This window comes from Eptesicus fuscus, chromosome 5 (assembly GCF_027574615.1).
Source record: "Eptesicus fuscus isolate TK198812 chromosome 5, DD_ASM_mEF_20220401, whole genome shotgun sequence".
Taxonomy (NCBI): Eukaryota; Metazoa; Chordata; class Mammalia; order Chiroptera; family Vespertilionidae; genus Eptesicus; species Eptesicus fuscus.
In genome coordinates, this window is record NC_072477.1 from 58280003 (window position 1) to 58568360 (window position 288358).

Consider the following 288358-nt stretch of genomic DNA (forward strand, 5'->3'; position numbering starts at 1 on the left):
TCTCATAGGGGGTTCCTCGGGGAAGTGATAATTCAGGGAAGAGCTGAAAGATGTCTTAGTCTGTCCAGGCTGCTATTACAAACTTCCATAGATTGAATGGCTTATAAACAACAGAAATTATTTTTCATGTTGCTAGAGGCTGGAAGTTTGAGTGACAGCATGGTTGAATTCTGGTGAGGGTCCTTTTCCAGGTTGCACACTGTCTCATTGTGTCATCTCGTTTTGTCCTCACAGGGTGGAAGCACAGAGGGGGAAAAAAAGCTCTCTTTTGAGGACACCAATCCCATTCATGAGGAGGGCCCTATCCCAATGATCTCACCTAATCCTTGTTACCCCCCAAAGCCCCACTCCTAATACCATCAAAAGCAGGGGTTTCAACATATGAATTTTAGAGGGACACAAACATTTAGTGCATAACAGATGTGGAAGACTGAGCCAGATAAAGGAGGCAGGGGAAGGGCATTCAGGCAGTGTGTGCAAAGGCCCCAACATGCATCTAATGTATATAGAAAAGCAAAGAAGTTCAGTGTGGCCAAAGCGTGGAGACCTCTAGCTTTCTTTGCAGCAAATGAAAATCTTCTTAGACTCTACCCTATAATTTCAGTACTGGCCGACTATTAACATTTTTGCATTTTACTGAGTTCAATAATGTGCCCTAAAATTCATGTCTACTCAGAACCTCAGAATGTGGGCTGATACGTAGAATAATTAATTAAGTTAAAGTGCGATTCTACTAAATCAGGGTGGGCACCAAATTCAATGTCTTTATATGAAAGCCATGTGAAGACACGAAGACACAGAGGAGACGCACAGGGAGAATACCATGTGACACGGAGGCAGAGAGTGGAGGGATGCATCTACAAGCCAAGCAATATCAAGGGTTGCCAGCAACTACCAAGAGCTAGAAGAGAGGCATGAATAGATTCTCCCTCAGTACTTCCAGAAGGAACCAACCTTTGCCAACACCTCGACTTTAGACTTCCAGCTTCCAGAACTGTGAGGGGATAACTTTCTGTTGTTTTAAGCCACCCAGTTTGTAGTAATTTCTTATTGCAGCCCTAGGACACTAATACAGCATTCTTGGTATGAGTAATTCTTCCAGGTAACAAGAAAAAGATACACACGGTCTGCCTTCAGTGATGGAAATGAGTGTGGTGGGTCACACGTTACTCACTCTACTATTTACAAGCCTTAACCAATGTGGCTGCTTAAATCTTTTATTTATTTATTTATTTATTTATTTACCAAATATCTATTTTTTTCCTCACTAAACTACGATGGATAAGTACTGAAAAAGAGTCCCCAACAAGCCTTTAAATAGCCAACTTAACATAGTATTTTCCAGCTCAAATAAGCTCCTTTTGATTATTTAGTCTTTTTAGGGGCTTTGGATGTCCTTCTCACCTGCTCCTCTCTAAGAGGGCATCTGGGTAAACGGAGAATTCATTTGACTTTGTGACAATGAGGGAGGTGGGAGCCTTGGATCCATGCTGGGTCCTCTGAATTCTTTTTGCTCAAGTAGGTAGATATCTTTAATCTGCCCTGGGCTTTGCCCTTCATCAGCCACAAGGAGGCAGGAACACAGCCTCAAGGGTCTGGAGCCATCTTCCTTTTCCAGTGCTCTCTTCCTGCTCCCAGCTTTACTGGATTTGATGTCATGCTGGACAAGGGCACCCCTTAGAGCTGGAGGAAACAGACCACTAACCCAGATTTCCTAGGTGCCTTTACATCTTTCTGGATGCTTCTGTAGTCAACTTTTTCTTGAAGCTTAGGCCCCAAGGTAGGAAAAACCAGGAGTCTGCTGTCTGTCTCCATTGTTCCCCTTCTTTCTCTGGTCTCTGGCATGTCTTAACTCCAAGTCTCCTCCTCCTTCTCCTCTGGGAAGATACTATGTTCCCTTGTCCTGATAGACAACTTACACTACAGCACAGCCCAGCACCTTATGCAGAGAAGAATGCATTCAGGTTGCTTTCCTCAGAGGTGGGATACCCAAGGCAGTGCTTGAAGCCTTCAGGACTCAATGCCTGCCTAGCCTGGTCTGTGAGTCACTAGGACCTAGTTATTACTGTCACTGAGATACTACAGCGATGATGACCTCACTTCTGCTCTCCACATTCACGAATGCTGTAGGATGTGTGTTTGTGACTCACTCCAGCCATTTGGAATGGAAATGCAGGTGACAGAGAAGGCTGCAGTTCTCTGAGGTTGGGGGGAGTAATAACCGAGAAGAGGGGATAAAAACTATCAGTGACATTTTTTTTTTCTCTTGGACTATTAGCTTATGGAACTAACAAGATCGATCCTCTCTACTTGTCTCCTACTCATCTTTTAGATTCAGCTTCATGTTATCATGAGGTTTACCTTGACAGCTTCACAGTCACATAGAAATAAGTGCTTCTTCTCCTGTAGTTCCAGAGTGTATCTGGACAGAAGGTACTTCTATTAGAGTTCCTACCATATTGCATCACAGTGACTTATTGACAATTCATTTCCCTTCCCACTGGAACGAAAGGTTCTCACTAGGGCAGGGACCAAGTCTTGGTTATTTTGGGATCCCCAATATCTTATAAAGGGGTTGGTACTGAACTGGGACTTGGGAAATAGTGATGAATGTATGAAATGTCCTAGAGATAGTCCTGATTAGGAGCCTGAATTCATTTGACCTTAGAGCCTGCACTTTCCAGATGACATGTAAGAGGTAGGGGTTTTTCATCTATTGATGTGCAGGGCAGGCTAAAAGGGTAAAGAGATAAAGGGAAAAATTTCTTTTTTTTTTTTAAATTTCTTTATTGATTAAGGTTTCACATATTTGTCCTCATCCCCCCATTCCCATCCCACCCCTCTCCCCACGCATGCCCCAATCCCCTATTGAACTTAACCGTTGGATAGGCTTATATGCATGCATACAGGTCCTTTGGTTGAACTCTTCCCCTCCCCCCACCCTCCCCCTACCCTCCCCTATCCTCCCTCTGAGGCCCGATAGTCCGATCGATGCCTCCTTGCTTCTGGTTCTGTTCTTGTTCCTCAGTCTATGTTGTTCATCATTTCCCCTAGATGAGCGAGATCATATGTCACTAGATATATACTAATAAGAACTGAATGTGAGACGAGCAATAATAGTTATGCTGACAGGCAAATGAATCAATCTGTAGCGAGCTTCCCCTTGGACCAACAGTTCTTTTGAGACCCAATTTCAATGTCCAGTAGTTCCTTATGTGTACATGTCAGCACTGACCCCTCAGCTCTGGATGGTGGACAAATGGTGGTAATGGAGGTCCGACTCCCTCTGGTTTGGTCTCGGCCGAACCCAGACCCAGGATCTGGCTTCACCCGTACCCAGGGACGCTTGGCCTCTCCCAGACCCAGGGGCACGTGGCCTCACCCGGGCCTAGGTGCACGAGGCCTCATCCGGATCCAGGGACACATGGTCGCACCCGGACCCAGGGACGCTTGGCCTCTCCCAGACCCAGGGCCACTTGGGCTCACCCGGGCCTAGGTGTACGAGGCCTCACCCGGATCCAGGGACAAATGGTCTCACCCGGACCCAGGGACGCTTGGCCTCTCCCAGACCCAGGGCCACTTGGGCTCACCCGGGCCTAGGTGCACGAGGCCTCACCCGGATCCAGGGACAAATGGTCACACCCGGACCCAGGGACGCTTGGCCTCTCCCAGACCCAGGGCCCCTTGGGCTCACCCGGGCCTAGGTGCACGCGGCCTCACCCGGATCCAGGGACACATGGTCTCACCCGGACCCAGGCATGCTTGGCCTCTCCCAGACCCAGGGCCACTTGGGCTCACCCGGGCCTATGTGCACGAGGCCTCACCCGGATCCAGGGACACATGGTCTCACCCGGACCCAGGGACGCTTGGCCTCTCCCAGACCCAGGGCCACTTGGGCTCACCCGGGCTAGGTGCACGAGGCCTCATCCGGATCCAGGGACACATGGTCGCACCCGGACCCAGGGACGCTTGGCCTCTCCCAGACCCAGGGCCACTTGGGCTCACCCGGGCCTAGGTGCACGCGGCCTCACCCGGATCCAGGGACACATGGTCTCACCCGGACCCAGGGATGCTTGGCCTCTCCCAGACCCAGGGCCACTTGGGCTCACCCGGGCCTAGGTGCACGAGGCCTCACCCGGATCCAGGGACACATGGTCACACCCGGACCCAGGGACGCTTGGCCTCTCCCAGACCCAGGGCCACTTGGGCTCACCCGGGCCTAGGTGCACGAGGCCTCACCCGGATCCAGGGACACATGGTCGCACCCGGACCCAGGGACGCTTGGCCTCTCCCAGACCCAGGGCCACTTGGGCTCACCCGGGCCTAGGTGCACGAGGCCTCACCCGGATCCAGGGACACATGGTCGCACCCGGACCCAGGGACGCTTGGCCTCTCCCAGACCCAGGGCCACTTGGGCTCACCCGGGCCTAGGTGCACGAGGCCTCACCCGGATCCAGGGACACATGGTCTCACCCGGACCGAGGGACGCTTGGCCTCTCCCAGACCCAGGGCCACTTGGGCTCACCCGGGCTAGGTGCACGAGGCCTCATCCGGATCCAGGGACACATGGTCGCACCCGGACCCAGGGACGCTTGGCCTCTCCCAGACCCAGGGCCACTTGGGCTCACCCGGGCCTAGGTGCACGCGGCCTCACCCGGATCCAGGGACACATGGTCTCACCCGGACCCAGGGATGCTTGGCCTCTCCCAGACCCAGGGCCACTTGGGCTCACCCGGGCCTAGGTGCACGAGGCCTCACCCGGATCCAGGGACACATGGTCTCACCCGGACCCAGGGACGCTTGGCCTCTCCCAGACCCAGGGCCACTTGGGCTCACCCGGGCCTAGGTGCACGAGGCCTCACCCGGATCCAGGGACACATGGTCTCACCCGGACCCAGGGACACTTGGCCTCTCCCAGACCCAGGGGCACGTGGCCTCACCCGGGCCTAGGTGCACGAGGCCTCACCCGGCTCCAGGGACACATGGTCGCACCCGGACCCAGGGACGCTTGGCCTCTCCCAGACCCAGGGCCACTTGGGCTCACCCGGGTCTAGGTGCACGAGGTCTCACCCGGATCCAGGGACACACGGTCTCACCCGGACCCAGGGACGCCTGGCCTCCCCCAGACCCAGGGGCACGTGGCCTCACCCGGACCTAGGCGCACGAGGCCTCACCCGGATCCAGGGACACACGGTCTCACCCGGACCCAGGGACGCCTGGCCTCCCACAGACCCAGGGGCACGTGGCCTCACCCGGGCCTAGGCGCACGAGGCCTCACCCGGATCCAGGGACACACGGTCTCACCCGGACCCAGGGACGCCTGGCCTCCCCCAGACCCAGGGGCACGCGGCCCCACCCGGACCTAGGTGCACGAGGCCCCACCCGGATCCAGGGACACATGGTCTCGCCCGGACCTAGGGGTGCGTGGCCTCTCTCAGACCCAGGGGCACGTGGCCTCACCTGGACCTAGGTGCACGAAGCCACCCGGACCCAGGGGCGCGTTACCTCTCTCAGACCCCTGGTCGCGTGGTCTCACCCGGATCCAGGGGCTCACGGCCTCACCCGTACTCGGGACCCAGCCTTACCCGGATCCAGGGGCCCACGGCCTCACCCGGACCCAGGGTTCAGATTCGCCCGGACCCAGGGGCACATGGCCTCACCCGAACCCGGAATCCAGCTTCACCTGGACCCAGGGGCGCGTGGCCTCACCCAAACCTAGGGGCGTGAGGCCTCACCTAGACCCAGAGGCGTGTGACCACATCTGAGCCCAGAGGCTCGCAGGCTCGCCTGGACTCGGGTCTCAGCGGGGTTTCGTCTTCTTGAACCCAATTCCTGTTGGTCAATTCCCTCTCATCAATTCCTTCGGTCATTTTCTCAGAGCTCCAGGGCGGCTGCCGCAGAACTCGTTGGGCGGCGGGCTCGGCAAGGCTCCGGTGTGCCCGGTGCCCGGCGGTGGGCTGGTCCGGTGTCGCTGCGTCGGCCCTTGGGTCTGCAACGGTGGCCAGTCGCTGAGCGTGCGCACCTGGCCACTTCGGGGCATTGAGATTCTTAAAGGACTCGGAGGTCAGCAATCATGGAGTCTCCCACCCCATGTCTCCCAGGGGCTCGTCTGTCCGTGCTCGGCAGCGAGTGGAGCCGTCCCCTCAGCCGGAGACCGCCGGGGGAACTGCGCCGAGCACGTTCCTGGCCACCATTGTGTCGCCTGAGCCATAGTTCTTAAAGTGTGGACTTTGGGTCACCGGCATCAGCATCATCCTGCGTACCCCTCTCTTTTATTCTAGTTGTAGAGCATCTGCTCAGCCAGCCCCCCGGTCTTTCTGGCTGGTGTCTGCTCTGCTCTCCCGTCGTAGTCTCAAAATTGTTGTGGTAGGCAACGATCAGGCTGCCGCCCTATGTCTCCATCTTGGTCCTCCTTTGTACAGTTAAGTCTTGATTGTTGTTGGTGTCACTGGGAGGAATTGTCCTCCAGGCCAATTGGCCGTGAGGACCCTCTTTGTCCATATAGGAAGAGTTGCTGTGCAGGAGACATGTTTGTGGGCCGGGTCTTGATGCAGCAATGCCTTGGCGCTCACTGAGTCTGCCTCTAGAATGCCTCCCTTATGCAAGTGATTGAAATCTGGTGTCATCTCCCACCAACCACTAGATGCCCTCGTTTCTGGGTCTCCAATGCAGTGTGGGTCAGCCACTACCTGAGGCACTCAGCAGGAAAAAGCTTCTGCTCAGCTTGGCTGGGGCGGAGCTACAGGGTGGAGCCTACAACCTTGGCTTCCTGTCAGCCCCGCCCTATGAGGCTCCTGTGTCTGTGTCCCTCTGTATTCCTTGCAAACACCTCTGAGAGAAACGCGCCCTGGAGTTTCGCCCACTGCCAAACAGTCCAGTCCCTCCCCTAATGAATCTGGACTCCCAGATTCTCGCCTGGAACTGGGCTTCAGTGCAGTTGGAACTGGGTCTCAGCGCAGTCTGGCGTCCCTGTCTCCTTCCCAGCAGGGCCACCCAGTGGCGCAGGCAAAAGTTCGTCCTCTGCGCACCTTCCAGTGCGCGCGTCTGGAGCCGCCGCTTCTCTGTGCCTCCACCACCACAGCCCAAATTCATTCCCCCAGCGTGCGCCTGGCTTCCCAGGGTTTCGCCCGGAACTGGGGTTCAGTGCAGTCGGAACTGGGGTTCAGCACGGTCCTGAGCTTATGTCTCCTTCCCGCTAGGGCAGTTCAGTGGCTCAGGCAACAGTCCGTCCTTTGCGCCCCTTCCCGTGCGCGCCTCTGGAGCTCTGCCTTCCCCCGCTCCTCTGTGCCTGCGCCCCACAGCCCAGATTCATTCCCCCAGCCTGCGCCTGGCTTCCCAGGGTTTCGCCCGGAACTGGCGCTCAGTGCAGTCGGAGCCGGCGCTTAGCGCACTCCGGAGCCTTTATCTCCTTCCTGCCAGTGAACGCCGGCCAGGCCGTCAGCCGCCCCTTCCTCTCCGGCTCCATCCTCCCCGCAGGCGCGCGTGCTCGTGTCTCCGCCAGTTTCTTCATACCTCAGGCTTTTACGGCTCCCCCGATTGTCCCCGTGGCCTTCTCCTTCCCCCCAGCTGTGGGCATTTCAGTCCGCCAGCTCTCCTGTGGTTCTGGACGATGTCCGTTCTGACCTCTAGTTGTGCCTTTGAAATTGTTGTGCCCGGCTGCAGGTTAGGTGTTTCACCTATGCCGCCATCTTGGTTTTTCGGAAAAGTTTCTTTAGAGCCATGTGGCCCTGGCCCTTCCTTCTTGCTTGGATGACAGACTGCTAAGGAGAAAGTGGGGCTGGGGTAAATGTTAACAGATCCTGAGTCTCTGGCTGGTCCTGTGTCCTGAAGGTTCGAAGATGGCAAGAACCATCAGTGTCCTGACTCTGATCCAGTTGCAGTTCCTTCCCGATGGACTCCTCCAGTCTGGCAAATGCCACCTACTGTTGTAAGGACTTCTTGTGATGTTAATCTATTAAAAAAGTAGAGCCCCAAAGTATTTCTTGGGTACTTATTATGTGCAAAGAAGACACTGTGCTGTCCTGATAGTAAGAGATACATCATTTTGAGGAGTGTTCCTCTCACTGTTGCCAACAGTCTATCCCAGGATTCAGTTTTGGTTGTGGAACACTTGCCATTTGGAAACTAACTGTTAGAATGACTTTTACAACTAGGTATGTCAATTGTCTGGCTTGGGGTTAGGCTGTCTGGTTTAGAGCTAGGTCATCTGGTTTTGGAACACATGTTTCAGCCTTCATTTGAAAGGGCAATTTAAATGCAAGTCACCTGGTTTGGGTGAGTTGGATTGGAGAACAAGCTTCCTGGGTCCTATTCTTCTCCCTTTTGTCTGAGTGTCTGCACTGAAAGGGATATTCAGGAGAGCCAGTGAGGGAAACTCTGAATTGCTTGTGAGGAGCTGGTCCCCAGAAGTGACTTAAAAAAATATTTTATTGATTTTTTACAGAGAGGAAGGGAGAGGGATAGTTAGAAACATCGATGAGAGAGAAACATTGATCAGCTGCCTCCTCCACACTCCCCACTGGGGATGTGTCCGCAACCAAGCTACATGCCCTTGACTGGAATCGAACCTGGGACCCTTCAGTCCGCAGGCCAACGCTCTATCCACTGAGCCAAACCGGTTAGGGCCAGAAGTGACTTTTAATACCCAGAAAAAAAAATTTAAACCATATCAGTTTAATTTTAATGTAGTGGTGGATTTATATTATATTCTAGTTTACTTTTGATTCCTGAAATTTTAACAGTAGAGGAAGAAACTCCTCTATTCCTAAATCTGCATCCCTATCCAGAGCTTAAATGTCTAAAACAATGTCTTCCTTCTTGCATTCTCTGATTTTCTTTTTGTTCTTTTTGCGAGTTGAGTAATAACTAAAACTCAACTGTGAGTCTTCTTATGAAGATGGAAAGTTTCACATAGGAAATGGCACCACCAGAAATGGGACAGTCGTTCATGTTGGCCAACGTAAGGAAACCTACTTTCTGACACAAAAGGTTAACTAACCAGCAGGAAGTAATTGATGAAGAGATTGTGGGAGGAGGAGTTGACTTGCTTTCTCTTGAACTCCAGCCCACCACACCATGGGAAGTGCCAGATAATAAATGAAACTACAAGAGGTTAGAAAACTCTACTTCTTTTTTAGATACTAAAGACCACGAGGGTATGTGATATTTGAAAGGTTTGGTGAACCTGTTCCTGAATGGGAAGTGAGTAGGTTTTAGTCACTGAAAGGAAGAGGGCAGGGTGGGGCAGCAATATTTTTAGTATACTTCTGTTAGCAGCACCGTGGGCTCTTGGTTCTTTAGTTTGGCAAAAAAAAAAAAAAAAAAAAAAAAAAAAAATAATTTAGAACCAAGAACTCTAGCACAAGAGGACGTTTATTTAGAAAGCAAAGGGAAAGTACACTAGAAAGGAACAATCGAGCGGGCTGCTCAGAGATCTGCCTTGGCCTTTTAGAAAGTCTCAGAGGCAGAAGAAAGTGAGCCAGCTGGGCTGCGTGAACTCAGGAAGCAAGTTACAGAGGCACATGAAAGGCCATTGGATAAAGAGAGCAAAGATGGACACCTTAGGGTCCTTAATCTTAAGGTTTTTTTTTTTTTTTTTAAATCTGTTTTCTAAAGGCAAAAATTTTAGGAGATCTCAGGGGAGGATCTCAATAGAATATTCATCAGTTTTCCAGTTGTGTCCTTTCAGGGTCTTGGTCTCTACTTATTGGTTGGAGCTAGGGTAGAGAGTCATTAATCACAGCTTGTCCTAATGTCAGCCATGGCATTGTTTCATCTGATTTTGCTGCTTTTCTGAACCTGGAGCTGAAACACAACCGAGGCCTAGATGTTATCTCTAGTTTGACCCAAACTCTGTGGTTAACAGACCAGAGGCTTTGTTCCTAAGATTATTTGATGCTGATCAGAACCTCATTGTCCTGAGGGCTGAATGCTTAAGGGAGTGGTGGTGCAAGGGAGAAGGAGGCAGGTGAGTGAGGGCGCTGGATCTGTCTCAGTTTCCCCATTCCACTTGCCAAGGAATTTTCTGGGCTTCTTACTATCCTGCCTTACTTCTGTCACCTGCTGAAACTTTTTGTACTGGTTTTCAAACAATCCCATGGGATTCAGGAAGAATATACTAAAACTTCTATTTATTCTGATTGATCTCATTCTTTAAAACTGTCTATTTCTTGTGTTGTCTTATAGAAAGGATATACTTGGGTACTACTGTCCAAGAGAGAAGAGGAGAAAGCAAGTGGTTGAATCAGAATGGAAGGAACAGAAGATATAGAGTAGCTCAGACTCAGAGGTCTTCCTTCTTTTATAATGAAGGGAATGCGGTAGCCATTGGGGAGATTCTGTAGAGAGAGCAGGGAGGACATTGACAATGGTTAGGCAATATGACAGATGTTGGGTTATGTGTTATTTGTTCTCGTTCTATCACTGCACACACAATTTACTCATGCATTCATTCCTTTATTCATTTAGTGAATATCTCATTCAATTGTCACAAATAGCAAAAGGAGGTTTTACTTTTTCAAATTTTACACCCAGGAAGCTAAAATTTAAGGCATTAAGTGATTTGTACAGTATTTTATCATTTATACTGCAGCAGTTCTGAAGCTTTAGTGCGTAGGTGGGTTTACAACATAGACTCCAGGGCTCCTCTCAAAGGGATGCTGCTTCAGGAGGTTCAAGCTAGCTTCTCATCTGCTCACAGCAGGTGGATTGTTCAAGAATGTGTTTATAAAATTGGGAGATACTTTGTTCTGTCCCCCCTTTTATTGTATATGTTTAAATCATAATTTTAGGCCACAGGTACTTCTCTGTCATCCAGGTTGACACCAAGGCTTGGTTTGACATATCAGTGAGCTCAATCTTTCTTTCTTGGCATTAAAGCAAGCAAGCAAACAAACAAATTAAAAACACACACCCATCAACCCTTGTAATGGCTACATTCCAGGGAATTGATGAAATCTTAATTAGGTTAATTTCATTGTGATTAAATTGAATTGACACAAAGTGATGATTCTACTGCTTGGCAGTCCCACAATCAACAGCAGAGCCGCTTTCTCCTTTTATTATATAATCCCCTCATCTGCAAGTCTGACTCCTCCCAGCACTTGACAAGTGTCTCATGAGCAGGAATCACATTTTGTTCATCTTTCTATATCTCACAAAGTGCCTAGCAGAGTATCTGCATTTGTTGAATAAAAATATGTTTGAATCCATTTCTTCCAACTGACAGGAAGAGTGGCAACTACTGTAATGTTATGTTCTTGAGATTGATGAAGACCTTTGGGACTTTAAATAATGGGACAAATAAATCTGATGCTCTGTGATTTTAAGTATATAATTCTATGACACTGTAAAATTATTTTTTATTTAAATACCCAAAGATCCATCTGCAAAAGACACTTGCATTTTTAAATGAATGAATATTTCAAAATGATATATTTTGAAACCAGTGCTTGGAACCTCTCTCTCTCTCTTCTCACACACACACACACACACACACACACACACACACACACACACACACATTATGAAAGCTTCGTTCATGAGATAAGAATGAGTATCATTGTGTGATGGGCCCTTCTCTATCCTTTCTATTTGCTTCTCCTATTAAGATTCCTTGCTCTGCCAGTGTCCTTAGTTATGAAAATAGTTTGAATTTATCAATTGACTAATCCTACCTAATAAAATAGTAATATGCAAATTGACTGCACCTTCGCTACGCCCAAGCCAAGCCCACCAGCCAAAGCCACACCCACCAGCCAATCAGGGCGAGTATGCAAATTACCCAACAAAGATGGCAGTTAATTTGCATATGCTGAGGGAGGGAGGAGTGAAGACTGAAGACAACTTAGAAGGAAGAGGGAGGAAAAGCAGAAAGCAAGGTGGCTGCCAGAGGGAAAGCCCGGGTGGGGCAGGGCGGGGCGGAGGGGGGCGGAGCAGGACGGGCGGCAGCAGCGCGTGGGTGCAGGCGCGGTGGCTGCAACGGTGGTGGTGGCGGCTGTGCATGCGGCCGCCACAACCGCTTGCAGGATTCTTCCTGCAAATGGGCTACTAGTCCTATATAATAAAAGCCCAGTGACCAAAACAGTGGAACAACCAGAACGATCAGAGACCAGAATGACCACAGCCCCTCAGCCCGGCCAGCCGCCCCCCAGCGAGCCGTTAGGAGTGATCAGGCAGGCAGAGTACTTAGGGGCAATCAGGCAGGCAGAGGTGGTTAGGGCAATCAGGCAGGCAGAGTACTTAGGGGCAATCAGGCAGGCAGAGGTGGTTAGGGCAATCAGGCAGGCAGAGTACTTAGGGGCAATCAGGCAGGCAGAGGTGGTTAGGGCAATCAGGCAGGCAGGCAGGTGAGTGGTTAGGGGCGATCAGGCAGGCAGGCAGAGGTGGTTAGGGGTGATCAGGCAGGCAGGCAGGTGAGTGGTTAGGTGCAATCAGGCAGGCAGGCATTGGTGGTTAGGGGTGATCAGGCAGGAAGGCAGAGTGGTTAGGGGTGATCAGGCAGGCAGGCAGAGTGGTTAGGGGTGTTCAGGCAGGCAGGCAAGCAGATAGGGGCCAGCGGTCCTGGATTGCAAGAGGGATATTTGACTGCCGGTTTAGGCCTGATCCAGAGATCAGGCCTAAACTGGCAGTCAGGCATCCCCCAAGGGGTTCCAGATTTCAAGAGGGTGCAGGCCAGGCTGAGGGACCCCCCTGCTCCCGTGCATGAATTTTGTGCACTGGGCCTCTAGTTAGTACATAAAACTAGAGCATTTTAAAGCAATTTAGAGCTTTTTAAAGAAGCATTTGGCAAGAATATTTTTAGTAAGTCAAGGAAAGGCATCTCTAGCCTTGAAATTTCAGGGAAAGTGACAAGGCATATGTACTTTTTCTGGCATCAGAAACTTTTGAACAAATGTAATAAAAACACAACATGTATGTAGCTCCTTAATGTGCACTCACACCTTTACAGTGAATGTCTGTGTGTGTGTGTGTGTGTGTGTGTGTGTGTGTGTGTGTGTGTGAGAGAGAGAGAGAGAGAGAGAGAGAGAGAGAGAGATATGCAAAACTAAAGACACAGTCCTTGTAGTCCTCACCTCAAGCAAAACATTCTATGAGCAGGGAGGGGAGATAGCAGACAGTTTAGGATAAGTGCAGGTGGATAGTACCAAACCCAGTCTCTAGTAGTGCCCACGAGGGAGGGACCAGAGATGTTGGGAAGATCAGAAAAGGCTTGGGTGGGCACATAGAGGCTTGGGAACTTGCTTAGAATCACCTGATCTGTCACTGGTGGATTCAGATCTGAGCCCAGATATCTGATTCTCCACTCCAGTTCTCATCCCTCTTGATGGCTGCATAGCACTCCTCTATACAGATGCACCTTAACTTACTTAGCTAGTCCCCTATCTTTTTTTTTAAATTTAATAAATCTTTATTGTTTAGATTACAATTGTTTCTCCTTTTTCTCCTCATAGCTCCCCTCCAACCGGTTCCCACCCCACCCTCTGCCCTTACCTCCCCCCCCACTGTCCTCATCCATAGGTGTACGATTTTTGTCCAGTCTCTTTCCACACCCCTCACACCCCTTTTCCCCTGAGAATTTTCAGTCCACTCACTTTCTATGCCCCTGATTCTATTATATTTACCAGTTTATTCTGTTCCTCAGATTTTTAATTCACTTGATTTTTAGATTCACTTGTTGATAGATATGTATTTGTTGTTCATAATTTTTATCTTTACCTTTTTTCTTCTTCTTCCTCTTCTTAAAGAATACCTTTCAGCATTTCATATAAGACTGGTTTGGTGTTGATGAACTCCTTTAGCTTTTTCTTATCTGTGAAGTTCTTTATCTGCCCTTCAATTCTGAATGATAACTTTGCTGGGTAGAGTAATCTTGATTGTAGGTTCTTGCCATTCATCACTTTGAGTATTTCTTGCCACTCCCATCTGGCCTGCATAGTTTCTGTTGAGAAATCAGCTGACAATCGTATGGGTGCTCTCTTGTAAGTAATTAACTGTTTTTCTCTTGCTGCTTTTAATATTTTCTCTTTGTCTTTTGCTCTTGGCATTTTAATTATGATGTGTCTTGGTGTGGTCCTCTTTGGATTCCTTTTGTTTGGGGTTCTGTGTGCTTCCTGGACTTCTAAATCCATTTCTTTCACCAGGTGGGGGAAGTTTTCAGTCATTATTTCTTCAAATAGGTTTTCAGTATCTTGCTCTCTCTCTTCTTCTGGCACCCCCATAATTCTGATGTTGGTACGCTTGAAGTTGTCCCAGAGGCTTCTTACACTATCTTCAACTTTTTGGATTCTTTTTTCTTTTTGCTTTTCCGGTTGAGTGTTTTTTGCTTCTTTGTATTTCAACTCTTTGACTTGATTCTTGCGTTCCTCTATTCTGCTGTTGGGTCTCTGTATAATATTTTTTATTTCAGTCAGTGTATGTTTAATTTCTAGTTGGTCCTTTTTCATATGCTCGAGGGTCTTGCTAAATTTATCGGACTTTTCTAGGAAATTCTTGAAAAACCTTATAACCATGGTTTTGAACTCTATATCCAGTCGTTTGTTTTCCTCCATTTCTTTCATTTGTGATCTGTTTCTTTGTATCCACATTTTCACTGCTTCCCTGAGTTGGTAGGGTAGCTTTGTGTGCTAGGTGTCCTATATGGCCCAGTGGGTCGGCCTCCCCAGTTACCTGAGGTGGACACTCTTGGTGCACCCCTTTGTGGACTGTGTGTACAGCCTTGTTGTAGTTAAGTCTTGATTGTTGTTGGTATCTCTGGGAAGAATTGACCTCCAGGCCAGTTGGCTGTAAGGATCAGCTGTGTCTACGCCGGGAGAACTTCTGTGCTGGTGACAGCCTTATGAGACAAGACTTGAAAAATTGCAAAAGCTGCTGTGCTCAGCTTGGATGGGGCGAAGTCTCAGGGCTGAGCAGACAGTCTTGGCTTCCCGTCAGCCCTGGGTCTGAGGCCCCTGGGTCTCAGTGTCCCTCGGTAATTGCTGCAAGCACCTCTGAGAGAAAGCCGCCCTCGAGTTTCGCCCACTGCCAGACAGTCCAGTTTCTCCCCTAATGAATCTGGATTCCCAGATTCTTGCCCGGAACTGGGCTTCAGCACAGTCGGGAGCTTCTGGTTCCCTCCAGCTAGAGAAAGCCAGCGTCACACTCAGCAGTCAGTCCTCTGCACGCACTTGCGCACGCACCTCCAGACCTCTGCCTTTCGCGGCTCCCCTGAGTTTCCTCCTGACAGTCCAGATTCCCCTTGTAAGAGCCAGAGTCCCCAGGGGCTCATTGGAATTGGGGTTCAGTGCAGTCGGAACTGGGGTTCAGTGCAGTCAGGAGCTTCCGACTCCCTCCCGCTAGGGAAAACCAGCGGCAACCTCAGCAGTCAGTCCTCTCTGCTGCACTCGCGCGTGCACCTCCAGACCCCTGTCCTCAGCGGCTCCCCCGAGTCTCCGTGTGCCTTTCTCTCTACCTGACAGTCCAGACTCCCCCCTTATGAGCCTGGGTCCACAGGGTTTCGCCCGTAACTGGGGTTCAGTGCCGTCAGAACTGAGGTTCAGTGCAGTCAGGAGCTTCCTTCTCCCTCCCGCCAGGGAAAGCCAGCCAGGCACTCAGATGTCCTTCCTCTCTGCACGTGTGTCTCCGTACCTCAGCCCTTTGCAGCTCCTCTGATTCTCCGTGAGCTTTCCTCTTTCCTTCTAGTTGTAGAATTTCCACTCAGCCAGCTTTCCTGTGGTTCTGGATGATGTCCGTTCTGTCTTTTAGTTGTAGTTTTGAAATTGTTGTGCGAGGCAGCAGTTTAGGTGCTTACCTATGCTGCCATCTTGGTTTCTCCCAGTCCCCTATCTTTAAGACATTTTTAGTTGTTTGCTTTTATAGACACGGCTATAACTAAGATATTTACAGATATGTTTGCTTGTTTGTGATCATTTGTAAAGTAAATTTCTAAGAGATGGAAACATACACATTTCTATGTTTAAAGGCATTACTTAGTTTCCCTCTAAAAATATTTTACAAATTTCTATTCCCACTAATGGTGTAGGAGAAGATACTGATTTCCTTATACCAAATAGTTGCCAATATGATAAATTAAAAAATGGCTATAGAGGCTATACCTAATTTTTTTAAAATTTAAAAGTTTTTCATTTTAAATATTTTAAAAAAACAATTGCTTCATTGCATAGGCTGTTTGTTCTTGGTCCTTTTTTAAAAATTTGATTTTTAGATAGAGAGGAGGGGAGAGGAAGAGAGAAATAGAAACATTGATGAGAGAGACACACTGATCAGTTGCCTTCTTCTGCATGCCTCATACTGGGGACCAAGCCTTCAACCAGGGCTTGTGCTCTGACTGGGAATTGAACCCAGGACCTCTTAGTCCATGGGATGATGCTCAGTCCATTTAGCCACACCAGCCAGGCTCTTGGTCCTTTTTATCATCCCCAAAAGAAAGCGATCATTCTTGTTTCAAGAATCTGCCGTTCCTTGTTACTGTAGAGCCTTGGGAGGGAGAGGCCCTCCTTTCCCTCTGCTCTGGCTCTGTGGAAAACTGGGGGCTCAGGACCAGATGTCCTTGAAGAATGGAGTTGATAATGCACAGGGGATCAGCTTGCGCTGGTGATAGAGACATGATGAAAACATACTTGGTTTCAGTACTTAACTGCAAATCTGATGCAACTTCTGGAAAATCCATAAATGGATTTAGACATATTTAAAAGGGACTATAATCCTTTCATTTTAAAAATAGTCACAAACCAAAATATTTTGTGTTCACCTAATCCCACCTTAAAAGCCAGAACTCTCTCAAAGGGATTTTGAACTACAAAGTCAAGTCCATTTCCTCCATGCATTTGTTCTTTGGCATCCTCAGGGTTAACTGTTTGCTTCTTCTGAGCTGAAATTCAGGCTGTTGGGAAACAGGAAGTGTCATTGCCCTGCCTAGTAAATGTTGCATGAGTGTGCTTAGCTTTCACCCATAACAGAGTTGAATTCCCCCTTGTAATGACTAGAAAAACACACAAACCGACCCTTGCTAATGCCTTCATGTCTGGGAAAAACAGGTGAGAACTCCAAAGATGTTTGCTTATCTCTCTCCCTCAACCAAGGGCTGATAAAAGTTTGGTAAGCAGAAGTGGTAGCTGGTCACCCCTTCCGTTGTCCGCCTCCATCCTTCTGAACTCTTGGTTCCCACCGAGGAAGTCAACCTCCCGAAGCCAGCCTCCAGGGAGCTTCCTTTTGTTTCTCCAGGATTAACCAGTTCTGCCCTGGCAGCAGCAGGCGGCAGCGATCGAAGGAGAGACTCTTCTGGGCTTTTGGTGTTTTTCCAAGGAGCGTTTTCTCCCCCAATTCCTCACTGGTAGTGAAACTGCTCTCCCACACCATCTTCCTCTTTTTCCGATGAGGTGCTGATTCTGATCTGCCACTTAGCTGCTTCCGGCGGTGGTAAGTGGTCAAGAGTGTTTTTCCCGGAGTTGGTCTCAGGTTTTCACGAATGTCCCCTGGAGACCCAGCTTGTTTTCTCTGTAATTACTAGAGCTTTCAGAATAGCCTTGCGTTTCTCACTGAGACGGCCATGGAATGGGTACCTGTGTGATCTTCCTGCACAGCTGGGAAATCTCCCCTGTGGGGGAGAGGGTTAGGTCCAGGCTGAGGTGAGTTGGAGGGGAGCTTTCAGGAATTGGTGACTTGGGGAGACTAAAGGAGTGTTAGCTCTGTGCTGTTTGGGGCTTTCCTTTTCTCTTTTCCATGTGGTTGAGGCTTAGCAAACTGTCTTTTTTTATTCTCCTCTTACTAAAAAGTAAATTTGGCAAAAGTTAGTTTGGTATGGGAAATAGGACACTTTCTTTGATGTTGATTTTTTTAAATCCTGTAATCAACACCTATTAAACAGCAATGGGAGCAGCATCACGTCCCGTTTTTTTTTTTCGTGTGTGTGTGTGTGTGTGTGTGTGTGTGTGTGTGTGTTTTAATTGGTGGGTATTTATCACTTCCTTTCATAGGAGTTAGTTTTAGTTTTTATTTTTTTTCAGGGGGTTTGTAGGTAGTGCACCTGTTCAAGGTGTTGTTTTTTCTGTGGTCAATTCATGCTTTGGACACGAACAGTTTGCCACTAAGCTCTTCCTCTGAGGCTTGAGGGATATGCTTTCAGTTCTGAGATGTGTCTGAAAAAAATTCATTCTTCTAGTCGTTTCGTTGATAGACATGAGGGACTCTCAGGTCCCTTGTTAACAAATGAGCTGTTTTGAAGAAAAAAATACTGGTAAGAAACATTAATTGGGGGCTGAAGGTTTATTAGAAAGAAGATGAGGAAATACCGTATCGCATATGTGATTCCAACATCCGTGCCCACGATCTGTCACCTTTGCTCAGGTGTTGTTCCGTGCTAGTAGCCTTGGAGCAAAATGTAAATTCAGAGTAGAATTTAATTTATATTTATTTTTTGTGCTTTTATATTGTTTCACCATGCGTGCATCATTAAAAAGGAGGGGCCAAGTGATTTTTATACCCCTGGCAGATATATTGTTTTTCCACAGGAGGATTTTATTTTGTGTTTACATGGTTAACTAGAAATTTTCATTTAGCAGGGAAACACTTAACCTATCATATCAAAGTAAACTGGAAATTGTAGCTCTCCTTGAAACAAACTTCTATATACTTGCAAGGCATGGACAAGAATTAGATGCTAGTATTTGTTTTCAGGATTTCTCATGAAAAGTAACAGAAAATGGTAACCTCCAAATGTTACACATTTGTAGCACATGTCTAAAGTCTAACTTAACTTCTTAGCAATATTAAATATTTTTCAAGTATTAACAAAGAAATTTCTGAGTGCAAACGTTAAATATTATTGAACATCGTGTTTGCGGAAACACTCTCCTCCCGTAATTTGAGGCCACCTTTATTTCCTCTCTCCTTTTCTTTACTCGACTCTGGTTTGCTGAGCACCTACCCTTTGCCAGGCTCTGGGCTAGGTGCTGAGAGGATGAGAGCTCAGTTAGGCAAGCATGGCATTTCATTTCAATGCACCCCTCAATGACCCTTCTTTTGAGGTTGAGTGTCCCCTAGGGACTCTGTCCTTGTCCTTTTATTGACTCATCCTCACCCTCTGTCCTCTCCTCACTTCTCTTTATTCTTGTTCTTCCTGAGTGAGATCATTCATTTCCCATGACTTCAACATTTCCTTATATGTCGATTCCAAGTCTGCAAGTCTGTCTTTTCTCTTTAGTGCTGACGATATTTTCAGTGACCCAGAGGCCGTTTAAGCCTAATGGGTTCAAACTGAACTTATTCTCCCACCCCAGGTCCTGCTCCTGCTCCTACACCTTCTCCTCCTCTCTCTTCACTGCTGTATTTGACATTTTAGACAACGGCACCTCTATCCGCTCATTGTCCCAAGGGAAAAACCTGAAAGTCACCCCAGATTTCTCCTTGTTCTGCACCATAACATATGAGCCTTTTATAAACTCTGTCAGTTCAACTGCAGAAACATCTCTAGGATCCAGCTCTACTTGCCTGCTGTCACTACTCCCCCTTCTCTCTCCACGCCAGTCCATGCTGAGAGAGTAACCATCCTAAAAACTCTGACAGCAGGCACTGGCATGGAGAGAACAAGGGAGCAAAGACAATGGACAAGGGGGGCTGGATTCTAATCATATAGTCTATGAAGAGATCTCTTCTGCCTTCCTATTACCTGCAGGGTCAACCACAGGCTCTTGACCATGGTGATGCTCTCTGTCATCTCATCTATCAAATGGAGATAGTCTCTGACCATAGAGTTTTGGTGAGGATTAAATGAGATGATATATGTCAAGTGCTTAGCCTGAGGTCAAGTACCCAGTGAATGATAGTCATGATGATAACAATGATGAGATTTTGCCTTCTTTCAGAATCTATCTCTTATCTATTTTGCCAGCCCCAGACCACCCCACATTCCTCCATGCTCCCTGCAGTCTGGTTGCTATGACTGCCACTGCTCCTCCTCAAACCTTCTCTTTCATGCTTGATCTTTCCACATGTTTCTCCGTTTACCCGTCCTTACCTCATTTTATTAAGCAAAATCTATTTCTTTCGCAAGGATTCTACTTGGAATCACCATCTGTGAGGTCTTAGCTGACTCTGCAAAGCAAGCTTGGTGACTCCCTCCCCTCTGACTCCATGGATCTCGGTCCCTTCTTCTATCATAGCCCTGCACATGCCATGCTAATGATTCTTCCATGTATCTGTCTGTCTTGTCTTTCTCAGACTGTGGGCTTTTGAAGGACAGATGGGGCCTAATGATCTTTGCCTCCCTCTACCCAGCCCAGGCTTGACATAGAATAAGCACCTGATAACTGATGATTGAACATCAGTAGGGATGGCTCTTGGATTTGATAGGAATTTTCCTACTTGTGGAGAGTTAAAAATACACTTAATAATAAGAACTTCCTTTTTTGAGTCTTAACTTGGTAACCGGAGGCACTGTGCTCATTCCTTTACAGTCATGACCTTATTTAGATTGCCTAGTGATCCTAGAGTTACCCTGATGGCCGCTTTGACAGATAAAAAAAACCAGGGCTTAGAAGGGAGGGGAACTTGGGGAGGTTACAGGGCTAGCAGGACCAAACCCAGTGCTCTACTCTAGTACTGGCGCATGAATAGGGGAGTGAGAAGGGGAGGGAAGAGGACCAAGTCAGGGGAGGCATTTTTGGGAAAGAAAGGCAGGATGAGGAGGGTGAAAATACACAAGGGAGGCAGAGAGAGCAGGCTAGGGAAGGAAGGAAAAGGGAAGAAGAGGGAACTAGGAGACCAAGTTGGAAAATGAGCAGGGGATAAACAGGACGAGGAAGGGGAGCAGGGTTCCCAGTGCTTTAGAATTCTGTGGCTGGGTAACAGCTGCATGCTGAACAGAATATAAACAGACTTCAGTGTTGACATGACAACTCACAACAAAATCAATCTGATATATATTATATGGGAAATAAAATAATTTATTGTGGAGGCATGGAAGTTAAATATAATTGCTAAGCAATTTATAAATTTGGCTGTACTAACCACCACTTTTATAAACATACATATAAATACGCAGACTGGCTTAAATTTTTTTTTTTTACTTCTATTTTTGCCCAATATCTACAATCTGTAAGCACTATGGTTCTTGGCAGCTGTCACTGACACCAAATATGATTAAAACATTATCTACACCTTCCACCCTAAAACTACACTCCAGTTGCACACAGAGGCCTGGGCTGATTCCTCATCCCTCATTGCTCTCACCTCCCAAGGCTGAGATTTCCCTGCCCTCTTACCCCCAAGATTTCCCTTCCCTGGGTTCTTAGAGCTGTGCTCTGGGGCCTGACCGGGGGTTATCTCGGGAATATTCTTGGGCTGGCAGGGATGGTTGCCAGCAGATATGACTGCAAGGTTGCTGTGTCCAGGGGTGGGAGGACTCAGTAAAGCATTGCTTTTCAGCCTCTGGGAACCTAGAGCCGTGGGAGGAAAGCCGAGGGGTAGGACCAGAGAAGATGGAGGGCATCATGAGGAGAGAAGGGGCTGGTTCCCTAAATCTGCCATCACAACTTCCCATCCTTAGACCCCACTATTGTTCACGTTAAAGTTGTGGGGAGTTAAAAATACACTTAATAATAAGAGCTTTTCTTTTTTTTTTTTTGAGGATTAACTTTGTAGCAGGAGGCACTGTGCTCATTCCTTTAACAGTCGTGGCCTGATTTAGATTGCCGAATGATCCTGCGAGTTACCCTGTTCAAGCAGGTGGCTTTTCAAGGTTTACTTAAGTTCACCCTGATGCTGGCCTCCCAGGGAGGCCCCCCCCCCCACAACCTTTTCCCACTCTTGGTTGGGTCAGTCCTCAGAGAGGTGTGTTGGGTTGGAAAGCAAGTGCTGTAGTGAGAAATATGAAGGAAATTCAGGGAAACGGAAAGGAAACTGGAAGATTGAAAGAGGAGAGAAGGTAGGGAGTAGGAAAGACAGACTGGGGAGGAGGTCAGGTGGGGAGGGAATACTTTTATGGAGTGAACTGTATATGCATGTTTATTTAACCTCACATCACCTCTGGGACGAAGGCAATATTATCTCTATTTTACAGATTCAGAGATTGAGTCTTAGGAAGGCAAAGTGGCTTGGCCAAAGTACCACTGGAGAGAAAGTACCTGAGCTGGGATTGGAACCTGTTGTCCTAAAAGTCTCTCCTGTATGGTACAGTCTCCAGAGGGAAGAGGAAGCAGAGTTGGGGAAAGAGGAAGACAAGCAGAACAGAGCAGAGACTGGAGAATAGAAGGAGAGGAGGGCAGGAGGTCCTCACAGGGGTGAGGACTGGGGTTGGGCTCGTGGAAGATGGATGGGTCCTTTCCCCATTGGCCCATCTTGTCCCCGAGTCCTGAGAACTGAAGAGAACCCACTGCTAAAAGGACATAGAGGATTTCTCCCAGTGGGGGCACCCCAGTTCTTCCCTGGACCCTGAGATGAAGCCAGGCAGGAAGTGGCTCACCTGGGCTTACTTGCCCTGAGAGAGCTGCCAAGAATGTGCCCCATGCTACTCTCCTGTCCCGGCTTCGAGTGCCCCTGTCTCTTCCCCAACCGCCCTGGCTTCTTTCTTTTCCAATCTCCTCCAATTCCTTTGCCTCTTTGTCACTTTACCCTATAGTTTCAGTCTTTCTCCACTGGCTCTGCTCCCTCAGTTTATACCCATGGCTCTGTCTTCCTATGCAAACACATCTCTGTAAAGTCTCATTACCCATTTACATGCATCTCCTTTATTTTACTGCAGAATGTCTTAAAGGAGTTAAATTCACTGTCCTCATTTCACCCTAACACTTATGTAGATACTTTGACAAAGAAAGCCTTAAACATAACTAATACAGTATACCCACTTTCATTGTGTGCCCCGTCCCCAAAGCCTCCTCCCCCACCCCCACCCTGTGGGTTCTGAAGCTTGCAGAGCTTATTTGCCCAGATTCTGTGATGATTTAGTGCTAAAAGCAGGACTCCCAGATCAGGCTGCTTGACTCCAAAGGACAAGCTTCCAGCCACCACATCCTGTTGCCCTTGAGAGGTCAGTAGGCTGTCCCCTTGGAGGCCTCTTGGCGAGTTTGCTATGGCCAGAGTGGGTTGTTGGTCCTGTAGACGTAGGACCATATTTCAATAGCATTCCAAAACCAGATCCGTCTTTCTGGGGCAGACTAATATTAGCTCAAGAGACGGATGATATCAAATAAAAATGACAACATATTAACTCAACATGTGTAATAGGCCCCGGCCAGGTAGCTCAGTTGGTTAGAGCATCGTCCCGATATGCCCAGGTTGTGGGTTTGATCCCTGGTCAGGTCACATACAAGAATTAACCAATGAATGCATAAATAAGTAGAACAACACATCTCTCTCTCTCTCTCTCTCTCTCTCTCTCTCTCTCTCTCTCTCTCTCTCTCTCTCCCTCTCTCCTCAATCAATTAAAAAAAGTGCAATGAAACTGTCAGGAGCACCAGCCGCTCACTTCGGCATGCATGACTAGTGCATTTTTCCCCCTGCAGGCAGACTTCCGTGGAAAAGCAAGTTATTATCAGCAGGTTGCCTAGTAATCCTGGCATTGGAGTAGGAGAATTAAATATAATAACTTGATTGTTGAATGGTCTCAGATTATTAAAGGGCATTTCAATTTAATCCTTTGCTTAAGGCATTGAGTTACCTGGGTGTCCCCATTTTAACTATAAGTAGGGACCTCCTTGAGGAATCATAATATGGACAGGATGCCCTCTTCTCTTCTGCTGCTTCAGCTTAAATGTCATGTTATCACCCTCAATCTCAAGGTGTTTGAAACCAAATTCTTATTTTCCCTGAACAAACTGGAGCCATTTTTTTTTTTCATTAGGAGAATTATTTTCTGGGCCAAGAGTCAAAACCTGAACTTGAAATATAAAAAAATAAAATTTTCATGCCAGCATAACTTTCAATCTTTTTTTAAAAAAGAAGTTGTTGCACTTTTAAATGAATTAAAGGACATAAAATAGTTATTATTTCTTAGCTACTTTTTTCTCTTCTTACTTTTCCCACTCCTTTATTTCTTATAAAACACCCCCAGGGCTTTCACACAAGGAAACCACCATTTTAATCCCTTGGGTAAGATGAAGTCAAGGTTAGGATAAGACCTGCAGGCAGCTCTCCTTTTTTCATTTCCTCTGCTTTGAGGTGATGTCAAAAAAAGAAAGAAAGAACGTATTCATGTAAATATTGTTTGCTTCAACACTTGTAAATGGTTGGATTTCAAAATCCAAAATTCCTATTTCTAGAGCTAGCTTTCACTTTAGCAAGCCTTTTTTTCTCACCTAATTTTGTTTACTCTGATTTCCTTAGACCTTCACTGATCCAAAGGTTCAAGAAAAGATGACTTTGTGTTTACTCCAGCATCCTTCAGAGGTGAAGCAAGTGTCAGCTGGAGTATTTTGGTGAGTTGATGAATATGCAGGAATGAAAGAACTAAATTTTACTTTCTCTAAGTGAAACTAGAATCTGTTACCTTAGACTCCTCCTTGAATATGCCTGGATTCCACTGTTACAAGGAAAAGATTGGACTGAAGGAAGCATAGACCTGAAGGTCAATTATTAATTTTTGTTGTAACTTTATATCTTAGAGCAGTGGTTCTCAACTTTTCTAATGCCGTGACCCTTTAATACAGTTCCTCATGTTGTGGTGACCCCCAATCATAAAATTATTTTTGTTGCTACTTCATAACTGTAATTTTGCTACTGTTATGAATTGTAATGTAAATATCTGTGTTTTCTGATGGTCTTAGGCAACCCTGCTAGCGGTTCTCAACCTGTGGGTCACGACCCACAGGTTGGGAACCACTGCTGCAGAGCCTAAGACGATCGGAAAACAGGGTTGCCTGAGACCACCGGAAAACACAGATATTTACATTACGATTCATAACAGTAGCAAAATTACAGTTATGAAGTAGCAACGAAAATAATTTTATGGTTGGGGGTCACCACAACATGAGGAACTGTATTAAAGGGTTGCGGCATTAGGAAGGTTGAGAACCACTGTCTTAGAGAATAAAAACAGTTGACTAAGATCATTAATAAGAGATAACTTTCACAAATCTTATAGAAATATTGTTTAATTCATACAACAGTGATTATAGTATCACTCTAGATTAATTACGAAGTAGAGAATATTTTGTATAAAAACAAAAATGGATTTAAAATAAAAGGTTTTAAAGATACTTTAAAAATGGTATTAGATCTCTCTCTTTCCCAATTTTTTTTTTTTTTTTGGAAGCAAGAAAAATTTTTGGTGGCCTTAAAGAAAGAAAAAAAAAAAAGAAAGAAAATGGTATTAGAGAAAGTAAAAGCAATGAAATAGCTGTATGACTTAAAGGTAATTTTAGAAAAAATATGATATGGCTTTATGTTTTATTATCTAGGGGCTTTTATAATTAGATGTTCTTATAGGAGGATCTTAAATAAGAGAGACAAAGGGTTACATGGATAGTTTCTCTTTAGTTACCTTTATGTTGCACAAATGTACTTAGGCTCATCTTTTGTACTGGTTATCTGTTAGTACTAATCCCTCAAGGCAATCTAGCAAACCAATAAGGAGAAAAAAAGAATAAGTTGGCCAGCGGCCAGTGCTCTTATTAACTTCCCGAGAGATTGAATTTGTGCCTGCATTTTCATTGCCACCTGTCAGGGTAGAGTCCCTCTTGACACCTTGCCTAAAGAATCACTCTTCCTTCCACCTGCTCCAGGGACTCTGGGCCATAAAAACAGAGCATGTTCTCTTAGTCCCCAGAGAGAGTTTTCAAGCCCTAACAAGTTGGATTAGAACTTGCTGATGAGCTGTAACCTTCTGGCCAGATGGGGCCACCCGATCCAGATGTCATTGTTTCAGAATCTATCCACCCCTCTCCCTGTTGCCATTTTTATCTGTTGTGGCCATTTTTTGGGAACAAAAGAGCCGTTCATGGACAAAAACCCACTTCTGTCCATGTTATTTCTCATAGGAAGTCTTCACCTAAAAAAAAAAAAAATCATTTTTGTGAATCTTATTTTTAAATCCTCACTTAAGGATATTGTTTTCATTGCTTTTTTAGAGGGAGAGAGAGAAAGAAACATCAGTGTGGGAGAGACACATTGACTGTTTGCCTCCCACACCTGCCACGACTAGGGCCAGGGATCAAACCTGCAACCCAGGTATGTGCCCTTGATTGGGAATAGAACCCATGACACTTAGGTCCAAGGACCAATGCTGCAACCACTGAACAACACCAGCTAGGCTTGTAAATCTTTTTTTATAGCCAGAGTGCCTCCTCTTGTCTTCCTCCCCCAAGATTTGCTTATTTCCTCCTTCTTTCTTGTGCTCTTCAATTTACCTGCAACACTCCTCCTACTGCTAAACAAATATTGCTTGTCCTTTGAGATTCTTTCTAGGCTGGGTATGGGGTGCACAGGAGGATGGGGACCAGTCAGAGGGAGGGAGCAGCCAAGAAAGCCACTATGAACTCTAGTTTGGGAAGATTTAAGGCACTTGGGTCTGGGGTATGGGAAGGGATAGTTGCTAAAAGGGAAGTGCATTTTAGCATCGGGAAGCCCTTGTTCCATTCTTTTTAGAAACTGAGGATATCCATATTTTATTCATTCAGCAAATGTTTATTGAGCACTATATGCCAGATACTGGAGATACAACTATGGACCAGACAGATGAGGTCTCTGACCTACTGGAGTCTTGGACTATTGGGGAAACAGCCAACATAACAGGCAACTATGTTTTGGAGTGATAGGGGCTCTGAAATGGGAGGTTCTGGATTCTTTGGGAGCACATTGGGAGGTGCTCCTATCTCTGATTTGGGGGACTAGGAAGGTTTTTTTAGAGGAAGTGATGCATGTGTTGATATTGAAAAGTAAGCGTTAGTCAGGTGAAAACATTAGAGATGGGGTTAGATGGTAGCAGGCAGAGGGAAGAGCATGTGTGAAGGCCCTTGAACACAGTATAGATGTGAAAGGGTGCACGGAGGAATGAGGGCAGTGAGGAGAGTGTTCAGAAATCGGGCTAGAAAGATGAGCAGGGACCAGGTTGCAGAGGGTCTAAAAAATCATTTTAGAATTTGACCCTTTTCCCCCCTAAGACCAATGGGAGGTGATTGGAGGGTTTTAGCAGGGAGGTGGGGGGTGACATGATGCCATTTACCTTTTATAAGGATGACGTTGGCTTCAACGTGGACCCTGGTCTGTAGGCACGCAAGGCAGGAGCACGGAAACCTGTTTGGAGGAATGTAAGGGAAAAACAATCACTGGTCAGCAGGCACGTCCTAGAGGCTGGGGTGGGGGGAGCAGGTAGGAGGGGAAGGGGGGATTGTCTTGGGCAGCCTCAGTGGCAGTGGTAGAAGATGTGGGAGAAGAAACAAAAGAGTTATATATTTGAGGACCTGTCCCTATTTGAAGCAGCACCTGGCAGCAGGATCCCCATCTTCTTGCTCAGATTGGTTTTAGTCACTGGTCCCTAGAAAAGCAGTGGATTCCACAAAGTGCCTTTGGCCCTATCTGTCAGGCATGCCCCCGGGACAGGAGAGGAGGAGCTGAGCCCTCAGCAGGCTGTTGCTTTTCTTGGAGGTGTTGGATGGGAACTCATGGATCTGGGAGCACGATACGGGGAAATATCGATGGTTTCAGGCTTTTTAGCCTCTGGAAGATTAACAGTGCATAAACTTTAGTGTTGATAAACTTTCTGCGTCCTCTTTTCTTGTGACTACTGAGCCATAAGTCTTGGTCTTTCTCTCTTTTGGTCTCCATATGACTGACTAACTTCTTTGTGTACTAGTATGTTTCCTGCATTCTGCCACTCCACTGCGTTGAGCAGGCAGCAAACAGGCCATTTCCCTTTCTAATGGAGAGAGCTTGTACTCAGTACCTCTGTCTACCTGGCCGTGTGTTTGCTAAGGTGCCTGAGCTCATTTCCATGGTCTACTCGCAGGCGTCCTCAAACTACGGCCCGCGGGCCACATGTGGGTGTTTTTGCTGTTTTGTTTTTTTACTTCAAAATAAGATATGTGCAGTGTGCATAGGAATTTGTTCATAGTTTTTTTTAAAACTATAGTCCGGCCCTCCAACGGTCTGAGGGACAGTGAACTGGCCCCCTGTTTAAAAAGTTTGAGGACCCCTGGTGGGTTCCCAAAGTTTGAAATCATTTGTTTTCCCCTTTATTTATTCTAAATCTTTAATAGAGTTTACTATATGAAAGACATTGGAACAGATGTAGGGAAAACAATGAAAGATAATAATGACAATATTCTGGTGGTGTTTTTCTTTTTTTTTTTTTGTAATTACCTGGAGAAGACTATTCACATGAGAATAAATTGAGGAAACATTTTGGTTGTATTTTGTTCTCTAGAACCTGGCTGATAATTACCTCTCACGTGTAACTCCCATGGTTTAGCAGTGGTTCGCAGCTCCGGCTGTGGGAAGGAATCACCATAGCACTTGAATAAAAGGCAGATGCCTATGCAAATGTCTAACCACTATGCTGCACACCTGAAACTAATGTGATGTTGTATGTCAGCTGTGATTGGAAAATAAAAAGGCAGAGGCTGGAGCTTCACCCCTGAGATACTCTGATTCATAGGGTTTGGATTATATTAGAAAATTTGGCTCAATTTGAATGCCAAATTGAATAGCACACTTGTGCTTACCTTAAGTTTGTTTATGTAGCCTTTATAGTATAAATAGTTTTATATACAATTATTTTTGCATAGAATTATTCTTATCTAGTTAGATTTGAGCCTGAGACATGGGATCTGTTATTCCTTACTATGCCAATGGCTTCCAACTCACCTAGATCTGACTAGGAAAAAAGTGAATGGATAGAAATGTATGGTTAATGAGCACTTTTCAAATAGTAATGCTGTGCACTTTTCTTTTGTAGGCCAACTGTTGAGACCCGGTGAAAAATAATCGGTGCAATAATGTTCTGCAGTAAAAAGAAACCACTTGGTAAGTACTGAGCTCTTCAAACGATACAAAGCGAATATGATTTTTAAATTAAACTAAAGTTTATTTTGTGGAAGAGTAATTTATATACAAAAACCCCACAGATCTTAAGTGTTCAATTTGATGAGTTTTGACAGTTGTGTACATCTGCGTAACTACCACCTGAAAACAAGATACAGAACATTCCAATCACCACAGAACGTTTCCTTACGCCCCCTTTCATTCATTCTCCCTGCACTCCACACAACTGTGTCTGATTTCCATCAGTTAGTTTTGCCTGTTTTTGAAATTAACATAAATGAAATAATAAAGCACATATTCCTGTGTCTTGCTTCTTTTACTCAGCATAAGGCTTTTTGACACACATCCTTATAGTTGACACACATCAATAGTTTGTTCTTCATTTTTTCTTTCAAAGCAGTATTACATGGTATCAATGTACCAATATTTAAAACTAAGATCACACAGTAATAATTTTGGTTCATGATGGCAGGAAACACATGTTGTTTTCTTGGTTGGGTAATTGGTTTAGCTGAACAGCATGAACAATATTTCAGTTTCTTTAATATAGCATCCTGGCCAGAGAGCACTGATGTTCTCTTTTGCCTCTAGTTAGTGACAGACATTTATGTAATTTTTTTTTCAATGAATGTGTATTTAATTAATTACCGCTATTTTCTCTATATTTGACCATAGACTTTTTAGAGACAAAAGGCAGGATTAGAATTGATCTAATGCACTGTTCCTCCATGTAATAACATTTCTTGACAGGTGATTAACCTACTTAGAGAGGCAATTGTTTCATGGTGAAGTCTATTCCCTTTTGGGGCACTTATTTATTGCAACATTCAGCCTCATAATGAGCTGAAATCTGTCTCAATGTAGTTTCTACCCAGAGGTCCTTAGTTATACCCTCTGGAACAAGACTTTCATTATTCCCAATGCCAACCTAAGAGTTTAGAGCTATATTGTCATAATTTTTTTCAAATGAAATGATTTATTTATATCAAATCACTGGTATAGTCTTGACAGTGTAAACATTAGATTGACCAGCTTTAACAGGGACACGTTTCCAGCAGCTACTGCTATAGGGTGTGCTGTGTTTTGGCGACACAGCTGGGGCTGTGCCTGCTCTGGCGCTGATTTGCAGAGAAAGCTGAGGCCAGCCCCTTCCTCTTGTTCTTGTTACAATGGCCACACGATTTGAGGGACTGTCATTTGTGTCACTCTCATTTGCATCATTATGACTGTGCATGATGCAAATCTTTAGGCCATAGCAGTTCCTGTAGACCTGGTATAGTTTTATGACCTAAAATAGCCACTCACTTACACACACTCAGTCAACAAATGGTTTTGAGCTTCTATGGTAGGTGAGGTAGTATCAACCTTTCTTGATTTCAAGTAGTTTTTTATGATTCAGTATAATACATGTATCCTCACACAGTTATCAAGTTTACAGTAGCAATAAATGCTGGGGTTCTTTCCCTGCATCTAGAAGGGTTCAGGAATCTGGAGAAGGGCTGCGAGTAAATTAATAAAGAGACTAGACATGAAATATGAAATTGGAAGGCATTTTGGGGAGCCAGAGGAGACCTAGCTTCAGTCCAGAGGAGACCTAGCTTCAGTTACCAAGTACTCTGATTGTCTGGACCCCTAGACTTTTTACTAACACAAATTGCCCTAAAGCAAAGCAGATATACATATCAAAAGGTAAGGTTTGGTAGGCATTATCAGGTTGGGGGAACGGCCCTCGGCTGTTCAGCTGTTTGGCCAGTAGCAGGTAATATCATGTAGATTTTCAGGTTTGGGTAAATGCTTTCAGATATTCCAGCAGGCAATAACATTATTCAGCCCTTCTGAATATATAGTAGAAGCCCATCAACCTTTTGATGAACTTTTTGCATTTTATTATGCCACGCTGGAATTAGCTTCCAGCAAATAATAGCTTGAAAACAGTTTACTAAACATTCCTTGAAGTGGTATATTTACCAGAGGAGCACAGACTTCTAATCAGCCTGGGGTTGTCAGGAGAAAAATCATGCAGAAGTGGTATTTTACCTCAGTGAGATATATAATATCTGTAGCATTAATTATGGCATACTCACATTTATACCAAGTTTTATAGAATCATCAGGAAGCTTGGATCAGTGATGCTGTACTAGTATATGACAATATACCAAATACTAGAGGCCTGATGCATTAAAATTCATGCAAGAGTAGGCCTTCCTTCCCCTGGTTGCCAGCACCAGCTTCCCTCTGGCACTTAGGACCTGGGCTTTGCTCTGGCCCCAGCTTCATCCAGAAGGATGTATGGAATGACATCTGGAAGGATGTCCAGTCTAATTAGCATATTACCCTTTTATTATCTATACTAATAATAGAGGAATATGCAAATTGTCCTGGACACTGTCACAGTAACAGTATCGACCAGCAGGCTGCCTGGGATGACAAGGCCGGCAGGGGGATTAGTGAGGGATGACCAAACGACTGAACAGCAGGCTGTGTGGGGTGACCAGGCCGGCGGGGGGGGGGGGGGGTACTTGGGGGTGACCAGGCTTGCACGGGGGGCAGTTAGGGGTGATCAGGTCAGCAGGCAGAGGTGGTTAGGGGTGATCAGGCTGGCAGGGGGGGAAGTTAGGGGCGATTGGGCAGGCAGGCAGGTGAGCAGTTAGGAGCCAGTGGTCCCAGATTGTGAGAGGGATGTCTGACTGCTGGTTTAGGCCCAATCCCGGGGGCCTAAACTGGCAGTCAGACATCCCCCAAGGAGTCCCGGATTGGAGAGGGTGCAGGCTGGGATGAAGGGAATCCCCCACCCCTGTGCACAAATTTTGTGCACTGGGCCTCTAGTTATAGATAACAGGTCAGCCACAGTGTTGTGGGAACACAATTATTTTCTCCCAGATATGCTTTATTGTTTATTAATTCCACATTTCTAGAAATCTCACATTCTTCAAGCTGTAAAAGTGTCAGCTAATTGACTCAAATATTTAAAACATTAAGATTATAGTCTATTTTCTGTTTGTTCTTTGTAATTCACCCTTTCTGTATAGCTTGATGGGAGGCCTGAAGACAAATCATTTTAAGACATATATGTGCTTTTCTACAGAGCAATCAAGAAGAGCATTGCTCTTATGTAAAATACCTAATTCAGATTTCATGTAGTTTGGTAATATGGAAAGCAAAAGGAGTAGATAATTAGAGGCTTTCTTTTAACTTGCTAAAGTTGCTCTTAACTCCACAATGTGGGGGTGTGGAGCCAGCATGCTCCACAGTGGAGCCCTTAGTATGTTTATAAGGTGCGGGGTGCAAAAAATCAGACCAGGGTCACATATGTCTTTTGTGGGCCCTTCCTCCAAAAATATTTAAAAATTATATCTTACAATTATAGATATAAAGACAAATATAATCCAGATAAAAATCTTTACTGTGTATCCAGTATTACGTTTATTTTTCCTTCTCATCTTAAAATATATGAAAATTTAAACATTTTTGTGTGCCCCTCAGAGTACTGTGGATGCTAGGCACTGTGTCTACTGTGCCTACAAATAAAGCAGTTCTTTGGTGGAAGTTTATATACCTGCTTCTCAGGCACTTTTGAGCATATACGCTAGCAAGTACTGCATTGGTTCTGCAATAAAGGGTTGGTGATAAAAAAGACGAATAAGACATGGAACCAACCTTTAGAGGTACTATGTCAATGCCCATAAAGGTACACATATGTGTATTAATATATGTGTTTTTTTCTGCTTGGATTTACCCCTTATGGAACAACAACAAATCCAAAAGCTGTTTCTTGAAGAGTTATGCAATCATGCTTGTGAAGGAATTAGTTTTTGTTGAACTTGCTTTTTGTCTACTATAGTAATTTGTCTGTAAAATCGGATCGAGTTTTTTTCAAAATCATCTATTTTCTTTGTTTAGCTAAGAACAAGGCCAGTGCAATGGAATGCCAATCATTACTGACACAGCTATGACACTTAAGGCAGTGCTGGCTTCACAAAATCTTTCTTGTAACCTGGGGGTTGGTACTGGCTCAAGAGCTCTCTTCTACTTTTTAATAACTGTTGGTGTCCAGAGAGGAAAGGGCATGGGAAAACTTTTTTGTGCTGGAGGGGAGGCCCCTTATCTGGATCCCAGCACCGTCTGACATGAGGCAAAGGGTGGTAGGGGTGAGGGAGGGGAATCAGAGTGGCAAAGATCTTAGCCCCTGTGGCTAAAATATTTACTTTTGCAAATAAAAAAACTAAAACAAACAAACAATGCAAACTCATTTCTGGTGCTGCTCTCAGGGCCTTGGGATGGAAAGTGCAATGAGCTGAAGCTTAAGTTTCTGTGGCTTCATGGTATGCCTGCTTCTGGTGGAGTCTTGAGGGCAGAGAGGTAAAGGGGTGGGTGCATGAAGATCAATCAGGACCCTGACGCCTTTGCAAAAACTCATTTCTCTCTTGAGATGAAGGGACATTGGACATTTTGAGCAGGGGAAAGAGATGATTCTTGTGGTAGACAGGGTAATGCCATTTCCCCCCACAATGTCTATATCCTAATGCTTGGAACCTATGAATATGTTACCTTACCTGGGAAAAGGGACTTTGCAGATGTGATAAACTTAAGAATCTGGAGATGGGGAGCTATACCTGGATTATCCAGGTGAGCCCACTGTAATCACAAGGGTCCTTATAAGAGGAAGACTGGAGAGTCAGAGACGGCATTGTGACAATGGAAGCAGAGGTCAGAGTGATGTGGCCATGAGCCAAGGAATGCGGGCAGCCTCTAGATGCTGGCAAAGGAAAGGAACAGAGTCTTCCCTAGACTTTCAGAAGGAACCAGTCCTGCGGCAACACCTGTAAGATCCATTTTCAGACTTCTGACTTCCGGAACAATAAGTTAATACATTTCTGTTGTTTGAAGCCATTAAGTCTATGGTGATTTGCTAGAGCAGAAATAGGAAATGAATATATTTTTAAAAGGATCACTTTGTTGCTCTATTGAAAGTAGATCATAGGGATGGGGCAGAAGCAGGGAGCCCTGAGGGGAGGCTATGGCAGCAGCTGTGGGGAGAGGTGAGGTGACTTGGACTAGAGTGAGGGAACACGAGGGGGCGAAAAGATGGCAGATTTCCTTTCTTCCCAAAGTTCTGCCTCTTTTATCTCTTTTAAAAAATATGTATTGTTTGAATGCTTCACGAATAGATAAAGCGAGGCTCCCATTTTTTCTTTTGGTCTTTTCACGCCTGGTCATGCAAGGAGGAGCAGCCGAGGAGGAGCTGATGTCCTCTTGCGAAGTGCATGCTTCACCCCATCTCAGGTGGCAGGCCCCCTCTACCAAACTCCCTTCAGTGAGTGACTGCAGCTCCGCGTGGATAAGGTGCTTGCAGAACCCCCTAGCATTACCCAGAGTTTGCATTCAGCACAAGTTCTCTTCAGAGCTGCCTGGGGCAAGTGAGGATGCCTTTTAACCACCCGTTTGGCCTTGGCTTTCCTTTCCTCTGGGTTCGCGGCCTCCCTGCTGTGCTGGTGTTCCTGGGCAGGCCTGCCCTTCCCAGCAGATCCCTGTCTTATTGGTTTCTCCTTCCCTGCTTAGAACAGACCCTTGCTCAAAGGAGCTCAGAAAATAATTCTGGAGTAAATAAATCACTTTCTCTTTGCTCCAGCAGATTTTATTTGAAACATGGATTCAGGGGTTTGAGACACAGAAACCGATATGTACTAAAGAAATGCAATTTATAGCCCCACACATTTCAAAATGACAGCCACAAGCTTTGAAAACCACAGTTTCCTGTGCAACCCCTGAGGTATCAGGCAGATGAGAGACCTCCTCACATTTCTTTCTCACGTGTCTCTCTTTTCCACCTGGGTTTTTTCCCTCTCACTTTGTGACAGGTGGCTTGCTTTCCTTTGGATGGCTGAAATGTGTCTCACCATGGAAAATTACATGTCCTCTAGCTTCTTTTAGTCTCGTGCTCCTTGGGGTAGATCCTTTTTTTTTCTTTTTGAATGGGGTACTATAAAAAGATGAAGCTATTTTCCATCTTTACTGAAAGCATTCTGATCCTGGCCCAGTCAATAAAAATGCAATTTTCCCTATAGATAATTAAATAGTAAAAGAATGTAAGTTTTGCCCTGGCTGGTGTTGCTCAATGGATAGAGCATTGGCCCATGCACAAAGGGTCGTGGGCTCCATTTCCCATTAAGGCAGTCGTTCTCAACCTTTCTAATGCCGCGACCCTTTAATACAGTTCCTCAGGGGTGGTGACCCCCAACCATAAAATTATCTTCGTTGCTACTTCATAACTGTAATTTTGCTACTGTTAATGAATCATAATGTAAATATCTGTGTTTTCTGATGGTCTTAGGCTCTACAGCAGCGGTTCTCAACCTGTGGGTCGGGACCCACAGGTTGAGAACCGCTAGCAGGGTCACCTAAGACCATCGGAAAACACAGCTATTTACATTACGATTCATAAGAGTAGCAAAATTACAGTTATGAAGTAGCAAAGAAAATAATTTTATGGTTGGGGGTCACCACAACATGAGGGACTGTATTAAAGGGTCGTGGCATTAGAAAGGTTGAGAACCACTGCGTTAAGGGTACATACCTGGGTTGTAGGTTTGATCCCTGGCTACAGTCGGGGCTCTTGCAGGAGGCAACCAATCAATATCTCCCTCTTTCTTTTTTCCTCTTTCTTTCCCCCTCCTTTCCACTCTCTCTAAAAATCAATGGAAAAAATATTCTCAGGAGGTTAACAAACAAAAAAGAATAAATTTAAAGAATATAACTTTTGAAGCGGGGTTTAGGAGAGTATTCTCAGCAAGGACTGCCCAAAGGCTCCAAGGCGAGGGCAGACGGGTTTTCTAGGAAGGCCTCCAAGGTGAAATAGAGAAGCTTAGAAGCGATAGAATGTAAGAGGTCACAGGGTCACAAGGTGAACTGGGAGGGGGCATGTGATTTGAAGGACATTCTGGATTATTGCATTCTATGAGAAAGGCTTCTTTTCTCTCTCCTTGATCTCTGGACACAGGCCCTCACTAATTTGCATTTTCCAGTAATCCCTGCACAGTACCACCAGCCATCTCTTTATATACAGAATTTATTTTAAGCTTCCTTTACAAGGGAGGCAGTTTGGCGTTTGAATTCTGATCCTACTGCATAATCTTCCTAGGTATTTTTTTTCATCTGTAAATTGAGGATCATAATAGTATGTACATAATAGGTCTGCTTTGAAGATTGATGAAATAATGCACATGAAATAATTCATATAGTATCTAGCTTTTAACAAATGCTCAATAAAAGTTAGCTCTTATTATTATTATCATCCTCCTACTCCTCCTCCTCCTCATCATCATCATCATGTTGCAGTAAGTCTTAAGTCTCCAGTTGTGAATCTATGCTTAGAAAGCCACATGCCACAGCTTACTGTATGAACATTTTACTGATTTTACTTGTAACTGGTATAATACAATTTATGTATACTGGAAGGAGAATGAATCCATAAAAAATTTTACATTTCTTTGAGAAGATATAGTAACCTTGGGAGGCATAAAGCTCCCAATAAATCAAAATTTCCAACTATCTGGACCTGATGAGCAAACTGGCTCAGTCTAGAGGAAAACAAACCCAAGGCCCTTTATTATTTATTTGAATCCTCTAACTTTGTTTCCAAGCATTTTTTTCCTGAGGACAAGAATAAAAAAAATTGTGGCAAGATTTTCTTTTTTGCCTTGATTCTCCTTAGTTTGCTGCTTAAATGTCAGTAAGTCCCACCAGCTGCAGGTCACCACTGCATTTCAATAGGAAACCCCGATTTGGGACACATCTTTTTCATTTGTATTAGAGTGTGCGCTTGGAGTCGAACCAGGAAATCTTGGAGACTGAATTATTTTCTTCAAAGCTCTCCCTACTCATTGTTCTTTCCTCATGTCTTTAATGAATTGGTTTGGCTCCCAAGCACACAGGCCAGATTGTGAAGAATGAAAGAAAATTAAGAAAGGAAAAAGCTTAAGTTATTGATTTGGCTCAAGGGAATTTTTCTGAGATCTGACCCAACCCAAAAAGCCACCACCACCAACAAAACCCAAATGATACCCCATGTGTGGACATAGGGACATTCTTCGGCTTTTGGATGGGGACCCACCTTACTGAGCAAGTGTCAGTCCATGCCATCAGGGTTTTATACAGGGACCCCAATTTATCCATGGTGTTTCATCATTTCATGATTTTGGGGATCTAAAGCCAATTGCCTGAAGGCTGTCTCCTAAGCCACATTTGGTAAAGGACAAAATCCTCCGGTGTTGATTGAACAAAGAGTCATGTTTGCTAACTACAGACTCATAGTTGCTGCAATTACTCACAGGTCCAATGGAAGCCTCCTAAATCTTCCTCTTATTTTTGATCTTGTTAACAGAGCTGCTGCATTCACTAACTAGTCTTAGATACTGAGGTGTTATGAATTGTTCACAGACAAACTAATAAAAAAGATGTAAATGACTAGTCTTCTCTTGCCCACTGGAGGTGGAAGCTGGGTAATATTTAATTTATTATGTTATGTGGGAGAAGAGCCCAGATTAAGAGTTGGGTGTTGTCTTAAAGGACCTGGAATAGAATCAATAGGGATTTGCCAGTTTCCACTAAAAATATTCAGAAAATTACTTCAGACCCTTTTGGGAAATAATAATATAACCAACTCTAAGACGGACTATCCATTTTTCAGCTATTTGCTATTAAATAAAGTTTTCTGATATTTTTCTGTTTACAAAATACATTTTCTCACTTAATAATGGCAGCACAAAGTGGCATTATTTTACGGAGGCACCATTGGTAAGGAGAGGTCATGAGTTTACATATGCTTACATGGATGATTTGGTGGAAGGAGATCTTGGGCCTCTTGCTTCAAGATCCAGGCCTCCATTGCATTTACACCAATTGGAATCAAACCCTCTTAAAATGGCAGATGATTTGGATTTTGACTCAGGAGATGCAGGGGCTCAGCTACCTTCCCAAAGCAGTGCTCAGTATTAGGAAAGAATGGCTTTATGGTGCTCAAAGGCCAGCCATGTGAGATTGTGGAGGTGTCCACTTCCAAGACTGGCAAGCACGGCCATGCCAAGGTTCACCTGGTTGATACTGACATCTTTACTGAGAAGAAATATGAAGATATATGCCCGTCAACTCATAATATGGATGTTCCCAACATAAAAAGGAATGATTTCCAGCTGATTGGCATCCAGGATGGGTATCTATCATGGCTCCAACACAGTGGGGAGGTGCCAGAGAACCTTATACCTTGGCAAGGAGACTAAGCAGAAGCATGGGGAGGAGATTCCCATTACAGTGCTGTCTACCATGACAGAGGAGGCAGCTGTTGCAATCAAGGCCCTGGCAAAATATCTGGCTCCCAGGCTGGTGGTGGGGCAGTAGTGATCCTCCAGCCTGCAGAGGCCCCCTCCGCTAGCTTGGCCCAGCTCTGGCCTGGCCTTTAGCTGGACTCTTACACAACTTATTTGATGTTTTATCTTGGTCTTCCTTACCCCCGCCAAATCTGCTGGGGAGCCCCTGTTCTTCACCCTGCTCCCTTGGCCAGGAGTGAGTGAGCCATTGTCTTGGTGAAGCTACCCTCTTCTTCTCCCCTAGAAATACAACCCTGAAAGGGGAAAGGAGGCAGGTGCTGCTTGTGGTTTAGGCTTCCCTCACCCCACCCCAATTCATTCTGGAATCAGAAAACTGTGGATTCTGGCAAATGGTCCTTGTACTCTCCCACACCATCCCTGGTCTTGTCCTTTGCTCCCCCGTAGCCCTTTACCCCAAGCACCACCCCTACAGACTGGGAGCCAGCCTCCTTCCCATGCCTATGTCTCTCCACAAATCTCGTTAACAAGAGAGGGAAGAGCTGGAGAGGGAAGGGGCATCTGGGAGGACCCTGCCCCATGGGCTTCACACTTTGTTAAAATCAAACCTATATTTGCTTCCACTCCACTTTACTTTTATAATTTAAAATAAATGTTTTTCCTGTTGCATTTTCTTGAATAGTTATTTTTGAGGTGGTCTTGTATATAAATACTCTTACATGACTAAACATTTTTTTTTATTGCTCCTTCACACTTGCTTATTTGTCTGGGTATAGAATTCTAAGTTCAAAAAGATTTTTCCTTAAAACTGGAAGGCATCAGTCCAATGTCTTCTGTCATCCTTGTTGCAGAAGAGAAATTTCATGGTCTGATTCTTATGTCTCTGGGACTAATCAATTTGTTTTTCTTCTGGAAGTTTTTAATGTTTTGCCTTTGTTTTTGGAACTCAAAATTTTACGCAGAACTGTGGGCCCACTTTCTTTCATCTTGATTGGCACTTGCTGACCCTTTCACTTTGAAGAGTTATGTCTGACTCTGGTGCAGGGAAATTTTCTTCTATTTATTTGAATATTTCCTCCCAGTCATTGTTTATGTTCCCTTCTCCTAAGTTTTCTTCTCACATTTTCCTCCTCTTTGTCACTTTGGAATGTATTTTAGGAGATTTCTTCAATATTATTTTACAGTTTGCCTATTAAACATTTTAACTTCCAAGAACTCTTTCTTGTTCTCTGTTTTCTTTGTTCCTATCAGCTTATTCTTGTTTCATGGGTGCCATGTCTTCTTGAATATCCTTCAAGGTACTAATGAGAATAAACAAACAAACAAACAAACAACCCTCTTCCCCCACTTGTTTTTGTTATTATCTCTTCCACTTGGGTTCTTCCTTTTCCTTTGTGCTATAGGTTTGTCTCAGATTTCTGGTGACTTATGGTTGCTGGCTTGTATTTACAAATGGAAGACTGGATGGATTAGTGTAGTTGCAAAGGTCCTTATCCTTACCAGGCCCCTCCTTTTAAATAGGAAAGCCAGTGATGTAGCCAGTTCACAGAGAGGTGCTTCTTAGTCCATTCTGGCTGCTATAACAGAATACCATAGACTTACTGGCTTACAAACAACATGCATTTATTTCTCACAGTTTGGAGTCTGGCGAGTTCAAGCTTAAGGCATCAGCAGATTCAGTGGCTGGTGAGGGTCTGCTTCTTGGTTCGTAGACAGTTACCTTCTTGCTGTGTTCTCACACGATGAAAGGAGCAAGGGAGCCTCTTACAAAAAAGCTCTGACACCATTCATGAGGGCTTCACTCTCATGACCTAAATACCTTCCAAAGTCCCTCCAATACATTGGGGATTAAGTTTCAAATTTGGGGGAGATATAAACCTTCAGTCTGTAGCACTGTGTGTTGTTAGTCCAGCAATGTGGCAAACCCACAGCTGCGGCAGTGAGGCAGGCTTTCCAAGGCCTGAGTCTGCTGTAGCTGACGTGGAGGTTCAGAACTGCTTCTCTCTTAGACCTGGCACCCAATCCTGGTTTCTTCTCCAGGCATGTTGCCTACTCCTTTAGTGGGCAGGGAAGCAGGTATGTGGCCCAACTGGCTTAATTATTATTTAATTATTCTGGTGATGCTCCAAAACTAAGGTGATCAGATAATTTATTTTCCAAACTAGGACACTTCTGAGATTAAAAGGGAACCCTATTATTTCATCAAGACAATAGGCATAAACTGGACTGTCACCCTAGCCCAGTGGTCAGCAAACTCATTAGTCAACAGAGCCAAATATCAACAGTACAACGATTGAAATTTCTTTTGAGAGCCAAATTTTTTAAACTTAAACTTCTTCTAACGCCACTTCTTCAAAATAGACTCGCCCAGGCCGTGGTATTTTGTGGAAGAGCCACACTTAAGGGGCCAAAGAGCCGCATGTGGCTCACGAGCCGCAGTTTGCTGACCACGGCCCTAGCCATAGCACACTCTCAATCTTTGTATTTATTGACTAAATTTGGAATTTTTCTGGGCTTCATTGGAAAGACCCACTCTTCTAATTTTTTTGGTTAGAACTGCTCCTATCTTTTTTCCCCCCAACTTGATCCTTATTTCTATACTATTTTCTAGACTTTCTTTAAAATTTATGAAGCTCTACTAAACCCCACTCTTATTTTCCAGCACTGTTTTGTTTCTATTCTTTTTTTTTTTTAAAAAAACCATGTTTTCTGTCATGTTAGTGGGACCTGAAAGGAAAGGGAGGTAGAAAGATATACTCAGTTTGCTATCTTGAACGGGAAGCTCTTTTACACCACTTTAAATATGTGCTGCATCGCTTTATTGTATATCTGTGTGGTGTATCACTTTGCTCCTTTTGGGAACCAAATGCAGTGATAACAGTTGTTCAGCAGTGAGCTTACACTAGTGAATCATAAATCCCTTGGTGAATTCTTAGCTTTTATTACTCTCACTTCTGGAAGGAAATCACGATGCCTATGAAAGATCAGGCATTAAGTCATTGAACCTCTGAGCAATTCTCAATGGGAGTTGTTTATGGGGGATTTCTTTTGAGCTTCCTCTTCTTGCAGGATATGAATTATTGCCAAGAAGCACCCACTGTCAGCACATGAAAGAATGTCAACTCCTGCAAAGACAATTCAGGCCTATCTTAGTCAGGTTAAAGGCTGGAAACTGTAGGGATTTAGAACCAAAGCCTTTACTTTGCAGAGCTCAGTGAAGGGTTGGAAAATCTTCTGCCAGGTTTAGGCATGAAAACTCAGTTCAGAAAGACAATACTTACTGGAAGTACAGAAGCAAAGATGAAGACTTAATAATAAGAATTTAGAAGCAAAAGGAAGACTTCCTGGCTCTAACAAGGTCTCATGGGACAAGAGCAATGAGGATACTCAGAAGAGGATCCACACTTCCCTAACATAGAAATTACTTCTTTGGCTACTTTGGGAAAGGGCTAATCTCAGCCCTTGGGGAGGGTGGTTACATGGAGACACTGGACAGGAGTCAAGATTCTGGTGTTTGGAGTGAGTAAAATTAGACGCAGAACTATAAAATGTTATACTTGGATATGCTTCATATAAATATGAAATAAAAATGATCATCATCTAAATATATATGATCTGAACTAAAGCCAATTAATATGCAAATTAGCATATCCAATTTTTGATTTGCAGCTAAAGTTAATTTGTAAATTACTTAGAGGATGCCAGTAGACCAGGGTAACCTTTGCCATACAGAAGAGGCACCCCACCCCCACCTTCCTAATATTAATACCCATTGTTTTCCTGTCAGCAGTTTTACTATATCTGAGTTAAGGTAGGGGTATATAAACAGGGGTATATTATAGCTTTTAAAGCTTTTAAGTCCCCTCACTCTCCAAAATACTATTTTGAGCTTTGATAATTTTGCCCTTTGTTGGGGAATCAGCAAGAAAGAGGGGATGATGCTTTTATAGCCAAAGTTCTTAACCTTCCAGGATATGGTCGGTTAAGAGGTTGCTTCCTGACGGGTTCTGGATTTCAGAGTTGTACACATAGGGGAAAGGCCCTCAGGTGTCATCAGCTGTGGACATCAATCCAATGTTGTTCTTATCAGCAGTTAGGTAAGCTAGACTGAAAAACATGAACAATCATAGGGAACTGACTTCCTTAGTTGGGTAAGAAGGAAGCCATGTAAGTGGATGTCAAACAGACAAATACTCTTCAAATGGTAGAAACTCAACTGTAACCAAAGACAGAGTGTCATTTGTCAGGAGCATTCCTCAGAGGTGAACTTCATACTTGGAATTTGAGCCACAGGGGCTATAGAGACATTTAGATTCTCCTTGGACTTTTGGGAAAATGTAGTCAGTTCTTATAATTTATGGTACCTGGCATATAGGGGATGGGTGCGAAGATAAGTTCCTTTCTTCCTTCCCTCCCTCTTCATCTCCTCATCTTTCTCATTTCCCTTCTATTTTCAGCTCTGCTTATATTTTCTTTTCTCTTGGTCTTCCTTTTCCCACCCCTAATATGTGCTTCTAAGTTACTTTCCACCTCCAGTCTTCTTTATCTCTTGTTGTACCTACTCTAAATTCAGACTCTTATCCCTATCCCATACTTTCTATCACCTGTCACTTATCCAAGCAGAGAGCTGCAAGATTCAGGTATTCACATGTGAGATGGTCAGGTCATTAAACCATGAGAATCTAACATTGACATCTGGTGATTAGTTGGCCGACCTTCTTCCCATAGCTTTCATTATTCCCTCATTACCCTTTGTCAACGCTGGACCTGGCAAATATGGAGCAAGAACTTGCTACCCGCACTACAAAAATATGCTCAGCTGTTGTTTCTGGGGCACTATCTTTTCCTGCCCTTTACAAATTTTAATTTCTGCACTATCATAATCTTTGGGGTTGTTTTCCTTTTATTTTGTTATTTGTACCTGTGTTTGCCTTTGCTTTTAGGGGATGTAGAGGTGTTCCGTGATAGTAGCCACAAAAATCAAGGCACCAGAGAATATAGAAGGACTTTTCTGGAAGATACAGGTGATCTGGAATGAGGCAGAAGAGGAGTGCTAAGATTGCGTTCATGAGCCTTCGTTCATGAACCCCTCCATGGGCCCCTATGAGTGAGCCAAACCAGGGGCCTGCCCCTCAGGCCAAAGCTATGGAAAGCAAATAGGTCTCTTTCTCAGAAAGACTGGAGGTTTGTTTCAGTTTGCCATCTGTTCAGTGCCCTGAGGGTGGTAGTCTGCTAGGAACGGAATTTCTGACAGCCCCAGAGGACCCAGGAACGAAAGCTCCCCTGGCCTCCAGAGCCAGGTGATCAAGGGGCATCCCCTGGGTGGCAGCTGCAGAAACCAAGTCACAAGACATAAAAACCAGGGCACCAGACATGTGTAGAAGCTCCCCTCCAGGAGATACTGGTGTTCTGGTGAGTGGCAGAGGTTAGTGCGTGAAGATAGTGCCCACTGGTTGGAGTAAGGCAGAGGAAGATTGAAAAAAAAGAGGAAAGAAAAGGAAAAGAGAAAAAAGGAGAAAAGAACACAGAAAAAAGGAGGAAAAGAAAAAGAAAAAAGGGAGAAAACAAAGATGGCACCTGCTGGCTTTTGTAAGGCAGAGGTGGAACAGGAAGATGGGCCCGCCAGCATCCCTCCTGGGGAATATCCCAGCAGACACCTCTCCTCAGGCCAGTGCTTTAAACCAGCAAGTGAGTCTTTTCACATCACCTGGGCACTTTCAAAGGGCTGTTTCTATGCTGGGCGCTGGGGTGGGTGAGTCTATGTGAGCCCTTTAAGAGCCAGCCCTCAATTCACTGCAATACCCTTCTCTCATGGGTGTGAGCCCCGCTGGTCTTCAAAGCCAGATGTTTTGGGAGCTTGTCTCCCAGCTGCCAGTTTTAAAAGTTGAGGGGCTCTGGTGTGGAGTTCGAACCCTTTGCTCCTCAAGAAGCTCCAGTTTTGAGTTTCCTTCTGATTGTGGGTTGGTGTGGGGTGTATGGTAAGATTGTGTCTCAGCCTCTCCTACCAGCTTTGATGTGGTTTACCTGATGTAAAGGGGTTGCTCTTGCAGTTTTTAGTTTTTTTTTTTCCCTGAGAGGAAATGTTTTCATATATAGCTGTAGATTCCGTGTGTCCATGGGAGAAGGTGAGTACACGATCTTCCTATGTCACCATCTTGAGCCAGAACTCTGCATTTGCTTTCAGAAGAGGTTTTATTTTTGGCTACATCCAGCTGAGGGCAGGTCTCAGTCTTCAGATGATGTGGAGTTCCCCTCAATAGCCTGGGTGGTTTACAAATATCACTTTTGACTCCATGACCATAAGGTCAGCAACTTCACTGGCTGTTTCAGGATTGTTTTGTTTGGCTATGTTATACTTTATGACTTTGTAGCAAAAAAAAAAAATAAAAATAAAATAAAAATAAAAAAAATCCTTCCCAGAGTGGCATTTGATTTCAGCAGCTCCTTCTCCTTTAGGAACTACTTGAAGTTAAGAGAAAGAGTCTTTGTGTAGCTGAAGTGTGTAGAAATTGGAGACACGTAATGTTTTGCTTTATGGCTGGCATCAGAAAGACAATGAGAAACATTTTAACTTTCCATTTTTGGACTTTCCAATACATGTTCCAACATTTAGGCTGGAAAAAAAATCAATGCCCTTCAAATTTCAAAGGAAATAATTATTGTAACCTTGATGAAATTCAAAGTAACCTAAGAGATGTTAGTTTAATGAGTTATATGTTTCTTTGGGTTGAAAATTTAATTTCATACCTGATTTCTCTTTCTCTTTAGAAGTGGAGCGGATAGTAAAAGCTAATGACCGTGAATACAATGAAAAGTTCCAGTACGCAGTGAGTAAAATACTCATAGTATACTCATGCTGGGAAGGCCTTACCTTAAGGGCAGTAGGATTGATGCCTTCTAGAACTTTAAGACTTCACTAGAAACTTTCTTTGTTAGCCCATTTTAATAGCAAGGTGTCATATCTATCTACATATATAAAAACCTAATATGCAAAGTGTCCCCTTGGGAGTTCCACTGACTGGGAGTTCAATCACTCGCTATGACGTGCACTGACCACCAGGGGGCAGCACGGACTGAAGGAAGGCCCTGGCTGGCAGCCGGCAGCTGCTAGGGACCCTACCCGTGCATGAATTTCATACACTGGGCCTCTAGTGTTTCCATAAACACAGAACTTAGTAATATTTATACACTTATTTCTATTTTGCACTGAGTGTTTTTTTTTTTTATGATTATGCGAAGAAGATGAAATATCTTTCCCAAGAATTCATGCTTAGTCCACTTTGGTGCCCATTTGGGCAACTAGAATACACAGGAATAATATGAAATGGGTCTCTATGGTAGTACTTAATGATTGAAGTGGTGGTAATGGCTGATGGATGATGAATGGCATTTGGAGGATTTTCTCTAAGCAACTCAGGCTGTATGTAGGAGAAAGTTTCCAGATCCTGAATGATTATATTTACTGAGTGGTGAGAAAATGAAGAAGTAATATTCCTACCTAATGATTGAGAAGGAAATGGGAATAAACTGAGACTTATTATGAAAAAGGTGAAAGGAGAAATGATAAAGGCCCCTCAAGGATAGTGGAAAGAGTGTTTTGGGATAAGATAGACCATAGTTTGAATCCTTTCTCTCTTTCTTATTTCCTAACTTGTGATCTTGATTTGTCTATTTCTCTGAGCATCAGAGTTATTTCTTGAAATGTGGAATTTTCCTCATAAGATTATTTACTGAAGGATCAAGTGAGATAATTTATATAAAATATTTGATAATAGTAAGACTAGCTAATATATTAATACTTACTATGTACCTGTTAAAAATTTTATATGAATTTTTCTCTTAATCCTAACATGGCTATGGGCAAATACTCATAATAAATCTTAGATTTTCTGTAAAGCACTGGCTAAAGTAAGTTATCAGTGATAAAAATGTTAGGAAGATACTGAGAAATTGGCTAAAATTGTATACTTTTTGCAGCAGGTAACATGCCCCAAATTAGCAAATCTGTGATATTAAAGATATGAAAGTTGCTGATAAATTATGCAGATGATGCAAGAATAGAGAAACAAATGTACCTAAAACAAGAAGATTACTGGTGATTGTGGTAGTAGCTATTTCACCTCCTTGCCCCACTTAATAAGCTATATGGAAGTGATAATAATTCAATGAGATACTTATTGATTATTTACTCAATAAAGCATTTGATGAGAAGATTTTCCTGATGTTCTTAGTACATGTTAACAGTGATAATAATAAAATAAAGTTAGCGATGATGATGATAAGAATAGCTTACACATATATAGTGATTACCATACAAAAGGCATGGTTGTAAGCACTCTACTATGTTAAGCTTATTTAATCTCACAACTCTATGAAGTATTTCACTTTTATGTATGAAATAAGTGTCTCACTTTTATGTACGAAAACATTGAGGCACAGAGATCTCCGTTAAGTGGCTTGCTCAAAGTCACACAGCCAAATAATGATTCCCATTCTCACAGCTGTGTACCAGGTGTTTTGCACATATTGCTAATCTTCCACCAAACAGATAGATGAAATGGGGCTTCATTTAGTAACTGAGGTCACATAGCTAAGAGGTGGCAAAGCTGGAATGCTAATTCATAGTGACCAGAATCCAAAGGTTTTTTTCCCCATGATACCAGGCTGTTCTTTTGACCAATCCTGAAAAACAATGAACAACAACAAAAATAAACAAACCAAAAGTCTCCCAAATCTCTGCTCCTTCCCTCACATACCTACTGGCAAAGTTTTTAAACTCTGGAGGCAAAGGCCGATAAAAGTGATATAAAATGTTACAAATGTGAGGCTAAGAATGACCTTAAATCTTATCCTTAGCATTTGTAGATGAGAACTTGGGTGAAAAATTTACACAAAGCTCAGATGAATGGTGTGATTTCCACAAACACTAAGCCTGGCCAAGAAAACTTTTCTCTTTGAAGGCCGAAGTAAGATATTTCAGTACCTAGAGAACCTTAATTTAACAACAAAGCCTAAAGTTTCAAAGTATATTATAGGACATAGCACAGGCTTAAAAACTATTAAAAGTGCTTTCAAAAGGTAAAGCGTTTAGAACATAAACAAAAGAAAAGGTTAATGATTCTAAGTGAAATTAATTGGTGAGTTAGACATGATATTGTGAAAACTAGAAGGTAGAAAACATAAAATTACAAGAGGAATTTCAGACTGCCAAGACGTGTAAAACAAAGTAGGATTGGAGAGTGGAGGGAGAGCAAGCCAAGTGCTAAAATTATTATTCTCATTATAAAGGAGTTCAAAGGTTTCTTGGTTAATAATAGGAATGAATAATGGAAGTAATGAAAACAGTATTGTATTAAAATATGTTAATATTAAAAATGTTAGAGTGGGCCAAGCAGCCAGACTCATTATCCCTATTAAAAGGAGTTCAAAGTGAATGGTAGTAGTGAAAATAGTTGTAGCTGTATTAAAATGTATTGATGTAAAAGAAAATAGTCTGAAAATGTATTAGATTAATTAGAGCTGTTTTCTGGCTTCATTCAAAAAGAAAGAAATGGTGTTAGAAATCATTGGTTTCCACTAGTTCTTGTTCTCTCCTCACATAGGCAAAGGCACACTCTACTCTCATTCAAATTCTTAATAGAACTTGAGAAGGGAGATGAACTCATTTGAGTGATAAAAAAGTTATCCAGCCTCAAACTCAGAAACTTCAGTAAAGCTGAACACTTAATAACTTTTATCTGAGTGTATTTCATGCACAAAGGTAGATGTGAAGTTTCTAAAGATTTTCTTTTTCTTTTTTCCCTTGAGCTTAATTATTGATCCTATCCAGGAAGTGTACAGGTTTATGTGAGTTGGTGAAAATTTTTTAAAAAAAATATTTTATTGATTTTTTTACAGAGAGGAAGGGAGAGGGATAGAGAGTTAGAAATATCAGTGAGAGAGAAACATCTATCAGCTGTCTCCTGCACGCCCCCTACTGGGGATGTACCTGCAACCAAGGTACATGCCCTTGACAGGAATCGAACCTGGGACCCTTCAGTCTGCAGGCCGACACTCTATCCACTGAGCCAAACCAGTTAGGGTGAGTTGGTGAAAATTTAACCAAATAGTTTTCCATCCAAAAATTGAGATTCCAACACTTTAATTTATTCCTATTATCTTAGAATGTCTTATTGATATTGTGATTATTGGATGGAACCTGTAGCTGCGCTGTGATCGATAGAACAATGACTATTGAGTTTTTCAAAGAGTGTTCACCCAGTGAGACAACATAGCTGACTCAGCAGATAGTGTGACAATGACATCACCAAGACTCTCTTCTACATTTCCCTCCTATTTAGTTAAATGGGACTTTGTATGTTTCAACAATCACCTTTATTTTCTCTTGACTCAGAATAAGTGGTTAAGAGTGGAGTAGAGAAATGTGATCCACCATCATTGCGGGTCTGTGAGCTTGGATTGGACCTCTTTAGGCTCACGTTATGATAACGTGTTTCTCTAGGACCAGAGTGGCATAACAGTAAAACTGTATGTTCCTGTGTGTGTGTGCGTGAATTAATGATTGGTTGTCTTTTTTTTTTATAGAACTAAAAATGATTAAAAAATGATATATTCACAATGTGCCTACTGTATGCCTAGCAATGTGTGTGTTTGTTGACTTACTTTCCAAAGTGGTTTTTGAGGCAATGTACAAAAAGAAGATAAAGCTCAAGGGAATAAAAATACACGAGGAAACGAGGTGGGCCCTAAAGTACATGTGTGGGGGCTAAAAATACATGGATACTTTTCCTCCTACCTCGTAACTTCTTCTGGCTGGGCCCATAACCAAATTAAGAGAGACAGGTTAACAGGAGAACAAGTTTAATACATGCGTATGGGGAATTCACATAGACCGTGATCATTCCATGAAGATTCCGAAGATAGTGAGGAAACAACATTGGGTATCTAAGACATTTTGGACAAAGGGGAAGAAGGGGGTATTAGATTTCAGAAGTGAGAACGGGCTATTTGAACACACATGGCAGGAAAATCCTTGCGAGGCAACTCAGAAACAGTGGGACACAGGGAGTATCTAGCTAACAGACACCCACCTGCCTGAATCCCTCTTGTTTACCATACTTAATTCAGGTTAAGCTAAGGCAGCATCCTAACATCTCCTTCCTAAAGCAGATTTCTCTGTCTGAATCTTAGGCAAGAAAGGAGGAAAGGTCCAACGTTCTTTTGTGAGTCCTTTGTTTCTTAACAAACACTTAAAATCAATATCCCCCAAAGCATATTCAGGGTGGCAGAATATTGGTCCCTTCACACGTTAGCAGGCCCTATTAGCAGGCCCCGTTAGCAGCTTAGACTGGCAATGCGTTGAGCTACTGGGGCTATTAAGAGAAGGGATATACATTGTGCTCTCCATTTTCAAGGAGCAACCAGCAAACAAGAAAGAACTTGACCATAGGTAATCATCCAAAGGCAATGCTAAATTCTAATTGTGTTAGGGAAATGAAGGCTCCAGGTGAGTGGAAGTGTTTGAGGAAGTGTTGTCAGAGGAAATGGGAAATGATTCCAGCCTTGTTTTTCTATTTACCACTAAAGTTAGGAAGGAGCGACAGCAAAGTCCTGGAGTCTAATTGGTGGTGAGGTGTGTGTCGTAGGAAATTGTGGCTCAGATTATAGTATGTTAAAAAAAGAGCTTAAATACGAGGTAATAAGTTTTCAGGAGCTGAGGAGTCACAAAGTGAAAAGGGATTTTATTGCCCTCCAAATGAAATAGACAGATATTCAGATGGAAATGCCCAGGTAAATATGGAATGTAACTTGGGTGAAGTTAGAGCTGCAGACTAGAGATATCTGGAAGGAAGTTCTTAAAGGTGGGAGAAAAGTAGAATTTGTTAAGCAGTGATGACTGAATTGTGGGGTGTTGGGGTGGAAGCTCTCAGTTGAAGACTGGGAGGGAAGGAGCCCAAGAAATGAGCAGAGAGCAGCAAGGATTGAGAACAAAGAGAAGCCAGTGGGATGAGCGCCTAGGGCAGTGGTCAGCAAACTTATTAGTCAACAGAGCCAAATATCAACAGTACAATGATTGAAATTTCTTTTGAGAGCCAAATTTTTTAAACTTAAACTTCTTCTAACGCCACTTCTCCAAAATAGACTCGCCCAGCCCTAACTGGTTTGGCTCAGTGGCTAGAGCATCGGCCTGCGGACTCAAGGGTCCCAGGTTCGATTCCGGTCAAGGGCATGTACCTTGGTTGCAGGCACATCCCCAGAGAGGGTGTGTAGGAGGCAGCTGATCGATGTTTCTCTCTCATCGATGTTTCAAACTCTCTATCCCTCTTCCTTCCTCTCTGTAAGAAAATCAATTAAAAAAAAAAAGACTCGCCCAGGCCATGGTATTTTGTGGAAGAGCCACACTCAAGGGGCCAAAGAGCTGCATGTGGCTCGCGAGCCGCAGTTTGCCGACCGCGGGCCTAGGGGAAGGAGCCTCTCAAGAAACAGGGCTGGGTAGCCCTGTATCTGACGCCTGGTGCCCATGAGATTAAGAACTAAGGAAAAACACCTTTAAGTCAGCAGGAAGCAACCAAAGAACCTCTAAAGAAAACAGTTTTAATTTTTCTTTAAAAAGTTGGGATTTGGAAGTCAGAGGGCAGGAAGAAATGCAAGGAAGAAGAGAGTAGGGTAGAGTCCACTCAATTAAGAATTTGTAATAAAAAGGAGAGAAATACTATAGAAGCTTTCCGGCCCAGGGAAATGAACCATTTTTGAATCACTCGTCTCGCATATTTTGCCTATCCAAGTAGGCAAACGTCCAGGGAAAGGTAAAAGTAAGTATTTTCTTTGGGAGACTTTTGGGATACCCACATGCAGGGACACGCCCCAGTCCTGCTTTAATCCCCAGCCTGATGGGAACTCTGGGTTTCTCTTTCTTTTCTTCACGAGCTGCATGTGTAGTTGCACTGCCAGCATGCGGCAGATCCTCACCAAAAGGCCTGATAACGCAACAACTGAATAGCTCAGATGACAAGCAGCGTGACAAGTTGGAATTAAGTTGTGGAAAGTGCCAGTAACTTGCATTAGTTGTGGGTTTCTGGTTGTTGGTTGTTGCTTTGTGTGTGCGTGTGTGTGTTGGGGCATTACCATAGTAACGGTGGCTTTTTAGCAAACATTGAAAATGCCTTCTGTTTTGCGTGCTGTTATGTGAAAATTATTCTACGTTCTATATGACAGTTTTTATTTATCTTTTTGTAAATAATTTAGCTGTAGGAGAAAAGATAATTTTTGGACATCTCTCCAATTCACTCTGGATTCAAGAGTTTAAAAGTATAAACATTTTATCTTTTTGACATCTGATTTATTTAAAGAGTGTTATTCTTTAGCTAAGCGGTTGCCTGATTCCTTGTTTTCTTAATTTGTTTGATCTGTTTTAATCTTTTGTTTTAGTTTCTGAATTCCTATTCCTAAACGTTCTAAAATGGCGCATTCAGATAGTTAAAAAATCTTGTGTTTTACCCCCTCTAAATTGTTATCTCATTCACAGCTTTATCATATTCAACAAATTCTTCTGTTGTGGGAATTTACAAACATAATCCTTGGTATTAAAGAAATCCAGCCGTCTGAAAACTAGTTTCATAGGATCACAATTTTAATTCATAAATTCCATATTTGGACTATTTCTGTATGGTCCAATAACTATTTTGACAAAGGATTTAATTTGCTATTTTCAGGAATTTGTCAACTTATTTGTCTCTATTTTCACAGCTGGTATGATGTCACTAGCATAATCCCCCTATTCCTCAATAGCCCTTTCATACAAAATTTTAGCTTTATAGAGTTGGCAATGTTTAGGGAGGTATTGTAAGCACAAAACGTGTAGCAAATCCCTCACCTTATGAAATCTGGATTCATGGAATTAGAGTTAGCACGGCCAGTTGCCAGTTCCCTTTATCCGTAACCTCTTTTTATACAGAATACCTGAGGACCAAATTTCACTCAAAGTAAATAGCTTTTTAAAATATATTTTCAGTTTTTGAATTTGGTGACACCTCTTCAGTTAAACTTCCTGGTTACCGATAACCACACCGAGGTTTGGAGTCTAACCTCAAATGCCCGTCAGTGGTGGCTGCTTCTCAGTTAAAGAGGCCTTCTTGCTGAGCAGCTGTTACCTAGGTTATTAGGGCATCTTTAGAACTTCTCATCGTTTAGAGGCTGTCAGTAGGTACTGTTTATCATATAACTAACTGTTGGGGCACTGGAACACACCAGAACTGAGAATTATTTTGTCTTACACTGTCTTTATACGTATTAAAATCAAGAATCCTCTCTAGAATACATAGGCATCTTGTCTGAAATGCCCGTACTTCACCCAAACAGGCTGGAAATGAGGTGGGAGTGAAAACCTTCGAATAAGATGTGTGTGTGTGTGTGGGGGGGTGAGGGCAAGGTTAGTCTGCATGTAAACATTAGCTTTTTATAAATATTGTAACTGATGAGTATAAAGTAGAAAATATAGTTATACATTTGTTCTCTAAATTGTTAAACTTTAAAAATATAATTGGCTGCTAAAAATAGAGTGCTGTTACATGTGAGGAAAATTGGTGCCACTTTAAAAAATGAGATCTTGGGCCATAAATGCAGCTGAACTAGATATAAACATTAGTTCACAAATTAATGCTGTCAAAGGAATGAGTAATTGAACCAATGACACTTCATTCTAAATTATGTGGTGTGATCAAACACAATCACCCGGAATTTTTATATTTTTCTTTATACAGAGGTTATGTATTCTGTGTTTTTTTTTTTTAAGAGAACATTTGAAATCCCACAGATTGACACTTTCTATCAATCCTCACTGTCCTCAGTAATCTTGGAAGTTTCTTTAAATTACATACCACAGCAGAGAAACTGGATTGTTTTTGTATATAGCACTGTATCCACCTGAAATGCAATCACAGTGTGTGTGTGTGTGTGTGTGTGTGTGTGTGTGTGTGTGTGTATCTTGTACATGACATTCTGAGAGTTAACAATGCATGAACTTATTTTATAAACTCTTAGACTATGTATTTGACTGATAAAATATGATGTCAGCCATATCTTAAAAGTGAGCCAATAAATATTGTATAATTTTCTTGGGTCAGAAACATTTGGATGAAGTAATGCCACTCGACTCAGGTTTTCTTCAGTGCCATTTAGCAAACAACTGTCTTTAGTCTATGCAATTAGCAGAAATTTGTATAATGCAATGGAATATTTATTGTTGTCACACTTTAAATCTCAAACGAGGGGTTCTTCACTATTCTTCTAGAACTCCATCTAGCAAAATTAGAGGAAGGGCCCTAAGGATTTATTTTTGTTTAGAGAAAAAGCCTACATTTTCAGGCAAAACAGATGGGCCTACTACAAATAATAAAACCTGTCTACTATCTCAACCCTCCAGAGAGGTTTGGGAATGTCATTTGTGCTTTCTGGGGGTTAGTTGGATAAAATTGGACAGCTACAATTTTCAGTCCCATGTGCCTCCTCAATAAAATTACGAGTTTGCAAATTGACTTGCAGACACAAAGCAGCAACTATCCTGAATGTTGTTGGGCTTTCCCCCCCCCCTTTTTTTTTTGGTAAGCGGGAACATTTTCCAACCAGACTCATGCCATTTAGTTTTCCAGTGTTGATCACACAGTTGTATAAAGCATCAAACCTGAAGGGGGCTGATTGTTATATATACTTGCATTTCTTTGCATGGTCTCACTTGAGATAATTGGTGTAAGAATCTTGACTGTTTTAATATTCAGAAACATCAAATAAAATGGAAATAAATTAAAAAGAAAGATAGTTAAAAAATCTCGCTAAACTAAACCTCTCAAGTGTTTCTTATTTACCTGTTCCAGGCTTGTGATATTTCAGTACACCTATAACTGGTTTCATTTCATCTGCTTTGTGAAGTAAATTTCAAGTAAATCCACACAGATGGGGCTTATTTATTTATTTTACTTATACTTTCTTCATTGCAATGATATGAAGATTAAAGTTTATAAGCAATATATAATTGGAATTAGAAGAGTTAATAAGCTAACTTTGATGTTAGAATTTTGGTGCTGTGTTATAGCCTAGCTATAGTGAAATAGGTTTATACTAAGTCTGAGAATGAAAAGATAGAGCAGGAAGAAAAGCAACTTCCTGTGTGAAGGGAGACTGACAAATGAAAATTTCTTGGTTGGCAAGTGGATTGTGAGAGTCATCCATAAATCAACCATGTGGATAAAGTTGGGCAAGCTCAGTAACAACTGAGAGTTAACAGAAAAACCACCAACCCCAACGGTCTCAAAGTGGTTTTTAATCTTGTTTTGTAATTTTCTTTACTGGACCAAATAGTTAGGTTCTGTGAATCATATTATTAAAAGATGGTAACTATCATATTTGACATTTTGTAGTTGAAAGATTAATCAGATCATTCTTGTTAAAAAATGTAGCCTCAACATGTGCACCATTACAAAACCAGTACTCAGATTACTGTTGTATTTTATATCTGCCTTTCCATGCAGTTCCTTACAAAAGCGAGCTATTTAAGCATTAAATTTAAATTTGAAAACACTTTATGAATGATTCTAGGAGTTGACTAGGGGCCACATCTATAAATGTATTAGTATATACAGTATGTGTGCAAGTAGGTAAGGTTGTCATTGTAAGAATGTGTGAACATCTTTGTAAGAATGTTCTGGCTTGAACAGGGAAGAACTAGTCTGAAAAATTAAGCAAAGGACAATAATCAGATTCTTACATCCAGATCAGTGACCTATACCTACAGCTGCTGATCCCCTTGTCTTGCCTTCTCTAGCAGCCTTCATTGTCCTGTGTTTCATGCCTGCTCCTTGCTTGCAAGCTTTTAGAGCTGTGGCTGTCCAGGTGCAAAGTAGACTGTGTTGCGGCTAGTGACACCATTCTGCACCAATATTCCAAAAGTGCTGGGAAGAAGAGTTGTGTTGTAGAGAACTTGACTGCCTTCTCTGGTACTGTTAAGTTAGCCTCAGTTCATGATGGACTCTCAGTGCGAATTATCCAAGCAAGCATGTCAAACTCAAAGGCTAACATGGGCCAAATAAACAAGGTTTGTGGGCTGCAAAAAACAAAAGCTTCAATTTTCATAGAAATGTAGGTTTATTTCGATAGGGACATGCTGAATACAAAGGGCTGAAATAAATGAGTAATCAGTAACATAAAATAACAGAACATTTTAATAAAAATGAATATTTTTTCTTGAACATTAACTTACCAGACACTGAATAACTGCACAAATTAATAAGCATAATGCAAATAAACCTATTTTTCTTGTTCTCTGAAAGCAAAATATTTCCTGTTACGCACACCAAACAAGTCAGTCCAAGACTAATGACGTGGCTAGGCCGCAAAAATATTCGTTGTGGGCCGAGAGTTTGACATGCGTGCTCTAGAACTTTCCCATCCACTTCTCTCTATAGAATTCTCACCAACTACCTATCTAGTCTGTGTATATTCCACTAGAGGAGGGGAGACCACTGCCTCCCCAAGCGACCTTTTCCGTTTTTGGATAGTTTTGATTTTAAACAGTTTTTCTATCAATTGAGCCACATTAATCTTCTCTTGCTTTATTATCCGTTATTGTAGAATTTCTTCTGAGGCCAAAGCAGAGCCAACATGTCTCCTGTTTTACGTGACTTTTTGTTGTTGTTGTTGATAATTTGTATTTAAAATATCAAACTTGGGTTCACTGAGTAGACTAACTCCAGGACAATCACCTGCAATTCTCTTTCTTTTCAAAGAGCTTCAGCTTTTCTAGAACCTCTTAACATGGGTTGCTCCAAAGTCAAACAATATTTTGGAAGTCATGTGACCAGCTTGAAGTAGAATTATTAATACAGCCTAAAATGGCACTAGCATTTTGTTGATTTTTTGACTCCTATTAATCTCACATTAAATCTCATTTTCATCTGTATCTTACTTATCATAGAACTTGGCACACAACAGGCACTTATTCTGTCATTAAATCTTCTTTTTATTAACGTGTCACATGTGGACTTAATGAGCATGTCGTCTACATCTTTATTGATATCTGATCCAATGGGTCAATAGAAAGGGAAGCTCTGAGGGTGGAGTTCAGGCATTTTTAAGCTCCCCAGGTGATTCTAGTGAGCAATCAGGATTAAGAATCACTGATGTAAGTTATTAATGAAAATATTGTGTACAACATAGTCAAAGACAGAGCCATGTGCCTCATCACTAGATACTTCCCTACATGTTGCCACTGGGCCATTAATCATTACATCCTATTGATTTAACTACTATACTTCACGATTCTATAATTAACTTCTTGCTGCCAACCCATTTTTTTGTTTAAATATGTTATATTATATCTCTCTATCCTAAAAAGCAGAAGCCTTTAAAAAAATTAATGTGTTACAGAACTGGTTTAGACAACTTCTATATTGAAGCAGAATGAATAATTGAAATTTGAAGATTCCTTTCCAAGTCATGTTTCTATGATTTTTGCAAACCACTTAGTCCCATGTTGCGATATTTTAAACACTCTTGGAGACCAAATGCCACAAAAATGCCATTGTTCTAAGCAAGACATTTTTGAGGTTAGAAGCACAAATGGACTGAACTTCTTCATGATGTTGTGCAGAGGAAACGTTGTTCAGACTTTTCTAGGTGAGAAAATAAGCTAAAGGAGTGTTTGATTTTTTTCTTCTCCTTTACTCTCTGATAAAGTAATAAACTGCATGTAGATATGGTGCTATAAAATGTGAAAGATTTGTATTTATTCTAGTGCCTATATTTCTTTGGCAAAAGTACTTCTCTAGGTATGTACTAGAAATTACTGGTTTGTGTTGTGAATTACTAACAATTTATCAGCTCATATTCTGTTCTGATAAGTAGAATTGCTTTTCCACTATGTATTATTTTGTATTTTTTTCCAAATGGGTTTCTCTCTCTTGTATTGAATAATTAGTAAGTGTTCATCATTTTGCTAAATGCCTTTAGAGACTTAAAAAAGCATAGAGATAGGTCTTCACCTCCTCAGAAACTTGCTATCCCCTTGGGATTTTGATATTATTTTATATGCATAAATGAAATGACAGTATAAGAATTTGTAATATTATGTATGAAAATGAGTGATGTTAAACTAGTAATTAACATTTTTACTATATTTGAATTTAAAGGACAATTTTCTAAGAAGAGATGAATTCTTTTCTTTAATTTGTTCAATTGGATATATATATATATATATATATATATATATATATATATATATATATATATATATATATATATATATATATATATATATATATATATACCATAGTATATATTTTGTTGTTGTTGTTGTTTAAAGTATTACATACTAGTATGTTTCCTTTTTTCCCCCATCAACCCCTACCCGGCTACTCCCACCCCCAATAAATATATATTTTTAATGGCGATAAATATCTTTGAAAAATATGAGTGGTAAACTACCATGTGCATATATATAGTATAAAAATGATCTAACTGGAGTTGGAAACTCCACTCCATTTTTTTTCCCACTGCACTTGAATCCCTGTCTGGATTTGGGGAACCATTTGGCTACTCAAAAAGCCAAGTGCCAGTCACCTTAAGCCCATATGAACCTAAACTGACTGAATGAAATTATGAATTCACTCAAAAGTACTTCTGGGATATACTGAAATGGAATGTTTTGAGTATAAAAGGCAGTTGAATTTTATATAAATCAAATATAAATTTATATATGTAACTATTAAAAATCAATACTTAAAATATTTTGATACTAGGGGATAGTTCTGAATTTATGTTTTATGAACAAATAATTATAAATAAAATGCTGAAACCATATAGGTCTTATATGCATTGCCTGTGAAAATATTCAGTATTTTTCATTTTATCATTTAAAAGAAAGGATTTTCCCCCTCTTCCCCCCATTTCTTTTCTTCACTGTGTCATGCTCCCCCTTGCCTCCACATACCTGTTGAATTTCCTCCATGGTTCTTTGTTTTCCAATTTAATGCTTGATCCGGTCTTTTTATTAGGCAGAGCTTAAACTGAAAATGCATGATATTTCTTTTCATCCAATGTACTTTTCTAAGGATTGAAGGAGAAGAAATCTAGAAAAATATGTTCAGCTGAGTCCAGGACACTTTGTTTTTGTTGTCTAAGTCTAAGTGTCAGGCATTTCAGTATTTCACCTGTGACACTGATGCAGGTCCATGGTCTAGTGGTGAAATCAAGTATCTCCAAAGACTCATAATCTATAGGAGACAAATGGGACTTTTTTGGATTTGTACTAATTTAATTGAATTGAATTATTTACATAGCCTTTTAAAATATATGCGAAACCTCTCTTTTAAGCGTATCTAAACTCTTAGAGGCCATTTGCTCCTTGAAGTTGGTCCACAGGACTTAGACCAGCATCTTTGCCCTCCCTGGGAGTTTGTTAGAGATGCAGAATCTCAGGACCCACCACAAAACTACTAAGTCATAATCTGCATTTGAACAACCTCCCCAAATGATTCATATACAAATGTTTGTAAATGAAACATTTGAATTTCATAAACACTGGATCCTTCCACTATTCTTACTTTAGTTAGGAGTGCCCTAAAGATTTTGGCAAAAGCAAACAGGTGAGGAGGAAAAAGGTATTTAATGATCAAGTACAATGTTAATGCTTTTTATGCATTTATCTCACCTGATCTTCACAAATCTGCTTGGTAGATAATATCAGTTACATTTTTCGGATGGGGACTAAGAGATTTTCCCCCTCAAAGTCACTTAGCTAATAAAATGTGGTGTCCCCTTTCAGATTCAGGACTCCAAGCCCTCACTTTTTCCTAATACTCAATGATCTCCTGGGACAATTGGCATTTACCCAAGTATTTATTAACTGGGTTTGTTGTTTAATGGTGAATATGACTTAGATATATTTTTTTTGGAAAATGACCTCAAGAAGTTCTCGAATCTTTCCTGAAATAAGATTTGCAGGGAGGGTCTTTCTTCTTAATCTATGCATCTCAAATTTGAGGATTGATTTGTCATTTTCCATATGTAACTGCTTTCTTCCCTCCCTCCCTTCCTTCCTTCTTTTTTTTCTCCCTTCCTCTTTCCCTTTCTCCCCTTCTTTTCTTTCCTCCTCTTGTTCTCTGCCTCTTCTTCTTCTTCTTTATAATAGTTTTTGTCTAATTAGGATATATTGAAAGTATTTTAGGTTACCATTTTGCAACAGAAACTTGGCATATTTCAATGGCATTTTCAGGGAAACTGTGGGGCTTTCATAAATGAAAAATCCAGTCTGAATTCAAGGTGTAAAATGCTATGAGTTCTATAGGCTGTGATAAGCTCCTTCCTCAATTCCATGCCAATGGTAAGTGAAGTGCTTTCAACTAAAGCTATTTATGAATGGACTATGCCATACCATATCTTACTTCCCATGTCTACCCAGTTGCCTGATGCTTTCCTGTTTCCAAGATCTTTCCTATCAGCAAGGAAATCCTCCTCACATTGAACCGTTAGAAATTAAGTATTACCCTCCTTTGGGTATTTGAATGATCATGGAGATCAGAGGCCAGAAACAGTGTTTGACTCAAAGAGTTGGCCTGAAAGTGATGCATCTGCATCCCCCTCCACTCCTATTCCAGGGGTAGCACATTGCCAGGTGTATAATAGGTGTGTACATTTTTGGTAGAGGGCTTCTCTGAGTCATTGCTATAGTCTACTTCTTATTTGTTCATTTATTCATGCATTTATTTAACAACCACAATTATTATTAAAAATTAAGAAGTGTTATTACAAATTAAATTATTAAGAATGACAATTATTCAAGAATTGCCATGCACCTGGCACAGGGGTGAGGTACCTAGATGTGGACAAGACTCATTGGTATTTGCCTTCAAGGAGCTCACAGTCCAGTGGGGCCACTTCTTCAGGTTTAGAATCAGAAAATTTCCTAGAAGCCCAAGGGCATGCTGGGGGCCAAGCCTCTGGTGTGGTATACGCAAGTGCTTTCAAACTTTCTGGATGTCACTTTTTCTACTAAGGCTATAGGCAAGTCATTTCACTGGAAAGGACTGTTGTGGGAGAATATCTAAAATGGGGTTGATATAAACAATAACTATTGTGTGAACATCAGTTTCTCAAAAAGGCCCCTAGGTTTCATCTTCTCTACGCCCTTCAACCCCAGTCCTATTTGTAGTGCCACTGGTGATTCTCAGTGGGAAGCACAGAGCATAGTCTTCTGTTTTCATGAAATGCCTCGTGATTCTGTTCTTCCAAACCCACCAACCTCTCTGGCTTCTTCCTCCCTGAAACCAACACACTTGCATAGGGGTCTGGGTAAACTTCATTTTTGAAACTTGCTTTTGATGATGGGAATGAGGAGGAAGAATGTGGTCGAGGAATGCACTGAGGAGGAGGAATATGAAGGAAGTGGGATGAGATGGTGGACAAGGTATGGGTGCTGCAGCCAGAAGTCCCTCACTCATTCATGTGTTCATTTATTCATTTAGGAAAAAGGGGGAAGAATCTGGTCTGCTTTGTTCCAGAGCAGCTTTGTACACTCACTGTTACTCACAACTGGCTGCCCCAGGGGTGCTTGGGTGGATCATGAACTATTAAATAAATGAGTGCCCACTGCAACTTGCCCTGGAGCCTGGTACTTACAATTGCTCCTGTGAGAAGCAGCTCGGTTACAAATCTGCTCAGCAACTTAGAGCATCTGTTCTAGTGAATTTTGTGACTCACATTTGAAATCACTGTGCATTTTCTGTGTTCACATCATGGCAGCCTTGCTCTGATCAGCACTCATATGAGCTTCTTGAATCTCTGTATCAGCTCTTAAAAAAGACAACTGCGTACTTCTGTGTATGTCATTAGGGAGCCCCACTGCCACTTCCCCAAAGCAAATTTAGGGTAGTCTTTGTTTTAACTTAAGATTTATCCTAAGCAAAATCTCCAAATTTGGTGAAAATTCATTAAACCCTTTGTGTCTGATGTGATCACAAAAAATAAAAGAATGACACTTCAATTTATTTGTAAATTATTATTACACTTATTGTGTTTTAATGATAGAAGATGCGTTGAAGCCTCTCTCCCCGCTAACTCCATGTAGAGAATTTTCCTTCTGTGTCTCCCCATCCAGTCCTAGATTCTTCCCTCTCAACACCTTGACTCCCAAACAAAAACCACCCAATAAACAAAAAAACACAAAGCCAGGTGGCGGGGGTTTGTCTAAATTGAGATTTATTACTCAACCCAGGATAGGAAGAGGCTGGAGACCATGAAAAGCTAGGAATGTTTTAGGGCGACATCTTTATGAGTTGGCCAGGGGTCCCAGTTGCCCCAGCACTCTGCAGAGGGTGGGGGCTCAGAGCTGCACTTCCCATCTGATCCCCAGGGGGTCAGGAGAAAACTTCACGTTACCCCAGAGCTGGTGTTATTTGTGTAGAACCTTAGTGTCAGATTAGACTATTTGTAGTGTGTTATTATAACCCCTCAGCCCTTTGGGAAATTCTTTATGGGTGTCTTTCCTCGTTAACTGGACTTTTCCATTGTGCGTTTGTTATTGTCATAAACACTGAGGTCCTGCCTGAAATTTGGCTTAGTTCCCAGACTGCACAGCAACACGAACATGGTCTAATTTTTAGTCCTAATAAACAAAGCAGGTCGTATGCACTAAGTTGTCCAAAGACGCAGCTGTAGTTTGGGAAACTGGCCTGAGCAAGGTAGCCTCACATTAACGTATAGAAATGCCCACCCTGGACATTCAAGGTCTCTAGAGCCCTAGAATGAGATGGGCCAATGGACCAGAGCTCAGGGCCTGCTACCAATCAGATGGCTGAGCTACAAGAAGGAGGCACAGAGGAGCTTTGACAAAGCAGTAATAAGAGGCAAACAAATCATTAGGGATGCTCTATAAAGGTCCCACTGAAATACAACCTTTTCTTTTTTTTTTTCTTTTTTGCATGCCTTCATTTTGTTTTACCTCTTATCTGAAGGCATATTCTAGTTCTCTCTCTGTATAATTTAAGAGTATTCCCAATCCTTTTTCAGATGTCACAAAATAAAAGTTAACATTTTATCTAGAACTATTTAAAAGTCTTTATATATTGCATGAATCTAAACACCCAGGAGGAAAAAAAACTGTGATTAAATTAACCTCAGAGGGAAATGTAATTTGTTCCCCTAGTAATTGCCCCAAATTAGTACTTCGTGGATAAATTACTATTTATAGGCTATTTACTAGCTCTAGAACAGTCTTTCAGATGCTGGAAACTATACCCCGGCCTGAGGGTAGAAAAAAGAACAAGGTTTATGATTTGCTTTTCGGGGAGACTGAGGCTGGGAAGCACGCCTAGTCACAGTCTGAGTTTCTGAGGTCTACAGCGGAAATGAAGCGCCCCAGACAAGTCCTGTGAAGCTCTCCCTAGATTGAGAGGATTGAAAATGACTGCTTTAGCTGATTGAGTTAATGTGCACAGGGAAGACCCTTGTGCTTTAGTTTAAGACAGTGGTCGGTAAACTCATTAGTCAACAGAGCCAAATATCAACAGTACAACGATTGAAATTTCTTTTGAGAGTCAAATTTTTTAAACTTAAACTTCTTCTAATGCCACTTCTTCAAAATAGACTTGCCCAGGCCATGGTATTTTGTGGAAGAGCCACACTCAAGGGGTCAAAGAGCCGCATGTGACTCGCGAGCCACAGGTTGCCGACCACGGGTTTAAGAGGTTCTCTTCTTCACCAGGTCAAGAATGTTTTACAAGGGTCAGTGAATTCAATGGTCATGAGGGAGTGTAGAAACTCTTTGTTTTTGACTCATTTCCAAGAAACACCATTAGGGAGAACACAGGAGTCTACAAAACATAGCTTTTATGGGCAACCCTTGTCCTGCTCTAAGCCTCAGTTTCCTTACCTGTAAAATGGCACTGAAATAGCAATAGCTCACTGGTTTTTTTTGAAGATTATCTGAGATGATGTATGAATAGTGCTCAGCACAGTGCTTGGCTAACCAACGTGTTAGTTGGTGTCATTGTATTACAGAACCATACATTCTGCATTTTGTGTCCAAGTCTTGGTGACATGTAGGTCACCTCATTTCCTTTGACCATAACAGTGTTTAATATGGTGGTCTTCAAACTTTTGATCATGTTCTCTACTTGTAAAAAGAAAACCTTTCCTATATATACATTTATTTATATACTGGTGCCCTGGTGCACGGATTCATGCACATTGAAAGGAAATTAATTAGAAGGTGGCCAGCGGGCAGAACTGGGTGAGACAGGCCGGATAAGCCCTGGAGCCAGACTCCCGCGGACCCTCCCTGGTTGGCCGAACCTGGGGTGGTGCTGTGGCTCAAAGGGCATCTGTGGAGTAAGTGGTGTCCCTCGGCCTGGCCTGCAGGGATTGGGCCAAAACCAGCTCTCCGACATCTCCCGAGGGGTCCCGGAGTGGGAGAGGGCACTCTGCAAAGTAGCTGTTGTACAGGGTGTGGAATGCAAATGCAAGTGTGCAGCAAACCAGATTCGGGGCCGATAGTGCCCCAGCAACAACATAACCCATGGTCAAAGGTAGAATTGCGCGGCCCTGTGAGGAATCAGACTCCCTCCTCTCTGGTTTTGGGGTGCATCACCCGAGAACTGCTGCTGCCAAGTCACTGCAGCTTGGCAGCTCCTGTGTTGAGCGTCTGCCCCCTGGTGGTCAGTGCGCATCATAGCGATCGGTCAGAGAGTCGGACACTTATCATATTAGCCTTTTATATATAGAGATATTTATTTATATAACTATATGTATATACATAAGTATATGTATGTGTATATCTATATGGTAAATATAATCTGTGCATTAAACATTAGTGACTTTAACTTAAAATTCTTTTGTTAATATATGCAGAAAAGTTATTTTTTTCTGACAGCCTGAAGAATTATTTTGGGCATCCCTTGGGGGGGGGACTGGTGCCCCAGCGGTCTCATCAGATAGGGTAATCTTGAGCTAGCATTAACCTGCAAAGTCAAACAGCAGGCTTCCTAAGGGAGTCTTGGCAGCCAGGTGCTCCTGTTGTGTTGCTATTTTCTTCATAGCACTGATCACTCTGTTAAATTGTGTCCTCAGTTTACAAGTTGATGGTCTGCTCATTCCTGCCTTGTTCCCCACAAATATAACTTGTGCCAGGGAGACTTTATTTATTCATACCTGCAGTCCTGGCTCAAGGACATAGTGCCTGATGCATAGCAGACCCTCAGTTGAATGAGTAGGTGAATGCAGGGGGAAACATACCCTCTGCTTTTCCTTCCCACAAATGTTTTTGTTGATGGTGGAGAGCCCAGGCTCAGGAGAATGCTACCATGATCATGGTTGTAGCCAATGTTGACTGGCAACTGTCTGTAAAACCTCTCCTGTGGCTTGCCCCTCTCTCTTTTTTTTAATAAATATATTTTATTGATTTTTTACAGAGAGGAAGAGAGAGGGATAGAGAGTTAGAAATATTGATGAGAGAGAAACATCGACCAGCTGCCTCCTGCACACCCCCTACTGGGGATGTGCCCGCAACCAAGGTACGTGCCCTTGACCGGAATCAAACCTGGGACCCTTGAGTCCGCAGGCCGACGCTCTATCCACTGAGCCAAACCGGTTTTGGCTTGCCCCTCTCTCAACAGTGCTCATAGTGGAGCACCATCCTCTCTTCTTGGCTCCCAAAGCTGAATGCAATGGACTCCGGACTGGGCACCATTTAACAAAGCTGAGAAGCTGTGGTTCTGCCTGGTATCAGTGAGGTGCCAGACACCGAATCTCCAGGCCCATTTGCCCCAGACATCATTCTTTCGGAATCTTTACATAAACATGGGTGTTTCACATATTTCCCGAGTGGTGCAAATGCCTTTAGGCCACTTCCTTTTTTATGCAAGTTGTCTGTGGACACAGTTTCTTTTTGGTTTTTGTTTTATGGTTTAGCGATAATCTCTCCTTAAGAGTCATGACTGTTTTTCTCTCTGGAATTCAGATTGTACCATAACAGTATTATATCTGCCTGCTCTTATGGCAAGAAAACTAGGCTCCCTCTACCCCACCACCCAAACTCCTGACAGTTACTTTTTATAGTTGTTATGACATAAACATGTTTCATCAAATGTGGAAAGATCTTTTGATAGTGCTCAGACCACGGTACTCATTGCGAAAGCTCCTGGGGTTTGGCCTGTGGGATTCGCAGACGCAGGCAGTGTCCCCAGGCAACCACTGAACGCACGCATTTACGCTTAGCCTTCGGTGACTCATTTTTTAAGGCAAATAACAGATAAAAATAAACTGTTATACAAAAACGTAAGCTGATCTTATATATATTTTTAGTGTCCTTACCTGGTGTTTGGTTGGTTGGGAGTGAAAGAAAAATAAATTCAAATGGACTTAGACTATAAAAGAAATGACAATATAACTAAAAGTGCAGGGATAGGGCTATCTTCAGGAGAGGCTTGGCCTACTTTCTCTCTCTGCATTTCTCAGCCCTGCATCTGCAGTGTAGAGTTTATTCTTGGCAGCATCCCCTCTCAGGATCCCAAGATGTTATCAGTGACCCCTAGTGCTACTTCAGGTTGGAATCCAGTAGGAAAGAGAAAGCCTTATATCTCCAACAAATCCCCAGAACTGACATGGGTCATGTGCTAATCCCTGAATTTTAAAATTGTAATTAGGAGGATAGGCCATGTGGTTGGTTTAAACTAACCCGGGCCTGACCTTGGAGTTATGGACGTGAGTTGAATCCATCCAGACCACAGGACTAAGCAAGTTGGAGCCCTGTTAGCTGAGGTGAAGGGCAGGTAGTCAAATAGCGGTTATACCTGACATTCAAACAGGACTGGATGTGCAGCACTGACGTAGGTTTCTGACGTTTATTGTTTGGAGCTGGTGTGTCTTGTGTCTCCAAAGATTAGGGCTAGTTTCCATATCTGGTTGTGGTGGCCGTTAGTCATGTCCATCGGTGTTTCTGTCTTTCTGCCATTTGGGTACACGGTGATTCTTTCTGGTCAGTGAGTTGTAAGCATTCGGATTAAAGCGTTAAGTTGTGGGTGTGAGGCCCTCCAGAGCGCTCTCTTTCCCTCCGGTACCGCAACTTGAAGCGTGTGAAATGGTGTCTGGTCCATTGAGAGTAACTGTGATGAGCAGCGTCTCCCTGCTGGCTCATGTTGGATGTAGTAGCATGAGCAAGAAGCAAACGCTTACTCTGTTAAGCTATCAGGATTCTGGAGTTGTTTGTTACTGTGGCATACCCAGTTTATCCTGCCTCGTACATTGGATTGCCTAAATTCATTTGTATTATTTAGGGGTTGCTCACAACCCCCTTATATTTGTATAATTCTTTCAACTTAGCAAAAACGCTTTCACATCTATGATCTCCTCTCTACAATAGTCCTATATATAGACAAAAAATATTAGCTTCATTTTGCCAGTAGAAGAATTGAGGCAAACTCCTCAAATGTTCTATTTACAGTGTTTATTATTTTATATTTGTTTTGTTTTCTTAAGCAATACAATTACACAATCAAACTGTACTGTAAAGAATCATGTTGCTCATTTTATTAATATTTTATTTGATGGCCCACCTCTGAAAAATTTTGCTGTATATTTTCCCCACACCAAGCAGTCAGTGTTGAAAATGTAAAGGACTTTGGTCACTGCCGCTTCTCTTGGAAAGCTTAGCTAAGGAAGTGGCTAGCTATACAGTTTGCCTGCATTGAGCTGTGTCAGGAGCAAAGAGAAACACTCTTGAGGGGGGTTGAGAGGGAATACAAGGAAGCACATCGGGCAATAGAGAACCGGGACTCTTACTGAACAGGATGACTCTTACTGAGAGGAAAAGGTAGATATACAGGGTTTCCCTTGGCCAGAAAGTGGCAGAAGACTAGCAATACAGAGTGGAGGAGAGAGCAGGGGCTGATTGCTCTGAATGCAGAGGAGACATCTGCTGTGCACTGAATTGGGGGAGCATTAGGGTGAAGAGTGCTTGGATTCAAATCCAGGTTCCCCCACTTATCAGCTGTGTAACCTTGCACAAATTACTTGATCTCTCTGACCTTGGATTCCCCTTATATGTAATTGGAATATTAGCACCTATTTCATAAGGATATTGTGAGGATAAAATGAGTTGAGAAATGTAAAGATCTTAGAACAGTACACAGTACACATAGTAAAAGCTTGGTAAATATCATCATCTTATATAATAAAAGGGTAATATGCAAATAGACCGAACAGCAGAATGAACACATGTAGCCCCTTGTCCCGCCGGGCCCCACCCTCCAATGGGCCCCCCACCCCAATCGGGGTTGGGGCTGGGAGGCAAACCACCTGCAGCAGTCCCTCACCTTGGCTTGCCCCGACTCCGATGGCCCCCATTGGGGTGGGCCAGCTGGACCCCACCAGTGCACAAATTCGTGCACCAGGCCTCTAGTCAATAACAACAACAACAATAATAATAGTCCTAGCTGGTTTGGCTTAGTGGATAGACTGTTGGCCTTCGGACTGAAGGGTCCTGGGTTCAATTACAGTCAAGGGCACATGCCTGGGTTGCAGGCTTGATCCCCAGTAGGGGGTGTGCAGGAGGCAGCTGATCAATGATTTTCATCGTTGATGTTTCTCTCTCCCTCTCCCTCTCCCTCCCTCTCTGAAATCAATAAAATATATTTAATAATAATAATAAATAATAAATTTGTTGCCACCCTTTCTGCCACCATGTTGGTCCAAGCCACACATTATCTTTCACTTCGACTAATTCAAAGACTTCTTCATTGGTCTTCACATCTATTCTTGTGTCATTTCCAGTTTGTTCTCCACCTGGTAGCTAGGTTAATGTTTTAAAATTAGAATTCATGAAGTTACTTCTTTGCTTAAAACCTTTCAGTAATTCCTTTTTTACTTATACTTTTAGTCTTTATCATAAAATATAGCTTCCAAGGAACTTGTTTCTCTGCCTCAGTTTGTGCTGACATCCATAGTAGATCCCCAAGTGTGCCATCTTCTGCTAACCTCAGGGCCTTTAGACTAATATACTTTAGAGGAGCAATGCCATTTCCTTATCTTGATGTTGCTTTTCAGCTGGAGGGGTCTATACTGGGGTGGTACTTCTCTTTCCACCTCTTTCCACCTCTACTCACTCTGCCCCATGGGAGGTGGAGTCATATGTCAATCTCAGAGGAATACCTGGGCCTCCTGAATTTAGCTCTGCCCTCTTCCTCTCAGAGGTGAGCTTCCTACAGGGAGCAGGCCGTCTCTGATGTTCCTCTAGCAGTGGGCTCTTTCCCACTACCTAGGAGGTCTGCCCTGTTCTGCAATTGCCTCTGACTGTGTGATTAAGCCTACCTCACTAAAGGGTCAGTTAACTGGCTCACCTGCCTAACAAACTAAAGCCATGACTTCCAGCCTGGCTTCTATCAGCACTAAAGATGCTATATGGGTTCTTCAGACGTGTTTCTTTCTACTTTATCTTTTCCTTCCCCTCTTCATGGTTGTCCTCCTCTGAATTGGGGTGTTTCTAGTAGTCTGTGGTAGAAAAGCTAAGAGGGTCATGGACATCTTCCGTGCCGTATTACGGAATGAACTATGCTAAAATTTGACTGTAGGCTGGCTCAATGAAATGGCTGAATATCAATGTGGCTGATTTAAGGTCTTAACAATGTTCATATTCTTGGACAGGGCAGTGGAAATGAAAACATTTCCCCCCACTTTCTATTGGAAAACAAAGGTAAATGGGTCCAGAGAGTCTCCAGGAGGGGGAGCCCTGGTTCCTTGTTCTCAGTCATAGCTGTGAGAATTTGCATCATCTGTGACTAAGTCACAACAGAGCCAGTAAACAAACACAATCATTGCTGGAGTTTAAGCAAATAGGAGAAAATTGTCAGTTGGCATCATCCCTTTATACCATGCAATTAGCTGTTCACCTATGTGGAATTCAGTTTTGCAGGAGAATTTGTTCTATAATTCTTGCCATGGTTTTGAATGTCACAGCCAATGTTCAGTCTGTTCTTTTAGTAAGATACAGGCTCACACTTAAACTAAATTTTTAGTTTACACTTAAACTAAAACAAACATATAAAACAAAAATAAGAATATGTGATTCTTTTAGTTAACTGCTTTTTCTCCTTAGTTTTTCGCTTCCTTATAATGTTTTCCAAGTCTCTCCTTTAGAAAAATGTGTTGTTACAGTTCAGTCTTCCCTCCCAGCCCAGCTCTTGAGTAGATAACTCATTGTAAAATAGCCATCATTTACTTAGAGAACAGCTTTTAGCACATTACTATGCATTAGACCAACTAAGCTGGATATTATTCTCTTGACACCTCTCTTACTGTCCCGCACTTATTGCCAGAGGTGGACACATTGATTCATGGTAAATGTTAAAAATGGCCATTTAACAGATGATTATTTTCTTTAAAGAGTATCAGTGATTACTAGGAATCAGTGTAGGTTCACTTAAAACAAGGTACACTGACTAATCTCAGTTTTAAAATATTAGTGGATGGAAACACCCTGGGCATGCTGATTCTGAATTTCAGCACTACTCCCAATTTCATGTTTTCTTTGTAGATAAGATAGATTGAAGCATCATGGGAGTATAGTTAGGTGGATTTATAAATGGTTAAATAAAACATACTTAGTATCTTTATATGTAAAAGGCTAATATGCAAAGTGTCCCCTCGGGAGTTTGACCGGGAGTTCAATCGCTTGCTATGATGTGTGCTGACCACCAGGGGGTGGCACAAAGTGAAGGAAGGCTCCGGCTGGCAGCCTGAAGACCCCAATTGGCCCTGATCACTAGCCAGGCCTAGGGACCCTACCAGTGCACAAATTTTGTGCACTGGGCCTCTAGTGTTTTATATAAACACTTGAGAAAGATGTTAACAATAATCTGTGTAGAGGTCTCCAGTAGTTGGCCAAAGTTTTATTTTTAATTTTTTTTTATTGATTTCAGAGAGGAAGGGAGAGGGAGAGAGAGATAGAAACATCAATGATGAAAGAATCACTGATTGGCTCCCTCCTGCATGCCCCACAATAGGGGATTGAGCCCTCAACCCGGGCATGTGCCCTTGACCAGAATCGAACCTGGGACCCTTCAGTTCGCAGGCTGATGCTCTATCCACTGAGCCAAACCAGCCAGGGCAAGTTTTATTTCTTTAATTAAAAATTTGGGGTTATATTTAGTCCTGTTCATTTTTAAAAATTCAATTTATTGGTGTGAGATTGGTTAATAACATTATGTAAGTTTCAAGTATACAATTCTATAATACATCATTTGCATATTTTATTGTGTGTTCAACATTCAAAGTCTAGTCTCCCTCTATCACCATATATTTGATCCCTTTACCCCTTTATCTACCACCACCCCTGCAACCGTCTTCTCTAGTAACTAACCTTCTGTTGTCTGTGTCTATGGATTTGTTTGTTTGTTGCTTTCTGTCTTATATCCCACATATGAGTGAAATCATATAGTTCTTGTCCTTTCTGACTGACTTATTTCACTTAGCATGCTACTCTCAAGATCCATCCATGTTGTTGCAAATAGCAGTATTTCATCTTTTCTTATGGCTGAGAAGTATTCCATAGTATATACTGTATGTACCACATTATCCAATCATTCATTGAAAGATACTTATAGCTCTGTCCTTTTTAATGTATAGTCTATAGCTTTGGAAGAATAATAAAAGGCTTGTGTTTGAAATTTTCTGATGACACAAAGCTGGGAGGAATATTTAATAGTTTGGGATAGTTCAGTTAAGAGTAAATATTTCTTTATTAGGCTGTTATACAAAATATCTTGTACATTGATATTTTAAAAAATCAACTGTATATGCTTAATGGGAGACCTGATTTAATTGTAATTTATGAAGAAGTAATCTAGAGATTTTAGTTCATCAAAACTCAATATGAATAAACAGTGAGATACAATTGCTGAAATGACATTTAAGAACATCTGTCTCTGTTCTAAAGGGATTAGTTGAACTAAATTTTTAATATGTGTTTGGTTCTGGACACAATGTTTTAAGAAAGATGCAGAAAAATTGGGAAAATTCCAGAAGAAGCTGATCAGGAAGAGATGTCTATAAAATAGGTCATGGAGAATGGCTGAGGGGTTCGAGAATGTCTGGACCAGAGTGCAGGTTTATGGGAGGACCTAGGAGTGACTCTTGAAAATTTGAAGGTTGTCAACATACAAAGGGCTTAGATTTGGGTTAGGTTACCCCAGAGATGGAATTTGTCACATGTCAAGAAGTTATAGGGAGGCAGATTTGGGTTTCTCATTATAAAAACCTTTCTAGCAATCTTCACTCTACAATGGAGACAGGCTGCCTTGCAAGGTGGTTAGTTTCCCACCACCGAAGACTTTCAATGACAGGTGTAGGGGCCCTTTGTCAGAGTTATCAAAAGGGCCATGCTTTAGGAAGGTGTATCAATGATCCTTGAAGTTCCTTCCAATCTTATGGGCCCCAGCATGAGCTCAGTGTTTGCACATAGTAGGTGTTCAAGCAATATATGTGGAATCAATAAATGCATAAAAGTAAAAAAACCTCAGGGGCAGACCTTTGCACTTGATATATATATGGTTATATATATATGGTTATATATATGGTTATGCATATATATATATATATATATATATATATATATACACACACACACATATATATAGTTATAAATGATTTTATGGCATTGAACAGTAATTTCACGTAGTTTCAGGAGCATATCATCTTAGAAAAAATGAAGGCCTTGGGCCACACAGAGTTTAAAATTTCCTAGATAACTGGCTTATATTTCTTGCTGTGGTATAACCCATTCTCAGCCTTGTAAGTTTTAGAGCTATTTCTGATAATGAACAGGCTTTGCCCCGAACTAACATGATGCTATTTCTTTTCCAGGATAATCGTATCCACACATCCAAGTACAACATTCTCACCTTTTTGCCAATTAATTTATTTGAACAGTTCCAAAGAGTGGCAAATGCCTATTTCCTTTTTCTTCTGATTTTACAGGTAATGTTTATGCTGTATTTCTTCATGATCTCTTTGTTAAAAGTATTCATATAATTTGAAAAAGTAAGTTAATGCACTTAGTTAAATGTTCATGATTAGGTAAAACCATCCTTATGAGATTTTTAATGTTATTGTTGTTTTTCTTCACAAATGTGGGAGGGTTAGGAATGGGTAAAAACCAGCACATTCATCATTTTAAACACTGAGGTAATTTTAAAATGCAGTCTTGCACTTTACTTGAACCAAACCAGAGCCTAATGATTACTGTTCACGGCCTCTCCCCTTTCTTTATCTCCCTCTCATGTCAACAGTTTGGGTATTGCCAGAGTGAAAACCATGAGTCTAGCAGAGTGGTAGTTTGTGGAACTTAATATGGCAAATTCATTTGCATCTAAGAACATTGACATATTTTGCATATATATTAAAATAAATGATGTATGATATATGTTATTTCACTCTACAATGATTTTTAAAAATAGTTTGAGTGGTTAATTGGTAGTTATAAACATTGCTTTTTCCTCCTATTTGACTAAAATTTTTCCTCCCATTTGAAAGAAAAAAGCATAGCTCACATTAGCCAGTTATTTACTTAGTATTTATTTCAGAGTAATTTAATCACACTAAACTAGTAGATTCAGAATGTGTTGGAATCTGTGTTAATTATAGGAGGTAAGAAGATAGATTAGATGTGTGCAGTCTAGATGAATAGTTTGAGGACTATTTTTTCTTTAGTTGAATAATTAATTGTATTAAGAATCTTTTGATTATAAGTGGCAAAAACTTAAATTCTTTTAAGCAAAAAGGGAATATATTTAAGAATATATGTCATTTCATGTATTACTGGATTTACGGGCAAACTATTTCAACAGATTGTGATGTTTCTTTTCTCTGTTTTCCTTCATGTATGCCTATTCTCTCACAGGCTTTCTGTACCTGGTAGATGCTAAAAGCTTTAAACTTTTATTTTCCCAGCTTCAACTCCAATATGTATGTATGTGTGTGTGTGTGTGTGTGTGTGTGTGTGTGTGTGTGTGTGTGTGAGAGAGAGAGAGAGAGACAGAGAGAGAGAGAGAGAGAGAGAGAGAGAGAGAGAGAGAGAGAGATTGGCCCATGTTGAGTTACACCTCTATCCCTAAACCAATCACTGTGGCTTAAGAATTTTTCTAATATGTTTGTTAAAATTTTATCTTTATTATTGAAAGTATTACAGATGCCCCCTTCGTTTTTCTTCCCATTGACCCCCATCCACCTGCCTTTTAAAAATTGATTTCAGAGAGAGGAAAGGAGAGGCATCAGTGATGAGAGAATCATCGATCAGTTGCCTCCTGCATACCTCACCCTCCCCACCCCCCACTGGAGATTGAGCCGCAACCTGGACATGTGCCTTGACCGGGAATCAAACTGTGAGCTCCCGGTTCATGGGTTGACATTCAATCACTGAGCCACACTGGCTGGGTGTGGCTCAAGAATTTGATACAATGATTGTCTTGACCTTGATCACATGCCAAAAACTAGAATCAGGATGGAATCAGGGCAGCAAAATTACATGAACTGAAAGTAGAAGGGGGTGGGTAGGTCCCTAAGAAAATAAGGGTTAGTTGAAAGAACTGGATGTTAAACAGAAAAAAACAACCCACAAACGATGAATGTGCATCTTACAATTTATTGAAGAGACTTTAGAATCCTAGATTTCTTTCTTTCTTTTCCCCCCTGTGAATTTGCTTTTGGTTTCTTCATATAATCCTTTGTACCATTCCAGAATTTTGAGCTCATTTCTCCAATGGATTTCTTATTTATGGTCAAAGACTTTTGTTCACAAAATTTTATATCCAGAAGGGGTCTTTGAGAAAGTTTAGTTCAACTTCTTCCTTTTATTGATGAAGAAATTAGACCTAGAAACATTAGATGATATATAATGCTTTTTACAAGTTAACGATAGAACTAGTTCTAGAATCCAGCTTTTCTGCCAACAGCCCAGGGTTTTTCTTGGTACCTCAAAGTCTTTTGAGGTTTGTTTGTTTTTAAATTTTATGTGGAAGCTATTATATAAAATTGATTAAGTTTAGAGTTGTTTAATGAGGCCTGATCTCCATACACTGACCATCTCCACCCAACCCTTCCCTGCCTGAGAGCCCTGAACCACCTCCACATGGAACCCCACTTGAAAACCACCTAAGAGAACATGCCGGTTGTCATGGTGCCTCTCGCAGGTGGAGGTATAGGCACAAGGCTTTGGAGTCAAATAGACTAAGGTTCAAATTTTAACAGTTCTTGGCCCAATTGCTTGACCTCTTGGATAGTTATTTATACAGTGGAAAAATGATATCCAAGGCTGCAGTTTTCTTGACTCTGGGACACCATTCATAGTGCATTCTGTATTTTACACAGGTGCTATTTACATGGAATACAATCCCTAAGGGTTTGTATAAAACAGCTTGATACAGAGTCTAACTCAATGGACTCAAGATTAAATGACATGATATATGGAAAGTACTTGGTACAGTGTCTGGTTCAAGGTAGATGCTCAAAGAATCTCTTTTTTGGGAATTTGTGAGGAATTGGCAAAATTGTTAAAAATTGAGATGAGTAATTGAGAAAAGACAGGTGATGTTTATTTTTTTAAAAAAATATTTATTATTATTATTATTTAATCCTCACCCGAGGATATTTTTCCATTGATTTTTAGAGAGTGGAAGAGAGAGGGAAAGACAGAGAGAATTATCGATGTGAGAGAAACACATTGATTGATTGCCTCCCATATGAGCCCTGACCAGGGCCTGGGCCAGGGAGGAGCCTGCAACCAAAGTACACACCCCTGACTGGAATCGAACCTGGAACCTTTTGGTCTGCAGGCCAATGCTCTATCCACTGAGCCAAACTGGCTAGGGCTTATCTGGGGGAAGATCATCATCTATGAAAGATTTCATGAAGCTTACTTCTTAACTTGTTATAAAAATTATATATTTTATCAGGAAGTCTGAAAAGTGGTTCAATGATATGTTTATTCTATGTACCTTATAACCGAATGCAAACAGAAAATCATTCTATATGTATATAAATAACTGGAATATAATCCCATTAATCTTTGGCAAGTCTTAGACAATTAAGTGACAACATTTGGAAGATACACTTACCAAATTTAAAAGCCCTAAACTGTTTAAAATGTTTATTTCAGCTGATCCCAGAAATTTCCTCCTTGACCTGGTTTACCACCATTGTGCCTTTGGTCCTGGTGATAACTATGACAGCTGTCAAAGATGCTACAGATGATTATGTGAGTATTTGCTTTTGAGCATTCCTGAGGTCTCAATTTCAATTGTGACCTCTGAGAAGTAGAAAAAAGAGACTCATTTGGAATTTTTAAATTAAGCTCTTTTGGTCAATATGATACAAAAACTCTCTTGCTAGTTGATGATTAATACAAGTCATAGAATTAGCAATGATTTGAATAATGACATCTTTGTAATAAATGCCTGATTTCACCACATTATATGACCTATCAGGAATAGTACTCATTTAGGTACATGAGTTCCCACAACTTGGCTTTAAAGGCCTTATTCATATAGACGTACTTCATAGGAGAGTACAATGGAAGAGCAGAAAGAAAGACGTTTTGGAGAAAGACATCTTACCATACTATGTTCTAGCAATGTAACATGATGCAAACCACTTCTTTCCTTGCCTGAATAATGTGACCAATGACATCAGCACTGTAAGAAAGACAAAACAAGATGCTGTGATATTGATGTAATATTTTGAGTATTTTTAAAAGGCAAAAGCACTAATTTTGATGATTATGATCTATGAAATCAGTTTCATGATATTCCCCCTTGTTCATCTGTGCATTTAGGCTAATTGGTTTGAAACAACACCTTATATTGTAGCTTATAACTATCTAATCTTGGCAGTTCACGTTGAAAGTCTTATCTGAATGGCTGCTAACTTATGAGTTTAGTAGAGGACTCATAATATATGGATTCTTCTAAGCAACATAAGATATTTACATTACTGGAATACACAATAAGAAATAGGATCACTTGGGCATAAAAACACAAATCCACATCAAATGTGGTTCAGTATTATATTTTGATTTTAAAAGAGTACTCAGTATTTAATAAAAGTTCAGTGTTAACAATTATAATTTCTAGAGAATAAAAGTACATGTTGTTACAAGTAATTCCTTGGCTTCAAAGAAATCCATAAAACAGAATAAATGATGTCCCAGTAAAGTATTGAGCACATATGTAAGAGAAATGGAAGTCCTCATTCCCTGTTGAAGACATTAAAATTAATGTATGGTTTTCTCTGGAACTATGTGGCATATTGTCTTCTTAGAAACAACTAAAAATGTGTGGAAATTGGAAGAGCATGTGGTTAGACTTGTTCCGCTGGTGACACCCAGAATAAGGTTTAGTGAGAGGGGCCTTGATTCAGATTTAGAACACGTAGAGATGGGTCCATGGTAACCATAAGCTGTGCTCATTTTGGGCAGATGGTGATAGTGTTCAAATGAACTGAGAGTACTTTCAGTGTCCTTATTTGTGCTGACAAAGTATAATTTAATGTGTCTTTTCACAAATACTTTGATTTTTAGTTTCGCTACAAGAGTGATAATCAAGTGAATAATCGGCAATCTGAAGTGCTCATCGACAGCAAGTAAGAAATACATTCTTTGCTTTATCTTTAAGATTTCTAGGACCACAAGATGGGGTCTTGACAATGGGTAGCTTTCTCTTTTAATTAAATATATATGTCTTTCCCCCTTTATTGAAAATTGCAATGTAAGTCCATTTTGTGTTCATGGTTCTTTTTCATGCTGATCAAATGCTTGTGCTGAACACTCAGCTTCTATTTCAAATCCCTTTGGAGTTTCTTTTGTGGAACACAAACATATCATTGTCACTTTCCATTTCTAGGTCCAACACTGCTTAGAACTGGCACACATGTGATGTCTTGTATGTAGAAGATGTCTCATAGGTACTTGCATATTTAATTTGGTAATTTCTGAGGAGTATTTCTAGAGAGACTTTGACACATTACTGTATCAAATGACAGTGATAAGAATTTTATTCACTCATTAACTGATTTTAGAATGAATTATTCACCATAACAGATTTTTCATTGCTTTTAAATTCTTCTGTCAATAAAGAAATCTTTATGGGAATGGTTCTTGAATCTGAAATGCTTTAAAACATGTATTTACAAACAACAGAAAAAACTACTCCAGAAAACTTAGCAAAAAGTAAATCTTCATTCCACTGTTTCTTACTCTTTATCTCTTTGTCCTGTTTTGGTTAATAATAACAGATGGAAAAGTAAATTTGTGGCAAGTACTTCAACATTATCAACAACATCTTCCCATGATTTTTTTTAAAAAAATATTTTTAAATTGATTTCAGAGAGGAAGGGAGAGGGAGAGAAAGATAGAAACATTAATGATGAGAGAGAATTATTGATTGGCTGCCTCCTGCATGCCACACGGGGGATCGAGCCAGCAACCCGGGCATGTGCCCTGACCGGGAATCGAACCATGACCTTCTCTGGTCATAGATCGACGCTCAACCACTGGGCAACACTGGCTGGGCATCTTCCCATGATTTTGAATCATTTGGATGCTCTGAAGAATATAATTTTTAAAGGAAATATTGTAAACAAATTAATCATATGAAACGAAAAATTTCAAGAAATTAAAGCTATTGAGAGGGGCTAGGTAGCCTAGACAATAACTAATAGAATTGAACTAATTAATCTCTTTTCATTACTAAATTTTGACCAATAACTAATTATGTAATGAATACATATAGTTTTTCTGTGTTGGATTATTTTAGAAAATGATGTTAAATACATGGTAAAGAAATATGATCTTAATCTAAACCCCTCGTTATAGAGATAGAGACTCTCAAAGTGTGACATGGATAAGCCATAAAGATGCCTGGAACCTTGTGGTTCAATTCCAAGTTAGCAGGTTCTGAATTGTTGCCACTGTAGTATGGTGTTTAAAAGCATGGGTTTTATACTCAGATTTTAGGTATGAGTTTAGTCCTGATCCTGAATAATTCTGTGGTCTTAAGCAAGTTCTGAAGAGATAGTGACTTTTGTAAGCTAATGTGGTGTGTGGCTTTGAGCTGTACTCTTGCATACCTTGATTTTCTCAAGTCCTACAGTTCTGACTTGCTATTACATTGCTATTACACTGACATTAATATGATTTGGCTAATTTCCTAGGAACATCTGATGATCAGTCTTATTATCTTGACATATCATCTCTTATAAAATGTGTTAAAATATGTACAGTTGCATAATGAATTTGAACTAATGGACTGAGTATATCTTTTAATGTCTCTCAAATTACCAGTTAAAATTTGTGTCATTATACGGACAGTGGTAGATATTGAAAACCCTACCTAGAGGCCATAGGTTAATCCAGTAACTTAGATATTCAGGAACTTGATGACCAAATGTCTCCCACACACACTAGCTAACATTGTCATTACTATTGGAAGTAGCATTAGTGTCACTTTCTTGTGGTTTCATTTAGCTTTTTGTTGAGTCCTTATGAGGTAGCATCTCTTTGTAATTCAATATGGTGTGACATTTTAAAAAAGTACTGTTGCTGATGTTGTAAAGTTGAAGGGAGAAGCACATATCATTGAGAATGGAGTATTCTTTAGAATTCAGTTAAAATCAGGCACGATTTTCTGTGTGTAAGATTACCTACTACTGTGAGTTCCTTGAGGGCATCTTTCTTGATCAGGTCTGTGTCCCTTGAGCCTAACACAGTGTCTGTTAAATTTTCTGAAACTACGTGTAATATTAGCATATTACACTTTAATTGGTTGAACGGCTGACCGGACACTTAGCATATTAGGCTTTTATTATATAGGATGAGGTACCACTGGAACTAGGGGACAGCTATTTAGGGTCTATATGAAGAGACTGCCTATTTGAAAGGAATATTGAGGCAAAAAACTTGATTCTTCTTCTTTCAAACAATGTTAATAAAACATAGTATTATGGGCTTAAATGACAATGAGTTCAAAAGCAAGCTAATGGGAGTACTCTCAATGCTTTTTTCCCAGAGGAAGTTATTTAAAAATTAATTTAATTTTTAGCTCATGCTGCTTACTCACGGAAAACATGTTTCAAAAATAGTTTCACCCTCAATAAATTAATTTCAGTTTCTTCAGTCTTGGATTGATCATTTTTTGCGCAGTTTTTGCGTGTCAGTTTTGCAGATGGAACTGTCCATTTGCCAATGTGCTGGTTTTTGTATGTGAGCCATGACACTGTTAATGTTCTTATAAATGATTTTCTATTGTAATCAATTATTATAGTGCATAAATACAATATTTTTGTGTTAAATTTGTAAATGGTGACTATTTCCCCAAATGAAGTACATCTTGAAATAACAGGAAACTATAACACTTTCAAAACTCTGTACATGGGCTTTTCAGAGGCATCTCCTGATTTCTTTTTAAAATTTATATAATCCAGATGTTAGCTGTTCCCTTTTTCTCCTCTTAAAGCTCCCTCAGGTATCCTTCCTCCCCCCCCCCCCAAAAAAAGCATTAGAGAGCAAGGTAAAGTTGAATGAAGATTTTGTGGGGGTCATAAATGAGGGGTTTTATATCATATACTTCATAGCAAACAATGTGAAATCCCATTTTAACATTTTTCTTCCTCAAAGTTCTCTTTCTGCTGCTGGCCTTGTGTAATCTCTTCCCCATTCAGTGCTCAGTGTAGTTGGCTGCAATCTCATTCTTTCAGTATTTGGGGCCCCTCATATTTATCTCCCTTTTATTACTCAAAGTACTTTGGTTCATCCTTGGCTCTGAACTCAAACCCATCTCAGCTGCTCACTAAAATAGCAGATTCTTCTGTAATGAGGACCCACTTATTTTGCATGACAATGAAAGCTTAAAATACACCATGTTCTAGGTAATATTTAAAACTTGATTCTCTCTACTTAAAAAAAAAAGATTTATGTATCTCTTCTCTGTTGTCATAGGGAGGAGATCTAGAATTTCTTTTGAAAAAATAAACCCAAACCTAAATCACAAAGGCCTTAGGGAGTTAATAATGTAAAGCCCTCTTAAGATCTTAAAATCTGAAAGCTAAAGGAGATTATTACAGTGAGTAAATTTGGTTTTAATCAGAGCCCACGTGTTGTCAATACCAAACCAAACAAATGTTTTAACAGCATTTGTTGATTAACTACTTACTGTCAATTAACTACTTACACATTTCTCCTACAGGGACATTTTGTTTTAAGTATCCTGAGATAGTATCAATGAGTTAATTCCTTCCATGCATTTAGATCTGTTTGCTGTAATAGGAAATTAAGAAAACTTAAAAGATATAAAGAAAATATATAAGTTACTGTTGGTTCCAGTACCCAGCTTAGAGTATAAACTACAATGAACTTGGGAAGGCATTTTATTGATTTTGTTTCTCCCCAATCTTTACTTTCTCCTTTTTTTTTATCCTTTCAACTCTTCCACACAATATTCATTTAAAAATTAATTATTTTACTATACATTATTGTCATGGTTTGAATGATGGTCCCCCAAAAGATATGTCTACTGGGGCCTTGAATGTAATCTTCTTCAAAAAAAGGGTCTTGGCATATATAATTAAGTTAAGGATCTTGAGATGAGGTCATCCTAGTAATCTATCACAAGTGTCATTACAAGAGAAAAGAAGGAAAGAAGACACACAGCAAAGCAGATAATGTGAAGATGGAGGCAGAGATTGGAGTAAAATAGTCCAAGTCATGGAATGCCTGAGGCTACCAGAGCTGGGGAGTGAGGCATGGATCAGATCTTCCCCTGGAGCCTCCCAAGTGAGTGCCACCCTGATGATGCCTGGATTTTGGACTTCAAGCCTCTAGAACTGAGAGAGAATAAGCTTTTGCTGTTTTAAACTATCTAGTTTGTAGTAATCTGTTATAGCAGACCTTGGAAATGAACACTCTCTTGTTTTTAGCTTTTAGTTGAGAGGTTCTGTTTGTTCATTTGTTCATTTTTTTTTTTTTTACTCAATAGACATTTATGAAATGCCTACTGTGTGTCAGGCAGGATGCTATCTGCTAAGGATGCAAAATTAAATTAGACACAATTTCTGCCTCGAATATAATGCAATCATACATATATGGTATTCAATAAGCTTATCTGTAGAATTGTCACAATACTCTCAGCATTTTATTGTTTTTACTAACAAGTAAGGCGAGTGAGCAAAATGACTAATCTCATTAGGAATGTAAAGCTTTTGAAAATTCTTATCAATATACAGGCTCTGTAGACAAACCAATGCCAGGTGGCAGAAAAAACTTCAGTAGGATTTGGGAACCTGGTTGGAAATGGTGCCTTGAAGCTGTAACTCAGGCAAACACTAAACCACCTTTCAACTTGAGTAGTATTCTCAAAAACTAAGATCTATTTCCTTATTTCATGCCAAGAATTAAAAAAAAATTTCTTTCTGTTTGTTGACTTTTGGCAAGAATTAGATGTGCAGAAAAAAGAAGAAAAACAAAGAGGGGCAGAGAGCATAGAAAGTAAGAGTAATTATCTCTAAATTATATCCAAAGACTCAAAGTACCTGGGAAATCTGGGGGCTATAAGAGTGATATTGTCAGTAACACCTGGAAAGAGAACTTTGCCAGTGGCATTGTGGACCAGTTACCAGAGATAAGGAAGGAAGGGAACGTGTAACTTGGATTGTGATGCTAAACATTGCAGAAGGAAGCAAATGAACCCTAATGATGGAGAAAGAATAGATTTTGAAGATGGTGGGGTGCGTGGGTGGGAAGAGATCAACCAAAGAACTTGTATGCATATATGCATAACCCATGGACACAGACAATAGGATGGTGAAGGCCTGGGTTGGAGAGTGGGGGTGAGCTAGGGGAATAAAGGGAACATATGTGATACTTTCAACAATAAAGATTAAAAAAATAAAAGTTGATAGCATTTTTAAAAGGAGAACATAGGTGCAATAAAGTTTGCTTTCTGTAAGTTTTAGAAAAGAAGTGAGCATTCATTCAAAGTAAGTACTTACTGGATTTTAAATTTGACTAATGTCCTATGTTAAGGCCAGTATGAGAGAATTTGAAGGGGAAAGAAGAAAAGCAAAGTATTGAGAAATGGAATTAAGATTAGAGAGGGCTTCATGGAGGAGAACACAGGAACATTAGTAAGATAGATGGGGCTATGTTGGCAACAAGGGTGAATTTTATTCGGATCATTTAATTTGCTCTGTGTGTCAGCCACACCTGTTAAGATTTCATCAGGGACATGAAGTAGAATTCTACAGGGGCATTCAGAGTAGTGGCAGGAATTTATGTTAACCACTCATCCACCTATCATTCAAGCCACACTGATGTGACACTCCCATATACCAGCCACTATGCTAGATACTGGGGATATGGGGATTACTAAGACCTACGTTCCTTCCCTCAAGGAGCCTGGAGTTTAGGGGCAGAGATGGACAAATAAACAGACTATTTTACAGGAATAAGTGCCATGATAAAAGGAAACCTGAGATGCTGTGGGAGCACACACACACATGTGGGAGGACCTAACACAAGTTGGAAGGCCAGTAGCAGGTATGTTATTGTCTCAGAATAACTCATGGAAGAATTGGCCCCCAGCAAAGATCAGCCACTGAAGAGCTAATTGAATAATGGGGTGAGAGAGAGGGGAGATCAGAGGAGGATTAGGGAAGGATCCAGGTTATAAAGGATGGCTAGCTCTTCATATTATAAGTAGAAGGAAGCTAAGAACATGCTAGATAAAAAATACAGAGAGATGATCTGGCATACATTCATTCTCTCCCTGTCTCTTTCCCATCTCCCCAGCTATGTGCTCTGGTAAAGTGTGGTCCATGACTGCCATCCTCATATATAGACTGGTCATATAAGGACTGCTGGAACCTGCATTGTCTTTTCCACCCCATGAGGCAGGAGGGTGTTGGGAAAAGCCCACCGGCCTGGTGTCAGGAGGCTGAGGTCTGGTCCCGGCTCTCTCACTAATTGACTGTGTGACTAAGAACCATGGACTTCAGTTTTCTCAGCTTAAAACAAGAGGTTTGGATACCGGTCATTTTCAAACTCTTTCCAATCAGCAGAGCCCTTTCAAATGAAATCTTATGTGGAAGCTCAACATACAGAGCAGATATAAGTGTTGCTGCCCAGGATGAAACTTGGTGGAGGTCCAGATGTGTTCTTGGCTGCTCTCTCATCCTCTGTGGTGGTCCTGGAGGGGCCTCTATGGACATCACTGGGCTGTATGGTGCTTGTCCAAATGAGGTCTGAGAACTGCCTGGGTCCAGATCAACAGGGCACAAATTCTTGAGCCTTTTCCCAGACTTCTAGAATCAAAACCTCTAGGTTTGAGACCTATGACTCTATTTTAATCAGCCCTTAATGGAATTTTTATGCACATTGAAATTTGAGTACCATTGGGCTGGATACTTCAAGGTTCCCCTCACTCTATTTACTGAGACTCTGTGACCCTCTTTAGCTTTGTTGTGATGGTGAAGAACCTAAGAAGGGAAGTCAAAGACTCTACAGGATAAAAAGACTTAACTGAAAACGGGGAGTGAGAAGTGTAAGGGTGGATTTTATGGTAATAACAATAATAGTAATAATAGATGCAGTAATAGTAATAACAATAATAGATGGCAGTGGAAGAGGAGAATTGGATATAAGCGAACAGGTTACAGAATGGATTAGGGAAAGTAGAGAGCAGCTTTAACCACAGGATCTTCTAAAACTGAAGATAGTGTATTCCAGATGGATGAAATTGTCGCAAAAAGTGTCAAAGGAGACAATTCAGAGCATGAGGCTGCCAGGGGTAACACCCTGATGAGATTTTTTCCACAAATCCTGTGCTCACCTCTGTCATAGCACATAGCATCTTCACGGTCTCCCTACCATTCATGTATTTGTCTATATATACTGAGGCTGTTAGGTGATGGGAATACAGTGAACCCAAACAGATAAATAGTCATGCTGAGTGGCATTTAATTAAAAACTGAGGCAAGAGTGCTGCTAAGGAAATGATTATAGCTCTAAAGAAAGAGGTGTGTGTGTGTGTGTGTGTGTGTGTGTGTGTGTGTGTGAGAGAGAGAGAGAGAGAGAGAGAGAGAGAGAGAGAGAGAGCGCGAGAGAGAATTAGGCAAGGGGGTGTGTGTGATGGGACGAAAAGGAGAATTGCAGATAGAGGTAATGGCATGTGCAAAGGCTCTGTGGACAGAGGTAGGGTGGGGATTATGAGGGACTGAGTGCCAGAAGCACTGAGAGAAGAGTGGTGTGAGATGAGGCCGGACACTGCAGGGCCTTGAAGACCATGTTAAGAGTTTGGAGGGTGGGTGGGTGGGAAGAGATCAACCAAAGAACTTGCATGCATATATACATAACCCATGGACACAGACAGTAGGGTGTGAAGGCCTGGGGAGGGTGGCGGGAGTGGGCTAGAAGAGGTCAATGGGGGAAAAAGGAACATATGTAATACTTTCAACAATAAAGATTAAAAAAAAAGAGTTTGGGTCTTTTTCTTAAGAACAGAGAAAATACATGGAAAGGATTTACCTTTTGAAAAGCTCATGCCTGCTGCATGGGGGAGAAAATCAATGGAGGGGGCCAGGGTAGATGTAGGGAGGGGGTGGCTTTCTATTGCTGTACTTGTCTGTTCTTATACTACTGTCAGTTACTGGAGGTTGAAACAATCTCTATATTCCCATCACATCCCTGAACAGTGTCCTGTATCCAGATGATGCTCAATAATTATATGATGGATGAGCTGCGTGCATTTGAATGAATTAAATGAATTATTTGGAGTCAAGGTCAGAATACCTTTTACGTACTTTACTTTCCCCCTTTTTCTTTCCTCCAGCTAATATGGGGCAAGGGGAGGTGTTCACATATTGCAGGTTCTTTGACCATCATTTTCTGCTGTCATTGCCACTTGAGACTGGTATTTGCTGTGGGGTATTTGGATAACAGCCCCATCTTTAATCCAAGCACTCAGTGTTACTGGGGGTCTCCCAGACATTGCTACACCTTAATGTGCCTGGGGCCATGCCTGACATTTAAAGAAAGGGACAGGATTAAGTCCATCTGGGCTTCACTTGAATGAGCAGAACTCAAGGTAGTGTTTGAAACAATGCTTACTATTTCTTTTGTAGCTACTCCCTCCCCCGGCCCCCCGTCACAGCATGTTGGAAAACAAGCACGTAGGAACCTGGGACAGAGGTGCAGAGATAGGCTTCCTCATGTCCACCTCAGATGTTGGCCTCCAATCGGACTTTCTGAACTGCCTGGCTAACAAATCCTGTTAACCCAGATTGCCTCATCTGGTTACCTTGCCCCTCACCAGGCATTTCTGTTTAGACATGTTTTCCCCCTTCACACAGCTAAATTTAAGGCTAAATTTTCAAATCAAATGCTCATGTGGCTGGTTGCCTGAGAAATCACATGTGGGAGCTGAGAGACCCACACAGGGAACTTGCCCTCGCTTCTGGAGAGCGGGTCTGGAAGCCATATGAATTGTAAATAGTTTTAAAATGTAAAAAAGTAAAGCGTTCTGCCAAAAGGCGAGAGCGGAGTCCCCCCCCACCCCCCTTTCTAGACTCAGTTATTAGGTATCTGTTGAAAATTACTGACCTCTATCATACAATCTGTTTACTGTCTCCATCAGCTGCGGCCGGACCAGCCAGATTTACCCCCCGCCCCTGAGGACTCAGCTCTGCCAACACTTGCTTTATTAGAAATAGGGTTGGGGGTTACAGCTATGAACCACGAGTATAGTTGTTAGATACATGATTTTCATGGAAATTTGCCTTTGTTCATGGAATACTTCCTTCTGAAACTTGGGTGATAGAAATAGGTTAATATTTTTTAAAACAACAGAGCCTAGTCCAGCTGGTGTGTCTCAGTGGTTGAGTGTTGACCTATGAACCAGGAGGTCAAGGTTCAGTTTCTCATCAGGGCACATGCCCGGGTTGCAGCTCCATCCCCAGTGTGGGGCATGCAGGGATCAATGATTTTCCCTCATCATTGATATTTCTATCTCTCTCTCTATCTCCCTTCCTCTCTGAAATCAATAAGAATATATTTAAAAATATAAAATAACAGGGACTAATTTTCCAATAAGAGCAAGAAAGAAAATGAATAGGAAAAGGGACATGGCTTCCTTTATTGCTCTCCACCAAGTACCTAACATATGACGACATCACTGCCCATGTTGAGAAACATTGCTCAGCATACGTCCCGTGTCTTTGTGCTTCCTTCTCTTACCTGATCTTTCGTTATAGAAAGTAGTTCCATAGACTTTTGTTGTTGTTGTTGCTTCTGGCCTTCATTCTTGTGGGCGCCAAGGCACAGAGACAGTCACTATTTCTTACATATAGACTACCAAAGACACCCTTCCATTCTGTATTGGCAAGTATCTTCAGCTTCCTCTCATTTTCCTCTTGTGTTCCAAATTTTGTCCTTTTTTTCTGTATTGTATTTCTCACTCCTCTTCTAGGGTAAAGAAAAAGAAAACTAGAGTTGAAATACAAAGAATGATAGGAAAACAATATTCAATATAGACCCTTTTTGTCAAATATTTTAATTGATTTGTAGGGAGAAAGGGAGGGGGAGAAAGAGATAGAAACATCAATGTGAGGGCAGGCAGAACATCGATTGGCTACCTTCTGCATACCCTGCCACTGGAGATTGAGCCTGATACCCGGTTTTATTTGTAATCTGCAAAAATATATGTGCCCTGATCGGGAATCAAAACAACAACCTTTTGGTGTGTGAGATGATGCCCAACCAGCTGAGCCACACTGGCCAACACAATATAGGCCCTTTTAATTAGGGAACATCTTAGGATATTAGATGTCTAAAAAGGTAGAGATTATAGCAGAGTTTATGCAAATAAATATGCAAAGGATCGCAGCATAAATGCTTACAATTGGCGTGCAGATTTGTTCATGTTCAGTTTCAAATCTGGTACTGATAATGTCGAACTGCTCAAATGGTACCTAATTGTTGGCCACCATCTCTGGCATGAAATCTCCCAATTAACCAAGTCAAAAATACAATTCCCAGCAGTGGGTCTTGTGATTAGGAAAGAAATTCAAAAGAGAGCAGATTGCTTATACACATATTTAGATATATTTTTGAAGATTACAAATAAAACCATCAGGCCTGAAACCCTCTGATAGCCAGATAACAAAGGGCTTAGGGGAGTGTGAGGCCAGCCTGTCATTGCTCTGAAGCAAAAAAACTTCATCCTGGAGCTGGGTGGAGCACACATATAGAGTGTTTCCCAGAAAGCAATTGAAAGGGCAAGATTTTGGCAGAAAGGTTTCATTTTCCTAACAGAGAAAACCAGAGTCTATTCCAGACAAAAGGCTTCCTCTAGATATGTCCAGGGAGCTGAAAATTCTAGAGTCTTTGGGATTTGAGTAATGCCAGAGAGCAATAAAGGGCTTGCATTAGAAGGCCTTTATTACCCCTCTGGCCTCCAAAACATAAGAAATGGAACCACCATTTGACATATCAGTCCTCAACCCAAAGCTTTCAGCTGTTCCGAGGACTTACAGAGCGGAGGTCTATGAGGCATGGGCCAGCAGGTGTGTAAGGACCTCACAAGAAGCCAAGTTTACCTAGGCCTGCAGGGCCCAGGCAGAGTGGGTTAGTTTGGGAGCTCTAGTTCATGCCCTACATTGGGGCAGGGGAGTGTGTTAGCTCCTGCTTACATCCCAATCCTACTGGCTTAGATGGGAAAAAGCTGAGAGGGCTCAACAATACAGCAGGTCTCATTGGGGACAGCACAATTAAAACCAGATATATGGCTTCTCTGAATAAAAGAGAAATGTTTAGGCCCTAGTTCTCCAAATATTAAGTATTTTCAATGTACTAAAGCTGATTAACATGCCATTGCTAGTTTCATGGATTCAAGCTTTGTGGGGAGAGAGAAAAACCAGTGGATAGTTTCAGTATAGCGTGTATGATGATGGAAATATGAACGGACTGCCATGGGAGTACTCAAGAGGGGATACCTAGCCCAGTTTAGGGGTCAGAGGAAGTTTCCTGAAAGAGGTGTGTCTTCAACTAAAATTAATTTTAAATAGTCAGAAACCCAGAAAAGTAAAAATTTATACTTTTTGAAAAGAAAAGTATTAACCCTTGTATTTATTTGTTTATATTTTATAAATATGCATAATTGCAAAGAAGCCCATAAAATATATACAATTTTGTATTTCAGTTTTTTTCTTTTGATACAATAACTCATATATCGACATTAAAAATTCCTTGAAAACATTTTTAATTGCTGAATAATAGATATGTTATAATCAGTTATTTCTCTATTGTTGGAAAATTGTTTCTATTTTTTTGTATTTAATGAATGACTCTCAGAGGAACATCTTTGTATATAAATTTCATATGATTCTTTAATTATTTCTTTAGGCTAAATTTCTAGGGGATTGAGACTTTGCCCTTTTAAAAAGATTCTTTTTATTTTTAAAAGATTCTTAATACATGTTATTATATTCTAGGAAGTTTGTGCCCATTTATCTTCCCATTTGAACAAATGAGTGGTTTTACCACTCGATCACAACTTTGAATATTATCTAGGCCACTGGATAAGTATAAACAGGTGTCTTGTTATTTTAAAAATGCATTCATTTCTAGTGAAGATGATTATTTTTTTCAAGTATTTATTAACTGTATTATTTCTCTTTTTAGTGATTTGTCTACTTATATTCATTGCCCATTGTTGGTCTGTAGTATATTTTGTGTCCTGTTTGAGAATTTATTTAAAATTTTGTCTTCTAATAAATTCCTCCAATGGGAAACACCCCTGATTGTACACAGAGATATTGCTTCAGGGTTTTTGCTAGTGTAGTGTGCATACTGAGCATAGTTTTCTAAGCAGGACCGGATTGTGCTAACTTATCTACATTCCAAACAGTTTTCTTTCTATAGGATAATTCAGATCAAAACACATTCCTGCTAAAAACTCCTTAGTAACTCCTCTCCCCATTCCTTACTGTCACAGCACCTGCTTCAATCAAGCTTCCAGCTCGCCTTTCTAACATTGTCTATAGTTGTGCGGAACTACTTGTTTTGCTTAAACCTGCGATGTGCTCTTTTCCTTCTCCCTTTTTCATCCATCAGGGCTCAGCTCCTGTGTTACCCAACTTTGGAAAACCTCTGATAGCTATTTCAGGCAGGTAAAACAGTCAGTACCTCTCTGTGCTCCCACAGCAGGTACCTGTTACCCGGCTAGAGGTAAGCATGACATTGTAACAGTCCGTTTTAAGCCTCCCCCTTGACTGTGGCCTGTTCGGGCGGGAACCACACTGCACTTATCCCCAGTGCTTGGCCCACTACCCGGCTTGTAGGAGGTGCTCCCTGCTTGTTGAGTTCAGCAGAATCCACTTTTCCAACCAGCAACATACATTCAGGACATAGATAATAATAAAGAAATTGGAAATTTAAAGACATAAAAGAAGTTGGCATCCTTGTGGATGTACATCTTCCCTTATAGCCAGTCAGCAGTGCGTACTTTGAGGAAAATGAAGAATGCTTTTATTCTCTAAACTGTCATGCTTTGCCCTGCAATGATTCATCGTATCTCTACCTTCTTTCCATACTTTGCAGTTATCTCTGCTATACTTTCTTAGGGCCTTCTGAGCAGTTGTAGGTATGTGGAATTATTATTTACTTCAGCCCTAGAGCTAAATGCATTAAGCAAACAGCATGAGTGACCATGTAAAAAATTAGTGCATTCAAACGTTCGTTCAACAAATATGTATTAAGCCCCCAATATGTGCCAGACACAGTGTTACACTCTAGGGATATACCAGAAGAAATAAGCAGGACTACAAATTTATAAGAAGCATCTGTCTAGAAAGATAGACAATAAAAATAAATAAATAATATGATTTTAAGCAGTAACAAGTACAACAAAGAAAATAAAATAGAATAATACAAGAGTAATGGGATGGGACAGGAGCAGATGTTTAAGTAGGGTAGTCAGAGAAGGCCCTTGTAGAGATGATATTGAAGTTGAGAGGGAGCTATCCATACCAAGGTCTTAGGTCAAAGGAACAATAAGTATAAATGCCCCTAAGTGAAAATGAATTTGACAGTAAGATGTTGACTGTGGGTTGAGTATTGTGATAAAGAGGAGTTCTGCGGGGTTAGAAAGAGCAAATTCTTGTAGGTCACAGTGGGGAATTCAGTTTTATATGACATGTAATGAGGAGCTATTGGAGGGTTTTAAGCTGGAGAATGACATGAAATGACAAAAAAGACTTCTTTGACTACTGTGTCAACAGTGGACAGTAGAGAGAGGCAACAACAGAATTAGGATGTCAAATCAGGAGTTTCCTACTGTCATCCAGGTGAGATGATGATGCCATACTTGGGGGAAAGAATCAGGAATATACGTATCTTATTATGGGTTTTCAAACACATGAAAATAGAACAGTACAATGAACTTTTATTTATGTATTAACCATTTGCAGCGACCATCAACCTACTGGTATTTTTGTATCCATCCTCACTTTTTATTGTCTTGGGTATTTTAAAAGCAAGTTTTTTATGTCATATCACATTATCAGTAGACACATTAGTGTTTGTCTTGAACAGATAAAGACTTAAAATGTATTTAGCCATTATACAATTACTACACCCAATAAAGTAGCAGTACTTCCTTAATATCATCTAATACCCAATGATTGAAATATTTTAGAAGGTAGAGCCAATAAGAGCATTGCTGTATTGATTGTGTAGGAAGAGTGAAATCAGAAGTGGTTCTTAGTTGAGGTTTTAAGATGGGGAAAACTGAGAAGGAACATGTTATTGTGGTGATAGGGTTTTTTTTTTTCCCCCTGGACTGGGAGAACAGAGTTCTATTGAGATATTAGTCATTCTGTAGAGATATAGAATGGGCAGTTGAAATTTACTGGAGATGTCTAGCCTGAAGATAAATATTTGAAAATCATCTGGCCAACTATCATGAGAGTCGATCCTCTGAAGAGAGGAGCTCTGGGGCACTCTAAGATTTGAAGATGGGAAGAAGAGAAAGGGCTGGCTAAGGTTTTGAGAAGGGGTGGCTAATGAAGTAAGAAGAAAGCCAAGGGAATGTGGCACTCTAGATTTAAAGCAAAGTAAGTGTTTGAAGAAAGAGGGAGTAGCTAACTGTGCTGGGTAAAGTGAAGACTGAGAACTTAATCTTGAATTTAGCAATATAAAGAGAGTTCTATTTGGAGTAATGAAGACAAAATCCTGCTTGGAGAAAGCATGGGAAATAAAAAAGTGGAGATAATGAACATAAATAGCTCTTTGAAGACTTGAAATATAAATAAAAATGTACTATCCTTATAATAATAAAATCAGTCACAATACTTTAAAGTATACATTATTTTGTAGCTTACAAAATGCTTTAATAAATTTATCTTATATGAAACTCTCAGATGTTATGATAGATAGGTGTTTAAATGTCAGGTGGGTTTATCCCATTTTCAAGACCTTAGGCTTGCCATAGCTGGTTTGACTTGAATAGAGTGTTGGCCTGCTGACTGACGGGTCCTGGGTTTGATTCCAGTCAAGGGCACATGCCTGGGTTGAGGGCTTGTTCCCCAATAAGGGGTGTGGAGGAGGCAGCTGATCAGTGATTCTCTCCCTCTCCCTTCCTCTCTGAAAAAAAAAAAAAAGACTTTAGTCTTATGACTAAAGAGGTATTCTGATGGATCGGCATGCGCCTGCTAATGTAGGTCATAGTGGGTATTTCCAATTTTGGTCAACTTCTTGCCTAAGTCACATGGCTGATTGGATGAACTGGGACCCAAGTCCATGTCTTCTGATTCCAATGACATGACTCTACTATGTTGCATCATTTTTGTCATAAACAAGAGGTCAGGATTCTTCCTGTTAAGAATATCAGGATAAAAAATATTTGATTCCAACTTCTGGTCCACTCTGAACAGTATTTTGTTTTTGCAAGCATCACGATTGTACCTACAATGTCATCTTCAAAGGACAGCATTTTTACTATAAAATTTCTTAGTTTTTGTTTAAACAATTCATTAGGGTTTGTCATTCATGATTTTGATATATTACCTTGAATTTGTTTCTCCTCATCATGAAGGTGTCAAGGGTACAAAACTGATGGTTCATTGAAAGGAAGCATTCTAGTAATTGTGAACAATAAGATTTATATTGGTCTTGGGATAAAAATGAATGACATAATGATTGAAGCTTCAGAAAACAGAGATGTTTTACTCATGACCACAAATAAATCCTGATTGAAATCTGTTTGGTGTAATGTTAAGTCATGATTCTGAGAAGCCAAATCTAGAGGGACCAGAGTAATATAGTCCAGGCATATAGTTTTCTGATGAGCTCATCATATAAGAAGACAAAGCTGGGAATATCTTGAGGAATGAAAGTTAATGCATCCTTATTAGACAATTTCTCTGGTCTATCAATTTTTGCTGGGTTTTTGATGAAAGCTCTGTGGCAAACAATCTAACACAGAGGTCATTCTCTTAAGGTACAGGTATTTTTTATTGCTGACTGGAAGAGTGTCCGCATGCTCCAGGTACCAGAAGGCAAAGATGATTTAATCAGGGTTATTTGAGAACCAGATTTATATTTTCCCACTAGTCTCTAGGTTTCTTAATAACCACAGTCTGTACGTAACTCCAACACTCAGCCCAGTGCCTAGCTCAGAGTGCTCATTTTGTGTGTATGGTGGTCTCGAACGCATTAAGGAAGGGTGGTGGTACCTCACATGCCAGTTGGTTATGTTCTAATTAAGAATTCTACCTATATGCTGTCCTATTTCCAAGAAACGTAAAATGATAAACATTACAGCCCACTATAAAGTAATATTTTAAATTTTTCCTAAAAAGTCTTGAGGAGTTAATGTGTCTGCAAATGTAGTAAGCAAATAAACTCATGATTTTCCAGTGATATCCTGTACTTCATTCTCCCAAAGTAGGAATGCTATTTCCAGAAAACTAGGTTCTCTGACCAGAGCAAACCAAATCACACAACTGAGAGGTGCCTTTGCTTTATTTATGTTGATATGGCACGTATTATTACTTGGCATGTTAAACAATTTTTCCCCCTGGCTTTTGGTTCTCTCTGACATTTGGTTCTCTCTTAACCTGGCCCAATATAAAAAAAATTAAAAATATCACTAGAGTCAATGGGAAAACACATACAACTTTTATCCTGGAACCAATATATTCAGGTTTGATTCTCTTCCATTTGGGAGCTATCTACTTTTTGGAGTGTTTTTCAAAAGGAGAAGTTATTATTCACCACAGAACTGGGTAAGAGCATATTCCCCAATTTCTCAAAATAAAGTAGGCAACTTAGATAAAGAGAATTGTTAATCTACTCAGGCTAAGGTGATTGCTTATATATTTTTCATCAAAATACGTTCTTTATATAAGGAATATTTCAGAAACAGTGATTCCTCCCCCAGGCCCAACCGTAGACATTATTGTTAGGACATTTAGGTAGTCAGTGGTTATCTGTAGACTATTTAAAAAAAAAAAAAAGGAAATGTACTGAAAATTTATCTTCCAACTTTATTTACTAATCATTGGGAAAAGGAGTCAATTGGATAATTCAAAGTTTTACAAAATTATTCTGCAGTTTTAAAATAGAGTTGGAGAGGACACAAATATTGACTCTATAGACTTGAAATGATACTAGTGAAAGGTGAAATGGCTTAGCATTAAAAAGGAATATCCTCAATATGTGAACATGCTGATAGCAAAATTGAGAAGTGGGCTTTCAGTGTATAGAGGATGCTCTGCACATCCCCTTTCCACTCTGCAGAATATATTTCTGCAGCTCCTACGTTTTCCTATTGCCTGTAGGGTTATCTACATACAACCTTCCACTCTCTGGAATTGCACTTGGCTGAGAAGAGTTGTTTTGCTCAAGTTTAGCTATTCTTGCTGGGATTAGACTGCATCCAATGGCGGAACAAGGCCAAGGTATCTGGCCTGGCCCCCGATATCCAACTCTGAAGGGCATTCCAGCTCCAGAGCTCCACATGGGGTTGGCTGAGCCTCTGTTGTGATTGCCATCAACAGCCCATTTCCTCCCTCTGCCCAACTGTGTTTCCTTCACTTCCCCAAAGGTGTTAATCCGAAGAGTACTTGCCAATAAACTTCCTGCACACAGATCTCCCTCTGAAAAACTACTGCTGAGAAATCTGAGCTAAACCTAAATAATTCTGTTTTCTCCACAGCCCATCTAAGGTATTTCCTTTAGCATTCATATGTGAGAGCAGGTGGAATAGTCTTCCTCTGGAAATAATTTGTGGTCTCATCATCTATTAGCCAGGTATTAATGGAATCCTACTAAGAATTACAGAAGACAAAGGGTCTTAAGAGATGGATTCAGGAGAAGGGTTTCAGTTCAGGGAAATGATTAAAGAGAGTACATTTTCTGCACAACTCTCAGTTGGCTTACACAGTTCAGGTAAATCTTGGTAAGTGAATTGATCATTCTATTTTCAAAACAGTAGGCTACATTGTGTATGTATTTCTGTACTCCTACTAATGCACAATAGGAGCTATAAGGATTTATGTAAATTAAGTGAGACCTCTCTAAGATTGATTACTTTTTTTCTCAGCAAATTGTTGAATGAAATTACCTACACTGTAGGACTGCATCTTTTAGCATCTCCCCTTCTTCCCACCCTTTGCTCCTGGCAAAATTGGTGTGAGAGCATCTTCAGCAGCTGACCACAGACCTCCCCGTGTGATTCTGCCTCAGCATAAGCATTGTGCTAATAAGAAGGGAGGAAAGGGAGGGGGGGGAGGCATCTGTATTCTTCAAAATAAATAGATTCCAAAGATAGGAATATTATGCTATTCTCAATGTAATGAGATTCTGTTCACTAGTCTGTTGTTAGAGGATTTGGGCCAAGCTGTATGTCTTCCTCTAGTGTGGCTCTGACAGCAGTGGGAGTGAAAAGAACCAGAAACTGCTGCTGTCCACTGAACATCTGTGTCATGTGACCATGACTGCAAGCTGTCTTCTGATCGGCTGGTTTTAAACACTGGGAGCGTGCATTATTGCTGTGATCAAATTTCTTCAGCTCCTTCTTTTTCTAAATAGGCAATACATAAGTATCAAAGAAAATAAAGTAAAAGAGAACAATAAATATAGTTTTATTAAGAGCATGGACTTTGTAAACTTAGGTTCCAATCCCAGCTCTGCCACTTACATGTGACCTTGGAAGAGTTTATTTTTCTTTATTCCTTCTCCATTGGTCTTTAAAATACCTATATTGATGCCAAAAATTTATATACTGAATATAATCCAAACAGTACAAAATAGTGTACAATGAAGTCTCCCTTCCACCCCACTTCTCTTTATTTCCTTTATCTTGTGGCAACCACTTATGCATGTAGGAACAGAGATATGTGTAGGTATATCGCTGCTTCAAAACATTGTTAGAACCTTACCATGCAGTGTTCTGCACATGCTTGTTTTAACCTAATAATTAACTTCTAGAATATTTTATATCAGCACATTTAGACCTATATTATTCTTTTTGTGGCTTCATTGTATTCCACTGAGTAGATGGTTTACCCTGGTATGTCTATCTAGTCCTTTTTGGTAGGCATTGATGGTTTCTAATAGGGTGATATTACAAATAATACTGCAATAAACATCCTTGTACAATCACTTATTTTTTTTTAATGATTTCAGAGATGAAGGGAGAGGGAGAGAGATAGAAACATTAATGATGAGAGATAATAATTGATTAGCTGCTTCCTGCACACCCACACTGGGGATCGAGCCGGCAAATTGGTCATGTGCCCTGACCGGGAATCGAACTGTGACTTACTGGTTCATAGATTGACGCTCAAACACTGAGCCACACCAGCTGGGTGGTATGATCACTTCTTTAAAGTGAAATATTTATATCAAAATGTGTAGGCACTTAAATTTCTGATAAATGCTTCAAAATAAGTCAGATATCTCAATTTCTCTGAACCTCAGTTTTCCATTCTATAAAATGGGAGTGACAGCCTATTTCATAGAGTTGTTGTGAGGATAAAATGAGATAAACACATGGATAGCATTGTCAGATATAGCAAATTAAAATATAGGATATCTAATTAAATTTGAAATTCAGATAAATAATGATAATATTTTAGTATAAGTATTCCCAAATCTTAATGAGATATACTTAAAATTATTTATTGTTTATCTTACATTCAAATTTAATTAGGTATCACTTATTTTATTTGGCAATCCTATACATGAAGGAATCACCACAGTCTCTGGCACTAAATAAATGTTGGTTGCTATAATTCTTATTAGACATTCAGGAAAATGCTGTCATTCAACAAATTTTTTTTGGAATAATCATTTTGTATTCATTAATTTATCATTTTTTCAACAAATATGTATTGAGTGCCTACAATGAACTAGGCATTATCCTGAGGAAACAATGGTGAATAAAACAATGTCTGTATGAGCAGAAGAATATAGGTCTGAGATGAACTTGAGACTAAAGAAGAAACCACACTCAGTGTATGTAAATTGATTGGTTTATTAGGGGAGGTCAATAATATTGACCTTCTTTATTGTGTTCTTTTTCTAGTATCTCAACCCATCTTTTTTTTTTTAAACAAGTACTTTATTTATTTATTTTAAATATATTTTTATTGATTTCAGAGAGGCAGGGAGAGGGAGAGAGATAGAAAAATCAATAATGAGAGAGAATCATTGATTGGCTGCCTCCTGCACATTCCGTACTGGGGATCGAGCCCACAACCTGGGCATTCACCCTTGACCAGAATTGAACCAGGGACCTTTCAGTCCACAGGCCAATGCTCTATCCACTGAGCCAAACCAGGTAGGGCTTCTATAGCTTTTGAGGAAATCCTCTTTTTAGGAATTAATACTGCTAATGGGCAACCAGGTGCATTAGAGTATGGAAAGGATGAAAGGAGCCTGCAGAGCTCCTCCTTCTGTCCCTTAAGGCTTTGGCAATGGGCTTGGTATCTTGTGCAAGGTAAAAACTTGATTTCTAGCTTCTGCAGCCAAAGCTTCAGTGACATGGATCATGGTAGGTGTTACCTCACTCTCAGACTTTAAGAAGATTCTCAGCAAAGCCTAGCAGCTCTTGGGATGCTACACCTCATCAGGAAGAAGCAGGTTCAACAATTGTTAGATGCTGTTGCTCAGTCTCACCACCTTTCTCAGAACTCAGATTCTCTGATGTTCTGAGAGTAGACATTATACAGGCATGCCTCATTTTATCGGGCTTCACAGATGTTGCAATCTTACAAATTGAAGGCAAGACCCACCACCAGCAAAATTATTATGATTCATTTGTGATACTCGCTTCATTGTAGTGGTCTTGGAACTGAACCTGCAATATCTCTGAGGTATGCCTATAGTTAATGGGTGTATTAAAATATTCTTTTCTCTAAGTAATTCTAGTCACTATTCTGTGGCAGTTAAACTCCATATGTTTTATGGTGTCATTGGAATTTAAATTTTATGAGTTCTTTTCTTGAATTTTGGCTTATTTAGCAATTGGCTTGTGACTTTACTAAGGTAAAGGCTATCTTACAACCCCATCTGTTTTTGAAAAACCTGGTTCAAAGAAGCATTAACTAGATTATATCCATTTAAAAGCCTGAAATGAAATACACATATTTTAAAGTCTTGGAATATCTTGATTCGGTGCAATGAATTGAATTAACTTGCTTTCAGAATAGTCCTATATTGCAATTCCTCAATGAGATCAGAAGGCCTTTCCCCAACAAAAGTAAAAGCAAAGTTTGTTTGCGTCAATTCTGTGGAGCTAAGTGTCATTGTCACAGCCCATGACGTCGTCCTGTGTCCCCCTCACAGAGCTATGGGGCAAGCTTGCTTCAAACACCAGCCGTGAAAACAGCTGTGCTGCACATGGAGAGGCAGAGTGTCCGTTTTCATTATTTTAGAATGATGACAAAATGCAGTCACTATACAAACTCAAACTTTAGAAGAAGTCTAGAAATATTTTGAAGACGAGCTTTAAAGCAAATCTTCCTATCTGCCTCTCCAGTCCTGCTGGTATGTCTTTTATGTCTTGTCAGTGGTGGTAGGAGTGAGTAGAATGAGAAAAATGGTGGAATTTAAAATAGAGATGATTTGAATGCATTTGCAGGTCTTTATCAGTTTATACTTGTTCAATAAGTTTGGCTACTTCTTAGATATTACCCTTAGTACTCATTAAAATATACCTCTGATGTTCTAGTTAAGTACATGTATAATATGGTAAGATAGAATAGGAAATAACATTAAAAATTATGCTTTGATTGTACTTTACACACTGATTGTTCTATAGGTGTGTATTCAAATAAGGAGTTTAACCAAGGTATCACATACTTCTATAATCCTATCTAATAAAAGAGTAATATGCAAATTAACCATCACTTCGCTACACCCACAAGCCATGCCCACCAGCCAATCAGGAGCAAGTATGTAAATTAACCCAACCAAGATGGCTGTGGCCACAGAGCAAGTAGGAGGCTTGGGTTTCCCTGGCAATGGAGGAAGCCAAGCTTTCCACACACCCTGGCCAGCCCAGGCCTCCTCTCAAGGCAACAAAGTTTCAATTATAGAAGATAAATAAATCCCAACAAAAATGGCTGCAGCCACGGAGCAAGCAGGAGGCTTGGCTCCACTGAAGGCTACAAAGTTTCAATTATAGAAGATAAATAAATCCCAGAAACCAGGGCCTCTGCTTGGGTCACAAGGGGGCGTGGCTGGCCTGCAAACCACCACAGGCCCCTCACCCAGGCTGTCCCATGCCCCAAGGGAACCCCCACCCTGATCCGGGACACCCTTCAGGGCAAACCAGTTGGCCCCCACTCGTGCACCAGGCCTCTATCATATCTAATAAAAGAGTAATATGCAAATTGACCATCACTCCAACACACAATATGGCTACCTTCATGTGGTCAAAGATGGCTGCCCCCATGTGGACACAAGATGGCCAGCAGGGGAGGGCAGTTGGGAGGGACCAGGCCTGCAAGGGAGGGCAGTTGTGGGTGATCAGGCCAGCCACACCCCCTTGGGGAGGACAGTTGAGAGGGACCAGGCCTTCAAGGGAGGGCAGTTGTGAGCAATCAAGCCTATAGGGGAGGGCAGTTAAGGGTGACCAGGCCGGCATAGGAGGGAAGTTGGGGGCGACTGGGTCTGCAGGGAAGGGCAGTTGGGGGGGACCCAGGCCTGCAGGGGAGAGCAGTTTGAGGGGACCAGGCCTGTAGGGGAAGGCAGTTAGGGGTGAGCAGGCCTGCAGGGGAGGGCAGTTAGGGGCAAACAGGCTTGCAGGGGAGCAGTTAGGCATCAATCAGGCTGTCAGGGGAGTGGTTAGGGGGTGATCAGGCTGGCAAGCAGAAGTGGTTAGGGGCAATCAAGAAGGCAGGCAGGCGATCAGTTGGGAGCCAGTAGTCCTGGATTGTGAGAGGGATGTCCAACTACTAGGATCGGGCCTAAACGGGCAGTCGAACATCCCTTGAGGGGTCCCAGATTGGAGAGAGTTCAGGCTAGGCTGAGGGACACTCCCCCACCCCATGCATGAATTTCATGCACCAGGCCTCTAGTTTACCAATATCTACAGGCCCCTTTTCTTCAAAACTCTACATCTGTAGAGTGTTAATTTCTCCCCTCTAAAATAATCTATTTTGTTCTTCCTCTTCCTCTTCATACAGTTTCTTCAAGTCATGTTTCTTTGTAAGGGTTATGTTCTCTTTTTGATAGAATGATGTCCTCAGATCTAACTGACATGTCCATTGTGTCAGTTAATGTAATGATGAGGTAATTAAATAGTGCTGGATTCAGGGTTAACACCTACTGCTTGCTGTTTCTTGACAGATTGCTAATAGTTTTGGATAATATTTCTTTTGAGGACATTTTTCTTATGATTGTGTACCTTCACAACATTTTGCTTAAAGCTCAGAAAAATTTTGTATCGGCCTGCATTGTTGCCTGGTGAACGATCTCCACAGCCCATAGCCCACAGAGGTGTTATTGTGTTACATGGAATTTGTGCGTACCAGAAAAAATTTAAGATTTCAAATACTGTTAATCTTAAGACTTTGGAGGCAAAATATTGGAGTACTTTTAGGAGAGAATGTTCTATTGGAACAGGTGGAGAAGATTAGGTGATCAAAGATAGGGCCTTTGGGAAGAGAAGCTTAGAGAGACTGAAAGGTATATGTTCTGGGTAGCGGGCAGGCAGGTGGCAAGAGAAAAAAAAGAAAGAGGACTAGAGTGAGATAACGTAAGGAATCCTGGATTCATATAGTATTATAGGTACTTTCTGTTTTTTTGGACTATTAAATGACATGAGCAGATCAATACTCAGATCTTAGCAAAGCATGATCAAATGCATTATTCTGAGTGTTTTTCTGCGTCTGGAAATATTTAATAAGTTAAAAAAGCATATATTAAAATACAGGTGGGTAGGAGGGGAATGGGCATGAGGATTTTATCACTCTGTATGGTCCCTGTAAGACATGATGTTTATAATCATAGATATCAGGGATTCTTTCCATGCTCTAGAGTTTTGCAAAATTTTCCTTAAAGAGGTTTCGTTCTAGTATTTTTTCCAAATGTAGCAGTTAATTCAAGTAATTCCCTTTGATATCATCGCACCTTTAAAACATCTTTCCAAAAGCTTTGGTTTTATAGAGGGAAATAAGATACTGAATTGGAGAAAAACAAATTAGAATTTAAGTAAAAAGCATTCAGGTTTTGGTTTGTTCCCTCAAATAGTGGCTATTGCCACTTACCTGTGCAAACGTAACTGTCAAATGTGCACTCTGAAATGTATATGAGCTCCTGTCATGTTTCCTTTCCACTATGGTTGGGGTTTCTTTTCCATTTGGTTGGGAGAGGTAAGGTGTAGTCCTTCCTTATAATGTATAGGGAGGAGGAATAAGAGTTTGAAAGTGGAACTTAATATTATTTCAGCTTCTTCCTGACACAGATGTACTTTATTTTTTTAAAATTTTATTTTTCAAGACAGTTATATTCAATATAATTTTGTATTCATTTCAGGTGTACAGCATAATGGTTAGGCAATCATAATGCTTTACAAAATGTCCTCCCAACCCCGGTATTTCCAGTACCCACCTGGCACCATTCTTAGTTATTACAATATTATTGTGAGCAGATGCACTTTCAATAGAGACTTCCAGACAATTCAGTAGCAGTGCAATTTCCATCAATAAAGACATGGTCTCCATATTGGTCTGTTCACAACAACTTTTACCTGAAACTCTGTCCCCTAGGAAATGTGGCTAAGGCTCCAAAGGAGGTGTCCCCAGGAGAAATAAACCAGCACCTAATCCGTACCTGTAAACATAAATAAAATGAGATTTAGAAGGCTTGTTAGGTTCTTCTGTTGTCTTTGAACTAGATAAAGTGCAGGAAAGTATGGCTTTGGAGAAATGATTGAATTCTGGCTAGAGATGAAAATGCTGCAGTTGAAAACTTTCCAGAACAACATGTACTTGGATCCATATTAAAGAAAATATTTTTGAGTGTTTAAGCCAAATGACCCAGCAGGGTTGATAGTGTGAGGCATACTTCACAGTTGTATAAATATTTAAAACTGTTTTCCAGCCTATAAAACAAAGTAAATTAGGTTGTTTTTAAAAACGGCATAATGAATTTAACCTGCCCACCTTAACTTGTTGAGGAACCTGTCCTAACATCCCAGCCTTCTCTCCTGAAAGGGAATCGCTCAGAAAAAAAGTGTGATGAAGGCTTGCAACTCGGAAAACAAGCTGGTTTATGGAGGTTTCAGAGTTTCAAAAGGGATGATGAGGGTCAGGGTATACTGCCACAGGTGGTCTGTTTCCAGGTAGCCTGTCTGCCTAAATTGTCACTAGGGGCCCAACCAACTAGATACAACAGCTTTTCATCATAAACTCCTTTGAACTCGATGAACAATAAACTCAGGGCTCCGCTGTATACAGGAGCCTCAGACAAAGCAGTACAGCACCTTGGCTGTGCTGTTCTCAATTCTGAGCTGCTGGCCCTTGCCGTTAGAATGCCACCAAGTGCACCCTTAGCCACAGGGCTGGATGACTTGTAGGTGGTCTTTCTCATTCAGTCTTCCGAGGCTTCTTCTTCTTCTTTTTTAAAAATATATTTTTATTGATTTCAGAGAGGAAGGGAGAGGGAGAGAGAGAGAAACGTCAATGATGAAAGAGAATCATTGATTGGCTGCCTCCTGCACGCCCCCCACTGGGGATCGAGCCCGCAACCCAGGCATGTGCCCTTGATTGGAATTGAACCCGGGACCCTTGAGTCTGCAGGTCGATGCTCTATCCACTGAGCCAAACCAGCTAGGGCCCGAGGCTTCTTTTATCACCTGTGTTGTTCTTATCCTTTTCAAAATTTATTCTCTTGCATTTATTCTCACCTGCATTTTAGCTATTGCTGTGACCTAGTCTCCCTTGCCTCTAATACTATTGTAATTAACCTAGTTATTAATAATAGGAAAGGAGCAAAGGGAAGGCCAAATATTATAGGCAAGTCATTTGGGCAGCTTCATCAGGAAGCTACCTTACACTCCCCAAGGGGTCCAACAAAGGGGAGATAGATGCATGCCCAGTAATGTTGGGGTACCATAGGGAAGGTGCTTGCTGTCAGTCACACCTGAGAACAAAGGTCATTGGCCAGAATGGGCATGGACACTGCCAGGGCGTGAAATTTGGGATATTTAATCCCCTGAACAAAGGAGTTCACTCTCTTGTGCTCCTGGGACTCTTGAGACTTGTGTGGCTCCGGGCTTGTGGGACTCCTTTGCATTCGCCCACAGGGCCCACGGTCATGTGGATCCCCACACACAAAGGACTAATGGACTGCATGCTGTTGTGCTAGACCTGCCTGATGTTGTACTGGACCCGTCTTCCACGTGGAAAGGAAACTCTGGACACTACCTCTGCTTCTAGCTCTACTGAAGGGTGTAATTCAATGGAAATAAAGTTTTCTACATTTCTCATCCTCTTGTAGGGGCCTGCAAAAATGCTTATTCCAGCTGTACCACAAGAACCCCACTCCCACTCACAGTGGGAAAGACCACCCACATTTTTCTCTAATAACCTCTAGTAACCTCTCTATCCTCATTCACTTATTGCCTTCAGTTACACAGACTCCTGAGACAATGACAATAACAGAGTTTGAAAAGAATGTGGTGACCGAATTTATCCTTGCCTCCCCCGCCCCACTTAATGTTCTGGCCAAGGAAATGCAAGCAAGAGTTAATAGCTTCTATATAAAACTGGCACCATGGGGTGGTGGAAAGAGCACCCAACCATCTTGAGTTTACCCCCATGGCTATCACTAACTCACTGAGACCCTTTGGCCAAGTCAGCTGACTTCTCTGGACCTTGGTTTCCACATCACTCAGGTAAAAGGTTTTGTCATGTAAGGTCCTTTGAATTGAGCATTCTAGAAAGCCTTGTGTGCTTCTTTTGTCATATGATGCTCCATTGTGTATACTAGTACATTCCCTGAACTCTTTTCTTGATCCTGAAAATAATTAATTTTGTTTTTGTTCATAGATTGCAGAATGAAAAATGGATGAATGTCAAAGTGGGAGACATCATTAAATTGGAAAATAACCAATTTGTTGCTGTGAGTATTTAGTATTGTTTGAATAATGTACCTTGGGTTGAAACATACTGCAGTATTTACATTTGCAAATTTAGTAAATCTATACTAATGCACAGTAATTATAGAGGGAATGCCATGATGCATTTGTAAGAAGTATCAATTATAAAATGTTTTAAAAGACATATTGACCCTAGCTGGGTAGGTCAGTTGGTTAGAGCATTGTCCTGATACACCAAGGTTTCGGGTTTGATCCCCCATCAGGGCACATAGAAGAATCCACAAACAAATGCATAAATAAGTGGAACAACAAATTGACGTCTCTCTCTCTCTCTCTCTCTCTCTCTCTCTCTCTCTCTCTTCTCTCAATAAAAATATTGAAAGATATATAGACTAATTACTTTCAATGACATGGTAACTCAGATAAAGCTGAATGATTATCACCTTATCTATTTCCTTTGGGATCGTTTAAAGTAGTGGATACAAAAGATTTACAATTGTTTGATTAAATAAGAGCTTTTACAATGCTCCAGAGTAACTTTCAAAACAGTTTGTCCTCCCATAATTTGAATATTATCCTTCAATAATGGAATTAATACTGTGAATTTAAAGTATACTTGAAGAAAAGATAAGCTACAGGAAGAGAAAATGTATGCTCCATCTGAATTATTGCAATCAGGAGGTTTCTATTATTGTTTTGAATTATTAAAATTCTATTTATGAGTGTTTGCTTTGTATAGCAAATGAAAGGACTAGAAAGATGAAGTTGACCTAAACTGCCTTCCTGGCAAGAATAGGCTTTGGCTTTCTCTGGACCCATTAGGTGTCTCATCTAGTCTTTTTCAGCACCTGTCTTGGACATCCTTCTAGAGAGGCCATTTTGTGGTCTAATTGCTCTCTTTGTTATTTTAAGTTTTATAGCTTCAAGTCAGAGTTACTTGTTTTACTCTAATTTCTGTAAATAAATCCTCCTTTAAAAATATGACACAGAAGAAAGTTGGGAATTTTCAGAGAAAGATGTGTTTAAACATTTATCTGAGTCATATTGAAGAAGAAGCTTCTTGCTACAGTGTAGAGGTGCAACATATGATTTTCTACATGAAAAAAAGGTAAATGGGCAATGTTCTGTTTATAAACAATTACTAATTTGTGGGAGTGGAATATATGAGCAAGGATTTTTTTTTTAAAACAAAGAGCCTATGATGTTCATTCTTCTTCTCCCTTCTTTTTTTTTTTTTTTATTTTAAATATTTTATTGATTTTTTACAGAGAGGAAGAGAGAGGGATAGGGAGTTAGAAACATCGATGAGAGAGAAACATTGATCAGCTGCCTCCTGCACACCTCCTACTGGGGATGTGCCCGCAACCAAGGTATAGGCCCTTGACCGGAATCGAACCTGGGACCTTACAGTCTACAGGCCGACGCTCTATCCACTGAGCCAAACCTGTTAAGGCTCCCTTCTCTTTTAATCATCTTTTTGTTAATCTCAAATCAATTAATTTATAAAAAACAAAAATAATGATACATCTAGTACATATTATTGGACAACATGCATTTATTGTATGTGAAATTTAAAATAAAAACATTATCGATAATCTCACACATTTTCATGACTTTATTCTGATTTTTGTCTATATTAACATATTTTTCCCTAAGTGTACTCATACCGCATGAGATATTTTTGGACTTCTATTTTTGGACTACAAAAAAAGAAAAGATAACATTGTAGATGACAAAGAAGAACTCCATGTGTGAGAATGCCTTAAAAAATAAAGGAAGATCCAAATATGGAGTTCCAATAAATTCTACAAATTTATCTTTCCTCCAGGTTATGGAGCCACTATCCCAATATTTTCACCTTTGTACTTTTGGTTTTTGAACACCAACAACGCAAAGCAATAGAGAGCAAAATGCTTTCTGGTGTTTTTTTTTTTTTTTTGTAGTTGTTATTCCAGTGACTTTAGAGTCACCAGAGGAAAGAGTGTACATTTTGGGGTCAGAGTTCTGAATTCTAGTTTCAGGTCTGCCCTCTAAGCTCTGAGTGGTCATGCTATGGTGTGAAATCTCTTGGAGCCTTGGGTTCCTCAATTAGGTGTGTTAACACTCTCACCATGACTTTGTAAAGGCCATGGATTTTTTACAAGTTTATTTAGCTCAGTGGTCGGCAAACTGCGGCTCGCAAGCCACATGCGGCTCTTTGGCCCCTTGAGTGTGGCTTTTCCACAAAAAAACATGCGGGCGCGCACATACAATGTGATCGAAACTTCGTGGCCCATGCGCAGAAGTCAGTTTTCGGCTCTCAAAAGAAATTTCAATCGTCGTACTGTTGATATTTGGCTCTGTTGACTAATGAGTTTGCTGACCACTGATTTAGCTCATCTAATGCTTGTGGGGCCAGAGATGATCTTTCCAGATTTCTTATCCATACAATGGGAACAGTAGTACCTTTTCACAAAATTGTTGAGAAAATAAACTGATGCAATTATGCAAGAGTGTTTTGTAAACTCTTAAAGACTTGTACAGCTTCTAGGTGCTATCATTGCTTGAGGTTTGGCTTCATTTATTTATTAACTAAACAAGCATTACTTATGCCTAATAAACCTATGAGGATAATGTCATTGGTTCTGAGGACTCAATGAAGTTCAGTGAATTCTTTTCAGGTTTTCTAATTGGAGTATTTGTTTCAGGTTTTCCAGAGTCAAGGACTTGGGTTCTTTTTGTTGTTGTTGTGGAAGGTGGGGGAAGGGGCGCTACTTCATTCTTGGGAGACACAGTTAAGCCTCTCTTGACAGGGCACGGGAAAAGGCACCAATAATTGAGAGAAGAAAGTACAAATGGGGTTGTAAGGAAGATGGTTTTGGTTGGAATTAATGACTGTTTGCCTGCTACCCTTCCTTCCCCATGAGTTCCAGTAATCATGCTTTCCCTGTCCTGAGGAATAAATGGGTTTGCATTATCAAGGATCTTCATCTATGAATGAGTCACAGAAGTCTGTGGTGGCAGAAGTTATTTTCTGACTTGTCCCAATGTAATCTAAACATACTCACTATAGAGGAAAGGTGTGAAGAATGTATACCATTCTTGAGCTAAAATTACCCATCTTGATTTTTTTTTGGTTTTGTCAATCTTCACTGGAGGATACTTTAAGAGAGCATGGAAAGGTCTGGGCTGGGTGAGAGGAGAGAGAGGGAGAGAGAAGAGAGAGAGAGAGAGAGAGAGAGAGAGAGAGAGAGAGAGAGAGAGAGAGAGAGAAGAAGAAGAAGAAGAAGAAGAAGGAGAAGAAGGAGGAGGAGGAGGAGGAGGAGGAGAAGAGGGGGATGAGGGAGACACATCGATTGTCTCCTGTGTGAGCCCTGACTTGGCCAAGGATCGAACCTGCAACTCATTCCTTGACTGGGAACCTGACACCCTTCAGTGCACAGGCCAACACTCTAACCACTGAGCAACAGAGGCCAGTGTAATATCCCGTAGGTCCATCCATTTGGTCACAAATGTTTCATTACTTTTTACTGCTGAATAATATTCCATTGTCTATATATACATATTTATACATTTCACATCTTTATCCATTTTTCTATCGATAAACCAGCAATTCCACTTCCGAAGAAACAAAAACACTAAATTGCAAAGCTATGTGCATCCCTATGCTCATTGCAGCATTATTTACAATAGCTAAGATGTGGAAACAAAATCCCTTATTTTTAATATAAAATTTGAAACTTGACATAAAATAAACAGCCTCTCAATATAGCAAGGTACCAGAATTCTAAAGTTAAATTTTAATGTCATTTCCAAAGCTCAAATGGACAGCCACATAGAATGATTTCTCTCTGTGAGAGACCAACTACTCAGTCTCTGAATGTTTTCCACTGTCTTTTACCGCATTTTCTATTCTATCTTGCCCTCTTGCTTAGTCTCTGCTTTATTTTCTCTTTCCTCTTCTTTAAATCCCACCATCCTTTTATTTTTTCCAAATTATTTTTAATTTTATTTTAACTTTTCTCTTTTAAAAATTTACTTGTCTCTATTATTTTTCTATTGTTTTCAACTTCCTCCTTCTACTTCACTTATGTCTTTCCCCATCTTTTTTTTTTTTTGCCTGCCCCCTGCTCTTATATTTCCATTTATCTTATCTATTGGGAAAAGTTTTATATTTTCTATTAGTAATGATCAAAGCAAGAAAAGAGAATTTTATATATTTCTTGCAAAAAAGTAAATGAAATGACTACTTATCTTTATGATATTTCCTGCTCTTGCTTATGTTCTAATGGTCAACGCTGTGCAAAACAGAAACAGGTAAGTAGAGGGAGGGTTTGATTCCGGGCATATAACAGAAAGGTGGAACAGGATTTCACCTCTCTCACTTTTCCTCTAAGGCTCACTGACTCATAGTGGTGGAGAGATGATACAACATAGAAGGCTTTCAACCAATCTCCTCTTCTCAAATATTCTTTATCCTGATTTTTTTAAAAATAGGCTGATCTGCTTCTCCTATCAAGTAGTGAGCCATATGGCCTTTGCTATATTGAAACTGCTGAGCTTGATGGGTAAGTTGTTAAAGTTAGAATAATTAAGTAGATTGTTTTTTAAATTTATTTAAGAGTAATAGTTTTAGGAACAGGACTTAAATCCTAATCCTATTCTTCATTTTATTTTCTTGGAAAAAATAGGAGTCTAAATTGCAAAGTCCATTTGCTAATTACTTTGCAGACTTTTTGAAAACTCTGTCTTTTCTCTTGAATTTATTTTCTTTCAGTAACAGTGAACCAAACACACATATGTAAATAACATCGCACAGGGATGCTTCACTGAGATTCCTCAGAAGGCTTCTTTTTTTGGGTTGGTTGGTTTGTTTTTAATTTCAAGTGTTTCTCCAAGGAAAAGGAGAGGAGTAGTGGTCAAGATCTGAAGAAAGAAGGACCAGGAAAGAAGATGACCTGTTGGAACTGGACTGAATGACGACAGGGAAAGAAAAAAGAGAAATGGAGTTTGATGCAGCTTTGACATTGAAATTAATTTAGAATTTAGTTATAGACTAAATTAGAGTAGTTCTGTTTCAGTAGATTCAATTAGTCTGTCTGGCATAAGAACATTTATTGAATGCTTACATTAAATAAAAACCACCATACATGTTCTATAGATGGATTTTATAATTTAATCCTGAAGTAGAAGTATATATAAGCCCCATTGTATAATAAAAAACCCCCCACAAAAACAAGTCTTAGAAAGACTAAGTAATTTGTCCCAAACTTCTAAAGACTGATGACAGGACTCAAACCTGGCAGCCTGACAAAAGGGCCAATGGTTTTAAAGACTGCCTCCCAAATCAAGAGAAAAATTTATAGCAATAAACATGCAATTGAAAAGAGAAAAAGTTTCAAATCACTTTCATCTCAAGAACATAGAAAATAGAAAAATAAATCTAAAGTTTGCAGAAGGAAGGAGATGAAAACAAGAGCAGAAATCAATGAACTTGAAAACAGGAAAATAATAGAAACAATCAATGAAACAAAAAAGTTGGTCTTTTGAAAACATCATAAAATTGATAAATCTTCAGTGGGACTGAAAAAGAAAAAAGCAAAGTCACAAATTAATAGTATCATGAATGAACCAAGGAAAGTTATGACAGGTCCTATAGAAGAATAAGGAAATACTATGCACATAAATTTAACAACATAGATGAAACGAACCCATCTGTAAAATAACAAAACACAACCCACAAACTATAAAAATTAATCCAATATGGAGTAGATATTGAATAGCCTTATAATTATTAGGAAAATTGAATTCAAGTATAAAACATAAAACTATAAAACTTTTAGAGAAAAACATAGCAAATCTTCAAGATCTAGGGTTAGACAGAGTTCTTAGACTTGACACAAAATTCATGACCCATAAAAGGAAAATAAGGTAAACTGGACTTCATCAAATTAAAAGTTTTCTGTGTAACAGAACCACTTAAGAGGATGAAAAAATAAACTACACACTAGGAGAAAATATCTGCACACCATCTATCCGACAAAAGGTTTGTATTTGAATATGTGAAAAATGCTCAAGACTCAATAGTAAAAATACCCCAAACAATTTAATTAGAAAATTGGCAAATGATATGAAGAAACATTTCATCAAAGATGACATACAGATGGCAAATAAGCACATGAGAAGATATTCAACATCACTAGCCATTAGGGAAATTAAAATTAAAACCACAATAAGATATCACCACATACCTATCAGAATGGCTCAAATAAAAAAATAGCAGCAACCCCAAATGCTGGCAAGGACGTAGAGAAATGGGATCACTCACACATTGCTGATGGGAATGTAAAATGCTACACTCACTCTGGAAAGCAGTTTGGCAGTTTCTTAAAAAACTAAACATGCAACTGCCATACAACCCAGCAATTTCACTTCTGGGCATTTATCCCAGAGAAATGAAGACTTACATGAAAACTTGTACACAGATGTTTATGGCAGCTTTATTTTGTCTAGAAACAACTTATATGCTCGTTAACGTGTGAACAGTTGAACAAACTATGGCATATCCATATCATAGAATACTACTGAGTAATAAAATAGGAATAAACTATTGATAAATGCAACAACCTAAATGAATCTTCAGAAAATTATGTTGAGTGAAAAAAAACCACTCCCAAGAGGTTGCTACTATATTATTCTATTTATATACCATTCTTGAAGTGGCAAATTTATAGAAATGGACAACAGACTATTGGTTGCCAGGAGTTAAAGATGGTAGGAGGAGACAGGGAAGTGGGTGGGGCTATAAGGACAACCTGAGGAGTCCCTGTGGTGATGTAAACGCCCTGTATCTTGACTGTGTCAATGTCAATATCCTGGTTGTGATATAGTTTTGCCAGATTTTATCATTAGGGGAAACTAAGTAAAGGGCACATAGGATCTTTCTGTATTGTTTCACATGCTGAGCCAGATTAAGGAAGAGTATATGGCACGACAATGAAGGGATTAATCTGGAGTCTTGGAAAATATTATTTTTATCATAAGGAGTATGTGTGATTATTTTCCCCTTTAGTTTCTACATCTGAAGGTGGAAATGAGATATTGGAGAGAATCCTGAGGAAGTAACTTAAAATGATGATACACTTTGATGAATGACACGATGTACTGAGTAGGGTAAAGGAATGAGGACTGTCTGGCCTAGTTGGTGTGACTGACTACTTCTAGTATTTGAAAAGTTGTTTAAATGAGGGCATACGTTAGTCCTTTAATCTCAGCACTACTATCTCACTCTTGTCTGTCAAGTCCAGCTCAATTTCTGTTTCAATTATGAAGTTATTTATTATCGCAATCTCTACTCACCTCTGCCTCCTAGGAATTAATAGATTTTGACCAATGAGGTTACTTTTAAAAAAAGTAACTTCAATTATACAGCCAACTTCCCTGCAGAAAGCTATTTTTCCAATGGGGATACTTTGAGTTGGGTTCATATTGTCTTAACATCATTGTGAAACTAATTTATGGGAAGTTTAGATTAAATGCCCTCTCAGGTGTCTGCTTCTAGGTTCTCTAAATTCTATTACTTCAAGGTTTGACATGTACTTCCAAAAGGTGATATTTGCTTTTTTATCTACCACTTGTTTCCCTCAAGAGGACAATAACCCTCTTGGGGCATCATTGAGTGTCATGGTACATATTCAATAAATACTTGTTGACTGAATGAACCCAATACTAAACATTTTCATAAAAGATAGAACTATGACAGAGAAGCTCCAATAGAAGAGAATTCTTTGAACTCGGCGAGAAAAACTGGTGTGGCAAGCTCTTAAACGTAAGATGTGAATGATGGTCATGGAATCTTCACTGCTGGTCATTTCACGAACACCAGAGAGCAGCCATCTGTCCAACGTATGTGTGGTCCGGCCTGGAAGAAGATGAGCAGCTCCCTGTGACTTGCTGAATTCCTGTTTGGTTGTTTGATTTTAGATTCTTGGCTTGATTTTCCAAGAAAAAGAAAGCTGTATTCCCTTTTCCATTTAAATTTCAGCTACTGTGAAATTAGCCATGACCATTTTTTGCAAGTAAAACTCCTGTGTAGATTGACTCTGGGGCGATACTGGCCTCCTTTATTTGGCAATTGTGCTCATCTCCCTATTGTGTTTTGTAACTCATGCATGATGTCTGAGTAGGTTCGAATGAAACCATATTTATTATGTCCTCTGTTCTGTCAAACAGCAAAACAGATTACTGTGTTGTTATACAGATGTGCTGTGGGTAGAATGCCAATTCTTAGGAGCCGGCAAAGCCCTGTCCGCTTTCCTGAGATAGTGTGTGAGATGTGAATAACATTCAAAGGGAGTTTCTTGAAATCTCTTGTGTTGGATTTGGCATGTGCTGCCCCCACCTGATTGCTTTGTATAAGATGCTGTTGGGCTGTTCCACATAAAAATTCATGTCTGTCAATTAATTTCACAGGGAAACGAACCTTAAAGTTCGCCATGCGCTATCAGTTACCTCAGAACTTGGAGAAGATATTAGGAGACTTGCAAAGTTTGATGGTGAGTCTTTCAAGTAGAAAAACAAAACTCTCAAAATCAAAAAGCTTTTGTAACAAAAATAGTAACAAGCTAATGACCTGAAATCCAATTTATGGTTTGTTTGTTTTTTTATTTGGTGAAAGGACATAAAATTCTCTAGGCACCAGAGCCTGTAATCTCTTCTCACGCTAAAGAGTAAAAGTGTTTACCAAGGGAGAATGACTTTATTAGCTCATCGTTCATTTCATTCTTGTATCTTCTCCTCTAGATTGTGTTCCCTATGGTCCCACAGTACCCTTACTTGCCTTGCTTTGGCCTCTCTGGCACTGTACCAGGTATATAAACTTTCTGAGGATAAATACAGACCATACTTTTATTCCTGGCTCTAGGTCTAACCATTCCTTCATTCTCTGACATCATAACAAACACCAAATGCTAGACAGAAGACTTTGTGAAGACAGTAATCATGCCTCATACGTTTCTGTATCTTTCCTAGTGCCTGGCATAATGTTTTAAAGGTAGTAGGTGTGTAGAAAGAATATTCTGGTTTATTAATCAGTTGGTCAATGGTTGCTCTTTATTTTAGACCACGGTTTTATCACCATCTTCACACCATTCAGCCCAGGCCCCTGCTCCTCGGCATGGATTCTCCTCTGCCTGTTCTATTCCAGCTATGTCTTCTTGTTTTCTGTTAAAGCTGTCACAGGAAAACAAAATCCTTCAAGAATCCAAGGAAAGAGCCATTAATAATAGAACATTAGGCACCATGACAGACTGTGGAATCTTTGGGGCCTTCCTATCACCTCTCAATGGTCTCTTGCTTTACACATTTGCGTGTCTGGCCTTGAATATCAATATTTACATACAGATTGGTTTTATTTGTTAATTAGAGGCCGGGTGCACGAGATTCATGCACTTGGGGGGGTGTCCCTCAGTCCAGCCTGTGCCCTCTCGCAGTCTGGGAGCCCTCGGGGGATGTCTGATGCGGAGCGGGCCTAAGCTGGCAGTGGGACATCCTTAGTGCTGCTGTGGAGGCCGGAGAGGCTCCTGCCACTGCCGCTGTGCTCTGGCGTCTGGCTGAGTGGTGCTTCCCCTGTGGGAACGTACTGACCACCAGGGAGCAGCTCCTGTGTTGAGCGTCTGCCTCCTGGTGGTCAGTGCACATCATAGCGACCGGTCGTCCTGCTGTTCGGTCGATTTCCATATTACCCTTTTATTATAAAGGATGAATATTTATGAGTTTGAGACTATCTTCCAAAATGTTTTCTTTGGAGTCCACTAAAGGAAAATGTGGACAAGGGTCTTAACATGATCCCATGAGTTAAAGAACAGGTAAATTTACATTATAAAGTTTCTCCATTGCATAGTTTAGAATTTATATTACATATACTTTGCATTTACTTGTAAACTTCCATCTGGATTTTGTTGATATTTTAATCTCTCTTAAAATTATATCAAATATTTATAGAAAAAAATATTCCTCCAGTTTGAGATTTAAGTCAGGGAAGAGCCAGGAAACTTTGAATGGCCCAAGAAATATTTTGATTAGTTTAAAACAAATTACAAATTTTCTACTAAGTAATTTTTTCAATGAAATTTTACTGTTATGTGAATCCAAGAAAAAGTAATTTGTGTCCATGAATTAAAATACTTGCTTAAAATACGTCATAGAATATTTATGGAATCCTAAAAGGGTAACCTAAATATAATTTACCATTATGTACTCCTTTCCTGCTGGAATCATACCTTTGTACCTCTGTCAATCTATGAGGAGGTAAAAATCCATGATTTATTAGTTTTCTTTACCATTAAAAAGCAAAAGATGATTGCTATAATTATCTAGTTCACTTTGTTTCATAAATATTGGCACAGAAAGCCTATACTATGATTCAGTTACAGACAACCTTGAAATCTCAGTGGCATAAACGGTAAAAATTTATTTCTTGCTCATGTTATGTTCTGATACAGGTAGGGTGGCATTCTCCATCTTGTAGCCATGGTGCCTAGACTAATGGCCTCTAGGGGCAACACATCAGAGAAAGGGTGAGATAAAAGAGACAACCTTATGTTTAACTATTTCTTTCTCTCACATTTCATTGGCCAGCATGAGTCACATGGACCTGCCCTAACTGCAAGGGAGCGTAGGAAATAACAAGTATGAATATTTATTGACTGCTAAGTGTCTATACCATGCCCTTCAAGAATTCTGATCACAGATAGTGTGTAAAAGGCCAGGCTGGATTACATGGATTTCTTACTTGTAACCATAGACATGAGCTCTAAGAATTATCCTTGTTTTTTTTAAAAAATTTTTATTTATTGATTTTGGAGAGAGAGAGAGAGAGAGAGAGAGAGCAACATCAATTTGTTGTTCCACTTAACCATTCATTGGTTGATTCTTTTATGTGCCCCAACTATGTAGTGGGATGATGCTCTAACCAACTGAGCTATCTGATCAGGGCCAAGAATCCTCCCTCTTAACATGAGTCTTTGTCTCTCAATAACCCATCCTACTTGACTTTTTCTTTTTCTCGTAGCACTTATCACCATCTGATGTACTCTATAGCTTACTTATTTCTAAGTTATTATTTATTGTCCATCTCCACCTGCTGCAATGTAAGCTGCACAGAGATCTTTATTTTGCTCGCTGATATATGTCTGGCTCCTAGAACAATATCTAACATATAGTAGATGCTCAGTAAAAACTTGGCCAGAGTGTGGAAGCCAGGATCAGTATCAGGCCTCACAAAGACATGGGAGATAAAGGGAGGGACTGGGAATAGACTGTGAAACCATGGGGCCTTGAAGGGCAAAGCTAGAGTGCTCGGTGTCCTCCTCCAGTGGGCAGGTGGCTCAGGGAGAGGGATCATCTGGTATGGTGGTTTTATAATGCTTTTACATCAAAATCCTTTCTTCAAACACAGTTTAACATAGAAGCCCCAAATTTAAACCAATATAGTGGTATTGCTCAGGCTGAAATAAGAAAACACTTCCTCACCTAACACAATTTCTTTTTACAGATGGGGTATCCTGAAGGGTTAAAGGACTTGCTTACCTGGTATACATAAATTTGGTCTCTTTAAATACTTCATAAAATGTATTCTTACAGTGCAGTAGTAATTATTACTTACTAGATGTGGCCTGAGTTTGCATCACACAGCATAGCACAGGGGTGTGTGTCCCTCAGCCCAGCCTGCACCCTCTCCCATCTCAGACATCCCTCTCACAAATCAGGACTGTTGGCTCCCAACTGCTCACCTGCCTGCCTTCCTGATTGCCCCTAACCGCTTCTGCCTGCCAGCCTGATCACCCCCTAACCACTCCTCTGCCAGCCTGATTGATGCCTAACTGCTCCCCTGCCAGCCTGTTTGCCCCCAACTGCCCTCCCCGGCAGGCCTGGTCACCCCTAACTGCCCTCCCCTGCAGGCTTGATCACCCCCAACTGCCCTCCCTTGCAGGCCTGGTCCCTCCCAACTGCCCTCCCCTGCTGGCCATCTTGTGGTGGCCATCTTGTGTCCACATGGGGGCAGCCATCTTTGACCACATGGGGGCAGCCATCTTGTGTGTGTGAGTGATGGTCAATTTGCATTTTACTCTTTTATTAGATAGGATAGAGGCCTGGTGCATGGGTGGGGACCAGTTGGTTTGCCCTGAAGGGTGTTCTGGATCAGGGTGGGGGTTCCCTTGGGGCGTGGGGTGGCCTGGGCGAGGGTCCCGTGGTGGTTTGCAGGCTGGCCACGCCCCCCCGGCGACCCAAGCAGAGGCCCTGGTATCTGGGATTTATTTATCTTCTATAATTGAAATTTTGTAGCCTTAAGTGGAGGCCTAGGCCAGTCAGGGTGTGCGGAAAGCTTGGCTTCCTCCATTACTGGGGAAACCCAAGCCTCTGCTAGCTCTGTGGCCGAAGCCATCTTGGTTGGGTTAATTTGCATACTCGCTCCTGATTGGCTGGTGGGCGTGGCTTGTGAGTGTAGCAGAGTGATGGTTAATTTCCATATTACTCTTTTATTAGATAGGATATATATATGTGTGTATATATCCTATATAATAATAGACAAATATGCAAATTGACCATACCTCCGACACACCCAGAAGCCACGCCCACAAGCCACACCCATCATCCAATCAGAGCGAGTATGCAAATTAACCCAAACCAAGATGGCTACAGCCACAGAGAGCAAGGTTCCCTAGGTAACAGAGGAAGCCAAGCTTTCTGCCAGCCGTTGCAGGCCTAAGCCTCCACTCAAGCTACAAAGTTTCAATTATAGAAGGTAAACAAATTCAAACAAATGGCAGCAGAATGGAGCTTGAGAGAGCAGGCCAGGGTTGCCGCTGGCAACAGGGGAAGCAAAGCTTTCTGCACACCCTGGCCGGGCCCACCCGCTTAAGGCAACAAAGTTTCAATTATAACCCCAACACAAATGGATTCGGGCCTCGGAGGGAGCCCCAGGCTTGGCTCTGCTCCAGGCTACAAAGTTTCAATTGTAGAAGGAAAATAAATTCCAGATACCAGGGTCTCCACTTGCATCCCAGGGGGCGTGGCCCACCTGAAAACCACCACAGGCCCCTCGCTCAGGCCGCCCCATGCCCCAAGGGAACCCCACCTTGATCAGGGACACCCTTCAGGGCAAACCAGCTGGCCCCCACCCCTGTACCAGGCCTCTATCCTATCTAATAAAAGAGAACTATGCAGATTGATCATCACTGCAACACACAATATAGCTGCCCCCATGTGGTCAAAGATCCTGCCCCCATGTGGACACAAGATGGCCACCACAAGATGGCCAGCAGGAGAGGGCAGTTGGGAGGCACCCAGCCTGCAAGGGAGGGCAGTTGGGAGGCACCCTGCCTGCAAGGGAGGGCAGTTGAGAGGGACCAGGCTTGCAAGGGAGGGCAGTTGAGAGTGATCAGGCCTGCAAGGAAGGGCAGTTGGAGGTGATCAACACTGCAGGAGAGGGCAGTTAGGGGTGACCAGGCCAGCAGAGGAGGGAAGTTGGGGGCAAACAGGCTGGCATGGGAGTGATTAGGGGGTGATCAGGCTGGCAGGCAGAAGCAGTTAGGGGCAATCAGGAAGGCAGGCAGGCAAGCAGTTGGGAGCCAGCAGTCCTGGATTATGAGAGGGATATCCGACTGCCCATTTAGGCCCGATCCCAGTGATCGGGCCTAAACGGGCAGTCGGACATCCTTTGAGGGGTCCGAGATTGGAGAGGGTACAGGCTGGGCTGAGGGACAACCCCCCTCCGTGCACGAATTTCGTGCACCAGGCCTCTAGTATATATATATATATATATATATATATATATATATATATATATATGTATATGTATACACACACTAGTTGCTCATTTGCAGGAAGAATCCTGCTAGCGGCCGTTGTGGCCACGTGTGCTGCCGCTGCTACCACCTTTGCAGCCGCCGCGCCTACACCCGCTTGCCACTGCCGCCCACCCCGCTTTATATATATATATATATATATATATATATATATATATATATATATATATATATATATATATTTTTTTTTTTTGCAAATAAAGGCAACACGGACCTTTCTTTTCTATCATTTATATTTTAAATGTGGTCACTTTTCAGAGAACATGTAGTGCCAAATGCATCAGACTGGTACACTTCTGGTTTCTGCTAAATTTACTCTTTCATTCATAAATCTTGGGTTGAATTTCAATCTATCATAAAGTTCAAGGCAATATGACTTATGGGTTTAACCTTATTAAAATATGATATTTTGTTTCCAAGAAGCATCTGAAGAATGAGTAGAGAGATTAAGGAGAAATAAATTAGATACAATATACAAATTAGATTCCCCCTGTTAGCAGCCAAATTTAAAGACCAAGAGGGTGATGCAAAAGATGGTATAAAAAGTTTTTGAAAAAGTAGGGACAATTAACAAATCCTAAATCCTTCCCACAATTGCTCTTGCTTTCCTATAGTCTTCAACTTTTCCTCCATTTCTTTCCTTTTCAATCCCTAGTTTACATGTTTTAATTTCAATCTCTTCCTGCCTCTCTGACACACACATTCACACACTATACATCATGTACACATGTTTCTCTATCCATTTGGCCAGTTCCCTCTCTCTTTTCTTCCTTCTCTGCATTATTTCTTACCATTCTTTTTCCATATTCCTCTTCCAGTGTTTATCTTAGTTTACTTATTTTCTCTACCTGCTCACCTTTTCTGTTTTTTTAAATCTCTGTTTTTATCACTCTCTCCATATTAATGAATTTATTAATTCTATTTATTAAGTTCCTTATAAAGATAAGATACAGTACAAAGTATGTAGAATTATAAAATGTCTCCACATGTATTATATGTTTCTTTAGATTCTTTTACTCCCCCATTGTTTTTTTTACTTCCTCTTTTTTTGGCTCCCATATTCACCTTTATTATAATGGAGTATCAGTAGATTTCAGAGTTTCTTCTGGTGACTAGAAAAAGACTTCCTTGTATCATGGGAATTAAAACCAGATATTGCATTCTTTCTTTTAAGTTAAAAATATGATGTCAGCATTTGGAAATGGCTTGCCTAGTTATAGCAAGGTCATGTAGCTATGGCAAGGTCACATGTGAGCATGCCTGTCTGTGCTAAGTATATCTTTTAGCTTGTGACTTTGGGGCAAATCTGGGTATGACATTATTTTTGCTTCTGAGACTTGCCAAAATATGTTCTCTAGCAACAAAGTACAGTGTTCTGTCCCTGAATCATAAGTGCACATCTTCCAAGTATCTGAAAACCTGAGTGCCCCTCTCTTATCCTTAGAGAAATCCCCACTGAAACTCCAAATTGGGGACACCAAGGGTCAAAACTGAGATGGGTAGGGTCTCAGGATAAAATGTCTCCACATGTATTACATGTTTCTTTAGATAGGATAGCTTCTCCACCTCCCCCTGTTCCTGAGGGGCGATCAGGGCAGCAGCTGCTGCTCGCACCCACTGCTGGCGCTGGCCCCAATCACTCCACACCATCAGTGGGTGTGAGCAGGACTAGCACCATCAGTGTGGGAGCAGGGCTGCTGGCAGACAGGGGACCAGGGGCCACAGAGGGAGGGGCCAGCCGGGGGCATGGAGGATGGGCCAAGACCCGCCCCTGTGCCTATCATAGCCTCACAGCCCACAGTTCCTTTCAAGGTGCTCAAATTCGTGCACTGGGTCGCTAGTGTTAAATAATTGCACGCAGCCCTATTAAATCCTGACATCCCTGGGAGGAAGATATTATTATTACCTCTACCTATGACAAGGACTCTAGACCCTGATAAATCAAATAATTGTCCCAATGTTACATGGTTACTAAGTGGAGAAGCCAGAATATGAACCCAGGACTGCTGGCAAAGCCTTTTCTCCAAAAGGACATGGCACAAGAGGCTCTAAACTACAGTGGAGACAGCACTGGAGAATTGGAGGAATTAACATGACAGCACAGCCCCTGAACAGTCTAGGGTTAGGGTAGGGTAAGACATAGGCGATAAAAATACTCTAAACCTAAAGGTGCAAAATTAATCACCAGACATCAGTTCTTTCCAGGACTCAGATGACATTATCATATTTTTAAAAAGTAGCACTGTTCTCAGTGGTCTTGAATGTTAGGATCCCTGACAAGAGTTTATAGAGTGGTGGCAAAACATAGAGACCAGTAGACACGAGGTAGAGTTGGATTTTGGTAGGTAAATTCATTTATTTGAAAAGTTTTCATATAAATATTTTTGCTGTACATGTTTCAAACATCAGAAAAAATTGGTCTGTAGTTTGTTGAAATTTATAAGAAAAGATACAGAGCGTGTTTGAATATTATAATACATGTGAAAAATAGAGTGGGCCTTGATTTTTTCATGTTAAAATCTGGGAATTGATAAGTTTTTACAAATAAGTAACTGGAAATAGTTGCCAACTATACATTTATCAACTGGTCATTTTTATGCCTTAGGGAGAGCCCTGGCTGTAAATTGTCCAAATGTGTTTAAGAATCTTTCATATGTTGTTACTGACTGAACTAAGATCTGTTTTTTGCAACTTATGACAAGTTTACATATTTTGTATGACTGTTAATACTGAGTTCTGAACTGGGGAAAGGTTGACTCTTTATTTCAGGAATCTTTGTGTATTTTGTGGTCCTTTCTAAAGAATAGCATGTGTGTAATTAAAACAGTGAAAAGCAAACATCTCTTTTTGGTTAAAAACAAAACAAAAAGGCTTGGTTAGCATCTTGTAAGTTTTTACCTACCAGATAGGTTTCCCATTCACCTGAACATAACCCAGCAGCATGGCATAGATTCCGTGTAAGGACAGGAAGAATAACTTCCCTCTTTATTGCTGCTGTTGATGTGGTCATGATGGTGGTGATGATGGGTGGCTGAGGCTTGATGTTTGAAGAATAAAGAGGCTTTAGAAAACAGGAAGGTGACACTATTCTTTCTAAGAAAAAAATATTTATCACAATTATCATGGCAACAGTAGTGGGCAATCTTCTAAACTTTAAGAAACTCTTGGCCAGAGAAATGCTTAAACAGTAATAATGATGTTTTACTTAATAGATGATTTGTCTTAAGGAAGAGTTGCAATGCAGATAATAAAAAAATATTGCTAATAATAATATACATAGAGAAAGAAAGCCAACTTCTCTGTAAAATCATGGAATACTGGGTATTGAGCTCCACTTTCATGGTAAGCTACAGATTTCCACTTGGAGGTAAATACTTTAGTTTTTAGGTTGCTAATCAATGAGTAATCTAGCTGACTACAGTGAGAGTGCTGAGGAAGGTTCAGAATGAAATCTTGGGGATTTTGCTCAGCATGGACCTAGAGCATTTTTGTGTGACTGTGAACTGGATGACTTGCTATCTGCTTTCATGTGTGTTCTCTTCAGTGGTTGACTGGCTAGTTTGATTATATCTGTATATAATTTGATTATATCATCAGTGACATAATTCTCCCCCAGTTGTTTTATTGCCAATTAAAGATGACTTATGTTCTAAACATGTTTTTAGTGCATAATTACATGAGAAACAATGCTGTTTTTCCTAAACAATTTTCTCATCCATTGTCAACCTGTTTACTGTCTGTTACTCTTCTCTGATACAATTAGCAAAAGGAAGAGGCTCCTAAAAATGTCTCCTAGTCCTTATTATGTTTTATGGCTGGGGTATCATTTTGGTTGCTTCTATTGTGCTTTAAGGTTCCTCACCCACCCCCCACCGCCCCGCCCGCCAATGTTCTTAGGTCCGTTTGTATTCCTTTAGAGTTAGATCAGCTTAAGCTCTCCATTGTGGCTGGGCTATTAGGTTTTCCACACCCTTTTATCATTATTACCATGGAAATATGCCCACTTCTTTCATGTATCCTTGATCTACTCTAATGCCCATCTCATCTCCCAACCATCTGACACTTTTTCTATTCACTTCACCAACAAATGTTTGTCAAGATCCTATCATGTAGGTTAGGCAATGTAATAGGTTATAGAGATACAGAAGTAAATTTAATGCACCCCCAAAGGAACCTGTTCACCCCCTTTGGAAAGGGGCAGAAAAGAATTTGGAAAGCTGTCTTTTATGCTAACAGGGCTAAGAAAGGGGAAGCTGAGCACATCTGAAGTTAAAGTGTGTAATTTGGCTTTGTTCCTGCCATTTTGTTTTGACTGGGCCTATTGTTTAGTACTTAAATCAGTGGGACTACATTCTTCAAGACAGGCTGAGTTGGGGCTTGGCCTTTAAGAACCTAGGCAGAACCCCTTGGCCTTACTGCCTGATCCTGTCTAGAACCACACCCTGGGTGTCAGGCCAGGAGGCTGGATGAGCCTTGGGGCCTGGGAGCAGCAAGCCAACATGTTCAAGGCTGCATTTGCCTGCATGTCAGTCTTTGCTTGTGACAATAATAATGATCAAGTGAGCCTGTTTTTTTTATATTCCTATTGGAAGGGACTGTGTATCATGTTTTTGCCAAAAGCACTTTTTTTTTTTTTTAAAGTGGCCAAGTTTGAAGTCTGAGAAATTGAGTCTTAGGTAAAAAAAACTGGAATAAGCTTTGAGGGTTGCTGTCAACCTGTTATTTTATGTAGGTTTTGCTGGTGACATCCAAGTCAAGGTTGTACAAAATTCAGGAATAAAAATCATTGGTCAAGAAAAAAGGATACTGAATTCTTAGAATTTAGAAAAAGGTCTCCTCTCCCACCACATAATTGTCCAAACAACTTGGGCCAGTTGAAGTTAGTTTTAATTTACTTTTTATTATCATTGATAGACCATAATGAGAATAACCAGAATTCAGCCACTTCCCTTCATATAAAAAATGACTTTGTACAGGTTATTTAGCTTCATCCAAATCCTCCTGCCAGCACTCTCTCATCTAGCAGTCGCTGTCTGGGAAGATGCCAGTGAGTGCCTGAGTGAGGGCAGCTAGGCAACTATTATACTGGGGAAAGGGAGATGGTATTTGGAAAAGCAGTCCTGAGGCCACAAGTTGCTCATTTCTTTCAAGGTTTTGCTTGTTTTTTCTTTTCTTTTTCATTGTTTATTTTTTTATTTTAATTTTACATTTATATATTTTTAATTTTCAATTACAGTTGACATTCAATATTATATTAGTTTCAGGTATACATCCCAGTGATCAGATATTATATAACTTACTAGATGATCATCCTTGTAAATCTCATACCCATCTGACACCATGCATAGTTATTAGAATACTACTGACTATATTCCCCAATGCTGTACTTGACATCCCCATGACTATTCTGTAACTACCAATTCATACTTCTTAATCCCTTCACCTTTTTCACTCATCCCCCAAATTCCTTTCCCATCTGGCAACCATCAAAATGTTCTCTGTATGTATGAGTCTGTTTCTGTTCTGCTTATTTATTTATTTTGTTTTTTATTAGGTTCAGTTATTGATAGATATGTATGTATTGCCATTTTATTTTTTATATTTCCTTCCTCTTCTTCCTCCTCCTCTTCCTCCTCCTTTTCCTTCTCCTCTTCCTCCTCATCCTTGTCCTCCTTCTCCTCCTCCTCCTCCTCCTCCTCCTCCTCCTCCTTCTCCTCCTCCTCCTCCTTCTCCTCCTCCTCCTCCTCCTAAAGAATACCCTTCAACAGTTTATGCAACACTGGTTTGGTGGTGATTAACTCCTTTAGTTTTTTTCTTGTCTGAGAAGCTCTTTATATGTCCTTCCATTTTTAAATGATAGCTTTGCTGGGTAGAGTTGGTTGAAGGTCCTTCTTTTCATCACTTTGAATATTTCTTGCCAATCTCTTCCGGCCTCAAAGTTTCTGTTGAGAAATCAGTTGACAGTTGTATGGGTACTCCCTTGTAAGAAGCTAACTGCTTTTCTCTTGCTGTTTTAATTTTTTTCTCGTTGCCTTTAACCTTTTTCTTTTTAATTATGAAGTGTCTTGGTGTTGGCCTTTTGGGGTTCATCTTGTTTGGGATTCTGCTCTTTTTGGACTTGCATGTCTATTTCCTTCACCAGGTTAGGGGTTTTCTGTCATTATTTCTTTAAATAGGTTTTCAATTCTTGCTCTCTCTCTTCTCCTTCTGCCAACCCCATGAGGTGAATATTGGTATGCTTAAAGTTGTCCAAGAGGCTCCTTACACTATTCTCCTTTTTTTTTTTGGATTATTTTTTCTTTTGGTTGTTCTGATGGGATGAATTTTGCTTCCTTACATTCCAAATCGCTGTTTTTGATTTTTGTTTCATCTAATCTACTGTTGATCCCTCTAAATTATTCTACATTTAAGTTAGTGTATCCTTCATATATGACTATTTTTTTCTTATGGTTTCCATGTCCTTTTTTTATGCTGTTGAAATTATCTCTAAATTCATTGAGCATACTTATAACCAATGTTTTGAACTCTGAATCTAGTAGATTGCTTGTCTCCATTTTGTTTAGTTCTTTTCCTGGAGTTTTGATCTGTTCTTTCATCTGGGACATGTTTCTTTGTCTCCTAATTTTGGCAACCTCCCTGCATTTGTTTCTGTGCATTAGGTAAACCTACTATGTCTCCCAGGCTTAGTAGAGTGGCCTAATATAGTAGGTGTCCTATAGGATCCAGTGGTACAGCCTCTTGATTACCCAAGCTGGACACTCCAGGTGCACTCACCACCTCCTATTGTAGTTGAGTCTTGATTGCTGTTGGCACATCAATGGGAGGTATTTACCCCTAGCTCAATTGACTGCAAGGACTGGCTATGCCCACTAGGTGGGATCAGCTATGCAGGGCCCCACACCATGAAGCAGGACTCACTTCGGTGGGGCTCTGGGGCCTACTGAGTCTTCTTCTTGATTATATCACTTGTGGAGGTGGTTGAGTGGTGCTTTGATGTGGTCTGAAGCTTTCCACCAGATACACTGGCTCTGGGGCCTTGGAGAGGTGCAGGCCAAGGTCAGTTGCCACCTGTGTTCTGCCTGTGACACTCAGCATGATCTATAGAGCAATCTGCATATGGCTGCTACTTGTGCTGGGCTTGGAGGTGCCCAGGGGAGGCCAAACTGTGAACCAAAGCTGGCTGCTGTTAGTGTCAGGCCTGGGGCCACTTAGATAGAGTTACAGGGCATGCTGAGGCCAGATGCTACTTTTTAAAGAGCTTTTTGTAAAGTCTGAAGCATGAGCCAAGTTAGGCCATTCATATGAAAAAGCCACTGGAAACAGCTGGGGTGGGCTAGCAAGTTGTGTGGGGTAGGGTCTCAGAGAATCACCAGGACAGGAAGAACAGTAGTAGTCAGGTTGATGGAGACTCAGATATGGTTCCTGCCTGCAAACTCTGTGGAATAAGGTCTCAGGAAAGGAACAATGGCCTCTGCCAGCACTTCTGTTTGGGAAAAAGCTGCCCCTCCAGCTCTCATTTTGATGCCAGATGATTCAATTCCTTCTTGTATGTCCCGGTGCCTTTTGAGCTACTTCCTCAGCACTGGAACTTAGAGGGAGTGAGTCCAAGTAAGTCCATGCCCAAGCCCTTTGAGAACTGCCTGGGACTCCAGCCACCCTCCATCTCACTCAGCCACAATCCCCACTGGCTTTTACAGCCAGAAGTTGTGGGGCATCTCTTTCTGGCACCAGAACTCTGGGCTGGGAGGCCTGGTATGGGGCTGGGACTTCTTGCTCCTTATGGGGACCCCTGCAGTTGAGATATCCTTTCTGATTTTTATCTGCCACACCTGGGTGTGAGGCCAGCCTGTTTCTCATCTCCACTCCTATTAGTCTCAATGTGGCTTCTTCTTTACATTCTTAGTCGTAGGACTTCTGTTCAGCTAGATTTTAGGTGGTTATGAATGATGATTTTTCTGTAGTTTAGTTGTAATTTTGATGTGGCTGTGGGAGGATGGGAGTACCACATTTACCTACGCTGCCATCTTGGCCAGAAGACTGTTTTTGTTTTTTCAGGCAAGATCTATTAATGTTAGTAATCTGGTTGCTCAGAAGTGACCAGACCAGGTGAAAACCGGCTGCTGTCCCCTAGGTCTAAGAGTTTTAAAAGGAAAAGTTATCCTAGGAAGGAAAGGGAGCCTATGTAAGGATGTTCTAAGTTTAGGTGTTTGGTGAGTGGTGTAGCAGTATAATACAGAGGTTCTCTAGGTGGGGCTGGTCTCCCTTCTCTTCCTTCAATCAGTGTTGAAGACATGCCTTTGTTTTTTAGTTTCCAAATGCCATTTATTATGTTCCAACCCACTATTTGGCTTCTGATTAAATACATGTATTTTAATTGTTTTAGAGAGAAAGAATTTTATAGGTACTAACCTGTTTGCCTCTACCCTGTTTGGATCTACCCACAACCTCCTTTTATATTCCTTCCTTGCACTCTCTGTCTTTCAAGTCTTTGTACTAATTACTTATAAAAATTTAAACCTCAACTGTTTGCAGTACAAATGTATGTTTTTAATTAAAGTTATCGGGTTGACATTGGTTAATAAAATTATATAGGTTTTAACTGTACAATTCTATGATATATCATTTGTATATTGCATTGTGTGCCAACAACCACCCAAACTAGCAATGTATTTTGATCTAATAGTTATATTTTGTGACAGGGTCCATAAAAGATTACTTCTGGTTTCTTTTTCTATCAGGAGACTATCCACCCTGAAAGTGTATATTCTTATTGAAATAGTGGAACAAATTGATTAATTGATTTGGAGTGGCCATGCCCTTGGTTTGGAATGGGCTTGGAATTTAAAACAAAACAAAACAAAACTAGATACATCTTCTGGCCAGGTTGAGGCAAGTTATATGGTGTCTTTGAGAGTCTCCAGAACTCTGAATCTAATCAAGATAAGAAGCATAGAACAGCTGAAAGGAATCACAGGTATTCTCAGGCACATGTAGCAAACATGGCCCAAGTTTCCTGGGGTGGAATATAGCAAAACCCTTAAAATTCTGATTATGAGCCTAGAAAAATCTGATTAACTTTGGCTATGAAACTGAAAGTATACCATCTAAACCCGTGGAAGAGTTTACATTAAATTAAAAGTAATGGAATAAGAAAAACTTTTAGGACAGTCCACACTTAATCTTGTCAAAGGTCATTGTTACAAACTAAAAGTAGAGAGAAGTGATTTTTTTTAAGTAAAAAAAAAACACAACCCACCCATGTTTCTTGAGCTTTCTGTTTTTATTTAGACAGCGCAGTAAGCTATGTTTAAAACATTTGATGGGCTTCTATCTTTGTACCTTCTAACTTATTTTCCCTAGCACAATTGTATACATGTAATTCTGTGTTGTCTAAAAGAGAAGGTAAAGCCTGGCCAATGTGGCTCAGTGGTTGAGGCTCGACTTCTGAACCAGGAGGTCACGGTTCGATTCCTGGTCAGAGCACATGCCCAGGAGGGGGTGTGCAGCAGGAGGCAGCTGATCAATGATTTTCTCTCATCATTGATGTTTCTATTTCTCTCTCCCTCTCCCTTTCTTTCTGAAACCAATTAAAAAGAGAGAGAGAGAGAGAAGGTAAACTATACTGTGCCTGAGAAGTAAGGTGGTAACAAAATATTGTGGGCTTCTAAAGAGAGTTCAAGGTAACTCATAAAAAGGCTTTTAAAATTATTTTTCATTTTGCAGGGATTGTTGTCTGTGAGGCACCTAACAACAAATTAGATAAATTCACGGGAATTCTCTCTTGGAAGGACAGTGAGCACTCCCTCAACAATGAGAAGATAATCCTGAGGGGCTGTGTCCTGAGAAACACCAGCTGGTGTTTTGGAATGGTTATTTTTGCAGGTAAAGCTGACTGCTGAGGATTGGTTGGGGTGTGTGTGTGTGTGGGAAATCCCTTTCTGACATCTGGGGCTCTCCAGGCTAGATGAACACAGTGCTTTCGTTTACCTGCATTGACTGCAGAGTGCAGGACACTGGGGGAAGACACCAATGCTCTGGAAATAATCTGTGTGGTCCCACTGTGTAAGGAACCACTGACATCATGAACTTATTCCTAAGGCTGCTTGGCCTTGAGTTACTAGTGGGTGGTAGATGCCTACAGTTTAATTTCTCCTTCTTTAACCCCATCTCAATCATGTTCATCATATATGTATTAATCAACTTGCCTTTAAAGTGGGGAAATACTACGAAAGAAATCCCCCTGCTCTGCTGTTAATTTTGTAGTCTGCAAAAGTCAAATAATTCTTTTGGAAAAGCTTTCTTGGAGCTTCTGCAATCATTTTTGCTTATATTCCAAAGCTTCTTCTGTTATTCGTCAATACGACAGTGAGCCCTGGAAAGTCTGTGTGATGGAGGTGGGGTGGGAATCAGGGGAGAGAGGGGAGGTACCTCTTCTTCTTCCTGCTGGCCACTCTTCCATTCTCTATATTATTTCAACGGGCCCAAGGTGGCCCTCTCCTGCTAAGGAAGCTTACAGTAGCACCATTTCATAAAGACACTCAGATTGTACTCATGGCTTCAATTGCCAGCCCTTGATTTTTAAAAATTCTGTTTATTGTGACACCAAATTAAGATATGTTTTGGGCCCGTGGACTATATGTGCAATCAAAATTGGAATGTTTTTCTTAACTGACTTTCCTCAACAACAACAAAATGTTCATTAAAGACTCAAAAGGGTTCCAAATCTGGAAAAGTCCTCCCATTTCTTTCTAAATGCTCTCAGCTGTGGGTGTTAGCAAGGTTCTTGCTGCTTGGGACATTGCCATTGAAAGGACTTGGGAAATCCCTGGAAATGAGGCAGTGCACGTGCTTTTATCTGGGAATGAGTCTGGTTTAATAATTCTCTCATCAGATGCTTTCATTCTTTTGTCATGGAAATAAACCTATGTTATATATTTCTTCATTTGCATCTTTCTTGCATTGAGTAAAAAGAGAGAGCCAAGCTTATACACTAACCTTCGTTTACCTTCCTACTTAATAAAGGAGAGACTTATTGAAGGTGCTCTGATGGGAAGGACCCTCCTAGTTTGCTCTCTGTCATCATGGAGATGGAAATGCTTCATCCTAGGAATGGGCTGTAGCCCAACATTTTGTTTGCATTTATATGATCTTGTTTGAAAAGATGGATTCAGGACTATGGTTCAGCTACAGCATGTTAAGCTAGGACAGCTGCTGTGAAGCATACAGGGGCCAAGTTTTCCTTCATAAGGTTGACTCTATGGGAAAATGCTCCTACATAGAAGGAAGTGGGGTGGTAAGTTGAGCAGGTCTCCCTCTAAGTAGTATAACAGAAAGTTTGCACAATTTTGCATTGGACAGATCTGGGTTCAGACTTGTTTACCAGCTGTAGGATGTTAAACTTTGGTCACTGAAACTTCCAAACCTTTAGTTTTCTGCTCTAAATGGGGATAATAATAAGTACATTAGATAGTCATTGTGAAAACTCAGTGAGACAATGCATATGGGAAGGGGATGCTTGGCAAATGTTTTCCTTTCTTCATTGCTTCTTCCTTCTTTTGGCATCAATTCGGAGTGCATAGGCTGAGATTGAGAAAATGTACTGCTCTTTGGATCTTGGCAGAGGGAAGTCAGGGGAACACCCTCTTCTTTTGTGATGTGGCCTGGATGTTTCCTGGCAGGAAACCTTCATTTGGCAGATATTTGTAATGCAGAAAATGCCTCCATTGTTTTTAATATGGGCACAAATGTTGATAAAAAGCTTTACTAGAATGATGGCAGGCAGAGCAATGGATGGTTTCATCAATGTCAAAGTTGCACAGATGACTGTCTCAGAACCCCTAAGTCTTGAGACATCTAATTTGGGGAACTAGTTCCAGGTAAACACCTAGATCAGTGATGGCGAACCTATGACAAGCGTGTCAGCACTGACACGCGTAGCCATTTCTGATGACACGCGGCTGCTGAGGCGGCCGCATGCCGAGGATGAAACATTGTTGCTCTTGAGGATGAAACATTTGCGAAATAATGTTTTTTCCTCAAAGTGGCACACTACCCGAGTTATGCTCAGTTTTTTGGTGAAGTTTGACACACAAAGCTCAAAAGGTTGCCCATCACTGACCTAGATGTTCTGACAGTTATCCAAAATAAATTGTTAACTATTCTTTCTGTGTTATTACTCTAATTATACCTACCATTGAGGATTATTTAAGGAATATAGTAGAGACAGACATGGTTTACTTTACAAATCTATAATTTATGAGGGTCTAATGTACATTAACACCTAGGCCATGCCTGCCTGGTAATGACTTTTCCTTTGTACCCAAGAGAGGAGAAACTCTGGTTTCTGAGGGTAGGATACTTATTCATTTAAGGCGTTCACTCCATCTTGGCACATAGTAGTTTTTTTGTGTGTGTGAGTGTGTGTGTGTGTGTGTGTGTGTGTGTGTGCTGAATGTCTTCTATTTGCCCCTCCAGACCTACTATCACCCTTCTCCACTCTTCTCTCTGGCCTAGAGGCTGACTTGCATGGTTTACACTCATAGGTTTCCTTGAACTTTGGCTTTTATTTGGGCCATGGTCATTGGAGATCCCTGGGAAGAGATAGATCAAAGAGAGAAGGAAGGTTGAGATATAAAGGAAGGTTGAGGTATTTATTCTTTCTGACTGTCTCCCTGAAGTCACTTCAAGTTAGCTGGGTCCCTCAATATAAAGTTACTCTTCTTCTAAAGGCTGCAAATTCTACATTCCTCTTTCCTTTAAAGTCTAGTAACAACTCTCTCCCTTCAGCCCCTCCCTTCTGGCTTAGATAGAAATGTCTTGATTGCTACTAAGTCATTGGTTTCTTTCTTAACCTTTTGCTTTCCATGCACACTTTTGTATAGTCCCTTTATAAATAAACCTTTCTCTAATTATTCTTGTTCAATGTGTCATCTATTTCCTGTTTGGACTCTGAATGAGTCATCATCTTAAATACACATTGATTAAATGAGTCAGTGAAGTAATGAGTTAATGGACTATTTCATATAATTTTTAAAATAGCGTTCAAGAGCAAGAGATTAAGAGTTAGCTAAATCTGGGTTCAAATTCTGGCTCTGACACCTGCTAGAAAAGAAATACTAGGCAAGTTACTTAAATTCTTTAAACCTCAGGTTCATTATTAGTAAACTAAGGATAACTAATTTGTTGGCTTATTTTAAGCATTAGCTGAGAAAAATAGATAAAGAGCACATATGTATATTGCCTACCACATAGTAGGTGCTTAATAAATTAATTCATTAAATAATTATTGAGTGCCTACTATGTGTCAGGCACTATACTAATTACTCATTTGTGATGAAGAATGCGACTAAAACAAATATAGTTCCTTCACTCATGTGGTTTTGGGTCTAATAGGAGACAGATACTTTAATGTCAAACAATTGTAGTCTTAACTATAGAATCCAAATGGAGATGAGTACTCTGAAGAAAAAGAACATGGATTCACAAGAGTATATAATGCAGGAATATGAAAGGAAAGAGCAAATTCACTAAAAGGCACATTATAGGTAAAGAACCTATCGCAGGCATGAGGATGGTGAGGTAAAAAATAAAACCTAAGCAGGCCAGGGTGGAGCATAGAGAGCAAGGAGGCTAGAGATGAATGAGTGCCTAGAGACATGCGTGAGGGCTGGACCATGTAGGGCCTTGTGGTCCATCTCCAGGATTTTGGTCTTTATCCTAAGAACATTGGGAAGCCATTGCAAGTTTTCAAACTGATGATCTGTGTTTAGGTGTTAAATTTCAAAAGTTCACTCTTGACTACAGTGCTTGCAAAGGTGATAAATAGCAGATCCCAGAAAAATGTATGATTGTGTTAGGGAATGAGGAAAAATATTGATTAGAGTTGGGGGAAGAGTGGATTTAGGGAGACAAAGTTACTTTGGATTAGAGTGTGAGTCATGGAGCTAGATTAGACTCCTAGGTTTCTGTCAGCTTTCACAACTGGATGAGAATTGGTGCCCTTTGCTAAGGTGAGGAACTTTGGAGCATGGAGACCATGGAGTATAGAAATGGACATATGCCTGGAGATTACAAGTTGGGCTGGACAAGGGCCACTTGAGAAGCCTAAGAAAGATTCAGGTGAAGATGTCATATGGGCAATTACATATAGGGATTTAAATATATGGGTTTTTAGAGCTCAGGGGCAATTTGAGCTGGAGATATACATTTGGTCTATAAATGATAATGGGAGTTGTGGTCTTAGGTGAGATTTTCCAGGGAAGGTTGACTGAAAACATAGAGAAGATGGCCTCTACAAGCTTAATGAGTCCCAGTATTTCATGGCTGAGTAGAGAGTGGTGGTCATCATGGAACACAAACAAGGAGCTACCAAAGAGGTAGGAGGAAAAGCAGGAGAACATTGTAACAATGTGTGTTTCAAAAAGATGGAATAGACAACAGCCAAAGGCTGCTGAGATGTCAAAAAAGGCATAGAAGATATTGATGATAGCACCGGATCTGTTGAGTGGAGTGATTGGCCTAGAAACTAGGTTGAGTAATGAGTAAGAGATGAAGAAACAAGGACTGTTGAGTATAGAAAAGTCTTTCAAGAGATGTAGCTTTGAAGGCAAGAAAATATGTGTATATCAACCTCTGTGCTGTGGATATCTATAAATATAAAAACCCAGTGACCGAATGGCAGAACGACCAGAGTGACTGGTCGACCAGTCACTATGATGCGCACTGACCACCAGGGGCAGACACTCAATGCAGGAGCTGCCCCCTGGTGGTCAGTGTGCTCCCACAGTGGGAATGCCACTTGGATGACCTGGATGAGCGGCATTCCCACAGCAGGAGCAGCCGCTCAGAGGGTTGGTGCACAGCTGCTTGGCTGACTGGGATGATTGGTGCTCCCACAGCAAGCCAATCCCCACAGGCCACGCCCTTCACCAGTGCACGAGTCATGCACTGGGCCTCTAATATTTAAATAAATGCTTAGAAATACATTAAATAGGTTCTTTGCTAGTCTGGTGTGCATGTATGACTAAGAAATGTAAATTTTAGCACACAGCTGTTGTGGGGGGGGGGGCGGTGAAGGATTAGAAAAGACAGACAAGAGAATAAAGCTGGGGCTAGGTGGAATGCTGACCTCTGATTAGAGAGATAGTGCCACAGCCTGCAAGCCGAGTCTTTATTTTATAGCCAGATTCCACAAGGCAAAGTAAGGGCATGGTCAAGATGTTTACAACATTCTCATGGGTTTCGAATCTACTCAATTACATGCACCTGATCAAGCTTTGTTTACTTGCTGCACCTCCTGCAGCCTATATCACTTAGCCACCTGGGAGCTGCTCTCCACATCTCCCCCTTTTTTTTTCCTGTTTTTAAACACTTCTATTTACATCATCAAAAGCTCTAGGCAAATTATGCAGCATAACCAAGACATAACAAAACTCTGGCTATTAATAAAACAATAACAGAACAATGCCAATGCAGCACAGCAATAAGAGAAATCAAACTACAGACAGGTTAACATTTTCAGAACTATTTCTACAAAATGAAAGTTTCTTTTGCTGCTGGAGTATATCTTATTCAGAGTCCTCATATTTGGCTGTGCAAGACTTTACAGAAAACTGGCAGCTCACCAACACTAGCATAGCTGGAAACATGGCTGAGGGAGTAGCTTCCACTCCTTGCTTTTCTACCATCTACTGGGTCTCAGTTGCTAACTTCTTCAGCTGACCATGTCGGCACCTTGGTCCCTTGTGTAGCCTCTGCATCACAACTCTCAGTCTTTTGAATGGAGGGACAAGGAGTTTCCTGGGTCCCCTGCACCTCCTCCAGCCACCAGTGCTGCTTCTCCGTCTCCTCAATGAGGAGGCCCCACAGCGGCCACAGGTTGGTGAGCCTCTGCGGGATGGCCTTGACATTCAGGCTGCTGCTGTCGTGATGATGCTCTGGCTCCTTTTGAAGATGCCATCAATGTGAAGATGTCATTGATGCAAGGCTGGTGCCCCTGGATTTCCTCCTGGAGTGTCTGATCTTTCTTTATAGTACTCAGTATATCACTTAGTCACCTGGGAGCCACTCTCCACAGTGATCTTTACTATAAAAGAAATATTTCCTACCCTCATTGTCCACATAATTCTAATAAATGATTTGAGAAAATGTGGGTGGCCTCCTTTACACAGAAGTGGCTGGGAATAGGGCACTGGGGTACAATTTTCAACTCAAGACAGTGAATTGTTCTGAGACCCAATCTTTGCTTCAATTTCTCTTCAAAGTATTAGGTGTACCAGTTAATAATGCGGATTTTATAATCAAAGAAAACACGATAATTTCAAGAGAAACATCAAAAGTGCTTTATTCAAAGTAATGTCCATTGCTAGCTACATATTTCCCCCATCTTTCAGGTAATTTGTGGATCTGTCTCAATAGAACTTTTCTTGTTTTGAGGCAAACCATTCAGAGACCCCATTTTCTACTTCTTTGTACGTTTTGAAGTGCTGCTCAGAAAGTGCATGTGCCATCAATCAGAACAAGTGGTAATCTGAAGGAGCAAGGTCTGGTGAATATGGCAGGTGGGTTAATACTTCCCAGGCAAGATCTTTTAATGTGTCTTTAACTGGTTTTGAAATGTGTGATGTTGCGTTATCATGAAGCAAAATTATTTTGCCATGTCTTCTGGCCCATTCTGATCGTTTTACAATCAAAGCATGGCTCAAATTGATTATTTGTTGTCAGTAGCGATCAGAATTAATGGTTTCACCTGGTTTTAGAAGCTCATAATACACTACACCTTCCTGATCCCACCAAATGCAGAGCATTGTCTTCTTTCCAAAGCCATTTGGCCTTGCAGTCGATGTTGATGGTTGATCTGGATCAACCCTTGATTTTGTGCATTTGGGATTCTCAAAATAAATCCACTTTTCATCGCCAGTCATAATTCAGTGCAAAAAAAGGCTTTCTTTCGTGCCGTTGAAGCAACATTTTACTGATGACTTTTTCGGTTTTCCATTTGTCTTTTGTTTAGTTGATGTGGCACCCATTTTTCTTCCTTTAAAATCTTTCACATTATTTGTAAATGATCGGAAATTGTTTGCTGAGCAATGTTTAATCTTTCTGCAAGTTGTTTTTGAGTTTGACATGCATCTTCATCCAATAATGCTTATAATTGTTGGTCTTCAAACTTTTTTAGTTGACCTGGACGTTCTTTGTCTTTCACATCGAAATCATCACTTGTAAAGCATTTAAACCAGTGTTCACAAGCATCTTGAGATGGAGCATGTTCACCATAAGCTTCCCTTAGTATTCAGCAGCACTTTTCTTCAAAATAAACTAATGAATTAAAACTTCCCGCAAATGCTCTCTTTTTTGGCACAAAATTCGAAATTTTTAAGCGTAAAAATATCTATGATATTAACACCTTCAGAAAATTTGACATATGAAGTTTTGAAGTGTGTTGTCAATACAACAAAATAGCATACATATCAAATCGCATATATATCAACATATGTGTAACTTCATCTATTGAAAAAAATCCGCATTATTAACCACTACACCTAGTAAATGGAAGTCTTTAAGGGTTGCTCATTTTACCCTGACTTTTGAAATGGAGTAAATTTTATGTGTGCCTCCCATCCTTTCTTTTATTTCTCTTCCTCTCCTATATTAAATGGCTTCATGAATTGAAAATAATCTGGGGGGAAGATTATGTGGAGAGGGAAAACCAGAGAAATTGGGTATAATTAAAATTTAATCACTTCTATTTAGCATCTTTTTTGCCCATAAGAAATCTCTTTAGAAATATAGTCTAATATTCTCCTTTGTTAATTACCTAATAATCTACTTCTAAGGAAGTTAATAATATTCTTAGAATTCCTTGAACAAGGCACTTAGTGTATCATGAGATAATGTATTGCATTTACCTGAAATTAATCTAACACAAGATTAAAACAATTCTTGCCGTTACATGAAGTACATATTATATACACAGTATGTAATACATAGTAAAGATTTAAATTATCTTCTCACTAGAAGCCCAGTGCATGAAATCGCACGGCCCTGCCCACCCATGTGTGCCTCGCCGTGCACGCAGCCTTCTGGTGACCAGTCTTTGGTCATTATGGTGTTATGACCACTGGGTTTTTATTATATAGATGCATGGTTTGTAGTTATTCTAGTTTCTCTATTAAAGGCATCTCAAATCTTTTTGGGAAATAGATTCAGAATTTTATTTCTTATTTTAACTTTTCATTTTTTATGTTAGTGTTCTGAATTATATTTATTATTACAATAGAGGCTTGGTACATGAAATTTGTGCATGGGTGGGGTCCCTAGGTCTGGCCAGCAATCAGGGCCAATAGGGACCAGGCTGATCAAGGTCGGGCCAGAAAGAAGGCAACGGTCTCCAGGCCAGGCGCGGAAGGAATGGCCGCCGGCCGCTGCTGCCATAGTTGGTGCCCCACCACCATGCTGTTTCCCATCTCCCTCCCTCCTCCTTCCCTCGCTGCTGCGCTGCCACTGTGGCGGGTGGGTGGCGGGCCAATCAGGCCTGCTGGCTCCCAGGAGGGATGGGCACAAGAGGTTGGCCACTGACCCCAAGGAGGGAGCTGGCCCTTAGCCCCCCTGAAAAAGGGGCCATGTCTGCCGCCACCCACCCCAGTTCCCTGTCCCAGCCTGGGGGCCAGGGGAAGTGATCGAGGGAGGTTGGCCAGCTGGGGGAGGGGAGGGACAGTGAGAGGTTAGCTGGCGGAAGGAGGTTGGCTGTGGGAGTACACTGACCATCAGGCGGCAGCTCCTGCATTGAGTGTCTTCCCCCTGGTAGCCAGTGCACTTCATAACGACCGGTCATTCTGGTTGTTCCAGCTGCTTAGGCTTTTATATATATAGATTCTTTATAACATTTTCAAATTATTCATCACTTTGATTGACTTAATTATTTTTAACTGCTCCAAACTACAAAGATATTTGTACACAGATTTTGAAAAAATAACATTTCTTAAATATTTCAGCTACAAGTTCTCTCTGGATTTATTTTGTGCTAAGGAAACCAACTCTCTTGTAGTTTCCAGAGTTGTTGTTAAGCCACCAGTTGAGAATCAAATACAACTTGATAATGGGCCCTTGCTTGCTCTTGATCGAGGGAGGTTGGCCCCTGATCAAAAAGTTAAATTATTAAAAAATATATATTCTTTTATTTTCAGGTACATTTAACATGAGTAGGAATTCCTCCTCCTCCTCCCTATCATCATCATCATCTAATCATTTCACAGTTGTTATTAAAAACATTTTTTTTGCAGGTCCTGACACTAAACTAATGCAGAACAGTGGTAAGACAAAGTTTAAAAGGACAAGCATTGATAGATTGATGAATACTCTAGTATTATGGGTAAGTTACTATAACAAAAGTAGACAATATCACTAGTCATTGTTATATTAATACTAGCTTTCCCGTTGCAGGAAAAATCCTGCAATAGGATTTCCTGCTGCACTCTACCCCGCCTCCGTTCCTCCCTTGTTCGCCCTCGTTTCCTTTCGCCCCCAGCCTGCCTCCGCTGCACCTTTATCACCCGCCTCGCCTTCTCCTCCAGCCCACCCGCGTTTCCCTTCGCCCCCGGCCCCGCCTCCGCTCCGCCCGCCCTGCCTTCTCCTCCAGCCCGCCCGCGTTTCCCTTCACCCCCGGCCCCGCCTCTGCCCCGCCCTTCTCCTCCCCCAGCCCCGCCTCCGCCCCGCCCTTCTCCTTCCCCTGGCCCCGCCTCCGCCCCGCCCTTCTCCTCCCCCTGGCCCCGCCTCCACCCCGCCCTTCTCCTTCCCCCTGGCCCCGCCTCCGCCCCGCCCTTCCCCCAAGCTTTACTCCCTTCTGCAGCTGTTGGCTTCTTTGGATGCTGTCTTGATATGCAAATTAGCTGCCATCTTTGTTGGGGCAATTTGCATACTCATCCTGATTGGCTGGTGGGCGTGGCTTGGCTGGTGGGCGTGGCTTAGGTGTAGCGAAGGTGCGGTCAATTTGCATATTCGTCTATTATTAGATTAGATATTTCTTATATTTTGCTGGGAATTCTTTTAGAAGTCTACATTCTGCTTGTGTAGTGTGTATTGGGGATTCTGCATTTTGGGCTCAGTTATATAGCCCTCTACTTTCCAGATTATGATTTTTTTAACCATTGGTAGAGTTTCTTATGAGAGGTAGGTTAGTGTTTATGGAGCTTCATGGTCTTGTAAATTCTCCATATCCTAAAGATTTGTTTTTGAGAAACAAAACATAATTTTTAAGGTAGTTTGGTCTTTCTGTTGTCTTACTTTTGCTCACATCCTCTCAACATAGCTTATGGACAGGGCCAACTTCATGACTGTGTGACCTGTTCAGTTGCACAGCCTCCCCACTCTGAAAGGCCTCATGTTTGTTATTGATCTGCTGTCACTATGTAGGTGTTTTTTTAAAAAGAAATTATTAATAAATTTTGAACAAGGGAAGGTGTCACACGTTTTCATTTTGCACTGGGCCCTGAAAATCATGTAGCTGATTCTACTTATGAATTCTTTGACGCCTAAGTCACAGTTCTGCTTCATAAAGCCTTCTAAACCTCCTAGCTCATGGTTATTTCTTTCATCTGAATATTATTTCTCCTCTGAATTTTTTGAAATGATTTCCTCTACCACCCACTTACTAAAAACTGCCAGTTATTTCTTGTATCCTATCCTTTTTTTAGTTAGTCTCATGCTACCTTAGACTGTGGATCTGATTGTTATCTGATTTTTCATGTAATATTGCTTTGCCTCCTTATGAAGGGGTTAAGTTTCAGGACATTGACCTTGAAATATGAGGACAGTAACTTTGAACCATGTTCCCCCATCTGCCCCATCACAGACTCACAAGTAATTATTTGCTTAACTGATATGTAATGGTGAGATTCTGAATAAGGAAAGAAGGAAACAGACTTTTATTTGGACACAAAATATTGTCCAGGCTCTGTTTTACTTTAAGTATTATCCTCAGACCTGGACTTTTCTCCTCTCCTCTTGGGGCTGAATCCCTGGGTCAAGGGGACCTGCCCAGAAGGAGTCTGTGTTCCTCCTAGAATTTCCAACTTAAATGACCCTGAGCTCACTCCCAGGGTTTGTGTGGGGATTGTATATCTATCCACCACTGAGTAAAATTACTGGGTTGTGAGTCAAGGACTGTCCCAGCTTTTTGTACTAGACAATTGGATGATCGACTGGGTATTAGAAGCCGAGTCCGTCCTTAAATTCAGGCATTTAATGCTAACTATCACCAATTTTAATGCTCTTACAGTAATTCAGTTAAATTAATTTGTAGTATCAGCCATTGAAAGAAAGAGGATACTGTCAGTTAAATTAATTTGTAGTATCAGCCATTGAAAGAAAGAGGATACTGTGTGATACAGGTAGCACACTGGTAGGATTTCAGGGATTCACAATTCTACTTTTCTCTAATACATGGTTTTCTAATGTACTTTAAATTGCCTTTCCCCAAACTTTGTTTTCTTAATGTGGTTATCTTGTTCATGAGAGAAAAAAGAAGAGAGCAGTTCTAGAACATCTGAATATTCTTTCATGGAGGAGAAAGGAAATCGGAGGGAAATGCATTCCTTTTCTTTAGTCCCACTCCTCCCTCCATAGTGGTTGGTCTCTGCTCCTATCACAGTGTAGCAGGGCAAAGTCATTGAACACTAAGTTCAGCTCAGGTCTTACCTTGTTCACTGACGTTGTGTTCTTCCTCTTTAAAGCTGGAATTTTGGGCTCACAAGGAACCGACTTCGCAGTATTTCTGTTTGCTATACCTCCAAAATGTCTGCTTTGCTAATACTGATACTAATCACAATGTAAGAGTCAGCTAATTTTTAGGTTGCATCCTACATTTTTTTCTTATTTCAAAAGGAAAGTATATATGTCATGAAATCTTTTAATTAATCCTTATCTTTCTTGTTGACCTTAGGTAAGTATTGTGTAGCTAGAACTGTGGCCAAAAGATTTGCTCAGTCTGGGACAGTTATTGAATTTTTTTTTCCCTTTTGCTTTTGTGCTCGGGTGATTATATAACTTATTTAAACATGATACTTTTGAAGGGGGAAGGAAGGAACCCTACTCCTAGTAGATATAAACTGGGGTTGACCAGGGCACATGAAGATGTATGAGCTTCTTTACTTAAGCCACTTAAATATATGTGCTCATTATGAATCAAAGAATTAAAGTTATTAGCTTTGTGACTGTAGACAAGTGATATAATTTTTCTGTGCTTTTACTGTATTTTTGTTTTGTTTTAGTTTTTGACCAGTAAAGTGTGGAAATGATTGTTTCTATCTCAGAGTCAATGGGAGAATTGAAGAAATATATGTAAAATATTTAGCTGAATTCCCTACATAATAATGTTAAATTTTACTCCCATGATTAGTGATAAGTAATAAGAGCTTTGTATAACCTGCTTTTCAAATGACAATTTCTTGGCGTTAGATGTGCAATTAGATTGCATTGATATGAGTAGTTTTGAGTTCAAGGCAACGTTAACCAGTCTCCTATTCTCATTTCAGATATTTGGGTTTCTCGTATGCTTGGGAATTATTCTTGCCATAGGAAATTCAATCTGGGAGAACCAAGTTGGGACCCAATTCAGAAGTTTCCTTTTCTGGAATAAAGGAGAGAAGAACTTTGTGTTCTCAGGATTCTTAACATTCTGGTCCTATATTATTATTCTCAATACAGTTGTACCCATTTCATTATATGTGAGGTAAGATGAGAGTTTATACTTTAGGGAAGCCATTTCACCAAAAGCCTTTGTTTGCGTAATCACTTTTGTTTGTTTTAAAATTACCACAGTGAGATAGATGTCTTGCTCTGTTTATGATCTGCCACATCTGTTACAAATGAAGCAACTAAGCGGGTTAATCTGTTTAACTTTTACATTTTCAAATGACAATACATGCATTTTATTTTCTTCATTCGATTCGTTTTCTCACGAATCATTTTCTTTGGAATATATGGACTATAATATAATCTCATGCAACCTGACCGATTAGAATTGGGTTGATGTTGGGTAAGGAATAAAAGACTGTCTGGGGAGATCTATGGCGATGGTGCCTCCCTGCCACTAGTCTGACTCCAGATACCTCCTGGATTCAGATTCTATTCTACACTCACTAGCTCTGTAAATTGGGCAAGTTGACTCACCTTTTAGTGCTTCAGTTTTCTCATTTTAAAAATAGAGAAAAATAATAGGATTGTCTGAGGAGTAAACAAACATGTAATGCTCTTAGAATGATGCCTGACACATTATAAGAGCTTAATGAATATTCATTTTCCCTATTACTGTTTGTAACTATAACTGAGTACATGAAGGAGTTGAAGTATAGCTGGTGGTGCTTAACCATTGTTAAATAGAAGCATGATTCATAACTTCCACTACAACTTGATCTGTCATTTCTAGAGCTAAAATGGTCTCTCTTGATAGATACACATACACATACACACACACTCGCACACAATACTCATATATAGATAGATATAGATATATATGTGTATGTGAGTGTGTGTGTGTTTGATAAGTTGGCCCTAGAGTCTGTACCTGAGACATTCGTGATCCTAATTCTACCAAGACTGAGCCAGACAGTCCTAGAGAGGCTAGAGCCAAGAGGAGAGTTGGTTGTTTGACTTTCCTCATCATCAGTATTTTAACAATACACAAAATCACCAACTCTAAATCTCCACTAATTTTTATGAGCTTCTTTTTCTCTCTTTCCAAAATTCTAGCTATGATGAAGCAAGGGACGTTTAATGCACAAAATCCGCCCTTGTTTTGGATAGCGGTCAGGGAACTGAAATGTCAAGTTGTGGGAAATTGACTTGAAGTAGTGGCATGTGGCCATAACACCACAAATTGCTTTGAGCCTTCTGGAACTGTGGTCAGAGTGGGCTCTATGTAAACTGTGTCCTACTGGCTCATCTTTGATTCTGAGGACCTCTCAAGCTTGTATCCAATTATAAAGTCTGTAGTAAATCCTGCTCTTTGCCAGAACAGCTATGGTCAGCTTTTATAGCTTTCCTTTTATGTCCTAAATGAATAATAAATGCTCATAGTGGCTTACCACCAGTAAGTGTGCAGTTTCATATGACCTCATGAAGGAAGAAGTATATTCTATATACATTCTTTCTTTGAAGTGCATTGGCATTTTTCATTTAATGATTTGAAAGATTAGTGTGTGTGTGTGTGTGTGTGTGTGTTAGACATGAGGATAGATTCCCAGGTTAGTATTCCTTTTCCTTCTGATGTGCCCTCTGTAGTGGTGGAAAGAAAATCTGTTCGGAATAATCCAAACCCAGGTTCTGGTCATGGCATTGCCACCAATAGCTGTGTGACCTTGGAAAAAGCACTTGACCTCTCTGTGTCTCAGTTTGCCTATCAAATATTTGCTACTAAGTAAAATGAGGGGATTAAAATAATAGATTTCTGTCTTTCTGCTCCAAATAATACCACTTTACCTTTAGATAGCATTTTATATTTTATATAAAGTCTTTTCACCTACATTTATGTCTCCTAACACTCTTAGGAAGTAGTTATTGCTGAACATTTTTCAAAAATGAGACTATTCACTCAGGATCATGGTACTGGTTAGAACCAAGATCCAAACCCAAGTCTTCTGACACTTGGCACAGTGTTTTCTCCTCTGTGCCCAAGCTGTGTATGATTTAATCATCAGTGAATAAATCAAGAATAAAAAAGAGGCTGGAATCCTCTATCTGTTGATAAGGCACAGTATTGATGAGGATAAATGTAAGCTTTGCTTTCACTAAATAGGAACAGTGATTCTGATCTGAACTTGGGGTCGGGGAAGCATTCTGAGGAATTTCAGGTTGCTCAGTCTTACAGACTGAGATCTAGACAAAGAGAACTCCTAAATATTTCTGTTTGGAAGGATAAAGCCCTTCACCAGAAGCTTCCCTTAGGCTTTTGAATAGCTACCAAGGATAAATTAGTGCCATATGTCACTTGAGAGTAATAGTGCAGAATTTACTTTGAATGGTTAACAATTCCACGTGAACAAAGGAAGTTGATTGTGGTAAGATATTTTTATGCTGTCAGTTTGTTTATCTGTAGTGTTAAACATACCCAGCTATGGTTTCTTATATATACCAACTCAAAAAAAGCAACCGTTGTATTCCAAAGGAATTAGCTTCTGAGTGTTTTTTCCAAAGCAATAGGCACTCCTTTCCATGTTGCTTGTTTAGCCACTGAATAGGGTGAATCGTTAGCCTGTTCTTTGAGCATGAAGGCCGAGAACACTAAGCGGCTTGATCATGCTAACTTTGAATATTTGTCTCCTTTCTCCGTCATAAAACAAAAGGCTGCATGTTCCACTGTGACTCTCTTAAATCCTGTTTTCCCAACAAAAAGGAGGTGCTTTCTCTCAACAGACTATTTTAAGGTCTAAGAATTCAAGTTAATTTAGAGTATTTCCATTGGTTTGTACTGTAACACAGAAGGATCAAATTCTGTTCCATTCATATTTTTGCCTTAAGTTTTCAGGGAGCTACTTTACTTTTAAATAAATGAAAGCTTCAACTGATTTGTGCGGTTACTTGCATAATGTTGTTCTTATGGCATTCTTTTTTTAATATATATTTTTATTAATTTTTTACAGAGAGGAAGGGAGAGGGATAGAGAGCTAGAAACATCAATGAGAGAGAAACATCCATCAGCTGCCTCCTGCACACCCCCTACTGGGGATGTGCCTATAACCAAGGTACATGCCCTTGACCGGAATCGAACCTGGGACCCTTCAGTCCCCAGGCCGACGCTCTATCCAGTGAGCCAAACCAGCTAGGGCTCTTATGGCATTCTTAAGGCCAGGTCTGCACTGGTCTTACCAAATGCCTGAATTCTAGTCTTGGCTCTGTGGTTAATTATTTATGTGACCCGGGGTCACTCACTTAGCTTTTGTTAATGTCCTTATTAATGAAATGAATGATTAGTCAGGATTCATTCATGTAATCCTGACTGACTGCCTATGACAGGTAAGGCACTGTGCCTGGACCATGTGCACTAATGCTTTCTGAGTGATGGAATAAGGAAAACAAAGCTGAATTAGAACAGCTATCAAGGAACTTATAAGAAAGTGTGTGTGGGTGGGGGTGGTGGTGTAGTGGTGGTGGTGGTGGTGGATACAGAATAGTAAGCCATAACAAGAAAACATATGAGTAAATACATGCAGAGTATGACACTTATTTTTATATCATATGATTCTACAGAGTCATAATGTGATTTTTAGTTTGGGTGAAAAAAATTGTTACCATTTAAATAGAAAATGAACTAACATCATACCACTTTGGGGAAGGAAAATGTAGATATGTCATGCAGTGACAGAGCTAGAAGCATATAATTTAATGCCCTGGGTGTCCTCTTTTGTCTTCAAGGAGATGAATGTTCAGAGGTAGTGTAACAGTCTGCTGTGAACTTTCTCACTTTACAGCTGAGAAAACCAAGGCTTAATTCCCATTAAGATCAGAAATGAGCTATAGGTTCTTGCTATGACCATTACTATTTTGTTCTGTTCTGGATGTCTTTGTTAATGTACTAAGACATGCAACTGAAATATCACTAAACAAAGTGAGAGATGAAACTGAAACTGAAATAAACCTATTAAAAAGGAAGAGCTTAGACAATGTGATTACAATTCTAGAAAATCCAAATACTTTTAATATTAAAAAGTTTTCATTAAGCCAATAACAATTTTAAAAATTATCAGTAAAAATATACAATGTCCAGGAACAAAGTTATCAAGCTACGGTGTGAACCTATGTGAAAAAAAATAAGACTAAGCTAAATTTAAAAAATAGATATTTTTATCAATTCCAGAGAGGAAGGGAGAGGGAGAGAGAGATATAAACATCAATGATGAGAGAGAATCATTGATTGGCTGCCTTCTGCATGGCTCCTATAGGGGATGGAGTCCACAACCCGGGCATGTGCCCTGACCAGGAATCAAACTGACCTCCAGGTTTACAGATTGATGCTCAATGGCTGAGCCATACCAGCCAGGCTAAAATTTTTAACAATAAAGGTACTTTTCAAAATTGAATTCCTGGAAATATTTATTCTTCTTGGAGTTGTTTTAGGCATTATAAAATATCAGTTATTTAAAATAATCCAGAATCCAACACAGAGTTAATAAAAACCTAAGTAAGTTTTATGAGAAAGCTGATACATTGATTCTAAAGTTTATTTAGATGAGTATGATGATCCCATCATCATGGATTAAATGAGTGATTATAGCTAAGAATCTTTGAAAAAGAAGAGAATAAATGTTCTCTTATCTCTTCCCAGGTATTGCAAAATTTTATAAAGCTACAATAATGAAAACAAGAAATGTATTAAAGTGACACACTAAGGAACACAATTGAAATTCCCAAAATAGGTTCTAGTAAGGAAAGTAATTTATATCTGACATGGAAGCAGTCCAGCATAATAGGGGGAAGGGCTCAGTGTTAAACAAATGGTGATGAGAACCTTCCTGTTGGTAAAAATTGAAATGAGCTCTTAATGTGTACATCATACTTCAAAAAATTCTGATGTGACAAATAATTAAGTGTAAGAAAATTAATAAAGAAATAGAAGAATAATGTGGTTATCTGTATGTATAATCTTGGCACTGGGAGGGCCTAAGTAAAACTCCCCAAGCTGAAATTATAAACAGAAACTATAAAATATGGGTAAATTGGATCAATTAAAAAGAGAAAACTTCTGTATGTTAAAAACAGTGGAAACAGAATTAAAAGACAAATGATATATTGGGTAGCATATTTGCATAATGTCTATATGTAAAATATACATGTTTCTTAACAAATAACTAAATACACTAACATCTCAATAGGAAAATAAAATAGGCAGATAACACAATTAGATAATTCCTAGAAGAAAACAACTGGCCAATAAAATCTGAAACAAATGTTTCAATGTTTACTGAAAAGAAATGCAGTGAAGAGCAATTAGATGCATTTGACTTGGCACCTAGTAAAAGATAATCTTCAATAATCTAATGGTAGAAACTTACATTATCATAACCTTTTTAGAAATTGATTTGGCCTTATATATGATAAAGGTTGAGAAAGTTCATACCTTGGGCTACAGAAATTTCATTTCCACAGTTGGAAAGTCATAAATCACCACTAGATTGTAAGACAATGCTCTTGTCCTGGTAAATAGGCAGAGAAATATGACAACACCCCCCTGTTTCCACTCAGTATCGATTATGGCTTTCTCCCTGCTTCACAGAGATTCTTTCCACATCTTTTGGCAAAGTGAAGCCACATCAAAGAAAGTATTGGAGAGAAAGTCCTCAATGACATACTACTTCAGATCAAACATCTGACAAACATCTTTAATAATATTTTCTCCTAAGATATAGGAGAAATGCCAACGAATATGTAACACAAGAAATCTCCACTGGGCCTGTTTAATGTAAATAGAGAACCATGAACTGTTCCCTAAGGTTTTATGCAAAGTCAGCCTATTGTCTCCTGGAGCTGTAAGGAAACCACCTAGGAAGGTTTAAGAAATAGGCTCTGCTGAGCTGCTTCTGAAGGTCACAAGGGACTAGGGATAGAGCATCCACAATTTCTTCTAAACTCCAAGGACTTTGGCAGACGTCTTACTTTGGCAAAGCTTTGTATGTTCTGAAATTGATGGAGCGACTCTTTTTCCCCCTCTATGTTAATGGATGAAAGTGTGGAAGTAATTCGTCTGGGACACAGTTACTTTATAAACTGGGACCAGAAGATGTATTACTCTGGAAAAGCAACACCTGCTGCAGCTCGAACGACCACGCTCAACGAGGAACTGGGCCAGATTGAATATGTTTTCTCTGACAAAACGGGCACCCTCACTCAGAACATCATGACTTTTAAAAAATGTTCCATTAATGGGAGAATCTATGGTAAGGGAAACAGTTCCTTTTTAAAAATGATATTATTAATGGTCCTGTAAAAAATGAGCAAGCCTACATATTGTTTCTTATTAAGAACTCTAAACCATCACTGCTTTCTTGTTAATATGGGTGCCACCAGCATCTAACATAGTGCTTACCACATAATAAACACTCACTAAATATTAGCTGGATCAATAGATATTTATCCAAAAACTTAAATGTTTTTAAATTGAATAATTTAAATGTTTTTAAATGGATTTTAGAGAGAAAGGGAAGGAAAGGAGAGAGAGAGAGAGAGAGAGAGAGAGAGAGAGAGAGAGAGAGAGAGAGAGAAATATCAATGAGAAAGAAACATTGATTAACTGTCTCCTACACATACCCTACTGGGGGTTGATCCCACCACCCGGGCATGTGCCCTGGCAGGGAATCGAACCAGCGACCACCTGGTGCATGGGTTGATGCTCAACCAACTGAGCCACACCAGCCAGGCAATATTGAATAATTTAGATGAAACTGAATTTTTTACCGTTCATGGGTAAAGAAGGGGCTTAGATGTGATACTGTCTGAAGTTCCATTCAGTGTTCCAACTCTGTGATTCCGCTTTGTGGTACTTAATAGGGCCATATCTCAGAGGGGACAAGTTCTTGGTAGTATTTTATACATCCTTCCCATCAGCTCTGGAATTGATTTTAGTGCCTGTATTTGTGAGAATTTACTATTCATTCCTGAGAATTCACATTGTAGGGAGCTACTCTGAGGGGCCAGACAAGCTAGTTCATCATTATGCAGTTCCTGTTTGTAAGCTTTGTCAGGATACCTGCTCTGTATTTGAACTTTAAGCATTCTATTTATATGTGACCGTTCTCACCCAGACTTTGGTCAATTGGCAGACAATTCCTTCTGCTGAGAGCATGGACACTATGCAGAAGGTTTCCGTTGGGTTCCCCTGGACTCCTGATCTTATTTCACTGGATTCTGAGAGTCCAGTTTCTCCAAAATGAAATCTCAGGAAGTAAAGGAAATCCAAGAAACACAGGAAGAAATTCCCATTGTCTCCTGATGGGAAACTTCACATCCTCCCAAATATTTTAAAGTAATATTTGACCTTGAACAAAATTAAGAACACAAGACGTTGATTTTTATACTCTCCTGCCTTTTAACCTCCCTCTTTCAACCCACCCCTGTAACCCAGGGGCACCATGGTTTCCTCACCTCTCCTATGCCCCCTACTTCTCTGGCAGTGGACCAGATGGTTTTCAACCTGGACTCCCACAAGCCTCAGCTATATTGTGCATTTCGTATGTCCCTATCATAATTGCTAGTAAATAAAATAGAACCTTTCCTTAGAAAGCTTTATGGACATTATTTTAAAGACTTTCTAAATACTGTCTTAACCCAAAGAGTAGCTTAAATGGGAAAATTTTAGAGTATTGGAGGTATTTTGGATTTGGGGGAACTTTTGAATTATTTTGCCATGGCATCTATTGATAATATAATAATAATATCACTTCTAGGAAATGATGTTAAGTAAATTATCAGACATATGGACCCAGATTTGTTTGTAGAGTTGTTTGTCACAGGAATATTTTTAGAGAAGGCTTTGGATATTCACAAAGTAAGTATCCCAAGATCTTTGCAAATCTCCAACTTACAAATTCCATGATAGCTTATAATTTCCTCATAAAATGCAGCAAAGTAACTGAAATATTTAAGTAACCTCTTTAGACCCTTAATTTGTATGCCATAATAATTTATGTTTCAGAATAACTTTTCCCTGTTATCATACATGTTGGTCTTGTTTATATCATAGATCCAGGCCTTGCAAATTTTTGACATTATACTCTGATTTGTCTAAATCCTCTATTTTCTGGCTCAGAACTATTATTTTTCTTAGACCTCTTTAATTTTCCTTCACTCTGATCACAACCCTAAAGGTGAGCTTCTTTGGGGGGACCATTTTACACAAATACACAGTTTTGTTTTCATTCTTTATTAGAGTTATTGTATATGGGGTAAGGACTGGAACATAAGCACGGTGAGTCTGAAATTTAAATCAAGGTGCTTGGTTAGGTTTATTCACAAGCGCAAGGACTCCTCCCACATGCAATCTCATAGCAGCCCACATTTAGACCTGTGCCTCAAAAACACAACAAATAACTGTTAATCAAGTGTCTTTTTTTTTGTCACAGCATTATATAGTGATAAGAGAGAGGCTTAAGTTCAAAAACCTACTCTGCTGCCTTTGCAATTTTAGTTTAGTCATGTTACATTGAACTCATTCTTCAGTTCACTCATCCATAAAACAGGAATGAAAATCACCTGGCAGGTTTGTTATAAAGATCAGTGATAATGTAAGTTTCTGGCACAGGATGGATGCAAATAACTCATTATTTTTTACAAGAATTATAGTCCTGGCAAATAGTATTAAACCTTTAAATGCCAAGCAAAAATTAGAAAAATCTTAAAGACCTCCAGTTAGGATAAAGCTAAAGTAAATGATGCTACATGGGTTATCATACAATTCTTCAAAATTAGATTCACAAAGAACTTTTAATGACGGGAGAAATTCTTATACTCTAAGTGGTTAATAAACAGCAGGAAGCAGAAATTTATGACTAGTATGATGAATATATGTATATCTGCAAACATACACACAATATACACACACATGCTAGTATATTCAACCTCAAAACAACTCTGCAAACATTGGTTTTCTCTGGGTGGCAGGACTTTTAAACATTTTTATTTTCTACTATAAATGTCCAGTATTTTACAATCTTATCTAATAAAAGAGTAATATGCAAATTGACCATCACTCCAACACACAAGATGGCTGCCCCCATGTGTTCAAAAATGGCTGCCCCCATGTGGATACAAGATGGCCACCACAAGATGGCCATCAGAGGAGGGCAGTTGGGAGGGACCAGGCCTGCAAGGGAGGGCAGTTGTGAGCGATCAGGCCAGCAGGGGAGGGCAGTTGGGAGGGATCAGGCCTGCAAGGGCAGTTGGGGGCAATCAAGCCTGTAGGGGAGGGCAGTTAGGGGTGACCAGGCCAGCAGAGGAGGAAAGTTGGGGGTGACTGGGCCTGTAGGGAAGGGCAGTTGGGGGGTACCCAGGCCTGCAGGGGAGAGCAGTTGGGGGGGGGGAACCAGGCCTGCAGGGGAGGGCAGTTAGGGGCAATCAGGCTGGCAGGGGAGCAGTTAAGCATAAATCACGATGGCAGGGGAGTGGTTAGGGGGTGATCAGGCTGGCAGGCAGAAGCAGTTAAGGGCAATCAGGAAAGCAGGCAGGCGAGCAGTTGGAAGCCAGCAGTCCTGGATTGTGAGAGGGATGTCCGACTGCCCGTTTAGGCCCGATCCCGGTAGGATTGGGCCTAAACGGGCAGTCAGACATCCTCGAGGGGTCCCAGATTGGAGAGGGTGCAGGCTGGGCTGAGGGACACATCCCCCCACCCCCACCCCCGTGCACGAATTTCGTGCACCGGGCCTCTAGTATATCTATAATGATCAGATATTGGATTTATCCTAAGAAGTTATTTTTAAGTGTCTGGCACATATAGTAGGTGGCTATGTGCTCTGCCTGAAGAAGGCACTGCCATTGTTTAAAGTTTACACGCTCGTCTGACCTTCATAATACACAGATGTATCTGGCCTCAACCACGGTAGACAAAGATGTACTTACCAAGCTCCAGCATTGACAAGAATTGGTCTGTATTGGATATAATTTTGGACTCCCCAACAGGGGGGATAAATAGAAGGTAAAATTTGCATCTCACAAACATTATAGATAATATAATGCCAGAATGATGAAATATCAGAAATACGTAATTGCAAATTTTGCTCAAATGCTTACTGCATGTTAGTTCTATCTTGGGCAAACATGAGTATCTATCTCTGTAGATAGCCATGTTTAAGGTTATAATTTTAAAATACTCCTAAAAAGTCTACCTTTGAACCCAGAATGCCATCCAGTAGTGGTACTTTAATAAGTGTATTTCTGAAGATTAAAGGTCTAAATCTAGTTTCAATTTCATTTAGTTTTAATTCTCAATTTTTGTTTGGCAGGTGAAGTACATGATGACCTGGGTCAGAAGACAGACATAACTAAGGTGTGGAGGTGATAAAATTTCATTTTTACTTTTAATTTCAGATTGTGCATGCTTTTAAAATGATGAATTCCTAAAGGTCTAATTTCTGCTATGACCAGATGAGATACATAACATTAAAATATTCATATGATTCAAAATTTCTTCTTATGCAGGTTCCCCAACCCCAGAATTACCACTTCCTTATTCTAATATTTATATATATGCAAGCACATGTATTTCTCCATTTTTTAAGGTAGATACATACACTGTTCTTTCAACTTTCTCAGCAATGCATTTTGGAGATTTTTCTTAATCAGTAAAAAAGAGTACTTCTTATTCTTTTTAATGACTGATAGTATTTTGTTACATTGATGTTCTGTAATTTATGTAAAGAGACACTATTAGACATTCAGGATATTTTCAATATTTCGTTATTAAAGAAAATGCAGCAAAAATAATAGTGTGTACCTATGCTATTTCACATGGATCCTATATTCTAACAAGTTCCGTTTTTAGAAATGAATTACCAGCTCAAAAGGCATGTGCATTTGTAATTTATAAATATTGCCAGATTACCCTTTTTAGAATTTATACCAATTTACTCTCCCACAAACACACTCACAAATACTATGTTGTATCAGAGTTTTTGATCATTGACAGACTATGTGAGACACAGTATATCAAAATGTTTCAAATTTTAATTTATCTTATTATGAATGAGATTGAACATCTTTTCATACTTTTAATAGCCTACTGTATTTCCTTTACTGTGAACTTCTGGTTCATAATTTTTTACCCACTTTTCTATGAATTATCATCTACTCATTGTTTCTGAGGATAAATGTCACTTATGTTAATTTTATTTTTCAGAACCTAGAAAGCTACTAGATTCTGTTTGCTAATGGTTTATTTAGATATATGCATTGGCGTTTGTAAGGCATGTTAGTCCTCAATGTTCATTTTGGGGGTAATGTTTGCTTTGCTACCAATGTTATATTTGCTTTAGAAAGAATATTTTTTTCATTATTTAATATTCCATAGGATAATTCAAATGTTATGTGTCTTAAAGTTTTCATAAAATTCTCCTGTAAAATCATGTAGACCTGGTGGTGTTCAGGTAGTAGCCCTTTGATAATCATATTTTCTTTCCCATGGTATTTATCTGTTTAGAATTTCTAACTCTTCTGAAATGGTTTGGGAAATTATATTTTCCTACAATATTCCCCAATTCAATAGGATTTCCAGATTTATTTGCAAAGACTTGAACAAAAAGATCTCTTATGATTCTATTAATTTCCTCTTTATCCGTGACTATTTTTTTCTCATTTTTTCCCCTTCTTGATTATGTTAAAAAGTTGTCCCTTTCTCCCACATAAAGTACAGCTTTTGAATTTATTACTTATATATATTTTTTCTTGTCTTTTAATCAATAAGTTCTGCTTTTATCTTTATTAATGCATTCTTTCATCACTCCTTAGCTTTCTTTTGTTATTTTTCCCCCAACTTTTTAATGGGATGTTTAACATTTTGCTTTTATTCTTCCTTTTAAAAAATACAAATATTTATGGTTATTAATTTCCCCCTGAACACTGCTTTAGTTTTATCACATAGATTTGGGTATGTAGTTTATGAAATTATCTTTACCATGTCTATTTGAATATCTGTATTGAACCATCAATTTTTAAGAAAGAGTTTTAAAATGTCCAAGTGGTAGGGGCTTTTCCCCTCTGACTTGATTTGTACTTTTAAGAAAAGAATATATTTGCATTATTTCTACTTTTTGGGAGTTTTCTTTGTGGCTTATTATGATCAATGTTCCAGGGTCCTTAAAAAGAAAGCATATGTATATTCTGTTTTCAAAGTATAAAATTAGCTAAATGTCATTTAGTACTGTCTTATTAGTTATATTATTTAGGTTTTATGTTTCATTATTTATCTTTTATCTATATTATCTCTTTGGATTAAATAGGTTAATTAAAGTGTTCTGATAATCTCTCTCTTGCTCCTGTATAACCTGAAATTTTTGTTTTGTTTTGCTATTTTGGAGTGCATTAATGTTTATAGTGGTTACATTTTTATTATGAATTATACAATTTAATGTTAAAAGAGCTCTTCTTTGACTTATTTAATTCTTCTTGGCCTGAATTTAACCTTATTTGCTATTAAGATCATGACTTATGGTTTCTTTTCATTTGCATTTGCCCACTTTTTATTTTCAATGTTCCTGAATGACTTTATTTTAGGTGTGTCTCTGTATATAGCATAGGCTTAGATTTTGCTTTGCATTCCAAACTTTCAAACTTGTTATTTTATTTATTCTTTTTATTTGCTTGTTCATTTGACCTATACTATGCCTCATTTCAAAAGACTTTACAGTGAATTTTAGACACATAATAATAAGACAAATAGCACAGATCCATAAGATTGATAAGAAATGGCAGCCAAGTAGTAAAATTAAGCAAGCAGAGATGGCAAACCTACATGCACTCCAATCACACAAATCTCAGTGTACATAAAATGGCACACAATTGCATACACACACTATTGACTCTCCAACTTTTTAAAATAAGTGATGGGCCACCTACATTAGGATATGTGTTCACTTAGTTCCATTATAATATTTTAGGTTATCCTTTGTGTCTGTATACATTTCTTATAATACTTAGGAAAGTATTACATAATTTTTCTACTATCTACTTCCAAGTACAGCTTTTGAATTTATTATTTATATATATTTTCTTGTCTTTTAATCAATAAGTTCTGCTTTTATCTTTATTAATGCCCTGTATATTTTGTTATGCCATGCTAATCTCTCTATTTCTTTTAGACTTAGTCCTTCAGTTAGAGAGATTTGGTGCTCACCACCAACTAGTCTCTTTCCCATGTTTTTTCCAGTTATCTCCAGTTTCAAGAAGGATTAAGAAATATCTGTTCAAAACCATCTGTTGACTTTATATTTGAATAACAGTTTGGCTATTATCTTTTTGAGTCACAATTTCTTTTGGGGGGTGGGGAGGTGGGAGTATTCAGGGATATATAAGGTTAGTGTGTATTTTACTCCTTATTAGTGAGTTAATCATTTTCCTCCCCAATAAATTTTTTAATTTTTTTTATTGTTTAAAGTATTACATATAGTAGTATATATCCTCCTTTTTTCCCCCATTGACCTTCCCCCAGCTTCCCCTACCCCCTGTCGCATGCCCTTATCCCACGCCCCCAGTGTCTTGTGTCCATTGGTTGTGCTTATATGCATGCATACAAGTCCTTTGGTTGATCTCTTTCCCGCCCTCCCCAACACTCCCCAGCCTTCCCGCTGTAATTTAACAGTCTGTTCGGTGCTTTACTGCCTCTGTATCTGTCTTTTTGTTCATCAGGTTATAATGTTCTTTATTATCCATAAATGAGTGAGATCATGTGGTATTTTTCTTTCAAATGCCCATCAGCAGATGAGTGGGTTAGAAAACTATGGTACATCTACACAATGGAATACTACGCTGCTATAAAAATGAAGGAATTCCTACCATTTGCAGCAGCATGGATGGAACTGGAGAGCATTATGCTAAGTGAAATAAGCCTCCCCAATAAATTTTGTTCAAAATTTATTACATGGACAAAATAATCTGTGATTAAATAAGTCTTTATGATTCTGGGATAAACACAACTAATTGAGTGTCTTATATATGGGTCTTCTCATATATCCTATATAATGAAAGGGTAATATGCAAATAGACCAAACAGCAGAACAACCAAACAACCATCAAAGCATAATATGCTAATGATATTCTAAGGCTGCTCAACCACTTGCTATGCAGTGCACTGACCACCAGGGGGCACACAGTTGACCAGTCGATCAGTTGCTATGACGTGCACTGACCATCAGGGGGCAGATGCTCCAACCAGTAGGTTAGCTTGCTGCTGGGGTCTGGCCTATTGGGACTGAGTGAGATGGGCTGGACACACCTTGGAACCCTCCCATAGTCCCTCCCTGGACCGATCGTGCACCGGTGGGGTCCCTCAGCCTGGCCTGCACCCTCTCGCAATCCGGGACCCCTTGGGGGATGTCAGAGAGCTGGTTTCAGCCCAATCCCACAGGCCACTCCCCTTGGGAGGGTGCCAGATGCAAGGCTCATAGCTGACGAGTGCTGCTTTAGCAGCACGAGCCTCTCCTGATTGGAACTGATTGGGTGCGAGCCCTTGGTAGGCACAGTGGGGCCAGGATGAGCGGGAGGGGCAGGTAGGAGCTGCAGGTGGCTTTGGACTGCGGGTTTCAGCCTGACTGCGGGTTTCAGCCTGATCAGCCAGAGGGACCCCACCCATGCATGAATTCATTCACTGGGCCTCTAGTTTGGATATAATATACTAGAGACCTGGTGCATGGATTCGTACACCAGTCTGGTCCCTTGGCCTGGCCTGCACCCTCTCACAATCCAGGACCCCTTGGGGTATGTCAGAGAGCCGGTTTTAGCCCGATCCCCACAGGCCAGGCCGAGGGACCCCACTGTTGCACGAATTCATGCATCGGGCTTCTAGTATGCATATAAGATCTTTGATTAATCTCTTCCCGCCCTCCCCCCTGTCCCCTTCCCTCTGAGATTAATCAGTCTGTTCCATGTTTCCATGCCTGTGCATTAAGCGTCTGCCCCCTGGTGGTCATTGCGCATCATAGCTACCGGTTGGCCAGTCGCTTAGGCTTTTATATTTATAGATAATTTTATTCTACAGTATCCAAGACAAAGTGTATATTAAAGTATTTTCCCATCAATTGTTTTTGCAAAGACATTATCACAGGACCAGCACTTTGAGTTATAAACTTTTAGAAGTACATTTTGTGCTTTCTAGAAGTCAGTGAATTAATAGGAATCTTATTTACTACTAGAGGCCCAGTGCACGAATTCGTGCATGGGTGGAGCCCCTCTGGATGGCCTGCGGGGATTGGGCCAAAACCTGCAGTCCAATGCCGCCTGCAGCTCCTACCTGCTGCTCCCACTCATCCTGGCCCCACTGAACCTGCCGCAGGCTCGTGCCCAATCAGTCCCAATTGGGAAAGGCTCGCTCTGCCACAGCAGCACTCGCCAGCTGTTAGCCCTGTGTCTGGCACCCTCCCAAGGGGAGTGGCCTGCAGGATTGGGCTGAAACTGGCTCTCAGACATCCCCCGAGGGGTCCTGGATTGCAAGAGGGCACAGGCCAGGCTGAGGGACCCCACCGGTACACGATCAGGCTGGGGAGGGACCGGCGGAGGGCTCCAGGGTATGTCTGGCCCCATCTTGCCCAGTCCTGAAAGGGGCCGATCACGGCTGGCTGGCCGGGGAGGGACGCTGGAGGTTGACCAGCTGGGGAGGAATCACGAGAGGGCTCCAGGGCATGTCTGCCCATCTTGCTCAGTCCTGATTGGCCGGACCCCAGCAGCAAGCTAACCTACTGGTCAGAGCATCTGCTCCCTGGTGGTCAGTGCACGTCATAGCGAATGGTTGAGTGGTCTTAGCATATCATTAGCATATTACGCTTTGATTGGTTGAACAGTCGACCAGTCACCGGACGACTGGACACTTAGCATATTAGGCTTTTATTATATAGGATTGAACCACTTCCCACTATTTTGTCCTGTTCTTTATTGAACCCCATTTCTTTAAATTTTTTTTACTCAAAAAATTTTTAAGTGTACAATAAAAAGCACTCTGATTGGGTCTTTTCTGCTACTTGTCTTCCAAATTGCTGACTCAGTCTTCTGCTTTATCCAATCTACTGTTTATTCCTTCTAGTATATTCTTCATTTCAGATATTGCATTCTTTATTTCTAACTGGTTCTTTTTTGTGGTTACTATATCCTTTTTCTCACTAAGTTCCTTGAGCATACTTACTGGTAGTACCATTTTTTTGAACTCTATATCTATTAAAGTGCTTACCTCTACTTCACTTACCTCTTTTTCTGGGAATTTCACCCTGTTCTTTCATTTGGGGCATGTTTCTTTGTCTCCCTATTTTGGCTGCCTCTTTGTGTTTATTTCTATGTATTAGATAGATCTAGTATATCTCCCAGTCTTGGTAGTGTGGCCTTACGTATTAAGTATCCCGTGGGATTCAATGGTGCAGTTTCCTTGATCACCTGAGCTGGGTGCTCCAAGAATGCCCTTTTTGTGGGTTATGTGAGCCTTCCCATTGTAATTGAGTCCATTTGTGCATGGGTTTGACCCTCAGGCTGGCTGACTGTGAGGATTAACCTCGACCACAGTGTATGAGCTGCTGTGTAGGTACTGACCACACTAAGTGGAATTTGCTTCAGCAGGGTCTGGTGCCTCCCGAGATTTCCCTTCTGAAGGTAATTGAATCCTGCTCTGATGTAGTCTGAAGCTGGCCACTGGGTGAATTGGTTTGGGGCCCCTTGATAAAGACTCTGGTGCAGGTCAATATCAGACGCTGCCTGTGACTGGCCCTGGGCAACCTGTTTGGAGATACAATGTGATCCAGAGTTTGTGGCTGCCTCTGCTGGGCCTGGGTATGCATGGGAAGGTCCAAGCTGTTGTCTATTGTTGGCCTTCACCAGCACTGAGCCTAAGGGCAGTCTGCAAAAGACCCAAGGCATCCTGAGACCTGCCTCTGCCTGCCTTTGTCTGCCAGCTGCCTGTTAGAGTCACTGAAAGAGTGCGGTGATGCTCGAGTTGCATTAGGAAGGTTCTCAGTGAGTCACCAGGTAGGGGTGGGTGATACAGGTTCAATCTTGGTGCTAATGGTGGGTCAGGATATCCTAAATCTAGCTGCCACCCACCAGGTGCCTGCAGACCTTTGTGTTTGGGTGGGGTCTCAGGGAGTTGTCAGGGTGAGGCCAGCAGAGCTTATCAGGCTCAAATAGACCAAAATTTGTTTGTGTGAAGGGAGGGCTCTGCATCAGTTGGGCATGCAAGGAAAAAATGGCTGCTGTCCACAGCTCAGTCTGTCCCAGATTCTGTGGGACACTGAATTCAGCAGGGTGGGGGTACAGGGAGTCAGGAGGGTGGGGCTATTGGATGTCTTATGAGGTTAGAGAAAGGTGGGAGTGTGGCCCCTGCCCCAGAGCCACACAAGTCAGTCACTGTTACCCCCTAAGTCTGCCCAGAACTCCACACCCTTACCCAAGCAGCTGACTCCTCAGCAGGGTGTGAGCTCTGCAGTTTGGGACAACAGGGAGTCCAGAGGGTAAGGCTGTTACATTCCCCCAGGCTGATTACATAAAGAGGGGAGTGTTCTACCCAAAAATATGGTGTCTGGTGTGGGAGGGGAACTCAGCACAGGGATCCTGGTGGTTGTCCCTTCAACTATCTCCCCAGAGCCACAAACCCCAGTCTCTCCTCATCTGACTCTAGTCTGCTCTGCCCTCCATCCACTGGAGTGCAGGGTGAGTGGCTGTGAACGAGATTTTGTGCTTTGGCCCTTTAAGTGGGCACTTGTGTTTCTATCAGACTCCTGTTTCTTCCTGACAGGCAGGATCCATGCTGATTTTTCCAGTCAGATGGGCAACTCTTCCTGGCTCTGATGCTCTGAGCTGGGGTGCCTGGTGTGGAGTTGAGACCCTACACTCTTAGGGGAAACCTTTATAGCTGAGGTATCCCTCCAGGATCTCAACCACTGCCCCTGTGAGCAGGTCCATCCCTTTTCACATCTCTGCCCTTCCTACCAGTCTCGATGTGGTGTCTTCTGTAAACCCTTGGTTATATGACTTCCGTTTAGCCGGTCTTCGGTTTTATTCAGGTTGATTGCTCTATACTTTAGTTGTAATTCCAGCTTGGTCTTGGAAGGAGGTGAATGTAGCTTCCACCTACTCTGCCACCATCTTGGATTTTATACCACATATTCTTTGTCCATTTGTCTGTCAATGGACATTTATATTATTTGTACTTATTGGCTATTGTGAATAATGCTGTAATGAACATGTGAGTGCAAATATCTCTTCAAGATCCTGATTTTAATTCTGTAGTTATATTATGCAATATCTCCAGTGAGATCTGAGAAAGTATTCTATACTCAAACACAGTATTTTTGTATCAGAAGGTATTAATTCACACTAAGCAGGCTAAAAAATCTACAACTAGACACATATCAATCCAGGTCAGATATTGCAATCAAAATGAGTTCAAGTCTGGTCAGGTTTTGCTATCGAGAAAGTTCTGGGAAAAAACTTTTCAGTTTGCCGGGCTTCTTTGTATTTTGGAGTTGCAATAAGCTTTTGAGGATTTTTACAGCCATTGGATATTTTCCCTCATAGGCTTTTGGAAAGCTCACTATCTGCTGCATGGCTCTGAAATGAGAAGACAATATTTAATGGTAATGAAACAGAAAGCCATTTTAGTGCCAGACGTTTGATGCTGAAAAATCATATAAGCACTAAAAATGCTTAGAGGAAATGTTTTTGAATTTTAAAAGATGACTGTTGGAACCAGGTTTCTAGTTCTTTTTGTTGTTGTTCCCCTACAGAAAAAAAAGCCTGTGGATTTCTCAGTCAACCCCCAAGTAGATAAAACATTTCAGTTTTTTGACCACTCTCTGATGGAATCCATTAAACTGGGTGATCCCAAAGTGCATGAATTCCTGAGGTTACTCGCTCTCTGCCACACTGTAATGTCAGAGGAAAACAGTGCAGGTAAGTGGAAAGTGTGTCTAAGCAGTGAGCCTTGGTTTTTAAATCAGAACTGATATTTTTATTTAAAATGTTTGGAATTGGAAGGATTTTCTAACTAAAAATACAACTTTGCATAGTGGCTTATCTACTACACTAGCTTTTCTTTATATTTATTTATATCCTGAATATTTTCCAGTTATCTCTCAATTATTGACATACACATTTAATAGATACAGATGACTATCAGGTGTATGCTCACAATTAATTTTTCCAGTAATGGGGGTAGATTTATACTGATAAAATAATACTCTTATATAGTCCCCAGTATGAACAAGTCTTCACACTTAGTAAGATGGTTGTTTAGAAACTCAGAGTTCCTAGAATAGCACAAAATCAGTGGGGCCACTTTAATATTAAAGTAATGATGTGGGTAGATAATGGTGTTAATGAATCAGCTTCTTGTTCCAATCAAGCCCAAACTATTTTATTTGCAAGTTATTTTTTCTTTCTGCTACCAACTATTGACTAAGAAGTATCACCCAAGTAATTCAATTCAAAAGTGAAATACTATATATGTAGACTGTAGACTCTTTATATGTACACTAGTGCCCTGGTGCACAGATTCATGCACATTGAAAGGAAATTAATTTGAAGGTGGCTGGTGGGATGGGACTGTGTGAGACGGGCTGGACACACCCTGGAGCCAACCTCCCGTGGTCTCTCCCCAGCTGTCCGCACCTGGGGTGGCGCCACGGCTCGAAGGTCATCTGTGGAGTGAGCGGGATCCCTTTGGCAGGTGGGGTCCCTCCACCTGGCCTGTAGATGGATAATGTGAATAATGGCTATTTATCGGGCTGAAACCAGCTCTTCAACATCCTCTGAGGGATCCCGGATTGTGAGAGGGCGGTTCTCGGGTGATGCACCCTGGAATCAGGCTCCCTCCTTTCTGTTTCCGGGTGCATCACCAGAGACCACAGCTGCCAAGTCCCTGCAGCTCAGCAGCTCTTATGTTGAGCATCTGCCCCCTGGTGGTCATTGCACATCATAGCTACCGGTCGGATGGTTGGATGGTCGCTTAGCCTTTTATATATATAGATATGTGTGTGATAGATATGTATATGTATATCTATCTCTATTCTATCTCTACCTCTATCTATCTATATCTCTGCACACATACACTTGTGTATATTTTTCTTGTTGGGACTACATTCAAGCCATAGTTTTGTCCTTGATGATTGACAATATTACAGATGTCCTGCATTTTCTACTCCTTTGCTCCTCCCCACCCAACCCCTACCCCATCCCAAGCCTTCACCACAATATTGTCTGTGTCCATGGGCTATGCATATATGCATTTAAGTTCTTTGGTTAATTTCTTCCTGTCTCCTTGCCACCTCTTCCCTCAGAGATCTGTCAGTCTTGTCGGGGGTTCTTGTCCCAGCATTAAGAAGGGGTACAGCAATCTGGAGAAAGGAGGTGATGTGTAGATTCAATAAGGAGTCCAAAGACGAAAGATAGTTTTGAAAGGCATTGGGGGTCAGAGGAGCTTCAGCTAAAGGAGCTAAAGACTACCCTGTGACTCAGGACCCAGTGCTTTTTATTAACACAATTTGTCCTAAGGCAAGGTGGAGATAATACACTTCAAAGGGTAAGGTTTCAAAGGGTAGGGTTTACAGAAGCATGGTCAGATTGGGGAATAGCCTACAGCTGTTCAGGTGTTTGGCCAACCGGAGGCAATAACATGTAGACTAAGATGCCCTGAGCTGTCTGGCAGTTAGCAATCCTATTCAGGTTTGGGGGAGATGCTTTTTAGTCGTTCCAACAGGTAAACTACATATGTGGCTGAGCCCTTGTTGAGCCCTCCAAGCTTCACCAACCTTTGGATGAAACTCTTGTAATTATGACATGTTGGAATTGGTTCCCGGCACAGTCTGTTCCATGCATCCATGCCTCTGGACCTATATTCTCTATGTCTTTTAACACATCTCTCATTTTTCCATTTCTTTATCTCTCTGGGATATATTCTGGAATTTTCTTTATTTTTTTCAGCACACTAATTCTTTCTCTGATTGTATCTAATTTGTAGCTTTTTATTTTTAATTTCTATAAAACCTTTAATGCTTTTTCACATCTGCTTAATTTCATGCCTCTCTTTTATGTCTTGAAATCTATTAAATATTTGTAATGTGCTATTTCTAATAATTCCAATATAGGGGTGACCAATGGTAACTTTTGGTATGAATCATTTCACCTTTTCCAGTTACAGATAGTAGATGGTTTATTTGCTTTTAATGAAAAGGAATCACAGTATATACATTAATACACAGCTTGTTTTCTTAACAATTTACCTTGGCCATTACTATAAATCAGTAAATATGAATCTTGCTCTGTCTACTTTTTCTAATTGATTTTTACATATAAAGATAACATATTAATTTTATATAGGAAGGCTTACTTTATAATACTGTTTTTTTTAAAGTGTATTTTTGTGTTATTTTCTTCATTATTTCTCTCTCTTACCCTCATCGCAACACATACATATTGCCAGGTGCCAAGGATTAACATCTGGTTTGATTCCTTAAATTTTAGGGAATTTCTTATATACCTTCTCATAGAAAGGTCTTTAGTGGCAGACTGAAGTGGAATTTTGAATATCTGCTCCATTATTCTTTGACTGTGTGATTTTGCAAAAATCATAACCCCTCCAATCATAAGTTTCACCAGTATAAAATAGAAATAATACTTTTAATAACCCTGATATCCAAGGCTTGCCATGAGGATTATGTGAGTTAATAGATATTAAGTGCTTTAGCTTATGAAACTTTCACGGTACATCCCTTGTTACTGAAAATACAAAGGTATGGTCTCTGCCCTAAGACACTTGCAGCATAGTGGAGAGGCACACTCAGCAACAACTATCTTTTAAAATAAGACGACACAAGTTACACTGGTAGTATGCATAGCTCACAGGATAAGCACCTGCTTTAGCTGGTTGGTGAGTAGAAAATGTCTGATTTCTAGAGCTGTCACTTGAGCTGAGTGTTGAAGAATGAGTTGGATTTGGTATTGGCATTCTATGAATGTTAAGCTATTCTTTTTAGTATTCATACATTTGTTTATTTTCCTTTTTCAAAATACCCTTTCTTGGTTGTTGTTTAATCCACTTGCTTTTTTTCCCTCTTAGGACAGCTGATTTATCAAGTTCAATCACCTGATGAAGGGGCTCTAGTGACTGCTGCAAGAAATTTTGGGTTCATTTTTAAGTCTCGGACCCCAGAGACGATAACAATAGAAGAATTGGGAACACTAGTTACTTACCAATTGCTTGCCTTTTTGGATTTCAACAATATCAGGAAAAGGATGTCTGTCATAGGTGCGGTTGGTAGTTGAGATTATTTTTGAGCTTTGCTATGGTTATATTAAATAATTTTGAATAAATTATTCATAATAAATCATGAATAATTTTGCTCTTGATTATGTGCTGAGAGTTGTGATATTTTTGTAGCTTTGTGAACTTCTATCATCCTCAACTTAGCCTGAACACTGTGTAATAAGCATAACTAACATTTAACAAATACTTATTATGTGTCTAGCACTGTTCTAAATACTCTACATGAATGAACTGATTTAATTGTCACAAAACCCTATAAGGTAAGTACCATATTTTAATGACCATTTTAATTGAGTAACTTGACCAAGGTCATGTAGCCTGAAGTGGAATAGCTGGGATTCAAATCTAGGAGTTCTGACTGCCAAGCCCATTCATTTCATCACTACACAACACTGCTCAGGATGAGTTCCTGAATTCCTTGGCACATGCTAGTTATTGTTGATATTGTCGTTTTGTGAACACCATTATCAGCCTCTTCGTTATCATTCATTGACTCTCTTTACCTGGATTACTGGAGATGATCACCTAAAATGGTACTTTGTACCACAACAAAGAATGCTTTTTAAACTGTGCTAACCCTCAGTGCTGCCTCAGTGTCCCTCTCATTCGTACTTTGCTCCTCTTTCCAGTCCTTCTAACAGGTGTTCTAAGCCTTTACCCTTCCCTCAAGTCCACAGATTTGTCATGATCTCCTTCACTCTTGGAAGCAAAATTCATCTTCTATTTCTCTAAAAAACAGAAAAAAATAGAGGCCTTCTGAGATGTGCACCATCAACTTATACATTTCCCTATCCTCCTCCTTCATTCCCAAGTTGTAACTGTACTCATTTTTTCCCCCTGCCTCAGAGAAAAATTGCTCTTGTTCCTTTTCAAAGCTGAAGGTTCTATCTGGTCCCCTCCCTTGCTTCTTCCTTCCCTCCTTCCTTATGTCTTTGATTTCTTCTTTATCACTGGCTCTGCCTTCAGCCCACAAATCTGTAATTACCCTATTTCCTTAAAGTTATTGTTCATGCTCTGACTTCCACTGATTTTGCCATCCCATTTTTCTTCCTTCCATCACAGTTTAATTTTTCAAGGTCAGTTTTTTCTCCTCACCTTTATTTCTCTTTTCAGCCTATTAGGGTGAGGCTTCTGTTTCCACTACTCAAGAAGAATGCTTTCTCAGAGGTTTTCAATCACCTCATGGCTTCTCCATGCAGTTGTCTTCTCTGTCATCTATCTATCTATCTATCTATCTATCTATCTATCTATCTATCTATCATCTATCTATCTATCTATCTATCTATCATCTATCTCCTATCATTTATCTAATCATCTATGTATCTATCTACCTAACTTACCTACCTATTCATCTATCTCTTTAAACTTACTAATACTGAGCCTGTTGACCTTCTTCTCTTAACATTCCTCTTTTGGCCTCTGTGACCTCACTGACTCCTGGATCTCCTCTTGTTCTGTCTTTTCTTTCTCTTACTCCTTGGCTGACTACTCTCCATCCCATTCTTCAGCATTGTCCTTTTCTCTTCTTACTTCCTGGGCTCCTCTTGAATAATCTTGACCACTCATATAGTGATAGCTATTGCCTATATTCCATGTCCTTCCTGTACAGTTCTTTAGCTTTAATCTCTTTCGGAGGTCCACACACATACTCAGTCTTCTCCTGGATTCTGCCAATGGGTCATACTATGGTTACCTCAAATGTTATATGTCTAATATAGAACTTTCTTTCACAGGTATTGCTTTTTCTATAGCCCTTATTAAAATTGCTAACAATCACTTTTTACTGTATTCCTGTGAGTAAATGGAGCACTTTAAAATGAACTATTTTATTAAATTCTTGCAATAGTATGTCACCCCATTTAGGAGATGAGGAAATTAAAGGTCAAAGATTTTAAGTAACTTACCAAAGATTGTCACACATCTGTCACATGACTTCTCATACAGGTGGTAAGATGCAGAGCAAATATTTGAACTCAGGTCTATCTTTCTCCAAAGTCTGGCCTCTTAACCCCTATTTTAACTCACTTGCTTTTGACAACTCATCTCCTTTATGCTCCTAGGTTAGTGGTTCTCTAACTTTACCTCCCATCCGAACCACCAGGAGAGCTTGTAAAAACACAGACTGCTGGGCCTCAGTCCCAGAGTTTCTAACTCAGTAGGTTTGGGGTGGGGCCTAAACATTTACTAGTACATGTCTAATAAGCTCCCACATTATGCCAATACTGGTACTGCTGGTCAGGGGACCATAGTTTGGTGACCACTTTCCTGGACTAATAGATCATCAAATACTACTCCTTACATTCCCAAGAGCTGTGTGGAGCATTTCTGAAACCTGTCTCCTTCTTTGCTACTCTCTCCACTCAGGCCTCAGCATCTCTTGCCTTATTTACAGAATCCTCAGTAGTCACCCTGTTTCTTTTTAAAATTAGCCTCAAAACTCCCTTTTATTGTAAAAGCCTTCTTTCCTTTTCCCTTATTTTCCAGTACCATGGCTTTAGTTAAGTCTCTCATCACTGCTTGTTTGCATTATTGCAAAATCTTCCAAGTTCTTCCTCCTTAAAATAATCCTCTATGCTGACATCAGGGCATTCTTATTAAAACATTGGGCTGATTTTTCCATCACTCTCTTAAAAAACCTTGGTGGCTTCATAGAATTTAAAGGATAAAGTCCTTAGGATGTCATTCAAGATTATTTGCAATCTGACTGCAATCTGATTTTTCTTCCACTTCTCCAAATTTTGTGCTCCAACTCACTAGACTTCACCATTCCTGGCATGCATTGTGCACTTTCACACCCTTTGTGTGTGCTATTTCCCCTGCCTAGAACTCTCCTTTTCTCTACTTCTTTCTTAAAAAACTCCTACTCACCTGGTAATGTCCAGTTCAAATGCTACCTGTTCTCTCAATTCTTTTCCTACTCTCCAAATAACTGTATTCTCCTTTGTTACCCTGAGCCCCTTGTTCATAACATGAGTGTGATACCAGTCCCACGAGAGTCATGACTTTCCCAGTTGTTGGGGTGTGTACTACCTGAAGGCAGGTGCTATGCATTAGTTTTGACTTAGTCTTCTTTTTTAAAATACCATTCTTTAAAAAATACTTTTATTGATTTTTAGAGAGAGAGAGGAAGAGAGAGGGAGAGAGAGAAAAACATCAATATAAGACCAAAACATCATTGGGCTGCCTCCTGCATGCCCCCTACTGGGGATCAAGCCTGAAAACCCAGGCATGTGCCCTGATCGGGTTTAAAACCAGCAACCTTTTGGTGCAACCACTGAGCCACATCGGCCAGGGCATGCCTTAGTCTTAACCTTTTGCACTCGGATGTCGAGTGTGACTCGACACGGTTAGCATCGGTAGCAGCTCTTTTTATACTCTTTGAATGTATCAATAATTTGAAATATAAAAAATTCCAAATAAATAAGTTTGTATGAAAAGAAACTCCAGTTTTTTATTCTACTGCCGCACTTTGTAAAATCTGGGGTATTTAAAAAATTAAATCCCGAGTAGAATAAAGGAATCGAGAAAAAAGCAAGCGAGTGCAAAGGATTAAACTGCCCAGAGCCAAGCACAGAGCTTAGCACACAGTAGGTTTTCTATAAATGTTTGTTAAATAAAACTTAACCCAATACTTTGTAACTTATGGATATCCTGATCCTCATATTAAATCACTTTCTACTGTGGAAAACCTCTGTGTTTATGTAATTGTAGGGTTTTTGGTCTTTAACTACTGGAAACTAGCCCTAAAAGATTGCTCTCAGTAGGTAAAAACTAAACATCATCTGAGGATGTTTATTTTTATATTTTTAACAACAGGTTATAGGCAGTTATCATTGATGTTGCCAATGAGCACAGATGCTGCTGCTTTAAGTGTCAACCTAAAGTGGTATCAGTGGGAGCTATCTTCTATTTACAGCGTCAGGGGAGGTGTTATTGATGTTGGGTTGGCCCAGAACTGGCTCTGAGGGTGTTGACAAAAACCTAAGATTGCTACACAGGGAAACTTTTGGCTTTTCTCCAGCATCAGTCACCATTGCAGGCTGTGGAGAAATCACAGCCTAACCACAAACATCAGATGTTTGCCTTAATGGATCCCATATGAAGAAAGGTAATGTTCCACCACAGAACGCATGGAGGCCTGAGGGCTTTATTTTGGTTCTGTGTGGCTTTTAATCTGGCGGACTTTGAAAGAGAGACTGCACGAGGGTACAAAAGTCTTTGTTTGATAACAAGGCAAACACAATGCCAGTCTCATGGTTGTCACATGTCTTGGTCTGTGGGGAAAACACCCAGATGTGAAGGCTCAGACATTTGCTGTGTTTCGCCTCCTCCTCCTCCTTTTCCTTCTTTTTCTTCTTCGTTCTCCTTCTTTTTCCTCCTCTTCTGTTCTTCCCCTCCTCCTCCTCCTCATTCTTTTTCTTCTCCCCGCTTTTGCCTATCATTTATTGAACCACAAATGTATACCAGTAGTACTTTCATTCTGGAGCAAGACCCCTGATTTAATTTAGAGATATGTAAATAAAAATTGATTTCTATAGAGACTTATGTCAGAGGTCTAGAATCTACTATATTGATAAACATATAAATCTCATTATATAGTTTTAGAAGCAGGAATTCAACTAATTATGTAAATACAAATACAGAGATAAAGTTCAAAGACAGTTATAATAGAGGCTAGTGGCAAGTAATCATTAACGAAGAATACATTATAATAGCTCTTTGAAAAGTCCTTACAAGGTCCTTAGATAAGTGTTGCTCAACTCTTAACTGTTCAATGCTTATCAGTAAGAATCATATTGCCATGTCAGGCATTTCTCAGTGTGAATGCATGAACAGCCACCCAACTGAGAAGCAAAGCAGAATTATTGATCACCCTTCACAGTGCTGCTATTGCATTTACTCTTATAGCATAAACCTGTAACTGTTTCTGACCTTTGTCTTTCCTTTATGTCACAAAGCCATAGCTGCTGCTCTCAATAAATTTTATATCATTATAATTCAACTCAATTAAGCAAATATTTATTAAGTGCTTACCATGTTCCAGGGACTTAAAGCTAAGGAGAAGGTGGAATTAAAACATGTTCTGTGTGGTAGCATGGAGGAGAAGATGGTAAAGCAGGGCAGGAAACAGGCTGGAAAAGGGCAGATCTGGATGGCCCCTGAGTATGCTATGTTAAGGAATGACACCTCATCTAAGGTTAGAGGGAAGCTGTTGCAGGTCTCTAAGCATTAGTGGGAAGATGAATCTGTCTGGATTACAGAAGAGTCTGGGGGAAGCAGGACTGGAAAGAGTAAAACCATGTAGGTTAATGTGATAATCTAGGCAAGAGAGAAGGTGACAGAGAGAAATTCATGACTTCAGTTGGATGAATGGGTGTGAAGGGGGATAGCTGAATGATGACCAGATATCTGATTTGGAGACTAAGTGAACGATGAGTCTGGCTATTGTATCTGGGGACATAGGAGCAATAGCTAGTTATTGAAGGAAGATAATGTGTCCATTAGAGGGGCCAATGCTCGGTTAGGAGGCAGCATCAGAGATGGAACATTTTTATTGAATCAGAAAGTTGTACAGCTGAAAAGGACCTTAGAAGTTAGATTTTTTAAAAACATCTCCTTTTCACCTGTAGAAACTGAGACAAAGAGATATTAAGGAATTTGTGCAAATCACAATGGGTTTGTGATTGCCCTAGACAAGTGGTTCTCAATGTGTTGTCTGGGGAACCCTAGGAAACCTGGAATGTTTTTTAGAGGATGCACAAGGACAAAACTATTATAACAATAATACTAATGTCTTTTTCATTCTTTCTCTACTGAGTATACTGTGGAGTTTTACAAAGACCACATGCTGTGTAATATCACAACAGATTGAATGCAAAGCAGATATGAAAATCCAACTGTCTCCTATTAGGCCAGACATTAAAGGGACCTGTAACCATGTAAAGCAATGCACTCCCCAAACTAAATTTTATTGTTCTGGAAAAATATAGTTCTAGTTCATAAAAATGTTATTTATGTAAATAGGTTTATTATTATAATAATGATCATTATAGTAATATAGTGTCATAAGACTATTACTATAATAAAATTTATCAGTTTTAATTTCTAACATGGTAAATATTGATAGAACCCATATAAAAAGCTCTTTGGAGTCCTCATGAAGTTTTAAGAGGGTAAAGGGGTTTTGAGACCCAAAAGTTTGAGAACGGATGTCCTAGTCTGGACTATCAAAAAGGGTCACAGGGAAGTCCCACTGGCAAAGGTAGGGTATATATGCTTTGCTTTCATAGCTCTGGCGATGTGAGGAAGAAATTATTTGGGAAACGATCAAATTGGATTATGATAAAAGTAAGAGGAAGCCTTTGCTAGGATTAAATGCTCCCTCCCCCACTTGAACAATGAGATAAATTGCATATATATTTTCTCTCTTTCCCTCTAATGTGGGCAATTAAAGCAAGAGTGTAAGAAAACTGCATGAGTTATGGCAACTAGAAAATCTGACCAAGGATCTTAGAAGAGATGATGAACCTAGACAAGTCTCAGTACAAAATTGTTTCCAGGGTGCATTAGGTCTATTCAAGCCAGGAGGAAACTAGAACTGATTAATGTTAACTAAGTGTCATTAGAGGTGAGAGGGAAAAATAAGTTATTGTACAATGATATTTGTATTTCTTTACAAGTTGCAAATTTTGAGTCCTATTAAATTCATAGTAATCCATATTTATGTTCATCTGTTTTGAGGCATTCTATCTTTAGGGGAAAGGCATCATTGAGTGGAAAACATGTATAATCTACGGCTCGATGAAGCTTGTGAGGGTCAATGTGTTCAGACCATGAAGTTGTGACCCAGGCAGTTGTCTTAAATTGTAGGCAGTTCCTGGAAAGAAATACAGTGCCATGCCATCCATTCATTCATTGATTCATTTAGTAAATAATGAAGTGCCTAATATGTGCCAAGCTGTAAAGCTAAGCCTACAAAGGTAGGCCAAGTATTCTGCAGTTTACAAACAGACTTGTCTGACGGTAACATGTGGGACATCGGAGGGAGGATTGGGTATTGGAGATGAGGGGAGCCTAGTGAAGACTGTCCTTCCCAAACCTGGGGGCAGGTTAAAAACCCAGCCATACTAATAAAGACTTCCAGTGGGAAGAAGGTAGAAACTTTGATTTTGAAAGCCCCCGGTGAGGCATGCTTACAGCCAGGATTGTGACTCAAGAATGAACCACCAAGAATGAAAGGGCTTTTCCAAGGAGTAAAGGGGTAAAGAAATATGTTAGCAAGGGCTGAGAACTAATGCATAAAACATTGGTTTGAATGGCTTGAATTCCATATGGAGATCATTTGGCATAACACTGACAGTTAGTTGATTCCTACTGTAGGTCTTAAATTTCACACCAGGAGAGAGGAAATTAAGCTCCCAATTCTGCTCAATACAGGCTTAATTTAAATGTATCAACCCTTCGGAAACAGTAAGCAAGAAAAATAGGAAGGCCATACACATCAGAATAAAAACACTTGTTTCTGAGTTTGGGAAATCAAAGGATTCCAATAGATGAAATATTTCTAAGTTAATAAAACAGGAATAAAGCCAAGCAACTTAGATAGTGACCTTTTAACCAAAGACACTGAATATTTTACTACTGGCTGAAACATGCACATTTCCAAATTGCCTGGCTGTAGCCCTGGGAGAGCCTCATTTTGACAGATTTTATTGATTATAACCTACTTTCCAAACTTTTTTCTTTTCAGTTAGAAACCCGGAAGGACAGATAAAGCTTTATTCCAAAGGAGCAGACACGATTTTGTTTGAAAAACTTCATCTGTCCAATGAAGACCTTCTGGCTTTGACGTCAGACCATATCAGTGTAAGTGCCTCTGTTTTAAGGTTAGCACAATGGCCCTTTGGCCACTTGTTATGGTTAGGTCTTGTTTTAAAAATATCAGCTAAATGATCTGACTTCTGAAATAAAAAACATGTGGAGAGTGGTTCCACAGGAAACTGCCAGTGAATGTCTGGAAACTGGCACGTGGCCCCACCCCCTGCCCCGCTGAGAGTCTGGTTGGTCTCATCACAGGTGGATTAACACACAGCAGCTGAGAAGTAGCCCTTGAATGTGGGCTCCCTACCTCCAGCCAGGAGAAGGCTCAGACACTGGCTCTAACTCCCCTGAGTTGGGGGCTGCTCCCCGTGGGAGACTGGACTGGTTCAGGGAAGCAAAGCTGGACAATTGCTTTCACCTGAGTTCCATTGTGTCTGGCATTAACAGAATCTCTTACAATCATCATCAGTGAAAAGCTTAGGGTTGTGTTTACAGAGTGAGGGGAAAATAGTCTCTGTAGCCAATTTTCTCTTCCAGGGGTCTTTTTATTGAGGACATAAATCATGATGAGTCACTTACGTTCCCTGGGTTGAAGTTACCAATTGCATACATTCTGAAACTTTGCATTATTTCTTTCCAAAGGTTTTCTGAAGAGAGCAGGGTGATCTTTGACAAACTTCTTTTTTTTTTAAAAAAAGTAAGATTCTATGAATTAAATATGAGCATTACCTGGTTTAAACCCAAGGTTCAAGTGTCTCTCTAGTATTTGCTTGAGGTTCTGTTTAACCCAGTATGAACTTTATGGGCAACTGGCCAAAACTCTCATTTCCTCATTGGTTTCTCTCCTTTAAACAATTATTGAGGATTCATGTTCTTTGTCAAGCCCTATATTTTATACAAAACATTCCCTGAATCTTTAAAAAACAAACAAACAAAATGAATAAAAAAAACCTCTACTTGACTCAAAGTTTAAAAAATGATGGTTTAGTAATATTGGGTACAAACATAGCTATTGTTTTTGTCTTTCCAATAGAGGATTCTTGATTTTCTTTTAATCTCTTCCAGAAGGCTGGCATGGTCTTTTTAATTTTTTTTATGAGAACAACATTGGAATCATAAGTATCTAATTTTTGTCATTGCTCAAACACTAAGGCCCTAGATTTTTGTATGTTCGCTTTTCATACTAAAATATAGGAAGACTAATTTGGCCTTTTTACATTTCTAGGCAAAAGAAAATTTTTTTCAGGTAATATCAATTTGATTTGCTCTTTGCTTTCATTCACTTTATTCATTTTGACTTTCAAATTCTGAGGTTTTAAATTTATATTTAATTATTGATTCTGAATTGTTTAATGATAGGAAACAACCTTGCTCAAATGCTCATTTAGGATTCAATTTGTGTTTCATGTACTAATTAAATAACTTAAATCATCTGTCCCCTTTTGTAATGTCTTCTTAGAGTTGATTCACTATTGTACAGAACAGAGAGGAATGCCCAGCGGGGTTGCAAGTTAAAGGCAAAGAAATGTTTGTGCGAATTAAGAGGATAAAAGATGGTTACAACACAGTGGCTCCACATTCAGATCAGTAGGGGACCCAGTGGTGGTCCTGGAAGGCAGGGCTTGTAAATGTGATTGCAATATCCAAACTGCTACCGAGTGCCTACAAGATAAATTTGGACAAATTTTCTCATGGTCTCTCTGGGAAGTCTGCACTGACTTTTTCTTTGCATTAACCTCATTAAAATGTGTCACAGTTTAACTTGTGTATGATCACAAACCTTTGTGTGTTGTGTAAGCCAAAACACATAGAGAAGGTGTGCTCAATGGCAATGCCCAAAGGCATAGGAGTGGCTATAAAAACGCTTATAGTATACAGGCCCATAAAATGACCACTGGAGGCCTAGGCAAAGTGGGAGGTTTTCAGCATTTCCCCAAAGCAATCTACATGTTTCTAGCCACTGTGGCCGTGTGAGACACTTAGCAACTACCAGTCTCCTAATTTAAAATGTTTCCTTATTAGAAGGATAAAGCACCAGAAGTATCATTTAAGATTGTCAGTTTACTGAGACATGAAAGGAAAAGCATAATTCTCCTATTAATTTAACCTGTTATTAAATACTAACTCCATAGAAAACAGTTTAATAAAAAATAATTTTAAAAAACTAACCTGACCTTATGGTGTCTTTAAAGTTTTAAAACATTTTTATTATATATATTCTATATAATAAAGAGGTAATATGCAAATTGACCATCATTCCAACACACAAGATGGTCGCCCCCATGTGGTCAAAGCTAGCCACCCCCATGTGGACACAAGATGGCCACCACAAGATGGCCAGCAGGAGAGGGCAGTTGGGAGGGACCAGGCCTGCAGGGGAGGGCAGTTGCGGGGGGGACCAGGCCTGCAGGGGAGGGCAGTTGAGGGGAACCAGGCCTGCAGGGGAGGGCAGTTGGGGGCGACCAGACCAGCAGGGGAGAGCAGTTAGGGGTGACCAGGCCAGCAGGGAAGGGCAGTTAGGGGCAACCAGGCCTGCAGGGGAGGGCAGTTGGGGGGGAACCAGGCCTGCAGGGGAGGGCAGTTGGGGGGAACCAGGCCAGCAGGGGAGGGCAGTTGGGGGCAACCAAGCCTGCAGGGGAGGGCAGTTGGGAGTGACCAGGCCTGCAGTGGAGGGCAGTTGGGGGTGACCAGGCTGGCAGGGGAGGGCAGTTAGGGGTGACCAGGCCAGCAGGGGAGGGTAGTTAGGGGCAATTGGGCTGGCAGGGGAGCAGTTAGGTGTTGATCAGGCTGGCAGGGGAGTGGTTAAGGGGTAATCAGGCTGGCAGGCAGGCGAGCGGTTGGGAGCCAGGAGTCCTGGATTGTGAGAGGGCAGTCAGACATCCCTCGAGGGGTTCCAGATTGGAGAGGGTGCAGGCTGGGCTGAGGGACACCACCCCCCCATGCACAAATTTCATGCACCGGGCCTTAATTTATATATATCTATATATATCTATATCCATATATAGATATATATATATATATATCTATATATATCTATATATATATATATATAGATATATATAGATATATATATATACACATATATATAATTTTTAAAAAATTACAGGAGATCTAGAATGAAAAAATCAGCCTCTCCTTCTATTCCTACTTCCCAGAAGCAAACATTTATATTGACTTTCTGCCTTTCTCTCCCCTTTTCCCCTAGGGGTTTTTATTATCACATAATATTAATTAATAGGCTTAAACTTCTATTACCTCACTAACATCTATTTATTCACCTATTATTGACTTTTAAACTTTTTATTATGGAAAATTTCAAGCACAAACAAAAGTAGGACTGAGTTAATTTTTTTTAAAATTTTTTTATTTTATTAAGGTATTATATGTGTACATATCTTACCATTGTCCCCCCCACCCCACACCCATACATGCCCTCACTCCCCAGAGTTTTGCGTCCATTGGTTATGCTTATATGCATACAAGTCCTTCGGTTGATCTCTTATCTCCCCCACCTCTCCCTAACCTTCCCGCTGTAATTTGACAGTCTGTTTGATGCTTTACTGTCTCTGTATCTATCTTTTTGTTCATCAGTTTATAATGTTCTTTATTATGCATAAATGAGTGAGATCATGTGGTATTTTTCTTTCATTGACTGGCTTATTTCACTTAGCATAATGTTCTGCAATTCCATCCAGGTTGCTGCAAATGATGAGAATTCCTTCTTTTTTATGGCAGCATAGTATTCCATTGTGTAGATGTACCACAGTTTTCTGATCCAGTCATCTGCTGACGGGAACCTAGGCTGTTTCCAAATCTCAGCTATGGTGAATTGTGCTGCTATGAACATAGGGGTGCATATATCCTTTCTGATTGGTGTTTCTAGTTTCTTCGGATATATTCCCAGGAGTGGGATTACTGGGTCAAATGGGAGTTCCATTTTCAGTTTTTTGAGGAAACTCCATACTGTTCTCCACAGTGGCTGCACCAGTCTTCATTCCCACCAGCAGTGCACAAGTGTTCCTTTTTCTCCGCATCCTCGCCAACACTTGTCGTTTGTTGATTTGTTGATGATAGCCATTCTGACAGGTGTGAGATGGTACTGCATTGTTGTTTTGATTTGTATCTCTCGGATAATTAGTGACTTTGAGCATGTTTTCATGTGTCTTTTGGCCTTCCTTCTATCTTCTTTTGAAAAGATCCTATTTAGGTCCGTTGCCCATTTTTTTATTGGATCATTTATCTTCCTTTTATTAAGTTGCATAAGCTGCCTGTAGATGTTGGAGATTAAACCTTTATCAATGATAGCATTTGCAAATATGTTCTCCCATATAGTGGGCTTTCTTGTTCTTTTGTTGATTGTTTCTTTTGCTGTAAAAAAGCTTTTTATTTTGATGTAGTCCCATTTGTTAATTTTCTCTTTAGCTTCCATTGCCCCTAGGGGCAGTGTCAGTGAAGAAGTTCTTGTGGCATATGTCTGAGATTTTGTTGCCTGTGGATTCCTCTGGTATTTTTATGGTTTCCCGTCTTATGTTTAAGTCCTGTATCCATTTTGAGTTTATTTTTGTGTATGGTGTAAGTTGGTGATCTATTTTCATTTTTTTGCATGTATATGTCCAATTTTCCCAACACCATTTATTGAAAAGACTGTCTCGACTCCATTGTATGTTCATGCCTCCTTTGTCAAATATTAATTGAGCATAGTGGTTTGGGTAGATATCTGGATTCTCTATTCTGTTCCATTGATCTATATATCTGTTCTTGTGCCAGTACCAGGCTGTTTTGAGAACAGTGGCTTTGTAATACAGCTTGAGGTCTGGTATTGAGATGCCTCTTACTTTATTCTTCTTTCTCAGGATTGCTGTGGCTATTCGGGGTCTTTTTTTATTCCAGATGAATTTTTGGAGAGTTCTTTATAGGTCTGTGAAATATGCTGTTGGTATTTTGATGGGGAGTGCATTGAATCTGTAGATTGCTTTGGGTAGTATAGACATTTTAATGATGTTGATTCTACCAATCCATGAACATGGTATGTTCTTCCATCTGCTTATCTCTTCCTCTATCTCTTTTTTCAGTGTCCTGTAGTTTTCCGTGTATAGGTCTTTTACCTCCTTAGTTAAGTTTATTCCTAGGTATCTTAGTTTTTTTGGTGTGATGGTAAATGGGATTGCTTTTTTAGTCTCTCTTTCTGTAAGTTCACTATTGGTGTATAGAAATGCCATAGATTTCTTGGCGTTAATTTTGTATCCTGCTACATTGCCGAATTCATTTATTAAGTTTATTAGCTTTTTGATGGAGCCTTTTTTTTTAATATATACAATATCATGTCATCTGCAAATAAGGACAGCTTTACTTCTTCTTTTCCAATTTGAATGCCTCTTATTTCTTCTTCTTGTCTAATTGCAATAGCTAATACTTCCAGTACTATGTCAAACAGGAGTGGTGAGAGTGGGCATCCCTGTCTTGTTCCTGTTCTTAGGGGAAATGGTTTTAGTTTTTGCCCATTGAGTATGATGTTTGTTGTGGGTTTATCATATATAGCTTTTATTATGTTGAGGTATGATCCTTCTATTCCCACGTTGTTGAGAGTTTTTATCAAGAAAGGGTGTTGGATTTTGTCAAATGCTTTTTCTGCATCTATTGATATGACTATGTTATTTTTATCTCTCAATTTGTTTATGTGATGTATCACGTTTATTGATTTGCGGATATTGTACCATTCTTGCATTCCTGGGATAAATCCTACTTGGTCATGGTGTATGATCTTTCTGATGTACTGCTGGAGCTGATTTGCTAGAATTTTGTTGAGGATTTTGGCATCTATGTTCATGAGGGATATTGGTCTGTAATTCTCTTTCATTGTGTTGTCTTTATCTGGTTTTGGTATTAGGGTGATGCTGGCTTCATAGAAGGAGCCTGGAAGTGTTCCTTCCTCTTGAATTTTTTGGAATAGTCTGAGGAGGATAGGTTTTAGTTCTTCCTTGAATGTTTGGTAAAACTCTCCTGTGAAGGCATCTGGCCCCAGGCTTTTGTTTGCTGGAAGCTTTTTGATAACTGCTTCAATTTCTTCCATAGTTACTGACCTGTTGAGCTGTTTAGATTCTTCCTGATTGAGTTTTGGAAGGTTATATTTTTCTAGGAATATGTCCATTTCCTCCAGGTTGTCCAGTTTGTTGGAAGAGAGTTGTTCATAGTATTTTGTAACAATCCTTTGTATTTTGGCGGGGTCTGTTGTTATTTCACCTCTTTCATTTCTGATTTTGTTTATTTGGGTACTCTCTCTTTGCTTCTTGGTGAGCCTGGCTAGAGGTTCATCAATCTTGTTTAGCCTTTCAAAGAACCAGCTCTTGGTTTTGTTGATCTTTTGTATTGTTTCTTTGGTCTCTATGTCATTTATCTCCACTCTGATCTTTATTATTTCCTTCCTTCTGCTTACACTGGGCTTTTCTTGTTGCGCTCTCTCTAACTCTTTGAGTTGTAGGGTTAGGTAATTTATTACCATTGTTTCTTGTTTTTTGTAGTAGGCTTGTAGAGCTATGAACTTCCCTCTCAGGACTGCTTTCGCTGTGTCCCATAGATTTTGGATTGTTGTGTTTTCATCGTCATTTGTTGCCTTGATGTTTTTTATTTCTTCCTTGATGTCTTTGGTAACCCAGTCATTGTTTAATAGCATGCTGTTTAGTCTCCATGTGTTTGATTTCTCTGGATTGTTTTTATTGTAGTTGATTTCCAGTTTTATGCCACTGTGATCTGAGAAGATACTTGATATGATTTCTATCTTCTTGAATTTGAAGAGACTTTGCCTATGTCCTACCATATGGTCTATCTTTGAAAATGACCCATGTGCACTTGAGAAGAATGTATATTCTGTGGCTTTGGGGTGAAATGTTCTGAAGATGTCAATTAATTCCATCTGGTCTAGTGAGTCATTTAGGATTGATGTTTATTTGCTGATTTTTTGTTTAGAGGATTTGTCCAGTGGTGATAGTGGGGTATTAAAGACTCCTACTATGATTGTATTGCTGTCAATCTCTCCTTTGATATCTTCCAGGAGTTTTTTTAATGTATTTTGGTGCTCCTGTATTGGGTGTATATATGTTTACCAGAGTTATTTCTTCTTGTTGGATTGCTCCCTTTAGTATTATGAAGTGGCCTTCATTATCTCTTGTTATGTCCTTCACTTTGAGATCTAATTTGTCAGATATAAGTATTGCTACCCCACCTTTTTTTTCATTTCCATTCGCCTGAAAAACCTTTTTCCATCCCTTCAGTCTCAGTCTGTATGCGTCTTTTTTTCTGAGGTGGGTTTCCTGTAGACATCAGATATATGGGTTTTGTTTTCTTATCCAATCCGTTACCCTGTGTCTTTTGATTGGGGCATTCAATCCATTTACATTTAAAGTTATTATTGATAGGAACTTATTTGTCGCCATTTTTATTCTATACCCCTGTGTTCCTTCTTTGCTTCCTATTTCTTTCTTTCTTTCTTTCTTTCTTTCTTTCTTTCTTTCTTTCTTTCTTTCTTTCTTTCTTTTTTTTTTTTACAGAAGACCCTTTAGCATTTCTTGCATTGCTGGTTTGGTGGTGATAAACTCCCTTAGTCCTTTTTTGTCTGTGAAGCTCCTGATTTCACCTTCAATTTTGATTGATAGCCTTGCTGGGTACAGTATTCTTGGATTGAGACCCTTCCTTTGCATGACTTTGTCTATTTCATTCCATTCCCTTCTGGCCTGATGAGTTTCTGTTGAGAAATCAGTTGCTAGTCTGATGGGGGTTCCTTTGTATGTAACTTTCTGTCTCTCTCTGGCTGCTTTTAAGATTCTTACTTTGTCGTTGGTGTTTGCCAATTTAATTATAATGTGCTTTGGCATTGGTCTTTTGGGGTTCATTTTGCTTGGGACTCTGTGAGCTTCTTGGATTTGTGTGGGTTTTTTTCTTCCCTATATCAGAGAAGTTTTCTGTTATTATTTCTTCAAACAGGGTTTCTATTCCTTGCTCAGTTTCCTTTCCTTCTGGTACCCCTATTATTCGGATGTTGTTTTGTTTCATGTTGTCCCAAAGTTCCCTTAGGCTCTCCTCATGCTTTCTAATTTTTTTTTCTAGAAGCTGTTCTATTTGGGTATATTTTTCCATCTTGTCTTCTAGCTCACTTATGCGGTCCTCTGCTTCTTCTAGTCTACTCTTGATGCTTTCTATTGAGTTCTTTACATCAGCGATGTCATTTTTCATTTCTTCTTGGTTCTTCTTCATTTCCTCTTGGTTCTTACTCATATTGTCGAATTTGTCTTCCATTCTTTTCAGCCATCTTATGACCATTTCTCTGAATTCTTTCTCTGATAGGTTGCTTGCCTCTAATTCGTTTACTTCCTTTTCTGGTGATGCCTGCTTTTCTTTCCTATGGGGGCTGTTTCTTTGTTTCCCCATGGTCTCTCTTCTCCAGATGTCTGGTTATATAGTTCTCTCTCTCCTTATCTCAGGCGAAATCTGACCTTTGCTTGGTGCAGTGAAGAATTCCTTTGAATCCGCGTGTTTGTGCCATTTGGGGACAGGTACTCTGGTGCTCACAGCTGTTCAGTGTTTGCCGTTGTCGTGGAAAGTCAGGCTTCCAATAAAATCCTCCTTCCCTTGCAAGATGGTGAGGTTTCCCCCTCTGAGCCCGCAGCTCTGGGAGGGGACCCAGCCTCTGTGGGTGCTGCACGGTCAGGGGAACCCTGCCTAGCACTCCTCCACCTTCTCCTGGAGTTTAGCTGTCCCTTAGCTTGCCAACAGACACTCCCCGTGCAAACCTCAGCTGTTCTTACTCTCTGCCCCAGAACCAGGCTCAGAACACGTCTCTATTCAGCCGCCATTTTTTTTTTAACCAGGACTGAGTTAATTTTAGACATAGCTGTATTATTAGGGGAATGTGACAAGATTTTGGTGAGCTGTCATGCTACAATCTCTTCAGAGAGCCTCTGCCTTTGATTTGAGAACTATGGCTCCTCCAAGCGTCATTTTCTTTCCACTAACATCTGAGTGACATAGCCATGAAACAGGCTGGGTTCCTCTCATTGCCAGGAGGGCTTCTTGAAAGTAGAGGATAGTTTGGAAACCAATATATGTTGGTTCAAATGGATATCTCAAGTCATTGGCACCATTGATCACTCTCAAGTAGGACACTTCAGCAGGCATTTTAGATATCTTTTAGGGGGAAGGCTAGCTCCCCTGAATGTTTCAACCCAATAGAAATAAAATTCAAAATGCAAACATTGTCTCATATTTTCAAGGAGATTAAAAGATTGGAAGTCAGGATGGCCAAGTTATGCTCTTGATACAGTGAATTTGAGCGCAAAACTTCTTACCCATTATTGTTATTGTTCTTGCTATGATTATTGCTTTGGTATGGTTCTTAAAACAATGTGTGCTCTGGCAGGAATTTGCAGGAGAAGGCCTTCGAACCCTGGCCATTGCATACAGAGATCTGGATGATAAGTACTTTAAAGAGTGGCATAAGATGCTTGAAGATGCAAATGCTGCCACAGATGAGAGGGAGGAACGGATAGCTGGGCTGTATGAAGAAATTGAACGGGATTTGATGGTATGAGTTTAGAAGCATGATGATTTGTGTTTATAGAGAGGACAGTATGTGTTTAGAGATCTAGGATAGGAATAATCCATTGGCTAAATCATCCTGCATACAGCGGATGTTACTTTTTCAAACATCGAATCATGTGTTATATGTTGGCTTTGAGTTTGCCATGTGTGAGGGCCTAGAGCAGTGGTCAGCAAACTCATTAGTCAACAGAGCCAAATATCAACAGTACAACGATTGAAATTTCTTTTGAGAGCCAAATTTTTTAAACTTAAACTTCTTCTAATGCCACTTCTTCAAAATAGACTCGCCCAGGCCGTGGTATTTTGTGGAAGAGCCACACTAAAGGGGCCAAAGAGCTGCAAGTGGCAGTTTGCCGACCACGGGCCTAGAGGATTATTTCAATTAGTTGTAGCTTATGTAATTGGAAGTCCCCTAGACTGGACGATAGCAGACTTCCTATTGTTTGTCAAACCTCTGGTATATCATTTATGTTATTTTCTCCCCCTCCCTGCTTTATGATCTACCTTTCTAGAGCAGGAAACTTGCCAGGAAGAGTGGGAAGCTTTACATCTTAGACCTATGAGATTTTGATGATATCTGTGCTGCCCAAAGTATGAGAGTATCATTTATTCTAGAAACTACTCTTCCCTGAGGCCCCAGTGGCCAGGAAGCAGCTGGGGAGTTCTTAAGTCCTTACAAGCCCAAATGGTTTCTGATTGTTTGTGCTAACAGGATCTCTGCCAGTAGTTGGTGTTCCTATTAGTTGGCTTGATTAGAGAAACTCCTCTTGGGTCTTTTCCCAACCCACATCTGCACATAATAGTATGTTTACTATATCAATGCATCATCCTTTTTGCCTTTAATTCCTGTTCCTTAACCTCTGAACTCTGTAATTGCAAGCCATAAATGTTATGAATATTGTTTGCATGCATTAACATAAAATATTCTCTATTTTTCAACAAAGCTTCTAGGTGCCACTGCTGTAGAAGACAAGTTACAAGAGGGTGTTATTGAAACGGTTTTAAGTTTATCACTAGCCAATATTAAGATCTGGGTCCTAACAGGAGACAAACAAGGTAATTTTAAAACAGATAATGATGTTTTGAACAGAGGGCAATAATTTATATGGTAAAATTTTAACTATTCAGAAAGTTTCATTAGTTAGATATGTGCCCAGTTCTCTATATTGGAAATAGTTGAAATACAAATAGGAAAGTTAATGTAAGAACTTACTATTTAAAGATAAAAACAAATTAAGAAAATATCTTCTAGAGTATACCCTGGGGTCTGTTGAATTTCAGCTCAACTCACTTCTTAAATATAATTGTTAAACCTATAGGCAACAATGGAATTAAAAAAGTTTACCTAAAGGTTTATGTGAGCACTGCCTCCAATCAGGACTGAGACTTGCATAATACTGAAGCAGGACATTAGAGACCTTAGGGTTACTCCTTTACTTTCTTGATGCTATGTAGAGAGGTTTGGGGATCTTAGAGGAGGGGACAGGCTTTTGGGAGGCTCAGGGAAGCAACTGTTTATCAACTGGTCTGTAAATGTTTTGATATTTTAACAACCACAACAGTTGTACTAGAGTAACCTAGTTTAATTTCAAGCCTTCCCATGCAGTGGTACAATGGGAGCTGACCCACTTTCAGGCATGACAAAATGCCAAGTCATCAGAAAAAAAGTCATTATGTTCATAATTCTGTGTTTGTTAAGAAAGATTTTGGATCTATTGCTAGCAGTAATGATTAAAACAAAAATGCTTTTACACTTGGTCCTCAGTAAACCAGAAATATTCAGTTAACTGGCGAATACATGTTTTTAAGATTCTATCTACCTGTAGATATTTTTAGAACACTTAAGGATTTTCAAATATGGTAAATTAATTCTCTATATGTTCACCCAAATCACTGATCACAAAAATAAACATTAGAAAGTTGAGCTCTGTGGTGTGTTACTACAGACTTCTTGGAGTTTGATGTTGATCAGTGGGTATAGATGCTCAATTATTTATGAATATCCACACGTTTACTATTATTTAGCTTTAATTTCTATGGTTTATACAAAGCACATGCTGAGATTTTATCAGTTGCCTTCCTTGACTTAGGACAGGCAAATCTAATGATTCCATAGAATTAGGTAGAGCCTAAGAACTCAGTAGAATTAGAATCAAATGACTTTATTGAAAATAGAAGGGTCACCTAACTATCCTAGGCTCCATTTCTATAAAGTTGGAGGAAGGAATGCCCAACATCATGTAATTTTCCAGTTTTCTAGCAGCAGCAGTCCATTCACTTAATGGGAAAATGACAATGTTGCATGTGGGAGAACTATAAAAATTTTATAAGAGCATTTTTTGCTGTCCAACTGAACATTTTGTTGAGCTGTTTTTCAATTTTCCTACTACATAAAAATTGAAAAAATGTCTAAGTTTAGTATTTCAGCTCTCCAAAGGTAGTATTTGGGACCTCCGGTAAAAACTATATGAGAAAATTGAGGATTCATAGATGTGGCTATGGATCCATGGAGTTAGCAATTGATAAATTTGATCATGGGAGCCAGGGCTTTGAAATTCCCTCTGGGTCTCTTGCATTATCACCCGTTATGCTCTTTCTGACATTAAGGGAGCCTGTAAGCTACAAGGAAATATAGCAATGACTTCAAAACTTCTATAGAAAACACACACACTTCTATGCAAGTGTACTAGAGGCCTGGTACATGAAATTCATGCATGGGTAGGGTCCCTAGGCCTGGCCGGTGATCAGGACCGATAGTGGCCTCTGGCTGCCAGCCGGGGCCTTCCTTCTGGCTGCCGGTCAGGGGACTCTTTTCCCTGGCTGCTGGCTGGGGCCTCCCCTCCCCGGCTGTTGGCTGCCGGCCAAGGCCTTCCTTTGTTCTGTGCCACTCGCTGGTGGCCAGCGCATGTCATAGTGAGTGATAGAACTCCTGGTCTCCTGGTCGAACTCCCACAGGGACACTTTGCATATTAGCCTTTTTTTATATATAGACTATCAAGTAATGTTCTAACTGAAGTAGGCTTTATTTTGTATCAGAAACTGCCATCAACATTGGCTATGCCTGCAACATGCTGACTGATGATATGAATGAAGTGTTCATTATAGCAGGGAACACGGCAGTGGAAGTCAGAGAAGAACTCAGGTAAGTGTTAAAGGAAGAAGGGAAGAGTGGAAAAGGGAGAAAGGGAAAAGGGAAGATCAGGTAGTTGAGAAAGTGGAAAGACATTATAGTTACCTATGGTCTTCATTTAATATAGAGCTCTTTCTCCATGTTTCCTAAAATTCTATTCATTATGGTCACAAACTAAGGTAAGTTTAATATCAGTGGTGAGTTAATATCTTCAGGCCTCCAACATTTCCCAAGTATTTTTAATTTAACTTTTTTGTTAATCCTCATCCAAGGATATTTTCCCATTGATTGTTAGAGAGAGTGAAAGGTGGTGGTGGTGGGGGGGGGGGGGGCAAGACACAGAGAGAGAAACATCGATGTGAGAAAGACACATTGATTGGTTGCCTCCCGCAAGTTCCCTGACTGGGACTGGGGCTCAAGCCTGCAAGTGAGGTATGTGCCCTTGACTGGAATCGAACCCACAACCCTCCAGTATTCAGGCCAATGCTATATCCACTGAGCCAAACTGGGCAGGGTTCCCAAGTATTTTTAGAAAATGATTTTTAATCATTTACATGGTTAGCCTTTAAAATTATTCATTGGCGATTAACCTGTCAACTCTACATGATAATGAGTGATCAGTATTACTGAGGGCACTTGTTAAAATACCAGTTCTCTAGCTTTAAAATTAAGAATATTAAGAATTTAGATGGGCATAGGACTTTGTATTTTAATGAACACCTAGATGAAGCTTATGATTAGATAAACTTGGAGATGGTGTGTAAAGTTGGAATAGTCTTTCAAGAAAGTAGACATTTTGATATAGATGCTATTGAAATAGCATACTACGCACCTTGTGTAACCACTACATAGTACCAGAAAATGTATAAGTGGTGAAATTGAAGGTAAGAGTGGACAAACATTAAATTTTGAGAAATAGTATTTCTTATTTGCCAATTTATTATTTTTGTTACTTTATTTGAAGAACATTTTACAAGTCTGCATAATTATTTTCCTAGCACTTCAAAAATGCTGTCCTATAACAATTTTTGTTTGTTGATGCTTGTAGTAGCTTCTCTAAGTTCAACCCAATTTTGGGACTGACTAAATAGACTGTTGACTTGGAGGCAAACTGCTTGCTACTTGTTGTTTACTCTACAGGGGGGCCTAACCTTCCCTTCACAGGACAGTGGTGCACTATGGGTTTCCTTAAGGCATCTCCTTCATTAAACTTTTGTTCCTGAACCTTAGAAAGAAACGAAGTCTCAACCGTTAGCACCACTAATCAATATTTGTAGATCAAATCTCTCAACTTCTTCTACACTAACTTTTCCCACCATAGGAAACTGCCATGTCATGCTTGTTGGAAGCTATGTCTTTGCCAAATAAAAATTGGGAAATCTAATTATTACTGATATAATTTTATTATTATTATTTCTATAACTTTAATGATACATCCCATAGAGTCTATTGAAGAAATATTGGTGATTTGCTTGATAATTAATAATTAAAATTTTTTATTTTGGGGGATTTTATCTCTTGCTGAAGGGAAATAGATGCGAGTATATCCAGATTCTAATGAGCTTACTGCTAAATGCTTTGAGACTATGCCTGGGACGCTATCGTTAGTAGTATTCATGTATTACCTCATTTTATTCTCAAAGCAATCTAATGGAGAGACATTATCATTACTCCTGTTTACAGATTAGGAGGCTGAGACACAGGGTAATACGCCCAAGGTTCCACAACTAGTTGGTGGGTCAGCAGGGATTTGAAGCTAGGCAGTGTGGCCCCAGAGCCTGTGCACCGAATTACTTGCTATGTCTCTCCCTAAAAACACCTTAGATGTATTCTTACTCCTTAAAAAAATTAATATAAAAAATGTAGTTGCTAGGCACCTTATTGCTTCACTTGTGTTCAGACACTAGATGAGCAATTAGGTGAGAATAAATTTCAGGGAGAGACTGCAGACGTAAGAGGAAGAGCATGAACTTCCTGTTTACTGGAGCCTAGTTAATATCTCTGCTCCATGCTCACCGGCTGGCTAAGTGACTTTGGTATGCTGTTCAATTTCCCTTTGCTTGGTTTCTTCATTTGTAAAATAGAAAAATATACAAATATGTACCCTAATAGATTATTTTATTTTTGAGGATTAAGTGAGTCAAGAATTTAAAACTTTATGGCCATTAATTAACATCCTTCTTGCACTCCCTACTCTCTCTACTTCCTTCATTACTCCTTCCCTCTTTCCTTCAGCCATTGTTCCCAATATTTCCACCGACAAGCACTGCTTTTATTATTATTTCCCCAATATACTCTATGGAGTCTATCATTAAAATTATGTAAGTAATAATAAAATTATGTCAGTAACAATTAATTAGATTTCCCAATTTTTATTTGGCAAAGACATATGCAATCTCCAGTCATAACTTCTAACCAGCATGATATAGCAGTTTCCTAAACCAGGTTGTGCCATGGTAGCCAAATATAACACTAAACTTAAAAAAATTAGAGATTCTATGCATTCTTATCATAGAGAAATCTATATTTTTTATGAACCTTCCTAAGATATTAAAAACACTCACCTTTATTACAACTTTTATGGACCCTCTTCCTCCCTTGATTACACTGGATAATGATACTGTGGGTTGCTGAACTAGCACACACAAAGGCATAGAAACATGAAAGAAGTCATGTTATTGTTCAGGAGCAATATTCCAAGTTGTAGCTAGAATGTTTCACACCTAAGTGTGGAAACATTTTTTTCAGAGATGGATTGATGATAAGCAAAAGTGATTAGACTTTATCCTGAAGGTATTGTATACAATACCGGAAAGTATTGGGTAAATGTGAATGGTCTCTAAACAGAAGGGTGACAAACCCGATTTTGCATTTTAGAAATAACATTCTAGTGACAGGATAGATTATGTTTGCTGGAGAAAATGGATGATACATCAAGAGGCTGTTGGAATACTCAAGCTTAGAGATGATGAGAGTTGAATTAAGGCAGTGAGGTTGTAACAGAGGGAAAGTACTTTGGAGGGAGGATGAATAGAACTTAGAATTTGATTCCATGTGAAGAGGAGTAGAAGGAGGCTCTGTCATTTCTAGCTGTCTGACTTCATAGTCCAGAATACATTCAGGTGTGTAAGAACAGAAACTTATTACATTTTCTAAAACTGAACTTGAATCTCTTTTCTGCTTGATGACAATACAATTAAACTGGGCACTTTTGGGTAACTTTAGTTCAAGTGTAGGATGCACAGTTGCCTTACCTGCCATTGACCTTAGAGACCCTGCTGGTATCTAGCATTTCCCACTTCTGTGTCTTTGTCTGGTCTCTGGTCTCTTGAGGTTGCTGGCTGTCCCTCTTGTCTGACTTCCACACCCTCCTGCGAGTGGCTTCCTGACCTGTGTCCCAGAAGACTTGTGCTCTCACATGGCTGCCACTGTTCCTGAAATCCCTTTACTAGCCTCCAGGTCACTGAATGTCAGTGGCAACTATTCCATTCTCAGATTCCCAAAAACTTATCTGAGGGTTCCATTACCCACATGATTCCAACCACCAGTAGTCCAGGATGTGGGTCAGCATCCAGGTGTCTTTTAGTGACTCATCAGCATCTAAACTCCTCTTTAAATTCCTTTTCCTGTAGGCTGGATGGGAGATGGGAAAAAGAGGTCATTTCTTTCTAGTATCCAACAGTTTATGCTCAGGTTGCTTTAAGGATTAATCTCATGAGATTTAAAGAAACTTTTTTCTTCCCTCTTAAAAAGCCCAATTAGTAAAATTCCAGATTGATGGAATTCAGAATGACAATGCTACTGTAAGTATCAAGAGCCTATTTTGGTATTCAAAAAAGCAAGTTCTTTTAAAAAAAATTTCAATTACAGTTGACATACATTATTAAATTTGTTTCAGATGTACCCCCCAGTGATAAGATATTCTGTGACTTACTAAGTGATCATCCCAATAAATCTCACACCCATCTGACACCATACATAGTTATTAGAATATTATTAACTATATTCCTTATGCTGTTCTTTACATCCCCATGACTATTCTGAAACAACCAATTTGTACTTCTTAATCCCTTCACCTTTTCTACCTATCCCCACAAGCCTCCTCCCATCTGGCAGCCATTGAAATTTTCTCTATCTCTATGAGTCTGTTTCTGTTTGTTCATTTATTTTGATTTTTTGGATTCAATTGTTGATAGATATGCATTTATTGCCATTTTGTTGTTTATAGTTTTGACCTTTTTTTTCTTCTTCTTTTTAAAGAAGACTCTTTAATATTTCATGTAATTCTGGTTTGGTGGTGATAAACTCCTTTAGCAAAAAGCAAGATCTTGACTTTTTGTTTTCTCTATATTTGGTTCTGTCATCCAAGGCAAGGTATGTTTCTGAGGAAACAAAGAGGGCCACCTGTGGTAATGGTGGTGCTTGCAGAAGGGGTGGGGAATCAAGGTTAATATCTCCAAATTTTATTCAGCTACATTTAGTTGACTAAGTAGATGACATAACTTGTTATGTGGTGGGATTGTGGAGAAATATGAATTCTTACATACTGTTGTTGGGAGTGTAAATTGGTAGAAACGTTCTAGAGGGAAAACATGCAATATATTTCAAAATTACACATATGCACATTTTATTATTATTTTTAATCCTCACCTAAGGATATACACTGAGTGGCCAGGTTATTATGATCTCTGAACACATAATAATCTGGCCACTTGGTATATATTAGAGGCCTGGTGCATGAATTCGTGTATGGGTGAGATCCGGCCAGCCTGGCCAGGGGGAATGGACATGGGTAGTTGGCTGGCCTGCCTGCTGGTTGAACTCCTGGTCGAGGGGACAATTTGCATATTAGCCTTTTATTATGTAGGATATACACTGAGTGGCCAGATTATTATGTGTTAAGAGATCATAATAATCTGGCCACTCAGTGTATTTTCCATTGATATTTAGAGAGAGAGTGAAAGGGAGGGAGAAGGGGGGGAGAGAGTGAGAGAGAAGCATCAATGTGAGAGAGACACATTGAATGGCTGCCTCCCATATGGGCCCCAACTGGGACCAGGGATTGACCCTGCAACCATGGTATGTGCCCTTGACTGGGAATTGAACCCGAGACCCTTTGGTCAATGGCGGATGCTCTAACCACTGAGAAAACTGACCAGGGCTCACATATGCACATTTTTTATCCAAGGATTTCTACTTCTAGGAATTTCCTTTAAGAAAATAAATGGACAAATATATAGAAATATTCATTGCTGCATCAGTTATGATAATGGAATATTAGAAATTGTTCAAATACCCAGCCACAGGGATTTTGTTAATTGCTTTGCTATATACCTACAATGGAATTCTATGCGGTCATTAAAAATGATTATTTATTTATTGACATTGGAAGATATCCATGATATAGTTAAATAAAAGATGAAATCATGAAACAGCATGCAGAATATAATCCTTTTTAAAAATAAAAAGCATGTATGTTTATGTGTGTATGTACAGGGGTGGGTAAAAGTAGGTTTACAGTTGGGAGTACATGAAAGTTTATTATTGTATTATTATTCACTAAGTGTTCTGTTATTTTCCATATGAACAACTGTAAGCTTACTTTTACCCACCCCTGTATATGTATAAACACTATAAATCTATATCCATATCTGTCCACCTACCTACCTATTAAGCGCTGGAGGACATATACAAAGTTGATACTTCTTAGTGAGGGATCAGATGGATCATGTTTGCTTTCTTCTTTATGGCTCTTTGTATTATCTGGAGTTAAAATAGTATTCATACAATACTTTTACAATTAGGAAAAAAACAAAAAATTATCTCCATTTTTTAATGAGAAAATATATTTAGAGGGAAAAAGAAAATAATTTCTAACTAGATTAATTATTTTAGGACCCTTGAAGCCATGTTGTTTAACTGACTGGCAAATAATGTTTTTCTTCAACCAACCTTGGAGCTCACCCCATTTTTAGAGTCTAAGATAGAGAGGCAATGCATAGCAGAAAATTCTTCATCCATTTATAATATTCATTTTCTTAATATTATGATTGGGGGGAAGAACATCTAAGAAAATAATTGCTAAAGGTTCTCTCTATAATTCCAATCTTGGTTACTTATATCAAAGCCCATAGTTTTGGGGATAAAACATTGAAATAATAAATTTACACAATTAATTTGCACTCGGATGTCGAGTGTGACTCGACACAGTTAGCAGTAGAATAAAGGAATCGAAAAAAGCAAGCGAGTGCAAAGGGTTAACTTTTCTTGTTTTATGCTTTTGAGTTCAGTGGAAGTTCATGTAAAACCAAACAAAAAAAAGTGTATCAAAAGAACAGGATCTAAGTGATAGTAGCTATTCGGAAGAAATGACCTAAAAGCTTATATTTAAACCTGTCAAGTGTATTTAGATTATTTTATAAACATGGATATGTAATTTTCATGCATATCATGCATATGGCTTGTTTCAAATTTAGTGTCATGAAGTCATTTTAGACACTTTGAGTCCTTTGTTAACTTTACTGTCATAGCTGCTTTAGTAGTGAGGGCATCCCCAGAAATCTACAATTAACTTCTGCGATGATTTCTCAGAAGATTACTGCATTGATTACATTCCACCAATATATATGTCTTCTGCCCTAAAGAAAATAGACTAGAATGTAATTTTGCTTGGGCTGACAGGCAAACTCATTCCACGTTTCATTTTTGTTGCATGTATTACATGCTTTATTGTTAGAAAAATTCATGTCTTATAACTAATTAAACCATAAAGTGACTCCACTGCTTCTGAGAAGTGTACCAGGGATATACTTTACTCCTTAATAAAAAAAAAAAAATACAGCTACTTGGTGGAAAGTTATTTGTTTGAGTGAGCAGAATTCATAAATGCAAATGACTCCAAGGCCAGAAAGGTAACATTAGTTGCATGATCTGGGCTAGATATAAGACACTAGTGGCCCGTTGCAGGAAGATTCCTGCAATAGGGCTTCCTGCTGAGCTCTCCCCCGCCCCACCTGCTTCCCTTCCTTCTCCCCCACCCTGCCTGCTTCCCTTCCTTCTCCCCCGCCCTGCTTGCTTGCTTCTCCGCAGCTTCGCTCCCTTCTGCAGCGCTTGGCTTCTTTCCATGCTGTCTTGATATGCAAATTAACTGCCCTCTTGGTTGGGTTAATTTGCATACTTGCCCTGATTGGCTGATGGGCGTGGCTTGGGCATAGTGAAGGTGCAGTCAATTTGCATATTACTCTTTTATTAGGTAGGATTAGGGAGGGGTGAACATCATCTTGTCCATAAACTCATACAGATTTTTAAAAAACACTATGCACTGCCAAGACCGGTTTGGCTCAGTGGATAGAGCGTCGGCCTGCGGACTGAAAGGTCCCAGGTTCGATTCCGGTCAAGGGCATGTACCTTGGTTGCGGGCACATCCCCGGTAGGGGGTGTGCAGGAGGCAGCTGGTCGATGTTTCTCTCTCATCGATGTTTCTAGCTTTCTATCCCTCTCCCTTCCTCTCTGTAAAAAATCAATAAAATATATTTAAAAAAAATTAAAAACACTATGCAGTCCAAACAAAGTGCATCTTGTTCCCAATTCCCAAATGCTAGTCATCCAAGCTAACTGTATTTAGTAAGTTAAGTTTCTATCATAAATGGTAAAACCTTAGAGAAATAAGTAATTTTGGAGATCTTCTAGTACACACTTGTATAGCTGCCCAAGTTTTCATAGCTGTTATCATCCAGTCTGATTAGCTGGTACCATTCCCCCAGTTTCTAATAAAGAAATCAGTTTCTAAACTAGTGCAGGGCTTTAATGTCTTCTGGTCACACAGATAGTAAGGGATGGAACTAAGGCTTGAAATAAAAATTTCATGTACTTTCTTCCTTCCTGTTGGCAGGGTAGTCCCTTAATTGCTCCCCTGTCACTGTGTCTTGCCCCAACCTAGAAACAGCCTGCAGCTGGTGGCAGACTCTATAGTAAACTTACTTGGTGTGGCAAATCAAGAGCTAGGAATTTGAAGACCTGGGTTGTAGCCTGATATTGTAATTAACTAATCAAGTGGCTAGATGTCAGAGGCAGACCTCAGGCCTGAACCTGTAAAAAACCAAAAGAAATGGAAGTTTGGCTGCCTGATGTAACAAAAGCCAAATTCCTGAGGCAGGTGCTGGTGCAAAAGGAAAGATATTTTATTTAGGAGCCACAGGACCTGGGAGAATGGCGGACTCTCCTCTCAAAGACCCAATCTCTATTTCTGCTGAAGACCAAGGATCTTATAGGTATAGGGAAGGGAGGGATTTTTTTTTCTATCCAATTATGTTGCTAGATTTTGGTACCCTTGGGCCCTATCCATTCATATGTCTAGTTTTGGGCACATTCAGTGTAACAACCTTCCCCTCTATCATCTTGGCCAATGAGGGAGACGCCCTGGCACTCCAACTGACTGTCGAAGGCTGTGGTCGGCAAACTGCAGCTCGCGAGCCACATGCAGCTCTTTGGCCCCTTGAGTGTAGCTCTTCCACAAAATACCACGGCCTGGGTGAGTCTATTTTGAAGAAGTGGCGTTATAAGAAGTTTAAGTTTAAAAAATCTGGCTCTCAAAAGAAATTTCAATCGTTGTACTGTTGATATTTGGCTCTGTTGACTAATGAGTTTGCCGACCACTGGTCTAAGGTAACAAACCCAGGTCTTCAGGTTCCAAGCCCAATGCTCTTATATTAAAGTCAAGATTGTCTTCTTTTAAGCATGATATCATGATTTCAATCCATTTCCCAACAGGTCCTTTTAATGTTTGAATATAGGGTGTCTTAAGAGGACTGACAAAAGGACTCTTTTCCCTACCATCTCTTTTCTTTATAGGTTGCATACCAACCGACATGGGCCTCACTGGGCTTTGCTGTGTTTGTAGTGGCATGGGGCTGTGAATGCTGCGGTTGCTTCAATCATTAATCCATTTCTACATGCCAGCATTGTAATAGACTGCCCTTCATTACAAAGCTTGGAAAAAGGCATTCTTTTGTTTTAGCATGTGTTATTTGTATTCTGTGGGTAAGCATTGTGTGTTATGCCTGCAAAAAATATAGTGCATATTCTTTGAAGGGAGTTGTGTGTAGCCTTTGCTCTTCTAATAAATCGTTTTTGCAAGAACCAGCTGGTATTTGAAGAGATGTTCCAGGAAGAAAAAGAAATGACAACTATAGAACATGGGCAAAGGTCTGAAAATGCACAAGCCCGATCTGGTGAGGAGGGTTGGCCCGTATGGAGGGAGTGCAGCGGGAATTGAAGCAGAGCTAGGAAACCTGTCCTTTGTCTGCCTGGAAAAGGTTCTTGTGAGATGTTAGGAAGACAATTTAGGGGGAAAAATACTAAGTAAATAAAATTTCAGCCAATACTTTTATGAACTCACCCTTCTTTGGAATGTTTTCATTCTCCTGGGGGAAAACAGAGATTGAGTCATTTATACAGCGAGTGAGAACTTTACGAAAAAGGAAACCTCAGGAGATGTTTGCCCTTTGGTGCTTTCTTCGGACCCAATTTACGAGCTCTGCAACATTGTCAGGAAAATGATCATTTCTGAGGAACTCGTCTCTTTTGCTTTCTTCATTACATGGGACTATACATTTCCATGACTGTGAGGAGGATTCCCTGACATGGTTATCTGATGCAAAAGTCTGTTCCTCCCACTTAAAACAATAACTTTTCATGGCAGTTCTCCCTCTCCCTCCTCACCTTAACTCCTTAAATTTCACACGTAGCACTCTGACATTATAAACCTTTTATTTTGATTCTGCAAACTGATTCTAAATGCATGATATCATCCTTGGAGCTAGGGCCATGTAACCTCTGGGTTGCTTGGGTTCCTAAATACAGGCTGTGATTTGGGTCCTGGACAGCAGAAGGAGATGTTGAGCCAGAAGATAAGGTTTTTGTTTGCTGTTTTTTAACTTAGTATGTAAATAATTAGTGTTACATTTTCAAATAGAAATTTGTGGGCTACAGTGATTGTTTTTGTACAGTGAACACACTCTTCTTCCAGGGGAGTCACTGCTGAAAACCATTTTATTAAACTTCTTCTATGTAGGATGAACCTTTGGGGAACTACTTCATTTTGCTCTAAGCCAAAACATCCATTTTCTGGTCAGTCTCTCACTCCCCATTTTCTCATGGGCACTCATCCTATATAATAAAGAGCTAATACGCAGATGGTCGTCACACCCTCATGCCATCACGCATAACGGCTCGGACACTCAACACTGGGGAGAGAGGAATGGGGACCAGCCAGGCTGCGGCCTGGGAGAGGGACAAGCTGCCTGCCCTGTGGTCCTGGGCACTAGCAGCTGCATCTGCACCTGTGGCCTGGCCTGGGAGAGGGACTAGCCGCGTGCCCCATGGTCCTAGGTGCCAGGGCCTGGGGCTGCAGCCTGGGAGAGAGACAAGCCACCTGCCCCGCGGTCCTGGGTGGCAGTGCCTGCAGCCTGGGCAAAACCACCCACCCACACTCCCCTGCGGCTGTGGACAGCCTGGGCGAAGCCGGCCCAGGTCCTTGGTGCCTGCAGCCAGCCAGAGGGAGGGAAGTTCGTGTCCCGGGTGCCTGCAACTGGCTGTAGGGGAGAATCCTGGGTCCCGGGTCGGGGCGAGGCAGAGGTGGTTAGGGGCGATCAGGCTAGCAGGGGAGCAGTTAGGGGCAATCAGGCCAGTAGGGGAGCAGTTAGGGGCAATCAGGCAGGCAGGCAGAGGTGGTTAGGGGCGATCAGGCAAGCAGGCAGGTGAGCAGTTAGGAGCTAGTGGTCCCGGATTGCGAGAAGCAGTCAGACATCCCTCGAGGGGTCCCAGATTGGAGAGGGTACAGTGTGAGCTGAGGAACACACCCGCACCCCCCGTGCACGAATTTCAGGCATCTAGTTTTGTATATGCAAGCTGTGGCCTGAAGTGTTGCTGGCTGGCTTTGACACTCATCTTCAGGGAGTGTCTGCTGAGTAGCTCCCTTTTGTGGTGGAAAGTTCAGTAGTTGTCAGCTTGCCCTGTGTTATTTCAAAGCCTGTATTTCAAGGGTCTTCAGAGAAGAAATTTCCTTTTGTCTAAAAGCATCATCTTTTCATTTTCAAGAGAAAAGGAAAAGGCCACTTCTAAGGCTATTGAGTCTCCATACAGTCTTCCTCTTAAACAGCAGAGATAGATGAGATGTGGGCCGGATTATTCTACTGCTGATCAGAGCTAGGACATTGAAGAGAGTTTCCATTTGGAATGCCCTCTACACTTTGGTGTTTATAGTTTCTTTCTCAGAATATTTAGTCCATTGTTTGAGCTGATGAGTACAATTTTCACTTGTAATAATCCATTATAATATAATAACTATGCCAATTCAATGAATGCTGTCATTTGTATTATTGTCAAATATATTGTCCTTCTTAGAAGCCTGCTGTTTTAAGATGGATTGTATTACATTGTTCTACAAATTGATTAATTTATTTACTACATAGATACCCTGGAATCCCTAAAAGATATCATGAATTTTCTTTAGTCTTTCCCTTTCATTATTTAACAATATCTCATGCCAGATAAGTGGTTCTTAAGTCCTTGAAACACAGACAACCTTATATACCAAATTTATTATGAGCCCCTAGTTCAAGGCCAGATCAAGGTGGTGATTTAGCTTTTAAGTAATTTAGAACATTCAAGATGATTCTTTTTTATTTTATTATGTTTTCCTTCCTACTTTCTGGAATTTGGAAATTTGCTATGGTATCCCTATTACAAAGAATTATCAAGCTTGCTATAACTGAATCTTGTGTCACAGTCTATCTAAATAACGGCAAAATGAATTTACCTCCAGGCCAATCTCTTGTTAGAGTTAAAAGGTGTGCTCTGTATACTTTGTTATAATTTGTTCTCTCCCCCACCCCCCTTGCCTGTAAGGAAAGCAAAGGAAAATTTGTTTGGACAAAACAGAAGTTCTTCCAATGGCCATATAGTGTTTGAAAAAAAGCAGCAGCTGGAGCTGGACTCAATTGTAGAAGAAACCGTAACAGGAGATTACGCCTTAATCATAAATGGCCACAGTTTGGTGAGCTCACTTAAGGCTTTTGTTCTTTCTTTTTCTTCACCCTAATAATCGTCTCTTTTGTGTTGTCATAATTTCTTTTGTGTTTTCTAAACAAATGACACTAATGGAAACAAGACTTACATTTGATTTCCTGTTTGTGAGGTAAAAGGAAACTTTTAATATACATTTTATGCATTATTGCTTGAATTACCACAGTGAAGGGAGGATCCAAAGAAATACCAAATTCACAGTATATCAATCTTGTCTAAGTGACTGTAGAGCATTTAGCAGTATTGTTTAAGTGCTTTCTGAGGGAGAATGTCACAGTTCGCTGTTATTTAATTAAAATAATGCAACTGGATGAATGTATTGCAATTATTGCTCTTGCTAATGTTTGTGATTTGCAGAGTACAAACCGACCTTCATATAATTACCACTCCAAATTATTGCCATTAAGATACCTCTGGTGGTTTTTCTAAATAGCAGCATTTTACAGCTATGCCAAACAATTTACTTTGATTAGGAAATCTGGTTCTTGTCGTAATAGAATAAACTTGCATTGTACTTTTAATGTAGTTCAGGTTCCAAATCTTGAACAAATATCAAAACGCTCTTCTGAGTTTCTAATTTAGAAAACAAATCTGTGATTGCACTCCAGCAAAGTTATCATTTCTATGCAAAATGAACTAATCTCACATTTTTCTTCTGCTTTGATGACCCCTTTTCTCTTTCGAACTTTGGAAAATAAGTGTATCTTCTTGTAGACATTTTCTTAGAGGACAAAAAAAGTTGGATCTGCATTTCCCCCCTGTGATCAGCTGTCTGTTAGCTCTGAGGGCTCAGAGCATTATCCAGCTGGATTCCAGACATAATGATGTGTTGCCTTCTACACCATGGAAAGTTACAGAGCTCAGCTGCAGGCCAAGCTCAGTTGAAAGTTTGTCCAGATGACACGAACTTCTCCCTTGCACAAATGAATAGCAACTGAAAATTATAAACCTGTCATCTTGGAGTTGGTGGCCTCCAAGCTGAATGGACCACTATGGAAAGGGTCCCTAATGAGCTGCATTTTGACTTTCCCTCAGGCTCAAAGAAGCCACTGTGTGGTGGGTTAGAGTACTCAGGTGATACCAATACTATTCTGTCTCTGTTAATAAATAAGCTGAAAAAGCTAAGATAGATCCTCTTCAAGAACCCTTTCAGCTTCAATGCCTGAAGCTTGTGAAACCATGAAATGTCATTTTTCATTTAAGGAGAACGGACCCTGTATCTGATAGTATATTCAAAAGCTTACAAAAACAAACACATTATAATTCCAATTTGCTGAAATCTTGATGCTTTGCAGAATGTAACTGGATCTTTCTTTCTTAGAGTCGGGGAGTCAAGGTTTTCACTTGTTGATAATAAAGAAAAAAAAAAAAAGAGAGAGAAAGGGGGACCATTCTGGGCAAGACAGCCAGTTACATACTTTCTTTTTCAGAAAGGGCATTTGTATTTGAGAGTGCCAACTCGCAATTTCCCGTAGGCGTTATAGACCTTGACATGAGAATTATCTATTTCAGCACATGTTTTTTTATAGCCATTTGCCCTTCTTTCTAGACATACCACTTACATTTACTAAGCATGTCTAGGTCACAGTCCTAGAGCCCGAAGATAAGGATGTAAATATTTTGATATTTGTGGACCTTGCTTTAAGGATTGCCATCTGGTGGAACAACTAATCTCACAGTGGTATGGCACATACTATAAAGAGTAACAAACTTGAGAGCATAGAGACAGACACATTTAATTCTTTGTGGGAAAACCAGGGAAGACTCCCTGGAGGAAGTGATATTTTCAGGTAGAGGAGACAACAGGGCAAAGGTAAGAAAGAACCTGTAAAATTATGGAAATAAGCAATTTGGCATAATGGGAGTAAAGAGAAAACTTAAAGGTAGTGGTAGAAGTCAGAACTCAAAGGGAATAATAGGGGCCAATTGTGAGGGGCTGTGAATATCTTGTTGAAGATTCATTCAAAGATGACTTAAAGTTTAGGTGGATTACTGTTTCCTCTTATTGTGTTTATTACAGCAAGATGTGTACAGCAAGATGTTTTCTAGAAAAAATTACACAGTTAATTGAAAAGGATTAAACTTTTTTTAAAAAATATATATTTTATTGATTTTTTACAGTGAGGAAGGGAGAGGGATAGAGAGTGAGAAACATCGATGAGAGAGAAACATCGATCAGCTGCCTCCTGCACACCCCCTACTGGGGATGTGCCCACAACCAAGGTACATGCCCTTGACTGGAATCGAACCTTGGACCCTTCAGTCCACAGGCCGACGCTCTATCCACTGAGCCAAACCGGTCAGGGCTTAAACTCTCTTTTTCAGTTATTTATTGGCATATCTAAAGGCTGTTATGGATTTGGAGAGGAGCAAGGGTGGAAATGGTTGAGGAACTCTATCTCAGACACCACCTGTTTTTTGCACACCATCCTTTTGTGCAGGCCTCTCTTGATTTCAATCACTATGTTCTTCAGCCTGATCTCCAGATTATCTGCTTTTCATTAATCCGTGCATTAACAACCACCACAACAAACACTAAATATACCAAACAGCAATGCAAACGAAACAAAAATTCCATCATGAGAACAAAGCACCATTTTGTAATTATTATTTTTTTGTTATTATTATTTTTAAATCTTCACCTGAGAATATTTTTTCCATTTTTTTTAGAGAGAGTGGAAGGGGAGAGAAAGAGAGAAACATTGATGTGACACATTGATTGGCTGCCTCCTGCCCACACCCTGGGCCAGGGATCCAACCTGCAACCTAGGTACATGCCCATGACCAGGAATCAAACCCATGACCCTTTGGTCCATGGGCTAATGCTCTACCTATTGAGCAAAACAGGCCAGGGCAGAAATCACCATTTTGTAGTTCATTCTAAATTTGGTGAGATGGTGACTAGGTTCTGTCTTTGGCTTTTCCTTATTTTGGAGATTCTGGAACTTCTCTGGCATTTAACTGTGTCTCCTGTTCAACACGATAATGTGTCAAAGAGGACATGCAAGAGCACTGTGTCTTTTATTTTTATTCTAAAATTTCTTGGCCTTTAGAAGTTTAACACTCATTTCTTTAGTTAGCTGTTGTTACTTAACATAAATTTAACTGTTTAGAAAATAAATCAGTTGAGAAACAAGAAATATGCTTCCCAAGTGATGCCTTTGATTTATTACTTCTTGATCTACTCTGTATTTTTTTTTTTTAAATCACAGGCTCATGCCCTAGAAAGTGATGTCAAGAATGATCTCCTAGAACTTGCCTGCATGTGTAAGACTGTGGTGTGCTGCCGAGTCACGCCACTCCAGAAAGCCCAAGTAGTAGAGCTGGTGAAGAAACACAGAAATGCTGTCACTTTGGCCATAGGCGATGGAGCCAATGATGTCAGCATGATCAAAAGTAAGGGAACATTTGCTCAGTGGGGCATGCTGCATACCTGAAGTCCTCAGGTTCAGCGTTGGGCAATATGTGATGGAGACTCCATTGCAACTGCATTTTTTCTCAGTGGTTCTAAAATGAATGCTCTGGTTCCAACGAGTCCACCATTATTAGCATTCATAAAAAAAACCCCACCTCCTTGTCTGTAATTCAGTAATTTGTGTATTTTTAGGCTAGAAAAGGGCATTGGTACAGAGGAATGAACACTGGTCCCACAGTCCCAACACTTGGGTTTAGTCCCAGCTTTGCCACTTACACATTGTAAAACCCTGTGCAAGTTATTGAACTTTTCTGTGCCAATGTCCCCTTTTGTAAAACTAGGATAAATATTCATCAGGAGTGGTTCATGAGATAATGTATGTGAAAATTATTAATGCCATAGCTGTAAGGTTCCTGTAACTAAGTAATACCATAAAAGAGCAATGACAAGTTCCCCAAAGAGATTGTATCTTTGTTTGGAGAATGAAAGTGTTCTTTTTCTCCTTTGCAGGCGCTCACATTGGCATTGGAATCAGTGGCCAGGAGGGTCTGCAGGCAGTCTTAGCCAGTGACTATTCATTTGCACAGTTTCGATACCTCCAAAGGCTTCTCCTTGTTCATGGAAGGTGGTCCTATTTCCGAATGTGCAAATTCTTATGCTACTTCTTCTATAAGAATTTTGCATTCACACTTGTGCATTTCTGGTTTGGTTTCTTCTGTGGCTTCTCAGCCCAGGTTGGTAAAAAAAAAGGACTTTTATTTCCTTTATAAGATCCCCTGGATTATAATTTACTATGCTTCATGGCTTTTTACTAATAAATAGTGACACTATGGCAATTATGTAATTGATTTGAACTTTAAACCCAAGAAGAATATATATTTAGCTGGGATTTTTATGTATTTTTCTCTTATTTACATAGCAACCAATGAGTACTCATTTCTTCAAGTTTTTGTCTGATGACAGGTAAGCTTGATAGAGAGTTTTAATTCAGAAGTCTGAGGAACAATGACAAGAAATGTTGAGGTATATTTTGGGAAAATAGTCCCTCACCCAACACCCTGAATGTAAATATTTTAAATCAGGGAGAAGTAACTGATGCCCTGACATCAAGGATGCTTTGACAGCAGTTCATTGGCTAAAAAATTGCTGTATGGAGTATGTTGGTCATAACAAAGAAAAATTAGCAAATTTATAAATCAGGATTCTATTTTTATATCCACTCATCTTCATTTTAAAGGATATTGCTTAACTCCATATCTTGGATATTAGTAAAGTTTTATTCTGAGTGTCAATTGTGAAAAGGAAGACCTATAGTATTTAAATATACTTATGAATGAAAAACTACATTATTGTTTTAAACAACAACAAAAGAACAAGATTGTCCTTGAAAATGAACTGGTAGTCATAACTCTCAGACATTTCTTCAATTATTCTTCCTTCCTCTTGGGTTTAATCACTGGTTTCAATGATATACATGAAGCTGATATTTTCAATCATTTTATTTTAGAAAAATTGAGTATGAATTAAATATTGGCATTTTATGTTATCTTAAATGGGCCAAGGGATATTAACAAATCCTCTTTGCAATGAAAATAGATGTCATACATCTTTTTCTTTTTCTGAGAAGTTGAGATTTCTTAAAGTGAGGCACACCTATACCCATTCCTAATTTTCTCTTTTAAGGATAACATTCTCAGAACTAAAATAAGTTTCTGTTGATTATTTTTGATAATCTGTAGGCAATTGAAGTAAAGCAAAGTCTTGATTTTATCTCTACTTTGAGAAGGCATTGGGATAGAGATAGTTACCTGCTTACAATTCCACCTTTGTCCAACAAAGACAGGTGTGGGGGTAAGAACTATGCCTTCCTAGGTGGGTGACTAAAAAGCAAGGCTGTTTGCTAAGCAGTGTTTCTGAGAGGTCCAGTTTTCATACTGCAAAGGTTTGATGCTTTAGAAAAATTACAAAATTATGAAAGGATGTCCTAATCCTCACATAGACCTCTGTGGACACAGACAAGTTTTTAATGATTTGTATGTACACATACACCAAGCTTGGATAGGCAGGTTTACTGCCAAAGTTGTGTTCATTAAAACTTTGAAGTTGAAATTTATCTCCTATGACTTGTACCCTCTACATTTAGGTGATTTTCTGCTCTGCTTTAAAGATCTGATAAAATTGGTCAGAGTCAGATGTTAAGCAATTATTCTTTTGAAGTCTCTCACCGATGTTCACATTTAAAAAGAGAACAGCAAGGAGAACAATAAAACATTTTTAAACCAAAGACATGGTTAAACCCATTTGTCTCCAAAGACATGGTTAAACCCAGTTGTAAGACAGACCACCTATCTGCAATGAAGTTTCTCAAGTGTTTGAATTGTAGATGGGCAGAGCCCCTAGCCAGGATCCCACTGCTGCAAGTAAGAATGAGATGCACCAATAGTGAGATCTGAGTATTGGTTCCTGTAAGCCCCACCCCCTTTTCCATCTTTGTTTGAGCCTCTGCAGATTTCCCCAGTGATTCCCATGAGGCAAGACTGGAATAGGCCCCCCAGGAAGTGTCCTGCAGTGCTGGGAGAGCTAGGTGTCTGCCTGGGCTTCTCTTTTCTCCACTGGAGAAACAATAGGCCCCGAGGGACCCTCTTGGTACAGTGCTGTGCCACCTGGGTGAGGGGCGATGCAGTCAGAATGTAGCCCCTCCTCTTTCCTTTGGATGTGGTCCTTCTCTGTCTCTGGTCCCCGGTGGTGCTTCAGCCTCATCCCCCTGCTCTGGGATTTTCACATGTGTCTGTGGATCATTGCCATTGGTCTTCTTGTGAGGGGAACTGATATTGGGAATGATCTATCTTGCCATCTTGATGGCATTATTCCTGAAGTCATTTTTCCCCAGAGACAATTTACATGGCTTTTGCCAGTTCCTGGGGATATGGCCTGCCTGAGATCTCTTTCTCTATTGCAGTATTTTTTGAATTTGGATTTCAAATCCAGTGAATATCATTTGTTGTTGAAATTTTTAAGAGAAATTTTTTTTGTTTAATCCTTTAGCTAGTACCAAGGTTGATGCAAGCACATTTTTCTATAGTCCCTCTCTGCAAGAAGATTTGTTTCTCCTTTATTCTCACATTAAGGGGTTATTCCTTTGCTGCTTTCGCTTTATTAGATTACTCATATGGTCTAATTTTGGCATCGATAATGGTCTTTCTTACAATATATAGTGTCTTAGAGCCGATTTGGTATTATTACTCAGACTCACTTGCCACAGAGCCCTGTTTTTCTTTCCCCAAGTAACATGCATATTGTCCTGTGGAACAGGACCCACTTTGGGAGATTCTGGAACACATGTCCCTATGGCCACAGTTTTAAAACCTGACATAGCCCTGCTGTTTATCTTAGTTCCAATATTTTGGAAGCAGTAAGGTGTATGAATGACAAAATGATGCTAAGAATACTTATCTCCAAAGAAACAAGCTATTTCTTTTTCTCCCTTTCAGGAATTTACATTTTCTTGAAAAAAAAAAGATTTTAAATATAATAATATTATCAAAACTGTACCAACATAGTATGATATCACAAAAGTTGTAGGAAATATTAAAAATCTACAAATAACAGAATTACTTCTATTATATTCTTAAATATTTTTTCCTCTGGTCCTATATTTTTTCATCAGTTTATGTTGTTCATTATATTCCACAAATGAGTGAGATCATGTGATATTTATCTTTCTCTGACTGGCTTATTTTGCTTAGCATAATGCTCTCCAGTTTCATCCATGCTGTTGCAAATGGTAAGAGTTCCTTCTTTTTTACAGCAGTGTAGTATTGCATTGTGTAGATGTACCACAGTTTTTTAATCCACTCATCTGCTGTTGGGCATTTAAGCTGTTTCCAAGTCTTGGCTATTGTAAATTGTGCTGCTATGAACATAGGGTTGCATATATCCTTCCTGATTGGTGTTTCTGATTTCTTGGGATATATTCATAGAAATGGGATTACTGGGTCAAATGGGAGTACCACTTTTTATTTTTTGAGGAAACTCCATACTGTTTTCCATAGTGGCTGCATCAGTCTACATTCCTACCAGCAGTGCATGAGGGTTCCTTTTTCTCCACATCCTCACCAGCACTTGTCATTTGTTGATTTGTTGATGATAGCCATCCTGACAGGTGGGAGATGATACCTCATTGTCATTTTGATTTTCATCTCTTAGATGATTAGTGACTTTGAGCATGTTTTCATATGTCTCTGGGCCTTCTGTATGTCCTATTTTGAAAAGTGTCTTTTTAGGTCCTTTGCCCATATTTTTTGATTGGATTATCTTCCTTTTGTTAAGTTGTATGAGTTCCCTATAAATTTTGGAGATTAAACCTTTATCAGAGATAATATTGGCAAATAAATATGTTCTCCCATGTAGTGCGCTTTCTTGTTGTTTTGTTGATGATTTCTTTTGCTGTCCAGATGCTTTTTATTTTGATGTAGTCCCATTTATTTATTTTCTCTTTAATTTCCATTATTCTAGGAGCTGTATCAGTAAAGATATTGCTATGACATGTGTCTGATATTTTGCTGCCTATGGATTCTTCTAATATTTTTATGGTTTCCCATCTCACATTTAAGTCCTTTAGCCATTTTGAGTTTCTTTTTGTGTATGGTGTAAGTTGGTGGTCTAGTTTCATTTTTTTGCATGTTTCTGTCCAATTTTCCCAACACCATTTATTGAAGAGACTGTCTTGACTCCATTGTATGCTCTTTCCTCCTTTGTCAAATATTAATTGAGCATAATGGCTTGGGTCAATTTCTGGTTCTCTGTTCTGTTCCATTGGTCTATATGTTCTTGTGCCAGTACCAGGCAGTTTTGAGAACAGTGGCTTTGTAGTATAGCTTGATATCTGGTATTGTGATCCCTCCAACTTTGTTCTTCTTTCTCAGGATTGCTGTGACTATTTGGGGTCTTTTTCTATTCCATATGAATTTTTGGAGAGTTTGTTCTAGGTCTGTGAAATATGCCATTGGTATCTTAATGGGGATTGCATTGAACCTATAGATTGGTTTGGGTAGTATGGACATTTTAATGATGTTGATTCTACCAACCCATGAACACGGTATATTCTTCTATTTGTTTATGTCTTCCTCTATCTCTTTTTTCAACATCCTGTAGTTTTCCAAGTACAGGTCTTTTACATTCTTAGTTAAGTTTATTCCTAGGTATCTTAACTTTTTTGGTGCAATGGTAAATGAGATTTTTTTTTTTAGTTTCTCTTTCTGTAAGTTCATTATTGGTGTATAAAAAAGCCAGATTTCTGGGTGTTAATTTTGTATCCTGCTACATTGCCAAATTCATTTATTAAGTCTAGTAGTTATTGATGTAATCTTTAGGGTTTTCTATGTACAATATCATGTCATCTGTGATAATGACAGTTTTACTTTTTCTTTTCCAATTTAAATGCTTTTTATTTCTTCTTCTTGTCTGATTGCTATGGCTAGCACTTCCAATACTATGTCAAACAGGAGTGGTGAAAGTGGGCATCTCTGTCTTGTTCCTGTTCTTAGGGGAAATGGTTTTTTAGTTTTTGCCCATTAAGTATGATGTTGGCTGTAGGTTTGTTATATATTGCCTTTATCATGTTGAGATATGTTCCTTCTATTCTCACTTTGCTGAGAGTTTTTATCAAAAATGGGTGTTGGTTTTTGTTGAATGCTTTCTCTGCATCTATTGATATAATCATGTGATTTTTGTCTTTCAATTTGTTTATGTGATGTATCACATTTATTGATTTGCAAATATTGTAAACCTTGCATCCCTGTTCTAAATCCCACTTGAGCATGGTGTATGATCTTTTTAATATATTTCTGGATGCAATTTGCTAATATTTTATTAAGGCTTTTAGCATCTATGTTCATTAGGGATATTGGCCTGTAATTCTCTTTCTTTGTAGTGTCTTTATCTGGTTTTGGAATTAGGATAATGCTGGCCTCATAAAAAGAGTTTGGAATTGTTCCTTCCTCTTGGATTTTCTGAAATAGTTTGAGGAGTATCGGTATTAGTTCTTCTTTGAATGTTTGGCAAAACTTCCCTGTGAAGCGTCCGGATCTGGGCTTTTGTTTGGTGGGAGTTTTTATTTTTTTTTTTTTTTATTACTGCTTTTATTTCATCAGTTATTATTGGCCTATTCAGGTTTTCTGATTCCTTCTGATTCAGTTTTGGGAGATTATATTTTTCTAGGAATTTGTCTATTTCATCCACATTGTCCAGCTTTTTGGCATATAGTTGTTCATAGTATTTTCTTCAGCGCTTTGTATTTCTGTGGTGTCAGTGGTTACTTCTCTACTTTCATTTCTGATTTTATTTATTTGTGTCCTCTCTCTTTGTTTCTTGATGAGTCTGGCTAACGGTTTATCATTTTTTTTATCCTTTCAAAGAACCAGCTCTTGGTTTCATTGATTTTTTTGTATTTTTTTTTTAGTGTCTATGTTATTTATTTCTTCTCTAATCTTTATTATTTCCTTCCTCTACTTACTCTGGGCTTTTGTTGTTCTCTTTCTAGTTCTTTAAGTTGTAGGGTTAAGTAATTTATTTCTTCTTCTTCTTCTTCCTCTTCTCCTTCTTCCTCTTCTCCCTCCTCTTCCTCCTCCTCCTCCTCCTCCTTCCTCTTCCTCTTCTTCTTCTTCTTCTTCTTCTTCTTCTTCTTCTCCTCCTCCTCCTCCTCCTCCTCCTCCTCCTCCTCTTCCTCCTCCTCCTTCTTCTTTGTAGGTATGCCTGTAGTGCTATGAATTTCCCTCTCAGGAATGCTTTTGCTGTGCCCCAGGGATTTGGGGTTGTAGTGTGTTCATTTTCATTTGTTTCCAGGAAGTTTTTGATTTCTTTCTTTATCTTGTTGGTAACCCATTCATTGTTTAATAGCATGCTATTTAGCTTCCATGTGTTTGAAAGTTTTTGGGTGTTTTTACTGTAATTGATTTCTAATTTCATTCCACTGTGATCTGAGAAGATGCTTGACATGATTTTAATTTTCTTGAACTTGTAGAGACTTGTTTTGTGTCCTAACATGTGGTCTATCTTTGTGAATGATCCATGTGCACTTGAGAAGAATGTATATTCTGCTACATTGGAGTGATATGTTCTATAAATGTCAATTAAATCCATCTGATTCAGTGTATCCTTTAGAGTCTCTGTTTCCTTGTTAAGCCTTTGTCTGGAAGATCTGTTCAGTGACATCTGAGGGGTGTTAAAGTCCCCTACTATGACTGTATTGTTGTTGATCTCTCCGTTAAAGTCCTCTAGAAGCTTTTTTATATATTTAGGTGCTCCTGTATTGGGTGTGTATATGTTTGCCAGGGTTATATCCTCTTGTTGGATCGATCCCTTTAATATTATGTAGTGACCTTTGTTGTTTCATGTGAAACATATTCATTTTAAAGTCTATTTTGTGGGATATGAGTATTGCTAATCCAGCTTTTTTTTTTCTTTTCCATTTGCATGGAAAATATTTTTCCATCCCTTCACTCTCATCCTCTGTGTGTCTTTTGTTTTGAGGTGGGTCTCTTGTAGACAGCATATAGTTGGGTCATGTTTTTATATCCATTCAGCTACCCTACACCTTTTGATTGGAGCATTTAATCCATTTACATTTAGAGTTATTATTGATAGGTACTTATTTATTGCAATTTTAATTCTGTATGGCTATGTTTCTCTCTCTATTTCTTTTTCTCATTACAGCAGTCCCTTTAGCATTTATTAATGCTGGCTTGGTGGTGATGTACTCCTTTAGCCTTTTTTTTTTTAATCTGGGAAGCTCTTTATTTGACTGTCTATTTTGAATAATAGCCTTGCTGGATATAGTAATCTTGGTCTCAGATCCTTGCTTTCCATTAACTTGAGTACTTCATGCCATTCCCTTCTGGCCTGTAGAGTTTCTGATGAGAAATCAGGTGTAGCCTCATGGGAACTCCTTTGTAGGTAACAGTTTTATTGTCTCTTGCTGCCTTTAAGATCCTCTCTTTGTCTTTAATTTTTGGCATTTTAATTATGATGTGTCTGGGCAAAGGCCTGTTTGGGTTCTTCTTGCTTAGGGTTCTTTGTGCCTCCTGAACTTGTGTGACTTTTTCCTTTACCAGGTTAGGGAAGTTTTTTTGCCATTATTTCTTCAAACACGTTCTCGATTCCTTTCTCTCTTTTTGCCTCTTTTGGCACACCTGCTATTCTAATATTGTTATGTTTCATGTTGTCCCACAACTCCCTTAAGCTGTCCTGTTTTTTAATTATCTTTTCCAAATTTTTGGTTCTCTGATTGACTGATATTTTCAACTCTGTCTTTTAATTCACTGATTTGATCCTCAGCTTCCCCTAATCTGCTGTGTATTCCTTCCAATGTGTTCTTTATTTGTGTTATGTCATTCTTTATCTCAGACTGTTCTTTTTTTCATAGTTACTATATCTTTTTTTCATGCTGTTGAGCATCTTTACCATCATTACTCCGAACTTTGTTTTAGATAAATTTCTTATCTCTGCCTCATTTATCTCTTCTTCTGGAGAATTCTCTAGTTCTTTCATTTGGGGGTTATTTCTTTGTCTCCTCATTTTAGCCATCTGTTTGGGTTTGTGTCTATGTATTAGGTAGATCCTCTACACCTCTCCATCTCTAGTGCAGGACAGTGTTAAAAACTGTTTCTGACTAACTAGCTCAGGCAAAGACTCAAAGCCTCCAGAGACTGCCTCAGCCTACAGACTGATAGGATTCTGACTTGAATATCCCCCCAGGCAATCGTCCTCAGGTGTGGCAAGAGTGTTTTTCAATAGGGTGGGCAGTTGCTTCTGCCTGGAGGCTAATTGTTAATTTTAATCTCTTAAGTGGCTTCAGGGCAAGCTGTTTTCCAATAGGGTGGGTCAACTGTGTTTCCCCCAGGCAATGTCTATGTGGGAAAGATGTCCTCCACTTTGTGTGAGGGAATGACCCAGCCCAGGAAACTTGGGGTGTCTGCCTTCTGAGCTCTCTCCTCCAAGTCCCCACTCCTGGTTTCTGCTCTCACAGCTCCAGTCCACTTCACCCTCCCTCTGCCAGAACACAGGCTGCGTGGCTCCACAGGAAATTTTGTGCATTGACCCTGTAAGAGGGTGCCTGAATTTTCAGCTGTCATTCCCTGGCAGACAGCACCCCGCTGCTTTTCATAGCCACATGTTATGTGGGTCCCCTTATCAGTTGTGGTGCTCTCTGCTGGGGGGCCCAGCTTGGGGATTAGATCCTAGAGTTCTCAGTGGCAACCCCCCACAGATGAGATATCTCTCCGGCACTTCAGTTACTTTCTGTGGGTGCCTGGCCAGTCCTTTCACGCCTCCGCCCCTCTACCAGTCTCTATGTGGTCTCCACTTTCGGTTCTTGGGTATCAGGGTTCTCTACTGTGAGTTTTCTATTGATTATTCAGGAGATTTTTCTATGTTTTAGTTGTAATTCCAGTTTGTTCCTGGGAGCATGTCCATGCAGCATCCACTTACTTTGCCACCATTTTTAATCTTTAGAAACTTCCATTTTCTTAATTAACTTTAGACTAACGGACAAAAGAGCCCTCTGTTTAATATGCTAAAGTGTGGAGTTTTACACTTAAACTTTGGCCAAGTCTTTTCCACTATCCTCAAAGATTTTTTTCTGATTATAAAAATAATTATAAATGAATATATATCAACTTTTATGTATCTGAGGCCATACTGTTTGCATCTTTCTTACTTAATCTGAATAATTCATTCCTTGCCCATGGCTGTGAGTCATATGACATTATCAGATTGCTAGTAGGAATACTTGTTTACCATCTTGGGAAGAGAAAACAAAATGATGAATAGAACAAGTCCCTACACACCTGGAACTTATTTTATTATTGAGAAATAAAAATTGCATAAATGAGTCCAATAGAAGTACTATAACTGAAGTCAATATGACAGCATGGGAAGGAGAAATGTGTGAGGATTTGGGACAACTGCAGGGGCACAATCTCCAGTGAGTACATGAATCGTTTCAAAATTAAGTGGAGGTGAGGCCTAAAAGTCTAGCTACCTGAAGGGATTCAGCGGCTAGCTTCTGAAAAGGTGTGAGACTCTAGAAAAAAAAGGAAGAAAACCCTCCCCCTCGTACCTGAGCACTTTCCAACTATACAGCAGTCAGCTGAACTTGAAATCCCTTTTTAATTTCTAAAATTCCATTTAACATCAACTCATTCAGAAACACCTTTTAAAAACTGCATGGTATTGAAGAAGGATCTTACTCAAAAGTGCTTTGTACAGCAAGCAGTGTCTTCTAGAACAGGAGTTATTCCATTATAAATATGGAAACTCTGGTGTTTCCCACCCCCATCCCCACCCCACACAGGTGGTCTGGTGAGTTAGTGAGAATGAGAACCGGCTGTGAGGGCAACTCCGAAGTGGAACTGGGATCATTGTCTCTTTTCTATTTCCTGTTTTTCACTAGAAGTTTCTGATTAGCAACGGGGTTTAACGGAAAAATCTATTGGCATTTTTTCTTAGCCCTGTTTTTCTAAGGACAATATGCTGTAAATGAAGCAAGTGAAAAACACACATATTTGGGAAAGACACTGGTCTGCTGGGAACACGAATTTTTGAATAGGGGACATTTCTGTAATCATACTTCCCCTCCCACCCGGCATTGAGATCATTTGGTTGGCTTTGGCCTCTAAAGTCATGTGTTGGGTGACAAGGCTTTCTTACCCTCTAAATCCCATTAGACAGCCACTTCCAGTCTGTTAGTGGAAGTCGGCTGTTAGTCCTCTATCCCCTGCCATCCCTCCCCAAAATTCCTTCAATAGAATTGAAGGCTCCATGTTGAGATGGGGCCAGTAGTCATAAAATTCTAGGGCCTGGCAGATTTCAGAAACAGCAGGTGTGTGTCTAGAGGCTCTATTTTGTAGGCCTGATCATTAGTCACTTACCTGTCCCATCCTGATAGGAGTGAGACTCACACACACACATTTTCCAACACCAAACATACAGTCTTTGAATTCTAATTCATTTAACAAGAATAAACTGAGTGGCAGTTTAGGGCCAAGTGCTCTGCTGGTCTCAAGGGACACCAGAATGAACCAGAGGGATATAGTTTCTGTCCTCAGGGAACTTACATTCTGGGAACATTATTATTTTCATAAATGTGAGATTGATGTTAAATAACTCCATAGTCAACTTTCTCTTATTTTTCCACCAAGAGGTGTTTTTTTGTTTTGTTTTGTTTTTTAAATTTAATTTGTAATGGATGTGCCATGTCTTGGGGCCAACTCTGTCCAATTTCAGCATGATTCATAAGCACCTAAATATTTCTTCCCTGCACCTCTTAACAGATTGCTTTGAAGTAGTCTACTCTGCAGCCGAAAACATCTGACCAAATGTAAACAGATTGTGCTTTCTTACATACGATGTTGACTTTTAAAAACACCAGTTTAATTACTTAATGAAGTGACATGTGCTTTTTCTTACTATGTTGGTCTGTCTCTTGGAGCCTGGTAAATTTTATCCAGGCTCTTATTCTCTGATGATATCCTTGGCAGATTCCAGCCAATGCCCCATCCTGGTAGGTGGGCTGGGGCAGATGTGCAAGCCGATCTAACTGTGGCGTGCGAGGCTCAAAAGGGCCAGTGGGTGGTTTCATTCACTGCCTGTGGGATGATGGCACTGAGGACATGTCAGATGAAGGATGATGTGATGCAGGCTGGGCTGTGCTTACTTCCCAGACTTTCATCTGATTAACTTCAGTACCTCGCCTCTGTTGCGATTGCTCTGGGACACGGGGAAAGAATCTGCCTGGGAAAAACCACACACCTTTTGCTTGCTTTCCTGAGAGAAACAGCTGGGACACAGAATAAAAAATGTATGTTTTGTTGAAATCTAGAATCTTTGCTTTGTCAGGGAGTGTCAGGGATAAGGAGTTTAGCCCTTCATTTTAGAGAGGAGGAACCCAAGTCGCCCAAGAACCAAGAATTAGGGGTAGGCAAAGCTGGGACTGGAAGCCATGTCTTCTGACTCTCCCTGCAGTGCTCCATCGCCTCTCTCCATAAGTGGCCACTCCAGTTGTCACAGACTTGAAAAGAAGAATGGCTGTATCTTTTTTTTTTTTTTAATATACTTTTATTGATTTGAAAGAGAGGGAGAGAGAAGAAGGGGATGGAGGGAAACATTGATGGGAGAGAACTATCAATCAGCTGCCCCCTGCATGCCCCTACTAGGGAGGCCGCAACCCGGGCCTGTGCCCTAACCAGGAATCAAACCAGTGACCTCTCGGTGCATGGGACGACACTCAACCAACTGAGCCACACTGGACAGGCTTTTGTTTTTTAAAAATATACCAGTTTTTTTTGTGGTTTTTTTTTTTTAGAGAGAGGAAGAGAGAGAGAGAGAGAGAGAGAGAGAGAGAGAGAGAGAGAGAGAGAGAGAGAGACATAGAAGTGAGAGAAAAACATTGATCAGTTGCCTCCCGTACATGCCTGATCAGGGATTGAACCCACAACCTAGGTATGTGCCCTGACCCAGGAATTGAACCTGCTGTCTTTTGGTATACAAGGACAATGCTCCAACCAACTGAGCCACACTGGCCAGGGTTCTTCTTCTGTTCTTAAACTATCTTCTCCCAATCTAACCAGGCAAATGTTTGCTTTTATTTCAAATCTGAAGGAGAAACGTCTAGAAACATTCAGTACAATATGACTATTGGGATAAATGAACTCCCTTATTGAGAGAAAGCTATGTCTTGGGGAGTGTGTCCCAGACCTTCCAGGGGTCCTCAAACTTTTTAAACAGGGGGCCAGTTCACTGTCCCTCAGACGGTTGGAGGGCCGGACTATAGTTTAAAAAAAGCTATGAACAAATTCCTATGCACACCGCACATATCTTATTTTGAAGTAAAAAAATAAAACGGCAAAAACACCCGCATGTGGCCCGTGGGCTGTAGTTTGAGGATGCCTGCTTAGGCCCTTAGAAAAGCCAGGCCTGTCTCTAGGCAAACCGCCTCCCGGAGTCATCTGGAAGCTTGGGCCAGCAAGCACTTCAACCAAACTGCTGCTGAGAGACAAATTAAATATAATCTCTCCTGATGAGATTTCCAACCAGAGGGGTCTGGAAAAAGGTCAAATAGGTCTCTAAGCTGAATCATGGATCCTTTGTGAGGCTATGTCTCATCCTAAACTGTTATCAAAGCTCACATGATTTTCATGGAGTCCACTGTGGGTTTGCGTGCACCATTTATACATGTAACTTATTTTAAAAGTGTTCTATGCCCTCAGGATTTTTAATAAAGATGAGCTGTCCCCCACCAGGTATAGAGCCAAAAAATAAAAGACATTGGTTGAGGCTCTATTTAGGAAATTCACATTTGAAACTATGCAACTACTGGCACTGTGTACTGGTGAGATGATATTATCTGATGACAATTTATCATTGTCAGTGAGATACAGAGCTGTGTATGTATTTTTTTCTTTAATTCTGTGGTGATATGGAAACAATTATGTTGTCAAGGCCAGAAAAACTTTAGTTCTGACAAACAATATAAGAAAACTCACAATGAAAAGTTTGGAAAGTGATGTGAAAGAGTGCAACTAATCTCAAGGCTTTGATGACTTCATGGATTTGGTTACCTGTGAGCCCATCTGAACCTGGCATGGTGGTTATTCCGCCCCCCCCCCCGCCCGCCCCCTTCGCCTTCCAGATGTGCTCTGTGGAAAACCCAGGGAGGGGCGGGTGCTCAGTCTCAGGCCATTCCTCCTGGATCCTGCTCGTGGGTTTCTGCTAATTACACAAACCAGGAACAGATGTGCTGAGGCCAAGCACCTCATATTTATTCCAAAATGTGTTTTCTTTAAATGACAAATGTTTTTTCAGGCCAAAAAGAAAAAAATATTATTATATAGTTTTCTCCTGCAACACACAGCAAAACGGGGATGCATGTCTTCAAAGAGGCCGTTCATCCCGTTGTTTGAACAAGGAGCTAAGCCAATGGTCTCAGAGTGGAAAGCCCTTTGTAAGTGTGTAAGAGCCTTGTTAAGGTTTATTTAAATGTGGTATTCTATAAATCATAGAGTTTTTGTTTCCCAAGTGTTTAGAGGGTAATTTGTAGTTGGAGTATTTTTACTCTATAAAATGGTTGATAAGGTTGATAAATTGCTCCCCCAAAGAAAGGAGCCAGGAGAAGCTTTCCTTAAATAGGAAAACAGTGAAGTTGGAAAAATGGAGAACTCTCTCTCCCTTTTTTTCTGCTCTCTGAGGAGACACTTAAATGGTTCCAAACAGACTAACGGCATCTCGCAGGAGCATGGATTTTCTCTTATTCAGAATATTGTAGATGGGGAACTGACAGTTTGGAAGTTGAGATGATATGACTGGCCCTAGGATACATTTTTTAAACTATTTATATTTAGCCCAGCTGGTGTGGCTCAGTGGTTGAGCATCAACCCATGAACCAGGGGGTCATGGTTCGATTCCCAGTCAGGGCACATACCCAGGTTGCAGGCTTGATTCCCAATAGGGCGTGTTCTCTCTCATCATTGATATTTCTATCTTTCTCTCCCTCTCTCTGAAATAAATTAAAAACGTATTAAAATATTTATATTAAAATATGTTTATATGATAACAAATATTACATGAACAGGAACTCCTATTTATATAAACAATCTGAGTTACCCAAAATTAGATTGTTAGCACCATTAGACTGGTCTAGTCTCAGGCCAGAATTCTTCACACACCAGAGGCTCCAAAAGAATCATTCCTTTTCTCTTTTCCACCCTGCCCATCTCTTTGAGACATCTGGTCAACTCACATGTGTGCACGCATGAGTGTGATTGGAGGTAGGTGGATAGTGGAGGTGTTAGAGGGCTTGAGAATACCTGAAAGGGGAGAAATAAGGATGGGATCCACATGGGTCATGATCTGGGCTAGTGTGGCTCTCTCAGCTGGTCCCATTTCCCAGAAGTGGAGGGGTAATTAAAATTTTTCTGAGGGTATCTAAAGACCTTCAGGATAGCTCTTTGAATAGGTAGAGATCTCTTGCAAGGGGAAGAAGAAACCTTTGTAAAAGAAATACTGCTTGTGACTTTAATTTTTGTGGAAGCCCTTAAACCTCAATTGTGCTAAGCCAGAAAAGGCATTTTTTAAAAGGTGAATGATTCAGATGAACACAGTTTGGTTAGAGTGACCAGTGATCGATATAATTAAGTATTCATGAAGAAAAAGCTTAATTATATCCAAGCATTCAGTTTTCTTTAAATCTTGTTCTAATTTTCTATTGATTTCATTAATACAGTAGTTTATTATAGAAATAAATATCTATAGTTAGTTATAGCAGTAGATAATTGCATTTTCATTAAAAAGTATAATTAGTGAAAAAATAGGCCTTTTCACTTACCCATCAAACACATCATTTGAAGCTTGGATCGCTCAGTCCCATCTTCCTTCCTTCCTTCCTTCCTTCCTTCCTTCCTTCCTTCCTTCCTTCCTTCCTTCCTTCCTTCCTTCCTTCCCTACCTTCCAAATAAAGGTATAAAGGTATGCTCTTATTGAGCACTATCTGTTTGTCAGGTGCTGCTGTACTGGCATTTACTTATTTCATTGAATACTCACTGCCTCCCTTGAATCCCCATTTTATAGCCAAGAAACCTAAGACTCAGAGGGATTATCTTAAGAATACCCAGTTCTGTCTTCTGATTTCAATTCCCTAACGTTTAAGACAAAGCTTCCTTTCATTAAGTAATTACCACATGCCAGGTGCTGAGTTAGGTTCTTGGGTCGGCACAGATGTGTGTAAGTCATATAACCTGCTCACAAGGAGCTCACAGTCTAGTGGAGGTGGTGCTGGGAACTGGCACATAAATAATTGAAGTTAACAGTTATGAAGCAATGAGGTGTGGAGTGTCAGGAGACTATTAAGAAGTCCCAACTCTGGAGGGTGGAAGGGAGAGGGCTCAGAAAGGCTTCCTGGAAGACCTGTTCATGTACTGACCCTTCAAGGATCAATCATAGTGAAGAAGGTGAGGAGTAAGAGGATGGGCATCCTAGCAAAAGGGACCACAGGAGGAAAGTTATAGAAGTAAAGAATGACTTGGGCAGGAACACAAGCCATTTGGTGTGGTTAAATCTGTGGGATTTGGGGATTAATTTGATGTGGAGTATTGCAGAGAGAAATATCAGATTTCTGACTTGGGTCCTAGGATGGATTCTCATATCTGCTTCTTCATTCAATTGGTTGTATATGTATTTATGCAAGAAAGAGATAGAAAAGGGCAAGTAAATTAACTTCTTAGTATCTTTGTGAAAATAGTTTTGACCTTGTGGGTACCCTAGAAGTTCTCTAGACCATACTTTGAAAATCTTTATGTTCAATGCATGACATTGGGCAATCTCCCAACCTTGATGGGACTCAGTTTTCCTATCTGTAATTTGGGGGCTGTTAGTAGTAATGGCCTCATAAGCTTGTAAGGATTTCATGAGTCAATATATGTAAAACCCTTGAACTAGTGCCTGATACATAGTAGGGGCTCAGTAAATATCACTCCTTGTTGTGATTCTGAGTGGCAGTAAAATTCTTCCAAGAAATACCAAAAACTCATTTAAGCTTGATTCTCATGATTTTCCCTTCTTGTCCTCTCTTGTTCCAACTGTAAAATTAGGCTTCAAATTCAAGTTCCAACTTAAAAATGCTGCTGTGAAATAATTGTAGGTTTTAGTGCTAGTCAGTTTGTGACAATGGTGGTGGCACTTTATGTCAGACCATCAGCTACTGACAGTTTAGCATGTCATAATTTCCCAGATTCTTTCTTTCTTCCTAATACTAGGAATCATCCCTTCCCTGTGAGTGGAAGTTGGGTGGTAGATGAGGTAAAGGAAAAATAAGTGATTTGACCAGCACCAGGTGCTGCCTGGGGCCACAAGATTTCAGTTTGGCTGCTTCCCCCCTTTTATATTTTTCAATTTGCAATCATGAAATGAATTGATATGTTTGAAGAATGGAAGTCAGAGGCCATCACAAATAGTGGGGGATTTGTGTCAGCAATTTCTCTCCCTCTCTTTGATGGGGGCATAGGGATGAGTGAAATAATCAAACTTAACCTTGGCTTCCCAGTGAAATTACCTGAGAAAAGTTTTTTTTAATCTTCACCTGAGGATATTATTTTTTAAATTGATTTTAGAGAAAGAGGAAAGGGGGGAGAGAGAAACATCGATCAGTTGCCTCCCACACATGTCCCAACAGGATTGAACCTGCAACCTAGGTATGTGTTAATTGGTGATGAAATCTGCAACATTTTGGTTCACAGGACAATGCTCCAACCAAGTGAGCCACCTGGCCAGGACCTCCTCAAAAAATTTTAAAACTACCGTTACCTGGATCATCCTACCCCCAAAGATACTGATTTAATTGGCCTGGAGTGTGGAATTTTAAAATCCTCCCTGTGTCCAAGTTTTGCCAGGCTATGACTATAAAAGGTCATGTGTTTTCCTTTTAAATTGTAAAATATAAACAATCTACAAAAAAGTACCTAACACATAAATGTCAGCTTAACATATTGTAAAATGAACACCCATGTAACTATGATCCAGTGAAAGGAACAGAATGTTGCCAAACTCCCAGAAGCTTCCCTTACCTTTACTCAGCCATGCCCTTTTTCCAACTCGTTAGAGATAACCATTACCCTGGCATTTTATAATCACGTTGTTGCTTTGTCTTTGAATTTTACCATGAGTATGAAGAAAAGATTGGCACATTTTTTGAACTTTATTGAAATGGTATCATACGTTTTTTCTGGCTTCTTTTGTTCAGCATTTGATTCATTCTTGTTTATGAATATAGCTGTAGTTCTTAGCTTTTAATTATTCTGTAATATTTCATTATATCAATATGGTACACCTGATGGATGTTTTGGTTGTTTCTGGTTTGGAGCTATTACAACCAATGCTATGATAAACATTTTCATGTGTCCCCTGGTGCATGAAGGCAGACACAGTCTATCTAAGTAGAGTTGTTGAATGCATTCGCTCATCACAAGGAAGTGAGAGACCGAACTGCTGTTCTGGTAGACTCTTGGGGTAATAGGAGTTGGCATCTAGGACCCTGTTAAGATTCCTGCTCTGGGCTGGGATTCTGTAAGGTTGCATACTACATTTTCTCAAATGTCACTTCTCAGTGAGACCCTCTCTAATCACCTTTTTACAACTACAACCTTCCCACACTTCCTATTCCCCTTTCCTCTCTAGTATTTATTATCTTCTAACTCACTCAGTCAGATATATATATATATATATTCTTGTTTATTGTCCTTTTCCTGACACCATTAGAATGCAAATTTCATGAGGAATTTTTATCTGAATGATCAGGTTGAATTACCATTGCTTAGAAGATAGTACCTGGCACATAGTGGTTTCTTAATAAATATTGATTGATTGATTGATTGAATGATATGAGTGGCAGAACAGGCATTGTTTAGGAGCTGGAGACCTGGGTTTTAATTTTTGTCTTTGCCTGTATTAAGCTTTGTAACTCTGAAATATTCTGTTTCTACATCTCTATGTATTCATTAACAAATGGATATATAATACCTGTTTTGTATGTCTCATTGAATTTTAGTGAGGCTCCTGCAAGGAAGTATTCTATATAGATGTGAAGGGATATTTCTATCATCTTACTTGTTTATATGTAGTATCCTGAGCAAATAGCTCCATTCCACTTTACTTTAAACCACTCCCAAGAAAAAGCTCTCCCTTTGAAAATAGGCTAGAGCTGACAGGTTAATTTTTGCATCTCCCTCTGAAGACTTTAGTGGATCCTTTGCATATCACTTAGGTTAGATCATTAGACTCATTATAAGCCATTGCAAAACAGAAGAGTGAAATAATAACCCACCACAAGGGTCTGAGGCTTGAATGTGTCCAGTGTTCTTCTCTCTGGGTCATCTCCTTTCATCCCCACTGCAAGTCTGTAGGCAGTGTATGGCTTCATTTTAAGGTGAAGAAATGGAAGTTGAGAGAGATCTAGTCTCCCACCAAGGCAGGGGAGCTGATAAGACAGAGCCTCAGGGAGAACTCATGTCTGTCTAACTCCAAAACTAAACTCTCACCCACCTCAGGAAATTGAGAAATTTCATTTAAGAGCTGACAAGTAAATATATATTATCACTCCTATAGACGATGTTTCTCACTGATGTGCTATTTGTTTTCAGACTGTCTATGACCAGTGGTTCATCACCCTTTTTAACATTGTCTACACATCACTTCCTGTTTTAGCCATGGGGATTTTTGACCAGGTATGTGTTTTTCTCTATTTACAAGTTATTTTTCTCTGTTGATGCCTTTTAGTTGCTTCTAACTTCTAAGTAGAAGATACAAGTCATAGAAAGAATCTTAGGAGTGCAGTTGTTTTAATAGGTATTGTATGGGTCATAACCCCTTTCAGATCCCCCACTGCCCCAAGAAGTTTCTCTGATCAAAGTTTGGCTACTCTCCTCTTAGAGTCTAATGATCTTTCAGAGTATACCCTAGATTCATACCCCACCATCTCAGAGCTCTTAAGGCTTTGAGCATTTTCATGTGTCCTCTGGTGCATGAAGGCAGACAGTCTATCTAAGAAGAGTTGTTGAATGCATTCACTCATCGCAAGGTAGAGAGAAACTGAGCTGCTGTTCTGGTAGATTTAGTCGTTCAAGTCACTACCCCAAAGCCATACAGCCAATAAGTGATAGAATTCAGCCTAACTCCAGGTAGCTCTTAAGGCTCTAAGATGTCCTGCAGGAAATAGTCTAACTTCTTTTGAATTCAGCATTTTCCAAACTCATTTGACTGTACTTTTAGTTACCTATTTTTCATGTATCACTTATTAATATGCCTCAGAATTAGTGCCTTGTGGTTCACACACCGGGAAGTGCGGTATTAGCCTCTGAGAGTGTAGAAAACCATGAGCGATAAAAATTCATGGAACCAGGTTGGAGTGCAGAGAGCTAGCATCTACTGTAAGACTTCCTTGGTCAGCACAGTCCAGAACAGAACTACAGACAGAGAACTCTCCCAGTGGGAGAGAAAGACACAGCCCCATAGCCACGGGGAGAGAGGGTGCATCGCAGTCTTTTGTTTAGCTCAACATGCTTGAGAGGAGAGAAGAGAAGGAATCATTTATAAAAAATGGTGGCTCCTTGGCATACTCAGAGCCTTGAAAGGTATTTTCTGGAAGTGGGGGACATGTCTGGCTGCCTGTGGGGAAGTGAAAGGCTAGCCAGAGGAGTTTCCATGGCACGATGACAGTGTATTGTTAAAAAAAAATTTTTTTTGAAGTATTTTTTAAGGAGACCAGATTTTCTCCAGGCTGTTGTTAGACCCATTTGCTAAGCCTCACTTTCTGGCCCGAAGCCATCTATTGCAAAATATAAATCTTCACATTATGAGCTCACTCCACTCTCCCATTTTGTGGCTTTGTAGTCAGCTATAAGTTTCACTTTTCATATGTAAAAAGGGCACATTTTATGGAACTCTACACAAAGTAATAGACTCCTAAAGACCTTAGATGTAGAGGATTTACGCGCATTCATTTTCAAGTGCCCATGTTGACAAGTGTCTCTTTTCTTGGTTCTTTGTGTCTCCTCAGAATGTGGAATAAAATAATAAAAGTAAGGCAGTTTCTGGGAAAAGATGATTATTGTGCAATTTGAAAAAATATATATAATAAGGCCTCTATTGTCTGTTCCTTTCCTTTTCTGCTTTGTCAACTTTGGTTATTAAACTGATCCCAGGATCATGGAGTGCTATGCCGAGAGGGTCTCAGTGGTCACCTACAGATCACTCATTTTATAAGGAGGAAAGCAAGGTTCAGAGGTTCAAGTCACTGCCCCAAAGCCATCAGCCAACAAGTCATAGGATTCAGCCTGACACCAGGCCACTTGGCCCTGAGCTTGCTACCGTATTATTACTATCATTATTTTATTTGTTATTATTTATAGAGTCATCCATATTTATTACGTAAGGTGTGGCAGGAACTCTGCTGAATACATACCCATTTAATGATGACAGTAGTTCTGTGATGGAGGTGCATTTGTTAGCATGTCTGGAAATTAGGAAACTGAGGCTCAGACAGGTCTAAGACTACACAGTTACTAAACTGCAGAGCCAGGGTTTGAACTCAGGGTTGTTTGGTTTCAAAGTCTGTGCACTCGACTCCACCAGTCACTGGACTGAGAAAACAAGCCCCCAACAGCATCTCAAAACCAGACATCCTAAAGAGAATATGTCAGTGTTCTTCCTGGGACCACATTCACGAAGACGCAGGCCATCCCACAAGGGGAAGGAGAACCTGGTCTGCCCCCAGAGTTCATAACGGCATTCCTTTCTCTTCAGCTGCTTCTCCTCCACCCATGCCCCTCTGATGTCCTCTGTGGTCAGTCCTTTTGGTTTGGGCATTTGGCTTTGGTGGTCACAGTGTGGTCATCAGCTTTGGAGCTGGTTGGAAATGCAGTCTCGGGCCCTAGACCTATTGAATCATAATCTGCTCCCCAGGTGATTTACATGCACATTAAGCTTGGGAGTCACTGTTTTAGTTTCTCCAGGACTCCCATTGGGGCCAAACATGATGCCCTCATATACTGTAGAAATCCTTTGCCTGAACACCTGGTAACGGTCACTGGAATCTTCCCTGGGTAGAACACTCAGCTCTTCCTGCCCACCTGGACTCCCACATGCAGTTTTCCCCTTTTCCTGTTCCCCAATTCTTGCTCACCCACCCCTCTAAGTTGGGAACTCTGGTTGGCCAATTCCAACTCTGCAGCTCTCTGCTGCCATCACCTGGTTACTACCACTTACTGCCTTGGCAATGAACCCCAGGGCCCATTGTCTGCACATGATGTACTAGTTTCCTGGGGTCATGAGTGCTGCTGCAGGAGAGTACAGGAAAGAAAACTTAAACATGAAGCCAAACATCTGGGTGCGAGTCAGGTTTTGGTTCTGATATAAGAGCTGTGTAACCTCTCATGAATCTCTCTTGGAAACTCAAGTTCCTCCTTTATATAATAGGGATCATGTTAGTATCCTCTGGGTTATTGTGGGAACAAAAACAAGATAATGAGTAGTGCATATGAGGGCATGCTTAGACATGCACTTGCTATTTCTGGAGATAGGGAATCTGGGGCCTCTGACTTCTCCTCAAATCTCCTCTGCTGAAATAACTCTCTGTTGACAGGATGTAAGTGACCAGAACAGCATGGACTTTCCCCAGCTCTACAAACCTGGACAGCTGAATCTACTTTTTAACAAGCGTAGATTTTTCATCTGCATGGCACATGGAGTCTACACCTCATTAGCCCTTTTCTTCATCCCTTACGGGGCCTTTTACAGAGATGCTGGAGAAGATGGGCAGCACGCTGCCGATTACCAGTCTTTTGCAGTTACCATGGCCACGTCTTTGGTCATTGTGGTCAGTGTGCAGGTAAACTTGTTGGTGAAAACATCTTAAATGATGGCTTCAGAACTTTTAAAAATCTGTTTCATTGTTTACGGATTTTGTCTACTTCTTGGAGAAAAAAAATCCTACAAGAACACTGGGGCTTCCTTTTGGTGTTTGAAGAAGAGAAATTTTTCCGCTTATAACAAACAGAAAGAAAAACTTTTACATGATCTCTAAAAGACTTAATAATTTCCAGGTTTTAATGTGAGATCTAAAGTTTATCTGGCAATACCTTTCCTTGGAATTATTCGAGAGGTTCAGTGTTATATCTGTGGCACCTCTGAATCTGACAGAGATGATTTCTTTAAAAATATTTTTTTATTGATTTGAGAGAGAGGAAGGGAGGAGAGAGAGCAACATCAATGATGAGAGAAAATCATTACTGGTATGCTTCCTGTATGTCCTCCCTGGGGACTGAGCTCACAACCCGGGCATGAGCCCTGACAAGGAATCAAACCATGACCTCCTAGTTCATGGGTTGATGCTCAACCACTGAGCCACACCACCTGGGCAGACAGGGATGATTTTTTATCTTCTTCCACTGGATATCTTGAGTTGTGTTTCTATTTCCTTTTTAAGCAAATGATGGACAACACTAATAGATATGGTGTTAGAATTCACAAAAGCTTTCTGATCCATTAAAATCTGTAACTCTGTGTGGATACAGCAAGCAATGTGGCTTCTGTTTTTTTGTTTTGTTTTGTTTGTTTGTTTGTTTGTTTTGGGGGGAGAGGTTCTGTTTGTTTGTTTTCTGGTTTTGTTTTTTTGAAGAAAGTATCAATCAAAAGCTTAATTTTTATAGAGTTTGAATTGCCTTTGGTCAGTCCTTTTTCTATCCTATAAACAATCTCTTTTACAAATCTTAGCTGCTCATATCCAACAAAAGATCTCACTAAACCCAGACTTTTTCTTCACGATTCAATAAATATTTATTAAATTGAATGAATTAAATGTAAACATATTGCTTTAAAATGGTATCTTTGTCATTCCTTGGCCCATTTAAGTGATATCATTAAGTCCATACCAAAGCCACTTGACATCTTGGAAGTTCAAAATTCAGAGTCAGATAAGTAGCATCCAAAAGCAGAACTAGATTTCTCCACTCAGAAAGGAGTTCTATTTGTCTATTTTACAACTAAATAAAGCATACTGGTGCTTTGTGAGCCCTCCAAGCCTAGTTCTCCAATGTTCAATTCTGCAGCAGAGGAGAAAATCATGGAGTGGCTTGGAAGCAACTGATGTAGCTAAGGCATTCATCAGTATAGTGCATTATCAGATAAGGTCTATGTCACCTCATCTTGCCACTATATTGGGCACGCCAACCTCTCTTGTTTTGTTGGCTTTGGATCACTGAGCAAATGCGGTATACCAGTATACTCTTATTGATCCAGCCCAGGGAATTGGATGCTCTACTCCTTTTCATGAGGCCACATTTCCAGTTTTCTGGATTCTCCCTCCAGTGGGAGGGCAGCTGTGGGATGTACAGTGGCATCTTTTTAGTGGTAACATCTTTTTAGCTTATTCATCTTCAGGTCAGACCTGTTAGTTGGTGCTTCAAAAGGTGATTTGAAAGGTAGTAACTGAAATAAAGGACCAATATCTGAATAAAATGCAAAGGGAAACCATTCTTCACACTGCCCTTAACATTATCTGCAATATAAATAAGGGCAAAAATTACCTGTAAAATTTATTGCAGACATGACAGGCATTATATTTAAAATTTATTGTAGTCATGACAGGCATTTTTAGTGAACTAGTTTTCAAAATTAACTCTATAATTTTGGGTTAGAAAGGAGTTCTGTTTATCTCTTTTAATATCAAAAGTCTGTTGGTATTCTTATATCTCTTTTTTTCTTTTTTTCCTTAGCTTGTCCATAATCTTTTTTTATATATATAGTCTATCATAGCAATGCCAGTGCTATGTTTCTATATTAACTTTAGATTTAGAAGCAGTTTTTCCCATGAAGCACACAGTTCTTATTATGGTTGGATGTCACCATTAAATTTCTCCTTTTTGTCATAAGTTGAGAGATAATAGAAACAATCTTATTTTAAAAACATTGTTTATTCAAAAAAATCACAAAATTTTGCATTTTGTAATTTGAAGTTTTTTAAATCAAACTATTTAACATTTCTTACCTTTGATTATCAAGGTTTTATAAGAATGATACCCATGCGTTCTCAGAGGGATTCATATTTAGGACTCATAATAATTATTGGTAACCTGGTGGGACTATCCAGGTCTGTCTGGCTCAGGCCCAATTGGCCTTTGTCTCTCCAAGATCTACTCTCCACCTTCCATCTCCTCAAGATCAACTGTGGTCCACCTAACTTTTATCTAATGTTAACATTAAGATCCTATATAATAAAGAGGTAATAGCAAATTGACCATCACTCCAATACACAAGATGGCCGCCCCCATGTGGTCAAAGATGGCCACCCCCATGTGGACACAAGATGGCCACCACAAGATGGCCAGCAGGGGAGGGCAGTTGGGGTGACCAGGCCTGCAGGGGAGGGCAGTTGGGAGGGACCAGGCCTGCAGGGGAGGGCAGTTGGGGGTGATCAGGCCTGCAAGGGAGGGCAGTTAGGGGTGACCAGGCTGGCAGGAGAGGCAGTTAGGGGCAATCAGGCTGGCAGGGGAGCATTTAGGTGTTAATCAGGTGGTAGGGGAGTGGTTATGGGGTGATCAGGCTGGCAGGCAGAAGCGGTTAGGTGCAATCAGGCAGGCAAGCGGTTGGGAGCCAGCAGTCCTGGATTGTGAGAGGGATGTCCCCAGATTGGAGAGGGTGCAGGCTGGGCTGATGGACACCCCTCCCTCCCCATGCACAAATTTCTTGCACCAGGCCTCTAGTCTTATATAACCACTGTGGATTTGTCAATACTATGAAATTAGCCTTGGTATAATACTATTAACTGAGCTACAGATTTCCTCAGTTTTTCCATTAATGACCTTCTTCTGTTCCGGGATCCCACATTGTCTTTAGTTGTCATGTCTCCTTATATTTCTCTAATATCTAACCATTCTCTTTCCTTGTCTTTCATGACCTTGACACTTTTGAAGAGTGGCAGGAGTATTATAGGATGTCCCCGGGTTTGTTTGATGTTTTCTTAAGAATAGATTGAGATTGTGTATTTGGGGGAAAAATCACAGAGATGTGTTCTTCTTGTTCTTCTTCTTCCTATCAGAGAGCACATGATATCAACATAATTTATTTTTGGTGATGCTGATCTTGGTTACTTAGTTAAGATGATATCTTTCAGGTTTCTCCATTATAAACTGACTGTTTTCATATGCTAGTCCTTAGAAGTGAGTCACTAAGTCTAGTCCACATTCAGGAGGAAAAGAATTAAGCTCCATTTCCTAGAGAAAGGAGTTTCAAAGAATTGGTGGTCATGTGTTATAAACATAACTGGTATAATTTTAAATAAAATTGATATAACAAACGGGGATCCAAGATTTACCCAAGATTACACAGTGCCTGAATTGCAGGTTTAGGACTAGGATTCAGTAATCTTATTTCCCAAATAAATGTTCTTAAATAAAGGCATTTGTGTTGCTAAAAAATGTGAGGTATTTTCTACAACACAACTATTACTGAGTTGCAGGATATTTGGCATAATTGGGAAGCAGTAATATACACATGGAGTTGTACTTCTAAAGATGGGGCTATGGGTCTCACCACTTGGTGGCTGTGATCTCTTTGCCATGTTACAGGGTTAAAGTCCTTTAAGTCTTATCAACATACTCCTGTTCCATGGATTTCTCCTCAACCTGATTTCTCCCAGCCTCACCCATATGCCCACCATTAATTCTGAGTGCTGGAGGGGCCTGAATCAGCTGGGAGACTGAGGAACTTTTTGGGTAGGAGAATGAGAAAGGAGAGATCGAGGCTAGTGATGGTGGCCTAGAAGCAGAATGGGTGAGAATGAATACCAGTTTCCAACATCTGGCATGCTTCATTTATTACTGTACTCCAATTTAAACGACAGTGTCAAACACAAGTATTTGTTGAATGAATGGAAAGGCAAGAGATATGAAGAGAGAGGTTAAAGTTGAACAAAGGAAATGAGAAGAATTTGGGTGAGGTACCCAACTATCCCTGCTGTATTAATTAATTTCCATCTTACCTCAGATGACTAAAGCAAGTCTGTCCTTGGTGGTAGCCTTCAGAAACGTGTTATCATTACCACTATGAGTAAGATCATGCTTATACTTATTTTGCAGTGCCACTATGCAGTAGGTATTATTGTCCCCTTTTACAGATGAAGCTGAGTGGTTAAATGACTTGCTTGAGGTCACACACTGAGTTCCAGGTCCAGAATTGGAACCCAGGCCTATCTGACTCGAGCATTTTCTGGGATAAAGTATTTTATTTTACAGTAAGACTGTTTAAAATGCAAACTTTCAGGCAGTGTGAGAAGAAAGGTTACACTGAGCATTAAGGAAGATAGATACTTTCTTGTTAATATAGGAGAAAGAAAGAGAGAGGTCATAAAGCTAGGAGCACTGGGGTTTAGAAGAGAGAGAATATCTGGAAGAACAGAGGAAGAAGATGTCTGTAGACACTAAAAGCATTCTTGGCCCACTTGCTTCTGTCAGGCTTTTCTGGTTTTCAGAGTAACAACAGCAGCTCCCAATAATTGAACATTTCCTATGTAAATGAATTGTTACTGAGATAATTCCAATACCTCATTTACTCCTCTCCCCTCACAGTCCTCTAAAACATAGTTGCTATTACTATAGATGAAAAAATTAAACATGTTATAGGCCAGGATTTAAACACAGATCTGACCTCAGATCCTCAACTCCAAAGCTATGTGGACCTCCCTCCTTTATAAAGGTAACTGGAAGCTATGGCCTTCCCCCAATACATAGTAGCTACAGGGAATGCATGTTCCACCTCTTTCTTCCATGAGGGGATACCTAGGACACCAATATCACCCTAGAATAAAGTGGGAGAGAAACTCTGTTAATAGATGATAAACACACAGATCCTCTTTCAACCTCACAATTTCAATTTAAGAAATATATAGGTTAATTCCTGTCATTTTAGTCTATCACTTATTTTTACTTCTAGGAAGCCATGAAAATGTCTGCTTTACCTTAGAATTCTTAGACATGAATGCATAAATGTTTATAATCATAAAAGCTCAGCAATTTTGGCTTCAATCAGAAGTTGCTGTCCTATATATTTAGAATAATACGTTTGAGGAATTCTGTGAATGAGCTCACTTTGATGGTGGCATTAATAGCCTTTTCTCACTGTTTAAGCTTGACTTGTCATTGTGGTAATGATCCCTATGAAATTTCTTTGGCCTATAATTACAGTTATAAATTGTATGTATGTGTTCTGCTCATAATATTGTCCAAACTGTACCCATCTCTATTATTTTTTAAATATCAGTTTTCTTCAGTTATTTAAATTATAAAGTTCTCCTTTTAACATTTCAAACAATATAGAAGGGTTTAAAATAAACTCAACCATCTTCCTTTCATTCCTTATACTTCCCTGGTTAACCGCTGTTATGATTACCATAGCTCAATCCGTCTATATTTTTTTCTTTGCTTTGAGACACACACACACATATGTATTCAAGAAAAATTCTTGTAATTTTTGTAATATGCTTTTCTCACTTAGTGACATATGTTGGACAGCTTTCCAAATCAACACATTCAGATCTATTGTAATCTTATTGAAAGCTGCACAGAATTTTATAATATGGATATATAATAATTTATTCATCCTTTCTCTAATGATAGACATTCAAGATGTTTCTTTTTTTTCTTTTCCTTTTTTTTTTTGTTATTGAAGCAATGCTGCAATGCATATACTAGTACATAGATTGTATGTACTGTCAGATAAATTCCTAAAAATGAAATTTCTGGAGTCAGAACTAACATTTACCAATCTGATAGATGAACAATGGCTTTGTTGTTGTTTTTCCATTGCAGAGTCAGAGAATATAAACATTTTAAATTTCATAAATATTGCCATATTAATTTCCAAAAAGATTGTAGTTACAAACAAGAGAGACTTCTTTAAGTCTAAAAGGTTTATTAAAAGCCACCAGGTAGCCCTAGCTGGTTTGGCTCAGTGGATAGAGCATTGGCATGCCGACTAAAAGGTCCTGGGTTCAATTCTGGTCAAAGGCACATGCCTGGGTTGTAGGCTTCATCCCCAATAGGGGGCATGCAGGAGGCAGCCGATCAATGATTCTCTCTCATCATAGATGTTTCTCTCTCTCTCTCTCTCCCACTCTCTTCCTCTCTGAAATCAATAAAATTATATATATTTTTTAAAAAGCCACCAGGTAGTGGAGAATCTTCAGGAGGGCAAATGAAACAGGGAGAGCCACAGCTAGGCTTAGCCACTGGAGGCAGCACCCAACCACAGGGCAGGGCTGCACTGTTGTAGGGAGAACACTGCTGTTGCCACCGCTCACAGCGTGGCTCTGGTCACACTGGATGGCAGGTGAGCCACCGAGTCCCAGGAATCATCACCTCCACCACCAGGCTTGTCAAATGTTGAGAGAAGTTTAGTAAACTTTCAATGGTGATTATGATTCTCATCAAGCTTTCCTTGTATTTCAAGGAGATTTTTACCTTAAATAATTAATATTTTTATTCCTCTTGACTTTTTTTTTTTTTGGTCTACATTTACCTGATATATAATCTGGGCCCATGCCTTCATTTTCAGTTCTTTTTTATCCCATTCTATTAGTTTTTCTCCTTTGATAAGAGAGTTAAACTACTCATTTTATTATAATAACTTATGTATTTTACCTTGTTCCTTTCATGTTCTTTTAGGAATATTTTTAATTCTATGTTTTTATTTCATTTTTTTCCATTATATACTTGGATGCCTTGTGCTTTTTTAATATCCTCTTATGAGTAATTTACAACTTTTACTATTGAATTCCTATTTTACTAGCGATTTCTCCCTATTTTCATAGTCGTTTAAATCTTTTTTTTTCTATACGACTATACCAAAACTAAGTAACAATAACCTTCACCAAATGCTTCACTATTCTGTTCTGCACCTTCACTCACCTACCTCCAAATTAAACAATTTTGGAAACGTTTTTACTTTACTTCACCCTCCCTGTCCCTACTCCTCTCTCCAACTCTTGCACGTTAATAATTTAGAACTTTAGTTCCAGGATGTTATTACATGCTCCTTAAACATATGTTTTGACTGTTTCAAAATTCTTTCTAAATTAATACTGCAGTTCATACTCACATTATTACTCATTTAGAGCCAACTACAAATTTACAAGAATCATTGCTCACTACCACTTTTATGATCTTTGTCTTCCGCTATTTGAGGTCTTTGTTCTGATTTAATTTTTATTTGGTTGCAGCAACTTCCTTGAGTAATTTCTTCAAAGAGGGCAAATAGATTTTATACTTTTGAGCCTTCTTTATTTGTCTTTGTATTTACACTATTGGAATGGCATAAGATTTTGAGTCAGAGCCTTTTTTGGGGGGAACTTTGTAAAAGTTGTTCCATAATATCCCAGTTTCAGTGTGGCAGTTTGATATTAGGTTGATTCTCTCCTTTGTTAGTAATACTTTCTCTAGAAGTAGGTGTTCTTTATCCTTGGACTTCACAAATGTCACCAGAATGTAACTTCTTTCATTAATTTGCCTTGGATTTAGATTGCTCCCCCACATTTGAAAAATCTTTGCTGCTTCTTATAGCAGAGCAGTTTTCTTCTGTCATTTCTTTGATCTTTACTTTTTAAGTTTATTTATTTTCCATTCTAAAATGTCATTTTTGGCATATTGGGTCCAAGGATCTGACATCTATGGATTTGCCATCCCTGTCCCATATCTTTTTGCACATGGTTTCTATTTCTCCAAGTTTTTGCTCTCTGTTGTGAGATATTATTTCCATTTGTTTTTTCCAGAATATTAATTCAGTTCTCATTAGGGACTATTCTTATTTGGTTTCTCTACTCAACTTTTAAATTCAGAAATAATGCTTTTTTTCTTCCAGAATTTTTTTTTCTTGGTATCTAATTGCATCCCCTTAAGAGTTCTCATTACATTTTTTAGTTATTGTTGTTATAGTACTTGTCTGTCTTTTCCATTAGTTCTGCCTCAATAGGAGCCACCTGTTCTTCTTTTTTAGCGAAGTCTTAAATTTGTTGTGATTTTTCCTTGCCTACTCATACCATAGTGATCCAGGCTATTGGTGTCTCTGGATAGTGATGAACTGATAGGTGATAGAAGATAGATTTGGAGATTTTGTCTAATGTATTAGTAGCCAAACAAACTGGAAATCAGCATCTCTTTGCTGAGGCATGGGTGGCAGGGCTTCTGTTCTCTGACCTCTTGAGGAAAAAAAATGCTGTCCCTTTATAACCTCTGTATTTTACATCCAAGGCTGCCAGCATCCTTTTAATGGGTCAACATTTTAAAAAGCAGTAAACTTCAAGTGGGAAGTGGACATATATCTCCACGTGCAGAGAAGAATCTATTTACTATGTAGGTAGGACCCCCTCAGGCAGGCGAGAAATCTGTTGTCTGTACTTAGAACATTTGGAACCTCTGAAGTTCATATAATGATGTCAGAACCTACTTTTTTTTTCCTTTCTGAGAATGCAAGAGTTCATATTCACCAGTGGCTTGATTGACACTCTGATAGCAGCCCACGCTTTTAGCTGTGCTGCCACAACAAGTTATTGGAAGACTGAAGGGCTTGTGAACATGCTCTCAGACCACTATGAACCCCAGCATCTGAACTTTGTCAGAAGAGGATGAAGGATTTTTCTTTGTTATTATTTGAATAATTTAAGAGAAAGGATCATCAATATGAGATAGAATATTGGTGTCAAAGAGATTTTGCCTGTGTAAAAAATGGTCATGTGGAAATTTATGTTCAGATTATAAAATGTTGCACTTGCCCACTAAAGAAAATAATTTTTTTCCCAACAGAAAAGTTTTGAAAGCAATTTATAAAGTAACATTGAAATGAGAACCCATTCCACTTTCTTATTTTTCTATGAAAAGAAGCTTCACAGGTTGTCCCTTGATTCTGACTCAACCTTGACAATTATAATGGCTTTCAGATATAAGTTCTAAAGTCAGTTGCCAAGCAGAAATGTCAAGTCAGTGCCCTGTGTTGTGCAAAAAGTGGAAGCGCCTGTGGTTGTTTGGGAGCTAACAGGTGCAACCATTTTTTCACAGAGCATTTCTGGGGAAAGACCGCTCAGTAAAATGATGCTCTGGAAGATCTCCCCTGTGTATTTTACTTTGTTTGCAGATTGCCTTGGATACCAGTTACTGGACGGTCATTAATCACGTCTTCATCTGGGGCAGCATTGCTACTTACTTCTGCATTTTATTTACAATGCACAGTAATGCCATGTTTGGTGTCTTCCCAAACCAGTTTCCATTTGTTGGTAAGTGAATCCTACTATCTACTGGGGCCTAGAGTCATTTGTTTGTCTTTGTAATTTATTTTCTGGGTTGAGTGGGATTAGGGGTGACCAATAATCTTTTCTCTGAAGGCTTCCAGACTTGAAACGGGCTCTGAAAGACTAGTTTCTGCTGTCCTTAACCAGATGCAGAAGAATCATCTATATAGATGCTTACTGGTTCCCAACAACCCAGATGCAATAAACTGCCCCTTTGAAAACAAGAGGCATAGCATATACTAGTGTATCAGGGCTACCTGAGACTTGTATGGTAGAGGAAAGAAAAAGAGCAAGAAATGCTGGGCTTTGCCTTTTATGCCATATTATAACCAACATATCTGTCAAAGTTACCAGTGGAACTTATTTGTATTAGGTAAGAAAAAAAATGATGTATAATTTAGAGACTTCTAAAAAATTTGATACATTAATCCATAAGTGACATGAAGAGTAGGCTCAGACATTAGATGACCACAGTTCAGTGTCAGCTTCACCACTTATAAACTGTGTGACCTAGGAACAAGTTTCTTTTCCTTTCCATGCCTTAATGTCTTCACTTCTAACCTGAGGATATTTATAGTTCTTAGTTTTATAGGAAATTTGTGAAGGTTAAATGAGACAATACATATAAAATGCTTAGCATGTGACATTTTATGTAGTACTTTAAACAAAACAAATGTTAACCATAATAATGGTGATGATGATGATGATGATGATGATGATGATGATGATGATTCAAGAAAATGTGGCTTGGGGACATTTCAGAGTGATATGAGCAGCAAATGGGTAGCAAAGCACCTCCTAATATCCCTTACGATATTGATATTCTAAGATTCTACAAAAGTGTACATCTGGTCTATATATGGTGTATGCTACCATTGCTCTTCACATTTCAAAATGATCCTAGCAAGAGTCACTGAACTTTACACAGTGGGGCTACTAACACACTTTCTTAGAAGTTTTGAAATCTCTAGGGTGTGTGAGAGAAGTTGGTAGCAATGATGTTTTTGAGTTCATCCTAACAAACTGTGGAGTGACATAAAGTGACAACCTTCTTAGGCTCAATCAGGCAAGACTGAGATTTGCATCTACTAGTTGGGGAATCCATTCTACAAAAAGATATGTAGAAGACTTCATGTAAAAAGCAAAATAAGAGCAACTATAGCGTTATACATTTCCAATGATGTAAAGGTTCCTCAATTTGTAATTCCATTTGAATTCATACATATACTTAAGAATGTTATTCTTCAACTTTTGTCTTGCCCTGCATGTACATGGAAATTTTAAATTGCACCACTCTTACTTAATACGTAGTATGAATACTTTGCTTACCAGAAGATTCCAGCCATGTAGAAGAAACATGATGGTTATGAATAAAAATAAACATATTAGGAAAGAGAGACATTAAAACTATTTTTAAGGTTGTTTTTTTTTGGCTGCCAAATCTGAAAGTTCAGTGCATTGACTAGAAGATTTTCAGTCCTAAGAGAGCATTCTAGAATGCATAATGGGACTGGAATGCCTCAACCAGAGAAAGTATTTTGTGTGGGGACTGCTCTCTCCAGCTAAGCACATGTCATTCCAGGAATTAATTACTGTGCTCCAATGAGACTTCTCAAAAGTTAGATCAACATTGGGGTTTAAGAAAAAAAAGTTTCCTTAGTAGCCAGCAGAAAACAGGAGTGTGGTTTTAAAGCAAAGCTTGTTTTTATTTTTATTTTTTCCTCAGCCCATGCCTGGGGATACTGAGCTTCAAGGAGCTCAAAGAGACTATTTCTTTATTTATCCTCACCCAAGGTATTTTCCCACTGATTTTAGGGAGAGTGGAAGGGAAGGGGAGAGACACACACACACAGAGAGAAACATCGATGGGAGAGAGATACATCTATTGGCTGCCTCACACACGTGCCCCCACCGGAGTGGGGATTGAGCCTGCAACTGAGATAGGTGCCTGTTATTTTTTAAGAAACAAAAGATTCAGGAAGAACCTTTGACCTTCCCTCTAACTGCCTAAAAATTTAGATAGAACCTTCTCCAGAAAGGGAGTTACCATCACAGATAACTATATTTTAATATAAACTAGATGTGATAGATAGGGAGAAAACTAGCAAGGCCCATTTGATCTAAATCCGTCCTGTGTCCATTGTTAAAGATGGTCCAACAAACATTTATTTACCAGACATTTGCTTCTCCATTTCCTTGTGAAGTGCCTTCTTTCCCTTTGAAGTTGAAACTACTGCTTCCCTCCAACCCCTACTCCCTTAGCTCAGGATAGCTTATAAGCCTCAACTACTAGGGTAAATGTGCCTTTTAAAAATATGGCTGTTTTGCAGTTGAGGGATCTAGAAACTGGATGAGAGAATTGTGCTTCACTCATGAAGCTGGACTGAACCTGAATAGGAGGATGCTCCAGCTGACAGTCTCCAAGGGGTCAAGCCACCAAGCAGTTCCCAAGAGTTATCGGTCTTGCCTTCTCCTCATCACCATTGAACATACCATATAGTGGAGAAGACATCTAAATTAGTGGTTCTTTCTAGATAGTCCAAACATCGCCATTCCTAAAAAGGCCTTATGGGTATAGACAACAAGACTATTAATTCAACCATTCAATTCTATTTATAAACACAATGTATATTTTCCTTTAACGATAGGAAATGCACAACATTCCTTGACCCAGAAGTGCATCTGGCTTGTCATTCTCCTAACGACAGTGGTTTCAGTTATGCCTGTGCTGGCGTTCAGATTTCTGAAGGTGGATTTATTCCCGACCCTGAGTGACCAGGTATGTTGTACTGCTGGTGAGTCCTTGAAGGGCTGGTTCTTGGTTCTTGGAATTGTGTTCTTCTCTGCCTGATTGGAAGCCCAGTGAAGGGCCAATGAACTTCCCATTGGCAAACGCCCACAACGTCACATCACAGTAGATGGAATTGCCTACATCTGAATGTACTAGCCTTATGAGAACCGACCAATAAAGACAAATGTCTAGACTAACTATGGGTGGGGAGTCATAAATTACAAGTGAAGTTGGGTATTTTAAAAACTTGACTGGAAGCATTTTGGACAAATGTTCTAAGGGAAAGACAAGCAATGGGGAAAGTTATTGTCTTGGGGGCAAATAAAGGCTATAGTAAAAGAGAGACAATCAAGGTGTGTGGTGCAGGAGCTCTAAATATTTGTAGAAATATAGTGTCAGATTCAGAAACATGGAGGAGATGTTACCTTCTGAACAGATTAAGAAAGGGAACAGCAGCATAATGGATGGATTGGAAAATAGAATGGATTATAGGATTATCTAAACCAAGGGATTACCAGAACATATTTCAGTATTTCCTTCGAAGAGGAGCATTAAGCAGGACAATGTCAAGTTAGGTCTGGACACAGGTAAAAAGAGAAAAGGAGAAAGAAGGGGAGATACATTTGTAGCCACATCAAGAAAAGGGTAAAAACACTAACGGGATGAATAACTGGACCAATGATGCTGAGAGGAACTGAAATGGAACATTCCTTGTCATGCTATCCCTCCCATTCTGGGGCCAAACCATAAAAATATTCCTTCTGAAATGATTCCTAGAGTCCCCTCTTATGTCTGTCCTTTTCCTTTGGCTGTGAAAGCTCATTCTTATGTAAACCAAGAAAATGATAGATGAGTTGAAGGAAGAAAGATGATGATCATTTTCTTCCTATATTTAGTCAGATTGTGACTTTTTGCTTAACAGTTTTTTAATGACACAAAAATTGGGGTGCAAGCAATCAGCTGAATCAGAGAACAAGTTGGCTTGCAAACCCTGTTCTAAACCTTGGATCTTTTCTCCTCAACTTTAGAGGGAAATGAAAGAAATATTGGAAACCCACCCAAATGATGTTGGCCTCTTCAAAAGGTGACCAACCCCGACCTCCAAAGAAATTAAAACCCTGAAAATCTCATAATACCTTGACCTACCACAAGAGTTGAAAATTTATGATTCTCATTTTTAAAATTTTGTCCTTGTCTAGTTCCTAATGACTATTGGATTCTGAGACTCTCCAAAAAAGAAAAGGCCTGTTTTGAGGAGGAATGGGACTGTGCATTGTTATACTGACCATGTTTGGGTGGTGCATGCTAGAAAATCTTAAAGTATGTTCCTATTTATTTAAGATGGATATATGAGATGGAGACAATAATAATTTTTTCCTTAATACTTCTTGCTTACTTATTAGTCTCTTGGTAGAAATAAAAACTGACCAGTGCCCAGGTTAATCCATTAGTTAGAAAAGTTCTTAGTTTTTAGGTGAAAAACTCTGTTTTGCGATTAAGGTGAGTATTTTGTTAATGTTGATGTTGCTTTTACTGAGAAGGCTTTCACTTCAAAGAGGAGAAGGCTTTCACTTCACAGAGTGGCCCCTGCCTGGAGTCTGTTATTTGGATGCACCATCTCACTCTGGGTCTCCTTCCTCTCCAGATCCGCCAGCGGCAGAAGGCTCAAAGGAAGGCACGGCCTCTGCGTAGCCAAAGGCCTCAGACTCGTAGATCAAGCTCAAGAAGATCTGGATATGCTTTTGCTCACCAAGAGGGCTACGGAGAGCTTATCACATCTGGAAAAAATATGCGAGCTAAAAATCCACCCCCAACATCAGGGTTGGAAAAGACACTGAGTAATAGCACTAGCTGGATTGAAAATTTATGTAAGAAAACCACAGACACAGTGAGCAGCTTTAACCAGGATAAAACAGTGAAACTGTGAGTCAAGATGAACTTGAACCACATAGTTATCTTTCCACTTCAGCCGGGGCTGAAATTCAGCTGGCTCCGGAGTTTGGGATTGGGGCTAGGAGTGGGGCAGATTGCCTCACTTAATTTAAATCTGTGGCAGACAGCTGCCTGGTGCCCGTCAAATAGCAGTGTGCTCTACCGGAAACCAAGCCAGATGGTCACCATCTAATTTGTGATCTGGCAGACAAAACCCTCACAATATAAGCACAGGGTTTTATCAACTTAGATACCAGCTGACCTGAACTTTAGAATTTTATATATTGAGAAAACTTATAAATCTGCCTATACAGTACATTGAATGGATCTTCAGGTGGATAAAAGGGTGTAAAGGATGAAAAGGATGGTTGTTTACAGATAAACACATATATGTAAGATCAGCCTTTCCCAAGATATACTTTTAACATTTAAAATTGTACTAAGATGCTTTCAGATTAAGATATCTCCCTAGTCTTGATATCTACCTGTGGGTTCATCCAGGACAAAAATCACCTTCATGCCTGAAGAATAGAAAAACACATCGGTGTTCCTCATTTGTATGCTAGGCTAGAGATGGTACAGATTGAGCATTTTAGCAGTGGGATAAATTGGTAATTTGGTCAAATTTATTAAAAAAAACTCTCATGGACCTGTTCATGAAATGTCAATGAGAGGCTCTCTAGTAAGTGTGCTAAATACTTTTCAATGACTTTTATAACAACCTTGGTAGGAACTTGCCCTGTGTTATCTTGAACCATCAATGGAACCAGCAAAGCACTGAAATTTCAAACTTTAATGATAGTATTCCATAAAGAACATGGGCAAATACTTTCAACATTTATTTTAAAAAGTTCCATTTGAAATAAAATTAATCAACATTCTTTTTAATTACTATTAAATACCCAGGCTTAGGTCATTCAGAGTGAGTTGCTTTTGGTTTTTAGCTATAAATGCTTATCATTGCAAAATAAACATATGTAGATGAGGCTGATTTTTTGGAGACGCTCTAGTCCAAATGTGAATCACCAATGTAGTTTCCATAAAAGAATTCAAGCAGATTTGTGTTCCAAGTCCAGCTCTATTGCTTCTTACCTCTATAACTCTTGGCAGGTGAAGTGCCTCTCTGAGACTCAGTTTCTTCCTATGCAAAATGAAGATATACTACCTACCTCATGTGGTTGTTTGAGGATTGTCAAAGCACAAATTCTTGAATAATTAAAAACATAATTCTCAGAGGAATAGATGATGAGGTTAGGTTCATTTAATTCACCATCAGAATAATAGAGCAATTTGAAAAGGATTGAAGAACTAGAATTTAGCTAATCACTGTGAAAGGCTTTGATGAAATGAGATTGCAAAGTAAGATATAAAACTGGTTAGTGTCCTACAGGGAAATAAAACTATGACCATGGAGGTGAATTTCTCTACCAGAAAGCAAAAACAAATCATCCTCATGCCTTATCAATTTTTTACAAGTCAACCTCCAACTTTACAGGGTTCCTAATCTGGTCCCTATTAAATTATTAGTCAAAGTTATATTTCCCAAATGAGTCAAATGGCCCTTTGTGGGCTTGATGAATAATGGGCTAACATAATATTAGTAGGTCACACAATCCTGTTTTTTTTTGTTTTTGTTTTGTTTTTTGGCCTTAATTTCTAAGACTGGGATAAGTTTCTTTGAATTGGATCAAATAAGATATGTGTCAAAGAACCTAATCATAGTAAATGCTCATATATGTTCCCTTTGCCCCTACATGTCTATGTAGCCTTACCAAGATATTAGTTTTCAATGTCTAATGTGTTTGCTCACTTTTTATAAAATTTTTGAAAGATTTGAAAATTTTCAGTAAATATTTTGGCAATATTGGTGTTTGATGTTTTGCCACTTCTTTCTTGGGAACTCGAAGAGCTTTTGTCACATTGGTCAGCTGATTTTTTTCCCCTCTCCCCCCTCCACATGCCTGGGAAAAATATACATCATTCTTAGGATCAGAGTCAAGAATAAAACAAACCAATTGGACCTATGTATAAGGGATGGGAAAGATTAGGAATGTTGCAAGTTTGCAAATTCAGTTCAAATTAAATAAGGCTGTTTATAAACAGATAATGTGGATGATTGTGAGAGAAACACATTATCAGCTTACTTTGGCCCCATGAGATTCAAATCAGCTCACATACGAATTGCGAGATCATTTGATTACAAGTGCCAGGGATTATTTTGAACCTGAACAAAAAGAGTCTGAAGAGTGACTGTTGATGGCAGTACACTGGGGAATAATAAAATTTTAATTTTACATAACCATTATCAGATTATTTGGAAAGAAAATATATTATCTAGATTCAGGACTGATGTTGGTAGTCCTGAGTTTTTAAAACCTTAGTTCAAGTTTTGAGCTTTTATAGGCAACTACAGGCCTGGTGTACAAAATTTGTGCACTTGGGGAGGTGTGTCTCAGCCCAGATTGTGAGAGGGCACAGGCCAGACCAAGAGACCCCACTGGTGTATGATTGGGGCCAGAGAGGGACACGGGAGGTTGGCCAGCTGGGGAGGGACCGTGGGAGGGCTCCAGGGTGTGTCCGGCCCTTCTTGCTCAGTCCCAATAGGCTGGACCCCAGCAGCAAGCTAACCTACTGGTTGGAGCATCTGACCCCTGGTGGTCAGTACACGACATAGAGAGTGGTTGAGTGGCCTTAGCATATCATTAGCATATTATGCTTTGATTGGTTGAATGGATGACCAGACACTTAGCATATTAGGGTTTTATTATATAGGATTGCTCATTGTATTCCTTTGAGTTAGATCTGCAATCTTCCTCTCTCTCATCTGCCTCCGGGTATACATACCTGTGAAGGAAAGAAAGAGAGAGGGATGAAGAAAGCAAGAGAGATAAAGCAAGAGGGGAAGAAAACAATGGAGAGAAAAGAGGAGAAAGGGAGATAAGAGTTTCCAGTTATATATCTCTGAAAAATAAATTTAATTCCTCAAAGATTGTATTTGGGAAGTGAATACAAACCCTCATTCACAGTTAATGTGAGATAAAGAACATCTTATTAGAAAGGGGGCCAGGCGCTCTCTGGCTTCTCATTGCACAATGCTGCTGAGTTGTGTTGGGCGAGTCATGCCACTGACTTCCCCAGGCCTCAGTGTCCCAGTCCATCAATGGGAAAATAGGCAGTATGGTCTCAAAGACCCTTTCTCATTTGCCCATTCTGTGAGCTTTTCTTGCTAGTGTTGCACACTGCTTATTTATTTATTTTTTTGCTTTTACTTCCCTTGCTTTTGGGATCAAGTTTACAAAAGCCTCTCTGAGACCAATTTGATTCGAGAGGCAGAGAAATAGAAAAGAGAAAGAGGAAAGAGAGAGAGAGAGAGAGAGAGAGAGAGAGAGAGAGAGAGAGAGAGGAGAGAGAGAGAGAGAGAGAGAGAGAGAGAGAGAGAGAGAGAGAGAGAGAGAGAGGAGAGAGAGAGAGAGAGAGAGAGAGAGAGAGAGAGAGCGCGAGCGAGAGAGAGAGAGAGAGAGAGAGAGAGAGAGAGAGAGAGAACTGGATTCTCCCTTGAGGGCAGGGCTTGACTCTTGTACTGGTTTGTATTTCTCTAGAACAGCCTCTGGTGCCCTGCTGTTGCTCAGCTCTCCACAGAGGTGCTAAACCTATGGTAGTGCTTTTGCCTGGATCAGTTGAATATACTCAGTTTATTGCAATTTCTTGCTACTAAGATCTTATATCCACACTCTCTCCTTTCCTCTCTGCTGCTTTACATACCAAAAGCATATAGAAACAAAGGTAAGATACTTCTGCCTAGTAAGGAGAGGGCCATTTTAGAGTCCTTTCTACCTCATCCCTGGACTTAGAGGAGTTTCTTTTTTTTTTTTAAAATTGAATTTGTTGACATTGGTTAATAACATTACTTAAGTGTCATGTACAGTTCTATGATACATCATCCATATATTGCACTGTGTTCTCACCACCCAGAGTCTAGTTTCTTTTCATCACCATACATTTGGCCACTTTACTCTCTTCATTCCCCCGCCCCTTCTCCTCTTCTCTGATAACTGTTACCTGTGCCTATGAGTTGGTTTTTGTTTTATATCCTACATGTAAATGAAAGCATATGTTCTTGTGCTTTTCCATCTGACTTATTTTGCTTAGCTGCTACCCTCAAGATCCCTCCATATTGTTGCAAAATCCTTTATTATGGCTGAGTCAAATTCTTTTGTGTATATGTATCACATCTTTATCTAATCATCCATTGAAGGATACTTTGGTTGTCTCCATCTCTTGGCCACTGTGAATAATGCTGCATTGAACATATGGGTACATGTATCTTTACAAATAAATGTTTTCAGATTTTCACATGGTAACTCTATTCTTAATTTTTTGAGGATCCTCCATATTGTTTTCCACAGTGGCTGTACCAATTTACATTCCCTCCAGCAGTGTATGAGGGTTCTTTTCTCTCCATATCCTCATCAACACTTGCTATTTCTTGTTTTATTAATAGTAGCCATACTAACAGGTGTGAGATGATAGCTCATTGTAGTTTTGATTTGAATTTCCCTGATGGCTAGTGAAATTGAGTATCTTTTCATACATCTGTTGGCCATTTGTATGTCTTCTTGGGAAAAGTATCTTTTCAGATCATCTACTCATTTTTAAATTAAATTGTTTTCTTGTTGTTGTTGAATTGTATGAGTTCTTTATATATTTTGGATATTAGCCCCTTATCTGTGGTATTCTTTGCAAATATCTTCTCCCATTTGGTTGGCTGCCTTTTTGTTTGGTTGATGGTTTCTTTTTCTGGGCAGAAGCTTTTGAGTTTGATGTAGTCCCATTCATTTATTTTTTGCTTTTACTTCCCTTGCTTTTGGGATCAAGTTTACAAAAGCCTCTCTGAGACCCGAAGTCCATAAGTTTGGTACCTTTTTCCCCCCTATGTATTTAATTGTTTCAAGTCTTAAATTTAAGTTTTTAATTCATTTTTGAGGTAACTTTGTGTATGGTGTCCAGTAGCAGTCTAGCTTCATTCTTTTGTATGTGGCTTTCCAATTTCCCCAGCACCATTTATTGAAGAGGCTTTTAGAGGAGTTTCTTTAAGCCTCAGCTTCCTCAGGATTCAGGTTGAAACAACAAAGCTTGAGTGATTTTCTTCCTAGTTGTACATAATTTTTCAGTTTCTTTATGTATTTACACAAACTGTGTTCTTTGAGCCTCACCACAATCCTGTGTAGTGGTCAGAACGTTCAAGTTAAACCCATTTTTAGGAAGAGGAAATGAGCTGCAGAAAGGTGAAGTACCTTGCCCTATATTTCCAGAGAGTAAAAAAGTCACTCAGATCTGACACCTAATCCAGAGCTTCTTACCTACAACTCCTCATTCCACACCCAGATCTTTCTCCTCACAGACACGAGATTCCTGAGTAGTTCATCCCTCCTTCTAAAGCAGTCATTCGATTTCTCAAGTGTACAGATTCAGGGAAGGAGTAGAAACAAATGTCGGTGTTTTGAAATATATGTTTTAGGTGTTCTCTTTCCCTCTCGATGCAAATAAGCACGATTTCCTCCCTAGCCTTATGATGCCTTCTGGATTGGGGTGGATTTCTGCGGGTCAGGAGTCAGATAATGACGCGGGGCCACAATTTTCCAATTTTTACATTGACATCTGGTATTAAATGTCTGCAGTTTGCTCTACTGCGTCACATTTCATTCCTTGGTGACAAATCATGAACTTTTGCAATTCTCCAGCTGAAGCGTTTTGCTGAACTGCCTGGAAGCCAGAACATGACCCATGTGTTTCAAAATGCTCATTGCAAAATATTTGGAGGCCCTGGCTGGGCAAATCTGTAGGTGTGGAGCTATAACTTAACCAAGAGAGGGGCCTATCTGTCCTAGAGTTTCCAAACTCCTTGGCAGATCTACTCCTATAACCCATGCAGAATGCAAATCAGCTTGGAGCAGTGTGGTAAACATCCTGTGCTCAAGAAATAATAATGAGTTGGCCAAAAAACTCTGGCTATCTCAATTCGGATTCCTGTAAGGTTTGTAGGGGCAAATTTAAATTTTTAATAAACTGCAGCCCTGGGCTCATACAGAAAAATCACGTTGAATTAGGATACACAAAGATATGATGCTTAATGTAATTTGAAGTTAATGATCAAAGAGAAAGGTGGTTGGTTCATCCTTATCATAAATGTTTCTATTCTCCCTGGCTTCTTCTAGGTAAGTGTGAGCAGTGAGTAGGATATTCCTTTTTTGTTGTTGTTAATCCTCACCTGAGGATAATTTTCCATTGATTTTTAAAGAGAGTGGAAGGGGGAGAGAGAGAAACATCGAAGTGAGAGAAACACATGGATTGGTTGCCTCCCACATGCACCCTGAACAGCAGGGGACTGAACCTGCAACTGAAGTAGGTACCCTTGACTGGGAATTGAACCTGAGACCCTTTGGTCTGCAGGCCAAAGCTCTATCCACTGAACCAAACAAACTAGGGCTAGGATATTCCTTTGATGGAAGATGATTTTACTGCTGGTCCCTGCTCTGATTATCTTCCCTCAGTGTGCAGCAACATGTAAGTATAGCTGATGCACTGAGATTAGAGATGAATTCCACTATCTACAGAACATCCTCAGAAAAGGTTTTGAATAAAATTCCTATTACTTTCTTGAGATGATGTCTCTGATAAATGAAAAAGTATTGGAGATCCTGATTAGGTGACTGGGGGAGATACTAAAGTTATTATCAATCAGTTTGGCAGGGATGTTGACCAATAAGAATGGACATGAGTCATTCATGACCGGTGCTGCCCCACTGCTAATGGTGCCTGGCACCCAGCCTTATTCTGACCACATTCTAAGTCACATATGAAAACAACCCATTTTTCTTCATAAGGTACCTACTTGGTCTGACTAGATAAAAACAAAATTCTAAGCCAAGTAATTCATAGATACTATAAGGCAGGTCAAAATATTTCCTTGGTGTTGGTTTGCTATACCAGCTAATAGTTTGTTTTCTAAAGTTATAAAATGATGTTCTGAACACCAGGAATAGCTTTTAACTGTACAATATTGATGACAAAATATCCTTAGGTATTGTGAATGATTTATTTGTATCTTCCAGGTTTTGGTGCTAATTGGCAGCAGACAAACTTGCCAAGTTCATGTCTCTCAAATGGCCATATTTTTGTTTTAAATGTGGTACTAGGTGGTTTGAATGGATGCATGGTCTGCTAGAAAGTTGATTGTGTCTCTGAAGGTACCTTTCTCCAACGGAGGATTGCCAAAAACAAAACCCCTATGCTACGCCAAGATCCACCTCACTAACCTGGATAGGACAAAATATTTTCTGCAGTATTTCCATCCATTTCTCCTTTCTGCTGCTGGTTTTTTGTTTTGTTTTGTTTTTGTTTTGTTTGTTTTTGCCTGCCTCATTTCTCCACACAATTAAATAAAAAATACAGAGATATTTAACAAGTTGCAAAGGTAAGTTATTTACTCTAAGATTCCCCAGGTCCACTTGATTAAGGATGGCTCCCTCAACTCAGAACCCGTGTCCTGGTAACTGAATGTGTGTTGGTTAGAAGATAAGATACACCTGTCGGCTTCAGGGAAGCAGTTGTCCCCGTGTCTGCGTTTACAGTCTTTATGCATACCCCTGGAACCGTGGTCGGCAAACTGCGGCTCGCGAGCCACATGCGGCTCTTTGTTCCCCTTGAGTGTGGCTCTTCCACAAAATACCACGGCCTGGGCGAGTCTATTTTGAAGAAGTGGCTTTAGAAGAAGTTTAAGTTTAAAAAATTTGGCTCTCAAACGAAATTTTAATCGTACTGTTGATATTTGGCTCTGTTGACTAATGAGTTTGCCGACCACTGCTCTATGGGAAAGGGCCCAGGCCATATTTGCCTTTGAATTTCCAGTGAATTGCATGGTTCCTAGCAGATGATTTGTTGTCATAGTATCTGCTAAATGAATGAATGCGCATGATTCAGACAATGAAATTTCTGTTCTGCACAAAGCATTGACGTGGTCTTTTGGCAACATTAGACTTGGAAAACATTACCTACCATTTAACCAAGGATGCATGAATACAGTGCGTTGACCACATCCTGGGGAGAAATTCTATAGTTTCACTGCTTTAATCATTCTTTTGTGTCAATATCCAGCATGAAGTAAAACCACACAGGAGTTACTGAGCTCTTAAAAAAAGACCTCATTAGCTAAACCCCATGCACGAAAGGTCTATTTAAATGCACTACAATCTTTAGGGCTTTAGGCAGTTTTTCCTCTGTGACTAATAAAGTATTTTTCCTTGGATTTAACTTTTTATATTTGCATTTTCCCCAGCCTGGGTTGTCATTACTTGTTTATATTTTATCTTTAGTATTTATTGTATCTATTCCTCTATTGCAAACCACTTGAGTCCTTGGGAAATGAGGTGGGATATGACTAAATAAATAAAAAGCCGCTTTTATGTCATAGGGAGGTGACTGGGACTCAAATAAGAGACTGTAGGGGAGGCGATGGAAGTTGTCTTTCTGTTTTCCACTGGTCCATTCCATGGTCACTTAATTCACATTGCTTGCTTCTGCTAGCTAATGTAGATACTTGGAAATCATACCTTCAAAAGTAGTGACTGAAAGCCTTTGTAAAAAATAACATAACTTAGTTATGGCCCTAAAAGGACCAGTCATTCCTCCTCAACAGTTCTTTCCAGCCCCCAAAGAACTGCTCGGGTTTGTTCTTCAGGTCATTGGGGCTGGGATGCCTCATGAGGACATTCTTACTACTTCATGGCAAATAGGTTAATAAAGCAACAGGCTGCATTTCTGGGATCTGTAGGGAATACAGGAGCAGCGTAAAACCCTCAAGGGACTTCCGGTCAACGAGGAACAGAGTTTGGCACATGGCATATGAAAACAGTGGAAATAGCTCTGCACTTGGAATAAGAACACCTGGGTTCATGGCCAGGATATGGGATCTTGAGCGTTTTACCTAGTTTTTCCAGTCTTTATTCCTTTGCTTGTCAAACAGAGCTGATAGCAGGGGTGTGGTCAGGATTAAATAAAAGAATGAACATCAAAGAAGTTTATAGCTTACAAAACAATGTATGAGAAATACATGTTATAATAAAGAGTGTTTAAGTTTGATATAATGCACTTGAAAGAACTTTGGAGGCATATAGACCTGTATTCATGTGTCCTTACTAGCTGTCGGGTTGGGGCAAGGTACTTGACATCGATGAGTCTCAGTTTCTTAATCTATACAATAGGTATATCGATGCCTGCATCACAGAGCTCCTGCAAATGTTGGCAGCAATGTATGGGAAGCATAAAGCAGAGTGCCTGGCACATAATATGCCCTGAATAAATGGGAGCTTTCATTTTATGATTACTCTAGAGCAGTGATGGCGAACCTATGACACGCGTGTCAGCACTGACACGCGTAGCCATTTCTGATGAAACATTTGCTGCTCCTGAGGATGAAACATTTGCGAAATAATGTTTTTTCCTCAAAGTAACACACTACCCGAGTTATGCTCAGTTTTTTTGGCGAAGTTTGACACACCAAGCTCAAAAGGTTGCCCATCACTGCTCTAGAGTAAAAATAGAAATCACATATAGTTTAGCCCTGGATTGTTTGCCTACAGCCGGTTGGTAGTGTAGGAGTTCAGAGAAGAGGTACACCAACCACCAACTGTATTTGGTGTCTTATTAAAAAGGCCTTAGGGAAGAGGAGTGATTTAAGATAGGCCTGCAAAGGCAAGTAAGCTTTACTTAGGTGGAATAAACAGGAGTTTATTTACACAAATTAGTGCTCTGGGTGAAGACAGGATGGTTCAGTAGGGATCACACATCCTTCTCAGACCTTCTATAGCACCTAGCACTGGAACTTGAGAGTTATTTACATATCTGCTTGTCTCCCTGTGAACTCATGGGAGAAAGCAAACTCACTGTTTTCACCTTTGTACCCCATGAAGTAGTGGCTCTCAATCTGGTGACTCTCAACCCCGTGAACAGAACTGGAAAGCTTTAAAAAATACCCATGCTGGGGCCTCATGTCAGACCCATTAAATAGAAATCTCAGGGTATGAGTTTTGGGTATTACTGTTGCTTTTCAAAGCTTTCCAGGCATTTATCACATGAATCCCAGTTGAGACCCAATGCCTTACAGCATCAACCACACATGAGTACAGTCATGTGCTACATCACAACGTTCTGTCAATGAGGGATGTCCTAATATATGGTGACAGGAGAAGATTTGACTTTGGGTGGTGGGCACACAGTGCAATATACAGATATTGTAACATAGAAGCCCACACCTGAAACCTCTATGTTCATGCTGACCAATGGCACCCAATCCATTTAATAAATATGTATATTTTTATTTTATTTTATTTTATTACTCTTTAGAAGAAAAATCTTTATTCTCTTGGATTTGGCAAAGATTTCTTAGACATGGCATCAAAAGGTTGATCCGTAAGAAATAAATATTACAAATTGTATTACATCAAAATTTAAAACTTCTGCTCTTAAAAGACTCTGTCAAGAGAATAAAGACAAGCCACAGATAGAGGAAAATATTTATAGACACATATATGATGAAAGACTTGTATGCATAATGTTACGAATAAGGTGAGCCCCCAAATTCAGAAGTCCTGGTAGAACACAAAGCATACTTAGGAGCCAGGCAGTAAGGCAAATATCTTAACTTCCGCAGAAGGGTGTGCACACACATGGTCTGGGAGCACACACACTATATATATATATTTAAAAAAAATATTATAGTGGAGCTTAAAAATTCCTATAACCGAGTGCTGGTGTAGCCATTTTAATGTGCTAGCCAGTATTACTTGTGTTTATGGTGATGCTGATGTAAACAAACCTACTGCACTGCCAGTCATATGAAAGTGTAGCATATACAGTTATGTACAGTGCATAATACTTGATAGTGATAATAAGTGACTATGTTACTGGTTTATACTTTTAATTATTAGAGTGTACTCTTTCTACTTACAAAAAAATGTTTGCTGTAAACAGTGTGCTGCGCCACCCTGGCAGCAGCCTCACACATCTCACGATTACCGAGACCCTTCATTGCATCATTTTCGCTTGTGTTTGACTGAATTTTGTGTTGTTTTGTACAGTGAGATGCTAGACAGCCTTGTGACCTAGTAGGAGTGGTAGGCTATACCGTACAGCCTACCTGTAGTGCTAGGCTAGACCACCTACGTTTGTGTAAGTGCACTCTAGGATGTTCACACATCCATGAAATCACCTAACAATGCATTTCTTAGATGTATCCCTGCCATTAAGTGGCACATGACTATAGATGCCTATTCAATTGGTGAGGTGGTGGTGTGAAACGGAACTTGCCAGAAAGCAGGGCTCACTGGCATTAGGCACTGCAGGTTCTAGCCACAGTTCTTTCCTGACCGCTGGTCAGGTTCTTCTGCCTCCCTGGCTCTGGGTCTCATCTGCCCAATAGGGAGGCTGGGCTCTGTCTCCTCAAGCCTGGGTGTTTATGGTGCCGCTAAGCAGACACTGTCCACCCTCTTGTTTGGGGATCCAGGCTTAGTGGTGAAATTGTGGCGGTGCTCCTCCTGTTTTCCCCATCGATACACTTCTCTCCTCCCACGCCAGCCCCTCTCAGAGGTGCACCAGAGGTGGTCACCAAGGACATTTGAAAACTGTTTTCCTCTTTTCCTGAAAAAGGCCATGCCATGATCAATGTGTGTCTGTTTTGTTTCTAATGAAGGAAGTGAGCCCCTTTTATTGGAAACACCTTGTGGAGGGAGGCGAGGGCCTCTCTCTGCAGTCTGGCAGCCGAGAGCAGAACTGCCGGCTGCTTCCCACGTGTCCCCTCAGCCAAGACTGACGCCGCCCCCAAATGCTTTCCATACGTAAACCTTGGTGAAGTTTCCTATGGACACAGAGCAGATTGGGCCCCAGTCACCGTTTCTGGCCAAGGAAACTCAAACCACATGCTTGGATGGGAATCAAAAAGTGGTTCTCTCAGAGGCAAAAAGTAAGCTAGTAGCACCTTTTCATCCTAATCATTGACCCCCTCTCAAGGACCAGGCACCAGCCAAACCTATAAAGTAACTGAAAATTTCAGTCCTGAAAACCACTATGCACTTGGACAAGGACAACTGATGCTCCTCAAGAGGCAGCCATCCACTTTACCTCCTAAAAAGCAACAGAGGGGCCTGGGAACGAGGAGGAAGGTAGTACACATGGGCAAGTTCATCTGGCATCGCAGCTTCTCAGTCTGATCGTCGGGCCAGGAGGTGGAGCACAGACAGGTCCTGTGCCCTGGTCCTCCTGGGTCCCGAAGTGAGTTTCAGAGACCCCACTGGGCAGACAGGGAGCCAGTCTGGCTGGCCTCAGCTTTGTGAGAGTTTTGAGGAAGGGCATTAGGTTTGTTGGTGGGTGGTGGCCACAGCCATTCTGAGAATAGGGTGTCCTGCAAGGACACAACCAGCAGCCTTAGAATCTTCTAGAGAACAGTCCCTGACCATGCTGCCCATCTGGCGATTTGTAAATATTTTCTCTCAGAAACTCTATTGGAGCTTCAGTTCAGCATGGTGCTAGGGAATGAGCTCAGGCTCTGTAGCCATAACATAGTCCCATTCTTCCTACCCCAGTTAATTGCTTCTACATCTAACCCAGTCGTTTAACATCCTTATAACCTCAGCTTCCTCATCTGCAAAATGGGAAGAATGGTAACCACTGCAGAAACTTTTGCAAGGATTAGCTTTATAGTTAAGTAGTTAAGTGAATGGGCTCTGAACCCAGGATGCCTGAGTTCGAAGCCCTCTCTACCACAGTCCAGATCCGTGGCCTTGATCAAGTTAATTATTCTCTCCCTGCCTCCTTTTTCTTACCTGTAAAATGGTGATGATAATAATAGGACCCACCTCATCAGGTTATAGTGAGGACTGAATGAGTTAATACTTGTAAAATCTCTTAGAATAGTGTCTGGTACAGAGTAAGCATTCAATAACAGGATGAGTAAGCATTCAATAACAGGATGAGTTAACATTTATTGTGCATTACATCCCTTCACACAGTGGCTGGCATTCCGGACATGCCCAATGACTGCTGGTTATTATGACAACTGGGACTATTATCCACTCAGCCAAGGAAAGGAACATTTGTCCTCACCTCTCATTTCCTCCCTCTGGACCTCCTGCTATGATTCAGATGTGCTCTGAATCCCCGGAGGCGTCATCCTGGCCCTGAGGGAGGAGAAGGAGGAGCTGTGGGCCAAGTGAATGAGCAGGGATGTCAGGCTGGCAGCTTGGAGCCCAGGCCAAGGATCAGCTGACCTTTCCACAGGAAGAGGAGAAACCACAGCAGCCCTCACTTTCCCTGGGCTCTCACTGAGTCATGCTAAGTCATTCCTGAGTCTCGCTCCATGGACAAACAGGTTTCTACACATGCCGGAGAATGTATGTTTAGGGTCCCAGGCTCTGTGCTCAGACTAGGATGATCTGATGAGGCTTCTGGGCGGGTGGGGGTGGGGGTGAGTGTAGGGAAGAGGGTTCTGGCTTCCAGGGGTCTCCAAACCCCTGAGGCAGCTACAAAAGTACCTGTCTTAAAGAGGTATATTCTTTTTTGGAATCAGAGGAGAGGAGAGGGAGTAGTCGTCTCTGGTCAGCTCTTTAGCATAATTACTATTCTTTTCACTAAAATTAGCCCATTTACTCTATAAATATTGGAGGGTCCACCATGTGCCAGGCACATGCTAGGAATGCTCTTAAGGTTTCACAAAATCCTAAATAATTACTATATAATATTTTTCGTTTATAACATTAGTGGGTTCAAAGTGTGATGGGGGCTTATTGGACAGGGCACACACACAAGCTTTACGGAAGAAATGATTGGGAGTTGAGCTGTTGGTAATCTACCTGAGTTAAAACCCTACCTCTGCTACTCCCTCTTTCTTGGTGTCTCCACATGTAAAATATAATGGCACCATCTTAAACAATTTTGTGTATGAATTGAGTGAGATAAAACATATAGTGTGCTGGGAATATAGTGTTTTATTTTAAAACAGTAGCTGGTTTTAATCAGTGAAAATTTGCATCTGCCTAAAACTTTGCATATGCCTAAAAATTTCATTTCTTTTATTTTTTACAAATTACAGCATATTTGTAATTTGCTATGCAAGTTTTTGTTTCATGGATGGTTGCATCTGAGCCTATAATCCTGTAGGCAGAACCACTGAATACTGTCAGAGTTGCCCAAGATCCCTGAACACATATGGCCAGAGTGTTAATGAGTAGGGTTTCAATGATGGGCTCACATATTGTCTCTTCTGCTCAAACTGCCTAGCCTTACAGGAGGTCTCCGGAACCGTCCACACAAGTTGGCTGCATCTCGAAGTTAGGGAGAAGAGGAGAGAAAGAATTTCTCCAGGACTGCAGGACACTTTGAGTTCAGAAACTCTGTGATTCCTCCTTTGGAAAACTCTTGTCCCCTCAGTGGGCGAAGGATCTCCTGTATGATGACTGAAACTTCACCAAATTATTCAAAATGCCTATTGAGTGTCAACTTGTGCCAGGCATGTGAGTTGCATGTGCTTGCTTGCCATCATCTATAATTCCCATAGAAAGTAAGAATGGCTGCAGCATCCCTAAGAAAACATCGGCTTTAAGCCATTCATCACTTCTAGGGAATAGAAATATCCTTGGTTCTTTCTTGTTTTGCTATCTTCCATTAGTTTCTTAGAACCTTGTCTCCATTTCTATATTTTGAGATCTCGTCCTCCTCTCTCATCATCTAGACTGTGCCACAATACATCTTTGAGAGGGCTTTTTCCCCCTCACTCACCTCCCTTTTCCTTGTAGGGTTATTTAATTGTGAGTTCTCCTATGACATTTAGGGATTTGGTTTATTAATTTATGTGCATTGTATTGTTGTGACTCAGAGACTGTTGCTAAGTTTTGTCTATGGTGAGTCCTCGACTAGAACACACACTCTTTGCAGTCAAGGGCCATGTATTTTCATTCTTTCAGGGTCCTGATGTCTTTTAAGGGTGTCATCAAAGCAAGTTTCAAAAAACAGCTCTCTAAAATAGGGCCAAAGAATATTTGAGTTGTGCTTGGCTGTCATATTATCAAGAGAATGTAGATGTAGTACCTAAACTTTCTGGACATTCCTGAAATATCCACTATTCCTAGAATAAGATAGAATTATGTCTGGCCCTCACATGCTTCTCCACTCATCTCACATTGCACTCCTCCTTACTCTTTAATCTCAAGACTCACTGGCTCTTTCAAGTACTTTAGACCAGTGAAGGGCAACCTTTTGAGCTTGGTGTGTCAAATTTTGCCAAAAAACTGAGCATAACTCGGGTAGTATGTCACTTTGAGGAAAAAACATTATTTCGCAAATGTTTCATCCTTGGCATGCAGCCACCTCAATGGCCGCGTGTCATCAGAAATGGCTACGCGTGTCAGTGCTGACACGCGTGTCATAGGTTCGCCATCACTGCTTTAGACTCTACTTTGCACATACTGTTCCCTTTGTCTGGAATGCTTCCCTCCTCCCTCTGCCCCCACCCTCTGCTCACATTAGCTCATTAACTCCCACTCACCCTTGAGAACTTCTCTCAGTTATCACTTTTTCAGAATCTTCCCTGATTCCCTCACTAGGCAAAAATCTCTTTATTTCTAATCTTCTTGTAGCACCGTTACTTCTCCTTCAGGAAAACTAATACCTAACGCATTTGTTGTGTAATTGACCAGGGCCGATATCATTCTTCCTCTCTAGATGGCAAGTTTCATAAGGGCAAGGCTGGTGTCTCTTTCTATTCATCATTTCATCCTTAAGACCGAACATGTAATAAGTATTCAATTAATCTTATAAGCAAATAATTTGAAATGAATACTTATATTTAAATCAATCCGAAATCATTTACTGACCATCTATTGTGGAAGAATGTGCTAAGACTTATTGAGGATAAGGAAAAAGGAAAATGCGATAAGTTATTGAGAGGCTAACAGCAGACAGGATATTGAGTGGTGGCAAAGTAGAGTAAAGAGCAGGCCAAGAAAACTGGAAATGGAAATTGAATGGTGTTATAAAGCAAGGCACATAGAATGGGATGGGCTTCACTCAGAAGGGTGATGGGATGCCAGTAGGTCTGGTTCGAGAGCTGATGTGTTTGTTGCTATGTCAAATTAGTGGCACCACTGAGTAAGAGTATGTATATTAGCTATCTATTGCTGCATAACAAATTAGCCCAAAACTTTGTGGCTTAAAACAACACATTATCTTATAATAACTGTGGTCAGGGTTTTGTTGGGTCTTCTGCTCTGGATCTCTCACGGGGCTGGCCCTGTAGTCTCATCTGAAGGCCTGACTGGAGAAGTATACATTTCTAAGTTCACTCACATAGTTGTTGTTGGGATTCAGTTCCTTATGAGATGTTGGGCTGAGGGCCTCAGTTCCCCACTGGCTAATGTTCAAAAGCCTCCTTTGGTTCTTTGTCTTGTGGGGTTCTTCACAGGGTAGATCACAATATGGCAGCCGGCTTCATCAGAGTGAGAGGGCAAATGAGAGTGCAAGCGAGGGAGTAAGAGCATGACAGAAATCATAGCCTTTTGTAACCTATTCTTGGAAGTCACAGCTTATCATTTTATGTCATATTCTATGAATTAGAACAAGTCACTAGATCCAGACCACACTCAAGGTGAGGGGATTACACAGAAGGTAGAGATAATTGTGGGGGCGGGGGCACTTCAGATGTTGCCTACCACAGTCCATGATTGCTATGGCCAGTTAATACTAAAAAGAAGAGCAAGGTTATGTTTATATGTCAAGGGTTATGAATTGTGTTATGGCTAATTAGCAGGTATAAGAGACAAGATAAACTAGGAGTACATGGTTCACACTCTTGCACATTATAGAAATGCAAGTGGAAGGGGAATTGCTGTGATTTAGCTTACTTTCTGCTTGAATCCTATCTTAGAAAGTCCCTCCCCGACAGAAATCAAATTGTGATAAATACAGAAAGAAAGGCAGGATTTTTGAGACAGATATACTCATCAAATTCATGCTCTGAGACTGGGGATAAGCTCTGAAGAAAGTCCCTTGTTCCCAGCCCTCACAAGATTCCTGCCACACTCCAACACTCACTAACTCTATGGTCCTTCCCCAGACACTTTTGAAAATCAAGAGACATGCAAGTGACCATATGGGTATTTTATTGCAACCCAAGGACGGTATTATCATTAGGGACTATGTTTGTTTTATTAACTTTCTACTGAACATGCATTGATTAGAAACAGACGACTAACCAAGAGAGTCGAGACTAAATAAGATGACCTCAAACAGAGAGCAGAAAGCTCTTAGAAAGAAGTTCTGTTATTTCAATGATTTCTTCTTGCTATGAAAAGGAATTGTATATATGCTCAGCCAGCATGGCTCAGTGGTTGAGCATGGACCTATGAACTAGGAGGTCATGGTTCGATTCCTGGTCAGGGCACATGCCCGGATTGTGGGCTCGATCCCCAGTGGGGGCATGCAGGAGGCAGCCAATCAATGATTCTCTCTCATCATTGATGTTTCTATCTCTCTGTCTCCCTTCCTCTCTGAAATAAATATATATATACATATGTATAAAAGAATTGTGTGTATAAATCTTTCTCCTCTAGCAGTGTTGTGGCTTCCCAGGGTTATCAGAGTTGAATCTGATTCAGATGAAATTGTTGACACTGGAGCGTGAGGGACAAAAACTGTAAATGGATATCAAAGGAGGAATTCAGAATGATTATAGGGAAATTGTGCTTCCTCCAGTTTTCTGCCAACAAATACACTGGCCCTGTCCAAAGAACAGGGGTTAAACTCTGGAAGATGAGCTTGGAGATGGGAAGCTGTACTCTGGCTTCTGTGATGAGTGGGTAGCCTGCAGGTTTTGAGAAGAAATGAAGCAAGCCAAATTTATGGTTCACTTCACAAATAGTGGAGGATTGGCTAGATCAAAGAGAAGCAACCTAGAGGAGCTGCCTCCTAGATTTTAGTTTGAAGGACTTCTATTTTTATTTTTTACAAGGATTAGAACGATTCAGAATGCAGTCCCTGCCATAGAGTGGGCCTGTGAATCTTTCTCTGGAAATCCCTGGGTTCATTTAGATCTTTTGCCCTTCAATCTCCTACCCACAGTCCCTGGGGCTCTAAAGGACCAGGGGGAAATATGGGGAAAATGGCTAGTAGCTGTAGGATCTGATCTTGGCTTTGCAACTACTTTTACTATGTCAATTCTGGACAAGTAAGTTAACTACCTCTGTGAACCTCACATTTCTCACTCTGTAAAATGGGAAAAATAACATCTACCCCACTCACCTCACAGAGTTACCATGGATATTAAATGTGATGTTATAGGTGAAAGCTACTTACAAAATATGGTATATGAGCAAACCCTTTTACTATAGTCATCTTCTCTTCACTGATTTCCTATTCACCCAATTATTTGCCCAACCATTATTCATATTATCTCATTGGCTCTGCTATTACTCTAGTGATTTAAATTTTTTTGTTTTTACTTTCTTCTCTTACATTCTCCTTTGCTTTTATGCTCTTACTCTGTTCCTTGTGTATTTTCCTTACTCATTAACTCTTTGTCTTGGCTAAATCCCCTCAGTTTCTCTCACTATCTGTCTTTATCTCCTGGCCAATTCCTGCCCTCCATTCCCTTACTCTATGTCATGTCCATCTCACCCCTTCCCAATACCATATTACATCCCAAGTTGCCCAGAAGCATCATCCAACCTCCCATCTCTCTGTGCTGGGCTGATCTTCGCACCAGGAAGCATCATTGAAGAGCTCTGTCCCTGGTACAATGATGATGAATTGCATTGCGGTTTCCTCATCTGAGGAATGAGTGTGCACACTAACAGAATAGGATGCTATGACTTTAAAATTCCTTTTGTGAACAAAAAGAGCTACATTTTCTATGCTGAAATTATAATCCTAATAAACATCAATAGATAACAACTATAGAGCATTTATAATATGTCAACACCATTTAAGTTATTCAATTATATAAAACTAGAGACCCAATGCATAAAGATTCGTGTAAGAATAGGCCTTCCTTCCCCTGGCTGCCGGCATTGATTTCCCTGCAGCACCCAGGACCTGGGCCTTCACTCTGGCCGCTGTCTCCCACCTTCACTCCAGGGCCAGGAGCCGCCTCCCACCTTTGCTCCAGGCCAGCCACCACCATCTTTGTTGCATTAATTTGCATATTCCCTCCTTATTGGCTATGGGCACCACCATCTTTGTTGCAAAGTGATGGTCAATTTGCATATTCCATCTTTATTAGATAGGATAAGCTCTGTGAAGTAGATATTATTTGAGGCTCATCTACAGTAAATAAACTTCCAGAGATTATATAGCAAGAATTAAAAGCTAAGTGTCTGATTCTAAAGTCCATGCTCTATGCATTACATCCCACTTACCTCCAAAAATTGTTATTTTTGTGATGGACCAGGAAAGGGAATAGTGGCTGCACAAGGCGAATCAATGACCTTGAGAGAATCTTGGAATGCAGGGGGACCAAGTCAGGATGACTGATCTATTTCTAATAACCTGAATGGATAACAGGGGATATGCTGAAATTGGGGATTTATCTTTCTTCAAAGTTAGGGTTGCCAGATCTATAAAAATATGTCACCCAGTAAAATTTGCATTCCAGCTAAAAAAAAAACACACCACACCAATAGTTTTTAGTATAAGTATGTCCCAGACAATATTTGGGACACACTTGTACTAAAAGAATTATTCATTATTTATCCAAAATTCAAGTATAACTAGGCAACCTGTATTTTATCTGACAACTCTACTCAGAGCTCCAGAGTATTTTGTCTTTTCTCCCATTCACAGTTCTTATTTTATTTTCATCTTTGGTATAGCTAGCTTTTAGAATATTTCCAATGCCTTTAAAATAAAATAATAAAACTTAGGCTTTCTAACTATGATTAAAAATCCATATGCAATATAAGAAAAGATTGGTAGATTTGACAATATAAAAATAAAAACCTCTTAGGTATAAAAAAAAAAACCCCACAACAACACCATAAGCCAAGTAAAAAGACCAATGATAAACTGGAAGGAAATGTTGTAAGATATATATCACTACTGATAGACGAATAATACTAAAAAAAAAAAAAAAAAACAATTGGGGAAAAACACAAAATACTATAGAAAATAGGTAAAATATGTAGATAATTCACAAAAAGAAGAAATGAAAATGGCTCTTAAACATGTAAAAATATGTCAATTTCACTTGTAATAAGTCAAATGCAAATTAAAATTACATTAGTACTCTCACCTATGAGATTGGCAGAAATTCGAAAGCTTGACAGCTCACTCTGTTGGCAAGTCTGTGGGGACACAGGTTCTCTCATACATTGTTGGAGGAATGCAAGACAGTACATTTTCCTATGGAGAGGAATTTCAAAACATGTAATAAAAACACATTATGCATTTACCCTTCAACCCAGTAATACTAATTCTAAGAATTTGCTCTGAACATATACTTTCAACAATACAAAAATATATATGCACAAGTTTATTCAATGCAACATTCTTTACAGTTGTAAAGTATAGAGAACACCTAAGTGTCTTAGCATAGGAGCCTAGTTGAAAGATCCATTCATATAATGGAGTATTTTACAGCTGTAAAAGAGAATAAGGAGATATCTATGAACTGATATGGAGGAATTTCCAGGAGATAACATTCAGTGAAAAAAGTAAAGAACAAATAAATATGTTACTTTTTGTGTGAGAAAAAAGGAAAAAAAATTTTGACTATGTGAAGCATGTGAATGTTATACATATGCAAACATTAAAATTAAACCAATAAGAAAGAAAATCCTAAACTTGAAAGTAGAAAGAAACAAAGTAAACTAATTATATTTCAAATAAATATGGTAACCACACTGAAGGGAATAGAAAGGAAGGGAGGGGTAGGGAGGGAGGGAGGGAGGGAGGGAGGGAGAAGGAAAGAAGAAACAAATGTAATTCATGAACACAATATTTGACCATATAGGCATATTATTTTTTGGCCAAAATTGAGCATGAGGATTGAGGGAAGAAAAATTGCAAACAAATTCTAAATTCTTTTTAGTACTTTTTTTCAATAGCACGCAGTACGATGTGTATCGTCTGAGAGACAGTTACAAAATGTTTTCGTTGTTGCCAATCCCAAAAAATGCCATTGTTCATTAAGTCCAAACAATGGTGGTCAAATTCTAATAACTGATCAACAATGCGAACTTTGATAAGCAGTTCTCGATGATCAGTTCTCAACCATTATTTGTTATTATTAAAGTTTAACATTATAAAATTAACCAAAATAATATAAAACTCATATCCTGGCTAAATAGCCACATGGCCGCCGAAAACCGTATATTCCCTTCCCGTTCTCCCGCCGTTCCCTAGCTTGTCGTGCATTCTTTCCAAAAATCGGGACTTTTTTAAAATGCTGCGGGACGCGGGACAAATTGTTAAAAATCGGGACTGTCCCGCCCAAAGCGGGACGTCTGGTCACCTTATTCTAGGGGGTCAATGGGGGGAAACAGGGGACGTCTTTAATACTTTCAACAATAAAGATACAATTTAAAAATATATCAATTTTAAATTTACTGGTATTGCTGACAGCATTGAGGTTACATAAGAGAATATTTCTATACTTGAAGTATTTAGAGGTAAACATTCATGATGTATGCAACCTACCCTCAAGTAGTTCAGAAAAAAAAGTATATATGCTCATAAAACAAATGATGAAGCCAATGAAATAAAATGTTAACAGTAGATGAGTCTGGGTTGAAGGTGTATATGGGTATTCTTTGCACTGTGTTTCATTATTGCAACTTTTATATAAGTTTAAGTTATTTTCATTGGGACACCACTCTGATCAGTAACCAAAATTATCACTAGTGAGGGACAGGTGAGCACTGTGCCTCCAGAGGTGACCCATCACCTACGCAGTGCCCTAGTCCAGCCCATGGAAGCTGGATCCAATCTCAAGGAAATAGTGACACTCCAGGTGAGGAATGTCCTCTATTTACAAAGGAGGGTTATTTTTTGTGTAGCATAATATGATTTATACTTTTTACAAAGGGAACCTCAACAGTGGCACGGAGGAATGGGAGATACTTGACCGAGAGAAGACCAGCTTTGTAGCTACTACTTTGACAGCCCATTAGAGAGCTAATGAGGAACAGAATTAGACTGTGATGCAGGTATGGGAATTAGTCTTCAGATCTGACAACAGTTTCAAAAGTAGGAATGACCCAGCTTGAACACTGGTTCAATTAAGTGGCAAAGGATGGGGAGAAAGTAAAATAAGCACGGACTATTATTGGTTAGGTTTAAACTCACTTCTCTCTGCTCTGCCATGTGTGGATTCAGTGAGAAGACAGACACCTATGGGCCAGGAAGATGGCCTTAACCAGACACCAAATCTGCAGGCTCCTGGATAGATAAACGGTGAGGCTACTTACTGAGACAGGGAATCTTGAAGATGAAGTAGAGTAAAATAAAGAAAGTTTTGTGCATATTATCTGGGAGAAAATACTGATCAGAATAAACATGTTCTTTACTTCAACAATAATTTAGAGGCACTAAGTGCTCACTAGGTCCCAAGCATTGTCAGACTATGCGATTAAAAAGTGTCAAAATGAGACTTTTACTGATGAGAAAAACTAGGCTCAGGGATATTATAAAAATTTGCCCAGTATCACACAACTAATAAATGGAAGAGGCATGATTTTAACCCAAAATTATGCTTTTCCACCATGTCTTATTACACCCCAAAGAAAAATATTATTTAAAAATTTTTATTTTTAAATTACAATATTTTATAAGTTCCAGATATATAACATATTGATGAGACATTTATATACTTTATGAAGTGATCACTCCGATATGTCCAGTATGATTTCTAAATAAAAGCACTCTTTTCCCCTTGCCTTTCTTCCTAAGGATGCAATAAAGCACTAGGGATGATATTGGATTTCCATGGTCTAGATCAGGGTTGGGGAATGCCTGGCCCAAGAGCCATACAAGGCTTGAGAAAGCATTTACTGTGGCCCTGCCAAGGCAACCATAGGTGGGACTCAAAATTCAATAAATCTATGAGCTTTTTCATAGCAACATAAATTTATATTAAGTGAATTATATTAAGTGAATGATGTTATAAATATCCAAATGGCCCTTGGCAGGAAAAAGATTCCCCACCCCTGGTCTAGATGATAAAATTAAAACTATGATCTAAGCATGATTTTAACTGGGTCTGTTGGGTTTATAAATTATGGTCCACTAACTGCTTATAGTCTCTAGGCAAAATTTCCTAACTTTCCCCAGAAAGTGGTAATTGTACAACAGAGAGATCCCTGAAGCCAGAAGGTGGGTTCCATCCCTGACTCTGCAGTTTACTGGCTAGAAAATGGCACCTCCCAGGGATATTGCAGGGGTTAGATGAGATAATGTATGCATAAGCACATACATAGTAGGTATGTCTATGTAACCAGATCTATGAGACCAAAGACCTCAGTGGGATGCAGTGATTCCCACTGTTTTCTCCAACACTGTCTGCAGAATGTTCCTTTCACAGTGAGGAGTTAATCAACTGCATTTGGATCCAGAATGCTAAAATACTACAACAAATTAAGGGGCAGCAGCTAGGCAGTGATTTTCTCCAAGGCCTATAGTCCTGACCCTGGTGTGGTTAGTGTGTTTCAGTGACAGAGGTCTCTTCTTGGTTGTGTCACCTAGCACCACGTGACCTTAGCATCGCCTTCCCCTCCTTGACCTCTGTCTCATCATCTCAAAATGAAGGCAGATGCCATACTTCCTGAGTTAATGTTAATTGCAGTCTTGTTATCAGATCACTTCTAGCTAAATCAGCTGGGCTGCTTGTTAGGACACATATTGCCCAGGTTCCACTCAGTAGCTCCCAAATTAGAAGCGTGGGCAAAGGATCTAAGAATCTGCCTTTTAACCCCTTCCCACCAAATAATTCTAATGCACACAGATGTGAGAATCACTGACCTAAGTTCCTTTTCAGGTAAAGAATTCCAAGTAGGCCAGTGCTTTGTAAACTTTTATGCATCCCTCTGAGATCTTGTTAAAGTGCAGTAGGGCATGATCTGTATTACCACTGAGCTCTCAGGTGATGCTTCTGGATCCTGGAACACAAACTAGATCCTGGAACACATACTAAGTAGCAAGGCTTTATGTGACATGACACAGTCATATAGGTTGATTTACATTTTGAGATGAAACTAATGTATGAAATGACTCAAGGATGAGAGAAGTGCATACACATGATTTGCTTGAGTGAAGAGTTCGGTTGATTGACCAGTTTTGGATGACTTAGGTCCTTATCATAGAGAAGACACACATTTGAAGATAGCCCACTTGGTTAAATCCCCCACTCTGTCATTTCCTAGACATGTGATCTGCAGAAAGTGATTTACACTTTCAGAGCCTTAGGCTCTGAATCTGCAAAATAGGGGCAATACAATACCCACTTTATAGAGCTGCTGCAAGCATTAAATGTGATCACATATATAAAAATTTCCAGCCTTGTGCAACAATATCAGACCCTCTAGGCTTTCTGAGGACCCTTCCTAAGCCTTTACTTAATTTGCTGCATGAGATGGCTCAATAGGACTTGCTCCTCTTCCACAGACACCACCACCTGGAGGGCAGCCGCCTCTTCACCATGAGAAAACACTTGGACTTTCTTGGGCTGCTGAGTGATTTATCACACAGCTGCTCTCCTGGACTTGGAAGGCTGATGGCAGCCCTGCCAGAGACAGATGGGAGAGCTGCAGTCCAGTTGCTTGTCAGCGATGTTCAGAGGACACATTTATAAGGCTTTTCACACTTTCCTGGCATCCTCCACCATCAGCCAGACACCAACCAAAGGCAGCCCGCTGCACACCACATGCAGGCAGGGAAAGCTGACTGCACACGTGCCAGCTGAGGCCCCCAGCAGGGCTTCGTCTTTCTCTCCTGCCTCCTTTCATTACTCGTTTCTGTGTAGTTGTGGTCAACATGCCACCCGGCTTTTATGCTAAGTCCTTTTAATTTTTTTGACAGGCACTACTGCCCTTTCTCTGGAATAACTCATTAAACAAGAAATGAGTTGCAGTAATGTGGAGTTAATGTGAAGAGTTTTCAACTCTCTTTATAGTCATGTGGATGGGTGTTATCAACAAATATTTCTTCAGCAACTGCAGCATCCCAGGTGCCTGAGGGAACCAATAACCAAATCATTTGTTAAGCTTCTTGCTCAAGCTATGGAAAGCAAACCCTGAAAATGATTTTCTTTTCCCCTGAGTCATCCTCAAATTTTATTGTATATTGGAATCACCTGGAGAGATAGACGAGCATGCTGATGCCTAAATCCCAATCCCAGAGAATCTGATTTAATGGATATGGATGCAGCTTGGGCAGTGGGAATGCAGCCAAGATTGGGAATTAATAAAATCTACCCAGAATGTTTCCATATTGTCTCAATTTTTAATCAACACCAGTTTTCAAGAATACCCTTTATAAAACCTTTTGACCTACATAATCTATGTTAAACCTCAAAACAACCCCATGAAGCCATTATTCTGAATTTGTTATTATTTCATTTGCATATTTGTACATTAGTCTCAACTTGGGTATTTTAAAAGATGGAGTTCAGAGAGGACAAGTTATATCCTCAGAAAGCTGGTAAGGGCAGGGATAATCCTTGAACCCATGGATCCTGGTTCCCACTATTCTTTTTTTTTTTTTAATATACTTTTATTGATTTCAGAGAGGAATGGAGCGGGAGAGAGAGTTAGGAATACCAATAATGAGAGAGAATCATTGATCGGCTGCTTCCTGCATGCCCCCTACTGGGGATTGAGCCTGTAACCCAGGCATGTGCCCTTGACCAGAATTGAACCCAGGACCCTTCAGTCTGCAGGCCGATGCTCTATTCACTGAGCCAAACAAGCTAGGGCCCACTATTCTTTTAATTACTTTGTAATGCCCTTAATTCAGAGTTTGTCATTGACACCATTTACTGGATCATAACACATCTTTACTTTAGATTGCATAAACATTCAAAACAAAAACTCTCTGATTTCCTTATTGGCAGATTTAAGTAATATTAATAAGGAAAGAAGGGCAGTGCTAATGAGAATATAGGGCCTTTCTGGTCTGGTGACCAATACATGCACTTGGCATATATATAATGTGTTAAGTGCCAAGAGACATTCGACACATGATGCTACTTACTAGGGAAGTCAATGAATGCCGGCCGAAGGCTAGACACACAAAGCTCATCTCCAAGTACCATAAATCATCTCAAAAATAGACCACAGCATTCTTCCTTCTGTGATGAAAGACATTCCGAGTTCTTTGGAAGGTCGCACAGATCCTTGTTTGAAGACAGAATCGTCTGTTGATTCCCATAAATACAGAGATTAGTTTGAAGGGTGGTTGTTCTCCCAAGCCAAGGGGGATAATACATTGATTTGGAGTCTCCAGGCCCAAGTTATTTTTCACTTTACAGGAAACAATGCAAATATTAAAAAAAAAAAAACCCACTATAACTTTTTGGAGACATGAAATTACCATTTACCCACAACTCCTTGAGTGTTTTATTAACCCTGCCAGGAAGGAATGGAGCAGGATTGGTTGATAAAACTAATTCTCAGCATTCTCTCCCTCTCCCTCTCTCTGAACCTTATCAGGGAGCCTGAAGTGTAGGTGTCACGCTTGTTTCTCAGGCTAATACCACAGCTAATGGTAAGCTTATGGTCAAAGAATGCCTAGTGATGCATGTGCCAGCAACTTAATTAGCTTAGGACTGCTCATGGTGTTGGTCCAGTTAGGCTTTACCAGACATTTTTGTTGCAGAAAGACACCATTCAATTAAACTACTGGTCATTTTGAAAACGGCTGTTTGAATTAATTCCCAATAAACAGTTTGCAAGCATTCTCTGATTCTATTCAGTTTATATATGTGAGGCTATAGCCATAAACGAACCTATAGGTACAGCTGTAAATGAAGAAGAGAGTGTGCACATTAAGCTCACAGATAGGACTGTTAGAATTACTAAAATCACTCTAAAAGCCCAAGAGTTTTGAACCTGAAAAAAAATGACCATAAAAGGTACCTCTTAGCCAAACCTAGCAAAATTATCCATTAACTGAATCCTTAAGTGCAATTGAAAGCTCTTTCTTTTCCCAGTTTCTCACTCTCAGAAGCCCTGGAAACAGGTCTCCAAATGCGGACCTTGGAAAGCCCCTTTGAGATGATGACCCTTTGGCAGAACCTCCTACATAACTGTGGGGCCAGGGCAAAGTGCGGGTCTTTTTGTTAAAAAATCATTAAGAATTTAAAAATGATGACAGCAGAGCACTAAATCAAACATAGGATCCTGTGTCAGGAAGCGGTCCCTGTCCTCAAGGCAGCAAGACTCCAACTGTGCTCTTCCAGCTGCCCTTTCACTGAGTCTTTGGGAGTAAATGACACCTCACTATGTGTTGCCAATTGTTATGTAGGCAGCTGGCTCCGGCTGTCCATAGGACATCTGCAGGGCAGCAGCAGAAGGAAAATATGATGGAAAGTGAACGTAGCATGTCTGTCAGGAGTACCAGTGGAAGGCAGAGGTTTTGTACAGCTGTTACAGAACTCAGAAAAAGGACAGTTGGCTACTGTAGACCCTACTGAATGCCAACAGTATCCAGGGGAGAGAGAGCCCTGGATGTTCTCATCCCTAAATGAGATTATGTGGCGGCATATTTTGAGATATTATTCCAATCTACCTACCTACCTACCTATACTTGCATAGATTTATACTTAACTTTTTAGTATTTCTAGCTTTCCACACCAAACCCAAGCTAACAGTTGTTTTTGTGCTCATTATGTCAGGGGATAGAGCTGCCATAACCAAAAGATCCTAATAGTCATTTTGAATTTAGGTACACAGCCTAGGTCCCACAGAAAAGAGTGGATCCAAAGCACAGAAATTGTCTGGCCAGAACCAAGAAGGTGGGACTCCCCCAGTTGGGAATGCAATTCTCCTGGTTTTAGAAGTGAGAGTGAGGGAGGGAGAGTAAGAAGGCCAGTGTTTTCCTGACCAAGAGGACATATTCCCCACATCCCAGGAATGGCTACAAGGACAACAGGCTGATAGAATGAAAGGCAGGTTTGGCCCCAAGTGGGGGCTAAGGTCACTTGGAAGCTCCTGTACCTCATGGGAAACACAGAATTGTCAGCAGACAGCTTGCTAGAAGGGACGTGGATATCTCACTGGCAACTTAGGCAGCCTGATGGTGGAAGGTCAATGACCACGTGGTGTGAAATGTGACCCTCCACACCCATTCTAACATGCATTGCTTTGCATAGGATTTCAGAAATTACTGGGATGAGAGGAAAATAAGAAAATGACTGAAGTTAGGTTTCCTACTAGCTTGGTGGGAGGGAGATTGAGAACAGAAATTAAATAATAAAAAAAGAGTGAGTTTTCTCATACACCTATGTTTTTAGACTGCTGTTCATTCTAACTACTCTGTGATCATATTATTTCCCAAGCTCAATCGGTTCCCATTGCTTTGACGCTGCTCTCCCTGATGCTTTTTACTCTTTAATTTGGTTTTCAGTTTAGACTTTCCCAGAAGAAAGAACATGTTTGGACTGCCATGAATATTGTATTTCTCTTGGCAACAAAAGCTCTCAGTATAAATGAACAAAATTGACATTGTTCCGATTTATAAATTTGTCAGTCTCTTGTGAGTTTGGTTAACATGGCTCAATTCCCTGGGACCCAGCCACATGGATATGCTGTACTGTCTTGATGGCATTTATGAATTTGCAAAATAGAGGGCCATGACTCTACTAAGTTACAAATGCCCTGTGAACTTCCATGACTGGAAAGGCCCTGACCTCTCTCTACTGGTATTTCCTGTTGAGAAATAATAGCATAAAAATTATAAAGGAATTTATTTTAAAGCAATATTAGTATAATGTAGTAGTTAAGAGTGCAGCCTCTGGAATCAGACTGCCCAGGCTTATCAAATCTTGGCTTTGCCACTTGTACAAATTATGATTTAGCAGGTTCAAAGAAATCTAATAGGGACTGATGTAAGAAATAAAGGCATTAATACATGTAAAACATTTTGATCAATGCTTAGCATCTATTAAGTGCTATATAAGTGTTAATTACTATTTCTAGCTTTATTGTTGTTATTTTAGTTGTTCCCTTCCAGCCTATGTTCCAATGCACGGATATCATTTCATATTGCACATAATTTACATTCTTCCTTTTGATCTAACACTGTGCCATACATACTTTATGTATTTCTCTGGAGGTTTTAATTACTTTTAATAGTATAAGTGAATTCACTAAATAGTTGAGCATTTATCTTCAAATGACTATGCTATGTATCAGGGATATCAAAATAATGACAATTTAGAAAAATTGGCAAAGGTGATAAACAGGTAACATAACACGAAAGAAATATAAAAAGCCAAAAGAGAGGCTTATCCTAACAAAAAGTCAGGGAATGCAAATTAAAGTGGTTGTTACTATTTTTACCTGGCAGATTGGCAACAATAAGAAGTTTGACAATATCCACTTTAGGGCAATAGGTACTCCCCTCTCCTGCTGGCCAAGTGTAAGCGTGGTCAGCCATTTAACTATTTATATTTAAAGTTCGCAGACCTTTTACACCCAACCATTTCACTCTTTCCTATCTGCCCTCAAAAAAATGCTTGCTGTGTGCTTCAGGAGATAGAAACAAGAATGTTCACTGAACCATTTATAACCGTGAAAATTGAAGATCACGTCACTGCTCAGCAATACTCAGAATGGTTAAATGAACTGTGATATACTCACTCAAAAGGAATATGTTCTATCTATCAATACTGAATGGGAAACTTCCAAGGCTTGTTGCTAAGTAAACAAGCAAACAAATACTTTGTTAATAAGTTGCAGAAAAGCAAGTACAACGAGATAGCATTTTTTAAACACATACCCTAAATAAAATATATAGCTCTAAAATGTGTATGTGTAAGTATAGTATATGTGTGTATATGCATATATAAGTGTGTGTGTGTGTGTGTGTGTGAGAGAGAGAGAGAGAGAGAGAGAGAGAGAGAGAGAGAGAGAGAGAGAGAATACATTGAAAGATGTCTGGGAGAGTCCACACCAAACTGTTAACAGTGGACACCTTTAGGCAGAAAACTAAGAGTGGTCAAGGGGGACTTTAGCTCTTTCTGTATTTTTAAATGTTTTTAAGTGTTCTTTATATAAATACGGATGAACTTTTAAAAATTAAAAGATGAATAAAACAAGGTTCTTGAATCCCAACGTTAGTATTCTATTGAGTAGTTGTATAACAATTTATTTAGCCATTGACCTATATTTGGCAGTTTAGGTTATTTCCATTCTTTTATATTATAGATCTTTATACTCTGCAGCTTCTTTTTTCTTCTGTTGATTTATTTCTCTAGGATAAATTCCAAGAGTGGGATTACTGGATAAAATAGTATAAACATCTTTCTGGCTTGTGATATATTTTTCCACATCGCTTTCCAAAAATGCCGTGCTTCTCTTTCCCCATCATTACTACAGAAAAATGAGTGAGCTCTTTCTTTTACCTCCTGGCACCGATCTACTCCTCTCTTGCCATCTCCTCGTTCTCAGGAATGGATACTTTTTGCTTCAGTTTTCAACCTGTTTTGGAATTGGCATTTCGTTGAGGACTGTCAGCTCATAATCTTTCTCCTGTACCTGGTTATGTATATTCCTGAAAGATAGACATGCTTAACATTCTCATTTTACAGATGAGAACACTGAGGCTCACAGAGGTTGAGTAAGTTGCCTAGCTAACAAGTGGTAGATCCGTACTTTTAAAATCATGTCGCTATCCTCTCTCTGTATCTGGATGTGATTCTCTACCAGTTTGGTGTGAATAGAGTTGGTGTGAATCCAAACACCTTTTGCTTACGCATAGGTTTCACTCTGTCATGGCTTTCCTGCTCTTGGTACCAGTCCATGTTTGTATCCACTACCTTTCTGCCTGTGTCCCTCTTGTTGGCTTCATTCTCAGATTGTCAATTTGAATTTCACATCCTTAAATTTCTATCTGTTTCATCAACTTTAACTGAAGTAGATGAAAGTTAGACCAGTGGCTTTCATCCTTGGGGAACTTAAAACAAAGCGAACCAAACAAGCTGAGGCCTGGACTGTCCATTCCTGGAAATCCAGATTCCTTGATCTGGACTATAGTCCGGGCCTGGGCCTGGAATTTTTTTCAATGTTCCCTGGGGACTTTGGGGTAAGAACCTCTGCCCTAGATACCATTCTTGGTCCCCCTCCCCACTACTCCAGGTTTAGGTAACAACATGGCTGGGTTTTGTTTGTTTTGTAATAACTACACTGTCTCTCTTGGCTATTACCACCACTCACAATCATTTACCTCTCTGCCTTACTGTCATTCTGCCTGTCCTGCTCTGTCTCTTCGTGTCCTTCTCTGTCCCTTAGCAAAAGCACCTTAGAGCCCTTGCCCTTGCTATTACTACTGCCTGCAACCGCTCCTTTCTCCTTTTTATCTTAATCCTGTCGAGCTGAAGTTTTACTTCCTCCAAACAATTCTCTTGCATCACAGCCCACACAGGAGCCTGCTTCTTCGAAACTGCTATTTCAGTTCTCTCCTGCTTCCTTCTAGTGGCTTTTCTCTAATGATAGAAGGAGGGTATATGGTTTTCATGTGTGGACAGGAGGAAGTCCTCTTAATAGTAGTTAAGAACACAGGATAAAGAGTCAGGAAGACTCCTATGTCAAACTTCAGGCTGTTACTTAACCACTCTAAGCCTCAGTTTTCTCGCGTATAAATTGAAGATAACTAATATATATAAATGAAGCTCTGACAAAAGTATATAAAGCACTTAACACAGTACTTGCTACATGCTAAAAGTGTGATACATACTATTAGAAATGGAATCTACACTAATAAAAGAGAAATATGCAAATTGACCATACATTCGCAATGCCCACCAGCCAATCAGGAGTGAGTATGCAAATTAACCCAACAAAGATGGTGGGTTAAATTGCATATGCAGGCGCTGAGTGGCCGGGGGCGTTCCACACCACCCCAGCCACTCTGGGCCTCTGGGCAGAGTGGGAAGGCAGAAAGGTGGCTCTGGTCTGGAGCAAAGGTGGTGCTGGCAGCCAGGGGAAGGAAAGCCCATTCTTGCACGAATCTTCATGCATCAGGCCTCTAGTACATGATAATAGATGGATTTCTTTCAACAAAAGTGGTGGAGTTGAGAAGTTATGCATCCCAGTGAGCTATTTCCCATATCAACTGGCCCGTAACTATTTGTTATATGAATGAATGGAAAATGCCCACTTATTCTGATGGTGCTACATTGCCTAGATCTTTTCCAGAAATCTTCTTTTGGAGCTGCCTGCTGAGCCCATTTATGAATCAGAAAGAAAAAAGGGCCCTATTACTCTACTCTTTGCTTTTATTTACCAATAAAGGTAATCTCCAGTTTCATTGTCCACTTTATTTATTAGCTTCTGTGCCAAATGACCTTTGTCTATCTTTTTAAGTTAAATCTGTCCCAAGAAGACAAAGATGCCACTAATAAGATTATGCACAAAACGTGTTATGGATCCCTAAGGGAGTTTCAGAACAGAAATTCTCAAAGAAGTTCCCCAAGGATTTTGCAGATAATTTGAGAATAGGGGCCTTATCTACAAGCAGGGTTCTTAGCCTGGAGTTAATTGAAGTTATGTTGCATGTAACAGACTTTTGTTGTATATATTTTTTCTAGATAGTCTGTTTCTTTATTATTTTCAAAGGCATTTATGACAAAAAGGGGATAAGATATTTTAAAAAATACTTTATAGGTGTCAAGGCTCATAAGAGAGTGCTATAATCTACATGTATAAAAGGTTAATATGCTAAGTGTCTGACCATCTGACTGGTTGCTATGATGAGCATTGACCACCAGGGGGCAGATGCTCAATGCATGAGTGTCTGTGATGTGCACTGGCCATTTACAGAGAAATGGCACTGTGGACCTGGCGCCCACAAAGCAACATTCTGCTTCCCCCAAGTGGGGCATAGGTCCCACCACCACCCCAGAGCGGCAGCCTACCAAATGGCAGTCAATGCTGCTGAGACCCCCGTGGCACAAAATGAAGCCCACGGCCCAGCCCAGCCCAGAAACGTTGGCTGAGGGTGCCAGGTAATGACATCAATTAGCAATGGCTGGCTTCCTCTCTCTAGTGATGACTAGCCTCCTTGCAGTTTCTTCAGCCCAAGAACATGACTTGCTTTATAGCCAGGTGCAAACATTTCACACTTTAATCAAATGTCTATGAAGAATTTTCCCATGCCTCATCTCATTTGATCCTTACAGAAGTCCTGGAGTACGTAGATAGGAGACTGTGGAATCCTATTTTCTTTTCATTAGCTGGAAAACGAAGATTTAGAAAGCTTAGAAACTTGACCCGACTGAAAAGAAGTAAGAAATGGTGGACCTTGAAAATGACTTCACTGCACAGAATATAGTCAAACACTACTGCAGTTAAATATTTTACCCTTTGTTCTCCCTGCATGATCTATACTAATAATCTGCTTCATGTTGATATTTACTGCTGTGTTGATGACAATTACCTGAAAGAGAAGTTGAGGTGCTTCACTGGGCTGGAAAAAGTTTAGCTACATCACAAAGCAGGTCTAATTAAGCAAGTTTATACTATGTTTATAAAAGGCTAAGTTGACTCGCGCATGCATGATACATATAAAGCTCTCTCTGGTGCCAATCACATGCATGTGCTTCCATCTGTCATTGTCGATTGTGAATTTAGGTTGACACTTGTATTATAGAGAAAGGGAAAATAGCGATATTAAAATATTTCTTCTAGTTAATTTCCTTTCAATGTGCACAAATTTGTGCACTGGGCTACTTGTGTTAATAATAAATGTAAGCCCTAACCGGTTTGGCTCAGTGGATAGAGCTTCAGCCTGTGGACTGAAAGGTCCCAGGTTCTATTCCGGTCAAGGGCACGTACCTTGGTTGCAGGCACATCCCCAGGAGGGGGTGTGCAGGAGGCATCTGATTGATGTTTCTCTCTCATTGATGTTTCTAACTCTCTATTCCTCTCTGTAAAAAGTCAATAAAAATATTTTAAAAAGAAAAAAATAATAAATGTAAATGTTTAGAAGATTAAAAACGTGCTATCTTTTATATGCTAAAGTGATGATATTCATCTACTGCTATATCACACATTGTTATTTTTATTGGTGGGGGATTGGTTTGAGTGAAATTATAAACATTTCCTCAGCCCCTCTGCCTTGACATCACTTGTACAGGTTTTCACAGACAGCTGCCGGTATTCTAGTGTATGGGGTGTGACCTTGGAACAAAAGCTAGTTTTACTCTTTGAATGAAGAAGGTTGGATTGTCAGGATTGATAGAGTGACTTTTCGGTTATGTTAGTGACATATTCTAACACATTGAGTTAAGTCAAACAAATGACACTGGGGTTATTAATGGAAAGAACTGAGAAGTTAGCTTTCCATTGCTTTTCTTCCAGTTCCCAATGCTATATTTTTAGAAGCATTTATTTTAAATGGAGAGAGTCCAAAGGAGAACATAGTTACCAAGGTTAAAAAAAGACAAAATATGAACATGGGAATTGGAAGAAGGATTATTTTATCATTGTATTTTTATCCAGGGGCATGCTGGTAAACTGGCTCTCTAGAGGGAGAAAAACCTGCCCTGATTTTTAGTGTATACCAATTTCTGTGGTGTAAAACCTGCCACCATGGACAATTTCATGCTACCAGTGTGAGGCTACTGAATGAAACTGGAAAGAGATGGACATAATTTGTTCTTGTGAATGAGTACAAGTTGGCTCCAGTAAACCATGGTTTACAACACTCATAAACCTAAAGGTCCAGGAGAAGGGTTTCTAGGGGAGGTTTAGTTGTACAGAAGTACCCTTTGGAAGAAGCTCAATTTAAGAGCAAAAAATAATTAGAAATTCTGTCAGAGGATATTGAAGGAAAATGAAATATGTATATAGTTGAAAACATATTTCTCCTCCTCCATCCCCAGCCACTATAAGATTTTTTCTCTCCTTTTTTCTTCCTCCTCTACCTGCCCCCAACATTTCTTCCCTAATTAGACTGACATACTCTCCAAGAGTCTGTCCTTTAGGAATTGATTGGTGGTGGGGTGGGGACAGGTTGGCTGCTCTCAGATGGACAGAGTAGGGGAGATCTGGGAATAGTAGGACTTTCATAATTTGTATTCTGTCATGTTATTTTCCCATGTTTAAAGACAAAGAAAAACTTGATGAGGAAAAAGAAAACACTTATAAAGTTTATGATTTGTGAATCAGTCAGTCTTTATAAAAATAACACTTTAGAGAGGAAAAAGCAGCATAAATATAAACCAAACCCTTTCATTTTCTTTCCACTTACTTATGGGCATTTCTTAATATATATCTACATTTCTAAAGCAATTTGACTAATCAAGTTTGAGTTAAAACCAAGCTAATTGTTTGTGTATCCCAACTGATTCTACTTTAGCTATCTGGTCAAACTTGCCATGTGACCATGAGCAAGTCATTTGCCTTTCTGAATTTGAGTTGTGAACTGAATTGTGTTTAAATTATCTTCTAGCCAGAGGAGTTGGTGGCACTTATATTGGATTTAATAAGCAACTTCACAATTTTCTCTTATGAAATAGACTAATAATCTCTACTTTTAAAGTGTCATTGACCTACTAGTTTGAACAGGTGGAGGCATTTTATCTGACTTGACCAGTTAACCAGGACTCTTTTGACAATAATAAAAAGAGTGTATTCTTTAGAGTCCAGTTTTCTCTACTGGATGTTTTCTCTGCTGCCCTTTCCTGACTTTGAGACTCATCAAGCTCATGTGCAGTAAAAAAAACTCTTCTGGATTGGAGAAAAGTGCTTAGTATATATGAAGGGTTCTCCTCTGATGGTCATCAGCAATTCAAACTCTATCTCTAGACCATTCTAGCCCATAATGATTCATATTCTATGTGTTTCCTTCTCTCTTTTTTATTGAGTTTATTGGGGTGACATTGGTTAACAAAACCATACAGGTTTCAAGTGTACAACTCAAGAAAACTTCATCATCTGCTTCCTACATTGTGTGCCCATTGCCCAAAGTAAATCTCTTTCTGTCCCCGTTTATCCCTCCTTTGCCCTTTTCCATCCCCCACCTCTTCACATCTGCTATCACCATACTGTTGTCTGTGTCTATGTGTTATATATATTTTGGATAATCCCTTCACCTTTTTTCACCCAGCCCCCTAACCCCACTCCCCTCTGACAACTGTCAGTCTTTTCTACATATCTATGCTTCTGTTTCTATTTTTTTGTTAAATTATTTTGTTCTTTATTTTGAATTGTGTTCTTCTTTTGTTCATTATATGAATTCTACATATAAGTGAGATCATATGGTATTTGTCTCTCTCTGACTGGCTTATTTCACTTAGCATAGTACTCTCCAGCTCCATCCATGCTGTCGCAAAGAGTAAAAGTTTCTTCTTTTTTCAACCGAGTAGTATTCCATTGTGTAAATATACCACAGCTATTTTACTCACTCATCTACTGATGGGTACTTGGGCTGTGTCTAGATCTTGGCTATTGTAAATAATGCAGCTATGAACATAGGGGTGCATATGTTCTTTTGAATTAGTATTTTGTTGTTGTTTTTCAGGTATATTCCCAGAAGTGGAATCTCTGGGTTCCTTCTCTTTCTATCTGTTTATGACCCCCATCCCCTGCCTCTAACTCAGCACTCCTAGTGGTCTAGGGAAAGGGCAGGGTGAGTGGGCAATAGGCATGTCTTTCCAAGCTCTTTGGTATTGTATCACTTGACTGTTATCTATCAAATACCTGATTGTCCAAGAGACTCCTGGGGAAAAATCATGGCAACAATAGCTAATATTTATTGCATGCTAAGGATTTAACATACATCTTATTTAGTTTCTAACAACAGCATAATTTGAGCCCCCATTCTATCCATAAGGAAACTGAAGCTTAATAAAGTCAACCTATGGCCAGAATAAGTGACAGAAGCCAGATATGATATATAATCCCAGGACCTGTGCTCCTAATCCTGACCCTTTTTGTGGTTGTATACAAAGTTCCTAAAATAAAGCTGGGAGTGAAAAGCAGAAAGCCATATAAAAGCTCTAAGATGGGGAGGATTAGATGGGAGTCAGATTTCACAAGTTTTTCTAGTGAAAAAGAAAACTCAAACAGCTCAGATGAAGGGGGCAAAACATAGTTCTGTGACTTTCTCCTTTCACTTGCCTCCTACCCCATCCCCTGAGCATCTTGCTCAGGAGCTATAGGCTCTACCGTGGGATCAGGCCCTTTTATATTAAAGTATAGATAGTGAGCAGTGGCGCGGGGGGGGGGGGGGGGGGGCGGGGGCAGGGGGTGGGAAGCAGTCAAGTCTGCTTTCCCCATTATTCTAGTTTTCTGTCCAGGTATCACTCATTTAGATTTCTGAAGACTCACCTTGTGAGCAAACATTGACAAAAGCCCATCACAAAACTATTAATATGTAGAACCTTCTCTACTGGACAGAAAGACTGACTGTAGATTATGACCTCATTTTTCATCACCAAAGACTTTGAAACCCCTGTCCAAATGAAAGGAATAGGAAATGCTACATTGCAGAAAGCGTCAAGCCTTCTGGAGGTCTCCTGAGATGTGCTGGAAGGCTAAGAGCTGTCCCCCAGCTTGACTTCAACTTCCACTTTGAAGATAATGGGAACATGATAGGGAGAAGCCAAAAGTTTTACTTTGGGGCTAGTATTTTTGTAACTGATAAGAAAGCATGATGGCACATTAAGCATGGGAAGACCTTGTCTCTATAATAAAGAGCCAGGGTGTAACAGGCTTACAACCAAAGCTCACCGGACCGGAAGTCCGTGCGCTGCAGATGCAGTGCCCCAGCACTGACTGCTGAGGGGGCTGCGAATCAGGGTCAGAGAGAGGCCTGAAGAGAGAAGCAGGGACTGACCCGTTGCCTCTGTAGCAGCTTTTGACCAGCACTTGCCTCTCTCTTTCTCTCCCAGCCTGGCCAGCAGCCACACATCCATTTCTCTCCAGGACTCCACCTGGGCTGCTGATCAGCCCCGCCTTTCTGATCAGGCCCCGTTGATAGGCCCAGAGACGCTGACTGGCATAGAAACTGACCAATCAGAACCAAATCTGGGGGCTTAGAGGTGTTTCTGTCCAGGGAGAGCGGTGGATCCCAGGCTGGCTCCAGCAATGACCTTCACAAATCTACAGAAAGTGCTCATCAGTGACAGCCTGGACCCTTGCTGCCGGAAGATCCTGCAAGATGGAGGGCTGCAGGTGGTGGAGAAGCAGAACCTGAGCAAAGAGGAGCTGATAGCCGAGCTGCAGGACTGAGAAAGCCTTATCCTCCACTTGGCCACCAAGGTGACCGCGGATGTCATCAACGCAGCAGAGAAGCTCCAGGTGGTGGGCAGGGCCGGCACCGGAATGGACAACATGGATCTGGAGGCCGCCACGAGGAAGGGCATCCTGGTCATCAACATTCCCAATGGGAACAGTCTTAGTGTTGCTGAGCTCAGCGGTGGGATGATCATGTGTCTGGCCAGGCAGATTCCCCAGTCAACAGCTTCAATGAAGGATGGCAAATGGGACCAAAAGAAGTTCATGGGAACCGAGTTGAATGGAAAGACCCTAGGAATTATTGGCCTGGGGAGGATCGGGAGAGAGGTGGCTGTTCGGATGCAGTCCTTCAGGATGAAGACTGTAGGGTATAACCCCATCATCTCACCAGAGGTCTCAGCCTCCTTCCACGTTCAGCAGCTGCCCCTAGAGGAGACCTGGCCCCTCTGTGACTTCATCACTGTGCACACCCCTCTCCTGCCCTCCACGACAGGCCTGCTGAACGACAGACCTTTTCCCTGTGCAAGAAGGGCGTGGGCGTGGTGAACTGCACATGTGAAGGGATCGTGGACGAGGGCGCCCTGCTCCAGGCCCTGTAGTCGGGGCAGTGCACAGGCTCAGCGCTGGACATGTTCACGGAGGAGCGGCCTCGGGACCGTGCCTTGGTGGGCCACGAGAATGTCATCAGCTGCCCCCACCTGGGCGCCTGCACCAAGGAGGCCCAGAGCCACTGCGGGAAGGAGATTGCTGTCCAGTTCATGGACATGGTGAAGGAGAGAGCCCTCCCGTGGGTTGTGAAAGCTGACCAGTGCCTTCTCTCCGCACACCAAACCTTGGATTGGTCTGGCAGAAGCTCTGGGGACTCTGATGCGAGCCTGGGCAGGGTTCCCCAAAGGGACCATCCAGGTGGTAATGCAGGGCTTATTCCTGAAGAATGTCGGGAACTGCCTGAGCCCCACAGTCATTGTCAGCTGCTTCTAATCATGTGGATGTGAACTTGGTGAACACCAAGCCACTGGTGAAGGAGGCCAGCCTCAATGTAACCACCTCCCATAACCCCACTGTGCCAGGAGAGCAAGGATACAGGAAAGGCCTCCTGAGTGTGGCCCTGGCAGGTGCCCCCTACCAGGCTGTGGGCTTTGTCCAGGGCACCACACCTGTGCTGCAGGCACTCAACGGAGCTGCCTTCAGACCAGAAGTGCCTCTCCACAGGGGTCTGCCCCTGCTCCTGTTCTGGGCTCAGCCCTCTAACCCTACCATACTGCCTACCATGATTGGGCTCCTAGCAGAGGCAGGCATGCAGCTGCTGTCCTACCAGACCTTGGGGGTGTCCAATGGGGAGACCTGGCACGTCATGGGCATCTCCTCCCTGCTGCCCAGCCTGGACGCCTGGAAGCAGCATGTGACCGAAGCCTTTCCGTTTTATTTCTGACCTTGGGGCTCACCAGGACCAGCCTTGGGGGCTTTGTGATCAACATTGAGAAGTCACATTCCTGGGGCTGACACCACTTACGTGGTCTGACTCCTGTAATAACCACTTAATAAACAGTCCCTCCCCCCACCCCCCCCCGCAAAAAAAAAAAAAAAAAGAACCAAATCTGGGTCAACTGTGAGGAGCCAATGGCTGCCTAGGAGGCAGAGCTTTTGATGCTGACTGGCATAGAAGCTGACCAATCAGAACCAAATCTGGGTCAACTGTGAGGAGCCAATGGTTGCCTAGGAGGCGGAGCTTCTGACGCTGACTGGCATAGAAACTGACCAATCAGAACCAAATTGGCCGGCAGAGGAGGGCAGTTGGGGGTGAGATGAGGCCAACAGGGGAGGGCAGTTGGGGGCAATCAGGCAGGCAGGCAGAGGGGTTAGGGGCAATCAGGCAGGCAGGCAGGTGAGTGGTTAGGAACCAGCAGTCCCAGATTGCGAGAGGGATGTCCGGAAGTCGGACATCTCCCAAGGGGGTCCCCAATTGGAGAGGGTGCAGGCTGGGCTGAGGGAACCCCCGCTCCATGCATGAATTTCATGCACTGGGCCACTAGTCCTATATAATAAAGAGCTGATATGCAAATGGTCATTAACACCCTCATGCCATAATGGCTCAGACACTCAACACTAGGGAGAGAGGAATGGGGACCAGCCAGGCACAAATGAGCTTGTGAAAGAGGAATGGGGACCAGCCAGGCTGCAGCCCAGGAGAGGGACAAGCCATTCGCCCTGTGGTCCCGGGTGCCAGTGGCTGGGGCTGTGGCCCTGGAGAGGGACAAGCTACCCGACCCACAGTCCTGGGCACCAGCAGCTGTGCCTGCGCCTGTGGCCCAGGAGAGGGACAATCCACACGCCCCATAGTCCCCGTGGTCCCGGGTGCCAGCGGCTGCACCTGCAGCCTGGGAGAGGGACAAGCCGCCTGCCCTGTGGTCCCGGGCACCTGTGGCTGCAGCCCAGGCAAAGCCGCCCACCCACGGTCCCCTGTGGCTGTGGCCGGCCCAGGCAAAGCCGCCCCAGGTCCTGAGTGCCTGCAGCTGGCCAGAGGGAGGGAAGCCCAGTCCCAGGTGCCTGCGACCAGCCAGCGGAGGGAATCCTGGGTCCCAGATGCAGGGCAAGGCAGAGGCAGTTAGGGGTGATCAGGCCAGCAGGGGAACAGTTAGGGGTGATCAGGCAGGCAGGCAGGCAGGCAGAGGTGGTTAGGGACATCAGTCAGGCAGGCAAAGGGGTTAGGGGCGATCGGGCAGGCAGTCAGGCAGGTGAACGGTTAGGAGCCAGTGGTCCCAGATTGTGAGAGGCAGTCGGACATCCCCCGAGGGGTCCCAAATTGGAGAAGGTTCAGGCTGGGCTGAGGGACGCCCCCTCTCCCATGCACGAATTTTGTGCCCTGGGCCTCTAGTGAAGAAATAAAAGGTGACTTTAAAAGAGGTTTTGACAAATTGTCTGTTTGATGGAGAGACTCAAGGAGAGAGTAAGTTTTGTGCTTTAATGGATTAATGGATAAGAGAGGGTCCAGGGGTGAGTAGAGACCCACAGCATGTGTGTAGGAGTTTTACAAAACCTGAATCTTGTATGACTTACAGGAGCACTTTCAAGAAAAAAATAATATGAATGCAAAATTAGGTATACAGCCTTCGACAAAGCGCATGCAAGTGAGGAATTCCGAGATGAAGCTTCATTAGCTTCATAGAAAATCCTTCTCTGGTTGAGAGAGGGAAATGGCGAGTATCTGTAATGATACTCAACAATAAAAATAATTTTTGAAAAAAGAATATAAAAAAGTAGAAAGCCTAAATAATCAAGTTTAATAAATTATGCTACAGCCATCCAGTGAAAATCTATAAGGCTATTAAAAATCACATAGTAAACCAATATTTAATGCACAAAAACTAAAATAAACAGGGAAAAAAGGAAGAGTTGGGGGTAGAAAAGGGAGTAAGCTTTACAATTGTGGAACAGACTCTACTGTGGCTACATTTCAGGGGGTTTTCAGTAAGCCAGAGCATTCTGTTAGTTACCAGACTCCTGTAAGAAGTTTAATCCTATTTTTAGGGGAACATAAATAAAGATTTTTTAAAAAAATATATTTTATTGATTTTCTACAGAGAGGAAGAGAGAGGGATAGAGAGTCAGAAACATCGATGAGAGAAAAACATCGATCAGCTGCCTCCTGCACACTCCCTACTGGAGATGTGCCTGCAACCAAGGTACATGCCCTTGACCGGATTCGAACCTGGGACCTTTCAGTTCGCAGGCCGACGCTCTATCCACTGAGCCAAACCGGTTTCGGCATAAATAATGATTTTTAATAATTTTTTTTTCTAGCTGGAAACAGCGATACAGCAGTTTGAGAAATTCTACAATAAGAAACTGAGGGTTAGTGAGACATGCAAAGGGGAGGATTTGAACAGGACAATAAAATGGAAAGGAATTAGAGGGTGTTTACTAGGTGGTGTGCAATAGTCGGAGAGAAGGCCACATTTGTACATGGATCATCTTTAAGAAAAGAATGCCTAGAGGTGCACAGTGCAACATGGACCACCATGTGGTTTTCTTCCCAGAATCTGAAAGGGGAGATGAGAATTAATAGCTTCACAGATGAAGTTATTTTTCACTCTCTCTTCAGTTTTCTACTAATTATGTGTGTGTTTTTTTAATTTAATATGTTTTTATTGATTTTTTTAGACAGAGAAGAAGGGAGACACAGATAGAAACATTCATTGGCTGCCTCCTCCACGCTCCCAATTGGAAATTGAGCCCACAAACCAGGCATGTGCCCTGACCAGGACTCAAACCCCTGACCTCTTGGTGCATGGGACAACACTCTGCTACCTATCTCCTCCCTTCTTTATTTTTCCTAGTTATATCAATTCCCAATTGTCAAATGTGTCTCAACTCAGGAAATAAGAGACATTTGTGAGACATGTAGAACATTTTATACCTTGAAAATATTTTAATCTTCATCAATTTTTTTTTACAACTATTTTTAGATACCTTGAATGTACGATTAAACTAAACTAATGATGTCCTTCTTAAACTCTGGGACAACAGGGGGGGAGGGGGGGAAAGGCGGGATATGGTGCCAAGTCACCAAACTGGCCAGGGCTGTGGAGAATCCTAATTTTATGGAATGGGGTTAATTTGGATGCTTTTATTTCTAGTCATAAGAATAGTAAACCCATTGAGCAGCTGACAGCCTGCAGTTAGACTGGAAAAGAAAAAATGTCAGGACTTTTAGTGGTGACAGCACAATCTAGCAACAAATTCTGCATGATTTAAAGTAATAGAAAAGGGTACCTTGAGAGGAAGAACTAATGGACTTACAGAAGGGCCACTAAAAAATAAATATCTAAGCTTTAAACTATTTTACCAGAAATGAGCAACAAAATTTATTGCAGATCAAATACAGATGAGGGATAGGAGGGGGTTTCAACAACAGAAGATTGGCAGGGGAGCTTGGGAGACAGGGGAATAGGTTCTCTCTGTCCTGAAGGGAGGCCAGTGGAGAGTGGGAGGGCTGCTTTCTCTGAAGACTGGCACTCAGCTCCTCATAATAATCAATAAAAGGAATGTTGCATGCCTACTCTCTGGCTCGTGTGAGATTGTACAAAGTGCCTTGGACCACAATACTCATGCAGCAGGAAGGGAGTGGAAGAGGCAGGAAAGTCTCCTGCCATTCCTGCCCTAATGCAGGGAGAGGCAGAGTCTCTCCCTATGCTTTCCTTCAGCCTCCTTTCCACAGAGTGGGGGTGAGGGGGTGGGGGTGCTAGGCAGGGGAAGGACACTTTCTAACATAATAGAGATAGGTAAGACATTCCTGATAGAACAGGCTGGAGTAGCATTCATAATTTTAGTCCAGGAGATTCAGTGATTCCATATGTATAAGATTAGCATGCCTACCTTCCTTCCTTCCTCTCTCCCCTTTTATCTCTGTCCCCCTTTCTCCTCCCCCATTTCTTCTTATATTCCAGGAAATTGCTCAATTTGCACAGTCTGAAGTCATGGTTTTTCTCATTCAATATTATACAGGCAGTAGTGTCAGAGGAGACAACCTCTGTCCATCCATCCGTCCATCCGTCCATCCATCCATCCATCCAGTAAATCTTTATGGATAGTCTTATAGGTGCAAGGTAGTATTTTTAAAACATCACAAGATACAATTCCTCTCATCAAGAAAAATATTGTCCAGTTCAGCTAAAATAGCTCTATGGCAATCTTAAATTATTAAGTGACAAATGAGTGATACTGACAATATAGGAAATTAAAAAAAGACTTAGAACTGGTAAGGGAGGCTTAAAAGAGGAAAAGCGACTTGATTTAGAATCTGAATGGATGTGGGGATTTTTAAAAGGTATTTTTAATTGATTTTTTTAGAGAGAGAGGAAGGGAGAGAGATAGAGAGAAACATTGATGAGAGAGAAGCATCATCGATTGGCTGCCTCCTGCACACACCCTACTGGGGATCCAGTCTTAACTGGGGCTGACTGGGAATCAAACTGGCAACCTCTTGGTTCCTGGGTTGATGCTCAACTGCTGAGGCACACCAGCTGGGCAGGAGGATTTTATTTTTAATCCTCACCCGAAAACATGATTATTGATTTTAGAAAGAGTGGAAGAGAGAGAGAGAGAGAGAGAGAGAGAGAGAGAGAGAGAGAGAGAGAAACAATATATCGATGTGAGAGAAAAACATTCATCTATTGCCTCCCCTACATGCCCCCACTTGGGGATCAAACAGCAACCTCTTGGTGTACAAGACGATGTTCCAACTAATTGAGCCACACTGGCCAGGGTGGGATGATTTTGGATATCTTAAAGGTCTGAAAAAGCCCTTTGAAGAAGGCAACCACATGGAAGCCTATGTGTATGCTATGGACTGAATATTTGTGTCCCTCCAAAATTTATATGCTGCAGCCCTAATTCTCGATATGATGGGGCTTTTGGAAGGTATTTATTTCATGAGGATGGATCACTCATGAATGGGATTAGTGCCATTACTCATTTGTGTTTCAATTACATCTCAATGAAACTTAAAAATCTGGGTCAGTTTCATTTTCTTTGGCTTGGCAGTCATTGCTATTCCTCTTTATCACGATTTTGAAACACTTGTGCAGCATCTCTAGTTTGTCTCCAGACTTTCTCCTTGCCACCACATGTGGAAGATAGGAATATAACATTGTGAAGTCAGATCTCAGAAAAACATCTTAAAGGAATAAAAGCAGTATGCTCAAAGAGCAGTATGCTCCATTGGACAAATAGAAATTCATATCGCCTGTATCAATAATGGCAGTAGAATTTTCCAACATTAATTTCCTAGTAACTGGAGACCTGGAATTCAAATTGAGCCAGCCAGCTGGACATGGATGAGTATGCGGATCACTTACTGGTCTTAAAAAAAAAAGAAGAAAAAAAAAAGGTTTCCAGCCTCTATTCCTATAGCTTCTGATTTAGTAAGGCTGAGGTAGAATTCAGAGAATTTGTGTATTAAACCAAGATAAGAAACAATAGCATTAGGATTAGGCAAAATTAACATTTTCACCCTTGCCTCCACTAGAAGCCTCTGCCATCAGCAGGCTGCTGTCCTCTCTCCCTCTCATACCTCCTCTCCCCACTTGTCTAATTTCCACCATGCAAATCATGGTGACCCACCCATTGTAAATGATTCCACCTCTTCTCGCAACTAACCATCTCTCCCCACTTTATTTCTTTTCACCTGTCTCCAATCACTATAGCCTTCCTAATCCCTGAGTCAAAAACAATTCGAAGATCCCAGACTAATCAGAAAGGTATTTCTTTTTCTCGGCTCCAAGTCACTACATGGGATGAAGGCCCTGGGGTTTCAAAACAGAGATTTATTTACAGAAAATCAGCTCCTTTGCATCACGCAGGTCTCTGTTGTCAGTTCTCTTATGTGGCACTTGCTTACTACATTGGACTCATCTATGGACAATGAGTACTCTCCTGTTTTGATTTCAGGGAAAGTTATTAAGGCTTAGAGCAAAGTTGTTTATTTTTGCCATCCAAATTTCTGAGAAGATATTTTAGATAAGCAATTCATCACTCTCTTTGATCTCAAGTTATCAGCTTCAAAGAATAACATTTAAAAATAATTTTTATGTGGTTTCTAATAGTTAGCCTGCCTTGCATGCACTGAGGCTTGTTTTAAGAAGTCTCTTCTGTTTTTGAGCATTTTTGTCAGATGGTCAAGTTATATGTTTGTCTTTTGTGATAAAATTCAACAACTCATTTATAGAAATAGCCCAGACTTTATTGATTATGGTGTCAGACAGTGGTAAACTGAATGCATTGCTCTTCTTTATGTGGCATTTATGAGAGTATGGAGTTAATTTCCTCTCAATCTTCCAGGAAGAGCATTGTCTTCTGTTTTTTTCCTCCCCTTTATAACTGCTCTTAAAAAAAAAAAAGATTCCACTTTATACATTTAATATATTTGGCAGGAGGGAAGATGGTTAACATTATTTCTTCTACATGTAGAAGTAAACTTTTATGTTCTTTTTGTCAGGATCAAGGAAAAAATGGTGTTAAAGGGAGGACATTTGGACACAGGGCATAAATATGCCTCAGAGATCCACTCAAGTGTACATAATTAATTTTATTTTTTGGTTTACTGTCTGAGAGATGGTAAAATATAGTAGGCATAGTAAAAAAAAAAAGCAGTAGTAGCACTAAGTATCTAGAATTGGAGAAACTAGTTTCCAAATTTTGCTTTTCTACCCATGTAATCTTGGGCAAGATTCTTTATCCTTTTATTTATTCATTTATTCATCACACAAGTATGTCTTGAGTATCTTCTATGTGTCAGACATTGTGAAAAGCACTGAGATTAGAGGAGCAGAACACAGTCCTTGCTCTAATAATGTGTGGCTGACATGAGAATGTGACTCATAGATCTCAAACAAAACATTATGCTCCTCTTGTCAAGTAATAGGAAATACACAGCATTACTCATGAAGTAATCTTTTCATTTAAAAATTTTTATTAAGGAAAAATTAAATCATTTGCAAAAAAAGAATACTACAAATGTCTTCACTCACCTTTAACTCATACCCAATTTCTTCAGTGAGTAAATAGCATGGGGGAAGGTGGCACCATTGTAGATTAAAAGACATGTAACAACATATTGCAGCTTCAATAATAGTGAAGAGTCTTGGTTGGACTAACTCTCCCTCCTATGGCAATTAGGAACTTTGGACAATATATTTGTAAAAATTATATTAAGGAACTGGAGAGTGACCCAAATTAAAATTATATGAAAGTCTATCCCTGAAAGAAGAATTATATGAGTGAGATTTGAAGATTTGCAGGCTCCTGTCTACACAGCAGGAGCAGCAGAAGCCACCATCTTACTGGCTTGAAGGATCAGGCACAGTTTGTGGCAGGCAGAGCAGAAAATTAGAGGAATAATCCTGAAAGGGAGAGAGCTGTACAATGGGTGAGCCCCAAACATACACGTATAAAGTCACCTAAAACCTTGGATGATTGCTAAACTATACATAGCTAGGGAAGACACCAAGGGGCTTTGAAAATTAACAGTAGCTGGAAGCTGAATGAATTGAGTGGAGGGTTGATTTGCTGCTCACCAAAAGGAAGACAGAGTTAAGAGTTGAGTCCAACCAAATGGACTGTTTTCTAAAATAAGAATTACTCATCAGAACATAAGAGAATACAGAGATATTACACTGTATAATCCATAATGTCTGGTTGCCAATCAACAATTACTAGATGCAGAAAGAAAACATAAAAGATACTCAAGAAAGAAAACATGCAGTAGAAACTGTCCCTGAAGGGATCTAGGGGAATTTTGATGAAAATTGCACACAGGGGACGCGCGCACCGCGCACCGGATGGAGGCCCGGGCGCCCTCTCCGTGCACCTCCCGGCGGCGCTAGACTTCAGTAGAGTTGACTGAATTCAAGGGATTAAGAAGTACAATTTGGGGGGACGCCGCGGCGGCGATGCCTGGAACGCGGCGATGGCGGTGCCTGGAGCTCAGCGGCCGCCCAGCGCCTGTCCCCGCCACGCAGCCCTCGCGCGCCTGGTTCCGCGGGACGCGCGCACCGCGCACCGGACGGAGGCCCGGGCGCCCTTTCCGTGCACCTCCCGGCGGCGCTAGACTTCAGTAGAGTTGACTGAAATGAAGGGATTAAGAAGTACAAATTGGGAAGTTTGAAAAAGATGGCGGCGGAGGTTAAAGGCTGTTCTGTTGCCTCGCACCCAGCGAAATCGGAGGGGATGAGGTGTGGAGGCGCGTGGGTCTGGCTGGTGGCGGGGGAAAGGGCTTTTGTTCCAAACCTAGGGGAGATTAGCTCTCCATCACCCTGAAATCCATCTTCTGGCGAACCGCGGGAGACCCAGATGCCTGCGGGGAGAGGCGGGACTCTTGCGAAGGTGCGCCCAGCAATCAGTGTTTGCTGCGCTGGAGTGCGGAACGAGGGGACTTAGATACGTGGAAGGCAGAAGGACCAGACTCACAGCCATCGCGGCTCGCCGCACCATGGCCTGTTGGCGCCCTGAGACCCCGCCCCGCCCTGGGACCCGCCCCGCACGATTTGAAGACCTGCCCCGCAAGTCTTGCAGGCACACCTGCGCCCCAAGCAATGGCTTATGCATGTGGGTGGCCTGCTCTCTGGCAGCGGACCAGATGAACTGCTGTTCTAGTCGGACTGCTCCAGGGCCACTCAGACAGGAGGAAGAAACTACAGTTTTTGCTGTAATCCTTGCTGAGTGCCTAAGGCAGTAGCTGATCTACACCCCATTGGAGACCCAGAAACGAGGGCATCTAGTGGTCTGTGGGAGATGACACCAGATTTCAACCACGTGCATAAGGGACACATTCAACGGGAATATTCAGTGAGCGCCAAAGCTTTGCTGCACCAAGACCCGGCCCATAAACGTGTCTCCTGCACAGCAACTCTTCCTTTATAGACAAAGAGAGCCCCCCCAGTGACACCAACAACAATCAAGGCTTAACTATACAAAGGAGGACCAGGATGGAGGCATGGGGCGGAGGCCTGATTGTTGCCTACCACAACAACTTTGAGACTGCGACGGGAGAGCAGAGCAGACACCATCCAAGACCACCATAGGGCTGGCTGAGTAGATGCTCTGCAGCTAGAATAAAAGAGGGGTATGTGGGATGATGCTGATGCCGGTGACCCAAAGACCACACTTTAAGAACTACGGCTCAGGCGACACAAAAGAACTATGGCTCAGGCGATACAACAGCGGCCTGGAACGTGCTCGGCGCAGTTCCCCCGGCGGTCTCCAGCTGAGGGGACGGCTCCACTGGCAGCCAAGCATGGACAGACGAGCCCCTATGAGACATGGGGTGGGAGACTCCGCGCTTGCTGACCTCCGAGTCCGTCAAGAATCTCAACGCCCCGGAAGCGGCCAGGTGCGCATGCTCGGCGACCGGCCACCGATGCAGACCCAAGGACCGACGCAGCGACGCCAGACTGGCCCACCACCATGCACCGGGCGCACCGGAGCTTCGCCGAGCCGCCGCCCGACGAGTTCTGCAGCAGCCATACTGGAGCTCTGGAAGGATGGCCAGGGGAATTGCTGAGGGGGGATTGACCGGCAGGAATTGGGATCGGGAAGACGGGGCCCCGCTGAGACCCGGGTGCGGGCGGGGTTGCACGCCTCTGGGCTAGGGTGTGGTCACACGCCTCTGGGTATAAGTGAGGCCTCACGTCCCTGGGTCTAGGTGAGGCCACATGCCCCTGGGTCCAGGTGAGGCCAGACTCCGGGTCCGGGTGAGGCCATGTGCCCCTGGACCCGGATGACGCTGGATCCCGTGCCCGGGCGAGGCCAAGCGCCCCTGGGTCTGGGAGAGCCCACACACCCCTGGGTCCAGGCGAGACCATGTGTCCCTGGATCCGGGTGAGACCTCATGCACCTAGGCCTGGGTGAGGTCACGTGCCCCGGGGTCTGAGAGGCCAAGCGTCCCTGGGTCCGGGTGAGACCATGTGTCCCTGGATCCGGGAGAGGCCGCGTGCACCTAGGCCCGGGTGAGCCCAAGTGGCCCTGGGTCTGGGAGAGGCCAAGCGTCCCTGGGACCGGGTGAGACCATGTGTCCCAAGATCCGGGTGAGGCCTCGTGCACCTAGGCCCAGGTGAGCCCAAGTGGCCCTGGGTCTGGGAGAGGCCAAGCGTCCCTGGGTCCGGGTGAGACCATGTGTCCCTGGATCCGGGTGAGGCCTGGTGCACCTAGGCCCGGGTGAGCCCAAGTGGCCCTGGGTCTGGGAGAGGCCAAGCGTCCCTGGGTCCGGGTGAGACCATGTGTCCCAGGATCCGGGTGAGGCCTCGTGCACCTAGGCCCGGGTGAGCCCAAGTGGCCCTGGGTCTGGGAGAGGCCAAGCGTCCCTGGGTCCGGGTGAGACCATGTGTCCCTGGATCCGGGTGAGGCCTCGTGCACCTAGGCCCGGGTGAGCCCAAGTGGCCCTGGGTCTGGGAGAGGCCAAGCGTCCCTGGGTCCGGGTGAGACCATGTGTCCCAGGATCCGGGTGAGGCCTCGTGCACCTAGGCCCGGGTGAGCCCAAGTGGCCCTGGGTCTGGGAGAGGCCAAGCGTCCCTGGGTCCGGGTGAGACCATGTGTCCCTGGATCCGGGTGAGGCCTCGTGCACCTAGGCCCGGGTGAGCCCAAGTGGCCCTGGGTCTGGGAGAGGCCAAGCGTCCCTAGGTCCGGGTGAGACCAAGTGTCCCAGGATCCAGGTGAGGCCTCGTGCACCTAGGCCCGGGTGAGCCCAAGTGGCCCTGGGTCTGGGAGAGGACAAGCGTCCCTGGGTCCGGGTGAGACCATGTGTCCCTGGATCCGGGTGAGGCCTCGTGCACCTAGGCCCGGGTGAGGCCACGTGCCCCTGGGTCTGGGAGAGGCCAAGCGTCCCTGGGTCCGGGTGAGACAATGTGTCCCTGGATCCGGGTGAGGCCTCGTGCACCTAGGCCCGGGTGAGCCCAAGTGGCCCTGGGTCTGGGAGAGGCCAAGCGTCCCTGGGTCCGGGTGAGACCAAGTGTCCAAGGATCCGGGTGAGGCCTCGTGCACCTAGGCCCGGGTGAGCCCAAGTGGCCCTGGGTCTGGGAGAGGCCAAGCGTCCCTGGGTCCGGGTGAGACCATGTGTCCCTGGATCTGGGTGAGGCCTCGTGCACCTAGGCCCGGGTGAGCCCAAGTGGCCCTGGGTCTGGGAGAGGCCAAGCGTCCCTGGGTCCGGGTGAGACCATGTGTCCCTGGATCCGGGTGAGGCCTCGTGCACCTAGGCCCGGGTGAGGCCACGTGCCCCTGGGTCTGGGAGAGGCCAAGCGTCCCTGGGTCCGGGTGAGACCATGTGTCCCTGGATCCGGGTGAGGCCTCGTGCACCTAGGCCCGGGTGAGCCCAAGTGGCCCTGGGTCTGGGAGAGGCCAAGCGTCCCTGGGTCCGGGTGAGACCATGTGTCCCTGGATCCGGGTGAGGCCTCGTGCACCTAGGCCCGGGTGAGGCCACGTGCCCCTGGGTCTGGGAGAGGCCAAGCGTCCCTGGGTCCGGGTGAGACCATGCGTCCCTGGATCCGGATGAGGCCTCGTGCACCTAGGCCCGGGTGAGCCCAAGTGGCCCTGGGTCTGGGAGAGGCCAAGCGTCCCTGGGTCCGGGTGAGACCAAGTGTCCAAGGATCCGGGTGAGGCCTCGTGCACCTAGGCCCGGGTGAGCCCAAGTGGCCCTGGGTCTGGGAGAGGCCAAGCGTCCCTGGGTCCGGGTGAGACCATGTGTCCCTGGATCTGGGTGAGGCCTCGTGCACCTAGGCCCGGGTGAGCCCAAGTGGCCCTGGGTCTGGGAGAGGCCAAGCGTCCCTGGGTCCGGGTGAGACCATGTGTCCCTGGATCCGGGTGAGGCCTCGTGCACCTAGGCCCGGGTGAGGCCACGTGCCCCTGGGTCTGGGAGAGGCCAAGCGTCCCTGGGTCCGGGTGAGACCATGTGTCCCTGGATCCGGGTGAGGCCTCGTGCACCTAGGCCCGGGTGAGCCCAAGTGGCCCTGGGTCTGGGAGAGGCCAAGCGTCCCTGGGTCCGGGTGAGACCATGTGTCCCTGGATCCGGGTGAGGCCTCGTGAACCTAGGCCCGGGTGAGGCCACGTGCCCCTGGTCTGGGAGAGGCCAAGCGTCCCTGGGTCCGGGTGAGACCATGCGTCCCTGGATCCGGATGAGGCCTCGTGCACCTAGGCCCGGGTGAGCCCAAGTGGCCCTGGGTCTGGGAGAGGCCAAGCGTCCCTGGGTCCGGGTGAGACCATGCGTCCCTGGATCCGGGTGAGGCCTCGTGCACCTAGGCCCGGGTGAGCCCAAGTGGCCCTGGGTCTGGGAGAGGCCAAGCGTCCCTGGGTCCGGGTGAGACCATGTGTCCCAGGATCCGGGTGAGGCCTCGTGCACCTAGGCCCGGGTGAGCCCAAGTGGCCCTGGGTCTGGGAGAGGCCAAGCGTCCCTGGGTCCGGGTGAGACCATGTGTCCCTGGATCCGGGTGAGGCCTCGTGCACCTAGGCCCGGGTGAGCCCAAGTGGCCCTGGGTCTGGGAGAGGCCAAGCGTCCCTGTGTCCGGGAGAGACCATGGGTCCCTGGATCCAGGTGAGGCCTTGTGCAACTAAGCCCGGGTGAGGCCACGTGCCCCTGGGTCTGGGAGAGGCCAAGCGTCCCTGGGTACGGGTGAAGCCAGATCCTTGGTCCGGGTGAGGCCATGCGCCCCTGGATCCATCCGGGTGAGGCTGGGTCCCAGACCCGGGTGAGACCACGCGCCCCTTGGGTATGGGTGAGGCCACGCGCCCCTTAATCCGGGTGACGCCGTGCCCCTGGGTTCAGCCGAGACCAAGCCAGAGGGAGTCGGACCTCCATCACCACCATTTGTCCACCATCCAGAGCTGAGGGGTCAGGGCTGACATGTACACATAAGGAACTACTGGACATTGAAATTGGGT

The 288358-nt window shown here is 40.9% G+C and overlaps 1 protein-coding gene and 2 pseudogenes across 1 annotated transcript; all 3 read left to right on the top strand.

The window, feature by feature from the left end:
- Positions 1 to 17430: 17430 nt before the first annotated feature.
- Positions 17431 to 237299, top strand: ATP8B4 (ATPase phospholipid transporting 8B4 (putative)). The gene is made up of 29 exons (XM_028147700.2): positions 17431 to 17624; positions 24316 to 24407; positions 28883 to 28950; positions 45057 to 45115; positions 72186 to 72299; positions 75475 to 75573; positions 76894 to 76955; positions 103923 to 103995; positions 108449 to 108519; positions 112424 to 112506; positions 127543 to 127701; positions 137100 to 137188; positions 140349 to 140545; positions 146536 to 146744; positions 150801 to 150844; positions 159270 to 159435; positions 162599 to 162787; positions 170556 to 170671; positions 180036 to 180200; positions 181162 to 181273; positions 183254 to 183359; positions 195255 to 195402; positions 198644 to 198827; positions 199357 to 199580; positions 218031 to 218114; positions 221030 to 221275; positions 230566 to 230704; positions 233368 to 233498; positions 235156 to 237299. Exons 3-29 carry the CDS (start codon positions 28923 to 28925, stop codon positions 235435 to 235437), a joined length of 3579 nt encoding a protein of 1192 aa, XP_028003501.2. The 5' UTR covers positions 17431 to 17624; positions 24316 to 24407; positions 28883 to 28922; the 3' UTR covers positions 235438 to 237299.
- Positions 37870 to 38361, top strand: LOC103287551 (eukaryotic translation initiation factor 5A-1-like; annotated as a pseudogene).
- A 36485-nt stretch (positions 237300 to 273784) lies between the features above and the next one.
- LOC103287549 (D-3-phosphoglycerate dehydrogenase-like) lies at positions 273785 to 275366 on the top strand (annotated as a pseudogene).
- The last annotated feature ends 12992 nt before the right edge of the window (positions 275367 to 288358 follow it).

What these genes read in the sequence shown, in the direction of transcription:
- ATP8B4 (XM_028147700.2), top strand. Translation starts at nt 28,923, where the DNA reads ATGTTCTGCAGTAAAAAGAAACCACTTG. An exon ending in GTCAGAGGAAAACAGTGCAG is followed by an intron (nt 159,436 to 162,598) that starts GTAAGTGGAAAG and finishes TTTCCCTCTTAG; the next exon opens with GACAGCTGATTTATCAAGTT. An exon ending in CCATGGGGATTTTTGACCAG is followed by an intron (nt 218,115 to 221,029) that starts GTATGTGTTTTT and finishes CTCTGTTGACAG; the next exon opens with GATGTAAGTGACCAGAACAG.